Source organism: Pleurodeles waltl, chromosome 1_2 (genome assembly GCF_031143425.1).
Source record: "Pleurodeles waltl isolate 20211129_DDA chromosome 1_2, aPleWal1.hap1.20221129, whole genome shotgun sequence".
Lineage (NCBI taxonomy): Eukaryota > Metazoa > Chordata > Amphibia > Caudata > Salamandridae > Pleurodeles > Pleurodeles waltl.
The window spans coordinates 1,162,458,416-1,162,746,773 of NC_090437.1; the positions used below are offsets into that span (position 1 = coordinate 1,162,458,416).

The 288,358-nt window shown below is 44.9% G+C and overlaps 1 protein-coding gene across 2 annotated transcripts; it reads right to left on the reverse strand.

Moving 5' to 3' along the window:
- Positions 1–3,838: 3,838 nt before the first annotated feature.
- CRMP1 (collapsin response mediator protein 1) lies at positions 3,839–222,955 on the reverse strand. Of its 2 annotated transcripts, none has more exons than XM_069203025.1 (14): positions 221,940–222,955; positions 103,899–103,987; positions 102,355–102,539; positions 98,345–98,509; positions 85,258–85,319; positions 80,062–80,142; positions 69,034–69,102; positions 60,803–60,923; positions 58,053–58,209; positions 50,092–50,233; positions 45,388–45,558; positions 31,334–31,513; positions 12,380–12,533; positions 3,839–4,816 (listed from the first exon to the last, which is right to left on the reverse strand). In XM_069203025.1, exons 1-14 carry the CDS (start codon positions 222,306–222,308, stop codon positions 4,710–4,712), a joined length of 2,052 nt encoding a protein of 683 aa, XP_069059126.1. In that variant the 5' UTR covers positions 222,309–222,955; the 3' UTR covers positions 3,839–4,709. The 2 variants fall into 2 exon arrangements, with proteins under 2 accessions (XP_069059126.1, XP_069059135.1); XM_069203034.1 differs by lacking the exon at positions 221,940–222,955 and adding an exon at positions 158,669–158,804.
- Between the last annotated feature and the right edge of the window lie 65,403 nt (positions 222,956–288,358).

Below are 288,358 nucleotides of genomic sequence, written 5' to 3' on the forward strand. Positions count from 1 at the left end.
TTTCCTTCAGTTGTTTTTGTCATCCTCTTGCTCTGCGTTGCTTCCTCCGTCCACCATGCCGCCATATCTTCGTTCCTGCTTTTTGCCGCCTCCTTCCATCCTCTGGATCGGGCAGCACCACTCCTGATCGGTGCACCTATCAACGGGTGGCAGGACATGGGCGGCGTGTCCTGCTCACTGGAGCGCTGCTCTCCCAACTGTCCCTCACTGCCCCCGGGGTGCCTTTCACGTGGCTGGGTCCAAACATGGTCGTCTCTGATTTTCCAGCACCGTCACATCTCCATTTCTGAAAACTGTGTTATATTGAGTGGGAACAACTGAGGCATTTGGAGGTTTAAAGGAGGTTGCATTATGTTGTGTAATTATGCGCTTGTGGGGAGTCAGGGACCACAATTCTGTAGGTACTGTTGCCCTCCAAGAGGGAAACGCAGTTTAATATTCGTGGGTACGGCCCCAACCCCTGATTAATGCAACTCTGAAGAGCTACCTCCAGGTAGGGAGTTGGAGTATGTGTGCCTCGTCATGTATGTGGTGGGCATTACCTGCTGTCATCCCAGACTAGAGCAGTAGGCTCTTTACCCAGACCTCAGTATTCTTCTTTGTGGAACGCACTACTTTCAACCATGCCCTATCGGATGACCTCCTCCCGCCAGCACGATACAAGGGGCACAATGGGGGATTTCCAGCATCTGGTAATTTGACGCTTGGCCAAAGGAGTACTAAGTCCGCAAACTTTGCCATGGTTTTAAAATTCTTAGGTTTGGGGTACAGGCCCAAGAGGTAATGGTCAATATTATACCAGCGGGTAGCCTACCTCCCATTTAGCTCATAGAGGTTCCAAAGATGTATGTAAACGAGTGCATAGTCCTTGATATAGTCATTAAAACAGGTATCTACCATGACTCATTTCAGATGCTGCTTGTATAAGTGTGTGTGTAGCTGGCTCCATCCCCATTGGTGCCCAGTGTGTAGGACATATGGGCATATCAAAGAGGGTTGGTGTGTCAGTGTTAGACCTGGCATCCTTGGCATGGTTTCACCCTGTCTTTTTGCCTCTGCCTCCTGTATTTTTGACTATGTGCTAGATTTTGTTTTTGCTGGTTTTTGTACTCTGGGCACTTTTCTACTGCTGATCAGCACCAAAGTGCAAGCGCTTCCTGTGTAAACTGTGATTATGATTGGTTATCCATGATTCGCATATTTGATTTGCTAGTATAGAGCACCATTTGTGCCAGGAACTGTAAATCAAAGGCTACTAGTGGGCCTGCAACACTGATTGAGACACCCACATGAGTAGCCCCGTAAATGTGTCTCAGACCTGCCATTGCAGTTTTTGTGTGTGCAGTTTTAAACTGCCTTGTCGACCTGGCAAGTACACCTCCTTGCCAGGCCCAAACCTTCCCTTTTAGTACATGTAGGCACCCCTAAGGAAGCCCCATGGACAGGGTACAGTGTATTTAAAAGGTAGGACATGTACTAGTGTGTTTCACATGTCCTGATAGTGAAATACTACCAACTTAGTTTTTCACTACTTCAAGGCCTATCTCCCCCATAGGTTAACATGGGGATTGCCTTGAAATATCTTTTAAGTGTAATTTCCCATTGGGAGCAGATGAAGCTATGGAGTTTGGGGTCCCACACTCACAATTTAAGAATAGATCTTTTAGTGAAGGTGGTTTTTAACTAGCGTGTTTGAAAATGCCACTGTTAAAAATTGGCCATTTTCTTGCTTAACCATTCTGTGCCACTGCCTGGCTGTGGATTACACGTCTGGGTGAGGATGACAGTTGGACTAGTTGGAAATTCACTCTAGACAGTCACACAAAGTGAGCTGATTTGTGCCCTTTGTATCCTGGTGGGTCTTCCTGGGCTAGAGTGGTGGGAAGAGCTGACATTTGCACCTGAATAGGGCTGTGCCTGTCCTTATGCAATGAAGTATCCAACCCCTTAGTGTGTGTCTGGAACCAGGGCAGGAAAGGCAGGGTCTTGTTCACTACCAAGACTTTCCTTTGAAGTTTGACTACTTCAAAGGCAGGAATGGGTATATGTATTGGACCCAAAACCACAGACTTTTAGAACACCTCTGGATAAAGAGGAGACTCTGCCAAGGAGAAGAGCTGAAGAGCTGTGAGGAGGAGTACTGCCCCTTTGCTGTGTGTGCCTTGTTGGGTTGGCCTGCAGTTGCTGCTTCTGCTTTGGAGAAGACAAAGACTGAACTTTACTGTGTATCCTGCTTATGAAGTTTCTAGAAGGACTTGGACTGAGCTTGCCTACTGTTAAGAAGTATCAGGGATATCAAAGACTTCACCTGCCAGCCCCTAAGTTCTCTTGCTGAAGACCCTGGCTTGCCAAGAGGTGCCCACTCCAGTTCCTGGGTCCTTGGGAGTGGAGTCGTTGAGAAAAATAAGAAGACCCAGGCACACTGACTTCAGACAACTCCAGATCCGGCACAGCTGCTCCACTCTGTGCTGCTGCCTTCACCCAGAGCAGGGGTCCCCACTGAAGTGCGACGACAGTGACCGACACCACAGGCCTGATGCTGCCGAGCCACTTCTGAAGTCCAGCAACATCGTGAGTCCTGAGTGCCGTGTCACTGACGTCCAGGTACACCCGACCTACCCCTGAAAGTAATCTGTACTATGGCAGCAACAACGGGCCAGAAACCCTTATGTACCAGGCTCAGCATTTGCAATACATCACTACCTCCAGAGCACTCCATGTACAGCAGTGTCTGCTCATCCCCTCTGCAGAGCACAGCACAACACCCCCTGCAGAACACATCTCCCTAGGCACAGTCTTTACAAAGCACAGTGCAATCAATGCAACATCTCATGCAGAGCACATGGCTTCAGTGCATTCTGCGCAGAACATTTCACTGTGTCCACATCACCTCCTGCAGAGCACAGCACTGACTAAAATACCCATACAGCACACCATTGAGTGTGCATCAACCCTTGCAGAAAAAGGCTGCTGATGTACATACCTCTCTTCTGAGCGTAGCCATGGATGTGTTTCAGCTCCTGCAGAACACAGTGATACTGCACTCCCCATGACTGCACATCACCCTCTATTGAGTGCAGCACTCGCTTCAGAGCCCGGCTCCCAAGGTGCCACAGCTGCAGGAACATGCAGGACTGGCTGCATATCTGCCCATGCAGAATACAGGTTCATGCAGAGCACAGTTCTGTCTTCTTATTAATCCCTGAAGAGCAGAGCATGGCCCTTCCTTCAGAAACTTGCACCTCTTGAAGAACACAACACGTCTGTGCATCACCCACTGCAGATCAGAGGTCTGAAGTAAACCCCCCTGCTACGCATAGCGCTAAGGACATTTCACCCACTGAACTGCACTGCACTGACTGTACAGCACATCCAATCATTGCAGAAAGCAAAATTAGCTCCATACCACTCTCCTGAAGACTATAACATAGCATTCTCAGCAAATCCAACAGATATCCCTGTGAAAGAACCCTCAATTAGCAATACTAGCTCAAGTGGCAGGAACTTCTCGATCAACAAAAAGTTCTCTTTCTTATTACCTTAGTGAACACCCCTTATCAATAACAGCTCTTTATTGGTGCCCAGTAATGCACTACCTCACTCATCTTTTGATTCATCCACACACTTTCATCCACATATTAACCTCACATATCCACATATAAAACTCTCCTATCAGTGAAGAAGGCACACCTAATTTTTTGCCAATGCTTGTTTTAATAGATTGCTATTTTATGATGCTGTTTAGTGATTTTGTAAACTGTGGTTCCAGCTTTGTGCACTTAACAAAACCCTATATGAATTCACGAGTAAGCAACATATGCATACATCTCACAGCATGTTCAAGGTTTAATTTTGTTTATTTTTACGTGTTTCAATTTAAGATTAGAATAATTGCTAATACACAAGTTACAGAATAAGTAAAAATGCATGTGTTTGGAAAGCAAATCCCTGTAAAAACCGTGGAAAATTTGATAAAAACTAGAACTGGAATACCACACATTCCTGAAAACAGATTCCAGAGTTGCCAATTTAATACATAAAACCTATGTCTGATGCCTTTTCTTTACATTCAGTAGGTTTTGCCTAGTCCCTATTTAAATTACAGTGTGAAAACAGACGTAATTGTACAATTCTTGATGAAAAATGTAAGCTGCAGGCGAAGTCGTGTTTTGTATTCATCGCAGGTTTCATTTCACTTTACTGCTGCCATTTAAATTAATACTAAATTCAATATGTCTAGCGTACTGCATATTAATTTAGTCCACATACTGTCTCTTTCAGCAAGTTGGTTACATTTCGAAGTATGGATTTTCATATTGGCAGTGTGAAACTCCATTAATTGGCAATGTTCTCTGGCTGACTCACTCCCAGACAAACATCTGTGTGCTGTAAACAGTTCAGTACCATGCACTATCAACCATAACACAGCTCATTTGCGCAAATGAATCATCCAAGACAAAGCTAAAAAACATAAATTGATGTCACTAACAGTGACACTAACTCTTTAAGCATGTAAGCAAACCTTTGAGACATGGTGTCCTGCAAGCACACCAAACAAGTATCCCTTCTACTAATCACAAAAATAAGCAAACAGACATTCATTATTTCACAGTTTCCACATAGAGACTGGGATAAAAAACACTGGTGCAGACTGCAGAAGGAAATTGACATGATTCCCCAAATCCTGCCCATCTGTTGATACTCCATGTTCACCCGAGGCTGGTAATATTGGAACGGCCACCAGGTGGAGCTACAATACGATGTCCAGTGCGGCGTGTATGGTTGTCATTCACTTGAGCACTTGCAAAGGAGTAACCTGGTCACAAAAGATGTTAGATGTCATAAGGGAAATAGTTTGTGAGCAAAATGTAATGTAAGCAAGAAAAGTGAAAACATGGATCATTACATCTACTTCAGAACAGAGCTTCTCAAAGACAGTGCTTAATTTCGACAGGATTACAGTGAATAGATTCTTAGAAAAGATGCAGGTCTAAATTCAGACCCCTGTGAAAATGCTTGTTTGCAGAGGGATCAGAATTATGTGTTGTGGGATACTTACCAACCCTCTGCAGTTTTTCCCAAATAAATTCCAGCAAGTTAAACCTGCTGAAATTTATCAGGGACAAAACCTGTAAAAAAGCTAAAACATGCAGAACACTATGGGCCTAAATACGCCGCCAGGGCCGCGGTGGCCGTCTGACCGCCGCCAAAGCGGTCGTCCGACCGCTTCGGCAGCAGTCACACCACCACATTATGACCATGTTGTTTCGCCCATGGTCAGACCGCAAGCACCGCCAGTTTCCCTCCACTGGAGGGACTAGCAGTGCTAGCAGTCATAATCGGCTGGTGCAGCACAGCATGCAGTGCCACCCTGGGGATTATTAGCACCCTCTCTGCCAGCTTTCACATGGCGGTTGCACCACCATGTAAAAGCTGGCGGAAATGGGGTTCAGGGGGCCCCATGGAGGCCCATGCATGCCCATGCACTTGGCATGGGCAGTGCAGGGGCCCCCATGGACAGCCCCATCGCGCTTTTCACTGTCTGCTGTGCAGACAGTGAAAGGTGTGACAGGTGCTGTTGCACCCTACGCACTGCAACATTGCTGCCGCCTCCATTATGAGCCAGCGTCAATGTTCTGGGCTGTTCCGCACTGGGCTTTTCCACCCACCAAACTCAAAATGACCCCCTATGTGTTAAATACTGATTACACATATTATGCTTTTATGAGGTATTTACCACACATAATAACCTTAGGTAATGGTATTCACCACATGTGGCAAATATCTTCCCCTACTCTTCCTAACTTGTAACAAGGGCTAGGGTAGATGACAATGTAGTAAAGTTACAAAATGAATGAATAGGCCTGGAAGCTGGACAACAATTAAGCTTAGTACCTAATGTGCAAAGTACTTTGGAAGGGCCAACGGAATAATATTTCTATGCTTTTCAGAATACAGTACAAACACTCTTAATACGAGTAGCCCTGTGAATTGCAATATGTGTGGTAAAATAATGTGTGGTAACTTCTGTTCATGCACATAACGTAATTATGAGTTTTGTGAGAAATATGGCAGCTCAAAACAGCTAATATACATTTGATGGAGGAAAATTTCCAGTATTTACTGAAACATACCAATTTTGATGCAATCAACAACAGCATGATACTTCCCCAAAACCTGTAATTGTGTGGTATTTAACCTCTTAGCTGCTGGGCCTTTCCCCCCCTTTTTTGGCTACGCACCCGAGGATTTATTAACCCCCTCCCTGGTGTCGGCCACTGGTCGTGACCCGCACCAGGGAGGTAGTGCGGGCGTCGGCCAGTGGCCGACGCCCGCAGTGAAGGGGTTAACATACCAGATAAATTTCGATTCAGCGGAGCCAGGTTTTATCATGTGCGATAAATATCATACCACATATGAAGTTACTCGCAATGCGGGACAGAGGTTCATTAAATAGAAAATAATAAGGGGTGCTCAGTAGAATGTAAAACAATAGATTGCTAAAAGGAGTCAGCAAATGTTAATATCCAATTTCCAAAATCACATACTCTCTTATGTTGATGCTTTCAACCTTCCAACACAGATGTATGTTTCTTGGAGACATTTAGTTAATTCCAAAGTGATACTCCACAGAACTGCTGCCCATTGGTCTGAGAGAAAGGGTATATTCTTGAACATGCTGGGTGCCAAGAGAAGCAATTCAACAAAGAGAAGATTTACAAGGTATGGAGATCATTCGTCCTTATAGGCATTGTTGGTAAATTACTTCAAGTACCTTGTGTTCTTGTATGAATATCTCAGGTTGCCTCTCTTGAATCTATGACATGAGCATATGACTAGCAAATGTTATGTACGGAAAAAATACTGTATTTTCATGAGGTTATTTTAGCAATAATTAATGGGCACGTTATTTTAGCCATAGGCCTGCAGTTTGTGCCCTTTAGCTTAGTGATAATTCATTTTCTTTTCTGAGCAGAAGCTTCATCCTGCGGCAATGTTTTGTTTCTTTTATCTCATACACTTTTAGCCTTCTGTTTTCATTCTTTTAGCTTGACATTTTTGTTCTATGCTTTGCTCAAAGATGTATGCAATATTGTTGTCAATAGAAAGTGGAACACCACAATCTCTCTCTGCCACTTCACAGGAACATACGTTTTCTATTGTTAGGGCAGTTTTCTTAGAACACCAGCTGTTTTATTATACAATATCTCTCAGCCCCCCTAAACGTTAGAGGGAAGTTCTAGCCATAAATTGCCACAGCATGCTGTTGCTTCATTGCAGCTGTCTGCTGAGACTTGATGTCTTTTCCGTCTACATAGAAGAGGACGCTAGGTAGACCAACCTCTCTCTTTGCTACTACCATATTCAGGTATGGTGGATGGTGTATTCGCAGGGGTCCTGAAGGACGGATTAGGACTAACACTGCTGTGCTCTACTTTAGAACCTTAGTGGTGTAGGTAGTAATTCTAATACGTAGTATTGTGACACTATGGTGGGACTTTTCTTATGTTTCACTTTCTTGGTCACAGCTTTACTATTATTCTGTTTCATTATCCTTAATATTACAGTACATGCCTTTTTATCTAGAATGCAGTGATTTAATAGAATACATTGAACCCCATGTGTAAGACAAATGTAACTGAGGGAAAACAATGAGATCTGTTTCACCACGATTTCCCTGAGAAATGCGAATGGCTGCTACAAACCACTGCCACTTTCGGGTGCTGGTGAGGTACTGCTAGCTAGCCAGAAGGGTTAGCCTGACAGCTGTCACAAGGTGTGGGACTGGACCGGGTTCCCCACAAACCAGTGGTGCTGCCACCAAATCCAGCAGTCTCATTGTTATAATGAGAGATAACATGACAGTATCATGAATTGTATCTCAATACATCAGATACATCTGATATAATCAGATCAAATTAGAAAAACCTTTATGAACAGTAATTCCCTAAATTGTACATGTATACAATACAGTTTGATGAAATCTGCCTTGTGTGCCTGCATATTAGGGTCGGAATAAAGACCTCTTGAGGCAAATATTAGGGTACTGGTGTTAAGCAGTTTTAGTGAAACCTGAGCACGTTCAAGAGCAAAATAGGCAAAGTGGTTGCCAGATGTTGTTGAGCATGCAGACATGTTCACATGGGCACCTCCAGGTCCCAATAGATCTCAATCTCCTGCGGAATCCCCCAATTTCCAAACTATCCTCTGTCATCGTCAACCTCCATATGGAGTTGCCTGCTGCTCTGCTCACATATAATAGCACCAAGATTCACCAGTATGACAATGATCTACAACTCTATATTGCAATTTACTCCTGGTAAAGACACCCAAGGCCTCTAACACTGCCAGCACATCACCCAGGCCTGAATGGCCTGCACCTACCTGAAGCCCACCCAACCAACATAGAGTTCTTGTTATTTACAAAGAAAAACTAAGAAAAGTCGACACCTGCCTCAGTGATTTGTACCTTGACAACTACAAACAGCAATTTGTGTCCAATGCCAAGTCACTTGGATTCCCCCTTGGACCCCACTGTTGGCCTTAAATTACACAGTGCCAAAAAATATAGACAGACAGGTACTAGATCCCTCTTCTAAAGAAAGCTAAACTGTTTCTTGTAGAAAGCTACTTGAACTACTCTTCAAGCCCTCATACTCTTGTGTCTGGTTGGTGGTAATACCCTGCTCCATGGCCTCAAGGATGCCACACTGGAACCCTTGAAAAGCATTCTGCACACTGCAGCATCTCTTATACAGGGTAGGAGGAAATATCACCACATCACCACCATCCTGATGGCATGCCATTGGATCCTCTTGCAGGCGTGCACCAACTTCAAAACCAGCTATATCATTTAGAAAGCCATACAACCAATAGCCTTATTTATAGTTCAGACAAGCATACCATACCCTGGTGATTCTCAGCACAACCTCAGCCAAGACACCATCAGACAGCAGGCTAAGAAGACTAAAAAAGAAATAACAAGGAAACAGGCCTTTTCTATCCATGCACCAAAAATCTGGAGCAGTATCCCTGAAAACATCAAAGACAACCCCAAAATTGCTCAAATTAGGGAATGTGGTAGGAAAGTAGTAATGCAGGTTATACTGAATAGGCTAGTGTTCTCAAACGAGCCATAAAATCTACGGCCTTCAAAAAGTGGACCTGAAGGCCTAGGGGTGAATCATGCCACTGTGCCCGTACTATCCAGAGTTCCACTCTCTTTCAGCAGTTTTTATATTTTCAAATGCAGATAAGCTAGTTGGCTTCAATAATAATGAGGCAGCTCACTTGATCAATATGCTAGATATAACCATACCTGATTTTTCCCTCTCCCTGTTTTACAATATTTTAGAAAATTTCTAAATCAGGTGCTTATAGCACTTGACAGCTAAAAGAGCAATTGTTCGCTCTCAATAAAGGACTTAAGGTTATTGAGACAATCATCTAATTAACTACTGTACCCAATTCCCTCATGATTTAATTTGAGAATGATATATTAGTGCATGATTTAGACTTGTACCCAGTGCAGACCTACCAACTTACAGGCTGTTACATTGTGTCATACAATAACGGTTCCCTTCAAATAGGCATCCAGTGAATAGTCAATATCACACGGCGGAGAAGGCGAGCTTGAAACTCCTTGCAGCTTGCCATTGAGCCCACTGTGGCACTGACAACAAAGCCTGGGTGTGGATGGGCACATCTTACACATGAATAGAATTCTCTAACGTCAATTGCTCATGGTCCTGCTCACGCTCGCTTACGTGGGTTTAGGACTGCTAGGACAGAAGCATTGTGAAGGAAACTAAGCAATGCCTAAGGCTCCTGTCCACCGTTGGCAAGATCTGCTACTACAGACATATGTGGCACACCCAAGATCCATTTACAAGGAAGGCAGGTGGGAAGCTCCCTCATGAGCAGGGCTTGGTGTGGGCTGTGAAAGGTGAACGACAACCTCCAATCAGCAGCCTCAAAACTGTGGGTTGCGTTTATAAAACTACTTTTTATGATTCATCTTTATTTGGCCTCCCTTGGCACTTGTAAAACACATAAACTCGGAGTCCCAGATTTACTAACTTTTTGCATCGTGGTTGTACTACTTTTTTGCTAAAATGCTTGTCGAAATTTACAAAGCCAAAGAAGGGCTGATTTGTGTCACCTTGTGTGACTTTGTAAAAAAAAAAAAAAAAAAAGAAAGTGTGTCGGTATGTGTTACATGCCAGGTGGATGGGCATTCCCGGTCATCCACCTATGTATTTTGACTTAACCTAGATCTGATAAAAGTAGTGAACCTGGGTTTGCTCCGAAATAGGGCACCTCCCTGAGAGAGGCTTAGCGAGGAGAAATATCTTAATTTCTTCTTGTTACTTCCTGTTTGCATGTGTACTGCGTTCTGCTACATACATAGAAAGGTGACTATGCCTCTAAGGATTGTTTTTGTGCAGGAGGATGTGTTCTTTACTTTTCCCCTGTTCTCAAGTATGGTTATGACATACGCCTTTTAGTTTTATTCGGGTATCTATGAAGATAGGTTAGTGCTAAAACGTGTGTACAACCTAAAAGTCAGGGTTTGTAATTTGTGTAGGCTGAATCTGCTTTATATATTTTCTAGGCTGACAAAAGGAGTGACATGAAGTTTGTTACCTGTATCAAAATAGGTGGCTGGTGCTATATAAAAATATGGTATACTTATATGATAGTAGTTATGCAGATATGCCAACATCATGCTTTTAAGTTCCTGTTTTGTTTATTTCGATAGTATTTAGCAAAAAAAGTGAAAGTATCACAGACATGTTATCTTCCTACTTTGCACTGAATCAGCACCCTAAACTGCCTGGCAAGATCTTGGTGAATCACCGTAAAAAGTGGCTATTAAGTACCCAAAGAATTAGTGTGGTTGATTCCAGCTTCAAAGAAAGCATGGGTAATAGCCCCTCCCTTTTTACTAGTTATCATTCAAGTATGCCACCCTGAAGAGCGCTATTTCAATACAGACACAAGACTATTGGTCGAGAGGTTTCTGAAAGATTGCAATGGTTTATCACGTAATTACAAGAAATTGTATGACAGCTGTTCGAGTTGCACATGTCATGAGGAAACCTTGTGTTTCAATCAGTAATTGAAATATTGTGAGCCTTTTAGCCTTATTTATTCGCAGAAAGGGATGGGAATCTATGTACGGACAACATTTATAACATAACATATTTCATCAGAAACCATCTTAGTTATGCTGTGTTCCTTAAAGAAATGTCTGTATGTCCAGAAATGTGATACCATTTAGACAGTAATAATGTGATGTCTCATTATATTGGCCACCATTGGTAAGTATTTTCCAGTTCTAGGTTAGATCATTACGCTATGCACTGGTTTATTCTGAATCTATGCTCTAATACTTTACATTTTCACAGCGGGGTTTTGTTCAAGCAGTAGACTGCCCAGAATGCAGAATGTTAGTCATTTAATTTGATTTGATACTGCTAAGGAAGGTAATGTAAAGCCACAGCCTTACGTCCCCTCTAATTGGTGGTGGGAACAAACACAATAGAGTCAAAAATAGACTTTGTGTGAGCAGATATGCAGCGCTACAGAGATCCATGCTCTGTTCCCAAGTAACAGTGATCTCATCAGTTTCACAGTCTGGTCATCAGGTCTCCCATTCAGCAGTGAGGTATATTTGAAGACACATGTTTGAGGCATTGAGAACAACTGAATTGGGACATTTGATTTTCATACTAAGGGCCCGATTTAGATACTGATTTAGGTTCTCTGCCACAAACGTGGTGAAGTTCTCTGTCAAATGCTAGATCTGCCCGGTCTTTCAGAAGGAGGTAGACCACCAGGTTTCAACAGCAGTGCTCCTGCTGTCTCTGTCGTCGGAAACCTTCATCTTTAGGGCCAGCAATGCAAGAACATTAGACCGCCCACCCTACTTACAGTGCACGTTCCAATGTACTTTTTCTTCTAGACTGCCAGAAAACTTGGCGATCCCGAACAGAAGTTGTGGGAGAGGTTCATGGCCCTGTCACTCAAGAGAAGGGCAATAATGTTCTTTATGTAGGAGGACCACGACCTGTACAGAAGCAGATTCCATCTATGAGATGGGCTGGCCTAGGCATGATAGACAGGCCCACAAGAAGGGAGAGCTAGACCACTGCAAAGAGTGACACCACCAGTGCCCACCACATCTCCATCACTATCACCCATGGCATTTCTTGCATTTCTGTTGTTTGTACCAGCTTGCTAGGCTGAAGGTAACTAGAGTCCTTTGAGTAATTGGCTGCTATTATGATGTTTGAGTTCAGCGTTATATGGACACTTACTATGGCTCTTAAAGATAACTTAATGCACTTTCACAGGGGTTTGCTTGATTTCATACCTGAAAAGCTGAAGTTGGATTGGTGAAGATTTCGGATTGGTGGAGGCTGGGCCCTGACTGGGGATGGGGCAGGAGTGGCATACTTTTGGGTGACCGGCAGTTCATACACTGGTCCATCATACATTCCTCTAGAGACTGCTTGCAATCCATTCACCTATGTAGTACAGAAATAGAAACAAGTGCTTTCTTGTGAGCAGCAACACAGAATATTATAGGCATCCAAGAAAACATAAGCATACGTATATCTTTACATGTTTAGCTTTTATTAGTACATTGTACAATAAAGTATTGGTTTAAAACTTCACAATTTGCTTTTAATAAATTGTATTTCACATTCACATTCAACAAGTACAAGCATGAATCAAGTATCAACAGGCATAATATCATATTGCCAAAATGTTGCAGCAGGTATAACTGGTTAATGTTAGTATGGGACAAAGATAGATACGTGAGTATTGGAGAAATGTTCCTGTGTTTTTCAGCCCCTGCCTACTCTAACTGAAATTTTTTTGATGCTTCTGTGGGCATTCTTAGGTCTCATAAATTAGTTTCTCCAGGCATCTATTCATACATCTGTGCCATTCACTAAGAGAAGGAACGGAACTAGCTTCACAATTTTGCATAATGTCCCTTTGTTCAAGCACCAGCCTTTAGATAGGTTAGGGCATTATAGTGCCTAACTTCTTCCAAGTCATCCAATTTATGTAATAAAGCCAACTACCAGGAAGGTGCAGCTGGCCACCTGAGGAGCTTTGAAATGATCCTCCAAAACAATGAAATGTGCAGACCCTCTCACGCTGTATGAAGAAAGATTACCATTTTCGAGTGGCATCTTAAGTCATGGAGAAAGAGTCTTTGCTCATCTTCCATAGTCTTTCCCAGGAAAATGGATCCTGTGTAGGTGTCATGGTTTGCCACAGGTAGTTTCACCCTCTCCCATCCACCTCTGGTCCTGGCCATTACTGGCCTGCCCTTCCATCCCTTCATCAGGGAACTGCCACTAAGGATGTTGCCTATAGGGCCACCTTTAGTGACAGGGGTGACAGTCTTTACTAGTGCCCCTCCAATGATCTCCTTCTCCATGAATTCCCTCACTGCCACTCTCCAACAGTGTCCCTCCTCTCTCCATAGTACCTCTCTGACATACATTTCAATTTTTTAAAGCACTACTTATAGTTCACCACACTCGTTTTGTGATTTGCATGGTACATGTTCTTTGCAGCAGGCACATTATCCCTCTGCATTACTTTAAAATGAATCAAAACTGCCACTAAACAAAATTCCAATCTTTCACAGCAGTAACATTAATATCCATAGTTATCTTGACTGTTTTATTGTTGCCTGAAAATGCAGGACGTACAAGGAAGTTCACATGATTTTAAACCCCTAAGTTTTTTTTAAACACAGTGCCCCTACCAAAGTCAGCACCAGGTGCAGCTGCACTGGTCACACCACCCTAAAGCCTGTCCTGGTTGTCTATGCTAGCATGACAGGAGCTATGCTGCTCAGGATTGTGCCTGACGTGTGTCAGACTGTGACAGCCAATTGCCATCACCAGCACAGTCAATCCTGACCCAATGCTGGCATCGCAAAAGCCATGATGGTATGACCCATGTGAGTGTCAGGGTACATAATTCAAGGGTTCCGGGAATACAGGGATCCACTCCCAGGACAAGACCAAGTGCTTGGATTTCCTTCCTGTTGATGGAGGAAGCATCTACTTGGGCTGCTACTCACCTCTGTTCTTGTCTCTCCTGTGCCTTGCGCCTACATACTGGAACTCTGTCACCACTTCCAAGTTGTGCTGTAGCAATTGTCTCTTGAGCACTCACAGAGTTATTAACAAATCCTGTGCAAACCTTTATTTCTTTTTAGTGCTTCAAGTTGTGAATCTTTAACATAGGAAAATGGAACAGCACGACTTTCATAACGATTCTCTTGGCTCTAGCAAGGTAAAGGTATTGTGTGATTGACACATCGAGGGCCTGATTCCAAATAGGTCATTGTTTTCCATCCGCTATGTAAACCCCTGTTTGCCCAGGGATTGGTATTATGAGTTTATTTAGCTTCTCTGATAATTAAACTTCATTAACTTTTGGTAGGTCAAACCTGTCAAACTTTAACTGGGAAAAGCATACAGTATTTACCTTAGCATGTGGATTTTGGTTCATTAAACACCAATATACGCATGTTATTACCCTGAAACCTGCAATATGTGCTATTTATCATGAGCAACTAAATAACATACCCCATGGTAGCGTTATTTATCATGTGCAACAAATAGCATCTATACTGGTAAGCAGGGCCTGAGAGTTTACTATAATTCACCTCTTGCTAGTGAGTTAAATTTTTCAGTGTTTGTAGAATGTAATTGTTCAAATGAAATCCAGTTTAAAAAAAAACAAAACTGAATGCAGTTGAAACTGATAAAAGAAGAGAGAGAAATGTTAGTCTTGTTTTCTGTTCTGTACAAATTGCTTTTACTCATAAGAGACTGCTGTAGTAGGTGACAGCTACACTTTGTGCATTTCCTCTAGACAGCCACAAACACAGGAAGCTTACATCTGCCTGAGGACTCATCTGCATTCTAATGGACCTTCCTGGGCAGGAAGGGTAGAGAGAAACTGACAAGATAGAGCAACATTCAGTGGGCCCAGCCTCATAATAAATTGGCCTGCAGGATCCCTCTAAACCTCCGGAACCAGTAGAGGTGAGTTTTTCTTTAGAAGAAGGTGAACCCCTGACATCATCTTATGAAGCTTGTATGAAGGATATTATAAAAACGAATCTCCCCAGAAACAACAGTGAGAGCCCAATAAATGTGTTTTTTGCATTTAAGCTATATCAGGTGTTACATGCTTTGCACCCTATGGCACTGCTCTTCTTTTACATTCCAGGTTAGAATTCTTAGCAATAATTCTCCTTGGGTCATCATTTGGACATTCACTGGTAAAGATGCAGCGGGGGGACTGCAGCAGGTTGTATGGCCAGTCTGCCACTCTCATAATATAGAGGCATGCAGTCTTAAGAAAAGTGCACCTACTGCAACTGGAAACTCTTAGGCACCACCCATAACTCTAACATGAAGCATCTATCTCACTCTCTAAGGTGTGGTAAGTCTGCACCCATCAAAGGCTAATTGCCTCAGCCCAAAATATAAATCGAGGTTAATTAACTAATGTAGGAAAATGGCTCTTTGTTGCAGTCACCCCCACTTTTTGCCTGATATTGATGCTGACTTGACTGAGAGTGTGCTGGGACCCTGCTAATCATGCCCCAGCACCAGTGTTCTTTCACTAAAAATGTACCATTGTTTCCACAATTGGCACACTCCTAGCACACAGATAAGTCCCTTGTAAAAGGTACCAGTGATACAAAAGGCCCTGTGACCAGGGAAGGTCCCTAAGGGCTGCAGCATGTGTTATGCCTCCCTAAGGGACCCCTCACCTAACACATGCACACTGCCATTGCAGATATTGTGTGTTGGTGGGGAGAAAAAGGCAAAGTCCACATGCCATTCACTCAGGATGCCATGCTCACAAAATACTGCCTGTGGCATAGGTAAGTCCCCCCTCTAGCAGGCCTTATCGCCTTAAAGCCCTAAGGCATGGTGCACTATACTACAAGTGAGGGCATAGCTGCATGAGAAATATGCCCCTACAGTATCTAAGTCCATTCTCAGATATTGTATGTACTGTGTGGCCATATTAAGTATATGGTCTGAGAGTATGTCAAAACGAACTCCACAGTTCCATAATGGCTACAATGAATACTGGGAAGTTTGGTACCAAACGTCTCAGAATAATAAACCCACACTGATGCCAGTGTTGGCTTTATTAAAAGATGCATACAGAGGGCATCTTAGAGATGCCCCATGTCTTTCACCCAATCCTTCAGTGCAGGACTGACTGGTCTGTGCCAGCCTGCCACTGAGAGATGAGTTTATGACCCCCTGGGGTGAGAGCCTTTGTGCTCTCTGATACCAGAAACCAAGCCTGCACTGAGTGGAGGTGCTTCAAACCTCTCCCCTGCAGGAACTGTAACACCTAGCAGTGAGCCTCAAAGGCTCACGCTTCATGTTACATTGCCCCAGGGCACTACAGCTAATGGAGATGCCCGCCCCCCCCCGGACACAGCCGCCACAGCGGCAAGTCCAGGGAGATAATGAGAAGAACAAAGAGAAGTCACCACCTCAGCCAGGTTCACCCCTAAGGTGACCAGAGCTGAAGTGACCCCCTCCTTGGAAAAGCCTCCATCTTGTTTTGGAGGATTTAGGCCAATAGGGATAGGGATGTGCTCCCCTCCCCAAAGGGAGGAAGCACAGGGGGGGTGTAGCCTCCCTTAAGGACAGTAGCCATTGGCTACTGCCCTGTGATCCTAACACACCCCTAAATTCAGTATATAGAGGCGGCCCTGAACCCAGGATTGCAGATTCCTGATGATCTACAAAGCAGAAGGACTGAAAACCCTGCAGAGAAGACTGAAGACGACAACTGCTTTGGCCCCAGCCCTACCGGCCTGTCTCCAACTTCAGAGAACCTGCACCAGCGACGCATCCTGCGGGCCCAGCGACCTCTGCCAACTCAGAGGACTGCCCTGCAACTACAAAGGGTCAAGAACTCCCGTGGACAGCGGACCTGTCCAACCAAAGAAAGAAGAAACCATCTTTAAAGGGACTCTCCAGAAGGGTGAGTCCCCACCACTCTGCACCCGACGCCCCTGGACGTGTCCAGAGAAACCAACGACCCAGAGAGGATCCCCAGACTACTCTGACAACGTGTCCACCCTGGGCTGACCTCTCTGCACCCCGACGATGACGCCTGCAGAGGGAATCCAGAGGACCCCCCTGAAGCGACTACCCAGGACGAAAATATCGGACGCTGGAAAAGCACTGCACCCGCAGCCCCGAGGCCCGTGAGAAACCAACCACCAGTGCAGCAGTGACCAGCAGGCGGCCCTCACCCTTCCCCAGTCATTGGCTGGCCCGAGAAGCCCCCTTGTGCCCTGCCTGGAACATCTGAGTGACCCCCGGGTCCCTCTATTGAATCCTATTGAAAACCTGACGCCCTGTTTGCCCACTGCACCCGGACCCCCCTGTGCCGCTGAGGGTGTGTTTTGTGTGCCTACTCGGGACCCGCCCAGTGCGCTACCAACCCCCCCTGGTCTGTTCCCATGTGGACGCGGGTACTCACCTGCAAGCAGACCGGAACCGGAACACCCTGTCTCCATAGGGGCCCATGTTATTTGGGCTCCTCTTTGACCTCTGCACCTGACCGGTCCTGTGTTGCTGGATGTTTGAGGTTGCCCTGGAGACTGAACTTGTAAGTGCTTACTTACCGCATTAACCTAACTGTACTTACCTCCCCCAGGAACTATTGAATGTTGCAGTGTCTACTTTTAAAATAGCTTATTGCCATTTTATGAGAAACTGTGTATATTACTGTTTTGGTTCAAAGTCCTAACCATACATATGCAAAGTTCCTTACATTTAATGTACTTACCTGCAATTTGAATCTTGTGGTTCTAAAATAAATTAAGAAAATAATATTTTTCTGTATAAAAACTTTTGGCCTGGAGTTAAGTCATTGAGTGTGTGTTCTCACTTTTTGCTCATCCTCAGGAATCCTCTTCTTTGGCACCAACCCCTCAGCATGGAACGACTCCTGGTGGCCCACCTCCCTAGGATCCGTGCCGTCACCCACTACCCACGCACGCAACCTGGGATAGTGTGATACGAACTGGGCTTTTGGCTGGTTTCTCGCTATTCATAGAATTGTATCCTGGTCCTTATCTTTGTAGTTCTGGTTTTTAGCAATTATTGGCATGGGGCAACAGGCAGCAGCCTTTTGAAATGGACATAATAGGACAGTTCTACAACAAAACCAGGTGACTCCCTACCAGGATAATCCCCATGAGCCAGTGCTCCAATATCCTGTCAAGATTGTTTCCCACATAGCCTTCAGGAAACCCAACAAATCAGAAATTGTTGTGGTGTGTGCAACCTTCAGCATTCTTGGAGTCTTTTGGATAATGTCATTAACTGTGAGATTGAAGTCTGGATCTGTTTGATTGATCCTCCAGGTCCAATATGCCCCTTCTTATTCTTATACCATTACCCAACCAACATCACCCTTAAGGTCATGTCTCAGCAGGGTTATGTTGAGGCCCAAATCACCTTTTATTGTTTCCAGTGCCTCACTGGAGGGCTGGGTGACTTGCTGTATAATGCTGTATAATGTAAAAACGAAGGCACCACCTCTACCCGAGCCTGGCCAGTAGAAGGTGGGTTTGGAGTGACTTCCAGGGTTAAACCTTCATAATCTCTGTGTTGTAAATTTAGCCAATTAATCCTGGTCTGGGTTTTGCCTGGTCTTGTATTCACACTCTTACATTTGGACTCACTACAAATGGCTTTCCCTGCTTCTCTGGGAGCAGCATCTCTTTTGGATTGGTTAACTTTTGTCAGGATACCTGAAGGCAATTTTCACAGGAGCAGAAGAATATTCCTCAGTCCACTCCACCACTGCATGCGACCCAAGATTATTCACACACAATAGCAGGGGTGAAAGGGGAAGTGGATGAAAGAGAGACAGCTTCAGACGTGTGGTAATTCTTCAAGAGGGTTGACTCTTGCTGGGCACCTTTAACAAATTATACACAATTACATCTTACAATGCAGTAAGATGTCTTTAATTTTCTTCTAGGTTATTTATCTGTAAATATATTATGGGAAGCTTCTCTCCTTAGATTACATTTGTTTAAAGTCAAGTTGTTGAAAATACTGTTCTTTTTTAATTCTTTGTTTTAACAATGCTCAAATAGAGTTTTTATTCACTTCGCTTCGCTCAGTATCTTTTGGTGAGTTGATACTATATTCATATATCTCTATATATATCTATTTATATAGATAGATAGATAGATAGAAAGATAGATAGATAGAAAGATAGAAAGATAGAAAGATAGAAAGATAGAAAGATAGATAGATGGATAGATATCAACTTGGAAATGCTGAGGTGAATTCAATTTATTATTTTTTCCTTCCACATGTGTTCTCCAATAGATATAGTGTAAGAATTAATATCTTACTTATATGTTCCTCAAAAGCACAAGTCCTTTTCTTTTTTTAAATATTCCTCACAAACTGTTTCTTCAAGAATTGGAAGTTAATAAATGAATGTCACTTACTTGTAGGTTTTAAAAATCAGACAACATTCAAGGGCGCTATGAAAAGGCTCAAAGAAACTCTTCTGACAGAAACGCTGAGAGACACTAATCTCCAAGTAAGTGTCTACCGCTCAGCAGGAATTCTCCACTGAACACTACACCTGGGAAATTTCTAGGCAGGAACTAAAACTGCACATGCATCAATAGAAAACAGTAAGCTCATAAGAAATTCTTCTTCAAACCAAATACCTCCTAATGCATATTACAGGAATACTACCTTCCTGACAGGAATTTCAGTTGAAGTGCGTGGTTCACATGGAGCGCACGCGCAATGATGAACACTAACTCAAGCAGCCTCAACAACTAGACCTCTCTATGCAATTCTTCTGAATTGCAGCAGCCATTTTGGAATCTTTATGATTGTAGTTTTGTAATCTTCTTAGCACAATGCTTGTTTGGAGCTTCCAAAAGAGATATCATTTTCTCCATTGCGGATACTTGTAGCTAAGCATGTATTTCCTATTTCTGAGTGATCTTCTGAGCTTTAGCACACTACAGATTTGAGTATGCAGGACAGCTTTTGAGATAATAGGTCAGCATCCATTGAGACCCTACAATACTAGTATACAGCTCATCATTCTCCTCAGTGAGCACTTATGAGGGTTAGATTGTGGCATTAAGTCCCTAACTGTAGCTAGGCCCTGACTCCATCTTTGCCCCTGGACATTGCCATGCTCCTTGTTGTTGCAGAATCGTTGTAAGATCTGTATGACAGCACCACTGTCACCAGACCTTATCTTTTCAAGAAACATGATATTGTACAGTTCCTTGATCAGGAACAGATACAAACTCTAAGGCGACATTCGCCTGGGTCAAATGTTGATTCTTTCTTAAATCAAGGATACAAAACAAATTATCTAGATATTTTATCAAAGCAGTGTAGTCTTAACTGACATCCCTTTTCTGTCCATAACACCAACATCATAAGCATATGATGTCCACAGTCCAGCACCCTCATTCCAATCTGTGAGAAAGGTTTAGGACATAAGGACTGTCATTTGCCCATTTTTTGAGAGGCCATTTGCCCAGATTATCACCTAAGATTCTGACTAAAGATCTCCTCTACTGCCAGCACACTTCACACTTCATAGATGATACACCTCACCTGATGCCTGCACCTGATATAGCCCAGTCCCAGAAGAAGACCACTTAACTGCTACCACAGTGGTTGGTTGCCCTTCATGGGGTCTTTGCAGGGAACACTGTTGTCACACCTCCACCGATAACAACAGCCTTCGCTGCCAATAAGGTATGCAGTGCATCCCTTCTCCTTAACAAACTCTAGAATGCTTTGACTTTCTTTCTATCAGGGTATAGCACATAAAGATGTACAACAGGGTGTTAGATTGTTAGATTGTAGATAATATTTTAATGAAGTTTTAGCAAAGCCAGAAATCTTTATTTTGTTCTTGTCACTTGTAATGTGTCTCTTGGCTGTTTTTACAATATTCTGTGTGGTTGTTTTAGATGTATTGAGAAACAGATTCTCTCTGTAGTAGTAAACACTTTTAACATAGAAGAATATCTTTCTTCTTAATACCTTGTCTGCGGTAGTATGAGAACGAAATGAGGTTGCTTTATATTTCCACAATGCCCTTGATCTCTTCATGGGATTGTTAGTAACTCAAAAGCAATACTTCTACGTCATTTACACATTGAATGGTGTCTTGCCGGGCTTTAATGACTTGTCCTTCACACTCATCTCTGATGTATTGAACTAAGTTCACTAGTATCACCCATGGTTGTGAAGGGACCCCTTGAAGAGTTATCCCAAAATTGTAACTTACGCAACAATTGGATGGTGGTGTGAGAAACTGAGACAGTTTCCAGGGTTTCACGACACCCTGAACAAAACTGGTGACACATATAGTTTGTGGCAAAGGTGTCTTGAGGAAGCAACAATTGAAGAGAGGGAAGGGGGATCGAAAGCCTGGTGTCATGCCAAATGTCAAAGTGTCCACGTTGTGCATGACTATTGAGGCATATGCAGGAATATAAAAAAGTGATTGATGGCATGCTTGAATTAATCTCAGCAATTGGTAATTACTCTAAATAGGACATGCAGTATAATGTCCTTCTTCCAACGTCCTCTATTCCATTGGCTGTCTGAGGAAGCATTCTTTCAGCAGAGTTAATAAGGGCTCTGCTGATGGAAAGCTGATGGGCTATCTGATTCTAAATCAGCATTGGCAGTCCCCAAAATGATTGCAAGTGTAATTATAAATTCTATTTATATATCATTTATTATGCCTGATGAGGCATTGAAGCACTTTGCTGCAAGAAGCACACTACTCCAGAGTCCAAGATTAGAGGTTAATAGGTAATAGATTAGTAAAAAAAAAAATGTTTTTCTCCATTTGAACATTAGTTTTGTTAGGTCCTCTTAGAAATGGGGTCTCTGGCTGGCAGTCAGTTTGCACTCTGTCCAGGCAGGGACCCTCAATCTAGTAACAGCAATGGAAATACACACTTGAATAACCCATGCTCACCCCCTTGGTAGCTTGGCAGAAGCAGTCAGGCTTATCTCAAAGGCAATGTGCAAATTATTTGTATGAACATACACAGTAATGCAGTGAAAACACTACAAAATGGACACCACACCAGTTTAGAAAAATAGGTAATATTTATCTAAATCAAACAAGACCAAAACTACAAAAATCCAACATACAAAAGTCAAGATATACATTTTCAAAAGAATAACAGTCTTACTCCATAGGAAACAATGGAAACATTGATTTTACACAAAGTACCTGGTTTACATCAAAAACAAAGCTGCACAGGCGAGCGTCTGTCAGAAAAGTCAGCAATGTGTCAATTCTTTACTCGCAACTGAGGGCGCGTGTCGCATCTTCACCGGTCGGGTAGGCGCTGAGTCATTTTTCTCCGATTTTTCTGGCATTCTGGTCATACCAGCGTTTCATGTCTTCCTGGCTTGCTTCTAGGTTCTCCTGAGCGAGCTTCCTGAAGCTGGCTATCTGGTTTCTAAAAGCCAGCATGTAACTGAATACATCCTAGGGGACTTAGTGGAGGCCTTCTCCAAGCCTTCCTTAACCAGACTCAAAGGTCCCCTGACAGGGTGGCTATACAATAATTCAAAAGGGCTAAATCCAAGACTCTTTTGTGGCACCTCCCTGTAGGCGAACAGAAGGCATGGCAAGACGGCATCCCACTTACGCCTCAAGGGCTCTGACAAGCCCATAATTATGCCCTTCAAGGTACGGTTGAATCTCTCACCAGACCGTTTCCTTGGGGATGGTAAGGAGTGGTATACTTGTAGGTTACCCCACACTCTTTCCATAGAGACTTCATATAGGTTGATATGAAGTTGGTACCTCTATCGGAAACCACTTCCTTGGGGAACCCCATGCAGGTAGACCCCCCCCCCATCAATGCCCAGCCCACCAAAAGGGCTGTGATTGATCTACGAGGGATAACTTCTGGGTTACGGGTGGCATGGTCCACCAGGACTAGGATAAACATGTTGCCCATGGCTGTCCTGGGATCCAGAGGCCCCACAATGTCAATACCCACCCTTTCAAAGGGGGTGCTAACTACAGGAAAAGGTTGGAGGGGAGCCTTTCATTCCCCCCACTCTTGCCACTTGCCTGACAAGTCTGGCAAGACCTACAGTCTGCATCTGATTGCCTGTGCATTTGGGGCCAGTAAAAATGGTGACAAGCCTTTCAAAGGTCTTGTCCTGCCCAAAATGTCCAGCTAAAGGTACATCATGAGCCAAACCCAGTAGGAAGGCTCTGAAGCACTGGGGTACCACCAGCACACGGCCTGCCCCAGGCTTAGAAACCTTAGGCTCGCTATATAGAAGGCCATCCTCCAAATAAATCAGATGTAAACCAGACTCGTTGCCAGAGGCCTGGTCTGCAGCCTGCTGTCGCAAACCCTCCAGAGTAGGGCATGCCTTCTGTGCCTCACAGAATGTTTCCCTAGTGGATCCCCCGTCCTGCTGCCACTGAGTCAGCTCAGGGATCTTCCCCAGTTCAGCCACCTGTTCTCCTGTAGACTCAAGGGCATAACCCTCCTTGACCGTGGGAACTTCTGGGGAGGGTTTACCACACTCCTTGCCCTTCCTCCTTCTGGCAGGCACCTGGAAAGCCACTCTTTCAGGCTCCAGGATCTCCTGGTCACCCTGACGGGCTGCCATTGACCAAGTGGACACACAGACCCACTCAGGCAAACCCAACATCTCCAAGTGAGACTTGTGTTCCACCTCCTTCCAATGGGAATCCTCCAGGTCATTGCCGAGCAGACAATCTACAGGCATGGTTGGACTCACAGCTACCCTCAAGGAACCTGAGACCCCCCCCCACTCAAAGGGAACCTGTGCCACTTTATACAGGCACTCGGAGGTGTCTACCGCAACTACTTGGTGAAGTGCATGGGGAACTACCTGCTCTCCAGACACCAGGTGACTTCTCACAGTAGTCACACTGGCTCCTGTGTCTCCCAGAGCCTCTACCCTCTGTACATTGATCGTCACCCACTGCCTATACTTTTTAGTGTTCTCAGGCACAAGGGTCCCCTGGACCATCTCACTGTCCCCTAGTGAGACAAGGGTTATCTTAGCTGGCTCCCACCCACCTGGAACCAACTCCTTCTCAAGAGCTACACTGGCCAAACCCTGTCACTGAGCACCAGTGGGTGCCTGTGTCCCCTTGAGACATTTGGGAACTCTTCTCATGTGACCCACCTGATCACATGCAAAACACTTGTGGGGACCCCACTCCGCAGCTTTCCCTGTAGAGACCCATGGTTTCTTTTCAACTGGGGGCTGGGAATCCTTACCCTGGGAACTAGGTTGGGGCCCTTTAGAGAATTCCCCTTGTTTATTCTTACCCCCCACTTCTTCTGATGGGGACCCTGCCCACCCTTGGCATGGTCTCCCCCATACCTCCTCTGGACCCTGGTGCTCTCCCAGCAGTCCACTTCCTGAGCAAGCTTTCTGGGATTAATCAGCTTGCTGTCAATTAGGTGCTGGCGCAGCTGTGGAAAACAAAGACTGTACAAGTGCTCTCAAGCAATTAAGTTGTAAAGCCCCTCATAAGTTGTTACCTTACTGCCCTTCACCCACCCTTCCAGTGACCTGCAAAAAGTGTCTACACACTCCAACCAAGTTTAGGAATCCTTCTTCTTATAGGAACTAAACTTTTCCTTGTATTGCTTAGGAGTGAGATCATATCTTATGAGCAGGGCGTCCTTCATAATAGAATAGGTGAGTCCTTGAGGATCCCCCAAGGATGTCAGAGTGTCCTTCCCCTCTACCTCAAAGTGCTTCCACAGCCCCCCCCTCCCAATGTGCTTCAGGGGCCATGTTCATGTGGAGAGCTGATTCATACCCCTTAAGCCACAGATATATGTCATTCTTCCTCTTGTAAACCTTTACTAAGTCCTTTGCAATGTGTACCCTCCTCTCAGGCTGCACAGAGGTGCTGCTGCCACCATCTCTGCTAGACTGGCTCCTCTGATCCAGCTCCCTTAAACTGAGCTCATGAGCCAGCAGCACCTTTTTCTTCTCTATGGCCAACCTTCTCTCTTCCATCTCCATTTTAAGTTTCCCTGACTCCAACCGGTGAGCCCTCTCTGCCTGTCTGCCCTGTAACTCTTCAGGAGTCAGACCCTTGAATGACACACTGCTACCTGCCCTGGAGACCCTGTCCCCAGGCAGAACAGGTACCTCCACTCCCACAATATGAACACTCTGCACCTCCTCACGCTCATCCTCCTCCTCTGTGTGTCCCCAGCCTCCTTGGCTGCCACCCAGGCCCTCAATGCCTTTTGCAGCTCCTCCTTCCTGGTGGACTTCCTGAATGGGCAGGCAAAATCCTTACAAAACTGCTTCAGTTGAGCCACTGTGTACTCTTCCAGTTTCGCCAACTCCAAAACAGCCTTTGTAGACACAGCTGGTACATCCCTAGATTGAGACATGTTGGCAAGGTTCCCTCAAAGATGCAAAGTTCCAAAAAGAACAGAGTTCACAAGAAAATTTTTTTAGATCACAAAAATGGAAGCAGAAAAAGTCCAAAAACAGAAAAAGCAAAAAAAAGTAGTATGTGGTCACATAATGGGCTGCACTGAAAACAGTAGTGTACACTTAGGGGGACATTATGACCCTGGCGGTCACGGTGGAGGTCGGACCGCTGCGGTGGTGGCGGTCCGACCACCACATCATGACTGTGGCGGAGCCACCACGGTCCAACTGCTGACATTGCGAGGCTGCCGCCAGCCTGCAGCCTGGTGGCCCGGAGGTTGTAATCCACCAGTACAACGCTGCAAGCAGCGCTGCCCTGTGCATTATGAGTCCCCATCCGCCAGCCTTTCCATGGCAGTTTACACCACAATGGAAAGGCTGGTGGAATGGGGTACTCAAGGGAGGGGGTCTGGGGGCCCCTGCACTGCCCATACACTTGGAATGGGCAGTGCAGGGGCCCATGCACAGCTCCGCTTTGCATTCCACTCTCCGAATTACGAGCAGTGGGATGTGTGATGGGTGCTGCACCCGCTGCACCACCACATTGCCGCCGCCTCCATTAGGAGCCAGCTGCAATGTTAAGGCCCTGTTCCCCGCTGGGCAGGCGGGTGGAAACACTGTTTCTGCCTGCCGGCCCAGTGGGGAACTCAAATTAGGGTTGGCAGGGTTCAGGCCACCCTTGTAGCCTGATGGCGGGATATAGCCTGATGGCAATGGAGATACACACTTAGATAACCCCTGCTCACCCCTCTATTAGCTTGGCACAAGCAGTCAGGCTTATCTCAAAGGCAATGTGTAAAGTATTTGTTCCAACCCACACAGTAATACAGTGAAAACACTACAAAATGGACATATAGGTAACATTTATCTAAATCAAACAAGACCAAAACTACAAAAATCCAACATGCACAACCCAAGATATTAATTTTCAAAAGAATAAGAGTCTTACTCCATAGGAAACAATAGAAATGTTGATTTTATACAAAGTACCTGGTTTACGTCAAAAATAAAGCCGCACAGGCAAGTGTGTGTTGAAAAAGTCAGTGATCCGTTGATTCCTTACTCTCAAATGAGGCTGTGCGTCATTACATCTCCAGTCGTGTCGGCGCTGGGTCATTTTCCTCCCCTGCAAGAGAGTGACGCGTTGATTTCCGTACAGGGCACCTCAGATCCAAGCATGTTCCCAATGACTTTGACACCCAGCGATGATGAGAAATCGGCCGCATGGTGTTGGAAAACCACATGGGGTTTGCATCATTATCAGCAACTGCAAGTGGGTGTTGAGTCATTCCTTCAGCTGCAATGCATCAATCTCCCAGCCGCCATGTAAGTGGAGCGTCGATTTTATCGGCGAAGCATGTGGCATGTCGTTTTTCAGCCATGTTGCAGGGTTGCATCAAACTTTTCTCCATACGGTGTCCTGTCCGTGGATTTCAGTCCTTGTTCTACCACCTTCACCTCTCAAGGGCCCAGGGACTGGATAGGGCATCACTTGGCAGGGCAGGAGTATTAGCAGAGAGTCAAGTTGCTGGCAGAGGAAGTCTTTGATGGCCATGAGACTTCAAAACAGGAGGGAAACTTAATTCAAGCCCTTGGAGATTCTTCACAAGCAGGAATATACCACGAAGTACAGTCTTTGTCCTCTTTCAGGCATTAGCAGCAACTGCAGGCCAACCCAGCAAAGCACAGTCACAGGCAAAGGGCAGTACTCCTTCTCTTCAGCTCTTCTCCTTGGCAGAGGTTCCTCTTGGTTCCAGAAGTGATCTAAAGTCTGGGGCTTTAGGTCCAATACTTATACCCCTTTCTGCCTTTGAAGTTGCCCAACTTCAAAGAAAAGTTTCTGTTGTTTACAGGATCCTGCCTTGGCCAGGCCCAAGACACACACCAGGGGGTTGGAGACTGCATTGTGTGAGGGCAGCACAGCCCATTCAGGTGTAAGTGACCACTCCTCCTTTCACTCTAGCCCAGATGGCTCATCAGGATATGCAGGCTACACCCCAGCTCCCTTTGTGTCATTGTCTAGAGAAGATTCACAAACAGCCCAACTGTCAGTTTCACCCAGACAGGGAATCCATACACAGGCAGTCACAGAATGCTTTAAGCACAAAAATACCTTCTTTCTAAAAGTGGCATTTTCAAACTAACAATCTAAAAACCGACATCAATAACAGATGTATTTTTAAAGTGTGAGTTCAGAGACCCCAAACTTCATATTTCTATCTGCTCTCGAAGGGAAACTACACTATAAGAATATTTGAAGGAAGCTCCCATGTTAACCTAAGAGATAGATAGGCCTTGCAGCAGTGAAAACCCAATTTGGCAGAATTTCACTTAGGACATGTAAAAACACACAAAGAACATGTCCTACTTTAACATACACTGCACCCTGCCCATGGGGCTACCAATGGCCTACCTTAGGGATGCCTTACATGTACAAAAGGGCAGGTTTGGGCCTGGCAAGTGGGTACACTTACCAGGTTGAATTGGCAGTTTAAAACTAAACACACAGACATTACAGTGGCAGGTCTGAGCCATGTTTACAGGGCTACTTATGTGGGTGGCACAATCAGTGCTTCAGGCCCACTAGTAGCATTTGATTCACAGGGCCTAGGTAACTCTAGTGCACTTTACTAGGGACTTACTAGTAAATCAAATATGCCAATTATGGAAAAGCAAATTACACTTACAATTTCACATAGGAAGCACTTGCCCTTTAGCACTGGTCAGCAGTGGTAAAGTGCCCAGAGTAACAAAAACAGCAAAAACAGAGTCCAGCACACAGCAACAACCTGGGAAGTAGAGGCAAAAAGTTAGAGAAGACCACACCAAAGATGCCAGGTTTAACGGGTCCATACCCTTGAATTCTTGTGTGTTCAGCAGAGTTTAGAGTAGGGATAGAATGATGGTCATGGATTTAAAAGAGGTAGTATTTTTTTTTGTTGTAAGTAATGATCTTGTGTGACTATTAGTTGGGTTACCTGGGTAAAAAAAGGGGGGTGACATTTGAGAAGGATTTTTAGGATTGGGATGTGACCCTGAGTAATTATTAGTGGCTGAGATTAATTCAAGCATTCTATCCATTGCTTATTGTATACTTTAGTGTCCCCAATAACAATAGGCATTTTTTTCTGCAAAATCATCCACAAATTGCAGTAGCAGGTTTTCTGCTAGTTGTTAATGTGCTTTGGAAAATACTCGTTAAAGCCTCTCTCTCTTCTGGGAGGTGCACGTTAGACCATTTTGCAAATTACATCAGCAAAATCTGACGTTCTGACTAATGTTACTCCCCATTGGGCTTGCAAGCACCTTTATATAATTCACGCAAGATTCAATAGATTCTTCACCCAATGTTGCTAAACAGATAAACTTACAAATGCTTCGTTTGCCTCTATATTTTTCAAACTTTGGCAGAGAGCCCTCAGCCTCCAACAAAATGCTATGTTATTAACATGATGTGCCCACAGATATACCATTTACAACAGTATTTGCCTCAAATTCATCCTGTTTATGCTCAGCGAGCACTATGCCCTACAGAACACTATAGAGCATATTTATACTTGGTTTTCACCATTTTAGCATCTTTTTTTAAGCTAAAATGATGAAAACTTAACTCCATATTAATATTTTTACACTAGACTTGTCTAGCGTCAAAATATAGGAGTTAGCGGCATGTGCTGGATGTGGCAAACTACCCTGCACTAATTAGATGCAAGGTAGGTGTTCCCGTCCAGGATATGACGCTAACCCCCTACCGCCATGTTTATACTGCGGTGCAGAAATTACACGCATGGAGTTGGTGGACCCAAATTATAATGCCAAGCCTGATAAGCATTATTTAACGCCTAGGTCAGACCAGGTGTTAGGGTATCTGTGGACCCATTTCCATGGAATGGGCCCACAGATACCCACCTCAAGCCCCAGGCACACCCCGACCCACACCAGAGGGACGCCATAGGATGGGGACACCATCCTGGGTAAGTATAGGTGAGTCTCATTAATTTTTTTTTTTCTGTGCCATTGGGGGCCCCTTACATGCGCCCCCCTACCTGGCACTGGGTATTATGGCCATGCCCAGGGGACACTGGTCCCCTGGGCTGGCCATTGCTGTGGTGGGCATAACTCCTGTCTTTACTAAGACAGGACGCATGTTTGGTTGGTAGTGCGTCAGAAAATGGCGCTAGGTTGGTCAGCGTTTATTGCCGCTAACTAGACTAGCGTCATTTCTGGCCCACTAGTGTGTTTTCCTCTCCCGTCATCCTCCCACACCCTCCCTTCCCCCAGGCTAGCAACTTTTTGGTAGATGCTAGCCCGTCCTTTGCGACACCGTTCGCCATTCCATAAATATGGCACCCGGCTGGGGCTATGTATGGTGCTAGCAGGCGCTATGGACTTTCTCACAAAACTGCGTTAGCACAGTTTTGCAGCAAAATCCATAAATATGCCCCTCGGTCTTTTTATAAAGTTTGCCTCACATCTCTGTCATGTATGCTGGCCAATAGTACAGATTGTCCTGAGTTGACATGACCAATGCCGCAAGGGAGCAGCCAGTAAGATGGCTCAGCTAAGTAAAGTCTGAACTGCAGACATCTACTTCCATTCTGAAGAACACATAGCATTGTACAAATTAACAGAATATCACGAAGTAAAAGGCATTTGTCAAAGTGTTATAGTGCGTTAAGCTGCATGCATGCATCAGCCGATTACTGCATTCTACAAATACATGCCAAAAAATGTGAGGGAAACGTTTAGGGATTATTCATAAAATCAGTCATTAAGGTCATCAAGCTCAGCAGAGTAATGCAATCACATCAAGATAGTGTAAGTTACCACCTAGAGAGTCACCACATATGTCTTCAGATTCAGAGCTTCCTGTAGAGAGGGAGGCTGTACTGGCACTGATTCACCCATATGCCATAGGATTTTTATTTGTAATTGCACGGTCTAGGACCAGGACCAAGTTGCATGGCAAATATAACATTAAATACACAGTGAATTGTGTGTTTTCTATAAAGAAACGTGTCTTACTCTAATTCAAAGTGTTGCGCCATTTAAATCATTTTACAGAGCAAGTACTTTCGCCTTAAAACTTGCAGATGCGTACTTTAAAAAGGATCATGTGAAGAATATACATGAAATTAAAGCTTCATAATAAAATTATCAATTTTAATATCACTTACCACAGTGAGACTAAATTATTCTAGATGAATGATAAACATATAAAGACAGCCAAATTTAGAACATTTTCACAGGATGGAGGTAAGCACAGGTCCACATTGCATCTTGGGTAAATCCACAAAACGTGCTGGCCCCATAATATACAAGGCAGATTTATGCATGTTGCTGCGACCAGACGTGGTGTTTATCAACCAACGATTGAATATCTAGGGATCGAACACACACTCTATGTGGAATACCCATTAGCTCTCTGTGTACCACGTGGTGCAAGGATGGTGGCCCGCTGAACAGATGTGGGAGAGATGAGCTTTTTGCCTGTCGCTAGGGAGAATACTGGACCATGGAACAGAATACATTTCGCATTTGCACAAGTCCCCTGTTACCTTTACCATCCTCGCATGGCAAGGGTCTTTTTCGACCCATTTAGCATAAACCCGGTAGATCAGCTAGAGCATTGTGTTTGTTTTCGCCAATGTAGTTTCATAACCAATACAAACTAAAATACGCATGTTCTATGCCCTCGTAAGGAGTTTCTTCTCCCAAAAAGTCTTGTCCAAAGCTTGCGTTCTTACCTTACTTCTTGTTAGTATACGCTGGTATATATAGTCTGGGAAAGGTTTGCGGGGGATGAAGCGACCCATGCCCTGGTTCACATGTAGGTTTCCATCTTCAAACACAATTTTTCCTTGGCTGACAACGACCAGTGGGGCCCCACGGCACTCCATCCCTTCAAATATATTATATTCCACAGCCTGCAAACCAATAACAGCGATAATGAGTACCACCCACTTTCATTCAGAAGCAAGAAGTCAATTCTCTGGGGTAAAAACATAGGGTCAGATTTACAAGAAAGTGGTGCATCAGTATTGATGCGTGACTTTTCTTGCATCGCCATATTTTTTATATGGCGCACCATGGCAGTTATTAGAACAATAGCGTCAAAATGTTTGATGTTATTGTAGCGCTTTGTACACTAGCTTCAAAAATGTTGACTCTAGTGTAGCAAAGTGCAAGAAGACACGCTGATTTCGAAGAGTGCGTCATTTTAATGCCTGCTCAGAGCAGGCGTTTAATATTATGCCTAAAATTTAGCAGTAAAATCTTGTCGATTTCACTGCACCATTTTTGCAGGCCTCCTTGCATACATTATGCCTGACGCAGGCATAATGTGGTGCAAGGGGTCGCAAAGTGGTGCAATGCATGCATTGCACCACTTTGTCAATAAGGCGCAGCGAAAATTGCCTCCTTGAGCCACACTTGCGTAAAAAGAAGGACGCTTATGTGGCACAAGGAGTTGCTATTGCCTTATAAACTTGGCCCATAGTTTTGTAATATGCTACACAACAGTTATACTCAAAAAAACATTCTTGCCTAATGCACCATTTGTCCAATTTGCAAAACGTTCCAGGAAAACTATGCAAGAGTTTCACCTTTGTGTAGAATAATCAAGAGGGAGAAAAATTATATGATCCAAAAAAATCCAATTGCCATTAATTTTAACTATTTGTTAAAACAACACAGTTACAACGGTTTTGCATTAAGAGCTTCCTCCAGTGACGGCTTTGTTGGGTTTGTGTCAATCCATTCCATAGTTTTTAAACAAATTGGAAAGGGAAACCAACAATATTATATGAATATCTTCATGTAGGGTCCACGAACACTGCACGTTTTAAAGGTCAAATTTCTGAAGATGTTGTTTGTTTATATGATCTCTCTCTATGTCCCTGAACGTCGGATTTATTCCAAATAAACTGGAACCACTGCTAAACTATCCCAGAGTCTCAAAAGCGTCATAGTTGGGCACTATTAACAGGTTTTTTCTTTATCGCTCAACTGTTTGAAAACAATACAAGGCGCTATGCCTTGTCCACCGGGTGGAGTGGGGGGGGGGGGGTTTTATTTTGTTTCCTCAATCGCCCTCCTGCCCCCTTCACCACCATGTTTCCACCTTTAATTTTGGCATGATTCCTGGACAGCTGCTCTCCGAGGGAGGGTTTAACCATACCAGTCCTACTTCAAACAGGTGACAGCAGCGCTGGTTTATTCGCAGGCCAAGGCAGGCCAAGGATGATAGCCGGCAGCTGCCATGATGTCCAAGCAGCAACCCCCTACTGAGTGTTGCTTTTGGCTGTCTGCAGCAGGGGTTGGCTGCAGGTCCTGGCCTGCGCTTAGGCCACGCGCTTAAACCACGGTGCAGTTGTTCCTCACTGTGCACAATACAGGCCCTGGTCACTCCAAAAAAACAAAACAAAAACTCCGCTTGTCCTATAAAGGAGCCATCAAACCACGATTACGTGCAAAGAAAAATAACCAGTAATAAGATCACATGCTGAAACTTTACAGTGCGTTGGTTTCTATTTCTGCACTTTTATCATGCCTTTAAAATAGTGCATAGAGTTCAAGTTGCCATATGTACGGTTTAAGCTTTTGTCTAAAAAACTACAAATACCTGAATAAAAAGAAACAGGCCTGTTTTCTAGGCACAGAACTATAGGGCATATTTACATGAAAGTGACGCATTGGTCCCGATGTGCCACCTTTCTTGCGTCGCCCCTGCCCCACCTAAAGACAACATGGTTGCGCCGTATTTACAATATAGCACCCCATGGCCGTCATTAGGACAATAGCGTCAACATTTTTGACGCTATTGTGAGGCTTTGCTGCACTGGTGCCAAACATTTTGACGCTAGTGCAGCAAAGTACAGGGAGTCCCATTGATTAAAATGTGTGTGTCATTTTAATGCTCGCTTTAAGCAGGCATAAAAAATGATGGAAAAAATCGCACAGTGAAATGTACATTTCACTGCACAAATTTTCTTCGGGCCTACCTCTGTCGGAACACCCCCCCTTGCATACATTATGCCTGGAGCAGGCATGATGTGGCGCAATTGTTTACAAATTGGCGAAATGCAAGCGTTGCACCACTTTGTAAATAGGTGCGGGAGGAAGGGTTCCTTAATGCTGCCTTAGCGTAAAAAAAATTTCGCTAGAGTGGCGCAAGTTGGCGCTAGAGGCTTGTAAATACGCTCCTAAGTGAGCTGTCAATACATACCTAGTCACTGACCAAGATGGAATATTTTTCTGTTTCCTAGACAAACTCTTGAGTAAGAACACAGCATCATAACCATACAATCTTCCAGCATTGTTTTTTAAAATACGTCTGAATAATGCTATATTTTACAAATCATTTCATTTCTATAGACTGTAAATGACAGGTGCTATTAGTGTCCAGTTTAGTGGTAATCAGTGTATGAACTTTGTGCAACAATGAAGAAATCAAAGATGTAATCCATCTTCTCCTCAGCTGCACCATGCATGAAAATTTCAGGAAACTCACATTGGGCCCTGTCCAGGGGGACGAATGCAACTTGGAAAGCTGTACGATGCACCATAGTGAAAGAACGCGTGCGTGGTGTCTACCATAGTTCAGTACAAAAAAAACTTTCCAGGTTTGAATCCGCGCTTTAAAGCACATATGCAAAGTGGAAAGGTTCAGGGAAAATAAAACTTTTTTTTTAGCTTTATGCTTGTCTCGCAGAGTGATCATTTTTGGGCTAAAAGCCTTGTTTAGTACATAGGGCTTAACTCAAAGAACGTGGGTGGGTGCATGACAATGTCCATTTATCATCACCCTCGGAACAAAAAGTGGCTCTTACGTTAGGGTTATTTCCCAGTGCACATTTAGGTGTGCTTTGGGCATAGCGTATTCATTTTTGCACTGTTAGCATCACTTTTTGTGCCCATCGCTGCTGCAACGCATTGGTAAATCTGGCCCTCGTTCTCTACTTAGTCATAAGGCGTTACTATGAGACACTGTTTGTGTCATACCAATAGTTGACAGAAGGTGGCGATTCTGCCTCAGGGAAGGGGAATTTAATACGTTATTATGCTATTGTGATATCCACCCGCAGAAAATCTATTTGTGGACTAAGATAAGGATACTAACATTGCTTCTGTGTATTACTTAGTTGGTTTCGGATACAAGCAGGAATATCCCACACCATCCTTTCCTCTAAGAAATGTTTTTCTGCTTAAAACAAAACAGTGTTATCTCCATAATGCTTCTTTTGGCAAGAGCCTGGCGGCCTCCCGGGATCACTTGAGGCCCCCCAGTTTGAAGACCCATGCTCTAATGTGTTTTGCTGCCTCACCTAATATATTCAAGGTGCACCTGGTTAGCATACGCACGGGTTATGTCTTGGCATTGAGCTTCGACTTTAAAAGAATGAACAGTTATTCTTCTACAATATTCTGAAATACTGCTTAGGTACTCGTGAAGAACACAAAACTGATTAAAAATACACATATTTGGTTTAGTATCCTAAGCAGGTTTAGGGGAAAGGTTTTTTTTTTTTTTTTTTTTTTTTTTTTTTTAGAATTTCTTTGTGGCATTATGAGCAACTCAACAGCCCGATGGGGAAATATCAATGCAAATCACTGCTTATGTCACAATAAACACAGTGCTCGCTGGGATATACTACAATGTACAGGTTGATTTAATAGAAAATAGATTATTTGATGGTGGCATTTAACATTTGCCGTCAAAATAGGTAACATATATTAGAAACGCTTTCTGTAACTAATTAGTATTTTTGACACATAAGGACGTTTTCTAAGCATCCACAATATATCGTCAGCATTTCACATCAGTGAGCCAGTAATGTTAATTGCTATTAGTACTGTATTATATGACATCATTTGTATAGTGCATATTAACGCTGTGTGGGATGGTGAAGCTCTTACCTACAGGGGTAGCACGCTACACTATGTAGGGCGTATGATTGGAAATAGAGCCGGCTTTAGAGCTGGTGGCGCCCAGTTCAACAATCTTTTTTGGCACCTCCTTCCCCACCCATGACCTCCTCACTACAACCACCCAGCAGAAGTGCCCCCTCATCTCTCCATAGCCCCTCCCTCATATATATTTTGTTTGCTTTAAAGTGCTGGTAAAGGATGGCTTTACTAATCCACTCAATTAGCCACATAAAAGGCAGATTTTTCTTTGCAGCAGACACATTAACCCTCTGTGCTACTTTATGGTGAGTCAAAACAGCCACTAGACAAAATTCCAATGTCTCTCTATTAAGAGAATAATCATAAGATTTATCTTGACATTTTTATTGCTGCCTGAATCCTGGAACAAGGAACTCTACAACAAGTGCTTTTAAATCTTACATTATTGCTAAACACAGCACCCCACCCCCTGAGGTCAGTGCACCCCCTCCAGGCCAGGCCTGATTGGAAATATGTTGTCTTTGTTTTGATCCTATGTAGAAAATGTCATCATGATGATCACCAAAATGTGGTTATTGTGCTACAAGATGCACCGCTTAGCTGTGTGATGGATGAAGAAGGGTGAGAGAGAGTTGCACAGTTTATGAGTTTCAGTAAGCTACCAGCTTTGAAGAGCTCTGCAAGTTCCCTTATGGTATTTCTTATGCTCATGATCCACTAAGCTGGTTATCACACCGGGTTGCCAATTCTAAGATATTTTGTGTAACGTTTATGGCTCTGTGCTGGGACAGTTGGAGGGAGAAATAGTGGAGAGATCTACTGGGAAGGACTTTTGTTAACATCTCATATCTGAGTCTCATGATGAGTTTTAAAAAGAGGTGGTAGTATGTAGCCTGCGGGTACCTGCAGTGGTAGATTGAATTACAGTTTTCCATTTGTCAGTGTCATGTGAGTGGTTTCTATACCATACCTTTTAAGCTGGCGATGGGTAGATTTATTGCTGAGTCATAGACATGTGCCAAAGTAGTCTTAACTTATGTAAGTGTAATGGTATCAAGCCATATTGTGGAAATGTATGCATCCTGGTTGAACTACAATTGTCTGCCCAGCTGCTGAGTGTTATACTACTAGTATTGATGTGGGCTAGGTTGGTTATATATTGTTTTGCACTGTAATTGCAGGACTGACCGCCCCTGATGAGGCGTTTAAGCACATTACTTTGGGCAGGCCACTGCTCCCGAAACTAAAGTTAGTGTGTTTTATGACACTGTCTGTTACTGTCATCCAATCACTGTCTATGTATCAGCAGCAGTCTATAAACTAAACTGCCACTTCACAGAAACATAGCTTGGGAGCCCACATTGCATTTTTCTAATTATCTCTGGGAAGGAATGCCAGCTGTGTCCTGGGCAGCCTGTATAGATGAGTAGCGCAATTGTGTCCGGGAGGTGATTTGTTTTGCAGGGAAAGGTTAGAGGAGTACACAATCGTCCTCCTTGCTCTTCACCCATGAAATAAATTAATTTTGTTTCTTGGATGGATCCAGGCTGCTGATTCCTGGCGGCTGCATCGGCATAGCTGCCAAGAACCACCTCCCCCCATGAATTACAGTGTTTGACCTGGAACCCCTGGAGTGGTTTCCGATGTCTTTTTGCCTCTGCTTCCTGTATTTTTGACTGTGTGCCAAACTGCTGGTTTTGGTACTCTGGGCACTTTACCACTAATAACCAGTGCCAAAGTGCAAGTGCTCTCTGTGTAAATTGTATTGGTAACTGTCTTTTCGATGATTGGCATATTTGATTTACTAGTAATTCCCTAGCAGAGTGCACTAGAGGTGCCTAGGTCCTGTAAATCAAATCAATACTACTAGTCAAATACTACTAGTGGACCTGCAGCACTAATTGTGCCACCTACATAAGTATCCCTGTAAACATGGCTCAGACCTGCCATTGTAGTGTCTGTTCGGGCAGTTTTAAACTACAAATTCCACCTGGCCAGTGTGCCCCCTTTCATTTTTGTACATGTAAGTCACCCCCTAAGGTAGGCCCTAGGTAGCCACATGGACAGGGTGCCATGTATGTTAAAGGTAGGACATGTACTGATGTGGTTTACATGTCCTGATAGTGAAATACTGCCAGTGAAACTCTGATAGGTTGACATGGGGACTGCCTTTAAATATCTTTTAAGTGTAGTTTCTCATTGGGAACAAATAGAGATATGGAGTTTGTAGACTCTGAACTCACAATTTTAAAATACATCTTTTGGTAAAGTTGGTTTTTAGATTGTCAGTTTGAAAATGCCACTTTTAGAAAGTGGTCATTTTCTTGCTTAACCATTCTGTGCCACTGCCTGCTTGTGGAATTCATGTCTGGATCAAACTGACAGTTGGGCTGTGTAGGAAGTTGGCTCTGTATGTGCTATTTCAAAGTAAGGAATAGCATGCACAGAGTCCAAGGGTTCCCCTTAGAGGTAAAATAGTGGTAAAAATAGATAATACTAATGCTCTATTTTGTGGTAGTGTGGTCGAGCAGTAGGCTTATCCAAGGAGTAGTGTTAAGCATTTGTTGTACATACACATAGACAATAAATGAGGTACGCACACTCAGAGACAAATCCAGCCAATAGGTTTTTGTATAGAAAAAATATCTTTTCTTAGTTTATTTTAAGAACCACAGGTTCAAATTCTACATGTAATATCTCATTCGAAAGGTATTGCAGGTAAGTACTTTAGGAACTTTAAATCATAAAAATTGCATGTATACTTTTCAAGTTATTGACAAATAGCTGTTTTAAAAGTGGACACAGTGCAATTTTCACAGTTCCTAGGGGAGGTAAGTTTTTGTTAGTTTTACCAGGTAAGTAAGACACTTACAGGGTTCAGTTCTTGGTCCAAGGTAGCCCACCGTTGGGGGTTCAGAGCAACCCCAAAGTCACCACACCAGCAGCTCAGGGCCGGTCAGGTGCAGAGTTCAAAGTGGTGCCCAAAACACATAGGCTAGAATGGAGAGAAGGGGGTGCCCCGGTTCCGGTCTGCTTGCAGGTAAGTACCCGCGTCTTCGGAGGGCAGACCAGGGGGGTTTTGTAGGGCACCGGGGGGGACACAAGCCCACACAGAAATTGCACCCTCAGCAGCACGGGGGCGGCCGGGTGCAGTGTAGAAACAAGCGTCGGGTTCGCAATGTTAGTCTATGAGAGATCTCGGGATCTCTTCAGCGCTGCAGGCAGGCAAGGGGGGGGTTCCTCGGGGAAACCTCCACTTGGACAAGGGAGAGGGACTCCTGGGGGTCACTTCTCCAGTGAAAGTCCGGTCCTTCAGGTCCTGGGGGCTGCGGGTGCAGGGTCTCTCCCAGGTGTCGGGACTTAGGATTCAAAGAGTCGCGGTCAGGGGAAGCCTCGGGATTCCCTCTGCAGGCGGCGCTGTGGGGGCTCAGGGGGGACAGGTTTTGGTACTCACAGTATCAGAGTAGTCCTGGGGTCCCTCCTGAGGTGTTGGATCTCCACCAGCCGAGTCGGGGTCGCCGGGTGCAGTGTTGCAAGTCTCACGCTTCTTGCGGGGAGCTTGCAGGGTTCTTTCAAAGCTGCTGGAAACAAAGTTGCAGCCTTTCTTGGAGCAGGTCCGCTGTCCTCGGGAGTTTCTTGTCTTTTCGAAGCAGGGGCAGTCCTCAGAGGATGTCGAGGTCGCTGGTCCCTTTGGAAGGCGTCGCTGGAGCAGGATCTTTGGAAGGCAGGAGACAGGCCGGTGAGTTTCTGGAGCCAAGGCAGTTGTCGTCTTCTGGTCTTCCTCTGCAGGGGTTTTCAGCTAGGCAGTCCTTCTTCTTGTAGTTGCAGGAATCTAATTTTCTAGGGTTCAGGGTAGCCCTTAAATACTAAATTTAAGGGCGTGTTTAGGTCTGGGGGGTTAGTAGCCAATGGCTACTAGCCCTGAGGGTGGGTACACCCTCTTTGTGCCTCCTCCCAAGGGGAGGGGGTCACAATCCTAACCCTATTGGGGGAATCCTCCATCTGCAAGATGGAGGATTTCTAAAAGTTAGAGTCACCTCAGCTCAGGACACCTTAGGGGCTGTCCTGACTGGCCAGTGACTCCTCCTTGTTGCTTTCTTTGTTCCCTCCAGCCTTGCCGCCAAAAGTGGGGGCCGTGGCCGGAGGGGGCGGGCAACTCCACTAAGCTGGAGTGCCCTGCTGGGCTGTGACAAAGGGGGGAGCCTTTGAGGCTCACCGCCAGGTGTCACAGTTCCTGCCTGGGGGAGGTGTTAGCATCTCCACCCAGTGCAGGCTTTGTTACTGGCCTCAGGGTGACAAAGGCACTCTCCCCATGGGGCCAGCAACATGTCTCTAGTGTGGCAGGCTGCTGGAACCAGTCAGCCTACACAGATAGTTGGTTAAGTTTCAGGGGGCACCTCTGAGGTGCCCTCTGTGGTGTATTTTACAATAAAATGTACACTGGCATCAGTGTGCATTTATTGTGCTGAGAAGTTTGATACCAAACTTCCCAGTTTTCAGTGTAGCCATTATGGTGCTGTGGAGTTCGTGTTTGACAGACTCCCAGACCATATACTCTTATGGCTACCCTGCACTTACAATGTCTAAGGTTTTGTTTAGACACTGTAGGGGTACCATGCTCATGCACTGGTACCCTCACCTATGGTATAGTGCACCCTGCCTTAGGGCTGTAAGGCCTGCTAGAGGGGTGTCTTACCTATACTGCATAGGCAGTGAGAGGCTGGCATGGCACCCTGAGGGGAGTGCCATGTCGACTTACTCATTTTATTCTCACTAGCACACACAGGCTTGTAAGCAGTGTGTCTGTGCTGAGTGAGGGGTCTCTAGGGTGGCATAAGACATGCTGCAGCCCTTAGAGACCTTCCTTGGCATCAGGGCCCTTGGTAGTAGAAGTACCAGTTACAAGAGACTTATCTGAATGCCAGGGTGTGCCAATTGTGGATACAATGGTACATTTTAGGTGAAGGAACACTGGTGCTGGGGCCTGGTTAGCAGGGTCCCAGCACTCTTCTCAGTCAAGTCAGCATCAGTATCAGGCAAAAAGTGGGGGGTAACTGCAACAGGGAGCCATTTCTTTACAGGCTGTTTGTGAATTCCCTCTAGACAGTGATACAAAGGAAGCTGGGGAGTGTCCTGCATATCCCGATGAGTCTCCTGGGCTACAGTGGGGAAGGAGGAGCTGACACCTGCACCTGAAAGGGCTGTGCCTGTCCTCACACGATGCGGTCTCCGACCCCCTGATGTGTGACTGGGGCCAGGCCTGGGCAAGACAGGACCTTGTCAACACAGCGACTTTCCTTTGAAGTCTGCCTACTTCAAAGGCAGAAATGGGTATAAGTAGTGGACGCCAAACTCTAGACTTTTAGATTACTTTTGGATCAAGCTGAACCTCTGCCAAGGAGAAGAGCTTAAGAGCTGTGAGGAGAAGTACTGTCTCTATGCTGTGTGTGCTTTGCTGGGTTGGCCTGCAGTTGCTGCTTCTGCGCAAGAGAAGACAAAGACTGGACTTTGCTGTGTGTCCTACTTGTGAAGTTTCTCCAAGGTCTTGGACTGAGCTTGCCTTCTGTTAAGAAGTCTCGCGGACAACAAAGACTTCACCAAGCAGCCTCTGGGTTCACTTACTGTGGACCCTAACTCGCCAGGTGGTTCCTAGTCCAGTTTCTGGGCCCTTGGGAGTGAAAGCTGGTTGAAATTGAAAACCAAGAAAAAAACAAGTGCACCAATGCCTTACAACGCCTGGACTGATGCCACTGCCTGACCCTGCGACGCTGCCTGCAATCAATGCTGTGGTCCCCGCTGGAGTGTGATGACCTCGACTGACATCAGAGGTTTGACGCTGCTGCAGCCCCGCTGACGTCCTCTGACTTAGTGAGTCCAGAGTGCGTGTCAACGACATCAATGGCACCCAACTCCATCGCAGCACCTGCAGCCCTGTGTGGTGACCACGACCCTATGAGCTCGCCCCACTGCGTCTTGACCCGCTGGACATCAACCCTGCCTGAGAACAAGGAACCGACAATTCGCACCGACGCTTCACTCCACTGCTCCGCAGCACCGGAACCCATGCCACACCGGTTCCAGCGACGTCTTACTTCCCTGACTCTTTGACCCGACTTGTCTCCTCACTTTCACAAGATACTGTACCTGGAGGTCCATGCTACTCTATGACCCGCGCCATTGGCGTCGGATTATTGGAAACAACTCGTTCACGATGCAGTGAAAAAACACCAAATTGAAGCATTTGTGTTTCTAAGCGCTATATTGAAATTTAACCTTTGAAAATTCATAACTTTGCTTGTGTATGTTGGATTTTTGTCGTTCTGGTCTTGTTTTACTCGGATAAATATTGGCTATTGTTCTAATCTGGTGTTGAGTGCGTTTGTGGTGTTTTCACTGTATTAGTGTGTTGAATTGTTCAAATACTTTACACATATCCTTTAAGATAAGCCTGACAGGTTGTGCCAAGCTACTAAGTGGGTGATCAAGGGTTATCCTAGGGGTGTATCTCCATTACCCTGACTAAAGTGAGGGGCCCTGCTTGAACAGAGTGCAAACTGACTGCCTACCAGAGACCCCTGTTTCTAACATACACCTTTGGCAAGTCTTGCCTTTATAGCCTGCAACAGGTAGCATCCTGGGGCATGAAGGTTTGTTTAAACTTAGAAAATCTCAACATTAAAGGCCAATTGGCTTAAAAGGTGGGACCAGCAGATGATGCCACTCATAACAAGGAACTACTTTTCAGCTGTACATTGTATTCTAAGAAGTAGGGGGTGCAAGAGGCTGGCCTTCTATGTAGTGTGCAAAGCTAGGCACGCAGTGCAGGGGGTCGAGGCAACTACACGTTGGCTTATAGAGGTAAAAACTAGACCAGCTAATGCTCCAAATTTTCTGGTAGCTTGGTCGAGCAGTTAGGGCAATCTAGGAGAAGTGCAAAGCATTTGTTGTACTCACAGTATCAATAAATCAAGGCACACACTCAAAAGAATAACTCAAAACCAATTTACAAAAATGCTTCCGATTTCTGTAACATTTTTAAGAACAAGTTCATCAAAATTGGTCAAGTATTTTTTAAGTTATGAATTTTTAAAGTTTTAATGAAGTTGGTCTTTTTGTGCGTAATTACACACCGTAGGAATCAATGAAGAAATACTTAGGTCACTACCACTACTATGTCACTTTGAGGGTCACTTGCAGGTCTGGAGGGGCAATATGGTGGGAGGTCCAGGTGGTTACTGAAGTCCCTTGACTGGGGCATCCTCCTGGTCCTTTTTCAGTCTGGAATGGACTGTCCTTCTGGGTGTCCAATTTTAAGGTGACCAGTACCTGGGGGCTATTGCACTGTCTGGCCACTGGAGGTTACAGTGCCTCCAAACTTTGCACACTGAAAGGGTTTGTCCGCATGGTACAAAAGGGTATAGTTTTGCTTGGCTGCAGTGTCTGGTTCCATGGTCAGCAGCAAGTCAGTGGAGTGGCCTTCCCTGGGTCTTTGGTTCTTTGGGGTTCCAGAGTGATGTCTTCATTCTGGAGGGAGATCTTTGGCAATTTTTGAAGAGTGGTGGTTTTCTGGGGGTTTGCAAGGTCCAGCTGACATCCAAGCGACCCCTCAGCACCGACTGCCAAGTCCTGGGTGCAGCAGGCACGGTTTAGCACCTTTTCGTGGCGCAGCAGGACTTCAGTTCTCAAGCCTTGGGTCTTTATTGCTGGTCTCCTTTTGTCTTTAGAATCTGATTTCTAGGTCTAGGGATGCCCACTAAATACTGCATTTTATGGGCTTTTTAGAGGGGAACCTAGTAGTGACCAATGGGTCATCTACCTTAGGGTGGCTACACCCACTAAGTGACCACATTCTGTGGGCAGAGACGACTTCCCAACACCTGAATAGTTGTTTTCCTTCCATGCAAGATGTAGGAAAATTAAATGGAGAGGTCACCTCGCATGCAACACCTTAGGGGTGGTGCAAGCCAGGACTGACCACTCCTCCTGTCCTTTGTCTGGTCTCCCGCCTTTGCTCCAGTCAAAAATGAGGGTTTGCAACAGGGGCGGCCATCTGTGGCTAGCAGCAGGCCTGAGGGTCGAGTTTCAAGGGCGGTAAGCCTTTTGAAGCTAGCTAGGAGGGCACTGCACATTCCTGAGGGGGGGTGTTAGCACCTCCACCCAGGAAGGGCTTTGTTCTAAATCCCAGAGAGCAGGATCTCTTACCCCGGGGATTAAGACTCTTGTCTGGTGGTGGCAGGCTATTTGTGACCGCACATCAAGCATACCAGGGTAGTTAGCTTTTGCAGGGGGCACCTGTAAGGTGATCCCTGGGTACATTTTACAATAAATCCAGGACAGGTACCAGTTTGGATTTATCATTCTGAGTTGTTTGATACCAAACAACGCCGGGTTCAGGGTAGCCATCATGTAGCTGGGAAACTCGTACTGACCAGTGTCCATCACATGCATTAAAATGGCTGCCCTGTTCACTTACTATATCCCAGGCTTGGCAAGGACACAGTAGGAGCATATTGCTCATACACCTATGCCCACACATACCATATAGAGCACACTACCTTAGGGCTGGAAGGCCTACCAGAGGTTGACTTATCTATAGGGCATGCAGTGTATGGTGAACATGGCACACAGGCTCTGTGCCATGTTGAGTTTGTCTTTTGGGTTTGCAATAAGGCACTTGGCCTGTACTGGAAGTGCTGGGTGCACCTGAATGCATGGCCCTAGAGGGTGGCACAATTAGTGCTGCTGCCCTCAGGGGCCTACCCTTAGTACCCCATGCCCTAGATACCTGAGTACCATTTACATGGGACTTATAGTGGCAGCTAAGGGTGACTCCAATTATGCCAATGCAACACAACAGTTTTGGTTAGCAGGGGCCCTGGCCACTAACAACTTTGAGGCTACATCATTTACCAAGCAAAAACTGAGGAGCTCAACATGTCAAACACAGGGGGCAAGCAGTCCCTGTATTACATGCAATGGGATGCTCTCTCACTGAGTATTGTAAGGGGTGTGGCAGTCACCCTGGGGTTCCGTGACCAATAAATGGACTCCCCCTGAGGCCTTGTGCCACTTTGATGGTCACGGAACTTCTCTGTGACTTGCAGTATCCTTCTGGTGTAGAGAGGATGGTACTTTATTCAATTTATTATGGCATCAGACTCTCATGACCTCAGCACAAAGAAGGTACTACCAACAAACCTAGGCCCGTGTTTATACTTTTTTAGTGCCGCATTTGCGCCGCTTTTTGGGGCAAAAGCGGCGCAAACTTACAAAATACCATTGTATTTTGTAAATTTGCGCCGCTTTTGCGTCAAAAAGAGGCACAAATGCGGCACTAAAAAAGTATAAATATGGGCCCTAGTATCATAAATGTCATGAGATGAGTTATGTGGTTAGTTATCTGAACAGACGGACTCACATTCCTGGCACAAAACATGCAAAACTACCCATTTAATGTGGATGTTATAGCATAAGAAAACTACTGCAGCCAAATTTTGCTCTTAAAGGAAAAGGCTATTTTACAAAGAATTTTCCAAAATTGAGTTGATTTTCTTCTGTAAGGTTTACATTGTAGGCTTTTTTATTCTGTTAAAAATATCCACTGCCTGCTAATGCTGGATGATTACAATTTTGCACCTCTTGAGTATTCCAATTTCACATGTGTGACCCCTTTTCTCCATTTCATTTAGCTGCACTAACTCATTTGGCTACATTTCAATTAGTCACTATCTGGAATAATGCTTAACAGATTTCACATTGTTCAAGGTGTGTTCCATTTAAGAAATATATGCTCTCAAAATAATAAATATTATTGCTAAAACAAGCTCTGTTAGATGTTCATTGATATGTCAACCACTATGTAAACAAACGTAAATAACAAATTCCATCCTACTGATTTGTGGCTCTTGGCTGAGATGCTCTTTGTCCGATCTGGATCCCAGATGACCACGTCTGCATCGGAGCCAACTGCGATCCGGCCTTTCCTTGGGTACAGGTTGAAGATTTTGGCTGCATTGCTGCTGGTGACAGCAACAAACTGATTCTCATCCATCTTGCCCGTAGCCTAAAGTATGCAGAACCCAAAGTATTGAAACACATTTTAAAACTGCGGTCAATAAAAGCTAAAATAAAAAAAAATTAGAAAATTAAAAACATTAAATAATTATTTTTATATTCTGTGTTTAGAAAGTTGAAAGTAAAATAAATTGGTAAAATATTTCAAAAGTGATAAGGATGCATGCTAAATTGGTGCTACCTGGAAATTGGTCAGAGCACTGCAAGTGTAATAATAAAAAGAAAATCTGGCAGGAGAGCTGTGCATTGAAGCATGCTGCAGAAATGTGAGATGGATGGAAGAGAACCGTGGAGAAGTAAGGGTATAACAAGGTGAATATATCCCACATTTAAAAAATGAAGATAAATAAGAGGGAACAGAAACACTAATAAAAAGTATTCTATGAAAGTTATATATAATTCTGATTTCTTTGTTTTAACTATATATTTTTATTTTTTACTCTAAAAGTATTAGCACACTCATGGTCAAAGAGAGGAATGGAACAGACAAAGCCAGGGCATTTTATTTGCAAATGTTTATTGTACCATAATGACACTCAAATTTCTTGTTATTCTAAATTTGCAGCATTTTTGTATGCTTCTGCATAACCTTAGGCATGATTTTTGCTCACTGCAGACTGGTTCAACTAGAAAAATCAAGTAAATCCCTCACTGATAGACATTTCCTCCTCAAATGAGACATTTCTTACATGAATCAGTTGCCTGTCTGTGTCTCAAGTACCTTTACTGTAAAAACTGTCCGTCACCTAACAAAGTTACACATGCTAAAATCAAAAGCGTTTTACCCAACTTGCATATATTACTTCACATCAGTTGAAAGGACAAAAGTATATATTTTGCAGATGCTACATATGAACCAATGGGCTGTATGTTCGCATATAGACTTCGACTTGAGACAGTTAAACCATAATTATCTGTAAAATGATGTGCTTGCCTGCCATCAGTGGAGTTCTTGACTCTAATTGAGAAAGGGACAATGCAGTGGGTGACAGGCAATACCACAGAAATTCCCCAATAAATGGATCATTGAACAATCATTACCTGATTTCACTATGGTCGTTTTTTGCAATATGGGCTAACAAAATTCTTTCCCAGATTAAAAATATACCACGTTTAAAGTATAGGACTCCCCATCCTTTCGTAGTTCTTATTCAATCATATTTCTTAGTTGCATCAGAGATATGGCAATTAATACTTCAGGTAATGGACGTCTTACAAAGCTCCTCTTTTGCTCCATCATAATGCTTAATATATATCTCTCTGTATAGATGTCACCAATTATATTCAAATCTGTTCAACTTACATAAGAAACACAGAGAGAGCTTCTATTTTAGAATCTGAAAAGTGTTAAAATATACAACAGGAAACACACATAGAGTGTTTCAAACATCACACAATATCAGTGCATGACAACGCCCCTAAATGTGTGTAAAATCTGTGGAGAATATTGTGTTGGAGACTGGAAATGGAAAGCCATGTAGACCACCAAAGATCTGTGTGGCAATTCATGCTGCTGGAGGCTAGTCCTTGCAATCAGGGTGTTGGTGCCAGCATAATATCAAATAAACTATCTATGATGTATGCTTTAATAACTGCAGATGACTTATGCTTTGGTTCCAAAGGTATCTGTTAATAGTTACTGACAACCTGAGCACCTCTCTGGAGTGCATGTACTGATTTAACATCCCACAGCCAACCATATCTCTTTGTGAATCGGGACCATTACATTTTACGTAGACTGGCATTAAGGGCAGGATAAAATGAAATGGAATGATGAAGTGAGTCAATAAAAGTTACGAAAGGCAACACTTTTAAATACTACTTCAAAGTTCATGTTCATAAGGCCACTAGAAGCCCCTTCTAAGTGTAAAATCCTGCACTGCATATATTAGGAACCAAAATGTATACTGTGCAATAAAACAAAACTTTCATAACAATTAGAATTTGCCCTGTATAGCATTAAAAATTACAACTGATAAATACAGACATCTATCACCCATTTACCTGCATCTTGAGTTTAAGAGTTAGGGAATTCAGTGAGGATCAGTCAAGAATAAACAGTGCTGATACAATCGCATATCTCACATGAATTATTGCTGTGTGTGGGTGGGCTTTCGTGCATTAAAAGTGCATTCTACAAGCAATACCCGCATGTAGCCAAAACTGCTCAAGCATGGCAGAAGGCAACAGGAAAAATAAGATTAAAAAAACTTGGATTCTTGAAAATATTCAATTGATCATAAGCATGTTGTCAATCCAAGGAATAATACTATAAATAGGGACAGCATGTGCCTCCAGTGAAATCAAGAGGCACTTCAGTAGGGCATTGGTGAATAAGGAAAGCGTCAACCAATAGAGAAGGATATTTGAGCTACCCTGCCCATATCAATATAACTCAAATTAGAAATGAGCAGACAGAGAGAATTTTCACAGTGGAGCATACAATCATCTTTTTAGAACCCAAGAGAATCCTGCAGCTTACACATGTGAAATACATGTCTATATTTTCCAATCTCATAAATTACCAAAATTATCTCACACAACTATTGATCATTTATTTTACATTCACTAATATTTTTTGTCTATTACTCAAATTTGGCTACCTCTCAGTCACACTATGGTGATTGTACATGTTTCTATTTCTACTATGCTTTTTCTCACACTCCACATATCTACTGTCCATGTAGGGTTGATGATATATTGTAATACTCTCACTGTAAACCTCCCTTATCCAGTAGTAGTTTTATTTTTATCCAGTACTTCTTTTCCAGACACCACTCATTTAACATTCATTATATTTAATAAGTTTTCATACCTGTTTCTTTTCTTATAACATTCTAGCCACACAGGCCCCCTCACTACATTTTATGATGATTTTGAGGCTACTGCCACATACTGCCCCTCTTCGCTTCCTAATAATCACTTGAGAGAATATCATTTTATTTATTGCATGAGTTAACTGCGTTGCCATTTAGAACTATTATTGACTCATTTCATCATCCTCTTTCACTATTCCCTGATCTTAATCCCAGTCTGACTTACCACACCAAATAAAGAAAATGAGCTTGATACACAAAGAAATGGGAAAAGCTGCATTTGCAGATTTACACCTACGTACCAGTGCAGATTTGTGAATTTATGGAATTCCTAAATGTTCTCCGCAATCCACCTGGAAAGCTGCACCAGTCACAGGTTTCCCTACAGATTCCTGGGAAGGTTTTGTGGCATTTTCAATGGGATCCTATTTTTACCATGCAGCTCTTTATATAGTGAAGAACTATACACAGGATGAATAGGATCCTCCAGCAAAAGTACATGTTTTTCCCTGCCAGAAATTATTGCTCGCCATGGCGTAATTCCTTTCACTACATCCCTAGCAAATCTGAGAATGATCCATTCCCCTCTTCATCCAAAAAGAGATTTACCCAAACCCCTGGCTAGAAAAATATCTGACCATTTTCAAAGTAGAAAGGGGATTGAGAAGAGTTTATGAATGCCCAATACAAGTACTTGCTAACTTCTGAGACAAATCATTCCCTCAGAGCACTTTAAAATGCCAATTATCCCACCCCAAGAGTGAGATCTCAGTTCCAAAGTACTTTGCACTTGTGGCAAAAATCTCTGCACCTGTGTATTCCTGGTAGACATAAAACAGGTTACAACTTATGTTTACAGCTGCATTTACCGCTTTAGGTAGGGTATCAGTATACCTCTGCTATAGACTCTGATGTGCCTATAATGTAACTTCAGACTAAGAAGCAAAGGGCAGCTAGATTAATGAGTTTACTGATTGTTTCTATTTTCGCCCTTACATTTTTCATCCACTTAGGTAATACATATTTACAGTTTGTTTGTGGCAATCCCTATTCAAATTATCATTGAATCGCTATCAAGAAAGATTAAGGGCCTCATTATGAGTTGGGCGGTCCCATCACAGGACCGCCCAACTCACAGGGAGGACGCCACCTCTATGACGGTGACATTACCTGCGAGCACATTACAATGTTCCCACTGTGCTGACTGGCGGGAACATTGCAATATGCGTTCCTACCGGGCTGACCTGCAAAGCAGACGGTGCGCATTCCAAAGGTGCTGGGCAGGGGGACCTCTGCACTGCCCATGCCACAGGCACTGACTATCTCCCGGCCATTTCATGGCAGGCATCCCGCCATAAAAAGGCTAGCAGAAACAGGGGTTGTAATCAGCCAGGTGGTTCTGAGTTCAGCGCCAGCATGACTGGTTACAAGCTTAACTGCTGTCACCCCATCAGGATCTTTGATCCTGGTGGGGGTGGCTGTCTTTAGGCGGGTCTGCCCACCAAACTTGTAATGTGGCGGTTGGACTGCCACAGTCCTAGGACTGCCAGACTCGTAATAAGGCCATAAATATTAGGTTCAGAAAGATTTCAGAAAAAAGTTAAAGTTTGTGTTTTTGAGTAGCCCTGCTCAAAATCAAAATATCCTTACACAACTACAGGAACAACACTTACGTTTAGACGTCATTGTACAGATCAAATACTTACCACAGATTTGTCCCATACAATACTCATTCTTTCTTCAATTCCATTCACTCCCTCTGGAATCAAAGTGAAGTTGTCCTTTCCTATGGCTTTCTGTGCTGTGCTATAAGAACAATGTGCACTACCTGTCACCTGTAGGTCACCGCTGAAAAATATGAAAGTATGCCACTTTAAAAAAAAAAATCAAACTCAATATAACCAATTTTTACAAAATATCAAATTTCTGGTTTGAACATCTGATATATTCTTAGAGTAGATGGTGGCATTATGCTGACTAATTACAAAATTAACCAGGGCTGCAAAAATTGGAATATATCAATTAGTGCTAAAAGCCTAAATAACTTAAGTCGCTTTTCTTACAACATTCTTAGTTATCAAATTTAGCATAATACCATATGTGTGGCTGTGAGGTAAGGGGTAATTTAGACTTTTTATTTATCATGCAATTAGCATTAAGGTACAGCAGAAAGTTAGCTGAACTATTTAATTCCTATAATATAAACTATTTAAAAAGCATACCCTCATTTGCCAGGTGTGGTAGTTCATGGAGTAGTGTGCTAACTGAGGGTGTCCATGTTTGACCTTCTGGTCACAAGTTCTAAATGCAAAGGTCCACACAACCTTTTTTACTTCTGAAGCCAATAAAATGAGCGCTGACCATTTGGATAACAATAAACATCCATTACCTACCACTAGTGCCAAGAAAACCCCTCTGGGCAAACGTGAGCTCTACAAATACACCTATTTCCATTTGCAATACCTGTCAGAAATAATAGTGTTAAGCCCAATGTACATGGGATTTTGCATTTGGTTCCATTTTGTTCATTACTGAAGTGTCCAGAATGTAGAATAGGCAGAGCTGATTTTTGTAATTCAAGTCTCAAGAAAGGCAGTTTCTGTCATTGCTAGGAACCGTAAAATTGAGTACACCTGAAGTGATACACGTCAATTAATCAAATGTGTTGCCTTTGGTTTGCTATCATGATTGAAAGGAAGATAACTTCACCTTTTGTCTTTGTGCAATTCATGGAAGATGTTAGTGCCCCTCCAATCAGATCATATTTTGTCAAATGTGCTACTAGAGAAGCTCTCAGCTATCATGTTTATAAATGGATGGATTATAATAAATGGAAAGCCAAAGTGAGTATCATGCCAACATTCACATAGATAACATATACAAATGTGTTCTTCCTAAAAGAGGAGGGGGAGTTTTCTATGTCCTATTTGCAACGTTGAGTGCTTGATGTATTATGTTGGTTTGAATTTGGCTTTCAATGCCAAGATCAAAAATTATTAAAGCAGGAGCTAACTTTCAACCTTCTTGCAACATAAATCAATAGGTGAACATTCAGCGCAATTGCCATCTCAATGCTTCATGAATTATTACTGGTTGTTTTTTTCTATAAATTTGTTTTTTTTAATTCATAACTGTTAGTAGAATTAATGTGATCAGTGGCCCTTATGATAACTCATTACCTACAATTATCTGAATCCCACATAAGATGGTATGGTTTATGTGGGAAATGCGCCATATTGATATATGTTTTATTTCAAATGATGTCCTTATGAAATGAAATAACAGTTAATTCTAGAAATTAATTATTATGTTTTCACATAAGAATCTGTAAACCTTATGGTGAAATTTTAGCATAGAATTGTTGATCCTCACCAAACAGAAACATGGTATTGCTGTAGTTCTTGTTTCATTAGTGCCATGGGAAAAGTGTGAAGTTTTATAAAATGTGTGATTACCTGAAATGTGTTCTGGCACTGCAGTGCATAAAAACACGACAAGTCAGGCATTAAGCTGAAACCAGGAAAAGAGTCTAGTGCTTAGGCCCGTATTTATACTTTTTTTGCGCCGCATTTGCGTCGTTTTTTGACGCAAAAACGGCGCAAACTTGCAAAATGCCATTGTGGCCCATATTTATACTTTTCGACGCTAAACTGCGCTAACGCAGTTTAGCGTCAAAAAGTTTTGCGCCGTCTAACGCCATTCTGAAGCGCCAAGCGGGCGCCGTATTTATGGAATGGCGTTAGACGGCGCAATCAGACCGGCGCTGCCTGGTTTGCGTGGGAAAAAACCACGTAGACCAGACAGCGCCGGCGTAGGGGGAAAATGGCGCATGGGCGTCTTAAAATGGGGCAAGTCAGGTTACGTCGAAAAAATCGTCTTAACCCGACTTGCGCCATTTTTTAACGACGCCCATCCCCCATCAACATGACTCCTATCATTGTAAAGATAGGAGTCATGCCCCCTTGCCCAATGGCCATGCCCAGGGGACTTCTGTCCCCTGGGCATGGTCATTGGGCATAGTGGCATGTAGGGGGGCACAAATAAGGCCCCCCTATGCCACCAAAAAAAAATATAAAAAATAAAAAATTATACTTACCTGAACTTACCTGAATGTTCCTGGGGTGGGTCCCTCCATCCTTGGGGGTCCTCCTGGGGTGGGCAAGGGTGGCAGGGGGGGTCCCTGGGGGCATGGGAGGGCACCTGTGGGCTCATTTTGAGCCCACAGGCCCCTTAACGCCTGCCCTGAGCAGGCGTTAAAAAGTGGCGCAAATGCGCCGTTTTTAGCCACGCCAACTCCCGGGCGTCTCTTTTGCCCGGGAGTATAAATACCACGTAAAGTCCTGGGAGTCATTTTTTAGATGGGAACGCCTCCCTTGCATATCATTAACGCAAGGAAGGGGTTCACGCTAAAAAATGACGCACATTCCGGGAACTTTGGCGCTATTCGCCTCTAACGCCATAGTATAAATATGGCGTTAGTTGGCGTTAGTTTTGCGTCGAAATTGCGTCAAAAAAAACGACGCAATTTCGGCGCAAACGGAGTATAAATATGGCCCTGTATTTTGTAGGTTTGCACCGTTTTGCGTCAAAAAGCGGCGCAAATGCGGCGCTAAAAAAAGTATAAATACGGGCCTTAGTGCTTTATGAAAAATTGGAGTTTGTCATGGGCTCACAGTGAAGTGTGTGAGAAGATCCAGAATTTAGCAGCCAGGTACAAAAAGGACGGCATGCCACCTGTACCCCACAAAATATGGTAATAGCAAAAAGATGAGTTTTTGAAGATTGCTGAGAGACAGATAAAAATAGAGAGAACCAAATTGGTAGACACGAAACATGATACAGAGAGATTTGAAAATGATTCTATCAATCACTCATAGCTAGTGTAGGGTTTTCAGTGCCTCAGACGAAAATGCATGGGTGGGGAGATTGGGAGCAAAGCCAGCTGCTGTGTTTTGAATGGGTTGAAACCATGCATGATAAAGTTGGAAGAAATCAGAAACAACGAGTTACAGTAATCAAGATGGCTTAGATTAGTTGCTTGTACTACAAGACACGCATGTTAAGAGGACATATGAGGACAGTTTTTACGTAGCACCTTCAGAAATAGAAAGAAGTTACGAGAGAATTAGTTCACATGGACGAATAATGACAGATATTGTAACATATTTATCAAGAAGAAACCTAAGATTCCAAACTGGGATACTGGAATTAGGGCTACTCAATGGTGGTTAGCTGAGAAATGTGTTGAGCTGGACTGAGGAGAATTACAATCCAACACAATTCGAACTTAATTATTGTCAGTGTTGAATTTGAGGGAGTTAACACTCATCTAAATCAAATACAGTGACCAAGAGCAAGCATCGTCGAATGTTATGAGTGAAATTATTGTTGTGTGCCGATAAAAGGATCTGTAAGTCCGAAATGTAACAATTGAACCTGAAGCCAAAGGAGCAAATGAAATGGACCTGTGGGTGGACACACAATTTGAATACAGAGGGTCTTAAAGATGAGTCCTGAACAACTCCGTAGATTAAAAGTTTAAACTCAGATTGAAATGGTGCTTGAGCCTGAAGGGAAAGATAGAACCTGCCTTGAGTCAGGCTTAGTCCTTGCCTTGGATTCCTGTCGCTGCAAGCCAATCTAGAAAAATATAGTTAGAAAATGTATCAAATGTGGCCAACAAGTCCAGCAGGACCAAAGCTGATGACTTCCCTAGGTCACCCAACAATAAGAGATCATCTAAGACTGAGCTGAAGGCAGTCTCTGTGCTATATAGGAAAAGAATGAAACCCAGTTTGTGCTGCGTCTAGAATGTTATTAGTTTCAAGCAAGGGTGACATTTGTATATTGAGAGCTTTTCCAAGACGTTTAATGGGAAAAGGTAAAGAAGAGATAGGACAGAAGTTGCTACAGATCACAGTTTCAGCAGTGGGCTTTTTCAAGAAAGGGATGGCTAGGGTAAGCTTCCTAGCATCAGGTCAGGGCAGTGCAGAGGCCCCCTTGGACAGCCTCGTCGCGCATTTCACTGCCCGAATTATATGCAGGGAAATGCGCGCCGGGTGTACTATCGCACACAACGCACCACAAAATTGCCGCCGGCTTGATTACGAGCCGGCATCAATGTTGTGGTGAGTTTTCCATTGGCCCAGTGGGAAATGCTGTTTTCGCTCTCTGGCTCAGCGGAAAACTCCTAATAGGGCGGGCAAAAGAACCTCCATTACTGGCGGTCTTTTGCCTGCAGCGGCTTTGGCGGTCCTGTGAAACGACCACCGGAGCCATAATGAGGCCCCACGTTTTTAACAGTTTCCTACAGTTTAGTAGGGTGGTCTAGGAGTGCTCTGCTGCCTCATTTCTTGTAACTGAATGGGGCACCTTGATTTTGACTTTGCTGACTTATATAAAGATCTGAGCAGGTGTGTATTTTTTAATTTGCTTTAAAGGAATTTAGCAGCCAGTCTGTGATTGATTTTAAAAATTAAACAAGATATTTGGAAGATAATTATTCTTCTCTGCAGCCGATGGTTAAAGGTTAAATATCAATCTCAAACTCAGTACAGCATTTTGACTCTTTTGGAGATGGTTAATAAGCTTGAATGGTATAAGTAAAGAGACAGAGTTGACATAGTCTAAACCAAATTAGACACATGCACTAATTATCTTGTTAGTAAAACATAGGAAGGGTAGAATGTGTCATAATATTTGCAATTGATGAAAACAAGTTTGGGCAGCCTTACTAATCTATCAGTCCTAATTTAGTTTTGAGTCTAGCATGACTCACATGTCTCTAACAGATGTAACTTGGTTCTGGCAATTTCATAATTGGCTCAGCCACAGCAAGTTGTTCCATCAATTGACTTTGTGGGATATGGCAGGATCTCAGATGTGGCTGGCTTTGACTTCAAGTAGTTTTGTTTCATCCAGACAGAAATTTGCTGTCAGAATGCTAGATAGGCCTGTAGAAGAATTATATGCTTCATTATGTAGATTTATGATTTTTCTAGTGTTGCAAGTGTACAAATAAACAGTCACATTGAATTGACTGAGGAGGCTGGTGAGGGGCTAGATATCAATGTTGAATGACAAAGGGGATAATGAGAGTACCCGCAGGACTTCCAAATATAGGGAAGTAGGAGATGAATTAAAGTTTAGCTTGATCTAGACATGAGAATGCTTTACTCTTTATCTGGCACAGTTTAAAACATTGGGCAAGTCCAGGAGTATGACAACCACCAATATTCTGCTGTTGCTATCATTCTGAGATCAGTGATCACAGAATCACAGGTCCAAAGGAGACCCTGAGGATACTTAGGACATTTCAGAAGCTCTAGATTAGGTAAAGTAGCAAACTCATTAAGACAGGGAAGAGTAATTTCCTAGGACCCTGAGGGGGCACAGAAGTTGTCCAATTGTATAATAGATTGTCTGTCCCCAGGATCAGGAAGGGATATTGGAGGGGATTTCCTGAGAAGCAGAGTGGTAAATCCAATGAGGCCACAGGGATTCCTTAGATTGTCTGTTTGACTAGGAGGATGGACAAGGAAGGAGTCGCAGATCTTGCTGATTTTGTCAGAAACAATGTTTGATAGTCAATCACAGGAGTAGAAATTCTCTAAAATAGAGGCTGTGCATTCTGGAGAAAAGAGAGCATGTGCTAAGTTAAAAACTGTTCTAGCTCCATTGTGGGCATTGAGTATTTGTAACCATAGTAATTTGCTTTCATAGTGAGGATTAGATTTTAATAAACTCTCTGTGCAGGAGTAAAATATTTGCTGTTAATAGAGGAGCAGTTTAGTCTTCATCTGCATTCAAGTTTTTTACAGTCAGGTTTAGCCTCTCTTAAGGCGAGGAGTACATTCCATGTACATTCTGACTATCGACCATGCAGTGGGTGAATTTCACAACACGAAAGAAGAGTGCAGCTATGCTGTTAAAGTGATTGAATTTTTGAATTTTGTGACATGGTTTTTCACATTAAATTACATTTGAGAATACATATTTATATGTATAAGTAAATGTGTGTATATCTGTTTTATGCATCAATAACACATGCCAATCTTGGCACTTCCTTAGGAAGCTAAGATCTCAGAAACCATACTAAACACCCTGTTATCCAACTACCTTGAACACCATAATCTTTTCAGTGACTTCCATTACAGTTTTGCCAGTTGAGCATAAAGGAGAAGTTGCTCAACATTTTGGACCAGGGTCAATACTGTAGCCTTTATGTCTCAGAGAATTTCGACGAGATCGCTTTTGATAATCCTCTGGACCTATATTAGGGTAATAGTTATCAATGGTTTGTTGTTTCTTTTGTTTGAAGAACTTTAAATTGGTCTCCCTCTTATCTACCTTGATTACCATTACATGATTGGCCTCAGCAAGGCCATCATTGTTGACACCCATTTTAAATGAATGTATTGTGCCACATCCCATTACAATTAAAAACTACATCATAGGAGACGACATGTAGCCTGATTAAGCTCAGAAAAATAGTATAATAATGAACAATCCTCAGAACTGAAAGGCTACTGTAGACTTGATAACTTAAGTCCAATGCTGACCAAGACCTCTACTAGTATTAGGCCTGCCGTTGTGTGCTTTAACCCAGTAAAATTGTATTCAGTATCGCTTCATTTTTCTAGCATTAGCCAGCCAGATGACCACGACTGCATGTTGATTGCTGATTGTCTTCATTACAGCTGCTTGCTTATGCTACCAAATGCCTGGCCTACGTAGGGACGGTGTCTCTCTAGACTACAGGCTTCCTTGCTCAGGTATGGCGGATGATGTGTTCCCGGGGGGGTGCGGGGGCCTCAAGGACAGATTAGGTTTATTAGGCTGTGCTCTAACATAGCCTAGGTAGGAAAGATATATATTACTCCTAGTGACAGTATGGTGGGGCTGTTTTTGTGTTTCACTCTACTTGTCAAAATCTTGCCCTATTGTGTTTTATCTTCCTAGGTATTGCAATACATGTCATTTTATCCAAGATGCAGTTGCTTCAACAAACTCTTATTGGACCATATTCTGCCTCTGTTTGTCTTTGCCTGTGTGAGACTAATGTAACTGAGAGAAAGAGAAGAGATCTGATCGACCACAATTCCCTTGAGAAGTCTTCCTTGTCATGCGCCCAGTTGCCACAATAATCCCTGCACTTGGGCAGAGATGAGGCGCTGCTAGTTATCCGGAAAACCTGGATTGGGCCGACAGACGTCACATGGTGTGGACTTGTACTTAGTGCCCCACAATCTATGTGGATCTGCTGCCCAAATCCAGTAGCCTCATTAGGATAATGAGAACCTACATGACACTAGCTCCAGGATAAAGAGTTGGTGTCCAAGTACTATCTTTTTACATCATTTAGTTTTATAATATAATCTCAATTTTCTTTCTAGTGGTTAGTTGATAAGAATTTATATGATAAAATAAATTAAACAAGAAGATAACATATATATGAAGTGCCTTCAAAGCTCATATTTTCAAACCAGAGGCATCTGTTCACATTCAGAATTCACACCTGCACTGAAAATCGTTAAAATTAATGTCACACATTTTCCCATTCTGCTAATAATGACATTCATTTTTATGAATTAACCCATGATCGATTTGCACATAACATAACAACCCAAACAAGGAAGAGAGTCCATAGAAAAGTTAATAATAATACCATGCCAAGAGGGAGTTCAGATGATCTGGTGTGGTTGGATCAGGACTAAGAGGTGGTGATGTCACAAAGGCTGCTGCCTTGGCCCAGTTTTTGCTCCAATAATGTGTTCCATCTGTTCCTAGACTTGCAGTTATAGGCTCTCCAAAAACTAATGCACCTTAAGTTAATGACATACAGGTTTGTTAGTTTCCCATTATGACATAAATCATTAGCTTCTTTAGAACGGTGTCCTGAATTAGACATTAATCAAAAATTGAAGCCTAGCTAGGGTTTTGGGATGAAGCAACATAAAAATAGATTTGGTGCCACAATGCCCTTATAGATTAATTTTGTATGTGGAACAAAATGGATGTTTAAGTAGTCAGGTACTCTGTGCTGATGAATTAGAGTAGAAAGGGGTTAAACACTTCTTTTCATCACACACCAACTGCACTATAATCATCGCACATCTGTACCTATACTTACCTCATATGTAGACATGATTCCATGTAGCAGTCATCCTTCACAATAACATCACTTACTGCTTCAGGGACCCAATATTTTGAGATAATTTTGTGGTGGGATGCATACATAGTCTGCAGTCTATCTGGTGTATATGAGAACCTTGTGGTTCTGTGGGATAGGAGGGAATGCCTTTTGTAAATGGGTCTCAGGCCCTATAATTCACTGCACAGGTCTGTGTGATGCAAATAGCAGAATCATAGTTTCACATGAAATACATCAATCAGTCACAGTACCACCTCTACAAAGGATTTCCACAAGCATTCATAATGCAAGGATGAAGGAACCATCTGCACCGGTGCACTGCAAAAAATGCTTAGAAATTTATTCTGGTGCAAACCTGTGAACACACCATGACCAGTCATATTTAGTTGCACTAGTAGGAATTAACTTTGTCAAAACATTGGGCAGTGTTGTTGACAGCCTTGAGGTGTTTTTGTTCTGTACACTGCCAATATACCTCCTGACTGTAAGGGGCCTAAGAGTTGATGGTGGAGATTCATTCTCTGCATGATCATCCTGTTGGAAAATGTACACCCACTACTTCAGTCACGTCAGAAAATGAGCCTACTTGTCATATCCCTTAAATACAGAAAGAGTACATTGATCTGTGCTTGTCATGGTATGTGACACCTGTGCCTTGCCACCCCAGGAGCATTAAAAATTATCTTGGGTGCTCTTGTTCTGTTTCAGCTCAGCTGCTTGTCTCGTCTTGTCTCTTGCTAGTATACAGTGGCAGTGCATATCTTCTCTTTTGAGAGCCAGGAAGCTTTTCAGGTAGCATCGAAAAGGTTTAAATTAATTAAATAAAATAATGAATTTAATTAGTTAGCCTTACATTTTACAAGCATTTTTCCTGGGTATGAGAGGCTTGTGATGGGTCTACAGTTTCTTCGAGATCTGGATCAGCATCAGCTTTCTTGAGCAGAAGTCATATCTGAATGATTTTAGGATCAGGCACAATACTTCTTTCGATTAAGGTGTTAATATGCCTCAGCCAGAGGGGGGAATAACATAAATTGCAACAAATGCGCCAAATTGTGAAATTGGGCACAACCCTGCAAACCTAGATCTATATATTTAAAAAGTAAATATTCCAGTTAGGGAGAGAATATGTGGGTACAGCGGAGTTAGTTCTATCATGCTCAAGAACAGTATTTTGTGCTTAAATGATAAATAGATGACTAAATGGCCCGCAATAGAGGCATCAGTCACAAGGTATGGGTTTATATTTGTTTTTTTTAACTGATTTATTTTTGTAACCTTAAACTACATGTTTACATTCTAGAACAAGTATGTTGGCTTGAATTATTATCCCTATGTATGTCAGTGTCCCGGTCGCATATGCATCACATTTCAGTAAGTAGCTATATTTGATAAAATATTTCCTTAAAATTGTACATGCATGATGCAGTCGTACATCTGTTACAATATTATACAATAATTACCACATGGTGGCATACTTAGTGTTCATTTATATATATAAATAAATAATGAAAGGCAAATGATGTTCATGATATTCTAGTTAATCCAGTCTTAAACAAATTCATAAATGAGGCATAGTGGTGAGGGAAATTCTGTAGGAACCAATCACATTTCATTTTTTTCTGTGTCAGTTTTCATGGGGATTCCACCAAAGCCGCGTTGTGAACAAGCATTCAAGGATGGCAGAGTAGTAAATACAAAGTAAGTGGACCTCATGTGAGTCTTGAATCTAGAGGCACAGCTGCTGCCTCTGACTAGGTCCCCAACAGGGGACAAGAATTCAGTCAAAAGGCAAAGGTCTGTACTGTAGGGCTCAAAGGAAGTCATCTAGCTGTGGCTGGGTCTTGGTGACACTACATTTTTGTTACACATACTCATCTCCCTACTTTGTTTACTCCCTCCACCCTGAAAGTAGACATAAATTATTGACAATCCAAATATGGAAATGCAATCATTGGTCAATCAATGATTCCAGAAGTGAGTGACATTGTCTACCAGTTTTCACAGCGTTGGGACACGTGCTAGTATTGTAGTATCTAAAATGTACAGTTGAGTGTCTAACTTTAGAGCAAGGTTTTGCTTGGACAGCCAACAGAATAGCAACATCCAGTAAAGTTTCTAAGTGAACGACACAGTCGAATATAAACTTGACCCAAGTACACTATATGAAAATTGGCTTTATGCAAATTCAACTTGGATATTATGAAAACTGGATTTTATACTGCTGTCTCAAAAAGGGCAGCCCACTTTAGACAGAAAAGTACCTTTTTTCCGGGCATGAGCAATTACATCCGCTGCACTTTTACTCATCACTTTAGTGATATAGACTGGACAGTTGATACGGCCTCCAAGAGTGATGGCACGAAAAACAGCCTCTGCTTCCAGCTGAAGAAAATAAAATTATACAAAAGAACATTTTACTCATATTATACTGTTGGTTTATAAACAACAAAATACTAAAAATACACTTAGATATCTGCTTAGATGGCAGTGCAGAATATATCACATATTTGCTACAACAGATAAGTGGACAATCGCATCCACGTTCTAAAGTGGATGGAGAGTCTTCTGGATACAGACACGTGAGGTACATGGTCTTTTTAAATCCATACTACAATATAAGTACAACGACTATGTCAATTTGATCAGAGATCTATTTTATCAATACACTGAAAATCCACGCAATGCATATTGCACCACCTTTTCAAAGGGGGATTTTTAGCATATTGTAAGAACTTGAGTTATTAGTTGAGAAGAATGGGAGTCCTTCACCAGTAATAAATCCACAAGTTTCTAGTTACAGGGAATCAAGTTCCCCATTGCAGCACTTTACTCTCTGAGGGAAGCAATTTAGAGCAGTCCAAGGCTGACTCGAGGGGGCTGAGGGTTAGTGGTGTATGTTATTAACCTTAGCATTCCATTAAAAATTGTCCAGTCAGTGCTTTTTCTTATGAAAAGGATAAATATTTGTATTACACCCACACCGCTAAAAACTACACATTAAGGGCCATAAGGGACACTTTTTCCCATAGACACAGAATGGGTAAAAACCTTTGTTACATCTGGCCCTAAATTATGATTATATAAAATCAGGTAGATGGAATTACCTTTGGTGATGCCCTTATATAACGTTATACTCCTAGTATATACTGATCCATATAGCACAACCGCCCCTGCCTAACTAGATGCAATATTACTATCTAGGAAGTTGTCGGTTCAAATATTTAAAAACACATTATTTGATTATATATTAATAATCATAAAAGTACAGCTAGTAAAATAATAACTTTACATACACAATAAGTCATGTATGGAATCACGACAACAAAAATTACATTTAAGAAAATACCCAACAGCCGTGTAGACCTCCTCATTGATTAATAACTGTATAAAATGTACAGTGAGTCTACACCTTCTGAACGTTTTCTGGTTTAAAAGTGGAATTGAAAATATTTTACTGAATAATTTGTAACATTTACAAAAAAGGTAAAATGCAACAATGTCTGTTTGGGTAAAATCACCACAAACTGACCAATCGGAAAATATAACAAATTGCATACTGTACCAGATCTGAACCTAAACAATAGTGCCTGCTCACAAATGCTGCACAACAAGTACATTATTAATCATTTAATAGGAAACTTTTCATTAATTAATTTTAACTCATTTAAGCAAACAACAAAACGCGCCTGAATCCCTCTATTTTTTACCTTGATTGCAGTGACATTTAGGTTTAGGGCAAGATTGAACCACAAAACAAACCCCTTCCAGCTCTACCTCAGTTCGAGGGGACCCAGTATTGCTAAACAAACATACCCTTCACAAATAGGGGCTACAACTGCCCACGTTTCCTGTCGCACAACAATGCACCTGCGTTAATAAAAGTCAACCACTCTTTATTACACATTTTGGTTGCAAGTCCTGCAATGTTCCAACTATGGATACTCAACAAAGAGGAGGGATACACTTGTATAAAATCAGATCGAGAATGTTCGCTCATAGTGTAGGCATTAGATGGAACTTCAAGGCACATGAAGAGCGTGGACAGGATGGCACATGAAGAGCGTGGACAGGATAGAACACAGAGTGCAAAGGAGAATTCAACGCAAGCAGGCCCATTCTTGCTCAGCCAGCATACCCAGGCTGCAATGGCAGGTCTGAGACATGTTTAAAAGTGATACTTTAGTGGGTGGCACAATTAATGCTGCAGCCCATATTAGCCTTTAATTTGCAGGTCCTGGGTACAAGTAGTACTCTTTGCTAGGAATGTATAAGTAAATTAAATGTGCCAATTAGATATATGCCAATTTTACCATGTTTAAAACTGGTTAACAGGAGTAAAGTATGCAGAGTCCTAGTGCCAATAAAAATGGGATCAACAAAAGAAGGCAAAAATAACGGGGAATGCCACACAAAATATGGCAATTTACAGCAATAAGCCAGTATTAGCAATTAACATGAAGAATTAGAAAAATACTAACTAGGGACGAGGTCTGGCCATGAATGGCCACTTAATCGATGTGCTCCGCATGCCAGGGTGACATGGAGGGTGCCAATATTGAGGAACTGCTTGTTGGGGACACAGCTAACCATCGCTTCTCTCCTCCCAACATGGTGAGAGGGCCGGGTCCGCAACACGGATCCCAGCACACCCACCTGAATGATTCCACCGCAGAACTAACATCAAGCGTGGGCCAAGCCCAAGATGACATCCTCAGGTATTCCGACCCAGCTGCATTCTACCTATCTGAGGTGCTGGCTCCCCCGAGTGGGGTGCTTCTTGCTGGGGCATCCTCTCTCAATACCAGAAACCTCCTTCCATCAGTGGCTCCCCTCATTCTTGCCTCGGACAGGCTGTGAGGGCAACATCCACTGCAACAACTCCCCCACCAACACTGGGGGAAGGCCAGAGACACCGCACAGGCTGCCCAAACACATTCCAGCACAATCCGACTGACATCTTGAGTGGCCCGGATTCAAAGAAGAGGCCTGTGACAACGTCTTAGCCCACCAGCATCATACGAGATGGAAGCCCACACCGGGCAGTCTCCACAGTCTTGGTGCCTCCTTTACCAGAGGCCCTTTTGCTCTCTCTCCTCTCCTAACTCGCACAGGCCCAATTCCACCTGCAGCTGGGGGCCATTGGGCCAAATTACATCTCCGCCTGCCCTGCACACAATAACAGATAATAGTGATGGGGAGCAGGAAAAATATACCAAACAAAACTTCAAGACAACTACTCTGCAACTGCCACCTGCCTCTCAGCCCGACTTCCTGGGACCTGATCCACCACCCTCCCCTGCCTGTACCTCATCATAGGGGCACAGTGGGAAGACACAATGCAAAGAGGGGGCACAGAAGACATGTAGGCCTAGCGAGCCCCTTCAAACCTGCCATTATCCAATGTGAACCTCCCGGGACCCTGCATTCAGTCAGGGGAGCCATTGGAGGGGGAGCAGACACCACGCCTTACAGCAAACCATCTCTCCTATTGCCTCACACAAGACCCACCAGGTAAGCCAGCAGGCTCCTGGGATCCCTCACTATGCTTGTCATTTCACCCTCCTCCAGCCAGGCCGCCAGTCTGACAGATGAGCCCATCGCCCAGCCCCGGTTCTCAGTACGCCTACTTTAACGTCATCCTCCCAGGAGGCTTCAACCTACTCCAAGCCAACGTACTGCAGACTGAGGAACCCCACCACTGTTGCCCCACAGTGCTAGCCTCCTCATTGGCCCACATCCCGCAAGCTCTTATCTGTCTGGATCGCCCACCAGCCATCAGAAGGGCCCCCTTTGCCCTAAGGAACCTGTTGTCTCCAGACCCCAGGGATGACAGCCATTCTGAGCATGCGGCTGCAGCCCTGCGGGGATCTACGTGGGATTTCTCAGACCTAAACATCGGAAATGTCCTCTGTCAAGCATGTAGGCAAACCCTCCCACTAACTGCTCTTCTTTGAGGCCGTCTCAGAGTCCTGCACCATGTCTGACCCATCACCCACTGCTGACCAAGCACAGACACCGGCCCCTTCCTCTGGTCAGCACAAAGAGCCTACTATGGATCTTATTCTGCAGGAGGTCACAGCGTTCAGCCGACACCTAGAAGGCATGGACTCCAAAATCACAGAGCTGATGAACAAAACCAAATCCATTCACTCAGTGATCACTGGCTTTCAGGACAGAGTGGAGGGAGTGGAACACAGACTGAAGACCATGAAAGACCACCTCAATGCCATGCCGGACAGCGACCTGGAAATCACCCTCTTGCGAAACAAACTCACGGACCTGGAAGATAGGAGTAGGATGGACAACGTTCTTTTTTTCAGATTCCAGGAGCGTGCAGAGGGGAAGACATAAAGGACTTCCTCAAGACCATACTGCCAACACTTAAAGGCCTCACATTCTCCTCCCCGAAGATCCAACATGAGCACCGCATGGGTCCAATGAGAGAGGAAACATTGGGATGCCCTCGCCCCTTGATTGCCTGCTTCCTTTGGCATGAACAGACACAACAACTACTCACTGCGGCCCACTTCCATGGCCACTACAACTATGAGGGTTACAAAATCTGCATTGCCGCAGATTTCTACCAAGAAATCAATGAAAGGAGGAAGGCATTCTTTGCCCTCCGGCCCCAACACCGGAAGCTGGACATAAAATTCAGCCTATGTGAACCTGCCAACATGTGGATCACTAAAGACGGCAGGTCCAGGGACTTTGTCAACCAGGAGGCTCTAGCCAGTACCCCGCTCTAAGCCCTCCCAACCACCTCTGCCTCTGGTGGACACTGGCACTTCAACAGGAGCTAACAGAGGGGCAGAGGACAGGATCAATCACCCTGCTCACAAGATGACAGAGACTTGGTCCTGTAGGCGGTTGTGGCGATCACCCAGGACCAGGGTTGTGACAAATCTCATTCCCCACTCAAGCCCCCCCTCAAGCTGCAGACTGAGTACCATTCCTGGTCACGGAAAACTTGCCCCCTCTGGGCCTTCCTCCCCCCTCCAAGACCTGCCTCATCTCAGGCATCGTTCCACGGGACAAGAACTCTTACGACCCCTGGCTCCCCAGCAATAAACTGATGAGTATGTGTACACCACTGGCAGTTTCCTGTTTGCCTCTGAGACTGCTAATCGTGTTCAAAGTTGTTAATTGTTCCTGCCTGTTGTTCATTGGCAGCCCAATATCTTTACAATTCACTACATATATTCTAATCATTTCTGTTGTTGCATTACAATCCAAGCCTCGCTGCACTTATCTGCTAGTATGTACTGTAAGCATGCCTCTATATCCACCTGTGAGATTCAATAATAATTTCCCTATTCCCCACTTAGGGATACACCTACCTAGACACAGACATACACAAGATCCTTTCCCTCCTTCTAACCACCCATCCACCTACCAGGTGACCTAGAACTCCCACTACTCACACATCAGTCCTTACGGCACCTCCCTGCTGTCTGCTTCCTCCCCATCCTACACACACCCAGACTTTGCTAACCCTTCCTGACAGGACTGCGATGCTGACCTGCAGTGGACCATCCACACCATATAAGCTTAGACCCACAGATCTAAATACTTCCCGGGAGCCTTTTGATCTAGAATCAGAACACACTCCTCACTGCCACCCAGGGCAGTTTTTGTAGCCCTCTTTCCCTCACACTCATACCCTCTCCCCTCACATCACTACCAACCTCCTGCCTTGAGAGTCCTGCAATCCAGTCACCCACCTGGGCTACACGATAACTTGATGCCAGACCCCCCGTGAGAACATACCTTACCCCTATGTACCATCTTCTGTAATGTCAATGGCCTGACGCACTATATCAAACGCAAGAAAGTGTTCTCTTATTTGCAGTCCACAAGAGTGGTTGTGGCTCTTCTACAAGAAACCCATCTCTCAAACTCGGAGTCTGAAAAAATGTGACGGGGCTCCATGGGCTCCAAACGCCAATTCTTCTTACAACTCAATGCCACCTCACTGACATCAGCTCTTCCCATCTCATCACCGGGGATGACTGGAACCTTGCATGGGATGCAATACTGGATTACACAGGTCCTTTGGACACTGGCAATAAAAATGACAGAGTCTTTCTAAATTATGTAATTTCCGACCACGGCCTGGCAGACCACTGGCAACTCTCCAATCCAACTGATAAGGAATACACCTTCCTTTCCACAGTACACTTCCCAAATCCAGGCTAGACTACTACCTCCTCTCTCAGTGCACGGTGGCCATCACCCTAGACTCACAAATCCTAGAGGCGGCATTATATGACCACTCCTGTTCCTTGCTCACGTTAGCTCTGAGTTGAACCTCTCCAGGCCGAAAGCTGTGGTGCCTGAGCATGGCACGCTACCGCACCCCTCCAGGCAAAAAACAACTATGCTCACAAATCTCCTTGTATCTTTTGGACAACAAGGGTTCAGTTTCCTCTTCTTTGATCTTGTGGGCAGCTGCAAAGGCCACTACACATGGCCACCTTATGAGAGGTGCAGCCATAGATAACAAACAGCAGGCACCTAGCAGAAACATCTCGAGGCAGAAATCAAGACACTCACATGCCTCCTTGGCCATCCATCACTGACTGGAAAAGGCCTGCGTGGACCTTAATGCACTGTTCATCACCAAGGATGAATATGGTCACCAGAGGCTCAAAGGCCATCACTACAAACAGGACGAGAATGCAAGATGCCTCTTGGTAGCACAGTTGTGCCAATAGGAAGCAGCACTTGCTATCCCCCCCATACAATCACAGGTGGCTCCCTACTCAGGCATCCGCAAGAAATAGTTTATGAATTCACTGCCTTTTATCAGATGATTTACACTCAAAGCCTTCTTTGACAGCATCCACCTCCCCAGGCTCAACGATTGTGGCAGAGCCCATCTGGACTGGGAAATCCACAAGATCGAAATTGTGCAAGTCTTTTCTGGAGCAACACGAAAGGATGATGGACGGAGTGCTGAACAATGCAAGCACTCACCCCCAGTCACAGATCTGGGTTTAATCCATTGTTCTTTTGCTCACCATGCCACCCTAGGTTGGACTCAGCCATATGCAATTCAGTCTTGACCCTGTTCCTCATGGGACCTCCAACATCCCTTTCGCTGGAAAGCATCACAACTTAAGTACTTAGGGGTCCATGTCAACAGGGTCTTGGAGAACATGGTAACGGACAACATTGATCCTTTGATAATTCATATAAAACTCGACTTCGACAAATGGTCCCACCTTGGCCTCTCTATGTGGGAAAGAGTATAGGTGGTCCGGATGGTGACCCTACCATGGTTCACCTTCGTGTTAGGTAGGCTGCCCCTACTGACCTCACTGATTATGCTGTGTTCAGGGGATTCCTGCATGAGTTCCTTTGTCTAGGAGTCCAACCATTCCCGTCTGGCCCAGTCTAAGCTCCTGGCACACCGATTGTGTGGTAGCATGGGTCTCCCTTCTGTTAAACACTATGCCCTTGCCCTACACCTATCTCAATTGTCCTACATGCTCCCGGCACACTGGACCCTCCCTTTTGGGTAGCATCAGAGAGATCTCCATAACAGCCCAAGAGACAGGCCTACAACCGATATACAGAAGCTGGGATCTCGGATTCGAACAAACATCCCGATTATACAAGCAATGTTGAAATTCTTGCACCATGCACACTGACTGCTTAAAGTACACCCCCTTCTACATGAACATGCAACAATATGGGGGAATTTGTCCCTCTGTGTAGGGGGAAAAGCTCTGGACTGGGGCAGTTGGCGAAAGGCGGGCATCGCCAGACTCCAACAAGTCCTGGTCGGAGGAACCATCAAAACATTTGCAACACTCCGGGAAGAATTCAGATTGTCCTCCCAAAAGGAGTGGAGATACCTCCAACTCATGCACTGCCTCCAGCAATGCCGGGCCTGCAACATTGATCCCTCCTATCCTCTCCAATAGTGTCCTACCTTAGAACCTGGGGCCATTTTCGGGAAGTCATGTCAGGTTTTTATGGTCTCATAAGCAAACATCTCTTTTCACGACCCCTCCTCATCAATTTCCGAATCAAATGGCAGAACCAACTGCAACCAGAGGCCCTTGACTGAGGGGTGCGGGAGGCCCACCTGAAGCTCTGCCCCTTCAAGACGCTGCACTACTGGCACTGGACCCCTCTGAGGCTTCACAGGGCAGGCTTACTAGCCCACTCCTCATGCTGGCACTGTCCCGAGGCCTGCTGGACCTCCCCTCAATTGCAAAAGTACTCAAAACAAAACATTCTATGCATATCAGTACGTCCCAGGTAGGCAGTTCACTGCTGTAGCAATGCTATGACAATACAATCCTGTGCATAATCCCACCTCATCCTTTTCCCAGTCTGTACTTACCCGCTGCACGATTCTGCTATTGATCTATATTGCTGTGAACTGTTTTTCTTCCTTTGTCCCTTTATGATAGTAAAGAATTATAAAACAAAAAAAATACCAACCATTTATAATAAAAAGACAACAAAAATAGGTTACCTCTTCAGGTCTGCTTAAGGCGTGTCCCTCTGGTCCCGTAATTCCCATCTCCAATATTCGTTTTTGCTCCTGCAGAAGTGTAACACATATTCAAAATTATGAACATTTTTTGAAAATATTTGATCAGACATAACATTCTTTCAGGCCACTCAAAAGCTATCAGGCAATGTAATGAAGTTTACTTAACAACAAATATTGATGGTAGCACATGCCTTCAGACTAGGAGAACTCATAAAATATTTGTATACAGAGTTATCAAATTGTAGATTTAATATGTGTGGTAATGAGTATGGATAGTCATATTTTAGGTACAAGAGAAAAAAAATGAGTCCTTTGAAAAATAGTTGAGTGCACATGAGTTTGCACAGGTGAAAATAGTAGAGGCAAAGTATGCCATGGTAAAAAATATTTTGGAACAGGGAAATCAATCTAAAAACTGGAGATGCTACAATGTTGGGGTGATAAGATGAATGGATTAGGTCATCGCCATCAGAGACTGAAGTATTATATTATTTATTTCCAACCTATTGCATGCACATGCACATGCGCAAAATATTTACACTAAATTGTGGAGTTGCGATTGACAATTGAGATTACAAATGCACTATTTAGTGAAGGTAAAGTTACCTAAAAAAGTAAAAGAGAAGTGAGATATCCAGGTGCAATGCCTATAATCTTATAGATGGACAACACAATGTTTGTTAGAATGAGTTAGAGTTTTCACGATATAGAGGGAGTTGATTCATTGCTGCCATGACAGCAGTGATTTTGCACATAAAGTAATTCATATAATGATTCATGTGACTGTAACCTAATTACATGTTGATATCTGTATCCATAAATGTACAATGGATGCAGCAGGCAGTCCTTTACTTAATCTCCTGTGGGGATTCTTAGAAATGGGGTCTTTGGTTGGCAGTCAGTTTACCCCCTGTCCAAGCAAGGACCCTCACTCTAGTCAGGGTAAAAGAGAATCACCCTCAGCTCACTCCCTTGGCAGCTTGGCATGAGCAGCAGGCTCTTAACTTCAGAGTGCTAGGTGTAAAGTATTTGTACCAACACACACAGTAACTTAATGAAAACACTACAAAATGGCACAACACAGGTTTAGAAAAATAGAATATATTTATCTAAAACAAACTAGACCAAAACATTAAAAATCCACCATACACAAGTCTAGTTATCAATTAAAAACTAAAAAGAGTCCTTATGTGATTTTAAACACAATGCTAACGCTGTTAGCATGGAAATGTTCCTGGGCGCGTCAAGAATAACCACGCACAGGCGAGTGTGCGTCAAAAGGGGCTTGCAACGTGTCAATGTCCCTCATGAGCGAGACCGTGCATTGTTTCTAGCTCGTCGGGTCAGCATGTGTAGTTTTTTCTCTCCGGAGGAGAGCGATGGGTCGATCCGAACAGCACTCTCTGGTCCGGGCAGGCCTTGCATAGTTTTTACATGCCCAGCGATGTTTGCGTCGGAAATCCTACTGCACGATGATTCATAAACCACGCAGTGTGGGTTGCGATCTCACCAGCCTCTGTCAGCGATGCTGCGTGCCGTTTCTCCAGCCACACGCTTCGATCTTCCAGCTGCGCTGCAAGCGAGCGTCGATTTCAGCTGCGAAGCCATTGCCGTGTCGATTTTTCAGTCGTGTCTTGGAATTGCGTCGATCTTTTCCCAGCACGGCGGTCTGTGCGTGGATTTCTTTATTCTTGTTCTGCCAGCTTCTCCTTTCAGGGTCCCAGGAACTGGATGGCCACCACTTGGCATGGTAGGAGTCTCAGCAGAGGCTCCAGGTGCTGGCAGAGAGAAGTCTTTGCTGTCCCTGAGGCCTCAAACAACAGGAAGCAAGTTCAGTTTCAAGCTCTTGGAGAGTTCTTCACAAGAAGGAAGGCAACACAAAGTCCAGTCTTTGTCCTCTTGCACAGGCAGAAGCAGCAACTGCATGATAGCTCCACAAAGCACAGTCACAGGCAGGACAGCTCTTCCTCCTCAGCTCTTCAGCTCTTCTCCAGGCAGAGTTTCCTCTTGGTTTCCAGAAGTGTTCTAAAGTCTGCGATTTTGGGTGCCCTTCTTATACCCATTTTGCCCTTTCAAGTAGGCTTACTTTAAAGAAAAGTCTCTCTTGTGTGTGAAATCCTGCCTTGCCCAGGCCAGGAGCCAGACACACACCAGGGGGATGGAGACTGCATTGTGTGAGGGCAGACACAGCCCTTTCAGGTGTGAGTGACCAGTCCTCTCCTCCCTCCTAGCACAGATGGCTCATCACAATATGCATGGTACACCCAGCTACCATTGTGTCACTGTCTAGAGAGAGGTGCAAACAGCCCAACTGTCAAACTGACCCAGACAGGGAATCCGCTAACAGGCAGAGTCAGAATGGTTTAAGCAAGAAAATGCTCACTTTCTAAAAGTGGCATTTTCAAACACACAATCTTAACTAAAAGATGTATTTTCAAATTGTGAGCTCAGAGACCCCAAACTCCACATGTATATCCGCTCCCAAAGGAAATCACACTTTAATCATATTTAAAGGTAGCCCCCACATTAACCTATTAACCCGACAGTGAAAACCGAATTTAGCAGTATTTCACTGTTAGTACATATAAAACACATTAGTATATGCCCTACCTTAAACATGCACTGCACCCTGCCCATGATGCTACCTAGGGCCTTCCTCAGGGGTGCCTGGCATGTAAGAAAAGGGAGGGTTTAGGCCTGGCAAAAGTGTACACTTGCCAAATCGAATTGGCAGTTTAAAACTGCGCACACACACACACTGCAGTGGCAGGTCTGAGCCATTTTTACAGAGCTACTATTGTGGATGGAACAACCAGTGCTGCAAGCCCACTATTAGCATTTGATTTACAGGCACTGGCCACCTCTAGTGCACTTTACTAGCGACTTACTAATAAATCAAATATGGCAATCATGGATAAACCAGTCAACAATACAATTTACACAGAGAGCATATGCCATTTAGCACTGGGTAGCAGTGGTAAAGTGGTCAGAGTTCAAACGTCAACAGCAACAGGTCAGAAACAAATTAGGAGGCAAGAAGATTGGAGATGAGCCTGCATAAGGGAAAATTCCAACAGGGATAAATAAGTGGCCATGAAACACAGCCTTTGTTGCTTAGCAAGACGTTCTATTTGGACATTCACATTACCTGAAGCTTAAGGAAATGAAACCGGACATTACTGCTGTATAACAACCAAAGACTATATAGGTGTAAGGAAATGCCTCCTTGGCATGGTTACCCCCTGACTTTTTGCCTTTGCTGATGCCAAGTTATGATTTGAAAGTGTGCTGAGGCCTGCTAACCAGGCCCCAGCACCAGTGTTCTTTCCCTAACCTGTACCTTTGTTCCCACAATTGGCACACCCTGGCATCCAGGTAAGTCCCTTGTAACTGGTACCCCTGGTACCAAGGGCCCTGATGCCAGGGAAGGTCTCTAAGGGCTGCAGCATGTCTTATGCCACCCTGGGAACCCCTCACTCAGCACAGACACACTGCTTGCCAGCTTGTGTGTGCTGGTGGGGAGAAAATGACTAAGTCGACATGGCACTCTCCTCAGGGTGCCATGCCAACCTCACACTGCCTATGGCATAGATAAGTCACCCCTCTAGCAGGCCTTACAGCCCTAAGGCAGGGTGCTCTATACCATAGGTGAGGGCATAGGTGCATGAGCACTATGCCCCTACAGTGTCTAAGCAAAACCTTAAACATTGTAAGTGCAGGGTAGCCATAAGAGTATATGGTCTGGGAGTCTGTCATACACGAACTCCACAGCACCATAATGGCTACACTGAAAACTGGGAAGTTTGGTATCAAACTTCTCAGCACAATAAATGCACACTGATGCCAGTGTACGTTTTATTGTGAAATACACCCCAGGGGGCATCTTAGAGATGCCCCCTGAAACCATACCCGACTTCCAGTGTGGGCTGACTAGTTTTACCAGCCTGCCACACACCAGACATGTTGCTGGCCACATGGGGAGAGTGCCTTTGTCACTCTGGGGCTAGTAACAAAGCCCGTACTGGGTGGAGGTGCTTCTCACCTCCCCCTGCAGGAACTGTAACACCTGGCGGTGAGCCTCAAAGGCTCACCCCCTTTGTTACAGCACCCCAGGGCACTCCAGCTAGTGGAGTTGCCCGTCCCCTCCGGCCACAGCCCCACTTTTGGCGGCAATGCCGGAGGAGATAATGAGAAAAACAAGGAGGAGTCACTGGCCAGTCAGGACAGCCCCTAAGGTGTCCTGAGCTGAGGTGACTCTGAATTTTAGAAATCCTCCATCTTGCAGATGGAGGATTCCCCCAATAGGATTAGGGATGTGCCCCCCTCCCCTCAGGAAGGAGGCACAAAGAGGGTGTAGCTACCCTCAGGGCTAGTAGCCATTGGCTACTAACCCCCCAGACCTAAACACCCCCCTAAATTGAGTATTTAGGGGCTCCCAGAACCTAGCAAGATAGATTCCTGCAACCTAAGATGAAGAAGGACCGCTGACCTGAAAGCCCTGCAAAGAAGACGGAGACACCAACTGCTTTGGACCCAGCTCTACCGGCCTGTCTCCCCACTTCAAGAAAAACTGCAACAGTGACGCATTTCCCAGGGTCCAGCGACCTCTGAAGCCTCAGAGGACTACCCTGCATCTAAAAGGACCAAGAACTCCAGAGGACAGCGGCTCTGCTCCAAAGAAGAAACAACTTTGCAACAAATAAACAACTTTAAAAGGACTCCACGTTTCCCGCCGGAAGCGTGAGACTTTGCACTCTGCACCCGACGCCCCCGGCTCGACCTGTGGAGAAACAACACTACAGGGAGGACTCCCCGGCGACTGCGACCCTGTGAGTAGCTAGAGTTGACCCCCCTGAGCCCCCCCAGCGACACCTGCAGAGGGAATCCAGAGGCTCCCCCTGACCGCGACTGCCTGCTTCTAAGAACCCGACGCCTGGTAAAGACACTGCACCCGCAGCCCCCAGGACCTGAAGGATCCAACCTCCAGTGCAGAAGCAACCCCCAGGTGGCCCTCTCCCTTGCCCAGGTGGTGGCTACCCCGAGGAGCCCCCCCCCCTTGGCTGCCTGCTTCGCTGAAGAGACCCCTTGGTCTCCCATTGAACTCCATTGCAAACCCAACGCCTGTTTGCACTCTGCACCCGGCCGCCCCCGTGCCGCTGAGGGTGTACTTTTTGTGCTGACTTGTGTCCCCCTCGGTGCCCTACAAAACCCCCCTGGTCTGCCCTCCGAAGACGCGGTTACTTACCTGCTGGCAGACTGGAACCGTGGAACCCCCTTCTCCATTGAAGCCTATGCGTTTTGGGCACCACTTTGACCTCTGCACCTGATCGGCCCTGAGCTGCTGGTGTGGTAACTTTGGGGTTGCTCTGAACCCCCAACGGTGGGCTACCTTGGACCCAACTTTGAACCCTGTAGGTGGTTTACTTCCCTGCAAAACTAAAAAACACTTACCTCCCCCAAGGAACTGTTGAAAATTGCACTGTCTAGTTTTAAAATAGCTTATTGCCATTTGTGTGAAAACTGTATATGATATTTTGCTAATTCAAAGTTCCTAAAGTTCCTAAGTGAAATACTTTTCATTTGAAGTATTACTTGTAAATCTTGAACCTGTGGTTCTTAAAATAAACTAAGAAAATATATTTTTCTATACAAAAACCTATTCGCCTGGAATTGTCTTTGAGTGTGTGTTCCTCATTTATTGCCTGTGTGTGTACAACAAATGCTTAACACTACCCTCTGATAAGCCTACTGCTCGGCCACACTACCACAAAATAGAGCATTAGAATTATCTCTTTTTGCCACTATCTTACCTCTAAGGGGAACCCTTGGACTCTGTGCATGCTATTTCTTACTTTGAAATAGTACATACAGAGCCAACTTCCTACAATAGGTAACTACTGTCAGGAAGAATACATCTTCAGACATTGTATACAGTTTTGAATGGCAATTTGTTAAAATGCTTTAGCAATAGTGTAAGTTTATAGTAAGTTCAGATATTGCTCTGAAAAACATCTAAAATACAAAATGTACTAGACATGTATATTTTTCCTCAATTGGAAAACGTGCTTGTATATCAGTTGTCTATTTGAGAGTTTCATGTCTGGAGAGTAGGCATATATTATATCCTTCCAAGACCTTAAATCATATATTTGTAAAGTCGGTAGACAGCATTAATAGCCATCTGTGACTGGGCTACATATTCTCAATACTGTGTGAATCATTATTTTACTGCTGTGTACCTGCTGTGTACCTCACATTCTAGCCTAACATTAACCACATTTCTTATGCCCCCTTATAACCGTAGCACTACTGCTACTTCACTAGCTTATGAAAATGATACCTCAGAAACTGCAGTCAGGAAACTGTAATGGATCAGATAAAATCTCCCACTACAAGGTTTCATGTGGGATAGGATGCCCTGACACTAAAGGCTCTCTCTCTTGCTGCCAACCAAGTATCTGTGCCAAATGGTCTCAAATATGGACCAGCACATCAACATTTCTGGAAGTAGTCAAACTAGCCTAAAATCAGTTATTCCTGAAAATGTAACTGGAAGCCAACCATACTCATTCTCTGCCCCATTTCAAGTTGGACAAAGGAAAACATCTTTGCCTTATTGCGGGTAAAATATAGGTTTTTGTGTTAGGTAGTGCAGAGGACAAGCCAATTACATTAATTTCCTTGAAGTGTTACGAACAGACCATTTCTACTCTCAGAAATAGTCTTCTCCTTCATATTGCCAAAGGGGACAAGGGAGCTAAAAATCCAATCTCAGAAATCTCAAATTGTTCCTGCAAAGTAATGACCATGTGCTCATCACGTGAAGCTCACAAGAACCTAGTGTTGGCCCACTTGGAATACCGCAGAAGCAGTCCCTCAGTATGCAAGGACCAGAACATCTGATAAAAAAACAGCCCAATAATATAAACACAAGCGTCAAAGCACAGGAACAGGACACCAGGTACTAGAATGTTCTCACATCTTAGGAGAACAGCCAAAACATCAGCTTGTCAAAATATTCTTCAAATTAGGGTTTTTAAATAAACTGTACCAGTGAATTCATCCACTTGTAATGTTGGAATGTTCACCAACCTCTCCTCTGCCATAAACTCTGACTGTCCAACTGCCTCCTTTCCCAGGACAGACACTTCTAGCATCTATCAGTTGGAGTACACCTTCTTTTCTAGATTGGTTCTCCAAAATGCCATGAAATCCCAAGTGTAATGCATTGGGTTACTGGTTAACTGGGGTGTCAGCCTTGGTCAAGCAACAACCACAATCCTTCTCACAGTGAGGCACAGGCCAACCCTAAATTACCCGGTGCCCAACCCGCTGGTAACTTGGCACACAGCAGTCAGGCTTGATCTGGAGACAATGTGTAAAGTATTTGTGCAACACTTAAAACAGTTATAAAGTAAATACTACCACACAAACACCAAGTTAGAACATCAGAGTAACTTCTATTAAATAAATTGAGACCAAAGCAACAAAAATCCAATTAGCAGAACAGGAGACATGCAGTTTCAAAGATTTGAGAACAAATAGTGCCAAAAGGCACAAAGCATCAACTGTGAACATCTAGTCACGCTGGATCGGGTGAAAGTTGCAAGCTCAGGCTGACTGTGATGAATCGCGGGCTGGCTACAGGAGCCCAGTTAGGCACACTGAACAATATATCTTAAATCCTGGGCTGAAGAGTGTTGCAAGGGTCTGTGTCAAAGATGTGTCGCAAAGCTGAGGCAATGCATTGGTTGCAAGATGGGATGAGGCTGCAGTGTGAAGTCCCACATCTTCAATGATTCTGTTGTTGATGAGGGATGTGAGGGCCTTTGCTTAGGTTACAGTATTGGTTCCGAGGCCGTTGCAGGTTGCAAAGTTGGTGTGGGTCTTTGTGACAGGGTTGATCCATGCAAAGGTGGTGATGCTTTTGTTCTGCTCGGGGATGCACTGCGCAGCAAAGGAGATGTGTCGGTTCTGTTTGATCTACAGAGGCTGGAAGAACACCTTAGGCCCACTTCAAAGGAACCAGGACTGGGGTGTCACCACTTGGCAGGGTAGACTCACAGATAGTAGAGTCAAGGTACTGGGGTTGGGGTTGGGGTTGTGTGAGTCTTCTGTCCCTGAGGCCCAATTCAGGAGGCTGGCCTAATAGCCCTTGGAGTCACTCTGGGGTCCTGGGTTCAACAAATACAGATCCAGTCGTTCTCACCCAGGCAGGAGGGCAGCAGAAAGTAGGTCAGCACAGTAAAGCAGCAGTCCAGCAGAATGTCAGTACTTTCATCAGCACAGCAATACTTTTTACGGGCAGAGTATACATCTGTGCAGTACTATACTGAAGAGGTGGTGTCTGCGGTCTAATATTTATACCCAGTTTTGCCTTTGAAGTGGAAGAAGCTTCTAGAGGCATGCCATTGAAGTACACCAGTGCCCTGCCTTCCTTGCTCTGGCTCCAGACTAACTACAAGGTGTAGGCAACCTATTCAAGTCTGTATGGGGCTGTGACCAGTCCACCCTCCCATCCTAACAGTTATGGCCCATCCTGGCATTTCTAAGCTGCCTATTGTGTGTGGCTGTCTAGCAGGAATACACAAAGCCCAATTGTAAACTACATCCACTCATGTGAGCCAGAGAAAGTCTGAATCCACCAAATGCTTAAGGCAGGAAAATGCCAGCTTTCTAAATGTGCCATTTTCAAAATTGTAATTTAGAATCTGACTTCATCAGTTAGGATTTTTGGTACAATTTCAAAGACACCACACATGGGTGATTTACCTGGTTCCATTTGGAATTTACAGCTTAATAAATGTAATAAGGTAACATCATTGTTATTCTATGGGGGAGGTTGGCCTTGCAGTAGTGAAAAATGAATTTAGGATTTTTTAATTACCAGGACAAGTAAAACATAAATGCATATGTCTAACATTTTAAATACACTGCACCCTGCCCTCTGGGCTGTCCAGGGCCTCACTGAAGGTGACTTGTATGACTTAAATAGGAAGATTTGGGCCTGGCAAAAGGTGTCATTGGCCAGGTCAAAATGGCAGTTTAAAACTGCCCACACAGGCTGCAATGGCAGGCTTGAGACATGTTTAAAGCGCTACTCAAGTCAGTGGCATAATCAGTACAGCGGGCCTACCAGTAGCACTTAATTTACAGGTCCTAGGCACGGATAGTGCCACTAAAGACTTAGACGTAAATGAAAAAAAGCCAATAGGGTGCACGCTAATCTTACCTTGTTTTTAGGAGAGAGCACAAGCACCTTAGCACTGGTTAGCAGTGATAAAGTGTGCAGAGTCCTATATCCAGCAAAAACAAAGTAAGCAATACAGGAGGTCTGAAGGCAAAATGTGAAGAGGGAAAACTACGCCAAGGATACTAGGTCTAACACCCAGTATATAATAAGTGCCTACGAAATCACCAATAAATTAAAGGAAAAGGTTTTTATAGTTCTTTAACATGTAAGCATGATTAATTAGTTTTCTATTAAATTGTCCTGAAACTGAAACTCCATATCTTTCAGGTCTCTACTGTCAGCTCTTATAAAGCCTGGAGAAACACATTTTGGGCCTGATGACAACTTTGGAGGAGGTGTTAATCCGTCCCAAAAGTGACGGTAATGTGACGGATATACCACCAGCCGTATTACGAGTCCATTATATCCGATGGAACTCGTAATACGTCTGGTGGTATATCCGTCACTTTACCGTCACTTTTGGGACGGATTAACACCTCCTCCAAAGTTGTAATCAGGCCCTTTGTTTTTAATATTATTTTAGTTTCATATTATTTTCAGTAGTGGACCACATATTCACTCTTTAAAAAATATTTTTCATTCTTTTGCCATCGTTAGGGGAAGCCCTTTATGTCCTGCTATGCTTTACATAATTCCCTCTCCCTTATCCTCTCCTCTTAGCCAGGGTAGCTCCTCCATTATAGCAGAGGAGAGTCGCACCAGTCAGACACTGCTGAGATGAAAAATAAAATGGTAATAAAGTTAATTTATTAGCATAATATTTTTAATCACCCATCCCAAGCCAAGTGTCAGGATGCGGTGGGCCAGCTGACTGCCCATGCCAGTAGCAGGTAGGAGTGGTGGGCTGCCTGTACACTTGTTTAAAGTGCACTTGTCTCTTTGGCCGTCTGTCTTGCAACAGCCGGCCAGACACGTACAGATTAAGGCCTGTATTTATACTTTTTTAGCGCCGCATTTGCGCCACTTTTTGACGCAAAAGCGGCGCAAACTCACAAAATACAATTGTATTTGTTGAGTTTGCACCGCTTTTGCGTTAAAACATGACGCAAATGCAGCGCTAAAAAAGTATAAATACGGGCCTAAACCTCTCAACCCAGCTGTCAGTCAGCTGGGTTGAGACCAATCACAGGCCTCCAGTGCCCTTGGGAGTGCTGAGAGAGGCTGCTCCCAAAGGCACTCCCCTAACCAATCATGGTGCTTCTCTCATCCTGGTTAACAGCATGACAGCCGCACCAGGAGGTTGGAGCCTGGTGAGAAGAAGGCAACTAGATCAAGGAGGAAGCGCCGGTCACCTTGCAAGAAAGGTGAGTTATTTTTTGTTTTATTTATTGTATTTACCCCCTCCTTAAATGTAGCGCGCTCACGTGCATGCACCCACCCCCAGTCATTTGCCAGCTCCACCACTCTTGGTAGTTGTTGGCTGCCCCTACTTCTTAGTTTTCTTTTCTATGCCCATTGCTCTTCTTTATTTCATTCCAATGTTTTTCACTTCTTTCTGATCCATTTTTCTTCATGCTTCTCCTGCTAGTTTCCTCTTTATTCTTCCTAAGATCTAAGGAAGAAAGTGTTTTCCTCATCGTATATTCAAGTTCATGAAGAATCATTCCCAATTTGAGATATGTCATCTTGACCTTTAGTCGGGTGATTTTGTCAAAGTAAATATTTGAGATTTGCATTCATCAACACTGTCTTTCTGTGTACCAATTCATGAATCATGGCTATCTGAGTGAGAAGCATAACTCCTATTCACTCACCTGAGCTATCAAATCACCATTTTCCGCATGGACTAAAATGACTGCTCCAAGATCTTTCAGGTAGGTAAAGGCTTCATAAAGCTGAAAACAAATTAAAATATGATAAATGACAATAATAACTAAGATGCAGTACTTATTCAATTATCATCAGAATTTTCTATAAACAAATCCTATTGCCCTTGTATTCTCATTTTGTGTTATTGTTACACATAAAATCAGAAGTTATCAAGATAGATAATGCATAATACAGAGTCAGCAAAAGTGCCACACTAGCCATCCCTTAGGAAAAGTAATACGCTCATTCCTGGAGAGTTTTGCAATGATCCATCATGGGGACAAAAGTTAAAGGGGGATACCAAAAGTGATTTTCTCTGAGTTAACGGCCATGGCAAAAAACTGCAGCAAAAAAAGATGCATGCATTTTGAGCCGATGCAGTTTGATCCGACTTTACATCCTTTTGTGGCTTCATGAAAATCCATCTAGAAATGTGTATAGAAAAGCTAAACACATTAATGGGTCGATTATGTCTTCCGCAGACGGAAAAGCCAGTAGACGTGCAGGTTGCCGCCAGTGTGGCCGCCTCCCCGTGGACCCCATTACACATTTCCCGCTGGGTCAGCGGGTGGAAACAGAGTTTCTGCCCGCTGGCCCAGTGGGAAACGGCCTACAGCATTGTCTCCGGCTCATAGTAGAGCCGGCGGCAATGCTGTAGTGCGTAGGGTGCACCAGCACCCGTTGCAATGTTCCCTGTCTGCAAGGCAGACAGTGAACATTGTGATGGGGCTGGCCAGGGGTGCGCCTGCACTGCCCATGCCAAGTGCATGGGCAGTGCAGGGGCCCTCCTGGGGCCCGCTGCACCCCATGTCCACCAGCCGTTTCATGGCAGTGCTACCACTAAGAAACCACTGGTGGAGAAGGGAGTCATAATCCCTTCTCTAGGATTCCGCCAGCACCGCCAGTCCATCCTGTGGCAGAAGAGTGGCGGTGCTGGCGGTTGTAATGTGGCTGTCGGACTGCCACATTGCCGGCAATCCGACCACCACTGCGATCCTGGCTGTCGTAATGAGGGCCTAAGTGTCAAATGAGGTTGAAAATATTTTGCTCGCCGAAATGACTGAAATTGCAGTTTTGAAATGATACTTTCTGGTAATCAAATTTTCATTTTTTAAAAGATGATCTTGGTTGGTGGAAAGAATATGGGACATATTTACTAAGGTTTCGCGTTAGGGTTGTATCACTTTTATGGTGCAACCCTAACACAAAATCCTTTTGTCATTCATCAAGCCCTGCAAAACCACCTTGAGTGTTTTTAAATACAAAGTAACACAAGGCATTGCATATCGCACGTGACATGAGTTGCACATGACTAAAATACATGCTCATCTGATGTAGGTGCTTTGGGCACTGAGTGCAATATTTTTATACAGGATCTTGGATATGTCATGCATTCAAATCAAGCTTTGAGCAGTTGATTGTTTTGTGTACCTGCATAATGTGGGTTGGGGAATAGGTGCAAATTGTGCCCAAGGGCCATGGTCTGCAGCCAGCTTGAGTGGATTCATATGCGAAAAACACAAAAGGTGATGGGAGGAATGTTTGCAGTAAGTCTAAATGCTAGCAATTGCTCGGGGTAGCATTCCAAGCCATTGTTTTTTTGCACATCATACATCTTCAGTTTGAACCCAGCCATATGCAAATCAGTCTCGACCATGCTCCAACAGAAACAGTTCACACCTAAGTGTGAAGCCAGGTCCTTCCTGAACCAGAACACAAACAATTCATGACTGGTTTACTCTTCAGTCAGGTGTTGTTTGGTTCCAGTGGTGTGGTGAGCATGGGACCTGTGGTTAGGCAAATCTTGGCCACTTAGGGCACTACATCAAACTTTCAAAAGGTGACGGGAGAATTGCTTGTAATAAGTATAACCTCTAGCAATTTCTTAGATTAGTATTTCAACACATTGTACTTTTGCCCACCAAGCCACCTCAGTTTAGAACCAGCTATATGCAAATGAGCCTTGACCCTGTTCCAATAGCAACAGGCCAGATGGAACTGTCGGGACATGTATTCTCTGAACTGGAACAAAAGTAACCCAACACCAGTTTCAGCCTGATTGGGACACATCAGTCAGGTGTATCTTGATTCCACTGGCACAATGAGAATGGGACCTATATCTAGGCATAGCCTTGGCCACTTAGGGTGTTACATCAAACACACTAAAGATGATGGGTGGAATGCCTACAATAAGCCTAACCATTTGTAATCACTTAAACCATGGTTCTTTTGCCCACCATGCCACCAGCCATATGCAAATCAGTCTTGCTCATCCTCCAATAGAAACAGACCCACCCACACTACCAAGCTAGGTTCTCTGAACCAGAAAACCCAAGATTAGTTTCGGCCTGATTGGACCTCTTAATTTGAGTGTAGCTTGGTTCCAGGGGCACAGCAGACCATTGTTTATGGCTTTCACTGCTCCAACATTGTAACTCCTGGCTACTAAAAAGAAGAAAAGTTGCATTGATTGAATGTATCAAAGTGGATAGTTAGTGATATTTTGAACCTAAATACAGTCACCTTCCCAAACTAATTTGTAAGTGACCCAAAATCTGACGGGAGCTAATCTTTGAATGTTTTGCCGCAGTTAATTTACATTGCCACTCCTAACATGACAGAAAAACATCTATATTTTTGTGAATCACAGTAGATTGCAATGTTGCCCTTCATGCATTTAAACCGCGTATTCTTCAGGTGGAAATTTAGTCATCAAAATCTTATGGGTTCATTCCAGAAAAACAGGTTAACACTTCTTACCTGTCCCTGATAATTTCTACAGTCCCTGTTATTTTTACTTCACTTTCCCTAACAATACTAACTGTGCATTTAAAACGTTTAAGGATTGAGATGCATAGAAGAATATGAGGGGTTTTACTGATATTTTGGCATGGAAATCTGGGAATTTTCAGTTTGAGTGTACATACTTAGGCCCATACTTATGAACCATTATTTTAAACACGAGCTGATGTCATTCCATAGCGCCATCCGTGCACCATATTTAAAAAATGACGCACTATAGCGTCAAGGAATGGTTAGCGTCACAATAAATGATGCTAACCATTGCATAATGCCTTATGGGAAAATGACGCTAATGCAGCAAAAGTGGCACTAGACCATTTTGCTGCACTTATTTTTCACGCAAAACGGTTTAGCACCAATTTTTACTGCATTAGCATCAAGAAACAACACACAAGCAAGAAAACAAACAAATTCAAACACAAGATGGAGATTGCAGGGCAGGAGATAACCTAGGGAGACCCCAGTCACCCAAGTACCAGCTAGGAGGGTCCAGCAGAGTCCCAGGAGAAGGAGAAGATGAAAGGCAAGTGTATGCTGTCGTAAGATCCTCTCCCTCCTTCTGTGCTGCCCACAGTGGTGTTTGGGGTTACTGCGATGGTGGTGGAGGGACCTCTCATCGTTGTTGATGTTTGCGTTGTGTTCCAACCTGAAGCAGCAGCACTTCCAAGTTGTCCTGAGGTTGATAACACTTCTGATGTTTGTTTTCCTTAAGTGGTGGTGTGTGGCCTCTCATTAAGGCCTAGTCTGACCAGGCGTTAAATTATAATGCTAATCGGCCTTACCGTCATTTTTTAGTTCTGCCTCCTTAGTGTGCGCAGTTTAGCATCGGGAGGTAAATATGGCGCTGGAGGGCTATCGTCATTTTTTTGGAAGGGAACGCCTATCATTGCCGCACTGCGACACAAGGTGGTTTGGCGCTTCCACAAAATTACCCTAACTCTGATAATTTTGACGCTAGACGCTTGATAAATATGGAGTTAAGTTAACGCCGCTTTAGTGTTCAAGAAAATGACGCTAAGGCGGCGCTAACTTTCCGTAAATATGGTACTCATAGTAACAGATATTATTTTAAAATACATAAAAAAGTTATGAACTGATTAAGCAGTTATGGATATATCTGTACATTTCCTACTATTTACTAAATATTTGCTTAAATTCTTAAAAATGGGCCTACTAGAACAATGCAATGTATCACTTTTGATTTGAGTTATTAGTTTCCACAATTCGTTTAGCAGTTTGGAAAAGCCAAGCCAGTTGTTTTCTTATCTGTTTGCCTGCAAAGTTCAATAAAGTATTTTTAAAAGGTGGAATTCTCAGCTCTACTTCAGCTACGCTTGTGTGGTCCATTTAATCGTCAGAGTCATTAGCATGCACTCTTGTGCCTCCCTTACATGCTTATGACAAAGAATATGAACGCACAACAGTTCATAATTAACATTACCTGAGAATACTGGAATTCGCTTTGGAAATAAGAACTATTTTTTGTAGCTATGTTGAAGGCAGGATACTTTCATATGATCATGTCTGAGTGTTCTGGGTGTGAAATGCCTTGGCAGACCGGTCCTCTGATCCACCCGTTTTAGGATCTGCCTGGCGAGTAATATAGGCCCATATTTATACTTCTTTAGTGCCGCATTTGCACAATTTTTTGCCGCAAAAGCTGCAAAAACTTGCAAAATACAATTGTATTTTCTACGTTTCTGCCGTTTTGCGTCAAAAAGGTGTGCAAATGTAGCGCTAAAAAAGTATAAATATGGGCCATAGTTTGATGCATTTTTCCACCATCAACAAGCATGTTTGGCCATGTTCTGCTGCCCCTCAGTAGGAGTCGTTTTGGCCAATCAAAGACACTAAACATTATAAGAAAGTGAATGTAAAATGCCTTTTTGTCTCACATGTCAGATGGTAATGCTGAGGATTTCACCTTTTTTCTCTTGGGGGGGAAAAAGTTCGCCCACCCACAGTCCTAAATTAAGGACATAATATTGCGGTGCCAGAGATGAGCAACCGGCAGATTGCAGCAACCATGAGAGCAAACTGCATATATTAATACTATGAAGATATATATCAGATACAATTGTTCATTTGGAATTTAACTAATTTGAGATGGCGTGCCATTTTGTGGGTAATGAACGCGTTTTCCACAATGGCAAGTCACACAAGTCAACAACTTCTCAGTATAATCATGTGTATCATTATTGAAAGATTGCTAAATAACATATTGTAATGTAGGACTGCCATAATTATTACTAACCGATACATTGCATCATTAACATGCCAGTTTTATAACGTTATATAGTGTAGACGCAAATACAAATACATGCGGGTTCATGTGTTACCTGGCTATCAGACATCTGGTACAGATCTTTGTATGCCATGTAGACTTGAAAGGAGTTGACACCTAAACGAAATTTTAATTTTTACTAATACAATCCTAATAAATTAATCATTTCAAGTTTATTATAAAGCAATTGTATACTACAAACTAGAACATAAGTTTACACATGTAATACATAATTTTACAAACATATATGCACAAATATTTTGTGCATATTTTTAATAAATAAAATTTTTATAAGCCATATTTACCTTATGCACTTCATGTTCCGGATTACGCTGTTAACAAATTTTTACCTGTTTTAGGGAGTGTCAAAATGTTGGTCTCTGGCAATCTTAATTAGCAACCAAGTAATGTAGCTAAACGTGGCCAATCCCATTCACCATGCCGTTTTAAAGAATATTTCATATATAATGTAATGGCCCCTAACCTTACAGCTAATGATTTGGTGTGAATACGTGCTCACGTTTTTCTCCTTACATATGTACACGTATCACATTAAATAATAGATTCAGGGACAATCTTTATCTGTTTTTTTCACGTCTTTGAGACTCTGGGCCTCATTATGACCCTGGCAGTCATGAGACCGCCAGGGCCGCGGTAGAGGTCAGACCAAAGCCAAAGCAGGGGTCCGGCCTCCACATTACGACCGTGGGGGAGCCGCCACGATCGGACCACCGACACCGCCAGGTTGCCCTGCCAGCCGACAGCCTGGTGGTCTCGGCAGTCTCAATCTGCCAGGGGATCACGAGTACCCTTTCCGCCAGCCTTTGCATGGCGGTAGCATGGCAGTGCAGGGGCCCGCATGGACAGCCCTGGCGCGCTTTCCACTGCCCCAATTATGGGCAGTGGAAAGCGCAACGGGTGCTTCTGAACCAGTCGCACCGCCACATTGCTGCTGGCTCAATTACAAGCCAACATCAATGTTAAGGCCCTGTTCACCGCAGGCCAGCCGGAAGAAAAGCTGTTTCCACCCGCCGGCCCTGCAGTGAACTTGTAATAGGGCTGGCGGTGTTCTGGCCACACTAGCGGTCAGGTGGCTGTATGAGTTTGGCGGGAAGCCTTTGCAGCTCGCCAAACTCGTAATGAGGTCCTCTGTCTTAGAGACATTTGGAAAATCTGTAGCAAGGATTTTTGTGTGGGCACGAGGGACAGTTAATTTGTTAAAAGATCTGTTGTTCCATGCCCATGTCCCAGACTGCCTTGATATGCTGAGAAGAGGGTGAGGCATCATTAGTACTGAGGCCCACTAAAAATGATTTGATGGATGGTTAATAATGAGAGGCAAAACTAGTCTTAGGCAGTTGACCATTAGCATGGTGCATGAACAAAGAGTCAGAAAGCAGGTGAAACAACGAGTCAAGCTTCTGACATATACGAGAGGAAGAAGAGGCATGCACACCTCCTAGCAATATGCTACTGGGAAAGTTGTGTATTTTTAAATCCCCGGCATAATTATGTTTTTTTTCCTCAAGTATGAGATGTGGTGAAGGTAGTGAATGCATGTTCCAGATTGTTGAGTCTTGGAAGCATGTTCCAGATTGTTGAGCCATGTCCGTCAAGGAATCACCAATCAAATATTTTGTACCTCACTGGATGGATGGCCAGTGGGTATTGTTATATCAACCTCGGGGTCCTCACTGACCTGTTACTGCCCTGCTCGGGGTACCTTTCCTATAATCCCAGTGGTAAACATGTGGTCAGCAATGTAGGCAGTTCTGTTTAAGCAGCTCTCTCATGTTTCCTTGCTGCTTTGGGTTGTGAGGCTCTGCAAAGGGTGCTCTATAAATAACACATTCCTTTCTTGCTTTTAGTTTTGCTTCAGAACAGGTAAGGGAGCCTGGCACACATGCGCCATCAAAGGGTGAAAGATGGCATACGTCTCTTCCTGCATGTTTTGCAAAAGGGCTGGGGCTTAGGAGTGGCTGGGCATGAGGGAGTGAGTCTCCCAGAGTTGAGGTCACCTTTGACAGTTCAACGCTCTCCTGCTTGAGAAAGGGGGCATGGACATTTCAATGGATAAGCCATGATTGCCAACAGTGCCACCCGTTAATGCACACCACTCAATCCTTTGAACAGGTGTAGGTGCTTCTGTTCCAAAAAAAGCGGATACACAAACAAATGAGTCATGTGGGATGCCAATATACCTTGAGGCAGTGCTGCATGGGGGAATAAAGAGCAGATTCACCCTTTATGTGGAAAAGGAGTGCAAAATGTTTTGTGTGTGTTATCTGTACACATGAAAGTGAGGAATATACAGCCATTGATCGTAAAGCTTTATGTCAGGACTGTTAAGTAAGCTGTGAGCTATTTAAGTAATGCAAACTTTGTAAACATATGTTACTGGTTGCTAAGGTTTTTTTTATGTAAGTTTAAATGTTATAATTTTAATCACATACTTTTAGAGAAAGCGTAGTTAATTGTTGATGGGTTTGATCTGCTTTCTGTGGAGTCTTTTGTTTTAAAAAAAAAATAAGCCTTGGGTGTTTCTGTTTCAGAAGAAAATTAATGTTTGATCTGCTTTCTGTGGAGACTTTCATTTTAAGATACAAAATAAGCCTTGGGTGTTTTTGTTTCAGAAGAAAACTAATGGCCATATTTACAAGAAATGACGCATTGCTGGGGTGCGGGAGCAATGCGTCAAAAAGCAGTTGCAGTGAGCAGGAATACGTTCTGACGCCATGGATGCACCATACTTACAATAACTGGCACCATGGAACAAGGACCCAAGGTGCGTCAGAAATCCTGGTGCATCTGTGGGAACTTCGACGTAATGATTCCACTCAAAAAGTGGCGCATCACAGAAGTTGGCCTCAGAACTGACACAACTTCAGCGATGTGTCAAAATTTTGAGGTTCTGCGTTAGTTTGAAATGATGCAAGTAGCCAAATGTTATAGGACTAATGTAAAGGCTGTAAAACGGTGGAATTTCATCATCTACACATATACATTGGTCCTGGATGTAAGAAGGTATGCATGTAGTATGTTTATGTGTCACATTACAGAGGGCATAGTGTACTCATTTGTATGTAGAGACCTGCGTATGTATGACAGAATGAGTGACAGTGTGATGTAAGTGAATATAAGTATATGCTGGAATGTGAAGTGGAAATACATGCATTACCTTCCTTATATGTGTACTTACCTGTTACCCCCTCGGAGTACGCAGACCTGGACTTGGGGACCCCTTTCTCTATTGATAAGTGCCAATCATGGCCTGTCCACTGCAAACAATACACGTCACATAACCTTGCTGCAAAGGATGACGGAATCATTGGTGTCACTGTCCCAGCTTGGTCAAGTGGTCTTACACCATGATTGGCACATGTGTGGACCCATTAGTAGTAGAGGGGAAGTGAAATACAGACATATTCCAGTGTGTAATGTGAGCTTCAGTTGGTCATATCACTATTGAAAAGCCACTACATAATTTTTATGCCTGTGTTAAGCAGGCATAGGAATCTTGACGCATCTTGGACATTTGCTAATGATGCGCCACTTTCCTAAAAACTTGTAAATATGGATGAGTCACTTCTGCTTGGGATTGTACGGAACACCTACCTTGCATATGATTAACTTAACCTGACGCAGTTGGTTGTAACGCAGGTTAAAAATAATGCATGTAAGAGAAAAGTGATGCACTTTGCCTAATGCATCACTTTGTAAAAATATGGAGCACTGAATGCGTTGCTGCAGCGTTAAAAAAAAGTGACGCAGCAGCAGGGCAAACTCCATGTAAATATGGCCCTCAGTTGGAAGGTAGCTGTGGGTCTATCTCACCATCCCTATCCAAAAACATTAATTAGCCAAATATTTTTTGATAAGGTCTGACTGAAATGTTAGTGCAAAATTATAGATGTTGAGAGGAATAGGGTTTGGCCATTAACACAGAAACTGTCACAGAAAGATACAGTCAAACACGAAACATGGAAATTTGGCCATGAGAAAATTGTCACAGCATAAACAAGATAGTGTTAGATTTTTCATTCTTGGCGTGGTCTCCCTTAACTTTTTGCCGCTGCTTTCCAGGTTGTTGATGTGTGCTGGACTCTGTTTTTGCTGTCTTTGTTATTCTGGGCACTTTACCATTGCTAACCAGTGCTAAAGTGCAAGTGCTCCTATACAAAATGTGTTTTAATTGATTCATCCATGATTGGCATATTTGATTTAACAGTAAGTCCCTAGTACAGTGGACTAGAGGTGCCCAGGGCATATAAGTCAAATTCTACTAGTGGTCCTGCAGCACTGGTTGTGCCACCCACAATAGTAGCTCTGTAAACATGGCTCAGACCTGCCACTGCAATGTCTGTGTGTGCAGTTTTTAACTGTAAATTCGACTTGGCAAGTGTACCCACTTGCCAGGCCTAAACCTTCCCTTTTCTTACATGTAAGACACCCCTAAGGTAGGCCCTAGATAGACACAAGGGCAGGGTGCAGTGTATGGTTGAGGTAGGACATATAGGTCCTGACAGTGAAATACTGCTAAAATTGTTTTTCACTGTTGCAAGTCCTGTCCTTCTCATAGGTTAACGTGGGGGCTACCTTGAAATATGATTAAAGTGTAAATTCCGTTTGGGAGCGGGTAGAAAGGTGGAGTTTGGGGTCTCTGAGCTCACAATTTAAAAATACATCTTTTAGTAAAGTTGATTTTGAGATTGTGTGTTTGAAAATGCTATTTTTAGAAAGTGAGCATTTTCTTTGCTTAAACCATTTCTGTGACTCTGTCTGTTTGTGGATTCCCTGTCTGGGTTAGTTTGACAGTTGGGCTGGTTGCACCTCTCCCTAGACAACGACGCAAAGGGAGCTGGAGTTGTAGCCTGCATTTCCTGATGGGCCATCTGTGCTAGGAGGGAGGGGAGGAATGGTCACTCACACCTGAAAGGGCTGTGCCTGCCCTCACACAATTCAGTCTCCAACTCCCTGGTGTGTGTCTTGGGCCTGGTCTGGCAAAGGCAGGATTTCACAAGCAAGAGAGACTTTCCTTTGAATTAAGCCTACTTCAAAGGGAAAAATGGGAATAATAAGGGCACCCAAGATCACAGACTTTAGAACACTTCTGGAAACCAAGAGGAACCTCTGCCTGGAGAAGAGCTTAAAAGCTGAGGAAGAAGAGCTGCCCTGCCTGTGACTGTGCTTTGTGGAGCTACTCTGCAGTTGCTGTTTCTACCTGTGCTAGAGGACAAAGACTGGACTTTGTGTGCCTTCCTTCTTGTGAAGAACTCTCCAAGGGCTTGATTTAGAGCTTACCTCCTGTTGTTTTGAAGTCTCAGGGACAGCAAAGACTTCACTCTGCCAGCACCTGGAGCCTCTTCTGAGACTCCTACTCTGCCAAGTGGTGCCCATCCAGTTTCTGGGACCCTGAAAGGAGAAGCTGTTAGACCAAGAGTGAGAAATCCACGCACCGACCGCCATGTGGGGAAAAGAACAATGCAACTCTGATCCGTGGCTAAAAAATCGACATGCTGCTGGCTTCGGGGCTGAAAATTGACACTCGTCTGCAGCACGATTGAAAGATCGATGCACGCGGCTGGAAAAATGATGTGCAGCATCGCTGATGGAGGCTAGTGAGATCGCAACCCGTGCTGCGTGGTGTTCAGATCATCGTGCAGCAGGATTTCTGAAGTAAACATCGCTGTGCATTTAAAAATAACACAAGGCCTGCTCGGACCCAAGAGTGCAGTTAGAATTGACACATCGCTCTCCTGCGGAGAGAAGAAACAACGCTCGCCGTCTCGACTGTAGGAGAAAAGACGCACGCTCTCACTCGTGAGTGATACTGATGCATCGCAAGCCCTCTTTTTGACGCACACTCGCCCGTACTGGGTTATTTTTGATGCACCCAGGTACATTTCCACGCTAACAGCGTTAGCGTTGTGTTTAAAATTACATGAAGACTCTTTTTGGTTTTTAAATGATAACTTGACTTGTGTATTGTGGATTTTTGTCGTTTTGGTCTTGTTTTGTTTAGATAAATATTTTCTATTTTTCTAGACCTGTGTTGTGTCATTTTGTAGTGTTTTTATTAAGTTACTGTGTGTGTTTGTACAAATACTTTACACCTAGCACTCTGAAGTTAAGCCTGCCTGCTCCTGCCAAGCTACCAAGGGGGTGAGCGGGGGTTAGCTGAGGGTGATTCTCCTTTACCCTGACTAGAGGGAGGGTCCTTGCTTGGAAAGTGGGTAACTTGACTGCAAACCAAAGACCCTATTTCTAACAGATAGTCATTACAAAAAACAGACAGAAGGAAAATAGATGGACTGCCTTCTTTTGTGACAGTGTTTTATACTATTGTTCAAAAACTTTGACAGATGACCGTCTAAACAAATCAATGTATTTGAGTTAAAACAATGTGCATATATAAAAATATTTGGTTTATAATGCAATGCGAAACTAAAATTGCAATAAATGTTTGTATGAACACACATACTTAAAAGTAAGATAAAACAAATATTTATTTTTAAACATTTTAACAAAATATTTACTAAATGGCAAACAAAAGTAAATAGATGTGAAACTTAAAGCAAAACAATAAAACCAAAAATTGCTTAGAGCAATATTTAATACATTATAAAATATATTGTACTTGTGGGAGATACATGTATTAGTCTAACTCTAGTTCAACAAGCACTGGTGAAAGTACATGCATACATTTGGGAATTTAGATGTACTATTCGAACACCAATTCAAATAGCATTGGAGAAAGTGCATATATTTTGTTGGTGTTAGATTTGACAGACTTAGGGTGGTCTTCCCCAAATTTTTGTCTTCCTCCCTCAATTTTTATGATCTAATTTTGCTGGTTTTAGGACAAAACTGACCAGTGCTAAAGTGCTTGTGCTCTTACCGCTAAACATGGTAACATTCGCTCGTACCCAATTGGCTTTTTTAATTTACCTATAAGTCCCTAGTGAAGTGCACTACATGTGCCCACAGCCTGTAAATTAAATGCTACTAGTATGCCTGCAGCACTGATTGTGCCACCCACATAAGTGGCCCCTAAACAATATTTCAGGCCTTTCATTGCAAGGCCTGTGTGTGCATATTCACTGCCACTTCGACTTGGTATTTAGAAAAACTTGCCAAGCCTTAAAATGCCCTTTTGTTATTTACAGGTTACCCCTAAGGTAGGCCCTCGGTAACCCATGCGGCAGAGTGTTATGTAAGTAAGAGGCAGAACATATACTTTTTACATGTCCTGGTAGTGAAAAACTCCCAAAGTCAGTTTCCACTACTGTGAATCCTGCACCTCTTATAGGTCAGTATTAGAAATTCCCCTATATACTTTTAAGTGGTAATTTCTGCCTTCTGCATTCCTGGGCAGGAAGGATGGAGGGGCTCCCTCTTACACTTCAAAGGCTAGTGGCCTGCCCATAGACAAAGGACTGATTAACCCCCACAGATCTCCTGGCAGACAGTACTGGATTGAAAGGGGAACTGGTGCATTTCAAAAACACTCTTTGAAGTTTTCCTCCACTTGAAAGGCACATTTGTGTATATATGCTGGGTCTGTGACTGCTCCAATTCAGACACTTCTGGACCTACAACTGGATTATGTCAGAGGAATTGCCGTGCTGCCCAAAGGACTCATCCGGACTGCTTTGCTGGAAGGGCTGCTATCCTGTGTGTTGCCCTGCTGTCCCCTGACTCTGCTGGAAGGACTCTGCCTTCTCCCACAAGCGCTCTTCAAGGGCTTGGACTGAGCTTGCCTCCTGTTCTGAAGTCTCGGGGCTATCCAAGACTTCCCCAAAGAGAGAAAATCCAATGCGTGTGAAGATCGAAGCAACGGCTGCACAATTTGACAAGACGCCTGTAGAATCAATGCATCGCCTGTCTTGTAGCTGAAAAATCACTGCATCTCCGGCCGGATTGACCCAGCGCCTGTTGCCTCTTCACAATGTGTTTTGGATTTTCCATGCATCATCCCTGGGTGTCAAAATATCTCAGTATGACAGTGAGGAAACAAGGCTTCGCTCCCAGAAATTGATGCATCACCTTGCAGCTTGGAAAGAAACAACACATCACCTTCACCGTGCCAGAAAAACAACACATCACTTTACTTTCTGACGCATCTCCTTCTCTGTGGCCTCTGTGGCTTTATTTTTGACGCATCCCGGGTACTGTGTATTAAAAGGATACAACCACTGATTCTTAAGGATTGAGACTCATCTAAACCTTTAAAAAGTGATATCTTGTGCATTTTGGATTTTTGTTAGTTTGGTCTTATTTTAGTCAGATAAATATTATCTATTTTTCTAAACTGGTGTGGAGAACTTTTGTGGTGTTTTCACTGTGTTCTTGTATGGGTTATTGCACAAATACACTACACATTGCTCTGTGCCAAGCTACCCGAGGGTGAGCACAGGATAAAGCAGGTAGTGTTGTGACTTGCCCTGACAAGGATTGTGGTCCCTACTTTGTGAGGGTGCATACCTTTGCCAATTAGAGACCCAATTTCTAACAGTTGTGAAATGGAGTAATCAGATTTACTTACTATTCTAACACCAGTCCAACTAAAATTGCATAAAAATTCGGAAAAGTACATATAATTGTGTTGTTATAATTAATATCAAAAATACATTCCCAAACACACAAATTATTTAAAACATATGCTTAAACCTTGATATTAAACACTCTACATCTAGTGCTACAGAAATTCCTAACATCTTTGTAAATTTAAAATAGATCCCTTTATTCACAATGAAATTTAATATTATTAATACTATATTTCATTTAACTTTAATATATTTTACAATTATATTTTTTTACAACATTTCTAATGGTTATTTAAATGGAATGCATTTAATAAACTGCTAATACTAAAAACTGAGAAATATTGAATATGTGAAATAATTGTATATTAATTATTACCTTTCTAATATCAGATTTGTATTTTTATTCTTGATAGCATGATTTACTATTTTTATTTGAAACACTACCACTGTATCCTGCAATAAAAACCCACAACCCTGTAAATAAAACAATTGAAAACGAATACAATAATCACATATTTTACTAAATATTATTTAACATAGTTAATTAATTAAACTACCAAAAACCTTACAATGTACCACTTCTATTAGGAAACTGCTCATCCAGTCCCTCAATGAAACTCAATCCAAAAACAATAACATCTAATTATTTTATGTTACATTTTATATTAATAATAACAATATCCATTTATCCCCTTAACTGTTGACTTTTTCACCCCAGTACTGAGCCCTTTTTTGGCTATTCGTCATAATTCATGCTTAAGCCTCCATCAACTTTTCTCCATATAAGGTATCCACACCAAATTTGCGCCATTCTTTTTCAACTTGTTGGGGATTGTAAAGGTTTCCAGGGTTTGTGCATTCCCTTTGAGGGGACTGAGGAAATAGCCAAAATATAGATAAAGTTTGGGGGTTTTGGGGAAAATCGGAAAAAGCTCTTCACAAAAAATTTCAGTTTTTTTCTAAAAAAATAAAAGGTATCTTCTTGTGTTTTCATGAAAGTGCAGAGCTGAAACAAAACACATATGTTTTTTACCATGGTTTTGCAATGTTTCAAAGATATGCCCCACTTTTGTGCTTTCAATCTATCTACTTCCAGTTTGTGGTGGAAAACCTCTATGAAACCCATTGGTGTCCCCAAAAAGCCATAATAGAGTTCTGAAAAGTGGAAAATATTAAATTCAGCAAGAGGTAATTTCTGCAGGACACAATGGCCATTTTATAAAAGCAAAATATCATTATGTCCCTTCTGGCTGCAGGGACATATAGGCCCTCATTACAACCCTGGCGGTCCAAGACCGCCAGGGCTGTTTTGGCTGAAGCACCGCCAACAGGCTGGCGGTGCTTCAGAGGGGATTACAACCGCGGTGGTAGCGCCGCGGTCGCACCGCCGGGGCCGGCGGTTTCCCGCCAAATTTGCCCCGGCGGTGATAATCCGCCAGGGCAGCGCTGCTTGCAGCGCTGCCCAGGGGATTACGAGTCCCCGACCGCCAGCCTTTTCCTGGCGGTTTGAACCGCCAGGAAAAGGCTGCCGGTACGGGGAGTCGCGGGGCCCCTCGGGGCCCCTCCACTGCCCATGCAACTGGCATGGGCAGTGCAGAGCCCCCCTGAAAGGGCCCCATGCAGCTTTTCACTGTCTGCTATGCAAACAGTGAAAAGCGCGACGGGTGCAACTGCACCCGTCGCACGGCGCAACACCGCCGGCTCCATTTGGAGCCGGCTCCTATGTTGCAGCCGAGATCCCCGCTAGGCCGGCGGGCGGAAACCAGGTTTTCGCCCGCCAGCCCAGCGGGGATCTCATAATGACCGCGGTGGGGGTGCGGCTGCATTGGCGGCCGCCCGGCGGTCAGATCTTGGCGGGCTTCATAATGAGGGCCATAATGGTTTGCAGGTTGTCCAAGACCCTGAGGTATCCAGAGCCAACAACTGAGCTGCAACTTATAATGATTTTTCATTATTGACTGAATATAGAGCAATTCTTAGGGTAAAATATAAAGAGTGAAAAAAGGTATCAAGGAAACCTACAAAAGAAATGGACACTAGATGCAGAGTTTAGGAGCAGTGGTTATTTGTAGATCTCTGAATTTGTGGGTATCCATACTAGCATGTTATTCAGAGGACTTTTTTCAAAATGTATTCTTACACAGTGGCTTACATTTGGAAGGCACAAATTCAGAGAAATCCACTTGCCTAGCTACCCTGTATATTTTTGAAAACTAAGATTTATGAAAAAGTTGTGCATCACTTGGAAAGGTCAGGAATGTGCCTAATTTAAGGAATACAGCTCATTCAGCTCCAACGCAGGCACCCTTGCACCAGTATGCAAGGGTATCCGCATTTGATGCAGATTTGTCTTTGTGCAGGAAGGCGCACCTTCCTGCATAAAAACAATCCTGGGAGGCTTTTTCCACTTGCTATGTGTGCTGCAGAAAGCAGCGCATATAGAAAGAGGAAAAACTAGGAGAAATAAAGATAGCTCTTCTGGTTGCACCTCACCTGGGAAGGTGTAAGGTTTTGGTATATCCTCAGCTTTACCAGGCTAGTTGGTGAATCTAGGGACGTTTCAAAATTCATGGTTGTTGGGTGGAAACACCCACTGCAACACCCATGGAACGCCCCCCTGGCACAGAGTAAGGCAATGCAGCAATTTGTACTGCCTTGCCTTACTCCATATCCACGAGGCCATTCAAAGCCACACAGAGGGCTTTGCATGGCCTCATACATGTGGTTGCAAGGAATGCATTGCTGTTGTGTCACAAAAGGTGATGCAAAGTTGGCACAAGGGGGTTATAAATATGCTCCTAAATGCCTAGGGAAATCCAGGGTGAGGAGAATTGCATATCTCTCACCAGGTTCTCTTACCCAGAACCCCTTGCAAATCCCAATCTTTAACTGGAAACACACATTTTCCTCACATTTCTGTGAGGAGAACATATGGAATCTGCAGGAGCCACAAAGTTTCTACCACTCTCTATTCCCCAACCCTCCCGATAAAAATGGTACCTCGCTTGGGTAGGTAGGCCTGGTATCTGCGACAGCAAAGGGCCTAAAATGCAACATGGAAACATCACATTTTTCCATTGAAACTGGTTGTTTTGTCAATGTGGGTAATGGTCACTTGAAGCGCTAGCACAGCTAGTACCTAGGGATACCTATCAAACCTGCACATTTCTTAAAAACTAGACACCTAGGGACATCCAGGCAGGGGTGACTCTTACCAAGCTTTTTTATCCAGAAACCTTTGTAAACCTCAAAAATGATACTTGTCTCAGTAGACCTTGTGCCAATGGCAGGAAAGGGCCCAAAATGCAACATAGAGACACTGCATCTTTCAACTGAAAACTGCCCCCTTTTCTGTAATGTGGGTAGCTGTGGATTTTGGCTGTAGCTCAGCCAGCACATAGGGAAACCTAACAAATCCGTACATTTGTGAAAACTAAACACCAAGGGGAATCCAGGTGAGTGACTTGCATAGCTCTCATCAGGTTTACTTACCCCAGAAGCCCTTGCAAACCTCAACCATTGGTTAAAAACCCACATTTTCCTTACAATTCTGTGAGGAAGCCTTCTGAAATCTGCAGAGACCCACCTATTTCCTACCACCCAGCATTCCCCCATTCCCCCAAAGTCTCCTGTTAAAAACGGTACTTCAGTGCTTGAAGGGCTGATACATGCCCGAGCACTAATGCAGTAAAAGTAAACCAAGCGATTGCCTTGTTTTACTTTCACTTAGGTGGAAATAACATGGGCACACCCTGCTGGCTGATTGTCAGTAGACAAAAAAATATAAAACAACCTCAGACGGCGCAGGACGCTCTTTCCAACAGCCCAATTAGAGAGTGAAAAAACAGGAATTCCTCGGGTGCAAGCACCTGAGGGTCCTTTGAAACTCTCACCAGCAACGCATGATTGTTAAAAATTGACAAAAAAAGCTAACCAAATATTATAAAAAACAATATTAAATATATTTTAGTAATAAATATTTTAAACGTTGATATTAATGTAACAAAATTATGTACTTTACCTTGCTATTCCCTACTTCTATATTTTACTAGTTATGATATTTTGGCTTCGATATAAAGCACTACCTATATTCTTGAATAGATATTCAGGCTCTGCACCCTTGATAGTGGAAACCATTACAATTGACATTTTCCGAGGTGAGCAGGCCCTGTGGACCTCTGTGCATGCCCTGCTCAGTGCCTTTCTGAGCCATTTACCACAATCTGAGCATTCCATTTGTTCTCACTATGATTCACTGTTGTCATGTTAATTAGCTTTGCTATGTTAGGTATATGGTTTATTTTGCTTCTATTCAGGAGGTTTGTGATTAAATCTATTGTATCTCAGTAAGCTAAACAACATTAATTATGGTCTTGTTGTTACCAATTTGATTACAGTGTTTCAGTTTTGGCACTGGAACTTTAAAATCTCAATAAATAAAGTTTAAAAAAAGAAGTAGCACATGAGGTTAACAAACATAATGCATATATACAGTTAGGAAACTTTATCAGCAGTTTGCATGCTTTGTGTAATGTTTTCATATCACACAACTTGCAAAAAATATAGCAACAAGTATACTGTTTGCTCTCTACCAACCTTTATCTTGCACTAGTACATCTAGTTCCTCTCGTATTCCATCATACCAGTTTGTGACATCTACATGGAGGGAATAGTCACAGCAGGATTTCGTGTCAGCCACTTCATGCCATTTCTCAAATGTGGTCAGCAGAGTAGATCCAGGATCAGGCACCACATGGTCAACTGAAACAACATAGTGAAACCTTTATGTCCTTTGTTTTATTTGTATGCTGTAGAACTTGATATTAAAGCTCAAGTCATCACAAATCTCCAAAAACATGTTTAAAATGTTGGCTAGTATCCTTTAAAACATATCAAGTAGTCTCATGACAACAGTAGCTCTATCGTACCATGGCTCTTCTTGAACTCAGCATGCAATATCCATGCACAAAGGTGCAGATCATATAAAGGTAATGCACTCAGTCTCTCACTGTGATACCTGTATAACAAGAACATAGCTTAGGCAGCCATGGGAAAGGCATGCACCTTCCTCACCAGAAACTCTTTTTGAAAAATGGTATTGTTGAACATGGCCATTTCTGTAGGGTCATCCCCAAACGTTTTGCCTTCACCCACCTGTTTTCTTAAATCATTTTTGTTGGCTTTTAGGACTCTGCATACTTTACCACTGCTAACCAGTGCTAAAGTGATTACACTCTCGCCTTAAAACATGGTATAATTGGGTAATAGATAATTGACATATTTAATTGACTTGAAAGTCCCCAGTCAACTGGCACCGGCTGTGCCCAGGGCCTGTACATTTAATGCTACTAGTGGGTCTGCAGCAGTGCTTGTGCCACCCACCTAAGCAGTTCTTAAAACATGTCTCAGGTCTGCATTGTAGCTTTTGTGTGAAGTTTCTAAACTGCCATTTTGACCTTGCAAAATAAACAGTTTGCTATGCGTAAACCTTCCTTTCAATACATATAAGTCACCCCTTAGGTAGGGCCTGGAGAGCCCAGAGGGTAGAGTGCAGTGTATTTACAAAGTAGTACATGTACTTTTAAGTTCTACATGTCCTGATAGTGAAAAACACTTAAATGTATTTTTCACTGCTGCAAGGCCTACCTCTCTCATAGGATAACATTTGGGTTACCATATTCATTTAATAAGCTATAAATTTCAAATGGGAACAGATGACTCTTTCATGTTTGGTGTCTTTGGAATTTTAATTAAAACCCTTAAGTTATGGTGAAGTCAGATTTTAAGTTACGATTCTGGAAATGCTACTTTTATTTAAAAAATGACATTTTTCCTGCCTTAACCATTTTGTGCCTACAGCCTATCTATGGGTCACATGACCAGGTGCAGTTGACAGTTGGGCTTTGTGTATTCCTCCTAGTCATCCACACACAATAGAGAGCTAAGGTGTGCCTAAATGGGCCATAACTGGCAGGATAAGAGGGTGAAGCTGGGCACAGCCTTACTTACACTTGTTTAGGCTGTGTCTTGTCTCCACACAAAGGCCTAATAGCTCCTGTAGTTAGACTGAGCCAGGACAAGGAAGACAGGATATTTGTGGGCTTCAAAGTGAAACCTATAGATGCTTCTCCTCCTTGAAAGGAGATGCCAGGTATAAATATTGGACCCCAGACACCAACTCTTCAGTACACTTCAGTACTATTGCATACTCTGCCGGGAAGAAAGGATGCTGTGCTGCTGAAAGTACTGCTACTCGTCTGGATTCCTGCTCTTAAGGACTGCTGCACTGAAGGACCTGCTGCCCTCTTTCCTTGGTGAGAAGGAATGGTCATACAACTCTGAACCCAGGACCCCAGAGGGCTTGTTAAATGGCCTTCTGATCAGAAGTCTCAGGGACACAACAAGTTTCCAACAACCTTGAATCCAGTACCTTGACTCTGCCATCTGTGAATCCTCCAGTAGTGACAACCCAGACCTGGACACTTGGAAATGGGCCTGCCAAACCCAGCTATGGTCCACATCCGAACCGACGTAAAGGGTAGCGTAGCCCCACAAACCCTTACCACAGAGTTGCCAGCTTCATCGAATCAATGCAGAGTGACACAAAGCCCTGCAAAGCCTCAGGCACAGCTGCCAGCTCATTGGAACGGACACAAAGCTCTGCCATGCTATGCTGCATATTTCCCTGGAACCTAAGCAAAGCCTCACCGCACAGCTTCCTCATGGAACTGGCACTTGGTTGCCCGAACTTTTGCAAATGAACGCCGCACAGATTGCGCACCACGATTTAAGATACTGTGTTCAGAGGACCTACGTTGGTCCCCGTAGACGGCTCAACCTCCCTCGCAGTCAGCCTGAACTTGTGACTTGGTCTCTGTCCGGCACAACCAGATAACCACAGTTGCTGCTTTGTGTTTTTTTTATGCTATTTTCAATAAAATCTTTAAAATTGCATATTTCCCGTTTTATCTGATTGGATTTTTGTTGTTTTGATTTTGTTTTAATTATTAAACATTACTTTATTTTTCTAAATTGATGTGAGGTTTTTCTTGTGTTGTGTTTTCACTTTATTATGGTTTGAAGTGCTGCATAAATACTTTACACATTGCCCCTACGTTTAGCTGACTGCTCTGTGCCAAGCTAACGGAGGGTTAAGCACAGGTTAATTTAGGGATGGCTTGTTCCTCACCCTGACAAAGATTGTGGTTACAGCTTGACCGAGGCTCACACTCCAATCAACCAATTTCTCACAGGCATGATACGAAGCAAGAGAACACCCATAACTACATGTCTGGCCCACTGTTACAAATGGAAGAGCCACAGCAATCAACATCAATTATCCATGAAACACAAAACATGTACACAACCCCATGGAAGACATAACCAAGTGAGTAACAAACACTATATTTAAAAGGTAACAGAGAACAGTTGACCTATATTGATGCACATTCAGGCACAGGAAGCTAATGCCACAGAACTTCTTATGACATGCAATGCCACAAACACAGCACCAGTCATTTATAACATATAATTGCAATATGAGAACTACATTTTACAGAATGCTACTGTGCAGTTGTGCATGTATAATGATATATGGCTGCCCGGACATATAGATACACACCTACGTCGGACTATTTAGTTTCACTGAGAAATATAAAATGCATTTCTGACTTTACAAGTTGTCTTGCAGACAGGTGTCTATGATATTGTGAGTGGTCTCTGATGACAATCTACAGGGAGCAAGTAGCAAGTGTTCCAAAGCCTAGCAGAGTTTCAGTACAACTTGCACAGTTTTAGGCATTTTTTGGTTGTGTGTCTGCTATAACATGTAGTAATTCTGCAATGCCTTAATGAATGAATCCAAATCTCTTCAGGCATTTATAACCCAAAAACATGTGCAATGTTGGCCTGAGAAGGATTGTCCGTTTCCTGCATTATTTTTTGTTGGAGCAATGTGAGGAAGATATCAGGTGCATTAGTAGATCCATCTTGTGAATTAGCAGTTGTGTTATTTTTATCCAAGCAGAGCGACTCAGGTGTGTGTGTTTGTTTTATCACACACACTCATTGCAGAGGACTCCTTATTTAAGATACAAGTACATGATCTACACTGTATAATTTATATCTTAATTTTGCATCTACTTGTATTGAAACAGCTAAATAAGACTACATATGTTCTTGCTTTATTTTGTGTTGTTGCTTTCTAAATTAAAAAAAAAAGGTGTAAACACCTCGGTCACAGTTTCTGCTCACATTGGCATTAGCTAGATCTGATGCACAAATATATTTTTGCTAAATACCACTTTTGGATATAATAATCCCATTGTTGCCCCAGTGATTGTATCCTTAATCTCTGGACATCTTATGATGTGAATTATTGTTTTAATGTGTAACGCTTATTCATAACGTGTTCAATACCTTGTCATAGTGCAAAATTTCTATTCTTAATAAACCCATGATAAGCTTTCCATAGGCGTTCTTTGATTTTTTTTTAAACATTTGCCATTTTGAAATGTATTATGTTATGAGTTCCCATGCCTTATCATCCATAAATGAATATGTGCTCGCTTGAGCCTGGAAATGCCATGCTCATCTGAGAAGCGTACTTATCATCGTGGTGCCTCCTGCTAATGCAGCTTTTGTTCCTTGGTAGAAGTCATCTACAGTTGTTGTTCCCATGTATGGTTTCTGTAAGTAGGTGTTAACGTCAATTCCACCTGGAATAACCATTCGTCCATTTGCCTCTATGGTCTTCACGCCACCAGGAACAATCAAATTTTCTCCAATTTGCCTGAGGGGGTAAAAATGTGCACCTATTATTTTCTTGAAGAAGGAATTCGTAAATCTGAAGCTCTTACAGATGAACAGGTAAATTATAAATCTACAACAGTTTTACACTTCTCATATAAAAAATATAACCCCTGCAAGTTGTCACCATTGAGAGTCAAACAGTTAAAAGTTAAAATCACAATTTTGAGACGCAGTATCATCTGTGGGCCTCATTCACAAAAGCAAAATTACACTTTTGTGTAAGTGTACTATTTTTGTCACTATAAATTGAGCTGTGTTGAATGTTTGTAGTATTTACATAGTGTATACTACTGCAGTGATACCGATAACTTGAAATTCATTAAGCTGCAACAGAAATGGGAGCTTTATTTCATAATTTCTTGTAAGCATGGGTTGCTTTTAGTCCCTTTCTGAAAATTAGGAGGTTCTTCAGTAACTAGTACATCTAAGGATCGGGTACTCCCAGGTTTACACCCCTGCTACAATTTTATCTGTTTCAGGTTTTCACCCTGCATGAAGGGCTCCTGGTTTATTCCATTGGATTCACCATCCATCAACATTCTGCTTCACTGTAAATGATCATGAATCCGCACTCATTCAGCCCTCTAGCTAAGTTCTCACGTGCATTACCTGAACCCAATCAAAGTTTCTTACTGCTTTGCCTTATAATTTTCACTACACAGCGAGATCGTTTTCAAAGTAAGACAACACAGCCAAGGTGAATTTTTTTATACAATCACGTATTTTTCAAAGCATTTCTAGCCCCACAGCAAATGTTTCCACACAACATTCATAGATTTTGACACATTCCCAGATTTACAAGAACATGTGAACCTTAGAATGCACCAAAAAGATACTCCTCCCCAGGTCAGGCGTAAAGAGGAGAAATATCTTCAGCACACATAGAAAGAGGAAAAAGCTTCAGGGGGTTGTTTGTTTAAGGAAGGTGCCCCTTCCTGTACAAAACCAATCATGCATGCAAAGCAGGCACACTTGCAACATGGTGCAAGGGTGCCCACGCCGGGGCCAGGCAGCCCATTGTGCACAAGGGAAAGGACAGGACTGCACTGTACTGCCTGAAATATGGTGCACTCCTGCCCTTTTCCTGTCACCCAGTGCAGCGCAGCAAGCTGACTTGCTGTGCTGCACTGTGTGACTTGCCCATAACTATGGCCACCAGAGCACAGTAATGCCAAAACATGCACAAGGAACTCTCATTCCAGAAACTTGAGCTGAATGTAAAATTAATGGATGTTTAATCTCATTTTTTTGCCTTTAATGTGTTTCAGTTTGTTTTCTACAAACACTATGCTTCGGCAAAAAAACGAGAAAAAAGAAAAGCAACAAAGATAAATCCTACTTGATGAGTCCATCTTCGAGGTAGATATCTGCATAGAACGACTGATCATCGTTCACAATTCTTCCACCTTTAATGAGCATTCGATCACTCTGGAAATATCAAAAAAGACAAAAAGGTGATGAGAACAACAAAAACATTTGTAAGTTAAAACTAAATCACAAAATATAATATATCAAAAAGTATACCCTTTCTATACTTGGGTACTAATGTTGTTGTATTATTAACATTTTGGATTTAATGTCAAGACTTGTGCGCACTTAAGTTTTCTTAAAGATTCAACGAAAATATTGTCCCACTGTTAAAAAAGTATCTAGTGTGCAATATTTTACAGTGAATGTACTTTAGATTCAGCATTTACAACATACATTTTATCTTCTGACTCCTTTTCATAATCTTTGCCGGTACTGCGTGGCGAGACCTCTTGTCACAAATACGCACTTCACACAACAACACACATTACACAGCATATAACGTACACTCTTCAGAAAGGGGCATTGGATCACCCATCCATAGTAGTTATGGGCCAGGTGAACAAAGCTTTTTTCTATGAACAAAAGGCCCAATTCACAGAATCGAGCCATTTGCGAACAGAAAAAAACAAATTGGTATGTACAAATGCTATTTTGCAATTCATGATCTATTTACCGCATCGCAAAAAAGGTTTGCAAGTCACAATTAGGAAGAGGCATGCCAAGGGTGTCCCTTCCTAATTGCGAGACACAGTGAAATGTATGATTGCTTTGCGACCGTCAATGTGGTCGCAAAACAATCACTGTTACCCCCAACTTCAAGTTGGTGGTAACTCCTTTGCAAACGGGAAGGAGTCCCCAATGGATCCACTCTCCTTGGAGAATGGGGGTGCAAACATGCTTTATGAGCAGGCAGTGGTCCGTGTGACTCTTAAAAATTAAAAGAAAACTTTTCTGTTTTCTTTTTGTAACGCTTCACATTTTCCTTTAAGGAAAACAGGCTACATTACAAAAGAACTATTGCTTTATTTAAAAGCAATCACTGACATGGTGGTCTGCTGCCCCCAGCAGTCCGCCATCCCTGTAATAGTAGCCACTCACAGTGGGTCACAAATTACGACCTGTCTCATGAATATTGATGAGGCAGGTCCCTTTGCAAACCACTGCGAATCACTAACAGTGTTGAACACCCTGTTGTACATTTTGTATTGTGACTCACAATTTGTGAATAGCAAAAATTTGCAAATTGTGAGTCGCAATATCATATGGTCGTACATCTGCCCCAATATTTCTTACCAGACCTAACCTATCATTCCTAGCCTACCATACAAATCTTCTAAAACAAAAAACTCTACTATACATAACATACGTACCTAGCATATTTACTGCACCTGCACTAATGTACTCGCCTACCATTCCTCACCTGCCATACCTGCCTTACATAACTCACCTCTTTTTCTACCATGTGCATTTCTGACATCTGTCTCATTATCAAAGGAAATCATAGATAATTCAGATGATATGGTTAATATATTACCCAGTGTTTCTGGCTCTGGGTAGTTGTAGCTAGGTCAGAATTCTCTAAGGAAATGTCTTTATTGTTTTTGACACACTTTGACAAATCTTCATGAAACTTTTTTTTTAAAGTGTTCTTCTTTGCCTGGTTTATGTATGGAAAGTTTCGGGTTGGTGCATCAAGCGGGGCTGAGAAAAAGGAGGGTTCCAAAACGCAAAATCCCCATGCATCTTCCAAAAACTGCTAAACAGAATTACACGAAATTTGGCAGGAATCTAGATCTTGGTCCACAGATTGTGCTTGGATATTAAGGTTTAAAATGCTTGTATATCTGGATGGTTGGTTCATGTGACTCTTGCCAGAGTTCCTGAAACCAAAGGTGAAAAAGTGGAGCGGTGTGATTGGCCCAGGGAGCTTTTTTCTTTTGAGCTAGTTTGCTCCCACAGGAATCAAAGTCTCATGGGAGCAGCGCTCTAACTGGCTGCCAGCAACATCAGAAAAATGAAGCTGGTAGCCATTACAGGACTCGGGGACTGAGGGCCATATTTATGGCCAAGACACACAGCGCAGCAAGTCACCTTGCTGCACTGCGCGACAGGGAAGGGGCAGGAAAGCACCGCATTTAAAAGAATACAGTACATTTCTGCCTTTCTCCCTTTGTGGTGCTGTACTGGCAGTCTAGCACCAATGCAGGCACTTCCATTGTGAGGAAGATTGCCACCTTCCGGCAGAACAACAACCCCTTGAGGTTGCAGCACACATGGAAAGAGGAAATAACAAGGACGAATAAAGATATTTCTCCTCAGTATGTTTTCCCTGAGAAGGAATAACATTTTGGTGCATTCCCAGCTTTACCACATCCAGGAGAGTTGCGTGGGAATACCCACACAAAGCCCATGTAATTAATGTAATGCCTTCCCTGGGCAGAGTAATGTAAATCTGTGATTTGCGCTGCGTTGCATTACTCCAGATTTATGAAGCCACACGGGCCCCCACCGTAAGGTGGCTTTGTGTGGCTCCATAAATCTGCCTTAAGAATTGAGTTGCACATGCATCACGTCAATTGACAAAAAGACATACAAAATACAAAAACCATTAAAAACTATCTTAATGAGAATGTTTAACCGAGTCTTCCAATTTATTTTTTTCAAATTACAATTGGCTCTTATGGTCATGTGTTCTCTACATTTTTGTTATGTTTCATTCTACATTCATTGTCAGAATGATGAAATTATGTTATTTCAACTATTAAAGATTTACTTTTGTAATGATACCTAGATGGACATTTTTGTTCTTTGTACAAGTACCCTCATCTACCTTTGTCTATGTGTTGTCCCTGTAGCCATTGTAGAATTTGACAACATTGAAGAAAGTTACATCAACCACTTCCTCATTAAATCTGAATTAGTATTTTCAATGGCTGCATACTGGAAACTATTAAACCTTATGATTAAACTAACACAACTTACATATATATACTAAGCACTTACTTCTCACATCCTAAGCTTTTGAACTATAACACAAACTAACATTCATACAACATCATACAAATGAACAGATACCAAGCATAATAAATTACAATCACTTGCAAAGCACTTTGCATTAATCTAAAAGAATAACACTAAATAAATTAAACTACAGTTGTATCAGTGTCAACACTTACCACCACTCAAGGCTACATAAACAATAAAGAAAAAGTAAAAGAAACGTTGAACAAATTTCTAAGAACACTCTCCTATAACTCTCTTTCTTCTCTTATAACTTAATAGTACTGTACAATTATACGATTTCCAGAATGAAAATAAAACTTTGACACCTTTCCATTACTTAGGGCCTCATCATGAGTCTGACAGTCACTAGAACGCCAGGACTTGCGAATGGCGGCAGGACTGCCGCCAATGCAGCAGTCGAACTGTCACCAATGCAGTGGTTGAACCGACACATTAAAACCCTGTTGGTCAGGCCGCCAGGAAACCACCAGCTCTACAGTCTAGCAGTGTCAGCAGTCCTAATCAACCAGGGCAGAGTTGCAAGCAGCGCTGTCCTGGGGATTACAACCCTCTTCTCCACCAGCAGTTTCACGGCAGTACCACCGCCATGAAAATGCTGGCGGCGAATGGGTGCAGGGCCCTCTAGGGGGGGCTCCAGCACTTCCCACGCAGTGCAGGGGCCTGCCTGGCCAGCACCCTCGCAATGTTCACTGTCTGCTGAATAAAGGTATTGCTTTGTTTTAGGGTGGTCACAAAGAAAATAGTTGTTAGAAATGGGGTCTTTGGTTGACAGTCAGGTTACCCCCTGTTCAAGCAAGGACCCTCACTCTAGTTAGGTTAAAAGAGAATCACCCTCAGCTAACCCCTGCTTACCCCCTTGGTAGCTTGGCAAAGCTGTAGGCTTAACTTCAGAGTGCTAAGTGTAAAGTATTTGTACCAACACACACAGTAGTTGAATGAAAACACTACAAAATGACACAACACCAGTTTAGACAAATAGGAAATATTCATCTAAACAAAACAAGACCAAAATGACAAACATCCGACATACAGGAGTCAAGTTATGAATTTTTAAAGATTAAACTCAAAAATAGCGCTTAGAAATGCTTCGATGAGGTGTTAACACGGCGTCGTAACGGAGTCGTTCCCAACAATCCGACACCAGCGGCACCGGACACAGAGTCGCGTAGACCCCCAGGTACAGTACCTTGGTGAAGAAATGAAAACGAGCCGATGCGCAAAGTCGGGGATTGCGGCATCTGTGCGAAACGTTTAATCCACGCACTTCGAGCAGCATTGGTTACGACGTGGTGTGGCGACTTCCACGGAATCGCGGACTTCATCAGGGCTGCAGCGATGTCGGGCCTGCGAAGGTCGTCTCGTTCCAGCAAAGTTCATGGAGTTGGGTGCAGGCGGCGTCACGGGATTCAGCAGCGGCGTTGATCCGAAGTCGTCCGAAGTCGATTTCCTTGAATTTCCACCAGCTTTCCTTCCAAGGGCCCAGGGACTGGATGGGGCACCACTTGTCAGAGTAGGAGTCTCTCCAGAGACTCCAGGTGCTGGCAGAGAGAAGTCTTTGCTGTCCCTGAGACTTCAAACAACAGGAGGCAAGCTCTAAATCAAGCCCTTGGAGACTTCTTCACAAGATGGAAGGCACACAAAGTCCAGTCTTTGCCCTCTTACTCTGGCAGAAGCAGCAACTGCAGGATAGCTCCACAAAGCACAGACACAGGCAGGGCAGCTCTTCTTCCTCAGTTCTTCAGCTCTTCTCCAGGTAGAGGTTCCTCTTGTTTCCAGAAGTGTTCTAAAGTCTGTGGTTTTGGGTGCCCTTCTTATACCCAATTTCTCCTTTGAAGTAGGCCTACTTCAAAGTAAAGTCTCTTTGGAATGTGAAATCCTGCCTTGCCCAGGCCAGGCCCCAGACACTCACCAGGGGGTCAGAGACTGCATTGTGTGAGGGCAGGCACAGCCCTTTCAGGTGCGAGTGACCACTCCTCCCCTCCCTCCTAGCACAGATGGCTCATCAGGAAATGCAGACTACACCCCAGCTCCCTTTGTGTCACTGTCTAGTGTGAGGTGCAACCAGCCCAATGGTCAAACTGACCCAGTCAGGGAATCCACAAACAGGCAGAGTCACAGAAATGGTATAAGCAAGAAAATGCTCACTTTCTAAAAGTGGCATTTTCAAACACACAATCCTAAAATCAACTTTACTAAAAGATGTATTTCTAAATTATGAGCTCAGAGACCCCAAACTCCACATGTCCATCTGAACCCAAAGGGAATCTACACTTTAATCAGATTTACCATGTTAACCTATGAGAGGGACAGGCCTTGCAACAGTGAAAAACGAATTTAGCAATATTTCACGGTCAGGACATATAAAACACATTACTATATGTCCCACCTTAACCATACACTGCACCCTGTCCTTGGGGCTACCTAGGCCTACTTTAGGGGTGTCTGACATGTAGGAAAAGGGAAGGTTTGGGCCTGGCAAGTGGGTACACTTGCCAAGTCGAATTTACAGTTAAAACTGCACACACAGACACTGCAGTGGCAGGTCTGAGACATGATTACAGAGCTACTTATGTGGGTGGCACAACCAGTGCTGCAGGCCCACTAGTAGCATTTAATTTGCAGGCCCTGGCACCTCTAGTGCACTTTACTAGGGACTTACTAGTAAAACAAATATGCCAGTGATGGATAAACCAATCACATACAATTTACACAGAGAGCGTATGCACTTTACCACTGGTTAGCAGTGGTAAAGTGCTCAGAGTTCAAAAGCCAACAGCAACAGATCAGAAAAAAATAGGAGGAAGGAGGCAAAAAGATTGGGGATGACCCTGCATAAGCAAAAAAGTCCAACAATAGTCCTTTATAATGATGATTTGATGATTTAAACCTCAGACATCAAAAGATTCCTCCCATATATAGAACATGAACTGACGTTATTTTGGAGTTTTTCAGGATAGAAGTTAACATGTCTAAGTCAGAGGTCATAACATGGAACTTATGGGCTCATTTATAAGTCCCTTGCGCCGCCGTAGCGTCATTTTTTTTCATGCTACGGCGGTAAAGAACATTTCCCCACCCGCTCCATATTTATAAACAGGCACAATGGTACCATTGCGCCAGTTTGTAAACCCTTATTCCATATTATACTTGCACCAGGTATGATGTATGCAAGGGAGGTGTTCCCCCGCTAGGAGGCCCGCAGGAATTGCACAGTAAAATCGACAAGGCCTATTGGAGTTGCCTATGGGTATTTTGGCACGCTAACTTTAGAAGCATGTATTAAGAGATAGATATTTTGCTCTGTTCTGCATATTTAATTTTTGCTTCTTTTTGCTGGTATCAGATATTAACAAATCTAAAAAATTTACTTTTGAGTATGTAAATTCCATTAGGTGCCTAAGCATTTAATTATTTTTATTTTTTCATTGTATATGCTAAGGTAATAATAATAATAACTTTATTCGGTATGAAAAAAAAATCATCCATTACAAGAAATAATCTTCAATACATTTGTTAAAATTAGCAATAAAACCATAAATAATAAGAACACCCATCAGGAATAAAAACATATATAACCACATACATAAAAACAATAAAATAGGAGGATTCATTCTAAAAACTCTACATTGTTACGCCAAGTAATAGCTCCCTTCAGGAATGATCCCAGCCCCTTCCACACCAATACATCTGAGGCCATCTGCAGCCACATAAAAGCCGGACGATATTGCACAAAACCCTTGGGCCTTAGGAGAGGTAATAAAAAACGAGTTCTAAATGGTGCATAAAAAACACAAAACAAAGTAAAATGGGGCAAGGTCTGTTGGGACACCCCATCACAGGGGCAGAGTCTAATACATTTGTCCCCATACTGACCTAACGGGAAACACAAATTACTTCTAATGATCCCCAAACGGAAACGGGTCATGAGAGACCATTCCCTCACATCCTTTATCTCTAAGAGATAGCGCTCAGGACCTACCCACATCTTTAGCATAATAAAATCCCTGATCGATTTTTTCCCTAAGGCCTCCCTCTCCCTCCTGTTCTTCTGGATTTTAAAAAAATTCTCCTTTACCCATTTCTTATCACTACTGGTCAGGCCTTTAGGATAATCAACCAATTCAGGCCGCCCCATATCATGAGCGATCTTCCTTATGTGCATCAACCAGGGAATATTCTTTACATTGTCACAAGCCAGACAATCCTTTAAGATATCCTTATTCAGAGTGGCATATTTGTTGGTCCAAATTGAGATCCATAGCAGAAGGGGAGCCAACTAAATAGTGTCCTGGACAAACTCAAGCTCCAGCTCCAAATGAAGGCTGAAACCAGGGATATTTTGTCCAACTCCCAATAGCCTTCTACAGAACCGATTTTCTTCCACCGTAAGGGCTCGGGAGTCCCTATACCCCCAAAGTGCAGCACCATACAGCAGGACGGGGAGGCATTTCCGCCTATAAATTTCAAGCAAGAGTTTGATGGGTTTACTACCTACCCTTACAGCAAAGTCAAAAGTAGCGCCAACTACTGCATGAAAAAGCGCACCCCTTCTGACAATATAAGGTTTCCAAGATCCTTTCTCATCAAAAATAATCCCTAGGTATGGAAACTCATGGACCCTACTAATAATTTGATCCTCCACCCTTAGCTCCCCTACCCTACTCAGGGGTCTTTCACACACCATAAAATGAGATTTCTTAAAATTGTCCTCTAAACCCAAGGCTGACGTAAAAGAGGCATAAGCTCTAACTGATTCCCGGAGACCATTCATAGTACGGGCCATGAGGACTGCGTCATCCACGTACGTTAGTACAGGGATATCAGTACCATTCACCTTTGGAACATCCCTACAATGTTTCATCAGAAAATCAAACAATCCATTTGTATATAGAAGGAACAAAGTAGGAGCCAGAACACACCCCTGGGGCACACCCCTTGAAAGCTGGAAGGCCTCTGAGCATTCCCCATTCGACCCCACCCTCACATTAGCAACTGTCCCAGAATGTAAATATCGGAGCAACTCTACAATATTAGGATCCAGCCCTAGCTGATTTAAGCTTATGCTAAGGTAAAGAGCTTGCAATATTTTGAGCTGTAATGAGATTTGATATAAATCCCTCATCTTTACGCTTTGTTATGCCAGTAAGGTATTTATAGGAAATATGAAGCAGAAGACTGCTAACGATACGCAGTCCTACTTGTTTCCAGATATCTTTTAAAAGCAGCCAAGAGTTGACTAAATTATTTGAATTTGCACATTTGTAACAGATTTTCCCGAAACTCTTCTTCAGCAGTGAAACAGTCTAGCGTGACTGGAAATTGTCACCCTAGAATTTGCTTCTCTCAGCCTCGCTTTGTCCTATAATTCTTATGTCAACCTTAATTGTACTGATTCGGAGCCACTAGCTATTCTTTTAAAGCCTAGACAGGTGCAATGCTCGATGGCTTTTTCAATGTGTCTAAATATTTTTCTTAACCATTTCAGACTGTCATGTAAGTCTGTTGCAACTTGAATTGAAATGAGCAACACTTTTTTTAATTAAAACTATTTTAGGTTTGATTGCACCTGGCAGATTAAAAGTAGTGCACGTGCTGTGGCGTTATAATTACTTTTTATATTTAGATGGTGTCTGTTCTGTCATTCTATGGATGTTTCCAATGTTGAGCCAAAGATGCAGTCTACATGGGTGCTAGTTTTTTCGGTACAGATTAATAATCTATTCCCCCAAGCATTAATCTTATGATCATTGAAAGGCATGAGAAAAAGACTACATCGAGGACATTTGCCTTGAAATCCTCACTAAGCGGGCCATTAGGAACACGGCGGGAATCCCCGCCCTGTTCATGCTGGTGGTCTAAACACAGACCGCCAGCCCGTTGAAGACTCTGCCGGCCCAATAATGAACATTCCACTGGCCGGCTGGCAGAAACAGTGTTTCCGCCAGCTGGCCCAGCGGAATGCTGGGCCTGGACCTTGCCGACGGCTCCATGATGCTGCAGTGCGGTGGGTGCAGCAGCACCCGTTGTGCATAACACTGCCCATAAATCGGGCACTGACCTGCGTGACGGTGCTGTGCACGGGGGCCCTGTACTTTCCATGTGGGGGAAACCGCCAGGGAAAGGCTGGAGGAACACGGGTTCTTTATCCGGCCTGTCGGATAGAGAACTTCGCCATCGTCAGGCTGCCTGGCGGCGGTAGCCTGGTGGTGGCAGAAGGCCACCTGTGGCGGTCCCCCTGTGTTCGTAATATGGCGGTCCAGACCGCCATGCCGGTGGCGGTAATTTCCGCCACTGCCGGCATGGTGGTCTGGACCGCCATGTTCATAATGAGGGCCTAAGATCCGCCGCTCTAAGGATATCACTCGATTTTCTTTAACTGAGCAACAGAAATACGGAATTTTGTCCACAAATATTCGCTATTTATCATATACACAGTTTTTGCTTACAAACTTCAAAATCAACCTTCAGTTAAAATCTCGGAGTTTCATCTTTCACTCCGCATTATAATACTCTTCACTCATTAAAACAGCCATTGGAACTGGTAGTGAGTTTGGCTTTTGTATCTTGATCATTTTCTCGAGCCAAATTAAGACAAAGAGAATAGGAACCCCATGGGCATGAAGAGTGGATGCTTTCCACACATGCAGTAGTGCAGGCTTGCCTCACACACACAAAAAGAGGTAGGAATCGGCATCAACAGTGCAAGTTCCAACACACAGCACAAGCAGAGATGAGAGAGCAGCAGTGCAAGTTTCCTCCATGTAACTGCTGAGTCTATGCAGTAAACCTCCCTCACATACACCTCAGTTACACAAAATACACTGGCAGTGTAGCAGTGGGCAGTACCTTCAGCTTGACTCCGGGTGGCAGCGCAGGTGCCATGTGAGGATTTTAAGAGAGGGTTATCCAGACAGAAGCTCAGGAGATGAAGTGAAGACAATCGGTGCTCTTCACGGAGCTAGCAAGGGGCTGTAATATACAATGCTTGCAAGCAGAAAGGTCAGGGGGCACAGCAATTAAGGTGGCAGTCGGTGAAGTGGCACTGGGGCTCAGACATTTTAGGAACCCGTCGAACACTGGTTGTTATCGAATTTTTCTATCAAACCAACGTGCAAGCGCCCCATTTACTTTGCTTACTCTTGGGCAAATGGCACCTTTTTTGCCAAACTGGCAGAGGGTTGACATACAGTAGAATTAAGGCCATCAATGGGAATAAAGTGTCTTTATGTTAACTCCCTTTGCTCTCCACTATAGAAAAATAACTGAACAGAATTACACTAAAATTGACATGAACCAGAACTTAACTGAATGTTTGCTTGCTTTGGTGTAAACCTGTGTAAACCAGTTGCTAGTTTTAAAGAAATCAGTGGTACAAAAATGTATTTAGTGAGCTTGAAACAAAGAGAAAGATAGAGATATCTGGGCCCATAGTCCATAAACTGGCTGAGAACTCCGGTTTCCAGGACTGAAACGCTGACCTAATTTAATAGGATCTCATTGAACGTGGGAGGTGTTCCCTATCTTCCATTTTGTGTCTGTTATCTCTAAGTCAGGTTTGCAGACCTGAAGATGCTGACTAGCTGGCCACAAAGGAACATTTTCCCTTGTGACCACTATTACAGAATGAAGACCCATATACTGGATACAAAAATAAAAGGTCACGGTATGGGTCAGGGGGAGTACACCCCAGACCCCAGACCTCGGGCATGGTGAGGGAATCAGCAAAGGTCCCCCAGTCCACAATCTAAAAAAAAATGTTTATGTCATTGGATCCATGAGCCCCTCTTGGGGATCGCATTTTCCAACATGCACCATTGGTCAATTATTTGGCCAATAGTTTTCAGGACTGTACCATGGACTATGAAATACTTTAATAGTCTGCGGATCCCGTACTGTGACTGCAGATCATATGTCCCATTTTAGGTGTGTTGGGTCTACAGTTACAAAAAATAGTCTGCAGACTACCAACATATTTGGGAAACTGCAATAGCAGACAAACCTCAAGATGTGATTCTTGGACCATCCTCTGCTGATCTAGAGGAAGAAGATGGAGTACTATGTGTTGAGGAGACCGACATTTGGGAATTCTTAACACATCCACTGTGGCAAAAGAAGCTCAACACAAGAAGGGTCAGTAGCATTCAATGTGACCAAAAGCCCAACCAGGGAGAGTGCTGTACTCCTTTGAAACATCAACCACTTTACTTTGAAGCACAACAAGTAATATGAGGAGTTACTGCTGTGTTTGAGAAAAAAGGAACATGAGTATGCCAGGAATCAGACACTGTTCACCAACAGGTGCCTGCAGAAAGAGAAGAAAACAATTCCCACCTCCGCCTCTTTTCACTCTATAGCATGGGGTGGAAGGTTAAAATCAGATGTCAGGAAATAAATCCCACGATTGTGGATCAAGCAATGGATCATTATTGTAAATTCATATCAAGGAGGAACAACTTACGTTGTTTATTAGTGTCAGTTTACCACTAAAGTTGAAAAACAATAACAAAAGAAAAACACAAAACCCCCACAAAATTCAAAGAAAAATCTCCATCAAAAATGGGTCATTTGAGAATAACCAAAAGCTCAAAGAAAACCTTTTCCTCATATTCTAATAAGCACTACAGTGGATGATTAGAGGGCCTGGCTGCAGGGTTGGGAAGCCAAATGAGATGACATCAATGATATCCTTTGAAATGTCCTGTGTGACATAACTTGTGAGGTCATAAGCAATCCATTGGTGGAGAGCTATTTTTAATCTGTGTATTTAACCATAAGTGATGAGTTTTAGAGGGTTTTAGAGTTCTGTTTTGTAGCTTCACTTTAGCTGTGGTTTTATTCAGTGAATTTATAAGGTTTTCTTTAAATATATGTTGATGTGTTGTGACTAAATAATAACTTGCATAATTATATAAATATGTTCGTATCATGCCAGTGAAAATAAATGACTCTAAATAACACATGGTGTAACGTAAGAAATGTAATTTCACACATTTGCTGATGCTGTACAAAGTTTGCATTTTATACTATTCCAAAAGTAACTTAACTAAAATGGTTATTGTCTCAAGAATCTTGAAATACAAAATAAATTTCAACACAGTCACCCATGTGTGTTTAAGTGTGCAGTGTGCTGACACACTAGCCACCATTTTGTATGTTTTTATACTTTATTGGCAATGTACTGCTCTAAGATAGCCAACAGCCATTTGTGAATGGCAAATAAAGTATTAGTGGGATGTTGGGCAACTGGATAGAAGTTTGCAGTCTTGTAGGAGTATGCAGCTGAGAGGTTCACATGCATTTGCAACAGAAACTTTGAATGAGATTTCTTAAAATCGAACTAAATACTCAAAAAGATGACTGCCGTACGTTTTTCATGTGGCTTAGCAGTTATAACTATCTTCAAATGATTAACCTTTATGTGCAGAGGCTTCACTCCCTCTCCCATGCTGGACCCCCTTTTTTGATAATCAGGACATGTAGGGGCATATTTATGAGCCCCTAGCGCCACTTGAGCGTCCCTTTACGTGAAGGTCCAGTGGCGCTAACCTCTGCTCCATATTTACAAGGAGGTATAACGCCACTTTTTGTGGTGTTACACCTCCTTGTAATTATGGGCCCCTCCGGCGCAGTTATCTGTGTCAGAGGGGCGTGCAATGGGTGTTGATGTGGGCGTGCCACAGCAACACCCATTGCATTTTGACACTGGCTCAGATTTACGAGATTTTGTAAACCTGAGGCAGCGGCAAAATCTAACGCCACCCCTAAGGGTGGCGTTAGCAAGGCACAGCGAGGAGGAATACTTTTATTCCTCCTCGTTTTTTGCTTTTTCTATGCGTGCAGCATTCTCAGCACACATAGAAAGAGCAAAATACCAGAAATTATTTTTTATGTGCGGAAAGGTGTCCCAACATGCACATAAACGATCATTTGAAAATTAAATTTTGGCACTTCTGTGTGTGCAGCACACACAGAAGTGCCAAAGCCCCATTAGTGATTGTTTATATGCAGGAAAGGACACCTTCCCGCACATAAACAATCACACCCCTCAACACAGACATCATTGCATGATGGTGCAAGGATGCCTGTGTTGGCAGCTAAATTTAATGCCAGCGCAGGGGACAACACAGGGATGCACCATATTCACTTAAATACGGCACATCCCTGCATTGTGAAAATGACGGAGCACATCACTGACTATTTTGGCGCAGCGTCGCCCTCCGTCATTTTCCCATAAATATGGGCCCTAGTGATTAATCAATTTCCACAAAAGGTACCCAGGTGAAATCTATGTACTTTCTTCCCACATGTTTGGAATTATAAAGGTAGTCAGGGGTTGTGAATTCCCTCTGGAGGGAACCAAGAGAATAGGAAAAATGTAGTTTTTTTGTGGAAAATTGGGAAAATATGCAGTTCATGAAGGTATGTATTTTGGCTTGCTGTGCTTGCTGTTTCTTCTCAGCTTCCAGGAGAATAAAGAGTTGTACAAAAATCATTTGTACAAGAATATTTGGGATATTTTAAGTGGTAGTCAATTGTTTTTATTTTTGTGGCTTCTACCTACTTGCAGTTTGTGGTGGAAACATGTGAAACTCATGAATGAATGCAGAACGCTGAAAGGTACACATTTCGGAAAGTTCATCATTCAGCAAGAGTAATTTGCGTACCATGGCCAACGTTTTCCTAAAGAAACTAACAGTTCAAATCAAGAACCAATGAAGCACAGTAGAAAAAATAGAAGCCTGTGATAATATTTTCATTTGTAATTGTTTGCACTGTTCGGTTTACAAAAGTAATATACTTTAACATCTGTCAGACTCTTCTAGTTGCATGGATATATTGTGTTGGGTGGTTGTCCAAGAACATGTGATAGCCAGAGCCATCAGCTGAACGACAGCTTATAATGATTTTTCATTGTGTACCGACTATGCATCATTTCGTATGATAAAATGTAAGAGAATGAAAAATGAGTATGAAGCAAGCATTCATTTTCTAAATGTGCCCACGATAAAGAGTTTAGGAACTGGGGTTATATGAACAACTCCAAATTTGCAGTTACCTATAATACAGAAAGTATTAATAATTAATAATGTCAAATGTACTACTATTCTATGTTTCCACACTTGTCTTAAAAAGACTGGTATTGCACTTGTGTGAGTGGACCTATCGCCAGAGACTTGAAAATCTCAAAATGCAACAATAAAAGATCACAATTTTTCTTTCAGTCACTTAGGCCCATATTTATACTTTTTTTATGCTGCATTTGTGTCACTTTTTGATGCAAAAGCAGCGCAAACTTACAAAATACAATTATATTTTGTAAGTTTGCGCCACTTTTGCATAAAAAAATGACAGAAATGCAGTGCAAAAAAAAGTGTAAATATGAGCCTTAATCTGGCAACTTGAGTAGCTGCAGTATTTGGGCCTGAGCTCATCGGCCATCTAGAGAAACGCAAACCTAGACATTTCTGAAAACGAACCGACCAGGAGAGTCCATATAAGTGTAACCTGCATAGATCGCATTAACTTTTCATTCCCAGAAATTAAATATCCAGCTTTTTCTACAATCACATATTTTCTTCACAATTTTGTGAGGAAAAGTTCCGGAATCTGTGGGGATCCACAAGATTCCTACCCGTCAACGTTGGCACACTTCTTCCTGTAAAAATGTTGCCCCGCTTACGTGGGTGGGCCAGACACCCAAAACAGAATCCAGCCAAAGCTTAAACCATGTGAAGTAAAAGTTTTGGTTGTTAGGTCCACTGATGTGGGAGACAGGATCTCAATTGGAAGAAGTGTGGGAATAAAGCGTTGTAAGACTTTGTCTTTTACCTAAAAGTGCCTACGTTTTCTGTCACATAAGCATGTAGGTAATAGTATTTTGACCCATGCTTTGACATTTGTATGGGCATTCTTGGTAAAATAAATGTAGTGGGAACATGCAAATCACACCACCCTTGATGCCACTGTGTCTCCACATTTCACGAATACCCAGGGTTGATGGGGTTCTCTGGTTGTAGTACCACCATTCATCATGACAATAGAGAGAATATTGGACTTTCTTTGGGCATAGTTTTTATATGTTGGTTGGTAGAAAGAGGGCAATCACCCCCCAATCTGTCTCCCTCTGAGGGCAGAAACACTGTCTGCCCTGCAAATTGTTACAGAAATATATGTAACTATTAGAGGTTCTCCGTCATTCTCAGCTTTCATTGACTTTTCCACAGTGTTCAATAGAGTGGTCCTACCCAGTGGAAAAAATTTAATAGTCTTGGTATGCCATTGGTACTGTTAAACTTAATTATTGCCTTACGTTCTTCCACATGGGGGAAATGCTGCTGAGAAGGAGGGAGATCAGGGATTGTCTTCTGTGATGTCTACAAAACAAAGCCTAAGGCAGGGCTGCCTGCTAGCCTCTTTGGTATTTCTGACTTACCTGTTTACCTGAGTAATGTGGCTGCGATCTCCTGTCTTTTGGGGCCCAAACGGTGTCTTGTCTGCTGTATGGTGACAAAATTGTGTTCTTTGATTTGCACCCAAAGGGTCTGAATAGTCGCCTTGCTTCTTTACAGCAGTAATCTGACACCCATTAAAAGAAAATATATATTTCTAAAAGTAAAACTGTGTGCTTTACAGGTTAATGAGTGCACAATTACTCTAATTACACAATTACAGAAAGCACGGGAGATAGTTAAGTCGTATATGTTTTTAGGGAAAATTGTAACTAATAACTTAAATGATGCAGGTGCTATATCGCATAGCATTATTAAGGCTTAATCTCAGCCAGATGGATTGAGTGCCTTTTAAAATGCAGTTGGTCATAGGCACTTTACCCATCTCCTGTCGGTATATCAAGCTAAAATATCCTCCACCTTATTGTATGTGTTAGAATTAACAGACGTGGCAAAATAGGATTTTTTAAACAAGTATGAAGGGCAAATTTGCAGTTTTAATACACTTGTTGCCATTCTTGGCCTAAAATAAGAATAAGAAGAATTTGGGATAAAAGGTGCATTTGTGCAAAGTCTCAATGCAGTAATTTGGTGGGGCTATCAGCTTTTAGGAAGCACATCAAACTCACTAAGGAATTTCATGTGTATTGAGATCTTTGAAGGTGGGGAAAGACCAGAGATGTGTTTTGTTCTTGGTCTGAAATACAGTTAAAATCTTGACTTAAGCAGGTTTCTTTTAACTTAAGTGTGCACTTGGATTTGAACTCTTGTCAGACAAAATAAAATGTAAAATCACAATGACCACTTCCATTCCCAAAAAATCCCAACATTATTAAAAATGGAACATGGACCAATGTGTTAGATGGTTCTGGATTAAACTTGAATTAAATCGTTTGTCAGTAAAAGTGTTTCTCTCCCATTACACAAAGCTCTATACGGAGACAATACAAGCAAATTCATTGCACATTCAACAATACCTAGATGCAGTGGTATTGCCAGATCAAGAATTCAAGCTGTACTTGTGACTCCCATTACTCTAGCGGACGTAAAAGAGGCAATTTGAGCAGTGCCCAAAGGGAAGGCACCTGGGGAGGATGGGCTTCCGGTGGAAGTTTATAATATTTTGGAGGGCCAAATAGCCAAGATATTAGTGAATTTATTTAATGAAATATTAGAAGGAAGAAAGGTTCCACTTTCATTTTCTATGGCCACAGTGGTTAGTTTAAAAAAAAAGATAAGCCACCGGAAAACCCAGGCTCATTTGGCCTGATTAGTCTTCTCAATCAGGATTACAAGTTATTTATAAAGATTCTAGCAGTATGCACAGCCCAAGTGGCACAGGTACTTATTCATGCGGACCAATGCGGTTTTCTCCTAGGAAGGCTATTGTCTACTAATACTAATTTCTTGGTCCAGGCACTGGACTATTTCTCCAAAAATAAACATTCAGCAACAATCATAATGCTAGACTACGGGAAGGCATTTGATTTGGTTCAATGGCAAGTTTTGTGTACGACTCTAGAAAGGTTTGGGTTTGCAGGGGAGTTTATTCAAACATTATGTAATCTTTATTCAGGAGCACAAGATAAGGCCCTAATAAACACACAAATACCAGGGATAGTACATATGTCACAAGTTACGCAACAGGGCTGCCCTCTTTCCCCAGTACTTTTTGCACTTTTAATCAAACCATTGGCAGCGGCAATTCGGCAAGACAAATACATATCCCCCACTTTCTAAAGCACCTAACCTTAAATTATTTGCAGATGATATGATTTTATATCTTCGTGCAGATTTGCATAATAGTGCCAGAGTATTCTCAGGACTTGGGAGGACATAGAATCAACCGCTCTAAGTCAGAAGCTCTTTTGTACAATGCTGAGAAAACAGTTCTACCAATGGACCTTCGGGTCCAATCCTCAACGTCTAGTCCCATTAGATACTTAGGGATATTTGTATCCAACATTTGTTCTGATCTTTTTTGGCTAAATTACATAAGCACTCTCAAGAAAGTACAAGGCCTATTACAGAAATGTCAGACATCCCCTCTGACGATTAGAGGGTGGGTGGCATTGATCAATGTCATGATTCTTCCTTTGGTGTTATTTATTTTCTCAAGCATAATCTTGAGAGTTCCTCAAAAAAAAAATTAGGAAATGGATTTGCTGGTAAGACAATTTATTTGGGCTAGTAAGAAACCTTGTCTGCAGCTAGAGAAGGTTGCTCTTTCAGTGGAAGTTGGGAGCTAGCACTCCCCAATATCAAAACCTATTATGAGACATCCTTCTTGGATTGGGCTTCAAAGATCACACTATTGCTAACCACTAGCTTTTATCTTAACCGTATGCTAGCTGACAGGGGCTTACAGCTTCCTCGATTCCTTAAACATCCTCGCCTTCCAAAACACGTGAGATACAAACTTCCGGGAATGATTCAGGCCACCATGTTGTCGATAGAGGTAAAATACCAAATCTGTACGGTTTACCCATCAGTCAGACGTCAGGATTCTTGGATGCTAGGTCTAGTGATTAATCAAGGATATGTGTGGAAATGGGAAGAGGTGGAGGTCAAGTGCTTTGGAGATTTTTTAATAGGGGATCATGTTAAAACATGGACGCAGTGTCTGGATGAGAGAGGTACCATTTTGGATGATTTCAGGTTTTCCTATTATAAAATCCAGCATTTTCTGCAAACAATGGAGAGAACAACTGAAAGCTCTACCATTGGTCAGGACTATTATGGGAACCTGGGCATAGGCAACTGGTATTGGAGGTTCTGCACAGGGCACACATCTGACATAATCGCTAAATTTTTAATTAAAGTGCAGAACCTCACTGGATGCAAAATAGAAACACAACAATAGAAAATTCACAACAATCTATCATATAAGGCACTCAGGGGGGAAGATTTAAAAAAATGCATTATATTCTAAATGGTTGCTCTATTATACTCCAGCTAGATTAAAGGAAATTTATCCTGAGGTATCAGGCTCTTGTCCACACTGTCAGGCGCTTCAGGGAGATTGGCTTCATCTCAATTTTACATGCAAACACCTGATAACATTTTGGGAAAAAAATATTTCAAAGGATTAGTGTTCTTATATCCTATAAATTGGTTCCAAATCCGCTGGAGGCATTATTTGGTATCTCGCAATATTCAGGTTTACCTACTTGCTCCAAACAAATGATATTTATTGCTACTTTAATTGCTAAGTCACTGATTCTTCAGACCTGGAAATCAGCCACATCCCCTGCCTATTCAGCATGGGAAGCAAAGATGGAAATGGTGCGGGAAAGAGAAAAGCTATATGCTCAACAGGTGAGAACCTTACGCAGATTTGAGGGTATATAGAGAAGGGAATAAATAACTGATTATTTCATTATGGAATTCTACTTTCAAGACATGATCGAAATCCAAATTTATTTATGTGACGTAATGTAATTGCACCTGCAGCAAAAATAAAAAATATAAATATATATATCAATTATCTTCATCCACCATGCTAATATATTTGTGCAAAAATGCTTTTATCTAAAAAAAAAAGAAACCAAAAGGTATCATTACTTTTAAATATAAGAAAACCATGACAATATAACATATATGTGTATTTGTATGTTTTTATTTCCCTCAGGTAGGGCTGAATAAGCCCCTCATAATTTGACTCCTGTAGATGGTACAAATTGTCTCTGTTATGTACATACGCTATATCATGCCTCCTGGAGCACTCTTTCACTATAGTTTTTAATGTTTGTTTCTGCTGCGCTCTAGACAGTTTTTTAAGCTCTGCCCCAACTGGCACCTCCAGAGACACATTCATATCTAGGAGTTTAACAGTCCATTCACCAGCCTGTTGCTTCTGCAAAAAAGATTTTATTATTTGCCTCCAAGAACCCTCCTCTGCTTTAAGGAGACTCAACCCATAATTAGGGAGTCGCTGTTTGTATTTACAACAGTAAAGTCTAGCCTCAGGGTACTGTTTGCGGGACCCCTGGGCAGGCTGAGCCATTATTTCCAAATATTAATTTTAATAGACTGAGCCGTTCGCAAATATTTTACTGGCAAAACCTCACATCCATACAGCAATAGGCTAACAATCTTGGCATTATAGGTCTCTCTGAGAACTTCGATGGACTTATGTCCCAATGGTAAGTCCATCCTATGTGAAGCACTTTCAATAGCCTTTGCACGTGCCTCCTGGAGGTCAATATGAAGCATAAAATTAACATTATATCTGAAGAGGAGACCAAGATAATGGTATTCTGTTGCCATCTCTACTAGGACTCCACATAACCACCACTTAAACCTCTTGTTCTCGACCATTCCTTTCGAGAAGACCATTACTTTGCTTTCCGACGTGTTTATTTTCAGATCATTGGCCTTACATTATTCTGCAAAAAACTATGTCCCTCTGAAGGCCAACCATTGTAAGATCCAACAAAACCATATCATCTGCATAAAACATTACTGAGCTGGCCTCATTGCCTAATTTAGGTGGAAAAGATCTGACCTGATCTAGTCCTACTGTTGCATCTGCAATGTATGTGGAGAACAGGAGTGGGGCCATCATACACATCCGTTCCTTAATTTACTGGGGGTATCGATTTTTCTTGACAATACTCCATTCCCCCCGAATTCAACCCTGGTACGTGAGACTTCATATAATTGAATAATGAGTTGTAATAACCCTGGAGGACACCCCCATTTCCTCATCTTCTCCCAAAGTAAAGGCCTATTTATAGTGTCAAACACTGTTGACAAATCAATGTATGATACTTACAGTGGTTGTTTCTTTTTAACAACGCATTTTTCAGCCAAAAGATTTAATATTACACAACCATCCATTGTTGAGTAGCCTTTACGAAAACCCATTTTGGGCCTTAGGGAGAATATTAACGTCACTGACCAAATCTTCTAGCAACCCCAAAAGAGCTTTCACATATACTTTACTGGGAATATCCAGTAATGTGATCATTGGATAGCTTGACGGAAGGTCCCACTTACCCTTTTTATACAATGGAACCCTAATGCTACCATTCCAGGTACTTGGTATCTCCTGCCTGCTGATTATTGGAGCCAGAACTTGAGCCCACAAACATGGATTAAGTTTAATTATATCAGAGGAAATGCCATCCAGGCCGTGGGCCCTAGATATTTTAGACCTTTTATAATGGACTCAATACTATCTACTGATGGGGCCAAATAGCTTTCCACACCCCCTATATCTAAGGCCCCAGGACTCATGCTTCCCAATCCACCCACATTCACTTCTTTAAGTTTATACATTTCCGATACATGGGTCACCCAGTTTTCCTCCGAGACCGGAACTATGGCAATATCTTTGGCCACCCCAACCCACCATTTATTATCTTCCAAAAATCCTTAGGGCCATATTTATACTTTTTGACGCAAAACTGCGCTAACGCAGTTTTGCGTCAAAAAAATTAGCGCCGGCTAACGCCATTCTGAAGCACCATGCGGGCGCCGTATTTAATCAATGACGTTAGCCGGCGTTAGCCGCCTCTGCTGCCTGGTGTGCGTGGAAAAAAACGACGTACACCAGGCAGCGCCAGCGTAGGGGGATATGGAGCTTGGGCGTCAAAAAATGGGGCAAGTCAGGCTGAGGCAAATTTTTCGCCTCAACCCGATTTGCGCCATTTTTTTCGACTCCCAACCCCCATAGAAATGACTCCTGTCTTAGCAAAGACAGGAGTCATGCCCCCTTGCCCAATGGCCATGCCCAGGGGACTTATGTCCCCTGGGCATGGCCATTGGGCATAGTGGCATGTAGGGGGGCACAAATCAGGCCCCCCTATGCCACCCAAAAAAAATAAAAAATGACTTACCTGAACTTACCTTAATGTCCCTGGGATGGGTCCCTCCAGCCTTGGGTGTCCTCCTGGGGTGGGCAAGGGTGACAGGGGGTGTCCCTGGGGGCATGGGAGGGCACCTCTGGGCTCCTTCAGAGCCCACAGGTCCCTTAACGCCTGCCTTTCCCAGGCGCTAAAAAACGGCACAAAAGCGGCCGTACGTCATTTTTTTTGACCCGCCCACTCCCGGGCGTGATTTTTGCCCGGGAGTGTAAATACGGCGCACATGCCTCGGAGTCAATTTTTTAGACGGGAACGCCTACCTTGCATGTCATTAACGCAAAGTAGGTGTCCACGCTAAAAAATTACGCAAACTCCATGGACTTTGGCGCTAGACGCGTCTAACGCCAAAGTATAAATATGGAGTTAGTTTTGCGTCGGAATTGCGTAAAAAAAAACTACGCAATTCCGGCGCAAACGGAGTATAAATATGCCCCTTAGTACTTCCTGAACTCAGGGAGGCAACTGCCTTCAACCATATGCTCTCCCTTTCCTCCCAAGCTATTTTACTTTTCTGTAGCTTCTATGGTATTCGATCACATATTCCTTATTCTCTCCACCTCACTTAAAGGCCTCCCTTATGTTCTTATTTAGTACTGCCTTAGCCTGTGCCTTGGCAGAACCAAATAAAACCTTTCTACCCTGACCCACTTTAAGGCTATTGATGCCATATTGCCTATTGAGGTAATTAGATTCTCATACTCCTGCACAATAAACTGGGATGACAAAGTGAATTGATCTTCCGGTAATCCCTCCATTCTCTTCTGAGTATAGAGTTTCAATTTAGTGGTCCATACCAGTCTACGCTCATTCAACAGTGAATTGGTGGGCTATATTTTCAAAATATTTAATGTGTGCATCCCTACGCAACATTAGAGGCTTATGATTGCTACCTAGTAGGTCACCTACCTCTAAATCCATAACTATACCAGAGCTTTCTATGGAGATGATTACATAATCTATCAATGGAGACACCCTATAATTGTCAAAGTTATGTTGAGCGGGTTGATCCCCTACACATCTGCCATTAATAATTATGAGGTTCATACTATTGAGCAACATACCCGATTGTTTTTCTCTCACATCCCCAAATGCCCCCCACCTCCCCCCAGGAGCTGCCCTGGCATACTCAGAGCCTCTTCTTTCTCCCTTTGGAGCTCATCCTTTGCTGGATTATGGGGAATCTTGGCTTTCAAATCAGCTGTCAACAGAATTGATACCTTTGTGAACCTTAGGCTCACCTTTTCCATCAAAGCTACCAACTCCTTTAGCTGTTTATCCATCCTTTTATTCGGCGAAAAATGGGAGTTAATTAATAATACATGTGGGCTTCCTTTTGTTCCCTTTTTGCCCCTCTTTTCAGGTGACAAACCAAAGATTACAATTGACCAAAAATTAGTAATTCATGGAATAAAATGTGCCCCTCAATTTCATATTTTACATCTAGCATTACAGCTAGGCCTCCCACAGGCCAGCTGAGCGTTCTCTTAACTGCTCTCCTATTAAAAATGATATATAATCCCTCATCATCACACCCTTCACTTCCTAAGCCTCTTGCAGAGCTATTATCATCACATTTCTCTTTTCAATAAAAGTCTATAAAGAATCTAAATACCTTTTCAGACCCGCAATGTTCCTTGACACCAACGTAACCCCAATGTCATTAGGATCTACAAAATAGAGGTCTGCAGACCCCCTTTTGATCATTTATTGTCCCCAGTATCCATTCATATTTGTTGCCATATAAATGTTTAATGATTTATCACAATTCGAGAAGATCTCTCTTCCTTTTTCTGATTTCACAATAAGGATATTATCAACTGTGAAATGCTCTTGGCTCCCCAATCCTCCCAACAAGGGAACGTCATTGGGCTGATTAATTAGGGTCCCCACATCCTCTCCCTTTACATTCAACTAGGTTAACAAACCCACAGGGGCAACAGGCCTAGGTATGAATGCATCATAGGTGTCAAAACCTGACCTTCGGAGCTCGTCCACTGAATTCATGACTTCGTCTGCCACCATCCTGGAGTAAAAATAGACCCAGGCACCTGGCTACAATAATGCTATTTCTCTGACCTTCAGAAGAACACCATAGAAATATCTTTAGAGGAAACTTTATACAACCTTGGGACTGACCCAAAAAAATATAGAATACCTGATCTATTAAGGACACAATCCGTGTCCGCAAATATATCTACCAATTGTAGGAGCCACTCTATTTCCTAATAGGGGCTGACTACTGATTCCTTACCCAATCTTTGTTCAGCCTCAAAACTAAATGGCTCGACTTCTGCATTTAGGAAGGGTTCCACTTTGCTATGAACAAGCGCCCATTTACCCTGACCCAATGTGTCGATTTACAATATGGGCCACTCCCCACCCCCAGCATGAGATTCAGGTACAAATGATGGAAGGACTGCCTCATTCTGTTCTAGATCCTTACATGAACCCTCGGAGATCCCTTCCCCCTTGTCAGAATTAGGGATCACTGAGAGAAAGGTTGCCTCAACCAGGGCATCAGTTGTACCTTATACTGTTACCCATTGACCAGCCCCAGTCTCTTGTTGCACTGTCATCATAGGAAATTTAAGCCTTCTTGCACTTTTCCTTTTCAATCTTCGTATCTTTCTTGTTCTTTACATATGCCTAACTTAGTGACAGGATCCTCTCTGTCAACCGACTTTTTGTCCTTTTTGGCCTTTTTAACGTTTTAAAAAATTGGAAAAACGTCAATACTTTTCTCAACATCCTGTATTAAACCCAAAAGCTCCTCCCCCTGACAGGGAACACCTTGTCCTGAAGCATCCTGTGCCGGAGCCATCCATCCTTTAAAGAGGATTCCAGCTGGGAGACGTCAATTGATATTTTACAATTATAAATCTTTGTTCCCCTTTCAAGCACGGGATCTCCCTCTTGAACCCCCATCTCCCTGTAATTTTTTACACCCATCAAGCTCCTATCCCCTACTGATTTTAAAGGTAGCGCTTCAAGTATCAATCATAGGATATCTAGTAAATGTTCAGAACTGACAGTGGTCTTCCCTAGTTGGGACAAAATTGATGACAATACACGCTCAAGATTTATCAGGGAGTTAGAAAAATACACGTAGTCCTATGGAATATCACTAGGCAGGTTCATTATCGCATCAGGAGACACTGCACTGTCTGATAAAACTGAAGCTGTGATACTTGGAGTACTAGAAAACATTTTTCAGCTGCTTAGATGTTTCAAAGAGTTGATCCACACCTGTGTTTCCTACTACCTCGTTTAATTTAAAAGGTGAAATATCCAGCAGGGTATAGTCAAATACAATGGACGCCTGTGAGGTCTGTGGTTCTACTGTCACAGAAAACGGTGAAAAGCATTTCCTCAAGGATACATTTCCCCTCTACAGTAGGACTCTTGAGCTGGTAGTGTAAGGTCCTGTAGCACACAAACGGCCTCTGTTCGCAGCGACTGCTGGTCCTCTTCTACTTGCAACTTAGCATCCATCCTTGACTGCGCCTGCACCGTACTAAAAGTAGGAGTATCTTTGTGCAGTTTCTGTGAGTACACCTCTATTGGTAATGACCCCTGATCCTTATCTGCTTGCATCTTAACACCCATCTACAACTTCACCTGTTCAGGACCAAAAGTAGGGGTCTCTTCAGGTAATTTCTGTGAATACGCCAATATTACTTCACTTCCTTTTGAAACTCCTAGGTGGGGTGCTCTGTTTCTTAATGGATTGGCTTTAGTTTTTTGACACAAACTAGCAGAAAGAATTCTATAAGATATGCGTTTTTTTTGCTGTCACAGTACAAATTGCAAGGGCACTGCATGATGTATTTGTTAGTCACAGCTTCTCAGCTATGTCCTCTCTCCACCTTTTTCACTTGGTTAGTTGATTATGCAGTTGATTTTGCCACTGCCGCACCCAGCCAGGGAGGAATGGGGCAGGAAGCCACACAATGACCTAGCATGGCTGCTTCCATCATGCACAACGGCCTCCTCTGACAACAGAAACCCAATTGCAACTGGGCCGTCTGAGCAGATTCTGAGCAAATGCTGCAGGCTGCTGCTCATGCTGCTCTAACAAGGACTAGAAATATAGGGACAGCAGGAGGCAGCGAGGGACAGAGAGGATAAAGGCGATGAAGGAGAGAGTTGATGCCACAAAGTGCTGCGCACTGCAGTAATTGTGGCTGCAAGGACTCCGACGTGCCTCACCTCCACCGCGGTCTTCAGCTCCCCCTCCTCTGGCTCCTAGCTCCTTCCTTTGATCACAGCCTCCTGAATCTGCCTGAAGCTAGACCAAGCGCAGGCTAATGGTCAGCAGGCAGGTGAACAGCTGGGCAGGCAGGCAGGCAGAGTGTGTAAGTACAGGCAAACGGGAATCAGGAAACGAGATCAGAACCCGGAGCTCTGACAAGACTCCTACAGTAAGGCTACAGCAGCAGCAACAATGGCGATGTAAGCAACATCTACAGCGTTGACACCAGCATAAGCGACTGTCTAGACGGGATGCACAAGACCCAGCTGTTTAAATTGTGAGTCCAGAGACACCAAACTCCAAATTTCCATCTTTTCCCAATTGGAAGTAACACCTAAAGGCTGCTTCAAGGTAACCTCAATGTAAATCTATGGGAAAGATAAGCAGTGCAGTATGGGAAACCAAATTTAATAGTTTATACCTACCAGGACATGTTAAATTTAAAAGTACATGTCCAACTTTTTAAATACACCGCACCCTGCCCTTGGGGTCAACCAGGGCCTACCTTAGGGGTGTTATCTGTAGGTCAGTAGGTAGAGATAATTATGCTCTAGTTTCCATAGGAAGAGGTGTATGCCAGCAGGTTTTATGTATATATTTTTTACAGAATGGGTGCATATTAGCATAATATATATATATATATATATATATATATATATATATATATATGCATATATATCCTGGTGTGTATAAAGATAGATAAACAGAAATATAGCTAAAACGTATCCAAATCTAAGGGCCTGATTTAGATCTCCGTGGGGGGGTTACTTCATCACAACGGTGAACGGTATCTTGTCTGCCGAAATCTGAAACCCATAGGAAACAATGAGATATAGATTTCTGCGGACGGGATATCCGTCACGTTTGGATGGAGTAACCCCTACGCCAAGCTCTAAATCAGGCCCTAAAACCTTTATCTAAGCACTCTGGCAAGCTTAAGTAGGTTTTAGAGGCAGCCATTATAGGTATACCAGGGAAGCAGCACTACCTAAATAGAAATAGCATGTAAGACACCAGGAATTGCACGTTTCCTTTTCTGAAAGCCAAGCTTCTTTGCAGAACTTGATTTGCTTGCAGGTCAGGTGTTGCCACATGCTGCCGCTGTTAATGAGATTCAGAGTCTGCCAATGCTAAATCTCGAAGAACGGAAGTGTCAATGAAAGAAATCTTATAAAGGGTGAGAACAGCTGGGCTTGCATTCGAGATTAGTTAACATAAAAAGGTTGTGGGGAGGATTACACTTCTCCAAGTTTCTTGTCACAGCAGAGGGTTAAAATGGAAACCGGGATTTCAAAGGATTCTGGAACCAGATTAAGGAAAGAAAAATGCAGGATTATATCAGTAGTTTTGATGGAATATTAAAAATTACAACGCTATCCTTTGAAATGGTGCCTCGAACGCTGAACTCTAGATGACATGAAATCCAAGGGCCTCGGGATGGTTGCATTATTTGCATACTTAATACAGAAGCACCTTTCTTCAGTGAAAGCATCTAATGTGCTCTTCTTGTTAATTACCATTGCTTGAGCAGGTTCCTGTGACATGTTTAGCTTCAAAAGCTTTTTGTCAACCAAAAAAATAAAATATTAGATGTAATTTTTAGGTCCCGCTAGACTTCTGGTCAGCACACAACACACGCACAGCACACGTAATTTTCAACACAGTAGACATAGTAGACATAAGAAAGATAAAAGTGGCTTTGAAATAGTTCTCCTCATTCATTGGAGGGTTTCGGCCAGCCCCCGTCAGGCACTGGTACAAAGGGTTGTCCGTCATGTTTTTTTAATAACTATGGGCTTTAATACACGCGGACAATCAAACGGGTTTCTGAGTGGATGAACAAGGTGAAATAACATTTTTCCATTAATGGTATGAAAACAAGATGATCCGATAATCTTTTGCTTAAGTACAGGCTAGCAAATTCATTAAAGTAAACACTCTGCTTGCAGAGAACATTAGGGGCAACAAATAACGTTATTTCTGGGCTTTAAAAAGTAACTAGATTAACAAACAAATAAAAGCCTCTAGTTTTGAAACACACCAAAATAAGCTAAAACATGCACTGGTGCAATGGACGTCACTAACAAAATATGTGAATAAATATTAACTAGGCAGTCACTAACTGGACATAGCTAAGAATAAACTACACCTCATATGATATGTCCATTTATTCGGTGAGCGTTTAGCTTGACAAACTTGAATCTACCGCAAGGAAACGTAACACCTTTCATTTCTATATCTCCGTTATCTCCTGTGTGCTCTAATTAAATTGCTGAAGAGACAAAACAGGTATATCCTCCATATTACCGCTGACAGCTGGGGTCATAATGTCCCCTATAATTTCTATTGAGACGTTTCGTGCCTTTTTAGACTTCCCAATGTGGAGTTCCGGCAACTGGAACTTCTAAAACTAGTCTTCCTATGCTATTGTATGGAAGAGAAATGGGTTATTTGAGAAATTGCGTGTATTGTGACAGTTTTTTAACCTGTCCCATAAACAGAGTTAGCGTTTTGGTATAGATTATTTAACTGGTGATTCAAATAATTATACAGTGTATTGTAACTCTACTGAGGTCTAAATCTGTGCCATTGTTATCTCACATACAGGGCATCATTTACGAGGACCTAGTGGCACGCTGTGCCAACGGACTGTCATTGTTTTACACTCCGGTGGCACAGTGTGCCAGCCCATATTTACAATGTCAGGCAAAGCCACCTTGAGTAGCTTTTCATGGCCTTGTAAATATGGACCCCTTTCACACATAACACTGCGTGACAGGGGCGTTCCATGGGTGTTGCTTGGGATGTTCCCTTGCAACACCCATGGAACCCGAGGAATCTGATGCATTCCTAGATTTACAAGGCTGGGAATGCGTCAGATTCCTACAGCACCTCAGGGGTGGTAAGAATGACACAACAGGGAGAAATATCTTTATTTCTCCCTGTTTTTTCCTCTTTCTATGTGTGCTGCATTCCATAGGAGGAATAGGTGCTGACATGATGGGCCATCTCTGAAAAGAGGAAAACACCTCTTGTGAAGGGCACCTTCTCGCACAAAAACATCAACAATCATACCCGCAATGCAGGTATCCTTTCACCATGGTGCAAGGGTGCCTGCATTGGCGCTAGGCAGCAATTTGTGCACCAGCGCAGGGGGAGAGGACAGAAGTGTGCCGTTTCTTGTAGGTACACCGCATTTCTGCTCTTTCCCGGTGGCGCCATGCGACACAGCAACTTCACTCGCTGCGCCGCCCTGCTCCATGGGCCTCGTAAATGAAGCCCAAAATGTGGCAATAACAGGTAGCCCCCTAAATCGGAGTGATTTATCTGATTTTTTGGGTTTAGCAATAAAAAAACATACATTAAACAATAGTTCCTTTACATTCAGCCCTGAAACCTTAATGCTGCATGAGTTGTAATTTACTTTGATTTTATATGGCGTACTTTGGAAATTGTCTAACTTTAGTGACACATTAACCTTCATTTGTGCATTAAATAGATATATTCATGTAATGAAATCATAATCAAATAATGTATTTTATGTCCTTGTGGTTCTTATCTTTAAATCGAGAATAAAATCAGTCTCATTTGATGAACCAACAATAATACTTAAAAATGTTCACAATTTAATTAAAAAACATAAGGAGCATACCGACACCGCTGAGTGACACTGTCTACACCAGAACGGTGTCCTAGAGATCTTAGCCGCTGGTAAACAAATTAGTTGAATGGAATGGCGCGATTGTGCGAGCCTTATGTCTTATGTCTCGGTTTGCACCACTTGGCTGGAAACAATGGATTTTGTATAGGCAATTTATTTCACTGGTACAACGAACACTATGTTCAAATAGACCTTGAAGGTTTTACTGAAACTTCTAACAACTACGCAAATATCTGAAGCTTAAGAGCAAAGTCGGCTTAAAACATAAAAGTTCACGACCTTTTTATTTCTTTATGTTTTAATCTTTACTTCTGGTTTTTTACAACCGTAACAGCTGCTTGTTGCAGTACAAAAACAAAGGACACCAACACAGTCGGTTCACATCAGTTTCTCACGTCTAGTACACAACAACACACCGACCTATTAGTTGATCGTGACTAGAGAGTGATTTTCACTTTATAATGCCTTGCAATACTGTCTCGTCCCCATGATGCAACAGCATACGCATAATGCTGTTTGGCTTATGCTAGAAATTGGGTTTCTGGTTGCCAGTCACTGTTCACTCTGTCCAAGCAGAGACCCTCACTCTTTTCAGGGTAATGAAGATACACACCTAGGATAACCCCTGCTCAGTCCCTTGGTAGCTTAGCACAAGCAGTCAGGCTTATTTCACAGGCAAGGTGTAAAGTATTTGTACAAACACACACAGTAACACAGTGGAAACAACACAAAATCACTTAACACCAGTTTAGAAACATAGCCAATATTTCCCTTATTAAAACAAGACTAAAATGACAAAAATCCAACATACACAAGCAAAGTTATGAATTTTCAAAGATTAAACTAGAATATAGTGCTTAGAAACACCAATGCTGCAATTTGGTGTTAACATGGCATCGTGACGGTGTCGTACCCAACAATGTGACACCAATGGCACCGGTCACGGAGTCGCACGGACTCCCACGTACAGTACCTTGTGAAAAGTGAGGAAACAAGCAGGTGCGCTAAGTGGTGGAGCGAGGCCTTGCTGAATTCGGTGCTGCTCTGAGCAAAGGAGCGGAGAGGTCGGTGTGAGGCGTCGGGGCTTTGCTGCGGAGCAGTGGAGGTGAGACTGCGTGCTGCAAAGTGTCAGTCCCATACACTTTTGGTGAAGTCGATGTTCGGCGGGTCAAGACACTGTGAGGCGACCTCACAGGGTTGCGGTTATGCCACAGGGCTGCAAGTGCCACAGCGGAGTCGGGTGTCATGAACGTCGGTGATACGACACTCCAATCTCACGAGATCATCGGACGTCAGCGGCTGCTGTGACATCCAGCCTGTGATGTCGGTTGGGTCCTCGAACCTCTACAGGGATCATGGCTTCAGGTGCAGGCAGCGTCGCTGGGTCAAGCAGCGGCGTCTGTCCGATGCCGTTGCACTTGATTTTGTACCAGCTTTCACTCCCAATGGCCCAGAGACTGGTGTAGACACCACCTGGCAAGCTAGAGTCCACACCAAGTGAACTCAGAGGCTGGTAGGTGAAGTCTTTGCTGACCCTGAGACTTCTTAACAGGAGGCAAGCTCAGTCCAAGCCCTTGGAGAAACTTCACAAGCAGGATACACCTCAAAGTCAAGTCTTTGCCCTTTCTAAGGCAGAAGCAGCAACTGCAGGCCAACTCCACAAAGCACACACACCAAAGGGGCAGTACTCCTCCAGCTCTCCAGCTCTTCTCCTTGGCAGAGGTTCCTCTTGATCAAGAAGTGTTCTAAAAGTCTGTGGTTCTGGGTCCACTACTTATACCCCTTTCTGCCTTTGAAGTAGGCAAACTTCAAAGGAAAGTTTCTTGTTGTTGACAAGATGCTGCCTTACCCTGGCCTGGCTCCAGGCACACACCCGAGGGTTGGAGACTACATTGTGTGAGGACAGGCACAGCCCTTTCAGTTGCAGGGGTCAGCTCCTCCCTTCCCACTCTAGCCCAGGAGACTCATCAGGATATGCAGGACACTCCCCAGCTCCCTTTGTGTCACTGTCTAGAGGGACTTCACAACACTCCAACTGTAAGTCTGACCCAGGCATGGATTCCACAAGCAGGCAGAGGCACAGAACGGTTAAGGAAGAAAATACCCACTTTCTAAAAGTAGCATTTCCCAACTGACAATCTAAAAAACAACTTTACCAAAATATGTATTTTTGAATTGTGAGTTTAGAGACCCCAACCTCCAGATCTCTATCTGCTCCCAATGGGAAACTGCACTTAAAAGATATTCAAAGGCAGTCCCCATGTTAACCTATGAGAGAGATAGGCCTTGCAATAGTGAAAACTGAATTTGGCAGTATTTCACTATCAGGACATGTAAAACACATCAGTACATGTCCTACCTTTTTAATACACTGCACACTGCCCATTAGACTACCTAGGGCCTACCTTGGGGGTGACCTACATGAAGTAAAAGGGAAGGTTTGGGCCTGGCAAGTGAGTACACTTGCCAGGTCGAATTGGCAGTGCAAAACTGCACACACAGACACTGCAGTGGCAGGTCTGAAATATGTTAACAGGGCTATTCCTGTATATAGCACAATCAGTGCTGCAGGCCCACTAGTAGCATTTGATTTACAGGCCCTGCGTACACATTGTGCACTTTACGACGGACTTACTAGTAAATCAGATATGTCAATCATGGATAAACCAATCACCAATATAATTTATACAGAAAGCATAGGAACTTTAGCACTGGTTAGCAGTGGTAAAGTGCCCAGAGTCCTAAAGCCAACAAAAACTGGTCAGAATAAAATAGGAGGAAGGAGGCAAAAGGTTTAAGGATGACCCTGCAAAAAGGGCCAGGTACAACAGCTTACTTTAGTTCTATCTTCCAGACCGAACACATAATACTATCTCTAGGTCTCAACATATTTGGTAGCAACAATGCACAGGTTAACCACCTTTATAGAGTCAACCATGGAAAGGTAGGTATACTGTTAAAGATTAATGCATTTGCTACGGTTACAGCCTGAGTAGAGAACAGAAAAAGTATTGTGCATGGCATGTTGCTTTAACAAGGAGTTTGTTGACTGATGCCCTAGGTATATCAGTAGTGCTTTAGAAACTTTGATTCTTCAGGAATTCCAGACAGTGAAACTTTTTTAATTCTGTTCTAAATGTATTAACTTGTGAAATTACTTCGGTAATATGTTTTTCCTCGGTTCATATTGTTTTGCATAAACTGCAAACAACCTTTTCTTTTTGATTAATATTGTACTAAGGAGCACAGCACCCCTTCCTGTCTAATCAAAGGCCCTCTCCATACTCTTAGTTATAGCACTTATACTCTTAAATTTCTCAATGCCAAAGTCTTCATAGGAGAACTCTGGACTCCAATCTGATATTATGGTTCTCCAAAACATCATCCTTCTGGAAAGGAGGCAGTCCTCTGACATATATGAGGTGCCAAGGCTCCCCCACCTGTAGGAAAATTTAGCTTACCTCGTGAGATCTATTTTACCTCCATTCCAATACCAGTTAGATAGAAGAGGTCCAACCCCATCCTTTTTGTGTATGCTGCCAGGATCTTTCTTAGATTGTTCAGGATGCACTAAGGGGCATATTTATAGTCCCTACCGCCACCTTTCACCACATTAACATCATTATTTTTTACGTTAATATAGCCCAACGAGGCTGAAATCCAGACGCCATAATTACAGAATGGCGCAACGCATGCATTGTGCTGCTCTGTAACTCTTTGCGCTACATTATGCCTGCACCAGGCATAATGTATGCAAAGGGGGGTACCCCCGTTAGGGCAGTCAGAAAAATGGAGCAAGGAAATCTATGAGATTCCTTGCCCCATTTTTTAGGTCCCTTTTAACGCCTGCTCAAGAGCAGGCATTAAAAGGGGGCTTCAATTCTTTAGAATGGGCCCCTATGTACTCTGTAGGAGTAGCGCCAACATTTTGGCGCTACTTCTGAACAGTACATCAATAGCGTCATGAATATTGATGCTATAGCTCGCGACCCTGCGCATGGTGCACCATATTTTAAATACAGAGCACACATGGTGGCGCAGGAAAATGGCGCTGCACTATGGTTCTATAAATGCGGCCCGAAATACTCAGCCAACCTAACAAGGACCAAAATTGAAATTTCACTATAGCGAGTAACTCTATAACAAACTCTTACTCTTATTCATATTTTCCCAAATTACTCATAGAATTATGTGCTTTGTCCACTCTCCTCCTCCAAGATCAGATGTGGTTGGCTATCTCTAAACCTAGACAAAAGAGTGTATATATATATCAGGTGCAGGGCAAAATACCTTAATGATGTTCTAAAAGAAAAGGCCCATTGAGTCCCAGATCATTAGCCACGACTTTCATTACGCAACTACATTTAATATCGGCTAACTACTAAAAATGACTCTGCAGTGGTATGGCCAAACACTACAATGTAAGGTACAGAGGATACAAGTTCCACCTTGCTCAGCACTCCACTCACTGAACTGAATTATTTGAGTGATTCAAATGCCTTCTCGGCATCCAACATGACTAATACCATCTCTTTTGGCCAACAGCCCATACAACTGACGAAGGTTATGGAAGGTTGATCTGTGGGGCATAACGCCTGATTGATCAGAAGCAATCTGTTTTTCAATCATCAGGTAAAGCCTATAGGCCACCACCTTGGCCAATATTTTAGCCTCTATATTAAGTAACAAGATTGGTCTCTATAAGGTGTATTAGTCAAACGGTGCCCCTTTATTGTGGATAAGAATGATACGGGCTGCATGGATGTCACACTGGAGGCAGTTGCCTCTTCGCATTTCTAAGAACATACATGTAAGGGGCTTGACACTTTTTCCCCAGGGTATTTAAAAAACTCAGTCTGCAGCCCATGGGACTGAGGGGTTTCCCTATCCTAAGTTATTTTATTGCCTTTATAACCTTCACTATATTCAACTCTTTCTCCAGACTGCTTCTATCCTCCTTGTTCAATCGCAAATTTGAGAACATGGTACTCAAGGAATTTGTTTCCTGGCCAATAGAGCGGTTCCGAACATGCAGCAAATGTTCTCACTATCACCTGCTACAACTCCATTAACAGCCCACTTCTAATCTGATTCACCAGACTCATCTCTGACTCTCCTCCAAATGCACAAGCGATACCAGGAGTTTTCCGGCTTTGCTCCCTATCTCATACTGATGGATTGTTTACCTTGCATAATGTTTCTTGTCTCACCTTTCCCTGGTGAGGGTTATCTGGTGAGACAATGAGACCTCCCGTTCTGCAATGTGGTTTGCCTCCCATTCCGCAGTTGGTGTGCAAGTTCCCTCATGACTTTATCATACTCCCTATGTTTATCCAGCACTTTAAATATCGACTCTCCCTCTATTATTGCCTTATACCACTCCCACCGAGGTTCTCTGATGTGACTGACCCTGTATGCTCATTGAAGTACATATCTGTTGCCACCTCCATATCTCTCTCTGTGTCACAATTTCTGAGAATCCACAGATCTCATCTCTAGCCCTGTCCCTGGATGCATCTCTTACATCCAAGATGTATGATCATGGGAGACTGGTCCGATATGCCTTCAGCAAAACATAGGCTTCCATGTACCTTCCCTCCTGCACCTGTGGTACCAGATAGTAGTTAAGTCTGGAAAGTGATCGCATATACACAACATATAGAACTGCTGTTCACCCAGGTGGAAATCCCTCCATATGTCTTTCAGACTTATTGCCTTCACAAAATTATGCAGCCTGTTGTCCACTGTCCCTGTTTGACACACAGCACACATTATATCCCCACTTATATCTATGGTGAGGTTCAGGTCACCTCCAATAAACATGAGCACATCTGGTACCTATACTATCAACTCCTCCATTTTCTTCGGCATCATCGCTTGTAACCCCAGGGATGGGGAGGGATATACTATGAAACATGCATCCGGGTTTCTCCATTCCATTCCCCCTTAATAGCTGCATAACAGGCCTCAGAGTCTACCCATGCTTGTGTCACTGTTCAAGACAACACGTGCCACACCAGTATGCCTACCCCTCTGGTTCTCAAAGATCTCATCTTCCCTACATCAATCCCACATTGTGGGAAAATGGTCTACATTAAACACCTTCTCAATAGGTAAACTGATAAGCTTACTCCAGTTACAGAAGGCCACATTCTAAAAAGACACTTTAATTCGCTAATCAACTGTGAACAAAATAGCGGAAGATCTGACACAAGTAGTGAACATTATCAAGGTAACTTCCCAGGTGTTTGCAAAGCTTAACACATCCTGCAGTTCCTCAAAAACACAAATCTAAATCTTGACAACTATCTTACTTTTACCCCATGGTGGACCTACCATTCCTCCAAAAGGTCACTGAGAAGGATGTTGACAACAGCTTCAATATAAGATCACGACTAACAAATCTAGACTGAGATGACAATGCAACATGGAGATTGCTACCAACCAGGAGGTGGATGACATCTTTGAGATCAAGGATGCAATTAACACGGTCAACCACCAAATCCACTATGGCACTCAAGAACAGCAATGGAGCTTTGTTCAATGTCAGTAATTAAACCTGTAGAACAATAGTCAGCTGATCCAGAAGATATTATTCACACTGAAGTCCATCACCATAAAATTTGGCATATCACAAGATTTGGTCTGACCAGGAGTTTTTTTATTTTATTATATTGATTTTTCCCATGTTGTAACATATGAGATCAGGTGAATTAAACGTCTGTCTTTGTAACACATCATACATCCAGGAGACAGTATCAGGAATCATTATGGCAAATTAGAAATACATTATTAGAGTAAACATATTTCATAGTCATTCACTGGCTGTGGTACAAACTGTGAAAGTGGGTACAATACTGACTTAACTACACAATCACAGTAGTACATTTGGACAAATCTTGAGCTACTCTCTAGTCTGGTTCATAAAATGTCCCTAGACTTTTCAAGGATCTCAATGAGTGGTACAAACCACACTGTCTGCACCACTTAATGGTAGCCCTCTAACTGCGTCTGTGGGAAAGTCCTCAGCCTTTGGAACAAAGTTGCTGACCCTCACCCAAGCAAAGTCTTGCTGAGCCACTATTTTGTATAGCACAAAAGAACTTAGAATACGTAGGTAGGGCAGTGTCTCTGTATATATTGATCAATTTATACATGGAGCCCTGGAAGCCATCCTTCATACATGGATATCAACATCTATCAATACAAAGGAGACACCCAGCTGTTGGTGCTTGACAGAATGTGAGTTTAGAGGGAGCAATCGGTTGCTCTGAATCATCAGTTATTTAGCTTAGTTACCATGTAGGGAGATGTTCAGTTCATGGTGGAGAGGCTAGGGATGGGAAAGTCCACAATTATCATGCAGGCTCTGAATGAGGTTCCAGTGTTATGAGTATGGTAACTCAAAGTAGATGTTCAAGATCGTTTATCATTGTCATTCCCACGGACCTTATTGCTGCAATTGGCTTCTTTCATAGAACTCACTTTTCTTCCCTGTGGAGTGCTTTGCTTTCTGTCTCTGACCAGTATGTCACATCTTTTTCCATACATTCGTGCAGGTCGGCAATGTAGACTTACATCGCATGACTCGTTTGGCTATTAAAAGAGCAAACTAAGTGAATTTCGTTATGTCCTTGGCCTCTCTGGGCAAAGGGTACACGCCCAAGCAATCTTCCAGCCAAGTTAATTTTATTGTATCCATTGTGGCAAAAATGGTACCCACACACTGTATCCCGGAAAGGTTGGAGCCTTTGGCAGGCCCACATCATGTGGTGAAAGTGTGTAGTGGAGTGCTGGCATTAAGGTAGTCGATTCGGGCCTCAGGGTATATCTCCCTGGTGTGAGGTATACTGTGCAAAATATTAAATAGGATGAATCTGAAGCTGGTGTTTCTGGAGACTTTTCAAGGATACTCTAGGGTCTTTTGCCACTCTTTATTATTGTAGATGCACCTCAATTGTGTCTTCCATTGATCTCTGAGGGCCTATAGAGAGATTTCAGTGTGTTCAAGCAGATCTTTGAAAAGCCAGTAACCAGTCTATGGTCATGCCCAATGATGTATATGGTTTAACTAACTGCTGGTTCAGTAGGATTTGTATTCCGCAACTGCTTAAGAGAGTGCTTAATCCTGCCATATAAGAGGAGCTGGCCTTCCTGGAGACCATATGCATCCATCAGTGTCTGTATATTTTGAATAAGCCGCCTTCACAGATGTCGCCCAGTGTATGCCAACCGATATGTCAACTCTAAAGTCATAAGTGTGCCTAGTGTCTCTGGAAGGCTCCCTAGGGGCAGGGCTGGTGCATATGACAGCGCAGAGCATGTAAGCACTGCTTCACAATATTGAGTGCACATCGTACATAGAATGGGAGGTCATTGAGAGGTCTCGAGTCATTGAATAGTAGTTTATAAAGATCTCCCTCTCTGAATTTTTCAGAGGTGAGTCCTCTTTTAGATGTTGACTTGCCAGCCAGTAAGACACCCATTTGTAGTTGCTTGGCAAAATAACACCTATAAAGGTCAGGGGGATTCATACCTCCTTTGTGGGGGGTGAGTGATGCGGTGAGTTTCAGTTTGGCTAGATTCACTCTTCGCCTTCCATAGATCCTTATTAGGACTACAATAGGGTGCCAAAAGTAAGATATTGGTAATTAATTGGAGATTAGCAAAATAATAAAGAAGATGGTGGAACATTATAATTTGTGCTATTGCAATGCGAACAGGTGCTGACAAGGGCAGTACAGGAGATGAAGACCTACTTCACAATCATCCAAGCATAGATTTCCAAGCTTTTACCATTTTGAACCTCGCTAAACTATTGTTTATCCTCATTGCTAGCCCAGGAAAGAAAGAGCAAGAAATGAGTTTGGAAAAATAACCTTTAATAATGTTACTCTGCAGCTTGTCTGTATAGACAAGTTTCTGAGCGTTCATATCATTATAATTCTATGTTTGGATATCACACATGAAACCAAGAATGCCCAACATTAACTGTTCTTCCTCCACTGAACAACGGCATACCTTTGGATGACATCAGAAAGGCTGTATTGTTACTGGTCCAGTGTCACCCTGATGGAGGCAGTGCCATCCTTCTTGGGAACCTCAAAACCAATGTAACTACCTTGGAGAACTTCCTTCATTAACGCATTCACCACATCATGACAAACGAAGGAAAGCAGTGTTCCAATGTCACAGGAGATTATCTTAGGTATGTGTTTATGTTGTGTTATGTTCTACTGTCTTTTGGTTATGTTATGTTGTGTTGTGAATATGTTGTGTTATTTTATGATATGTGTATTGGTAAAGTGCACTTTCACCCACAAGGGTGTGCTGGTGCTGAGCAGTAGTGTGTGTCTAGCCCTGCATTTGGTAGGGTGGTTAATTGAAAACCCAGGTCTTCAGCTTCATGTGGAAGTCAAGAGGAAAGGAGGAGGCTCTTCCTCAGTTTCTTCAGGGTGTGGAAACAGGATGCACTGACAGCGCTGTCCAGTTTGCTGTTAATGATTATTCTGAGGTTCCTGGCATGGGTGTGGGTACAAGTTTGGCCAGTTGCTAGTTGAAGTCCCATGGTGAGGTGTTCTTGCCGAACATCACTACGTCTGTCTTGTCGGTGTTGAGTTTGAGAGACTTGGCTTTCATCCAGTTTGCAACTTTAGTCATGTAGGCAGTGAACTTGTTTCCTTGTCCAAGAGTGAGAGTTGCCTGTCTTTGGCGTAGGTGAGGATGTTGATGTGTATGCAGTTGTCATTGACCAGAGGAATCATGTATACTTTGAAGAGGGTTGGGCTGAGCAATGAACCTTGAGACACTCCGCAGATGAGTTTGTGGGCTTCTGAGTAAGGTGGTGTTAAGGAGCAGATCCAGCAGAAAATGAGTCCTTGGATGTCAATGTCATGCAGGCATCTCATAAGGATGGGGTATGAGACATTTGTCAAATGGTGCAGAGAGGTCCAAGAGAATAAGGTTGCTGGGTCTCCTCTGTCAAGGATCATGCAGAACTCTCTGTGGAGTGATGAGGGTTGTTTCCCATTGTGGTCTATGATTCTCTTTTGAAACACTGATAGGTTTCTATAGGACATCTGCCTTTTCTGCATGGTTAACATGGATTTCCATCTTTTGCTAGACCCTATATATTTAGTGCATTTACAACTCTGTGCACTTTACACTTTAAACATGGTTTAATTGGCATATTCCTAATTGACATATTTAACTTGCTTATAAGTACCTAGTATGTGGTACAAAGTGTACCCAGATCCTGGAAGTTAAATGCCAATAGTGGATTGCAGCAGTGATTGTATCATCGACTACAGTCGGTGTGCAAGCATGGCGTAAGGCCTTCCCTGTATAGCTTGACTTTAGCAGTGTAAAAATGCAGTTCAACATGTCAAAATAAACCCTTTGTCAGGTCAAAACCTCCCTTTTAAATTTTAATAAGTCACCCCTATATATATCTTGCAGCCCACAAGCTTAGAGTGCATGGTATTTAAAAAGCAGGACATGTCAAAATGTAATGTTAACACGTCCCTACAGAGACTAGCACCCATACACTATTTTTCACTGTGGCAGGACTAGCTGTCCTACGTAGAAAATCAGAGTACAGATTAAAATCCTAATATTATATCTCTGGAAAGGATCTAGCTGGTAACATAATTAAACAACTGTTTTTAATAGCTATTAAAACAATTTAATGGTGAAGTCAGATTTTTGATTCTGCCTGAAATTCCTGAAGGCTAATTTGCATATGCTCTTAACTTTCTCCCAGCCGGTGATTAATATTTACATAGGTGTGAATGAAGTGTGAAATTTCTCCCAGGAGCTACACAATAGGTCACTGTGATTGGCAGGTCGACCTGAATGGACATGGATGACCCCTTTGGGTGCAGCAGAAGGGTGGGGCCTGTGAGCATCCATTTTGATATTAGAGTGTCAAATCCTTCTTAACAGGTAAGCTTGTGTGCACATATAGCACTTGGGACTCACTTGAAAGGATGGGAACAGGATGCCAAAACAATTCTTGTGTATCCACTGTCTCACAGCTCTTACGCTCACTGTATAACGTGCGCTCACCCTTGGGTAGCTTGGCACACAGCAGTCAGGCTTATCACAGAAGCAATGTGTAAAGCACTGGCACAGCACGTCCACACAATATGTAAAATAAGCATCACAAATGAGACTTCACAGGAGGTGTATGTAAATGAAGTTTGTATTCAACACATATGAGTTAACATCACATGAACGTCATGTAAATCTGGGCATAAATCACATTCAGAAATATCACGAATAGTACGAGGCCCAACAGTGTTAATATGAAATCTACAGTATGTACGTGTGAGAAAATGAATACTTTCCCTCCCTGCACCCACATGCGGTACTACTGCATTGGCAGCACGAGACCCATCCCAACAATCACCCCAATTCAATATAAAACAGTCACAGGATGCATCCCATTTCCCAACTATAGCAGCAAGGTATACATACAGAGAGCTATAGCACTTTTGAAATAGCTCCATGGCCTCGGGCGCACCAGTAAACATCAATGTCAACAACGATACTAAACAATGTGCACAGCAATGCGGTCACACAATGTAATCAAAGTCAGACACTCACTCCCACACATTCACTCCGCACTGCTACGTGGTGCCACGGATGTCAGCCACGCTTGCCTACACGCACTCTCACATATTCGCTTCCAAAGCTTTAATGCGGAGCTCAAACGGCAGATGAGGTGTACATGAGTTCGCAGACCCCTCTTGGACCTAAACATTACTCCATCCTCCAATCAATTCTTGCCCCCCTCAGAGTTAGAATGAAGCAACTTTCCAAGGATACTAAGCCATTCACAGCTGGTGGTTACACTTAGTCGAGATCCTGGGGCAACAGTGGCAAACGGGGGTTTGGTCCCCACTTGGGAAGTTCACTCAGGGGGCTACACACTGGCCTTTTGGCCCGGGCCCTGGTCTGCAAAGCACAGGGTGAGGGTAACCTTCATATACGGTGTTCACGGTGGCACCTTCCCAAGCCAGACACTCTACTTCACAGATAATTACTAATTCGGGTCCTCCCAGGACAGGAGACACCACATCTGCGGTGCGGTGATTTGGACCACCCCAGGCGTCCCAGTTTCACACAAAGAGTTTACCAAATTCCGTGCCCTCCTTGTATGGGCACAAGGTCTGGTTCTCGATGACCTGAGTCACACCAGACATGTCCGAACGCACACACAAAGTGTTCAATGCAGCGCCTCCCTCAGATGAGACCCAGTGTCTAGTGCATGATGACTTGAGTCGCACCAGACAATCCTGCTTGCACATGACAAGTTACCAATGCCATGCCTCCCTGGAATGAGGCATGAAGTTTGGTGCATAATGGCTTGAGTCGCACCAGACAATCCCTCTGCACATTAAAAGTTACCACTGTCATGCCTCTCTGGAATGGGGCACAATGTCTGATGCACAATGACTTAACAATCCAGCCAGACAATCCATCTGCACAGGAAAAGTTACCACTGCTGTGCCTCCCTGGAATGAGGCACAGCGTCTGTTGCACAATGACTTGAGTCACACAATACAATCATGCTGCACATGAAAAGTTACCAATGCCATGCCTCCCTGGAATGAGGCATGAAGTTTGGTGCGTAATGGCTTGAGTCGCACCAGACAATCCCTCTGCACATTAAAAGTTACCACTGTCATGCCTCTCTGGAATGGGGCACAATGTCTGATGCACAATGACTTAACAATCCAGCCAGACAATCCATCTGCACAGGAAAAGTTACCACTGCTGTGCCTCCCTGGAATGAGGCACAGCGTCTGTTGCACAATGACTTGAGTCACACAATGCAATCATGCTGCACATGAAAAGTTACCAGAGCTGTGCCTCCCTGGAATGAGGCACAACATCGGGTGTGCAGTGACTGGAGTCACACCTGACAATCCCGCTGAACACGAAAAGTTACTACTGCTGTGCCTCCCTGGAATGAGGCACAATGTATGGTGCACAATGGCTTGAGTCGCACCAGAAAACCCTGCTGCACACGAAAAGTTACCAATGCAGCGTCTGCTTGGAATGAGGCACCCTGCCTCGTGCGTGATGACTTGAGCCACACCAGGCACTTCTGAACACACAATCAGTTCCCATTCTGTACCTACCTGGAATGAGGCTCAGCGTCTGGTGCATGATGACTCGAGCTGCACCAGACAAATCTGGTCACACACACAGAGACACCAGTTCAGCAGCACCGCATTAGTTAGAATGCAGCACTGCTCTGGGTACGCCCCACCTCCGAGAGTCGCAACCAGTGACATGGACAACGCATGCAATGAGCATGCAGTCGGTGCTCGCACAAGAGAAATATGGAACACCCAACACCAACGGGCCATGCAGGGTCCTGCAACCAGTAATCCATTCAATACCAACCAAACGCTTATGTGTGATGTGGCCCCATGATGAAGGGCCACACTTGTTGAATGCGGGCAGTACTTTGCAGGCGCCGTACCAGGCCAATCCAATCTCCGGGTCTAATACGTTCAACGCTCACACCGCTGCTATCTGGTGGAATCCAGCAGACGAGGTAGATGAGTAGGATGGCACTGCTCTCCAGATGACACAGTAGACAGTGTAGGTCCCTCACAGGAGGTCTTTAATGTCCCTGAGACCTCCACGCAGAACAGCAGCAGAACACAACAAGCCCTTGGAGACTTCAGAGTGTCACACTGCAGCAAGCAGTGTGCCCAGGCCAGCCACGATAGAGGAAGAGTGCACAATCCCTTCCCAGGACAATAAATACTCCTGTGTACAACAGATTCCTCTGACAGTGTGCACCACGCAGTACGGGGACTCCATCCTGCACTCCTGCAAGTGTATCTCTCCATTGTTGAAGTGTGATCCCCCTACCTATATTGAAGTGGGCCTTTGAAGTTGGGGGTGGTTCAAATGGTTCCCCTTTGAAACACACATGCCTCCCTTAAATTTCGGTCTTGTCTGCCATGGGGCCATGGAGTGTAGATCCTTTTCTTTAGTGGTGTCATGGTCTGACTTCGAGAGCCCAAGTGTCAAAACATCTCCCTCCAATCTATCCAGCCAGGCCCTCACATGGCAGAGGTCTGTCTTTTGGTTGTCCAAGTTTTATATCTGTCACTCTGGAATGAACAGATGTGTTTTCCCCCAGCCCCCAGTGAAATGAAGCTTGAATTAAAAAGGCACACAAAAGGGATTTTAGAACTTGAATATGCCCACATTCTAAAAGTGGAACTTCCAAGGTATTACTGACAAAACCACTTTTACCACTGGAAAGGATTTGTCATTGGGAATCTAAAGACAGTAAACATGATGAGGCTGCTCCAATGCAATCGACTATTGCTGCTAGGATTAATTACAAACATTCTCCCATATTAACCTATGAGCATAGCAGCTCTCATAGGTAATGAAAACACACATGGGCATTCTTCATTCCAAGGGCACATGTGCCCTGGCGCATGCACAAACCTGCAGGGGCAGGCTGGACATAAGCTTTGGGAACACCACAAGGGTGCACGTGCGCCCATACAGGCCTGCTGCGTCAGGCTCATCACATATAAAAAACCTAATGTGCAAGTGTGACATTGTGGCAAGGCTTGCCAGGCTCAGTATACATATGAAAAAAACAATGTGAAAATTTTCACATACTGTTAGGCGCCACTTCCTAGCAGATGTAGGAAGGACGGGCACACTTTCACACTGTACTCACAGTGGGGAGAGTGTCCAGGGCCCAAGGGCCACTCAAACAGAATCCACAAAGCCTGCTAGACAAAACAAAAAGGTTTGGGGAACCACTACCATAGCATGTCAGGTCTAACACTTCCTCATTAATAATTCAATTACCTACAATTTCTCTGTGAAATATAATAGATTAAAGCTGTCCCTTTTAGACAGTGAGACAAAGTCTAGTTGCAATAATAAAAAAGTAAATAGGATATCTACCAGCTCCATTCCACCGTCCCAAGGGACATCCCCTTCACTGATCTTATGGTGCTAATTGTAACCTGCTCTTGCCCTGGAGAAGGATGAGTGATGCTGCAGCACCAATGCTTCACCCAACAAGCATATATGAAAAGGTAGCAATCAAATGTGCACCTCCATAGCTGATTCAAGGTACACTGAGGGTCAATAGACCTGGACACCACTGCTATACACAACAGCAGGGACAGCTCAAAACATACTGTGAGAAAAAGCATCTTTTTGCACAGTCTGCTCATGTTTTGCTTTATTTGTCTCGATTTACATTAATCATGTGTGGTTAAAAACATGACTTCAAACCTGCCACTTCAGCTCTGAACTGCTGGAAACACTGCCATTGACACATCAAAAAGGAAACCACTTTTGACATCTGAAAACCTACTTCTGACCTTAATTGGGTCATTTATAAGAAGGGCCACCAGAATAATGTGGTAGCCATTTTAATAACGTTTGGGGGCATATTTATGCAAACGCAGTTTTGCGGCAAAAGGTATAGCGCTGGCTTGCGCCATTCTAAAGCGCCAGCCGGGTGCCAAATTTATGGAATGCCGAAAGCAGGCACTCAGGTTGGGCTAGCGTCAGAAAACTTGACCTTAGCCTGGTGGGGGTGGCGGTATGGGTGAAGGGGGTTTTGCCTCAAAAAATGATGCTAGGCTGGTTAGAGGCCAAAAAAATGCCTCTAACCAGCCTAGAGTAATTTCCTGATGCAAAACCATCCATACCACATGACTCCTGTCTTTTGTAAGACAGGAGTCATGCCCACCAACCCAGTGGCCAGCACAGGGGACCAGGGTCCCCTGGGCATGGCTACTGCACCCAGTGCCATGCAGGGGGGCCCATGTCAGGGCCCCCATGGCACTTTTTTTTTGTTTCAATACTTACCTATACTTACCTGGGATGTGGTCCCCATCCTCTGGTGTCCCTCTGGTGTGGGTGGGGGTGTTCCTCGGGCTTGGGGTGGGCACCTGTGGTTCCATTTCACAGGTCCCCTAAAGCCTGGTCTGACCCAGACGTAAAATAATGATGCAAAGGAAGCTTTGCACCATTATTTAGCCCCCCTCACACCCGTGCGTCATTTTGTTATGGGGGAATAAATATGGCGCTATTGGGTTAGCACCATTTTTTAGATGAGAATGCCTACCTTGCATCTCATTGACGCAAGGTAGGTGCATGCATCCAAAAAAGGGTGCTAACTCCAATATTTTGATGCTAGATGTGTCTAGCGACAAAATATAAATATGGAGTTTAGTTTGCACCGAATTTGTGTAAACAAATGACACAAATTTGGCGCAAACATATGACACACGATCTGTTTGAGCTTCAAGCACATATTTTGTAAAAATCTTTAACTTATGCAGCAGGCTAGGATTATATGACAACTCTAGCAAATTTGAGTTCATGCAAGATAACTGCTGATACCTAGGGCCATATTTATACTTTTTGACGCAAAACTGCGCTAACGCAGTTTTGCGTCAAAAAAATTAGCGCCGGCTAACGCCATTCTGAAGCGCCATGCGGGTGCCGTATTTAATCAATGACGTTAGCCGGCGTTAGCCGCCGGCGCTGCCTGGTGTGCGTGGAAAAAAACGACGTACACCAGGCAGCGCCGGTGTAGGGGGATATGGAGCTTGGGCGCCCAAAAATCAGGCAAATTTTTCGCCTCAACCCGATTTGCGCCATTTTTTTCGACTCCCAACCCCCATAGAAATGACTCCTGTCTTAGCAAAGACAGGAGTCATGCCCCCTTGCCCAATGGCCATGCCCAGGGGACTTCTGTCCCCTGGGCATGGTCATTGGGCATAGTGGCATGTAGGGGGGCACTAATCAGGCCCCCCTATGCCACAAAAAAAAAATATATATATACTTACCGGAACTTACCTTAATGTCCCTGGGATGGGTCTCTCCAGCCTTGGGTGTCCTCCTGAGGTGGGCAAGGGTGACAGGGGGTGTCCCTGGGGGCATGGGAGGGCACCTCTGGGCTCCTTCCGAGCCCACAGGTCCCTTAACTCCTGCCTTGTCCAGGCGCTAAAAAACGGCGCAAAAGCGGCCGTACGTCATTTTTTTTGACCCGCCCACTCACGGGCGTGAATTTTGCCCGGGAGTATAAATACGGCGCACATGCCTCGGAGTCAATTTTTTAGACGGGAACGCCTACCTTGCATATCATTAACGCAAAGTAGGTGTCCACGCTAAAAAATGACGCAAACTCCATGGACTTTGGCGTTAGACGCGTCTAACGCCAAAGTATAAATATGGAGTTAGTTTTGCGTCGGAATTGCGTAAAAAAAAACTACGCAATTCCGGCGCAAACAGAGTATAAATATGCCCCCTAGTTTCTTGAAACCTACGAGGCCTGGGTGAATCATGTGCAAATTAAGAACATACTAATATTTAGATTAACATGTACTTAGAGTGACAGGATAGAAAAGCTCTCGTTTACTGCATAAGGTGTGCTAGCTAGTTCCTCTGGCAAAAGATTTTTGTGAATAAAAGTCAGATTTTGCATAAGCCAGTTTAGGATACTGCTACTGACATCATCTGCACACCACTGTAATGCCAAATATCAGATTCAATGCTGAACATAGATTTTAGTTAACTGTGCTGCTTGAAAACCTAAACAGTAACTAATTCAGTTTATCAAGTGGCAGTAATTCACTATTATAAGAGGAAATCTGAACTACGTTCTGGGAGAGAACAATAGGCTTAACACTGGTTCTCCGGCAGACGGCTGGAGGAGTTAATTACAGGCCACCCACCCCTAGTTATTTGGAATGTTTGAGAAGAGAGTGAACAGGAATGGCAGCCAAAATGGTGTTAGAGCTCCAGACCAGTGATTCTTAACGTCTGGTACAGTGTCTCCTGGGAGTCCATGAAGTCTACTCCGTGGGCTTGTGACTGCCTAGAAATCTGAATAATATTAACAGATTAATAAAGTGCATGTAAATAAAGAAGAAAAAGGGTACAATTGAAAATTGTAAAATATTTGGTAAAAGTGAAGGAAGTTGAAATTGGAGGCAAAAAATTATGGGTATGATTTAGATCTTGGCGGAGGGAATACTCCGTCACAACCATGACGGATATCATGTCCGCCGTATTATGATCTCCATAGGATTTAATGAATATAATAATTTAATAGGATACCTGTCAAGTTTGTGATGGAGTATTCCCCTCCACCTGGATCTAAATCAGGCCCTAAGTTAGTATCCTTAGAGTTTCCCAATGTACAAACCTACAAGGCACACATTTTGCACCAAGAGCAAAAAAGGCCAAGTAATTGGTGAATGTGCACTATACAAAAACATGTACCATAAAAGGAGGAGAGGCGGGTAGGAGATGTAGCCTAGTGGCTAAAGCTGCTGCCTTTTGAACTGAAGTACTATGTTTGTATACATATCCTGTGATTATGGATAATTAACTGGTTCCCATGTAAAGTGCTCTAATGCCTTTGGGCCATGTTTCCACTACATAAAACTGCAAAAAATAAAAAAATCAACAGTCTCACAAAGTTAGGAAGCATAATTCCAAATTTAAGAGAGCTGCACTTGCTGGCATTTTATTTGATTATTTGTTCATTTGTAAAGTGCCCACAACACAGAAAAGTTTCTCATTGCTGAGACAAGTGGACAGACAACAAGATCAGTGAGACCCCAGAAACTGAGGCATATACAAAAGCTAGATAATGTTCTATCTTTCCCAGCTTCAGAAGCATTTTGCTATCGAGCATGGGAGCCAGGTATCGGAAGGAATGACAGCCAGGGGCATCTTGCAGCGCTGATCTGCACCATTAGGAAAGTGCAGGGAAGCATCACATTTACAGCAATACGTCGCATCCCTGTACTTTCTTCTTCACTGGTGCACAATTGGCAGCCTAGCGCCAATGCAGCCACCCTTGCACCATGGTGCAAGGGTGCCCTTGCTGTACAGATGATTGTTTATGTGCAGGCAGGGACAGCTTCCTGCACATAAACAATCATCAATGGTGTTTTTCTCCTTCTATGTGTGCTGCAGAGTGCATCACACATAGAAAGAGGAAAAAACTAGAAAAAGGTATTTCTCTTTGTTGCGCCACTTTTACGCCACCCCTGGCGTGGCGTAGGAATATGACGCATTCCCAGCCTTGTAAGCCTGGGAATGCATCAGATTCCTTGGGTGTTGCATGGGAATACCCACAGCAACACCCATGGAATGCCCTTTTCACGGAGACAAATGAGTGAGAGGGGGCTATATTTACAAGGCCATGAAAAGCCACAGAAGGTGGCTTTGTGTGGCCTTGTAAATATGGGCTGGCACACTGTGCCACTGGAGCATCAAAAAAATAGATGCTCCGGTAGTGCTAGGGGCTTGTAAATATGCCCCCAGTGTCTTTCGTCCCTTATATGTGGATCATGTAGGTGGTGCAGATTTTCTGAAGGCAGTGATCAGACTGTAGTATTTGTTTGCAGAAATCTTGCTGCCTGCACCTTATCATCTCTAAGACCCATAGCATCACTGACAAGCCATTCAGCGGTGGCGCACCTCAATACCTGACATTCATAACCAGCCATTTCAGTAAAACTCACAACAATGCCAGAATGCAGACCAGGACACAGAGGAACAACCAGACGTCAGGCCTTCTCCTGCTACGCACAAAGGCTAGGAAATGCGAACTCATTGGCAACTCACCATTCCTTGTCAGCTTCATGATAGAGTTCAAAGCCTTGAGCTTCAGCAACATCTCATCACTGTATGACCTCCCAGACCCATCATCCCTGCCCATTCCCCAGGTTCTACCCCCTTTCTCTGCACCACCACCAGTACTACCCCTAACTACACCATGCTGCCTTCCCCCCTCCCCTCTGCCTGCCCCGTCCAGCTCATACCTGAATAGCTCCCCAACTACTAGACACTACTCCTTTACAATGAATCTCAGCTCACGCCTTATGTCTCTCTGAGCATTCCTGCAGCACGATTGCAAAGCGATCGTGCTGCAGGAATGCCACAAGACACAATGGATTTTTTTTTATTTAGGAAATTGTCATAGGGGAGCAGCCCCTTAGGCAAGGGCCGCTCCCCAAAGGGGACATTTTATCTAAGGCCATTTCTGCCCCTCACTGGGGGCAGATCAGCCTATATTAATTAGGCCAATCTGGCCCCGGGGGGGGACAGAAGCCATTAGACACCAGGGATTTTTTTTTGTTTATGTTGTAAGGGGAGCAACCCCTTAGGCAAGGGTTGCTCCTCAGGGGGCAATATTTTATTAGGCCTTTTCTGACCCCCCCGGGGGCAGATCGGCCTATATTAATTAGGCCAATCTGCCCCCAGGGGTGGCAGAAGCAACTAGACACCAGGGAACTTTTTTGTTTGTTTATTTTGATAAGGGGAGCAGCCCCTTAGGCAAGGGTCAGTCCCCAGGAGGCAATTTTTTTAATTAGGCTTTTTCTGCCCCGCCCGGGGGCAGATCGGCCTATATTAACTAGGCCGATCTGAAGCCACTAGACACCAGGGATTTGTTTTTTTGTTTGTTTACACTGATAAGGGGAGCGACCCATTAGGCAAGGGTCGATCCCTGGGGGGGGGGGTTTGGCAAATTGTTTTTAGGCCATTGCTGCCCACCTTGGGGGCAGGTCGGCCTTTTTTTATTAGGGCTAGACATCAGGGTTTTTGTTTTTGTGACAATTTCAAAAAACGGGAGCAGCCCTTAGGCAAGGGCTGCTCCCCTGGGGGCAAATTTATTTAAGGCCATTTCTACCCCCCTTGGGGGCAGATCGGCCTATTTTAATTAGGCCGATCTGCCCCCAAGGTGGGCAGAATTCACTAGGCACCAGGGATTTTTTTACAGATGGGGAGCGACCCCTTAGGCAAGGGTCAATCCCCTGGGGGGCAAATTTATTTTATGCCATTTCTGCCCACCTCAGGGGCAGATCGGCCTATTTTTCTTAGGCCAATCTCTCCCTAAGGGGAGAAGAAACCACAAGACACCAGGGATTTTTTTATTACGCCAATTTCATGCAAAGGGAGCAACCCCTTAGGCAAGGGTAGCTCCCCTGGGGGGGGAACTTTTTTTAGCCCATTTCTGCCCTCCTTGGGGGCAGATTGGCCTATTTTTGTAAGGCCCATCTGCCCCCAAGGGGGGAAGAAAACCCACCAGAGACCAGGGAAGATTTTTTTTAAATGGGGACAAAGTGTTCTGCCCACCGGTGGGCAGATGGGGCAATTACCCCCAATTCCACTCCCCGGGAGGGCAGAAAGCCTACTAGATGCCAGGGAATTGTACAAAAATAGTGGGGTGGTGGCTACCAACCAGCATGGGCATGGTTATGCCCCCACCCCAACTGAAGGGGGTAACAGTCTTTCAGCTCTCCCCCGGCACACTAAAAGATCTTATCCCAATGGCAAGCAAGAGGACATTTGATTATTTTGGGTTTTGGTTTTACATTTGGCCCATGAGAGCTTGTCTAACTCTCAAAATCGTCCCACTTGGAATGGTAGGGGCTGCACTTTTTGGACTTTGGAACGCTGCCATGTAGAAAAAGCTAGGAGACCTAAACATATCTGAAAACTAAACATCAGGGTGGTGTGCTTCACATGAACCCCACACTGTTTTCTTACCCACATTGACCTGCAAACCTCCAACTTTGCTGGAAATCACACATTTTTCCCACATTTTTGTGACAGAACCTTCCGGAATCTGCAGGAATCCACAAAATTCCTACCACCAAGCATTGTCGCATCTATACCAATAAAAATTCTGCTCCACTTGTCAGCCTAAAAATGTTTTTTTCAAAACTGCCCTTTTGGTCCCGCTTTGGTTCCCCCTCATTTTCGACATGTTTTTGGCTCTTCCCTGGCACAGGCACTTGGACACAAGGGGGTATCATTTTTACTAAGAGATTGAGGGGAACGTTGGGTGGTAGTAAATTTCTGCTGGTGCAGTGATCCCACACAGAAATTTGATTTTTTTTTAGCTAAATTTGAGGTTGCTGAGGATTCTGGGTAAGAAAACACTGGGGGATGCACGCAAGTCACACCTCCCTGGACTCCCTTGGGTGTCTAGTTTTCAGAAACATTTGGGTTTGGTAGGTTTCCCTTTATGACTGCTGAGCCCAGGACCAAAAACACAGGTGGCACCCTCCCCCCGCATCCCCCGCACCCTGCAAAAACAGGTAGTTTTGTATTTGATAATTTTGAAATGTCCACATAGTATTTTGGGGCATTTCCTTTTGCGGGTACTAGGTCTACCCACACAAGTGAGGTACCATTTTTATCAAGAGACTTGGGGGAATGCTGGGTGGGAGGAAATTTGTGGCTCCTCTTTCCAGATTCCAGAACTTTCTGTCACCGAAATATGTGCAAAAAGTGTTTTTGCCAAATTCTGAGGTTTGCAAAGTATTCTGGGTAACAGAACCTGTTGAGAGCCCCACAAATCACCCCATTTTGGATTCCCAGAGGTGTCTAGCTTTCAAAGATGCACAGATTTGGTAGGTTTCCCTATGTGCCGGCTGAGCTAGAGGCCAAAATCCACAGCTAGGCACTTTCCAAAAAACATGTCAGATTTCAATGTAAAAATGTGATGTGTTCATGTTGCGGGCATTAGGCCTACCAATGCAAGTGAGGTACCATTTTTATCGGTAGACTTCGGGGAACACAGAATAGCAGAAAAGTGTTATTGCCCCTTGTCTTTCTCTACATTTTTTCCTTCCACATGTAAGACAGTATGTAAAAAAGACATCCATTTGAGAAATGCCCTGTAATTCATGTGCTAATATGGGCACTCCGGAATTGAGAGATGTGCAAATAACCACTGCTTCTCAACACCTTATCTTGTGCCCATTTTGGCAATACAAAGGTTTCCTTGATACCTATTTTTCACTCTTTATATTTCACCAAATGAAATGCTGTATAACCGGTATACAATGAAAACCCATTGCAAGGTGCAGCTCCTTTATTGGCTCTGGGTACCTAGGGTTCTTGATGAACCTACAAGCCCTATATATTCCTGCAACCAGAAGAGTCCATCAGACGTAACGGTATATTACTTTTGAAAATCTGACATTACAGGAAAAAGTTACAGAGTAAAATGTGGCAAAAAATTACTTTTTTCACCTCAATTTCAATATTTTTTTATTTCAGCTGTTATTTTCTGTAGGAAAACCTAGTAGGATCTACCTGCCCCTTGCTGAATTCAGAATTTTGTCTACTTTTCAGAAATGATTAGCGTTCCGGAATCCAGCACTGGTTTCACACCCATTTCTGTCACTAACTGGAAGGAGGCTAAAAGCACAAAAAATAGTAAAAATGGGTATGTCCCAGTAAAATGCCAAAATGATGTTGAAAATTTGATTTTTTGATTCAAGTCTGCCTGTTCCTGAAAGCTGTGAAGATGGTGATTTTAGCAGTGCAAACCCTTTGTTGATGCCTTTTTCAGGGGAAAAAACACAAGCCTTCATCTGCAGCCCTTTTTTCCCATTTTTGTTTTAAAAAATGAAATTTGTGCTGCATTTTGGCTAATTTCTAGGTGTCCTCCAGGTGAACCCACGAAGTCTGGGTACCTCTAGAATCCCTAGGATTTTGTAAAAAAAAGGACGCAAATTTGGCATGGGTAGCTTATGTGGACAAAAAGTTATGAGGGCCTACGCGTAAACTGGCCCAAATAACCAAAAAAGGCGTGCCACCTGAGGTGGAAAAGGCCTGGCACCGAAGGGGTTAAAGACCCGAGCAAACTGATTCTAAACTTTTTACAGCACAGCACTGTGCAAACGCCTACAGCACTGCAAGGTACATGAGGCAGATCACAGCACTTAGGGCGGACACCCTTGGAGACGTGGGAACTGTGTTGACAGCTCCACAGCATCAATACAGACAAGAGTATGGGCTCCGCTCCCATTTCCACTGGGAGTACTGGGAGCCAATGGAGTAATACGCTCCTCTTATAAACACTAAAATGTGCAGAATTCGGTGTCCTCTCGTGGTATCATCTTGATACATGGCACACAGGCTATGTGCAGGGCAACTGGAATTATACGATTTTGCAGCTGCAGAATTTTCCTCCTGATTTGGATTAGCCGCATGTGCTACTTTAATCTATCATCTGATGCTTAATCTGCAAATTTTAACAAACAAATGCCTCTTCTAGCTCGAACATATCAAAAGTTTCTACAACAGGGTGAAGTGTTCCTGCGCAGTGGAAACCCTCCTAAAAAGGTTAAACGGACATCTTTCATTTGCGAATTGAAGTATTTGGTTGTTAAACTGGTACTAATGAGGTGTCATTTTTGCCCAGTGTTACCATAATAATACCACAAAATGTGACGATTTGCACCGCATATCTGCCTTTCCCTGCCACATAATGTAGTCAACTCTGTCGCATAATTTAGTCCTCTCCTGCTGCATAATTCCAGTGGCCCGGGCTATGTGAAATAAATGCCGACATTGTAGATGGTGCATTTGGATGAAACCTCGTGTTCAGCCTTTGTTCTTTAAATTCGCTGCACTTTCCTTCTCGGTTTATAATCAATAACTGCGAAGAAAATAGGCTTTCTTTCCATGTACAGTAACACTGACCAGGCTGATGGATCATATATTGGGTTGATGTGTTTTTATTTTACTAGCATCTGAGGGTTGGAGTGGGGGGTGTAAACTGTGGATGCAGTCTCTATATGGGTAGAAGGGAGTGGTTTGGGGTGCATTGTCTCTTGGGTTATGGAGATATGGGCTGCTATCTCTTCTGGGGTACACAGGATGTAGCATAGGGCGTTGGAAGTTATGTGGTGCAGGCTGTGGTGGGCTCGAAACGGGGATGGGCGTGGGGTGCACCCTATAATGGCGCGATTGTATTAATTTAGCACGAAATCGTTCGTTCTGTTTCACGACTGTGCAAGGGGTCTCCCTGTGGTAACTGCACAGGTTTGTAACCTGCAGCCCCCTATTGCATCGCTTCACGGCACGCGCATTCATCCACTCTACACCCTTTGTTCTCACGACCTGTTCATTCACTCTTCGGATATTACTATAAACGGTGAACGCGGATTTCATCTCAGAAATATGAACGAGCTGCCACATTGTCTCGACACTGGGACTGATTGTGCACAGCCTTGGGATCTGAATTTCTGCAGCGAGAGAATGAACGAGACAAAAGAGCTGCAATGAATCATGCGCCCTCCGTGGCTGAGGCGGTGACAGCCCCTGGGCAGACCTGGCCCCTGCCTCATCCCCGAGGACGAGTCCCACCGCCTGACACCTCGCGCGTCTCACAGCCACGTTAGCCCCGTCCCTGGAGGCGGTGCCCTGCAGGCGGGTTTCCCTTTTTCCCTCTGGTGCACGTCTGCCTCGCTCCACTGCCCTGGCTTCACCTCGTCGCCATGACAAAGAAGGGTGTTCCTGTCCTACAATGCATTGCTCCCTTCTCCGCGTTCTAGCAGATTTCTGAATGAAATCATTTCTTTGGCTGCGCCTAGGCTGAGCGTGTCCTGGACTGTGATGCAAACTGTGCTGACGTTGGCAAAGTATGCCACCCTCCGTGCCCAGAGGCAGGTGCCCACCCTAACCCAGATGCGCAAATCTGCTCCTTACCGTGAGGTGCGGGATGCTCTTGCTTCCCTGGAGAGACATATTTCTGCTGGTGGCAGGCAACTCAATAAAATCAGTGCAACTGCAAGAGAGGGAAAGTTCCCTTTCAAATGGGCATCAGCCTTGTGTGGATTCTAATGCCACCTATTGCAGCGGCTGTGGGAGAAGGCGGGGCAGGGGGTGCATCTTCAAAGAGCCGGCCCTGGCATCGTCTGGAGGCGGCAGCGCCTCCCAGTGGTAGCCTAGAGTGGGTTCTGCTTCCAGAGGACATGGGCCACCTCGGCCTGGGGTATGCAGCACATGAACATGATTTTAGAGGCGCTGGCACCATTTGCGTTTAACGAAAGTAATGTTATTTTATGGTTTGTAGAGCGCACTGTCAACAGGGATGGTATCCCGAGGGGGTGTAATGACATTATCATTTAAAAGGAGGCATCCATACGAATGTTGGCCCATATTTATACCTTTTTAGCGCCGCATTTGGGTCATTAGTTGATACAAAAGCGGCGCAAACTTACAAAATTCAATTGTATTTTGTAAGTTTGCGCCGATTTTGCGCCAGAAAACGACGCAAGTGTGATAGAGCGTTCCGTCCTAATAAATTACCTGTATTTGGACGCTCTTGGGTCGATGAATCTTTTGACCAAGTGGGGCTCTCTTCACCCGAGATTAGTCAATTTAATCAAATCAATAATCAATAACGAACATAAGCAATGCCCTGATCAACATAACACTTCACAATTAATCCAGAAAACATTTCGGCGAACCATGACCTTTCGGCCATGAATAACCACACCAGTTCATTCAAAGTTAATGAATTTATTTCCCTATATTAACAAAGCTAGCACGATATAAATGTGTCTCAACACCAAATGATATATGTAAATGAACATTAATAGCTGTCCATAACGGCGAAAAAGATGCAATCTATGCAGCATTTGAATAACAATGCATTCGATGATAGCAACGCAAACCACTAAAACTATAATCTGTAATGGGCTAATTGCATACATTAGTCAGCATAACAAGGTCTCAAATTGCATCGTGCATCAAATGAATCCTCATCTAACCTCAAATTAGCATCTGCATGTGGGATTTCATGCAAAAAAACAATTTAGTAGCATTGATTTGGAAAACTCCTAACTAGGGCTCTTATCAAAAATCAGCAGTTGGTTACCTAAAAAGAAACACAATGCAACTGTACATTTTATCCTTTCATATTTACCAAATTCAATCAGCATTCAAGGAAGTCTTCGTCTCACAGGTACCGGTTTCGATCAGCATGGGACGGGGGCAAAGGGAGCAGGGTGGACGGGGCAATTGCCTCACAGCGGCAAGATAAAAGGACAAAACTACTACTTTATGCAAAGGGGCAAATCAAAGTTAAAGTCTCTAGGGTGCGAACATCAATTGGCATCGTAGAAGATGGCAAAATGACGAGGTCGGCAAGATGGGCCATAATGGCTGCAATGTCCTGCAAATGGCGGGTAATGGCTGCAATGGGCAATAATGTCCCTTTTCTTCTTGTGCACCAGGTTTAAATAAACAACAGTTCAAACCCAGTAGGCTCTTCCATTGGAGGGTTCATAGGTTGGCTTCAAATTGTCCAATCAAAAACAACAATTCACAAGCTTCTACCTAGGAATACATTATCCTTGGAGTCGGGAACGTAAGTTGCAACATATTTTACCAATTAACTCACTTTCAGAGCTTCCATTGTCTGCACCTGCAGATTGACCTTGGAGCAAAGAAGAAGATGCCAGGCTGGCACGAAACCTTAAAGATAAGCATGTGAACCGATCTCACTGGAAAAGTACAGCTTCAAGCAAGAATACACGTTTTATTAGCACATTAGAAAAACACGAGCATCTAAACCGTGAGACAAGGCAACTAGGCCGAAGCCTCCACTAAAGTTATGCTAAGTTAAAACATTTCAAACAAGCAAATCATGGCACACGTTTACGGTTATGTCAGATTAGTACAATTCTAATACATCACGTTATATAAAGCACGCTTATAAATGTTGGCGAACTACTCTGAGGGCACATTTGTCCCCGTACAATCTTTATTAGTTCGGTTAAAGTCACACTTGATTATTGCAGCACTACGTTTTATGCGCTAATAAATGTAAAACCTTCATTTCTGCGTCATCAATCCCTCCTCTGATGACTATTTGTCATCACACAAAACCATTCCCACAAATTGTATTCCATTAAAATTCTGTCAGTTCTCTTTGCCTTTTAGTTCCCCTTGTTCTTGCCTTGTATTCTTCTGTCATTCTTTTCATCATTTTCTCTTCCTTCCTTCTCTTAATTCTTGCCATGATCATTAGTATTCCCCTCTTTATTCCCCAAATCCCAAAGATGCAAATTAGTACTATTAGTATTCCCTGTATTATTTTTTAGTAATATTCCATTCCAAATGCCACCAAGCCAATTTCCCACTGAAGCAACTCCCTTTCCAACCTTCTCCCAAACTCCTGGTTCTTTCAATTCCTTCAAGTCTGCACTCTCTTTTGTTAGATTTGCAAGCATTGTTTTAATCTTCACACTGTTGTCTGGTATATACGTGCAACAGTGACGCGCACCAAGCATTTTGCAAACGCCGCCATCCTTTGCTAAAAGAATGTCTAGGGCAAGCCTGTTTTGAAGAGTCATAGCTCTTTCTGCTGCAAGTTCAGCATCCATCAGGATTATAGCACCTGAAAACTTTGTCAACATGTTATCCACTATAGTAGACAACTTTCTTATTTTGATGGAATTCAACACAACTCCCAATGAAGGAATCATGGCTCCAAATATATCTCCTACCACAGCAGCTGCGGTCTCTCTTTTTTGGATACGATGAGATCCAGGCGTCTTTGGAATCACCGATAGGTCATCCAGTTGATAAACCTTTGGGAACACTATACCCAAATAACATCTCCCCCACCATCCCTTTGGAAGACGATAATAGGCATTATGCCCACAAATGTAATATACACCAGGTATGACAGGGTCAAGTCCGTTCAGCATGAATGTCCATTTGGCCTTAAAGATAAACGTATGTTTACATTCACTCGCTCCCACGAAAATGTTATCTTAATAAGATTCACCACGATATATACAAAATTTCCCTACATGCCAAGCGTCTAAAGCTATTTTTCCTTGTGTTTTTATTGCGGCAAAAGCATAATTATCTACTGAAGTCCTCTTACTTAGTTCTTTTTCTAATTTCGCATTCATTTCTGCCCTTCTATCATCTGTGCGATCTAAAAAGCTTATTTCTACTGCAGAGAGCGAGCAGGTAAGGTTTTCCCTATGAGCGTGAGCTGTTTCAAAAGGTTGCATTGGCTCGAAAAATTCCCTCATTATTTTAGCATCCCAATCTTTAGCAATCTGGCTTAGTTGCGTTATTATAGGAACATATGCAAAGGTAACATCATAATTTGAATAAAAATACTGTATGTTAGTTTGACCATAAAATCTAGAAGTTACTAAACTACATGTAATCCCATATGTAAGAGGCATGTGGTGATAAGTCACCCCTTCCGTTACCGATGTCGGTATCTGTGTACACACATAACAATCTTTCGCATCCATAGTCTCAACATATTCTGTTAGTAGGCGATAGAAAACATTATACGAAAGTTCCTTCTTATCATGCAAGAGTCTCTCATCTAATTCTAGTCTTTTCAATGCGGTTAGTTCAGTGACAGTAACAGGAGCAGAAGTAGAAGCATCAATTTTCTCATTCTCACCCTTACCACGCGTTGCAAGCACTATTGCCATTATTATTAGTACACATGCAGTTATCAAGCCTATACACGCATATTTACAATATTTCACTCTACTGTTTTGTGTAGCGTACTTAGTCATGATCTGTATAGAATCAGAGAGCTAGAAGCACTTATAAAGAAACGATTTAGCAATTAGTTACAAAGCTGAACGAGCGCAATGTTCACACAGTTTTCTTCAGGAGCCCAGTCACTTATCGGTTAGCAGCATTTGTCTCAATTCGGCAATAACTCAGTCTTTTATCAGTTAGGAACGTTGTCTCAAATCGGGTTTAAGAGTCAATCAGGTTATCAAAGTCTTATCAAGTTAGCAAATGTCTCATCCGGTTTAGCAATGTCTCAGCTGGTTGTATCACGTTAGATTATAGCAAGCAATGTCATTTATCAGTTTTTCAGTCAATAGTGTCCATAAAACTTTTCTTTTCTATTGGTATCTCTTCTTCTTCGTTCTCGAGGCTAAGAGATACAAATTCGTCGGTCCAATCGTCATTGACTACATATGCCCATTCTGGACCGGAATATCTCCTGTTTGGTATCCTTTTCCTTTTCAATTTTGCATCTCTCTTTGATTCTGCCTCACTGGTACTTTCCTCTTTGGCCAAGTCTTTTTCTTCACTTGATGTTGGTACCACGACAGACACTTCCTTTCTTTTCTCTTTCACTCTTGGCCCTTCACTGTCGTTCAACGTTCCTCTAGTTCTTAGTTTTACTGGTGATATACTTGGTCTTCTTCATGCACTGTGTCCACTTGATGGACCTGCGATCTCTTCTGAGGAAGTTTGAACAGTTTCGTTCTGTTCTGCCTTGTCCCCTCCTTCTGGGGAGTCAATCAGGTTTTCCTTTTCTTTTTCTGTACCGTCTGCTTCTGGGAAAGCCCTCCTCTGATCAGGCTCTCCTGCTTCTTCACCTCTTTCGAGCCCTTTGTCACCGTTACTTTCTTCAGGCTCTTTGTCACTTTCAGCTGCTTCGTCGCTGTCTGAGGTTTCTCCTTGGTCTTCCCCAAGTGAATCGGTTGTTTCGTCCTCAGAGAATATTTCTCTCTCCTCTATTTCTGCCTGTTCGCTTCTAGTTCTGTTTTGCTCTGTCTCAGCGCTCGGCACTTTGTTATCAGGTACTGGCAGTTTCAGCGCTTCAACTTCCTCATCTGTGGGACACAACACTTTCTTTGTATGACTGGCGTGGATCCAGTTGGGAACTCCCGCACACTTCACAGCGGTAGTGGTCGTCAGGATCACTTGGAAAGGGCCTTTCCAACGGGGTTCCAGATACGACTTCCTCACGTGCTTCTTTATCACGACCCAGTCACCTGCTTTCAGTGTGTGTCCTGGACCTTGGATCGGTGGCAAGGTGGTTGCTTCCACCTGGTGAGAGAAAGAGCGAACCACGTCAGCCAGACCTTTGCAGTAGTCTAACACCATATCATCTGTAATATTCAAAAGCGCGTTTGCGGGAACTGCAGGAAGTCTCATGGCCCTGCCCATGAGAATTTCGTGCGGGGACAATCCAGTCTTTCTGTCAGGGGTGTTTCTCATTGACATTAACACCAAAGGCAATGCGTCAGGCCATTTCAAATTTGTCGATGCACATATTTTCGCCATTCTTGATTTCAGTGTACCATTCATTTGTTCCACCAGTCCTGAGGCTTCAGGGCGATAGCTACAATGCAGTTTTTGCTCAATGTTCAGCGCTGCGCAAAGTAACTTTATCACCTCGTTATTGAAGTGACTTCCTCTATCTGATTCTAAAGAGATCGGGAATCCGAAACATGGTATCAACTCCCTCAACAATAGTTTTGCAACTGTAAGGCTGTCATTTCTACGTGTGGGGTATGCTTCAATCCAGTCACTAAAAATGCACACAATCACCAACACATACTTCAGACCTCCATGCACAGGCATCTCAATAAAGTCCATCTGCATTCTGCTGAACGGGCCACCCGCCCTGCCAATGTGGCTCACGTTCACAACCGTTCCCTTTCCTGGGTTCATCTGCTGACAAATGACACAACGATGGCAAACTGCTTCTGCAACTTGGCGGAATCTGGGGTTAAACCAATCAGTTTTGAACAATCTTATCATGGCATCTCTCCCTAGGTGAGCCTGCCCATGATAGAACCGCGCTAGCTGCGATAAGAGAATATTTGGTAAAACAAATTTTCCTTCATTTGAAACCCGTAACTCATCTGGTCTCCTTGTACATTGTGACTTAATCCAGGAAACTCTTTCATCCTCCCTGACGCTATTCTGTAATGCTTTTAGTTCATCCATTGTATCCACGACCTTCAAGGCAAATGCTTCAGCTGGTTCGAGCTCTGGTTCACTTATCAAATTCCATTCATCCCTGAGCAATATACAGTTCAAGGCACAAAATCTTGCGACTTGATCCGCATATGCATTTCCCAGGGAAACATAGTCCTGTCCTTTTGTATGAGCACTACACTTTACCACTGCAATTTCGGCTGGCATCTGAATGGCGTGTAACAATTCCCTTATTCTCTCCCCGTTTTTCACTGGGGACCCTGAAGAGGTCAGGAAACCTCTCTGTGACCATAGTTGTCCAAAGTCGTGCACAATTCCAAACCCGTACTGACTGTCAGTGTAAATGGTAACCTTCATCAATGTAGACAGTTGGCATGCTCTTGTAAGGGCTACAAGCTCTGCTACTTGTGCGGAATAGACTCCTTGGAGCCAGGACGCTTCCAAGACACCTGTTACAGTACATACAGCATATCCTTCTTTCAAAATTCCCAACCCATCTCTTAGACATGAACCATCAACAAAAATAATATGGTCATTTTCATCAAGCTTAGTATCTCTAATATCAGGTCGGGGTTTTGTGCAAAATTCAGTCACCTGAAGGCAGTCGTGCTCGACGTCTTCAGCGTTCTCAATTTCAGCATTTTCACCGGGAAGCAAGGTTGCTGGATTCAACGTAGTGCACCTTTTCAGCTGCACATTCGGTGAGCCCAGAATTATTGTTTCATACCTTGTGAGTCTTGCTCCAGTCATGTGTTGCATTCGGGAGCGGGTCAAAAGTATCTCAACTGTGTGAGGGACCATGACTGTTAATGGGTGTCCCATCACTATTCCTTCACTCTGAGTGAGGCTGATACCAACTGCTGCTACGGCGCGCAAACACCCTGGCAGTGCTGCTGCGACCGGATCCAAAGTAGCTGAAAAATACGCTACTGGTCTGTTTATGCCACCATGGGCTTGGGTCAAGACAGACAAAGAACATGCATCACGTTCATGACAAAACAATGTGAAAGGCTTTGTGTAATCAGGCATACCTAAAGCTGGAGCCCTGCACATGCATTCTTTCAATTCAATAAAAGCATCCATCTCATCTCCTTTCAGCTCAATTTCATCCAAGGCATCCTTCTGGGTCAGTTTCAGTAAAGGCTTTGCTAGAGTTGAGAAGTTGGGAATCCACTGGCGACAGTAGCTCACCATCCCCAAAAACTTCCTCACCTCCCTCCTCGTCTTTGGTGGACTCATTTGAAGTACACTTGTTATTCTTTCCTTCATTATTCTCCGTGACCCTTTCTCTATTTGATGACCCAAGTAGTTTACTTTCTTCTGACAGAACTGCAACTTTGAAGGAGACACCTTGTGTCCATTCCTTCCCAAATGGTTCAGTAGAGCAATGGTGTCGGCTGTGCAGCCACTTTCTGTCTTAGATGCAATCAGAAAGTCATCAATGTACTGTACTAGGGTTGACTCGAATGGCAATTCTAACGCTTCCAAGTCTTTCTTTAGAATCTGATTGAAAATTGACGGTGACTCAGAAAACCCTTGAGGAATTCGACACCAACTGTAAACTCTGTCTAAGAATTTGAAACAAAAGAGAAATTGGCTGTCCTCATGAAGAGGCACCGAAAAGAATGCTTGTGACAAGTCGATGACTGAGAACCACTCGGCATCGCAAGGGACTTGAAACATTATCACAGCTGGATTCGGTTACAGGGCAGCATTTAATTATGATGTCATTTATTTTCCTCAAGTCCTGCACGATTCGGACCTTTCCACTCGGCTTTATTAGTCCCATGATTGGTGAATTACATGGACTGCTTAACACTTCTTTCAATACTCCTTGTTTTACAAACTCGTCAATGAGTTGGGCGACTTTCATGAGGGTGTCTTGTGCCATGTGGTATTGTGGGGTCTGGGGAAAGGTTACATTGGGTTTTACGGTCACTTTCACTGGTTCCACTCCTTTCACCAATCCCACCTCTTTTCCTGTCATATCCCACACTTCCTTTCCAACTGTTTCCCGTAATTCAGCTGGAATATCTTCTTCAATTATCATCGGAAAAAGGTTAATCAGAGGATATTCTTCATCGACAGTTTCCATCTCATCCCCTTCTACACTGTCCTCTTCTTCCCCATCACTGCTCGTCTGAATTCTAATTCCATCGTTCGAACACATAATCGAACATCCCAATTTGCACAATAGGTCTCTCCCTAACAGTGCTATCGGGCTTGAGTCACATATCACAAAATTATGTGACCCTTGATAGTTACCAATTCTGACTTGTACTGGATCTGTGATTGGGTTCGTCAGGTGCCTGTTTGCTACTCCCACTACTTGAACTGTTCTCCCTGAGAGTGGCAAATTTGGTACTTCAATGCTCCTAACAGTTGAGCGTGTGGCTCCTGTGTCAACCAAGAATGAAACACAATGACCCATAACTCTTCCCTCCACATATGGACCCTTTTGATCAGCTTCCAAGGATGCTGCAAGCACACAATTTCCCTCCTCATCTGAACTTTCACTCTCCCATACATTGTTTATTCCATTCTCACTGTGTAATGGGAACTGTTGTACTGTGCCATTTGTATTCATCACCTGACCCGAGACCTGTGGAGGAACCATCACTTGCTGCTGACTCATTGGTGCCAAAGGTATTTGCATTTGCTGATTAGGTACCATGGGAAACTGCTGTTGCATTGGCTGCATTTGCGTCATCTGCATACGGGGCATCTGCATCTGCTGCGGCTGCATGGGCTGTAATCCCTGCAGCTGATTTATGGTCTGAAAATTTGGGTTTGGACCTCTCATTTTCGGTCCCCTCATTGTCTGGAATGCATTGACATCATTGTTTTGCTGTCCAACACCTGCACCTTCCTGCACCACCATCGGGCACTCGCGTTTCCAATGCCCGACGATTCCGCACACGTGACACGGCATCACCCTTTTCATTGCCTGCACACCATTCGGAATCGCAACAGTGTTCAAATCCGGACCATTACTCCCAAAGCCTCCTCTGCCTCTGCCTCTCGCCTGTGGCTGAAACACCATGTTTCCCTGTGGCTACGGCTGCGGCATCTGCTGTTGGAACCCTTGCAACCCTTGCAAACCTGTCTGAGCTGCTTTAAGTTGCATCACCATCACTTTCTCTTTCAACCTTTTCTGTTTCACTTCAATTTCGTCGCTACAGTATTTCGCATAATTCAACACCTCATCAATCGGTTTGGACTGCCAACAAATCAAATGCGTCTTTATCATCTGACTTATCTCTGGTCTCAGCCCTTCCACAAATCTAAACACAAAATGAAGCATGTCCTTCGCCTCTATTGTTTCCGTGCCACTGTAGTTCTTGAACGCCTTCAACAACCTCTCATAGTAACTATGAATCGACTCTTTAGCCTCTTGGGCAGTTCGATCAATCTTCTGCCAATCCACATTTTTCGCGGCAACCTTCGTCTTCAAATGCTCAATCTCCTTATAGTACAAGCTCATTACCATAGGTGATGGTGCACCCGTATCCCTGTCCCTCTCTGGTTCACTTGTCGGCCAACCTACAGCCCTTTTGCAGTCTTCCCACAAGTCTGCCGGAACCACAATCTCAAAGAGGGTGTTCAGGTCTTCCCAAAGACATTTTGCAAGCTTCACAAACCTATCAGTCTGTTGATACCATTCAATCGGTTTCTCTCTCAGTTTGGGAAAATCATCCGTAAAAGACTGAATGTCGCTTCTGTGCCACGGTACATGTATTAATTTTCCCCCTGCTGTCTCCCTCATTGGTAACATGGTTATTGCATCACTACTCTGTGGTCTTTTCTCCTTATGCTCTGGGACACTATCTTTCTTCTTTTCCTTTTTCTTTGCCCATCTGCTTTCCCATTTGTCTAAGCACCTCCACACTTGTGCACTCTGCAACAATTCTCTAAGGTGCGTTTTCATGCCTGCTGACCTCGTGTGTTCAAAGTCTGTGGTCCCGAAATCCAATCTATAGCTCCTGCTCAAGTGTTTTGTCTTGTCTATCTCAACCCCGTTTTTGTCAGCTATTTCTTGCAACCTTCTATGTACCTTGTTCACTTCTCTCGTAATCCTGGGACATAGATACCTCAGCTCTTCTTCCGAGTAGGACTCTAACCTATTCAAACCCATAGTCCCTTCCACCAATTCTTCTGCTTCCATGTTCAACCTGACCCTATTCAGATAGTCCTCTCCCTTCCCACTGGCTGAGCTTTGTGTGGAATTCAGACTGTTGAACCACTGTGTCAGCTGTTGCGCATTCAACCCCATCAGTGTAGCATTCACATCGACTGCCATTGATGGTTGCGGCAACTTTTCAGTGTTCGATGATAGCGGTATCATCAGTGGGGGACTCGACCTCACCACTGTTGACTGAGCACATATGGGACTAAACTCCATCAAGGACCCAGATCCAGTTGGCAGAGCCGCTATCGGAGTTGTCTCTGGAGTGTTTTCTATGCACCTCCTTTCCATCCCACTCTGCACCACTGATCCTTGACCGCTCATACCTGAGTTAGGCTGAATGTACAAAGGTACCGGTGGACCTACAGTAATGGGTAGGGATATTGCATCTGGGTTCTGTCCATTCCCCAGGTTCTGAGGCATGTTCATTCCCACACTATGGGTCATCATTGCCGGCATGCCCGTCTGACTCCCCGTCATCTAAGCATGTGCGGTCCCCCCCTGCATCTGCTTTTGAGGCATCAAAAGCTGGGTTGATTCAGCTTGTGCCAGTGTTGGGTTGCGACCATTCTGTACTCCCATTACGGTTGGATCTAGAATCATTCCCGTACTGTTGTCACTGCTGTAGTACCTTGGGACCTGCGGCTGATAATTTTCTGCTGTTTTCAATATAGGCACATCTGGATATATTCTCCTAACCTGCGGTATCTGCGGGGTGAACAGTAAACTCGGGTCCTTAGATCCCGATGGCGTTTCTGAATTCGGAGTTTCATTATTCTGTACCGGTGCCGGAGGGCCAGAACTGGTACTTGGACCTTGTTCACTCTCTACATAAGGTGGTGGACGGTCGTTCAGCAATTGCATGATGAACTCCTCATCCTCTGACTCGTCTTCTCTCCTTAACTTTTCCTCGTCCTCTCTATCCTTGGAACACCTCCTGTTTGTCTTACAGGTAGCTTTCTTGCCTGTCGCCTCTTCTTCCTTAGCAATTGCGGGAAACAATTTTATCCCCTGCAATATATCTGACCTACACACCTTCTGTGCATTATCCCACCTAGCGTCCGCTAGTGTCTTTTCTACCTTTCTTATCCTGGTCTCGAACTTCTTTTGCTGTTGCTGTCTAGCCATTAGTTCCCAAATCGCTAGAGCCTCAAACTGTGCTGGCCTTGGAGGTACCTTCATGTCGTACATCGCGAATCTCAAATTCTCTAGGATCCTTATATTGAATGTCCCATGGATCGGGAACGCTACGCTCCCATGTCTCTCTGTCAGCTTGTGCCATTGCTTTAGCCAAAGGCACGGAGCTACCCCCCTTTCCTCCATTACAATGTAAGCTGGTGTACCTTCGGGTGGCGTCTCCTCTCCTACGCTCGCTTTAATGTAAGACTCCCCCTTCATCGCACTCTTTAATGCTTTCAAAAATTTCATTTTCTCGTCTTTTATTTCACAAAATTTGTAATCAATAAGTGACTTTAATTCCCGGAATACTCTTCGCTTGCCTTTCCCCTTCCAATCGAGCCCCACGGACTGCGTCCAATCCGTGCGCGACCCTTCTTCTGCAACCAACCTATCCCAGCGCGGCTCCTAGTGACGTCACACTCACACACTCTGCGGCTGACAAAGCCTCGCGGCTTGTCCTCCTTCACTCAGCTCCTCTCGTAACAACTTCTGGCATGTATCGCGAGCAACCAAATAATAATAAAACAGATCTGTCGGTTTACTACAGGAAGGGTAACACAATCGCTTCAGGACCTTAGGGATTTTTCACTAGCCTCGGCAGTTATTCCATCTTTCTCGGTCCCCACTTTCGCAAGCAAATCCTGACCCGCAGACTCTGGTCTCAACTTGTCAATGATCTATTCTAGTGCACTTAGAATTTGTCAAAGCCCGAAGTCGAAGTTTTTCTTCCACTCCCTTAACACACGTACCGACTCGTTGACCACGCCCGGTCAACCTATTAAACTGACCAGACCACAACATAAAACAAGTGTCTCATACACTTTTCAACATACTCCGGAGTCTCTTGACCTCGCAGGGCCCGTCTCAACAACAACAACCACGTGGACCTTTTTCTGCACAAAGCGCCACATGCACATGAAGTTCGACGACTTCCCTACTCTCACACTCGGAGTCGCACCTCCGCTATTCTCTAAAATCCTCGCAACCTTTTCAAACAATCTGCGGCAATAAGCTGTGCAAGCGCAAAATCCTGACTTCACTCATACCGTCACTAGTACCGCCAACGCCGATTTCACACCTCCATTCTCTCCATTCGTAAGCTCCGAGATCCCGGGAAAGTCGCGGGGGACTTAGGGCATCATCATTCTCTCTATCTGTTTTACCCAAGAAAAATCTAATTCAACACCATATACTTCTCGAGTGGGGTCTCAAAGAGCGTAACCTTCAATTCAACACCATATACCTCTCGAGTGGGGTCCCAAAGGGCGAAACCCTCAATTCAACACCATATACCTCTCGAGTGGGGTCCCAAAGGGCGAAACCGTCCTCTGCTACCATCTACTGATAGAGCGTTCCGTCCTAATAAATTACCTGTATTTGGACGCTCTTGGGTCGATGAATCTTTTGACCAAGTGGGGCTCTCTTCACCCGAGATTAGTCAATTTAATCAAATCAATAATCAATAACGAACATAAGCAATGCCCTGATCAACATAACACTTCACAATTAATCCAGAAAACATTTCGGCGAACCATGACCTTTCGGCCATGAATAACCACACCAGTTCATTCAAAGTTAATGAATTTATTTCCCTATATTAACAAAGCTAGCACGATATAAATGTGTCTCAACACCAAATGATATATGTAAATGAACATTAATAGCTGTCCATAACGGCGAAAAAGATGCAATCTATGCAGCATTTGAATAACAATGCATTCGATGATAGCAACGCAAACCACTAAAACTATAATCTGTAATGGGCTAATTGCATACATTAGTCAGCATAACAAGGTCTCAAATTGCATCGTGCATCAAATGAATCCTCATCTAACCTCAAATTAGCATCTGCATGTGGGATTTCATGCAAAAAAACAATTTAGTAGCATTGATTTGGAAAACTCCTAACTAGGGCTCTTATCAAAAATCAGCAGTTGGTTACCTAAAAAGAAACACAATGCAACTGTACATTTTATCCTTTCATATTTACCAAATTCAATCAGCATTCAAGGAAGTCTTCGTCTCACAGGTACCGGTTTCGATCAGCATGGGACGGGGGCAAAGGGGGCAGGGTGGACGGGGCAATTGCCTCACAGCGGCAAGATAAAAGGACAAAACTACTACTTTATGCAAAGGGGCAAATCAAAGTTAAAGTCTCTAGGGTGCGAACATCAATTGGCATCGTAGAAGATGGCAAAATGACGAGGTCGGCAAGATGGGCCATAATGGCTGCAATGTCCTGCAAATGGCGGGTAATGGCTGCAATGGGCAATAATGTCCCTTTTCTTCTTGTGCACCAGGTTTAAATAAACAACAGTTCAAATCCAGTAGGGTCTTCCATTGGAGGGTTCATAGGTTGGCTTCAAATTGTCCAATCAAAAACAACAATTCACAAGCTTCTACCTAGGCATACATTATCCTTGGAGTCGGGAACGTAAGTTGCAACATATTTTACCAATTAACTCACTTTCAGAGCTTCCATTGTCTGCACCTGCAGATTGACCTTGGAGCAAAGAAGAAGATGCCAGGCTGGCACGAAACCTTAAAGATAAGCATGTGAACCGATCTCACTGGAAAAGTACAGCTTCAAGCAAGAATACACGTTTTATTAGCACATTAGAAAAACACGAGCATCTAAACCGTGAGACAAGGCAACTAGCCCGAAGCCTCCACTAAAGTTATGCTAAGTTAAAACATTTCAAACAAGCAAATCATGGCACACGTTTACGGTTATGTCAGATTATTACAATTCTAATACATCACGTTATATAAAGCACGCTTATAAATGTTGGCGAACTACTCTGAGGGCACATTTGTCCCCGTACAATCTTTATTAGTTCGGTTAAAGTCACACTTGATTATTGCAGCACTACGTTTTATGCGCTAATAAATGTAAAATTTTCATTTCTGCGTCATCAAGTGCGGCGCTAACAAAGTATAAATATGGTCTGTCGTGTCTGAACGACCCATATCTGAATAGTTTATCACTTGTTTAATCACTTTATCACGTTTTACCATTCTCTTTATTGCGTCTTTTTCTTAGTAAAAGCACGCATGTATTTTTTTAAAACTAATATTAATGATTTCATCTATTACGTGTAAAATACTAACATTAAATTATTAAGTTTTCAACTAATATTAATGTTAATAACAACTGATGCCTTCGGGCCATGCCCGCGCTATATAAAATTGCACAACTAGACCAAATAAAATAAATAAATACATTGTTCTGTCCCCTCCCTTTTCTTTCACCTCCTATAGTGATGGCTCGTGGCGCTGACAATGACACACATACTATTACTAAGATAAACGGAGTGCCATTAATGAACCTCCGAACGATGAATATCTGATTTAGGCCCTGCAGGCGGTACCAAAGCGTAACCCAGTGAGATATCCGATGTTATGTCGCAGACCAAACATCTAACTCAGGCTCTTTAAAAAAAAAAAAAAATAAGCATTCCATTTCACCCATCTATCACGAACACGTGTGCATATAACTGACTCTGTCAAACAAAGGCTGAGGAGAAAGGCGCATCCTGGCTCCTGACCCTGCGGTGCATCACGAGAGAAATTGCCTAGTGTCCTACGCCGCAAGTCACCTGTTTTACCATTTCTATCATAACACCTCGCAATAAATAATACAAAGAAAGCCGGTTTCATAGTTAGACACAGAGACTTCCGATAAAGGTTGCCATGGTGATCAAGCATCTCTGGATAATGCTGGTTCCTTAGGTCACGTGGATCTGCGACCAATCGTATGGTACACTTCCCTTTTTTTTACTGTCAAATAAGCTATGCCCCCGAGATTCAAACTTAGCTCCTCGCATTGCCTCCGCAGGGTACAGAAGGCGCCTAGGCACCTCTTAAAATCTGTTTCAGGCCCAGGGCATCAAGAGGGCCAGGTCCGCCCAGATCTCAGACCCGGTAGTAATTAAAAATACACATGGAAACAGAAAAGCACATGGAAACGGGTACCTATCGGACCCAATATTCATCTCATTACTTCTGCTGGCAAAACACTGAACGATTTCTGAATAAAGAACTTTAAAAACGTTGATGGTAGCCCATAACAGCGATTTCGTTCTGTTTGTATTTCATGCTTTTGTTGCATTCTCTAAGAGTGTTATGTTGTGTTTTTGTCACCCCCCCCCCCCCCCCCTGCAGTATCTTGTTCTTGTATAGTGCATACCTTGAAATTAAAGTGTTCAAGCGCAATATACCATGCCACCATTGAGAGCTCTGGAGTGGGGGCTGCAGGCAGTCCGTCAGTGCCAGTCAGTGAGTCAAAAAGGTGTTCAGGATACATGGTCATCCAATCCTTGGGCTCTCTTCAGAGCGCACACAGCAATGGTTACGTATTCCAGTTGCAATTGCAGTTTTTCATTGTTAACTATAAAGTACCTGCGCAGGTTAGGACTGAGAGCAGATGTAAAATGCAAAAGATATGAACAATGAACACTGATGGCCTGATTCCCTAACACGTGATGCAAAGCAACGCAGCAAGACAACTTTGTGGTGATCAACGTGAAAGGAAGGCAGTAGCGGCCGAAGGTAAGGGAAACACTGGAAATGTATTCAGTTAATAAGAGGTCACAAGAGCTGCCTCGAAGGCCGCCAGGGTCCCCTCCGCAGCTTTCCTGTACCCAATTCACGCGTTTAACTGAGATTAACTGTCCGCATTACGAACTACCAACATTCTCTACTCTGACATTGCATTCTAGAGTGGAGAATGTTTGCCGGAGCAAACACTAATGCAATAACCCAAAAATGAGAACATAGTCAAAACAAAACAACAGAAATAAAGTAAAGAGCTAATAAATACAATGGAAAACATGACCTTTTTAGTATTCAAAATGGATGGGTAACACACAGAAATTACAACCTCACTATCTGTGTCGAATGGTTAAGCGTCTTGTGCGTCAACTACTGACAAACGCTCCCTGGAACTTCAGCCCTTAACCGGATTTGACTGGTGATAGGATTTCCTCCAACACGTCTGGATCGATTTGTACTCAAGCTACTTCCAGTCTGTGTTTGTTTCGTTGGTGCCTTCATTGGGGACCCGAAACATCCTTGCAATTCACTACCCTTTCTGCAGGTCTGGATTGATTTGTGTTCACGCTACCTCCAGCATGTCTTGTTAAATTGGCTTTGATTGAGACCTAAAACATCTGTGCACTGCACCACTCTTTTTGCATTCCACCACTGACTACTGTTAACTCTGATCACATTCCCATTCACCTTGTCATTGACCACAGGTTGACCACAGGTTCACCAAACGTTACTTCTCCCTTCTTCATAAACAGTTTTTTTTAATAAAAACCACATCACCCACTGTTGAAAAGTCATTTTTTTGCCCTGTCCACCCCCATTTTTTTGTTGCTGACTGATGCTGATGATACCACACACATATAGTAGAGTACACTAGGTATTAGGTTACCCTTTCAATTGGCCTGACAGACCCTGTAAATCCCTGGTATATAATAGGGCAAGGGTGTACAGCAGAATGTCTGCACTGCTGTGTGCTTTCTGTCCTTTTAAATTCAGGCCTGCATTTTGGACTGTCAAGTTAAATTCATATCATTTGCATGACAGCCCTATAAGTCCCTAGTAAACAATATGACAAGGGGGTGACAACTACCTATGAGACCCTAGTACATAATAGGGCATGGAAGTAGAGGCCCAGCAGAATTGCTGCCTTTCGCATGTGGACACTACTGGAGATTTTCTGTAATTTTTAAATACAGCCTGACTCTGCAGACTGCATTTCAATGGATATGGTATCCCAATTCGACTTTGGTGCTATGGGCACCTCGAATGTTATGATCTACCTTATTTTCACATATTAGGTACACTCAGGGTCTCCCCTAGGTGTCCCAGGGGGGGGGGGGTCACATAAATATAAGCAGGGGCCTTGTAAAATATGTTTTATAAACCCCGGTGAGGGAAAATCAGATCATTCCATTTTCCTCCATTACAGATACAGTGACCTTCATAGGCTATCAGTGCACTATTGTATTTCATTATAGTAAGGGAAAGTGCAGAAAAGTCATTCAAGGACTTAAAAGATTTGTTTTGACGAATCCAGCAATTTGATATTGGTGAATTTATCACAACTTATACAGAAAATAAGTTATAAGGCCTTTCTTTCTGTGAGCCAAAATCCAGCCTTCTGAATGCCCCCTCTGATTGGTCAGTGTTAACAGGATTAGCAGTGCTGCTTGATTAAGTGATAAGTGGCTGTCCAGGGGAGAGCCTGTCTGGTGAAGGGCTGCTCTGGGGCTACATAGGAATGCCAGAGCGGGGAGGGGGGTGGGTAAGGGGGGCGCTAATAAAATATACAGCCTCAAAGGAGAGCAGGACAGGAGGAAATGCCAGATCACCTAACCCCCACCTTCTGGACCCCTCAGCCAGATACCAGGCTTGAGGAAGGACTTTGCAGATGTTAGGAGGAGGAGAGCTATGGAAATGAGCAACACTGGGGATGGTTTAGTCAGCTCTTACGGCTCTGCTGAAATTTCAGCCATCATGGATTTTGGAAGAATGGTGCTTTCTGGGACAGGAATATGCCACACTTTGGAGGAGGTGGTCATGTATCTGGTACTACAGCCCTGGGGACGGTGCCTTGCTTAAAGAAGGACTCAGGAGTGGACTCCCTGCAGCTGCGGGTTAACAGAGCTTCACCTGCATCATCCCCAGGAACAGCCCCCAGCCTGGAGTGCATCCAGTGGACTTTTAAGGATTTGGCCAGGTGCATTGTGGGAATTGTGGTCCAACTTTCCAAGGACCAATCAGGAGATTTCAGACCCTTGGATTTGAGTTTTGGACCCTCTGTACCTGCAAGGAGGACTTCAGGAAACACCTCCTGAAGTTTGTAGAATTTTGGTAAAGTTGGTGCTTTGTGTTTCTAAGCACTAGGAAGTGTTTATTCTTAGGAAAATTCATATTTCCGTTTCCAACTACCAACCAGGAGATTCCAGACCCTTGCATTTGTGTTTTGGACCTTTTGTAACTGCAAGGAGGACTTCAAGAAACCTCTCCTGAAGTCTGGATAATTTTGGTAAAGTTAACACTTTGGCCCATATTTATACTTTTTGACGCACAACTGCGCCAACGCAGTTGTGCGTCAAAAATGTTACCGCCGGCTAACGCCATTCCAACGCTCCATGCGGGCACCTTATTTATGGAATGACGTTAGCCGGCGCTGCGGACTGGTGTGCGACAAAAAAAATGACTCACACCAGGCAGCGCCGGCGTATGGGAAAATGGGGGTTGTGCGTCAAAAAATGGGGCAAGTCAGGTCTGAGGCAAAATTTAGGCCTCAAACCAAATTTGCGCCATTTTTTTTGACGCCCAACCTCCATTGACATGACTCCTGTCTTAGCAAAGACAGGAGTCATGCCCCCTTGCCCAATGGCCATGCCCAGGGGACTTATGTCCCCTGGGCATGGTCATTGGGCATAGTGGCATGTAGGGGGGCCCAAATCAGGCCCCCCTATGCCACAAAAAAAAGTGGAACAAAATACTTACCCGAACTTACCTTTCCTTCCCTGGGACGGGTCCCTCCATCCTTGGGTGTCCTCCTGGGGTGGGCAAGGGTGGCAGGGGGTGTCCCTGGGGGCAGGGGAGGGCACCTGTGGGCTCCTTCCGAGCCCACAGGTCCCTTAACGCCTGCCCTGACCCAGGCGTTAAAAACCGGCGCCCATCAGGCTGTGCGTCATTTTTTAAGGCCCACCCCCTCCTGTGCGTCAAAATGACGTCAGAGTATAAATATGGGGCACAGGCCTTAAAGTCATTTTTTGGAAGGGAACGCCTACCTTGCATATAATTAACACAAGGCTGGTTCCCCCTTCCAAAAAATGACGCACATGGTGGAATTTTGACGCCCGCGGGGTCGGACGTCAAAGTATAAATATGGGGCAGGGTTTGCACCGATTGTGCGTCAAACATTTTGACGCACATTCGGCGCAAACAGAGTATAAATATGCCCCTTTGTGTTTCTAAGCACTAGAAAGTGTTTATTATTTAAAAATTCATATCTCCGGTTCCCTACATTGGATTTTTGTCATTTTGGTGTCTATGTACTCATAAAAATATAACCTATTTTTATAAATTGGTGTGCGATTTTTATTGTGTATTGTGTCTCACTTATTTACTGCCTGCCTGCTTTGTTACAGCTACCAAGGGTTGAGCAAGGGGCTAATTTCCTAGACCTTTACTGAATCTATATTTGGTTAGTGGCCTTATTGCCAGTGGTAGTTTCATACTTACCACTACCAATAACCCATTTTTCAACACCCACTACAAGTTCTTGTTTACATATCCAATTGCGTCTGTCGAAAGCTTCTTTCTGTTTATCCTCTGTCTCCGTTACTGTAGACCTCACTGCAGTATCAACTTCTTTCAACGACACACCTTAATTGACCCATTTACCCATCCAACTGGGACAAACATTTGTTGAAGGTCGGTGTGATAAAACCAGAGCACGCTTCAAACAGCATTGCTCACCGCACACACTCTACCAACACACACTTCATATGCTCAACTTGAACATTGGCCTGGGGTAGATATAAGGACATTTGGAGGTGTCAAATATTTCCAGATCTGAAAAATTCCTTGATTTCTTCATTCACAAATTTGCCTTCATTTGCTGACACAAGAAACGGAGGAAAACCCTCATGAAGGAAAACTTCCTTTAAGAATTTAATAACAGCTTTAGCGCTGGATTTAGCCTCAAACTTCACATCTGGCCAATTGGAATAAAAGTCTATCAATACCAGAGCAAAAGACAAATGTGCAGGCAAGACATTAAACAGTCATACCAAGTCAACTCCCACATTTCGCCATGTTCTGCTAGAACACTCAATAGGCTGCCAAGGGGGCTTCCTCACAACCAAAGACTTTTCTGCTGATGAACAAATAACACATTCACCGACAAACTGATCATCTTCCACGCCCATGGCCGGCCACCAGAATGTTTGTCTTATGCATCATTTGGTGACTGTACAACCCTGATGTCTTTCATAAGCAGTGTGATAGCTCTGTGCCTAATCCCAGCAGATGGTAAAAAAGCATCACATCTCACAAACACGCCATCTTCAACTGACAGCTCATCATTAATTTTCCAAAATGGCTAGCATGAATATGCCACTGCTTTCTGTGTAGGCCACTCACTCCTTCCATACCCCATGACCTGTTTGAGAATCTCATTGAGTAACAACTCTCCCCTCCATTCAGCCTCAGAGACAGCACATAGGTCTTCTATGTCCACAGAAGCAATCAAACAGCTTCTTCACTTTCCTCATCACTCTCACCACCAACAGCAAATCTGGAAAAATTATCAGCCCAACAGTCTTTGTCCATTGTATGTGCACCTCTTCAAAATGAAACTGAAGCAAGTTGGTAGAGAGTCTGACAATGCACAGGGTTTGATCTTGGATTCTCTCTTCACTCAAAATTGACACCAGTTGTTCGTGATCTGTTTTAACCCTGAATTTGGCCCCTCAAACATACAGTTTGAATTTTGGATGGCGCACCAACATGTCAATAATTCTTTTTCAATAGTGAAAGAGATGATTTCAAATCCCCTAAGCACACAGGATGCATGACTGACTGTATTTTCCACACTCCCATCTTGCTGAGTGAGAATGGCACCCAATCCATAATTGCTTGCATCAACCATTATGCAACAGGTCAAGGCTTCAATCTTCAAAACTGTCACACAATGCAGCGCAGCAGTCATAAATACTGTGCTGCATTGCATACCAGGGAGAGAGCAGGAGAGCGGCACTCTCCTCCTTGCTCCACACAGAATTATGCTGCCGAGCACCATGCAAACACCTTTGCATCATAGTGCAAGGGTGTGTTTGTTTAGCATAAGTTTTCTCCTGGAAGGGTTCCCTTCCAGTACAAAATACTACGCTTAACTCAATTAAAACATTTTCCTACTTTGTCAGTGTGCTGTACAATGCAGCACACATACAAAGTCAGAAAAGAAAGGAGAAATGAAAACATTTCTCCTTTGAATACCTGGTTTAGTAGATAGGGTTTTGCATCAAAAAGCATGAGTGATAGCAGGGTAACGCTCATGTACCACCCATGTAATACCCCTTGACGGTAAGTAAGACAAAGCAGCACTTCACACCCTTTTGCGTTACTTTTCCTCACAAATCAACTCAAAAACCAATTTGCGTTAGTCTGTAAATCTAAATAAAGGTTTTGCATCAGGTTTGCATTACAAAAGTAATGCAAACCTGATGCAAAAGCTTTGTGAATCTTGTCTCAACTGTTTCTTGAGCCATTCAAAAGAATCTTAAAAAGGAGAATCCCAAACAAAGCCCTTATCATTTTTTAGAAACACAGTGAGGGGCTTAATATGGGTGGCATAGTCTGGCATAAAACAAGAATGCAATTCTCACATGTCCATAAAGGATTTTAGAACCCCTTTATCAGCAGGTGCTGGGGCATCAATTATAGCCTCCACCAACCCGGGTCTGGGTTTGACTCCTTCACCTGAAACCAAATGCCCCAAATATTTCACTTTTGAATTGAAGAGCTCAGACTTTTCAATTTTCAGGGCAATCTCTGTCTCCTGGTGAATTAGGAACACTTTTTCAAGAATGTCATCATGCTCTTCCTCTGTAGATGTGAAAATGAGGACATCATCTTGAAATGCAGTGACACCCTTTATACCGTGAAGCATATGATGCATGATCTGCTGAAACACTGATGCTGCAGAGGCCAAACCAAAAGACATTCTGCAGTATTGGTGAGTACCCATAGGAGAGATAAAGGCTGTGAATGGCCTTGAACATGGTTCCAACAGAACCTGGTGGTAGGCAATAGCCAAATCCAACTTTGTAAAGACTTTCACCCCATTTATTTGAGAAAGTAGTTCTGGCATTTTGGGTAAGGGGTGTGAATCTACCCAAATGGGTTGTTGAGACTCCTCAAATCCACGCAGACTCTCAATTCGCCACTACGATTCCTTGCAACAACTAGGGGCAAGAACCATATGGAGGACTCCATGGGTTCAATAATCCCCTTTACACAAAAAGTATTCAATTCCTTTTCAAAATCATTCCTGACCAAAAAGGGCACACTTCACTTTGTGTTTTACTGGGATGGCACCTTCTTTGACTCTAATTTTATGTTGAAAACCCCTTTGTGAAAATAGAAAGTGTCAGGAATCCCCAAGGTGCCTCCTGCGTTATCTGTCAGCATCCCCAGGGATTAGGGTTAAATCATATCTCTGTTCTTGGTTAAACCTTCATGTTTCTAAGTAAACATAATGTGCTATGTTACACAATTTGTTCTATCCATTCTTGTTTTACCAATGCTTGTTTGCTAATGTGAGCAGGTGTAGACATGTGCTTCTAATTGGGTGTGGTGTAGACATGTGCTTCTAATTGGGTGTGGTGACTCATCCACATGTGGAAACTCAACTGCTTTCCTGATTGGCTATAAATAGCAGAGTAAAGCATGCCTCCCTGCTTGGCTTTGTTATGCTTCCTGATCCCAGCATCTGATTTGGCAGTCCAGCCCTGCTATCATCCTCGTATTCAGGACTTTTGAGTCAATTCTTTACTTTGTTCCTGTACCGGCTGACACCAGGGATTCCTCCAGCACTCCGGAAAAGACTGCAGCTAAGTGACTAGTATTCTCCAGGGAGATTGTTCTTTGAGCGCCACGCTTTCCTAGAACAGCTGGTGTATTTCACACCTTGTATTTTGAGAGAATTCTTATCTTGAAGAGACAAATGCATTTCTGAACATTCTACATTATTATTGTAGTTACTTGCCTAAATGTGTTTCAGGAAATCTGCTTGAGCTCAAGTACTCCAAAAAGTGACAGTGCAATTATAAAAGAGCCTTTAAGTTACTTTTCTTTCTCTAATAGCATAACACTTGGATTTAAATTGTGTCATTCATGCCTGTGTTTCAGGTTTGAGGAATTTGCTTTTTAAGGGTTTTTCACACACACAGTGAAACCAAATCAAACTGTGCCACCCTAACTGTTTAAACCCAGAGTGGACATTTGTATTTCTTGGATCGTTTTTGTTCCTTTTTTATTTTAACCCTATACATGCAGGAAAGTTATACGTGATATAATTAATGCCCTTGTTTGTCTATCTTGTGCATGATAAGTGCAACCACAGTTCTAATTGTAGGGTGCAACAGTGAATCTCTGTGAAGCCAGCCCTAGTGTCACAGTACTTATTGTTATAATTGTGCCAACAGTTATTATATCCAAGAAAAGTGCTGGAGCATCCCGGTGTTCTTCTACTGCTCCCGTGCCCATACCAGAAAGAGAGATTCAGTTTCAAGGAAGTTGAGTGCACTATCTCTACTATCACTCTGTCAACAATGACCTGTCACCGAAGTTACAGGGTGCCTGGCTGGACCGGCAAGAAGTGGGAGGGCTTTGTCTCTTTCTCTTCCACTCCCACTCCCCCTTTCCTTTTGGGACACCTGCCGGGGTTTCTGTGTCCACCAGGAAGTGCTGAGAGGTGTTCCAGGCGGTCGGGGGCATACCATCGCCCCTGCAGATATCCTGCTTTTCAGGTGAGTGGCCACGTCTCAACAGAAGGAAACCTGTTCTTTAGTACTTGATACATACTCTCAGTCACAACAGATACTTGATCATTAATACCTGGTCTCAGCACCATATGGAAACATTCCTGGTGAAACCCCCCTGGAATACAGAGACCTTTCATTTTAACATATACTTTACCAAAGATCTTCCTGCCATCAAAAAACATAACATCCTTGAAAAATCCATACAGGTTGATTTTCCTTCCTTATATAAGATATGGCGGCATGGTCAGGAGGCTCCAACTTCCTACCAGGCCACAACTCCCCAAACAATTCAGGTGTGATCATTGTTATTCTGGCCTCAGAATCAAATACAAATTTCACAACTTTTTCCCCAGTAGTAACATCTACGTAGGGATTAGCGCAACATGAGGGGTCCACTGTGACCACATCATCTGCCCGACCACCAGAATCATATTTCTGAGATCCTTTTCAATCTTGAAAGCATTCATCTCTGCATTATCCACAACCACATTTGCCAATTTGCCAGTCTGTTTTCTCTGGCCTTTTCAGATCTTGGCAAAAGGTCCAATTGTCCTGCAATTCTTACAATACACATTTTTTGGCAGACAAGTTTTTCCCCCTTTAGATTGAGTTAAATTCCCACACCTGAAACAGATCTGTAATTGGTTAAAGTAACTACAGGGCTGTTTCAACCTCTCCTTAAAGCTTGTATCTCTGCTGTTCCTTACATCCCTGTTTTGGACAACATTGATGGCTTGGACAACATTGATGACTCCGGTCCAGTTATCTAATTGTTTGATTGAATTTTGGTATATTTCGATACTTTTGGCAATTCACAGGGTGTCGTCCAATGACTGGTTTCCTAAGGACAACAGTTTTTGCTGCATACACTTATCTAAAGAATGACCAATGAACTGATCACACACTTACTGATCAGTGAAATGTTTACATTGACACTCAGCCACTAATCTCAAGGCAGACACAAAGGTATATCTACATTCTCACCTGGAAGTTGTTTTCTCATAAAAAACTTGTGACGAATTACCACCAAACTGGGTTGAACATCAAGTATTTTTTCAAGTTTCCCTACTACCTCCAAATATTAATATAATACCTCCCCTTCATCAAGTTCAACCTCCGGCAGATGTTTAAAAATGGAACGACCTTCAATCCCTAGAGAATGTAGCAATAAACATTTCTTTCTTTCAGGTCTGAAACCGGATACCTCAATAGCATCTACGAAGGTTTCAAGTGCATCGAACCAACACTTTCACCAGACATTTATAGAATAGAGGGTGGTGGATTTACAGATTGTGTGATGTATAAGGAAACTTAAAATCCACACTCTGAATGGTTAACAGAGTTAGAATAAAATAAAACTCTTTTTACAAAGAAGTAATATTTCCAAAGACCTGGAAAATGTGTGAACTAAGACCAATGCATGAATAATAAACAAATACCTAAATAAAAAGATCTTTTGGACAAGTGGACCAGAACAGTACAATGCCCCCTATCACCCAATATTCTACCATTTCCATAGTAAAAAGGCAATAACCTACTGGTCAGCCAACTTATGGAATTGATAAAAATAATGAAAGTTCTGTAAATGAAAAGTCGCAATAGGTATGCATGTCACCGCAATATTTATTTCTTAAACAGACACACTGTGAACAGTACATAAGACGGAAGTGTTTGAAAATCAGGTGCGCATGTCACCACTACGCGCAACTTCCTTATGTGATACATGCTGAAACTGGTCCTTAAATTTAGGAGTGCGTGTCATTGATGACACCGATTAAAGTACAAGTGGTGTGTGTGTCACCACTGTAATCGACGAGGGTGTAGTTAATAAACATAACAGTACCTGATACGGCCATTCTTCGAAAAACCCATAAAGACTGCAACTGTTTGTAGAGGCAGCTTCTGATTGACCCCGAAAGTTAAACGGAAAGTCCACGAGCAGTGCCACTACCCAGAAGGCCAAACACAACAAAGCAGCTGGCAGTGCATGTGAGGGCATCTCGCATCTGAAGCGTACGTGCCACCAAACTCACATAAGAAGGCTGCGCTAGATAGGGTGCAAGAAGGAGCACCCCGTGGTGGAAATCTAAGAGAAACCAGAGGGATTGTCTGCTGCCCAAACCATGACTGGATCATTGGCAGGAGTCAGACTGTTGACAGCGGCTACAGTACACTCCAAAAAGTAACAGCCACCAGGAAACCCAAGTAAGCGTGGATTCAGTGGTAGCTCTGTCCACTTGTTGCATGCTAAGGTGTGGTGATCAGTGTTTAAGGAAGGCAGGATGTGGTGGCAGGTTAAGGCAAACCCTAGAAATGTATTCAGTGAATAGGATGATACAAGAGCTGCCACGAAAACCTGTAGTGTCCCCTCCACAGCTTTCCTCTCCTCAACTCAAAAGAATAAATGCCAATATTCACCACTCTGACAACATTGCATTCTAGAGTGGAGAATGTGGGCAACCTGGTACTCAATACTACAAACTTTCTGCACTGCGTCAAATGGAGAGAGCAGGAATGTGCCATATGTACATTAGTACATATGGCACATTCTTGATCGCTTTTTGCACCTGTGCACTTTGTGCAGCCTAGTGCCAACGCAGGCACCCTTGTGCCATGGTGACAGGGTGCCTGCATTGTACGCAGGATTGTTTTTATGCAGGAAGAACCACCTTCCTTAGAAGTATTTTCCTCTTTCTAAGTGTGCTACAAAATGCAGCACACATAGAAAGAGGAAATAACAACAAAAAATAACTATATTTCTCCTCGTTACACCTCTGTTGGGATGACATAACATTTTGACGTAATCTCAGATTTACTACCTTTAGTAAGTCTGGGATTGTGCCAAAATCCATGGGTAGATGCATTTGAACAGCCACACTCCACCCATGGAATGCCTTTCCAACAAAGTGTAATTCAAGGCAGCAAATTGCACTGCTTTGCATTTATCTGGATTTACTAAGCCATGCAGAGCCACGCTAGGGGGATTTGCATGACTTAATAAATCTCACTGAAGCCCTTGAGTTCTTGTGTCGCCTAGAATGACTCGAGGGCAATGCAAGGGCTTCTTACATCTGGCCCTGGGTTTCTAAATCTCACACAACTTTTCCTGGCGATTCATGGCTTCCAGTGAGATATTGTAAAGGTATTTTTTTATATCTCTACCTATCATATTCAAACCTCCCCCTTCGTGACCCTTCCGGTCTACTTCATGGATATCCTGCCTCTAGTTTTAAGTGGACTGTGCAAATGAATGTAAAGGATCTACACAGTTTATATTATTTTGTAATTATGAAATGTTTAGAAGGCAGGGGGTTATGAAAATGCAGTGAGTGGTTGTATTGTGTGAAGTGAAGGAGATGCAACGAATCACATGCAGGAGAAAGTGAGAAGACGATGCAAAAGAGGAAAGAGATGAGATGTTGGCAGTGTGCATGTCTTTGGTGAGTGGTCGCTTAGGGTGGCACAATACATGCTGTAGCCCTTAGGGACCCTCCCTGGTCACAGAGCCCTTGGTACCACTGGTACCTTTTACAAGGAACTTAGCTGCATGCCAGGGGTGTGCCACTTTTGGAAACAATGGTACAGTTTAGGGGAAGAACACTGGTGATGGGGCCTGGTTAGCAGGATCCCAGAACACACTCAGTCAAGTGTGTTTTGCCAAAAATATGGTCGACGCATTTCGGCCTTACAACTTATGGCCTCCTCAGATTTTTTTTTTTTGGGTCGCAGCCTCACTGGCTTACTTTGGTGTGGTACCACGGACTCGCTTTAACGTCACCGGAATGTCTGTAAAAATCTATTGAATGATAACAGCGCCGATAACGGGCTGATGGAACAAGATTGCATTGGAGCTGTCAGCCTGTGCGCGGAATAAGTGACGACCATTGTGGCAGTGATAAGGCACTTTTTCCGATGTCCTGAGGAGGCCATAAGTTGTAAAGCCAAAATGTGTCAACCATATTTTTGAGGAGCATTGTGCTAATTGTTGAACACAAGAGAAGAATGTGATAGTAAAAGACATAATCAACGGGAAACAATATCCTATCAAAGTTGGTACTTAAATAGGACTACCTCATCCAAAAGACTGCTCACCTGGGAAAAGCGTTCTGCAGCTGATTTTCTTATGAATTGTTAATTGGAAAACGCAGTGCAAAAGACTGTTTAAAATTGTTACGCTGATTAAATGTAAAGAAATATGTATATCTTGATTACACAAAGTAGTATATAGAGCACGGATAGAGATGTTCGTAGTTATATGTATGATTGTTTTGTTTATATGGTGTGTAAATAAGTTATTTGTTTGTATGATTATTGTTAGAAATGGGGTTTTTGGTTGGCAGTCAGGTTACCCCCTGTCCAAGCAAAAGCCCTCACTCTAGACAGGGTAAGTCACACACTATCCAAGATTATCCTGTGCCCACCCTCTGGTAGCTTGGCACGAGCAGTCAGGCTTAACTTAGAAGGCAATGTGTAAAGTATTTGTGCAATAAATCATACAATACCACCATATAGCACCACAAAAATACACCACACAGTGTTTAGAAAAATATATAATATTTATCAGGATAATTGTAGGTCAAAAAGAACAAAGTTGCAATGGGAAATTGTAGAAGTATCACTGAAAAGTGATATAAAGTGTCTTAAGTCTTTAGAATATAAACAAAGTCTCTTTCAAGCACAAGTACCTGGTTGGGAGTGGAAAATCTCCTCAGAGGGCCACAAGAGAAGAGGTGCGTGGAAAAAGGGTGTGTGCGTCGATTTCTCCCCAGCACACACGGACTTGCGTCGTTATTTTCCACGCGGGGAAGTCGGGCGTCGTTTTCTGGCGCGCGGACAGTCTCTTTCTGTGGATCGCGGGGATTACCAGATGTCCCGGGTCTGTGCGTGGATTTTCCTGCTTGTTCTCTGGCTGCGCGTCGGTCTGCGGGGCTGCGCGTCGAATTTACGATCTCACGGCAGGCGTTGCGTCGATTTCTCCTCTAGACTTTGATCTGCGGGGCTGCGCGTTGAAATTACGATCTCACAGCAGGCGTCGCGTCGATTTCTCCTCTAGAGGTCGGGCGGCGTTGTCCTTGCGAGGCCGTGCGTCGGATCTTCGATCGTCCCAAGAGCGTTGCGTCGATCAGCGTCAGTGTGCGGCGTTTTTCTCGCCGCGAAACAATATGTGCGCCGAAATTTTCGGCGCACGGAGCATCCAAGTAAAAGAGAGAAGTCTTTTTGGTCCTGAGACTTCAGGGAACAGGAGGCAAGCTCTATCCAAGCCCTTGGAGAGCACTTTCACAGCCAGACAAGAGTTCAGCAAGGCAGCAGGGCAACAGCAAGGCAGCAGTCCTTTGTAGAAAGCAGACAGGTGAGTCCTTTGAGCAGCCAGGCAGTTCTTCTTGGCAGGATGTAGTTTCTGGTTCAGGTTTCTTCTCCAGCAAGTGTCTGATGAGGTAGGGCAGAGGCCCTGTTTTATACCCAAATGTGCCTTTGAAGTGGGGGAGACTTCAAAGAGTGGCTAAGAAGTGCACCAGGTCCCCTTTCAGTTCAATCCTGTCTGCCAGGGTCCCAGTAGGGGGTGTGGCAGTCCTTTGTGTGAGAGCAGGCCCTCCACCCTCCCAGCCCAGGAAGACCCATTCAAAATGCAGATGTATGCAAGTGAGGCTGAGTACCCTGTGTTTGGGGTGTGTCTGAGTGAATGCACAAGGAGCTGTCAACCAAGCCCAGCCAGACGTGGATTGTAAGGCACAGAAGGATTTAAGTGCAAAGAAATGCTCACTTTCTAAAAGTGGCATTTCTAGAATAGTAATATTAAATCCGACTTCACCAGTCAGTAGGATTTTGTATTACCATTCTGGCCATACTAAATATGACCTTCCTGCTCCTTTCAGATCAGCAGCTGCCACTTCAACAGTGTATGAGGGCAGCCCTAATGTTAGTCTATGAAGGGAGCAGGCCTCACAGTAGTGTGAAAACGAATTTAGGAGTTTTACACTACCAGGACATATAACTACACAGGTACATGTCCTGCCTTTTACCTACACAGCACCCTGCCCTAGGGGTTACCTAGGGCACACTTTAAGGGTGACTTATATGTAGAAAAAGGGGAGTTCTAGGCTTGGCAAGAACTTTTAAATGCCAAGTTGATGTGGCAGTGAAATTGCACACACAGGCCTTGCAATGGCAGGCCTGAGACAAGGAGAAGGGGCTACTTAAGTGGGTGGCACAACCAGTGCTGCTGGCCCACTAGTAGCATTTAATTTACCAGCCCTATGCACATAGAGTGCACCTTACTAGGGACTTATAAGTAAATTAATAATCCAATCAGGTATGATTCCAGGTTACCATGTTTTAGGGGAGAGAGCATATGCACTTTAGCCCTGGTTAGCAGGGGTAAAGTGCGCAGAGTCTATAAACCAGCAAAAACAGTGTCCAAAAAGTGGAGGGAGGCAGGCAAAAAGTTAGGGGTGACTACCCTAAGGCTGTCAGGTCTAACATGTGTCCCCCCCAGCTGAAAGTGGGGAGAGCTACCCGACCTCCTGGGAGCTCTCATCACTAAGGCGGAAGTACCTGGAGAGACCAGCAGCATTGGCGTGGTCAACCCCTGGGCGATGTTCCACCGTAAAGTCCATCCCCTGTAGGGAAATGGACCACCTCAAGAGTTTTGGATTCTCACCCCTCATCTGCATGAGCCATCTGAGGGGCCTGTGGTCTGTCTGAACCCGGAAGTGAGTCCCAAACAGGTAGGGTCTTAGCTTCTTCAGTGCCCAGACCACAGCAAAAGCTTCTCTCTCAATAGCACTCCACCTCTGTTCCCGTGGTAATAGCCTTCTGCTAATAAAGACTACCGGTTGATCTCTGCCCTCCTCATTCAGCTGTGCTAGGACTGCCCCTATGCCATGCTCTGAAGCGTCTGTCTGCACGATAAATTCCTGGGAGTAGTCAGGGGCGATGAGTACGGGGGCCGTGCACATGGCTTCCTTCAGGGCGTCAAAGGCTTTCTGACAAGCCTCTGTCCAATTCACCAACCTAGGTTGTTTCTTGGAAGTGAGTTCTGTCAAGGGTGTTATAATGGTACCATAGCCCTTGACAAATCTGCGGTAGTATCCTGTGAGGCCAAGAAAGGCTCTCACCTCAGTCTGCGTTCGTGGTGGTTGCCAGGCCTTGATAGTTTCAATCTTGGCCTGGAGTGGCTGCACCTTGCCACCACCCACTAGGTGTCCCAAGTACACCACGGAACCCTGCCCAATCTGGCACTTACTGGCCTTGATGGTCAGGCCTGCCTGTTGCAGGGCCTGAAGCACCTCCTTGAGGTGAAGCAGGTGTTCCTCCCAGCTGGAACTGTAGACAGCTATGTCATCCAGGTAGGCTGCACAGAAGGCATCCTTGCCAGCTAGGACCCCGTTAACCAACCGTTGGAAGGTAGCGGGGGCATTTTTCAACCCAAACGGCATCACCCGGAACTGGTAATGGCCATCAGGGGTTGAGAATGCGGATCTTTCCTTGGCCCCCTCAGTCAGGGCGATCTGCCAGTACCCTGAAGTAAGATCAAACGTACTCAGGAACTTGGCAGCGCCTAGCCTGTCCACGAGCTCATCAGCTCGGGGGATGGGGTGAGCATCAGTCCGTGTGACTGAGTTGAGACCCCGGTAGTCCACACAGAACCTGAGTTCTGGCTTCGCACCTGGGGCAGTAGCCTTAGGGACCAACACCACTGGGCTGGCCCAGGTACTACTGGATTTCTCGATAACCCCTAGAGTCAACATCTTGGAGACCTCCTCCTTGATGCTGGCCTTCACCTTATCCGACAACCTGTAAATTTTGTTCTTCACAGGGAGACTGTCACCAGTGTCAATATCATGAACACAGAGGTGGGTCAGTCCAGGAGTAAGGGAGAACAGGGGGGAGAACTGCTCCAACAGCTCATAGCAGTCTCCTTTCTGGTTTAGAGTCAGGGAGTCAGACAGAATGACCCCGCTTACAGACCCATCACCTTCTTGGGCAGAGAGGAGGTCGGGGAGAGGTTCACTCTCCTCTTCCGTTCCTTCATCTGTGACCAGAAGCATGTTGATCTCCGACCTCTCAAAATGAGCTTTTAGTCGGTTCACATAGAGCACCCTTAGGGGATTCCTAGGGGTTTGGAGGTCCACTAGGTAAGTGGCCTCCCCTTTCCGCTCCTTTATTTCAAATGGGCCAGACCAGCGGTCCTGGAGAGCTCTGGGCTCTACTGGCTCCATTACCCACACTTTGTCTCCAGGTTGAAACTCTACCAGGGTGGCCTTCTGGTCATACCAGTGTTTCATTACCTCTTGACTGGCCTCAAGGTTACTTTGGGCCTCTTTCCAGAAGCGGGTCATCTGGTTGCGGAGGGCCAACATATAGCTGACCACATCCTGAGGGGGTGTCTTTGGAGCTTTCTCCAATCCCTCCTGGACAATGCTTAAGGGTCCCCTGACAGGGTACCCGTAGAGAAGCTCAAAGGGACTGAACCCTACCCCCCTCTGGGGGACCTCTCTGTAAGCAAAGAGAAGGCATGGTAAGAGGACGTCCCACTTATGCCTCATGGCCTCAGGGAGGCCACCTATCATGCCTTTCAGGGTCTTGTTGAATCGCTCCACAAGACCATTAGACTGGGGGTGATAGGGGGTGGTGAACTTGTAAGTTACACCACACGCATCCCACAGAGACTTCATCTATGCAGACATGAAGTTAGTGCCTCTGTCAGACACTATTTCCTTGGGGAATCCCACACGGGTAAATATCCCCATCAGGGTTCTGGCCACCACCGGTGCAGTTACGATCCTCAGAGGGATTGCCTCTGGGTAACGGGTGGCATGGTCCACCAAAACCAGGATGAACCTGTTGCCTAAGGCAGTTTTGGGGTCCAAGGGACCAACAATGTCGATGCCCACCCTTTCAAAGGGGGTGCCAACGACAGGAAGTGGAATCAGGGGGGTTTTAACCCTTTTTCCTGCTTTACCACTGGCCTGGCAGGTAGGACAAGATCTGCAGAACTTATCTGAGTGTGTCCTCATTTTGGGCCAATAAAAGTGGGTGACAAGCCTGTTAAAGGTCTTGTCCTGCCCCAAATGTCCTGCCAGGGGAATGTCGTGAGCCAGACCCAGTAGGAAGGTTCGGTAACATTGGGGGACCACCAGCATACGTGCTGCCCCAAAGGCCGGAACCTTAGGCTCACCGTAGAGGAGATCATTCTCCCAATGTAGGTGGTGACCGCCAGAGGCGTCGCCTGCTGCCTGGTTTGAGGCTTGTTTCCTCAAACCTTCCAGAGTGGGACATTCTTTCTGCGCCTTGCAGAATTCCTCCCTGGTGGGTCCACCCTCAACGTGCCAGCCAGCAAGCTCAGGTAAGTCACCTAGGGCGGCAATGTCTTCCCCAGTTGGCTCGGGAGCCTCCTCCTCAGGAGCCCCGTCAGCCACTGTGGGAACTTCTGGGGACGGTTTCCCGCGCCCCTGGTCCCTCCTCCTGGCAGTTCTCTGGGCCATCGTTCCAGGCTCCAGATGCCCTTGACTTTCCTTTCGGTCAGCCATGGACCGTGTGGTCATGCAGACCCACTCAGGTAACCCTAACATCTCCAGGTGAGACCTGAGCTCCACTTCTTTCCAAGCAGTGTGCTCAAGATCATTGCCTAACAGACAATCTACAGGCATGGTAGGACTCACAGCTACTTTCAGAGTACCAGAGACCCCCCCACTCAAAGGGAACCAGAGCCACCGGTAGGTGACTCTCGCGATTGTCAGCGACTCTGACCTGGTGGAATGTATTAGGTACTATCTGCTCTGTTGACACCAGCTGACTCTTGATAGTAGTCATACTGGCTCCTGTGTCACGCAGAGCCTCCACCTTCTGCCCATCAATGGTGACCCACTGCCGGTACTTGGAAGTATTTTTGGGCATGTGGGCCTTGTGTACCATTTCTCCTTCTCCCAGGGACACCAGGGAAATCTCTACCTGTTCCCCAAAGCTATTTGGGTCCATCTCCCCCCCGAGCGCTACACTAGTCAACCCAGGTGCCTGTCCGGTAGTGGACGGTGCCCTCTTGGGGCACTGTGGATCGCCTTTGTAGTGACCATACTGGTAACACTCCATGCATTTGGGGCTAGATTTCCCTGACTTGTCATATGTCCCTGGCTTTTTCCCAAATTTGGAAAAGGAAGGGTTGCCACCCCCTCCCTGAGAATTCTTTTGGGGGCCTTTAGAGAGTTCCTTATCTGCAAGTTTATCTCCCCCCTCTTTCTTCTGTTGGGAACCCTGACCACCTTTGTGGGAGTCCCCCCCAGGTACCTTCTTGGACACTCTGGTGCTAACCCAGAGGTCCGCCTCCTCAGCAAGCTTCCTGGGATCAGTCAGCTTACTATCCACTAGGTGCTGGCGCAAATCTGTATAAGTAGTATTAAGCATATGCTCTCTCAGAATCAAGTTATATAAACCTTTATAATCTGCTACTTTGTTGCCCCGCACCCATCCATTCAGTGCCTTACTGGAGAAATCAAAGAAATCTACCCATGTTTGTGTGGTTTGTTTGGTGCTGTCCCTGAACCTCTGACGGTATCCCTCAGGGGTCAGCCCAAACTTGGCAAGTAAAGTGGCTTTCTGAAGTGGGTATGTGTTTTGATCAGGTTGATCCAATGTGAGAAGTGTGTCCCTCCCCAATGGCGGCACATAACCCCACATAGCTACCCCCCATTGCCCTTCAGGAACCTCATGAGCCCTTAGTGCAACTTCATAAGCAGCTAACCATTTATCTATGTCATCTCCCACCACAAAACTGGGCACCACATTTTTGGGTATACAACCCTTTTTTTCTCCAGCAGGTCCTGTCTGTATGCTGCCACCATTATTGCTGGATTCAGACTGTCTCGCCTTGATCTCCAGCTCCTTGAGACTCAGTTCATGAGCCAACAATAGTTTCTTTTCAGCCAAAGCTCTCTCAGCCTTCACCTGTTTGGTTTCTCTTTCAGCTTCAATTTGTTTGGCTGCTCTTTCAGCCTTAGCTTGCTTGGCTTCTCTTTCTGCCCTTCTCTCCTCCTGTTGAGCCTCAATTTTCAGTTTTGCCATTTGCAATTGGAACTCCCTTTCTTCTCTCCTTTCCTCTGCGGTCAGGCTTTGCACAGAGACACTGCTCCCTGGTCTGGAAGGGTGCACAATTGCAGTGGTAACACCATCAACAGATAGTGAAAATTCCTCTGAGGGGCCATTTTCTGGCTCCTCTTCCTCATCATCCTCTAAATGGGCTTCTGCCCAGGCCCTCAGCGCCACTTGAAAGTCCTCCTTTCTGGAGGCCCCTTGGGTGGGTACCCTCAATGCCCTGCAGAATCCTCTTAGTTGTTTGACCGTGTATGTATCCAACTGGACTAGGTCAAATTGCCCTGTCTGAGTCCCAGTCAGAGACATGTTGAGTGAGGATTTGGTTTTTGAAAATTGTCAGGAAAAAAAACGGATTTGCAAAAAGAGATAAAAACCAAGTTGACCTTCAACTGTGGGTAGGTAGTGAAATACTTAGCTACTGTATGTCAAGGCACAAATACAAGTCCTATCCTCACCGCTGATCACCAATGTTAGAAATGGGGTTTTTGGTTGGCAGTCAGGTTTACCCCTGTCCAAGCAAAAGCTCTCACTCTAGTCAGGGTAAGTCACACACTATCCAAGATTATCCTGTGCCCACCCTCTGGTAGCTTGGCACAAGCAGTCAGGCTTAACTTAGAAGGCAATGTGTAAAGTATTTGTGCAATAAATCATACAATACCACCATATAGCACCACAAAAATACACCACACAGTGTTTAGAAAAATATATAATATTTATCAGGATAATTGTAGGTCAAAAAGAACAAAGTTGCAATGGGAAATTGTAGAAGTATCACTGAAAAGTGATATAAAGTGTCTTAAGTCTTTAGAATATAAACAAAGTCTCTTTCAAGCACAAGTACCTGGTTGGGAGTGGAAAAATCTCCTCAGAGGGCCACAAGAGAAGAGGTGCGTGGAAAAAGGGTGTGTGCGTCGATTTCTCCCCAGCACACACGGACTTGCGTTGTTATTTTCCACGCGGGGAAGTCGGGCGTCGTTTTCCGGCACGCGGACAGTCTCTTTCTGTGGATCGCGGGGATTACCAGATGTCCCGGGTCTGTGCGTGCATGTTCCTGCTTGTTCTCCGGCTGCGCGTCGGTCTGCGGGGCTGCGCGTCGAATTTACGATCTCCCGGCAGGCGTCGCGTCGATTTCTCCTCTAGACTTCGATCTGCGGGGCTGCGCGTTGAAATTACGATCTCACGGCAGGCGTCGCGTCGATTTCTCCTCTAGAGGTCGGGCGGCGTTGTCCTTGCGAGGCCGTGCGTCGGATCTTCGATCGTCCCAAGAACGTCGCGTCGATCAGCGTCGGTGTGCGGCATTTTTCTCGCCGCGAAACAAGCAGTGCGTCGAAATTTTCGGCGCACGGAGCGTCCAAGTAAAAGAGAGAAGTCTTTTTGGTCCTGAGACTTCAGGGAACAGGAGGCAAGCTCTATCCAAGCCCTTGGAGAGCACTTTCACAGCCAGACAAGAGTTCAGCAAGGCAGCAGGGCAACAGCAAGGCAGCAGTCCTTTGTAGAAAGCAGCCAGGCAGTTATTCTTGGCAGGATGTAGTTTCTGGTTCAGGTTTCTTCTCCAGCAAGTGTCTGATGAGGTAGGGCAGAGGCCCTGTTTTATACCCAAATGTGCCTTTGAAGTGGGGGAGACTTCAAAGAGTGGCTAAGAAGTGCACCAGGTCCCCTTTCAGTTGAATTCTGTCTGCCAGGGTCCCAGTAGGGGGTGTGGCAGTCCTTTGTGTGAGAGGAGGCCCTCCACCCTCCCAGCCAAGGAAGACCCATTTAAAATGCAGATGTATGCAAGTGAGGCTGAGTACCCTGTGTTTGGGGTGTGTCTGAGTGAATGCACAAGGAGCTGTCAACCAAGCCCAGCCAGACGTGGATTGTAAGGCACAGAAGGATTTAAGTGCAAAGAAATGCTCACTTTCTAAAAGTGGCATTTCTAGAATAGTAATATTAAATCCGACTTCACCAGTCAGTAGGATTTTGTATTACCATTCTGGCCATACTAAATATGACCTTTCTGCTCCTTTCAGATCAGCAGCTGCCACTTCAACAGTGTATGAGGGCAGCCCCAATGTTAGCCTATGAAGGGAGCAGGCCTCACAGTAGTGTGAAAACGAATTTAGGAGTTTTACACTACCAGGACATATAACTACACAGGTACATGTCCTGCCTTTTACCTACACAGCACCCTGCCCTAGGGGTTACCTAGGGCACACTTTAAGGGTGACTTATATGTAGAAAAAGGGGAGTTCTAGGCTTGGCAAGAACTTTTAAATGCCAAGTTGATGTGGCAGTGAAACTGCACACACAGGCCTTGCAATGGCAGGCCTGAGACAAGGAGAAGGGGCTACTTAAGTGGGTGGCACAACCAGTGATGCTGGCCCACTAATAGCATTTAATTTACCAGCCCTATGCACATAGAGTGCACCTTACTAGGGACTTATAAGTAAATTAATAGTCCAATCAGGTATGATTCCAGGTTACCATGTTTTAGGGGAGAGAGCATATGCACTTTAGCCCTGGTTAGCAGGGGTAAAGTGCGCAGAGTATATAAACCAGCAAAAACAGTGTCCAAAAAGTGGAGGGAGGCAGGCAAAAAGTTAGGGGTGACTACCCTAAGGCTGTCAGGTCTAACAATTATGTTGTGGGAGTAATACAAAGAGAGAAAAACATTAAGGAACGTCAATAAAGACCAGAAAAGAAATAAAATCCTATTGAATGATTAATTAATATTTTCATTGCCGATACATTAGTATTCATTTCTCCCCTCTGTGTAAATGTATTTGTTGTATTGACTTAAACTAGAAGTGGGCAGTAGAGAGCTATTAAACTGACAGTGGCAACTAAGCATGCACTGTAATCTTATTACTTGCCTGCCATACATTATTACAAATGAACAGTGATGAAGCGCCTAATGTGTGGAGCTCTTTTGTGGTTGCAAAACCTGTAAATCCTCTAACAAGTCTTTCAGGAATCAGAAAGATGACCCTTTCTGAGTCAATAATTGGAGAAGCCATTCCTATTTCCAATTCTAAATTATATCTATCAGTTGTTTATCACAGCAACTACAGATGCAGACGAATGATCCGTTACTGCCCTCAAGTTGTAAGGAAGCAGTCCTTGTGGGACATCTTTCCCTTTGAAAATTGTGTTTTCTGGCTCAGGGGGCAAAGGCAGTCGTCCAAAGGATCGTTGACCCTCACTGGACACTGGACTACTGCTTGCTCCCCCTAATGCCCTCCCAAATGTGAAATATTGTTTTATTAAAAAAGCAGCACCTGTTCCTAAAAAAAATAAATATTTCCCATTTTGGATTACAAACCCAGCGACAGAGGTCTACTGCTCCTAGCAGGCCTCGATCCCTCAATCAACAACTAATCACATGGAGTAGAAAATTGCACCCAGCCTAATTGAGGCCCATGATCCCGTGGGAATAGATAGTTTGCAATATGACCTACTGGTATATGGGTCACATTGAAAATTACATTTCCATGTGCAAACCATTTGGTGTGCAAAGTGTACATCTCGAGTTTGCAAATGAGAATAGCACAATAGGCTCATAATTTTCTTATTAACGCCACCGTTTGACATCCAAATATGCTGTAATAGAAAAATAATTTCCATCCATTTATATGTGAAGTACTAATTCCACTTGCTACAAAGCAAGAAATACCACACTTCTTTGTTTCAAGCATTGTAAATAACAGCTGTTATTGTTAACAAATTAAATGGTGCTCAAGTCACCAAAAATGAAAGGCTGGGTTGCTAATTTTGGGATTTGTAGCTTAAACCAGATATACACAACAAGGCTCAAGGCCCTAGTATATAGCAGGGCACGTAGGTTTAGTGGCCCAGTAGATTTCCTGCACTGGAATGTGCACTGCTGTGTTGCCTGCTGTCATTTTTAAAGGCAGCCCTGCTTTGCAGACTGTCTTTATTATTAGAAGGCACTTCCAAAGTGGTAATCTACCTTATTTTTACATATGTCACCTCTAAGGTCCCCTTAGGTGCCCCGGGGTGGGGTGCCTTGAACTTTAAGCAAGGACATTATGAAAGATGTTTTATGTGTCCTGGTGAGGGGAATACTGGCCATTTCATTTTACCCTTTTGTAGAATCTTAAGTCCACAGGCTAACATTGGAATATTTGATTTAAGTATAAATAAAGGAGCTAAAAATGTTATTCAAGGACTCAAATGACTGGTAAAGATAAATTCACCATTGAACTTATCATAACTAATATAGAAGAGTAGTTATAGGACTTTTTTTTCTATGAGCCAAAATTCAGCCTTATAGCAGCCTCTCCTGATTGGTCAGCCTTAACAGGCCTAGCCAAGTTGATTTGATGCTGTGATAAGTGACCTACATAGAGCAGAGGTTATCCAATGGGGGAGCCCTGCAAAAGTGGGATGGGTAAATCAAATTGGCCTTCAAAGAGTACAGGACAGTAAGGAATGCCAGAAAAGCCTACTCTTTCTTCCTGTGTCCCCCAGCCGAATGGCAGGTCCAGGAATGAAATTTGCAGAAGGTCAGGAGGGGGAGAGGTAATAGGAACAAGCCACATCAGTGGGTAGGCTTAGCCAACTCTTGCTCTCCTGGAGAGGAATCCCTCATCTTGAATTTTTAAAGTGCAATGCTTTGTGGGACAAGAATATGCCACACTTTGGAGGAACCTGTCATGCTTTTTGTTGGCACCCTGCATCTCATTGGGTAGGCGTGTGCTCCCCTGCTTGTCACCCCAGATCATTGAATAAATATGTGAGAGCTGCATAGCAACTCAGATCTGCTGGCTGAAACTACACAGAGAAGAATGACTGCCTTGGTGGAACCCTGGTATGCACCCTAAAGGACTTCTCTCTGAAGAACTTCTCCTGCTGCACACTGGGAACTACAGCCCTGAGGACTTTGCCTTGCTTCCAAAAGGATTAAGGAGTGGACTCCCTGAAAGCAACAAGTTAACAGAGCTTCCCTGCACCATCTCCTTCAAGAAGTCCCCAGCCTGGAGTGCGTCCAGTGGACCTCTAAGGATTTGGCCAGGTGCATTGCAGGAATTGTAGTTCCAAACTTCCAAGGACCATCTCAGAGCCTCTGGACCCTTGGATTAGTGTTTTGTACACTTTGAACCCCACAGGGGAACTTCATGAAGAAGTTCTAGATGTTCAGAGCAACTTTCTGGAACAAGCTTCATAAGTGGACCGACCCGATGTTGAGAATGAAGCCAGCTACCTTCAACCGCGACCTGGGCAGAATATTAGGTTTGTCCTGCTGAAAGCTCCGGAGCTCCAGAATTCAAGGATTTGACCGAGACCTAGTAGAGAAGCAATCCGATGGTGTTGCATTGCAATTGGCTTGCTGGAGGGGACCGCACAACATCGGGAGAAGTTCCTGCAGAAACATTTCTAAGTCTTAAGGTAAAATTGTGACTGAGGCCTCCCGCTCAGTGTATCCGAGCAGGGCTCCATCACAGTCAGCCTCAATTTTGTGACTTGGTCCTGGTCTCGCACGACCAGATGTCCCCAGTTGGTGCCATTGGCTTTTAAGCATATTTGTTGATGTTGGCCCTCATTACAACCCTGGTGATCGATGTTAAAGCAGCGTTAATACCGCAAACAGGCCGGCGAGAAAAAAAAATGGGATTACGACCGTGGCGGAAACATCCAACATAGACAGCCACTTTAACACTCCGACCACCACGGCGGTAGAAACAAACAGCTCGGCGGTCACCGCCAACAGACAGGCTGGAGACAAAGTACCGCCCACCCTATTACAAGATGCCTATCCACCACCTTTTCCGGGGCGGAACCAACGCTATCCAAAGCACGGCGGAAACAGTACACAGAAGGGAAAACACTCACCTCTCGACACCCAACGAGGAACCAGGACGCCATGGAGCCCGAACTACACATACTGCCCATGTTGGTTTACCTCCTCTTCTACCAGGAGTACGAACAGCGGCAGCGGCTACCACAGTGAGTACTGCACCTACAACACGGGGGAGGAAAGAGAGTGACACACACATGCAACACACAACACCCCCACCCTCACACACAACAGACACACAAATACATGCAGCAACATTACATATACACCCCCCCCCACCACCTGGAAGAACGCAAAGACAAAAGGAAATTATTGTAACCATTGTAATCAAGAAAAATCCATTATTCCAAAGTCAAAATTCAGTATATACAAATATGTACACCAACTACACAAGTCCGGATAGTGTACTAATCATTGTCCGTGGACCACTGGGCCCAAAATGCATGGGCGAGGCCCACACATGATACCTGACTGGAAATGGAGAGAACACTGCTGGGGCATCAGATCGAAAATATATAGGCACCTCAGATGGAGGGGGGCACCTCAGCCTGATGAACGCATGACGCCACTGCTGCACGAGGGGGCTCCATGCCCATTGATGTATCCTGGGGAGTGCAAAGCCACAGTCTCTCAAGTCTCTCCAGTGGGTGGTTTGCCCACTGCTTTATCCTAGGGAGTGCAAAGCCACAGTCTCTGAAGTCTCTCCAGTGGGTGGTTTGCCCACTGCTTTATCCTGGGGAGTGCAAAGCCACAGTCTCTCAAGTGGATGCCTTTCTCCACTGATTCTGGAGTGGGCCTGGTGCCCAGAGTGCTTCATCCTGCCAAGGACTAAGGTAGTGGATGTGATTCTCTACTGGTTCAGGAGGGGGCCTGGTGCCCAGAGTGCTTTATCCTGCCAAGGACTAATGTAGTGGATGTGATTCTCTACTGGTTCTGTAGGGGGCCTGGTGCCCAGAGTGCTTCATCCTGCCAAGGACTGAGGAAGTGGATGTCATTCTCCACTGGTTCTAGAGGGGGCCTGGTGCCCAAAGTGCTCCACGTGCAGTGTGGCTGGTACAATTCCCTCACCTGGGTGCGCGTGCCATGAGATTTGCGAGGTTCAGGTAGCATGATACGCCATGTAGGAAGCGACATACCCCACACTGCTGCGGCTGCGTCTTCCACCTACAAGTGTAAACAGTGATGGAAGTAATGCCTCATGGAAGCGGCCCACGGTCCAGGAACTCTCCTCCAGCCTCAGACGACTGACCACTGGGGATGGTAGCCATGTCAGCGGTGGTGCCTCTGTCCGAGGACACCGCGGGCCGGTGGCGGTGCTGGCGGTGGTGCTGGCGGCGGTGCTGGCGGCGGTGCTGGCAGCGGTGCATGGGTCAGCACCTACAGAGGGACACAGCAAGACGTTTCCTGCAGCCTCAGACGGCTGCCCCTTGGGGAAGAGGCTGGGGACTGTCGCTGATGCTGTAGATGTGCCGGGGGCTGTGCAGGTGGCAGTGCTTGCGGCGGTGTCTGTCGCAGCGGTGCCTGCGGCAGTGTCTGTTGCCGCTGTGCTTTTGGCGGTGCTTTCGGCAGTGCTGGCGGCGGTGCTGGCGGCGGTGCACGGGTCAGCACATGCAGAGGGACACAGCAGGACGTTTCCTGCAGCCTCGGACGGCTGCCCACTGGGGAAGATGCTGGGGACTGCCGCTGAGGCTGTAGACGTGCCGGGGAGGTGCAGGCGGCGGTTGAGGTGGCGGGCAGCTAGCGGTGTTCGCCGCCGTACAGGTTGGCATGGTCGAGGACAGAAAGTGTGACACTGGTCCCTCCGTCGGTGCCACCATGCCCTCTCCTGACCTGCTCTTCAGCTTGTGGCCCTTCCCCAGCTTTGATGGTGCCGTAGTTGTCTTGCCACTATCCCCTTTGGTTTTTGCTGAGCCCTCTGGGATGTTGGCACCTTTTTCACCTTGGCAGGTGGCGGAATGTCCTTGCCCACTGGCAGCCCTGATGGGAGGCACACTCCATGACCCCGCAGTTGCTGGCACCACTGTGCCAGGGGTTTTGGTGGCTGAGGTGCTGGGCTGGGACCTGGAAAGTCTGGCCCTAGGGGAAGGACTGGGGGGAGGTGTAGGGAAGAGGTCAATGTTAGCCAGGAAGAGTTTTTTAGACACACTGAGACGGGATGATGGAGGGGGTTTGGGAGTGGAGGTAGTGGTTGTAGGAGGTGTACGTCTGCTGAATTTGGGTGAAGGAGCATGGGCCGGAGGTTGTTGTGAGATGGATGGCTGTTGGGTGGGTGTGTGCCTGCGTTTGTGTACTTTGGGAGGAGGGCTCACAGACACACTGGGAGAGGACACTGGGGATGTGTGAATGGTAGTGGGGGTGGTGAGTGCACTTGAGCGGTGTGTGGTGATGGGCGTGCTGGTGATGGAGGCAGTGGCTGAGGATGTAGTGCATGCAGGTGTGAGTGGAGACGAGACAGGGAGGGAGGAGGAAGACGTGGAGGAGGGGGACACAGTGGATGTTGCTGTGTCTGCATGGGATGGTGCTTGTGTGAGTGCCTATGGGATGTGTGGTGCTTATGTTTGCCTGAGCCACTATTGTGTGTTGATTAGTGTGCATGCTGGTCTGATGGTGTGCTTGGGATAGGCTGAGGTATAGGGGATTGGGTCTGGGTGGAGGAAATTGGAGGGGGGAGGCTGGAGACAGGGACAATGGCTGCCATCAGGGCTGAGGCCAGAACCTGAAATGCTCTCTGTTGGGCTGCCTGCCCAGAATGAATGCCCTCCAGGTATGCATTTGTTTATTGCAAATGCCTATCTACACCCTGGATGGCATTCACAATGGTAGATTGCCCAACAGTGATGGATCTCAGGAGGTCAATAGCCTCCTCACTGAGGGCAGCAGGGCTGACTGGGGCAGGGCCTGAGGTGCCTGGGGCGAAGGAGATGCCCACCATCCTGGGGGAGTGGGCATAGGACAGACGCTGAGGGGCTGCTGAGAGGGCAGTGCTGGTAGGGGTGTGGCGGCTGTACCTGTTGATGTGGTGGGCACAGAGGTGCCCGCCACCGCAAAGGAGCTCCCATCAAAGGAGGAGTCGCTGTCACTGCTGTCTGCTCCTGTTCCCGCCGTGGAGCTCCCCTCGCCCTCCGTCCCCCTGGTGGCTTCAGACTCCGTTGTTTTGCTCTCCAGGGCCAAGTGGGTTGCAGCTCCCTCCTGCTCCTGACAATGCTCCTCCGTCTGATGATGCTATTGCACACAAGAACAGGGAGACCACAAAAAGGGGGGTGGGGGGACAGAAGAAAGACATGTTCAGTGCATGCAACACCACTACAGTTGGCGGACACAACACACAGGGAGCAGCCCTCTGCACTACGCCATGCACTAACAGTTCCTAGAAATTTCAGCTGGCCCTGGGGTACAAGGCCGAAGACCAATTCCTGGACATCTGGAAGTCACTGGAGCCTGACTAGGTGTAGATGGCTCTTAACACTGGTGGGGCAGGGGTGCCACATAGCCTGCCTCACAGGGGGCCTTGCCTACCAAGTTTGCCCTGGCCTAGGGGAATCCACTGCCCACCTCCCCCACCCAGACACCTCGTAATGCGCGCAGTCAGCTGAATGAGAGTGTACTCACCCCCCTTGTGGCTGCTGTGATGCCCTCAAGCGCCCATCCAACTCCGGATAGGCCACCTCCAGTATCCGGAACATCAGGGGGGTCATGGTGCAACGGGCACCCCTCCCACGTTGGCAGGCCATCCCCAGCTGGGCCTCTGCCGTCTTCTTGCTCCAGCGGCGCAGGGCCTCCCATCTTTTACGGCAGTGGGTGCTCCGTCTGTGGTAGACCCCCAGGGTCCGGACGTCCTTGGCGATGGCACGCAAAATACCCTTCTTCTGGTGGGCACTGACCTAGAGGAATGGTACAGGGGGAAAGGAAATTACTTACCCGTCCGGACTGTCATACTCATTGCCCCCCAGTTCCCACCCTTGCCCTGATGCACATACACTCCCCATCCACACATGCAGGCCTCGGCCCCCCCCATGTATCTTCAATCCGCACCACTCAAAACAGGCATTGCCCATGCAGCATGCTCACAGTGTACTCACCTGTTTGTCTGGAGGACCGTACAGTTGCGTGTACTGGGGGAGGACCCCATCCACTAGTTTCTCTAACTCCTCCGAAGTGAAGGCAGGGGCCCTTTCCCCAGACACATGAGCCATCGTCACTTCCAGACTGAGGTCACAGCAGCACTTGCAGAGTAGGTCCTCTCCTGTTGAAGGTCAGGTATCAAGTGAGTGAACAGACAGCAAATGGCAGTCATGTCTGCGGCGGTGTGTATCGTCACCGCCGGCATACATCGTCATTGGCCCCTGGGACTCATAGGGCCCAATGTTAACCAATGCAGAATTACGCTGCGGTCTTCGACCGCCCACTGCGACGGTGTACAACGCCAGTGCAGTTACCTCATATCCCCTTGTCCCACCTTACAGGTCAGGCAGCCGCCATTTCAGGAGGCCACATGGGATGGATGTTAACTGCGTCACACCTATCTAGGCCGGGAATATAGACAGATACCGGCACATTGCGGATTAATAACGTTTCTGAAAATAAGACATTGTGATACCTCAGTGTTGGATGACTCTCTAATTGCTGTTTTTCTCCATAGGGCACGTCCGCTGCGGCAGGTGATGAGATGGCGGCATCCTCCGGTGTACAGACATCTGGTGGACCTGTCAACAATGGAAGAGAGACACATCCTGGTCACATACAGACTTAATCGTGCAACAATCCAGGAACTGTGTTCCCAGTTGGAGCCGGACCCGATGTCAGCTATCCGCCATCCCACAGGAATCCCCACTCTAGTGCAGGTCCTGTCTGTACTCCATTTCCTGGCCAGTGGGTCTTTTCAAACAACAGTGGCCATGGCATCAGGGATGTCCCAGCCCATGTTCTCTAAAGTGTTGTCCAGAGCCTTGTCTGCCCTGCAGAAACACATGCGCAGCTACATCGTTTTCCCTCAGGTGGAGGATTTGCCCACAGTGAAAGGTGACTTCTATGCACTGGGACATATCCCCAACATCATTGGTGTCACTGATCGTACACATGTGGCATTTGTACCCCCCCCGCAGAAAAGAACAGGTGTACAGAAACCGGAAGAGCTACCATTCTCTGAATGTGCAGATGGTGTGTTTGGCAGACCAATACATCTCCCATGTCAATGCCAAGTATCCTGGCTCTGTGCATGACGCTTACATTTTGAGGAATAGCAGCATCCCTTTTGTGATGGGCCAACTCCAGAGGCACTGTGTGTGTCTAATAGATGAGGCCAAGGTCCCAATACAGTTGCCATAGGTTTCTGGGTATTGGGCTGTCCCTAAGGGTTAGTGTGTGTCTAACAGTTGTCCCCCAACATTTGCAGGTGACTCTGGTTACCCCAACCTATCATGGCTACTGACCCCAGTGAGGAATCTCAGGACAAGGGCAGAAGAACACTACAATGAGGCACATGGGCTAACTAGGAGGGTGATCGAATGCACCTTCGGCCTCCCTGAAGGCCAGATTCCGGTGCCTCCATCTGACAGGTGGCTCATTATACTACTCACCGAAGAAGGCGTGCCAGATAATCGTGGCCTGCTGTATGCTGCACAACCTGGCTTTGCGACACCAGGTGCCTTTTCTGCAGGAGGATGGGCCAGATGTTGGCCTTGTGGCAGCTGTGGAGCCTGTGGACAGTGAAGAAGAGGAGGCAGAAGAAGAGAATATATCGACAACCGAAACAACATCTTCATGCAATACTTCTAGTGAGACACAGGTGCGAAGATGCCACTGTTTCCCACATCTCATTCTATTGTTGGAACTAGCATAAGTGTATCATTTTCATTTAGTGTATGGACCCTGACTTGTCACTTTGACTTTCCATTTCACAGATTTGGGTCCCACTTTGTGCCCTCTGCTATGTTTACTGCTGGCCTACAGCTGTATTACATTGGTATGTGAACAAGTAAATTGACATTGCTATATTCCATAGTTATTGCAATTACACATTTGTGAAAGCACAGACTGACTCCAGATTGTTTTGTGATTTAAGTGTGTTTATTCCTATTCCTGTGCTATTAAGTGGAGGGGGTTGTAGAATGGGCTTGGTGGATGGTGGAGGAATGTCCATGGCAGAGTCCATTCTATTTGCTTCACAGGTGCATTGTCCAAAGGGGTATAGGAAGTGGAGCAATGGCAGTTTAAGGATGTACAGGGTGACATAGTGGAACAGGAAGGTGACATTCAGGGGGGTCTCATTTCCTGGTGGGGGTCTTGGCAATGTTCTCTGTCTTGTTCCTGGATCTCAGGGACCATTTGCGGGTGGGTTGGTTCTCCATCTGCAGGGGGTGGAGTGCTGGTGTGCTGTTGTTCTTGTGGCGGTGCCTCCTGTCCACTAGCGCCGGCGCAGGTGGAGGGCTGTTCATCGTCCAGGCTAGTGTCAGGGGCCCCTTGTTGTGCCACTGTGTCCCTCCTGGTGTTGGCCAGGTCTGCCAGCACCCTTGCAATGGTGACTGGGGTGGTGTTAATGGACTTCAAGTCATCCCTGATCCCAAGGTAGTGTGCCTCCTGCAGCCGCTGGGTCTCCAGACTTGGCCAGTACCGTTGCCATCATCTCCTGGGAATGATGGTAAGCTCCCATGATGTTGGAGAGTGCCTTGTGGAGAGAGGGTTCCCTAGGCCTGTCCTCCCCCTGTCGCACAGCAGTCCTCCCAGTATCCCTGTTATTCTGTGCCTCTGTCCCCTGAACCGTGTGCCCACTGCCACTGCCCCCAGGTCCCTGATTTTCTTGGGTTGGTGGGTTTGCCTGGGTTCCCTGTAGTGATGGACACACTGCTGATTGACATGTCCTGGGGACAGAGGGATGGGCCCGCTGGGTGTGTGCTGTGCTGGTGTTTCCTGAGGGGGGAGGCTCTGTGGTGGCTTGTGACAGTATCACGGGAACTGACTGCCCCGAGGTCCCAGATGGGCCGGGCTGGTCATCTTGATCCAGTTGTGCAGAGCTGCTGTCATCAATGTGGGCCTCTTCTGTGGGGGGAGTGGATATGTCTGGCACCTCCTGTCCGGTGACGTTGGGTAGGGGTCCTGTTGTGGTGTAAATGCATAATTATTGCATCTGTGTGTGCCATCATGTGCAATGGGTGGTTGATCCTCTACTCCAGTGCTTGCATTATTGACGTGGTCCTTGTGTGATTGGTGATTTTGGGGCATGAGTGAGTCTCTGTAGTGGACATGCTTGGGTGATGGGTGTCCATGCGTTGGTGTTACATGCAGGGCTTGGTTTTGGGATGTGTGGGTTGTGTTGGTGGGGTATCTGTGGGTTGTTGGGGTGATGGGTGTGAGGGTAAGGGTGGGAGTATGTGATGGCATGCAGGTGGGGCGGCGGGGATAAGGTAGTAAAGATTTGCCTTACTAGAGTCCAGTCCTCCTGCTACTCCTGCGAGGCCCTCAGGATGCAGTATTGCCAAGACTTACTCCACCCATGTTGTTAGTTGTGGGGGAGGAGGTGGGGGTCCACCACCAGTCCTCTGTACAGCAATCTGGTGTCTGGAGACCACAGAACGCACCTTTCACCGTAGGTCGTTCCACCTCTTTCTGATGTGATCCCGTGTTCTTAGATGCTGTCCCACTGCGTTGACCCTGTCGACAATTCTCCATCTTCCTTTCAATGGAGGTCTGCTGCACCTGTGATCCGAATAGCTGTGGCTCTACCCGGACGATTTCTTCCACCATGACCCTGAGCTCCTCCTCAGAAAACCTGGGGTGTCGTTGAGGTGCCATGATGTGGTGTGGGTGATGTGTGAGGGGGTGTGTTAGTGTGTGTTGTTTGAGGTGCGTGGATGTTGTGTTGTGTGTCTGTGGGTGCTGGTGTTGTTTTAGGTAGTGTCTCTCTCTGGCGTGCTTTCAAAATTCTGGTAGTAAGGGTTTGTGGGTGATGTGGGTGTGTGCTTTATATTGGATTGGGTGTGTGGGTGTGGTGTGTGTATGTGTATCAGGTGTGTGTATTTCGAATTGTCCAATGTGGTTGTGTTTTGTATATATGTGTGTATTTTGAGCGCAGCGGTGTGTACTGCCAATGGATTACCGAGGTTGAAAGACCGCCGCGTTGATTCGTGGGTCGTGATACTGTGGGCGTATCCCTGTTGGCGTGACGGTGTCGGTTTTGTTATCGCCAGTTTATCACTGACCTTTGGTGTGGCGGACTTGAGTGGGTGTCTGTATTGTGGCGGATTCCGGGCTGTGGGTCGTAATACCTGTAGCGGAATTCCGCGGCAGCAGCGGTATGTTGGCGGTCTTCTGCACGGCGGTAAGCGGGATTTACCGCCAGGGTTGTAATGAGGGCCTTAATCATTAAAAAATCATTTCTCTGGTTCCCTATATTGGTTTTTTGACGTTTTGTGGTCATTTTAAAGATAAAAATATTTCCTATTTTTATAAAATGGTGTATGATTTTTTGTGTGTTGTGCCCTACTTATTTACTGTATTTGTGTTTTTAAATGCTTTACATACCTGTCTCCTGAGTTAAGCCTGCCTGTTCGCAGCCAGCTGCCAAGGGTTGAGCCGGGGGCTAATATATTGAGACCTTGACTGAACCTTAAATTGCAGTAGTGGCCTTATTGCTAGTGTAAAAAGCATACTTATCCCTACTAAAAATCCACCCTCAAATAAGGAGAAATAATGATATTTCTCCTTGTTGCACCTGCCCTGGGGGGGCATAAGGTTTTGATGCATTCACTGATTTACGTTGCCTTGTAAATCTGGGAATGTGTCAATAACCCATGGGTGTTGCATAGGAAAACCCATGGGAAAACCCACTGCAACACCCATAGAATGTCCCCCTGATGCAGTGTAAGGTTACACAGCAACTTGTGCTGCTTTGCCTAACACCATATCTATGAGGCCATTAAAAGCCATGCAATGTGGCTTTGCGTGGCCTCGTAGATATGGGTCAGCACTCTGGACCGCCAGAGCATAGAAAAAAGTGACACAACTGCAGCACAAGGGGCTCAAAAATATGCGCCAGGTTCAAATCATTGCCCTGACTAAACATCCTGTGATTCTGGTTAAATAAATTAATCTAACAGTGCCTAAAAATGGAAAAAGTGTCCCAAATGATTTTGTTGTAAAGTGCTCTAATGACCTTGGGGCACGTTTGTGCCATGTAAATAAAAAAGGTCATTTAGGAGATCTCAATCAAGCAAAAGCCTTGGCATTCACCTCACGCTCTGAAATTGCCACTAAAGTTAAAACATATAAGCTTTTATCTTTTGGAGAACATATTCAATGGTTTTTAAATCTGAAGAGGGGAGGATTTTGGGTGACTCATTTTGACAGCTCCACATAGCATAGTTCAGAGGCAGTTGGCACAAGGTATATACTTCAGGCTGTTGCTATCTCTTTGGGACCAAAGTGGGATCAATAGAACTAATTTACATTTGTCCTACCCTAAACAAGGATAAAGAAATCTTCTTGCGCCCCCTCTCTTTCAGACGTTTCGGGTGAGGTCTCCTAAACACGCATTATTAGAATATATTGAAGAAAGGGACATTCACTTTGTCTGTCACTTAGTACATTTCTGGATCTTGCAATAAGTGCATTAGAATCTGCTGATCGCATCTTTCGTGTCCCGGAATGCAAGAGTAGGAAACATTTGAAACTGCAAGTTTTAGCTTGATTTGAATTCTCCTTTAACTTTTAATGAAAATGCTAATATTTTTATTAATAACTTTTAATTCATCTTCAAATATATAAATGTGTATATATATATAAATATATAGATAGATATAAATATATATATATATTTATATTCCCCACTTTAGATCATGCTTCAGCCTTGTTCTGTCCTGGTTACCTGACCAGCACCTCATGTACAAAGGCCTCTAAAACAGAAATCTGTTGTCCTTCACAGAGGAACCATTCAATCCAAGTTCAGGGGAGTACTTGTCATTATGTTCAGCAGTTTTATTTGAATCGGGGCTCAAGGGCCACCTCAATTATGTTAGATTGTCACTACCGCTCAGTGGTGTGGGTCATTTTTATTGCTCATATTAAGACTCAAGGCACGATTGCTATGCTGACCAAATTGCCATTGATAAACCCTAATTTGATCACTCTGTTAACCCACCTTGCAAAATCCCTTGGTTTCGCCATAGCAGAGATATCTTAAGGGTGTTGGGAGGCCTGGGGGCCCCTGTTTGGAACAGCTTTGAATTTATAATCCCATTTCAGCTCTTTCATTCCTTCTTTGGCTAAGACACCGACAGTGCAGAGACACACTCGTCCAAATTCTAAGGCCCGTATTTATACTCCGTTTGCGCCGAATTTGCGTCATTTTTTTCCGACGCAAATTCGACGCAAAACTAACTCCATATTTATACTTTGGCGTTAGACGCGTCTAAACCCGCATTTGCGCCTCTTTTTAATGCCTGGGTCAGGGCAGGCGTTAAGGGACCTGTGGGCTCAGAATGAGCCCAGAGGTGCCCTCCCCTGCCCCCAGGGACACCCCCTGCCACCCTTGCCCACCCCAGGAGGACACCCAAGGATGGAGGAAGCCACCCCAGGGACATTAAGGTAAGTTCAGGTAAGTATTTTTTTTTTTTTTTTTTTTTGGCATAGGGGGGCCTGATTAGTGCCCCCCTACATGCCACTATGCCCAATGACCATGCCCAGGGGACATAAGTCCCCTGGGCATGGCCATTGGGCAAGGGGGCATGACTCCTGTCTTTACTAAGACAGGAGTCATGTTAATGGTGCCTGGGCGTCGAAAAAAAATGGCGCAAATCGGGTTGAGGCGATTTTTTTGCCTCAACCTGACTTACCCCATTTTTGGACGCCCAAACGCCATTTTCTCCTACACCGGCGCTGCCTGGTGTACGTCGTTTTTTTTCACACACACCAGGCAGCGCCGGTCGGCTAACGCCATTCAATAAATACGGCGCCCGCATGGCGCTTCAGAATGGCGTTAGCCGGCGCTAATTTTTTTGCCGCTAAACTGCGTTAGCGCAGTTTAGCGTCAAAAAGTATAAATACGGGCCTCAGTATGTTTACATCTAATTTTCAGGTATAGTGAGATGTGTTTTCAATATTGTAACACAGCAGGAACTCAGTGGCGTAACGAATATGGAGGGGCCCCCTGCAAAAAACATAGAGGGCCCCCCCCCCTGTCTCACTCAGGCCAAGTGCTGTGCTGAGGGGGGCCCTTGAGCCTGCCCCTGCGCTGTGGGGCTACGGGGGCTTTGTTATGCCAATGTTGCAACTAAATAATATTACTGCAAATAAAATCTCTGTGACACTCCAGTTTCTCATCTATGAGGTTCTGTTCGATGGAATAGAAAAAATTGTATGTATGTATGTTGCCTGAAACATAAACACAACATTTCTCTGCAAAATGTCTGTAATAGACAATCACACATCACCCACAATAAAAATAAATTAAAGGAAAACGATATTTAAAACCATTTTTTTAAGAAATATAAAAGATAATCAGGGCAAGACTCTGCAGAACAGAGCAAGCTGTATCATAGGGCCCCTGAAAGGCTGGGACCATGGGCCAGAGCCCACTTTACCCATGCCTTCAAACGTCCCTGCGCCATAGATTCAGGGCTCGCACTCAAGGCCCCTGTTACCTAGAGTGTGGGCCAGGCATCAACTGTTTCTGAGAGAAAATGAAACTTTTCTTCTACCCTTTAACTTCCAAAATTTTGTTCAAGGCCCTGTGCTCTAGTTTGTTGTTCTACAGAAAGTCCTGCTGTATGTCTTGTCCTACTCACAACCGTGAAAGCAGATATTCACACGCTGCCTGCGTCATCAGCCAAAAAATGATAATACCACCACACCTTTACTGGTCTGCACCAGCTCCGCTTACGAGCCCTTTGTTTAATTTAAAACGTATGATGTCACATACATGGCTGTTAGATTCTCCAACCCAAGCCATTTAAAAAAAAGCTTCTGATATCTGGGGGCAGGTTTAGGAGCCCCTTGTGCCATAATATCGCCACATTAGCTGCAATTTGTTCAATGCTAATGTGGAGATATCATGGCAAAAAACGCCATGCCAGATTTACAAAGTGGAGGAATGCATGCATTGCGCCACTTTGTAACCCCTTGTGCCAGATTGTACCTGCACCAGGCATAATGTATGCAAGGGGGGCATTCCGTCGTTAGGTGGGCGCAAAAAATGATGCAAAGAAATCCAAAAGATTTCTTTGTGTCATTTTTTTCTGCATTTTTAACATCTGCTCAGAGGAGGTGTTAAAAGGGGGCATGCCATTGTTTTCAATGGGCCCCTATGTACTGTTTAGGGATAGTGCTAAAATGTTGGTGCTAACCCTGAACAGTAGATCAATAGCGTCAGAAATTCTGATGTTATTTCCCCCTACCCTGTGCAGTGGTGCACTGTATTTTAAATACAGCACACACATGTTGGCTGTTAGAAATGGGGTCTTTGGTTGACAGTCAGGTTACCCCCTGTTCAAGCAAGGACTCTCACTCTAGTCAGGGTAAAAGAGAATCACCCCCAGCTAACCCCTGCTTACCCCTTTGGTAGCTTGGCAGAGCAGTAGGCTTAACTTCAGAGTGCTAGGTGTAAAGTATTTGCACCAACACACACAGTAACTCAATGAAAACACTACAAAGTAACACAACCCCAGTTTAGAAAAATAGGAAATATTTATCTAAGACCAAAACGACAAAAATCCACAATACACAAGTCAAGTTATCAATAAAAATGCAAAAAAGAGTCTTTAAGTAGTTTCAAACACACACTAACGCTGTCAGAGTGAAAAAGTACCTCGGGCCCATAAAAAATATCCCTGCACGGGCGAGTGCACGTCAAAAAGGGTTTGCGATGCGTTGATTCCACTCACGAGCTGGACCATGCATTGTTTCTCCTTTCGCTGGGTCGTTTCTTCTCTGCGCAGGAGAGCAATGCGTCGATCCGGTCAGCACTCTCGGGTCCGGGCAGGTCTTGCGTTGTTTTTCCACGCACACCGGTACTTGAGTCAGTAATGCAACCGCACGATGATCCCAAAACCCCACAGCGCGGGTTGTGATCTCCCGGCCTCCGTCAGCGATGCTGCGCATTGTTTCTCCTGCTCCGTGCATCGATTCTTCTGTTGCATTTCCTGCGAGCGTCGTTCTCAGCTGCGGAGCCGGTGGCGCGTCGTTTCTTCAGCCGCAGATCGGAGTCGCGTCGATCTTTTCCCCGCACAGCGCTCTGTGCGTGGATTTCCTTGTCTTTAGGCTGCCAGCTTCTCCAGAGACTCCAGGTGCTGGCAGTGAGAAGTCTTTGCTGTCCCTGAGACTTCAAATAACAGAAGGCAAGCTCTAAATCAAGCCCTTAGAGATTTCTTCTCAAGATGGATGGCACACAAAGTCCAGTCTTTGCCCTCTTACTCTGTCAGAAGCAGCAACTGCAGGATAGCTCCACAAACCACAAAGTCTGTGGTTTTGGGTGCCCTTCTTATACCCAATTTCTCCTTTGAAGTAGGCCTACTTCAAAGTAAAGTCTCTTTTGAATGTGAAATCCTGCCTTGCCCAGGCCAGGCCTCAGACACTCACCAGGGGGTTGGAGGCTGCATTGTGTGAGGGCAGGCACAGCCCTTTCAGGTGTGAGTGACCACTCCTCCCCTCCCTCCTAGCACAGATGGCACATCAGGATATGCAGGCTACACCCCAGCCCCCTTTGTGTCACTGTCTAGTGTGAGGTGCAACCAGCCCAACTGTCAACCTGACCCAGACAGGGAATTCACAAACAGGCAGAGTCACAGAAATGGTATAAGCAAGAAAATGCTCACTTTCTAAAAGTGGCATTTTCAAACACACAATCTTAAAATCAACTTTCCTAAAAGATGTATTTTTAAATTGTGAGCTCAGTGACCCCAAACTCCACATGTCCATCCACTCCCAAAGGGAATCTACACTTTAATCAGATTTAAAGGTAGCCCCCATGTTAACCTATGAGAGGGATGGCCTTGCAACAGTGAAAAATTAATTTAGCAATATTTCACTGTCAGGACATATAAAACACATTACTATATGTCCTACCTTAACCATACACTGCACCCTGCCCTTGGGGCTACCTAGGGCCTACCTTAGGGGTGTCTGATGTGTAAGAAAAGGGAAGGTTTAGGCCTGGCAAGTGGGTACACTTGCCAAGTCGAATTTACAGTTAAAACTGCACATACAGACACTGCAGTGGCAGGTCTGAGACATGATTACAGAGCTACTTATGTGGGTGGCACAACCAGTGCTTCAGGCCCACTAGTAGCATTTGATTTACAGGCCCTGGCACTTCCAGTGCACTTTACTAGAGACTTACTAGTAAATCAAATATGCCAATCATGGATAAGCCAATTACATACACATTTTGTAAAGGAGCACTTGCACTTTAGCACTGGTTAGCAGTGGTAAAGTGCCCAGAGTAACAAAAACAGTAAAATCAGAGTCCAGCACACATCAACAACCTGGGGAACAGAAGCAAAAAGTTAAGGGAGACCACGCCAAGGATGAAAAGTCTAACAGTGGCGGTGGGTGGGAGGCGCAAGCGGCTGCATGAAAAGTGAAACTTCATGTCATGTAGAGCCACTTTTCTTAAATCTGACCCCTGGTTTTGATAACCTCCAATTAGGAATTCAGAAAGTTCACAAAGTAACATGCACGTCTCCTGCTAGACAGAGAAACTCTGCAGCGACCTGGAGATCCCTAAGGCTATACTTCCCATACTCCAGTTCTAACTGAACCAGTCTGCGTGCTCTTCGTGCTCCTAAACATTCACTTGAAATGCTTAAAGAGTGTGAATCCAGGACTGGCCCCTTAAAAGACTGAATATAAATCTGACCGTGCTATTTATAAAAGCGCACTTAACGACACCCATAAAAGGTACTAGTACGAGCCTATCTTGTATTATTGTAATAAACACAATGGATTTAGAGCTGACCAAAATTTTAGGACCTGCACACCCACCACATGCCCCTAAACCAATGCCCTCCTAGAAATTATGCAACAATAGTGTGACCATGCGCATTCAAATTACCATGGAGTATCAGGCCCCTTTGGCCTTGCTCCTCTGACCCTCATCTGGTGGCTCCATAGACTTGTGCATCCAGTGCAGGGATCTTTGTTTTACTTCATCATCGTAGGTTCAAATGCTGGCGGGTCCACTTAACCTTTTTTTCCCAAGATCAGTAAAGTGAGTACCAGTGAATTGGGTAGCAATAAACACTTGTTCTTTTAGCTCCAAGATACCATTTAGGATGACTGTGTGCTGTACAAATGGGCGTTAATTTATCGACTGGGACTAACTTCTCCCAAGCTCTCTCCATTAGATGTTCCTCAACTGCTGCAACACTGTAAGTTAGGTTTCACCTTAGTACCCTCCGATCTATTTCTTCCACCAACCTGCGCCTAGTTTTTTTTTTACCCTTTACGATCAATGCAAAACATCATCCTTTTATCTGACAGAGTTAATACCCAATAAGAGAAGCTGTCATTGTTTTCTTTGCTATAGAACCCTGGGCTGCATCCTGCCCTCATTGCCGCATCTAGCTACAGATCCATCACTTTACTTCCAGCAGTAGCAAAAATTCTTGAACCTGTCACTGCTGAATTTGGCTCAGTCCTTGAAATTAGTAACATTCTTGATGATCCCTAAGCCGGGATCCGACTAAGGCACAGCAGTGAGTTATGATAGTGGCAGGCAGCCATGTATGAACTTCACGTAGCTGCTGACTTCAACAGCGTCAGTGATCTTGTTTTATTTAGACCTTTCCACAGCATTTGTCACTGTTGAGCACCACCTTCTGTTGGATAGACTTTCAGAGGTGTGGCTGCGCAGTCAATTGCTACCTTAAATTGCCTCACGTTTCAGGGGCAGAACTTAAAAAGTGACTTTAGGCATCTTCATCTCAACGACCTCTACCATGGCCTGTAGTGTTCATCACACAGGGCCTGACTGGAAACCAAAGTCAGCCCTGGCAACAATGTTCAAATCAATACCGCACTGCAGAAGGCAATGACTAGAACAGGTAGATGGGCAGTCATGGTTGGGTCATGGCAGCCCAGACAGATCACAAAGCAGCCTCCTATTGCACATCCTACTGGGAAATTGCTAGAATTACAAGGCTTTTCTCTACCGGAGGTCACAGACTCAATGGGGAGAAATTATCTCAGATTTAGGGCCGTATTTATACTCTGGTTGCGCCGAATTTGCGTCGTTTTTTTCGACGCAAATTCGACGCTAAACTAACGCCAACTAACGCCATATTTATACTATGGCGTTAGACGCTTCGGGCGCCAAAGTGCCCGGAGTGTGCGTCATTTTTTAGCGTGAACCCCTTCCTTGCGTTAATGATATGCAAGGGAGGCGTTCCCGTCTTAAAAAATGACTCCCAGGCCTTTACGTGGTATTTATACTCCCGGGCAAAAATGACGCCCGGGAGTGGGCGTGGCCAAAAACGGCGCATTTGCGCCGCTTTTTAACGCCTGGGTCAGGCATGGCGTTAAGGGACAAGTGGGCTCAAAATGAGCCCAGAGTGCCCTCCCCTGCCCCCAGGGACCCCCCCTGCCACCCTTGCCCACCCCAGGAGGACACCCAAGGACGGAGGGACCCATCCCATGGACATTAAGGTAAGTTCAGGTAAGTATTTTTTTTTTTATTTTTTGTGGCATAGGGGGGCCTGATTTGTGCCCCCCTACATGCCACTATGCCCAATGACCATGCCCAGGGGACATAAGTCCCCTGGGCATGGCCATTGGGCAAGGGGGCATGACTCCTATCTTTACAATGATAGGAGTCATGTTGATGGGGGATGGGCGTCGAAAAAAAATGGCACAAGTCGGGTTACGACGATTTTTTCGACGTAACCTGACTTGCCCCATTTTAAGACGCCCATATGCCATTTTCCCCCTACGCCGGCGCTGTCTGGTGTACGTGGTTTTTTTCCACGCAAACCAGGCAGCGCCGGTCTGCTTGCGCCGGCTAACGCCATTCCATAAATACGGCGCCCGCATGGCGCTTCAGAATGGCGTTAGACGGCGCTAAATTTTTTGACGCTAAACTGCGTTAGCGCAGTTTAGCGTCAAAAAGTATAAATATGGGCCTTAATGTGGACAAGACTAAGGTTCTAGCAGTCAGAAGCTACTCTAGGTTATTCTAGGATTCCGATTTAGGACCAGACCTTCTGTATGTATTGTTTAAAAATATATAGGATTCAAATTGACATGAAACATAATTGCTCCGCCCAAGTCTTAGTAGTGGAGGCTCCCAGCAACTTACAAATGCATAAATTACAGAATCTCCTTCCCTTTGTAGCTATTGTTGCCATTGATCTATCGTATACCCCAGGATAGAACCTCAGTTGAATTACTGAATCTCAGGCTACTTGCCCACCTATAAATGTGTATCCCAACGACTTTGATGCCTTCAAAATTTAGCAGCCACATTTGTTACTTCTATCGCTCACTTTAGCAGAGCCTCACTGATTTTACTGCACTAGCCTCTGACTCATTCTAGAGTCATTTTCACATCACTCTGTTTAGTGAACAGGCGAATTTTGCACAGCCCCCACATCCTAGCTCAGCCTATTCACACATATGCTCCCTCCATGCCTCTTCATTCTTCTTGTATCCATAGGGTAGATGTGCCCCACATTCAGAGTTTCAAGACTATGGGTCACAGTTTCTCTTATCTCACTCCTTCAATTTGGAACTATCAACTCCTGAACAGCTGCACCACAACATCCCGTTTTTCCTTTAGAAATCAATGGAAAAAGCACTTGTTCAACCTTTAAGAATCTGATTTACAGACGTTAGCTGGACCCGAATGAAATTTTAATCATGCGAGAGTAATTGGCAACATTTTGCTAATTTCATGTAACAAATGTATGCTAAATAAACAGGATTACACAATTACCCCATATTGTGTAACTTTGGGGAGAAATTTTAACTCGAGATGTAACTTTGGATAATTTTTAAACACGAGTGGCATTTCAGGTAGGATGTTTGCACATGCAGGCCATTTTGTTAATTTTTGAGTGCAATATTAATACTCTAAACATGGATGGCAGTGGTTTGAATGCAAAAGGCAGTTCCTTTAATGTGGGCGTTCAACAAACATTTCAGGCAGAATTTTTACCCGAGCGGACTGTTAGATTAATTTTTGAGTGAAAAACTAAAAATCGGAGAGCTGGCAGCAGTGTTTTGAGTGAGAGCAACCAGAAATCGACTCAAATTTACATTTTCAAGTTGATGTTTTGCTGGAACGGATCGTTCTGGTAATTTTTTGAGTGTGAGGTGCATTTTGTGTGATTTTGTTTTAATTATATGTACCCTACACAAACGTAGTGTGACATAACATACCTTACCTCTTTTCTAAATGCCTGCCTATCCCTGACTGAAATGCCCCTCAGTAGATCACTCTTTTGGTTGCAGCCATAAGGAACATGGCACGGCGTCCGACCATTCCTCCTGCCAGTAGGCATGACCATTTGCCAGTCCCAAGGCACTTGCAAGAACCTAGTACTGCTTTGGCAGCTGATTGTGACCACGGGAAGTAGGGCAAAACAGTCAGTCACGAACTGCACTAACAGCGAAAGCGTTCACAAATCATTGCCTTTTAAGATTCCTCTTTAAATTGTCCCAAATTTAGAAAGTGTCATATTTCACCAGCACTTTGTTGTTGTTTTTTATAGCTGTTGCTCGTGAACACTGGATTTTAATGCTGATAACCTTTTTTGTTAAAAATAGATAATGGTTTTCTATACAAAAGTACGCAAGCAATAACACCTGTCAGGCATACTGTTACTGGAAATAGGCACATATGTTTAATTAATGCCTAAATCCACATTTAATCAGTCAGAGGACACGTCCAACCTAAACAGCAAACACCTACGTTATTTTCTATGCTTCTAAATCCTCCATGGTGGCCTCAAGTTCAACGTTCAGTTAATTTTATGGAATATCTCCATATTGGGATCGGGAAAGTCCGTGTTATTCATTTCAGTTCCGTTAGAGATTAACACATTTCTTGAGGGCATCTGTGGGTACTAAAGGGAATTCCTTTGACTGCCATTGAACTGTAAATATTTGAACCTCATTTATCAAAGATAAGTACAGTGTAAGATCCTTGCCTTTTTTTAACTTAATTTTGCAAACTCTGTGGGGCATTTCACACCGAAGAAATAATGTAATTGTTTTAGTATTTTCTTGTTAACTTTGCGATTGTTCAGTGGTCGTTGCTCCTAACTGTAAACAGGAAACTCAAACAATTGTTAGCTTCCCTGGTGAAGACGAAGGCAGCTATCACTGCTCCAATTCTCCTTTAACTTTAAAACAACGGTGATGATGTAGGAATGGGACAGGGGACAGATGCCATAACGCCCTATCTGCAGTTGCAAAGGGGACAAGTGATAGCTGTCAGCTGGTGTGTCAATGCTTCGTCCCTGCAAAGGTTGTGAGGCTCCGATGACAGGGCAGTTAACAACTGTCGCACCATCTAATTCACAATTGGCTAGCATAGCTTCCACATCATTTTGGCCCAGACCTTCAGCCTCATACAGGAGACCCCAAAAGTGCTGTAGTGTCCATCTCTTTTATCCCCCATATGCCCACATCTGTTGTAGTGTACACTATGAATAACTGTTCTATGGAAGACGTGGAAAACAAGAAGCTTGTATTTTGTATACATTGACTTGTACTGTATTGTAGCATTTCATTAGTACCTTCCTACCTAACAACAGGGCCCCAAGTCAATCTCCAGTAGCTCAACTAGGTGGTTACCCACTTCACTGGTGAGAAAAGGGTGTTGGTTGCAGCATCATCTATTGGTGTTGAGCTTTAGTGTCATACAGAAGGCTGAAAGGATGGTAGTGTGTCGCAGCAAACACAATGGAAGTGTGCGGTATATATTGGCAGACGGCATATACTAAACAGTATGACTTGAGGCTGGCTGTATCAGGGTATCAGCTTTCAGGCGCATCCAAGTCTTTTACTTCTAAGATCTGGGTGATCATTATTCTCCATGGAGAGTGTTTTAAGGCGTTTTTGTAAAGAGCTCCCTTCTGATGAGACTTTTGGTGGGAGTTTGCCCGGAAACTACTGGAGCTCAATGTTGGGAAGCACTGTTAAGCACACTATATGGAGTTCTGCCAGAACAAAGCTAGGAAGCTCAAACACTTGCAAAAACTGTTAGGCCATAAGCAAACACTACATGGATTCCACCAGTGTACCATCCATGCTGAGAACAGTGTTAAGATCCAAGCTGACAGCAGTGTCAAGAACTTACTAAAGATTGTCAATGTTTAAGAAAAGAAAAAAGCACTCATCATAATGGCAGGTACTTTTCAGAATGCTGAACCCTCGCAGACTGAGAAACCACATAGCCCAAACTGCTCTGATGTCCCTACATTCACAGTCACCTCAAAGGCTGCTCCACAAGCTGCCAGGAGCACCAGGCATAATGGTAGACCACGGAACTCAGAAACCAGGGAGGAACAAAGGATGTCACAACTGGGCTTCTTTTTAATTCACTTGTTGAGTGCCATGACTTTCTGGAAAGAGGTCTGCACAAAATTTTTAACAAGCCCTTCTATGATGGTGGTCTAACTACAGGAGCTTCTCGAGGGTCCCAATCATAGATGAAGCAGTCTTTACCTATAATGTCCGTTCCTGCTTGAAACATATAAATGGGAGGCAATACATGAGAGGTCGATATGGCATAGTGCATTTGTTTCATTATCTATCATTTTCTTTGTCTTGTTCCAACTATTTTGTCCCAGCAATTTGCTGTTATTCTGGATTCTAAACCTGGACTTCATGCTTGGCTCTTTTCTACTTCCTGCCGTGATGGAGAGATAGTGTCTTACTGATTCCATCAGTGTAAATCTCTTCTTTAATCAAGAGCTACAAGATTGCCAAGGAGTATGTTTCTCCTTTCTTTGGTTTTCGTCCTAATTGGGGTCTTCTTAAGGACACACTTGCCACCTTTTGCATCTACTATTCTGTGCAGAGTGGGTCCCTGGCTACTGGGAGGAGCCGCCCTTTCCCGGGCAATCAAGAAGGAGATTGTGTACTGGAATTCAGATACTGGATGGGGAGTTCTTGGCATCCAAGAGCAGCAGAAGCCAAAGTTCCCTGGAGCCAATAGCATAGCCTACATGGATTCCACCCAGGAGTAATAGGATCTCAAGTGCCTAGAGCCCCATCTAAGCCCCAAGTTTTTTTTTTTTGTTTAAGTTCTTTCTGCAGTGTACACCTATCTTAGGCAAATATGAGTATGCTCGTTAGCACCCACATCATCTTTATGTTTTGGCTGATAAGGAGGAAGGAGGAGAAAGGAGCTAGCCTGACAAAAGGTGAACGGTGTAAGAATAAGACAATCGTCTGCTGGAAGAAGCAGAATTTCTGGCCCTTGGTAGATAAAGAACGATATCGCTCCTTAATTTTGCTAATTCTTTCACAGGCCTCACACATGACGAGTTCTCAAGCTCGTTTGGAGAGCTCGTCGCATGCTGCAGAGCATGATGTCAATTCCTGAAACCCGATGTTCCAAAATATTTGCATGAGAATGATAATTGAGAAATTACGTTATCTGATGGCAGTGCAATATTTGTCACAGGACTGTGACATTTGTAGATAAATGTGCCGAACCTCGGTGATGTATTGATAATTATAAGCAGTATTGCCTCCCCGGCAGTTCTAGGCTACTCTCAACCTCCCCGCCCCATTCTCCGCCCAGCCACGCCGCTACCTCACCCCTCCTCTAGCCTGCTCGCGCTTCAACCTGCTAGGTCCCTCCAGCTGCATCGGTGCTCTCCCACATCCACCGTAGCGACCTCGCTGCTCTGCTGGCCCTCCAGGCGCTTCTTTGCCAATGGCATAATACCCTGCAGGGCCCGCCGTTACCTCAAGACCAAGGAGGCGCGGAACAAGTGCCTTTACCCGCAGTGACCCCAGGGGCGTAGCTATCTATAGTGCAACGAGTGCAGTGGCACCGAGGTCCATGGGTGGGAGGGACCCACTTCACCCCAGTTAAGAGCTGTTTTTCACTACAAACCCAGGAATGGAGGCGGTGTTCTTGCTTGCAAAAGGGCTCATTGCATCTTGCTTGGCCACAAAGTGCCCCGTCACCCCACACCTGCCCCTCTTTACCCTGACAGCTGCTGCCCTCCTCTATTTGACACGCACCCTACGCAGTGTCGCTCTGTTCGCCCTGGCTTTGGAGATGCCCCATCTCTGTGGAATAGACCAATTGCCCCGCCCAACCACTCCTTTACCCCGACAACCCCTCCACGCATGTTCTCCTCTCTGTGCCATGCCACCTCACGGGGTGCCCCTTACTAGTTCGCCCAGGCTTAGCAGATGCCCCATCTAAATGAAATACCCGCAGTGCCCCGACGCCTGGCCTCTCACCTCGTCCCTGTCCTCGCCCTGCAGGTGCTCTTTCCCAGACGGGTACTTGATTTCGATGCCGGGGGCCTTCTCTTCCCTCTCCCCCGGTGAGCTGATCACCGACCCGGACACCTCGCTCACATCGCTGGCCGTCTCATCGAAATTCTCCCCGTCCAAGTCCTGCCTGCTGCTGCTCCGTGGTGCCCGGGAGCCCTTCTTCCCCACGCTGTAGGCGTCGAAATCGATGGTCTTGTTCTCGTAGGCCCCCTCGACCACGCCAAACATGCCCCCGTACTTCACGCGCGGGGTCTGTGCCGCGGTGCCCGGCCTCGCCAGGTAGACCGGCAGGTCTTCCTCCTCCTTCACGACGTGCCGTCTCCTCTCAGCCATGCTCCTACCTCCCGCTCGCCACGCAGCAGCAATCTGGCGTCAGCAGGTACACGGGACACATCGGCAGCCAGGGGGTGCCTGCCCCCTGGAAGCGCCCCAACAAATCCTAAGGCGCACCAGAAATCAAGCACATGTGCAGAGAAGGTTAAAATAGCTAAAAATAGAACCTGGAAAGATGGTGGGTGAGAAGAATGGCTGCGAAATATATATAGAGAAAAGCAGGATCCTCTGATGGGGAGACGGATGTCTCAGGCAGACAGGAGCTTTCCCAAGGAAGCGGACAGACCTTGCGTCCCTGCCAGCTGGGATCAGCACTGCCCCTGCTTGGTTGCAGTGTTGCCTTGCTGCTGCGGCTTGCTGGAGGGAGACCCCCCCCCCCCTGCAGATTGGGCGGGGACAGCGACATCCGAGTCTGTGGTGCCGCCGATGCTCGGCAGGGCAACCTCTCGTCAGTTTGCTTCACCCCGAAGCAGGCTAATCAATGCCCTCTTCAAGCCGTGGGAGCAAAACCATGTCAATCCAGCCTGTACTAACAAATTTAACAAGATAATCTCTGCATGTAAACTACGAGTCGATCATGTGCTTATCTGATCATGAACTGACTTGTGCAAAATGAAGTTTGTGATTGCATGGGGATTTTTTTTAATGCTCTGTTCAGTTTCACTGGGAGGGTATTGTGGAGCTGAGCAGGTGTAATTCTAGCCGAGCCTAGAGACTAAGCCGATTATTCCAGAAGGCAGGCCTCCTGCTTCTTGCAGAGTACATAAAGTGAGAGGGAGCATGGGATGTATAGTGACAGGTCATACCACGCTTTAGGACCGATGTAGGAGACGTCTCAACCACCACCAGTGCTGGAATCAGTGCTTTAAATGGAAATATAGACGTGCAGGCACTCACTCTTCTGGGTACCTGTTTTCTCCTTAGAAGTGCCGGTACTCTCCCATTAAATATATTGCAGCAGTGCTGAGAAGTGCAGTGACTCTCCCATTGAAACTAAATAAGTTGAGGTACTCAGTACCAGACAGTGCCTGCCCACTTAAAGCTCAGGCTGGAATGTGTAGAAACCCTGTTCCGGCAGGTATTAGTGATCAGAGCCTGGGTTCCAAGCTGGTCAGAGCAGTTTCTCCCACCAGTGTCCCGGGACAATGACAGAGCCTGTCCAGGATGAAGTCAATCCTGTCCTGGACAAAGCCAATGATTCACACTCAGTGTATGGATCTTCTTGTGAGCAGCTGCTTGCAGAGGAGAGATGGGGCTGTTTTCATCCCTCTCCAGTATGGCAGTGCAATGTTTATAAATAGTTCTTTTTGCAGGCCAGGGGCGTCCCCTCCGCTATGGCAGAGGAGCGTCGTACCGCTGGCGAAAGCCAAAAAATACAGGGCTAATAAAAGTATTTTATTATCCCTTTATTTTTCCACTTTCATAGGGTGGGGCCAGCTTCCTCCTCATCAAGTGGAGGAAGAGTGGTGGTGCGTTTCTAAGTGCACATGTCAGTTTGTCTGGCCGTCAGAGGCCAGCCAAACTGACATGCGCACTCAGAACTCTCCACCCAGCTGTGTTACACTGCCAGATGAAGACCAAGCACAGTTTCCCACTCCCTCCCTGAGTAGCATTTCTGCCTGCTCAGGCTTATCCCAGCACTTCTCTCATGCTGTGTAACAGCATGAGAGAAGAGTCAGGAGTGGTTGGGAAATGGCGAAGAAGGCGAGAGGCTGCTGGAGCAGTGGAATACGAGGGAGGCAGGTAAGTTTATTCATGTTTTTTTATTGCCCATCTGGGCCCTCCCTCTCAACGTGCTGCCCACGCTTCCTCCACTCCGTGCACTGACACCCCACACCTTCCTGCCACCAGCCGCTTCTGTACCAGGCCGGATCGCTCCAATGATGAGAGATAATACATTTTTTTGCCCTTCCTTAGGTGGGCTAATCCTTCGGGCTTGCTGGTGCTGCCTAGTTCACAGACAATTCATTATTTTTTAAGAGGACTGCCTTTGGCTTAGCATGGCACAGGGGCCTTTGGCTTAGCATGGCACAGGGGCCGAGACTCACCCCTAAGGTCAAAATGGAGACGTTGAGTCTAACAAGGCATGTTAACAGTTACCCTGCTAAAAAATAAACAGATGTTTTAGTGTGTGTGTTTTTCTTTTGGTCATTTGCATCTGTATTTATGTAGATTGTCCTTTGTGAATTGTTGGGCCCGTATTATGTACCGGGCACACTTTTCAATTTTGCGTCACAGCACACCTTTAAACAGGTGCACCAGACACAAACATGAACAGTGTGATGAATTACAATGAATGCGATGCTCTCAGGGCCCCTGCAAAATCGGGGCTACCCTGTGGGGGGGGCGGGGGGGGGGTAGCATATTCAGTGAAATACAGAACGTCTGCTTTAATCAGCCACTACGTGTCTCATTGTGTGTCACCCACATGCACTTTAGTGAGGGGGCAAAGATTCCCTTGCAGTCAGGTGCAGTGAGTGACCTCATCCGTTTGCAGGAGGATGCCTGGGGTGTCCAGAGGACACTGTTCGTCTACTCCAGAGGGCTGTGCTAAAGGGACGTACTAGACAGAGAGCCATTATTTTGGAGATGCACTGTCAGTGTACCTCCTGATGGCTTCTTTGCCTTAGCACACATGTCTATAATATCGCTCGGGGGCAGAGGCAAAGATGTTCCCTCATTTGCAAGCATCTGTGGCCCCTTATGCAATACCATAGTGCCATGGGTGTACAAAGCAGATGCACAAGCCTGTTGCACACCCGGGACCTTTGTGTAATACAACCTCTGGTGTAATAGTCAAGGATATAATAAAGATTTCAGGCTAAGTATTGTAATGTAGTGTAGTTGCAATTAAATAGCACTTCTTACCCCAGAAGAGGCACTATACCAAATAATATATGATTAATTCTTAATTAATTCATTTTTATTAAGAAACACCTTTTATACTAACAGAAGGAGAGTGGGAGCACACAGCCTCACATCCAAGTGCTCAACTTGCCCCAAAGCATCATGGTAAATGCAGTGCACACTAACATGCTCAATTTTGAGTGCTGGGATGCGAGGCAGTGTGTTCCCATCCTCCTTCTGTTTGAAAAGGCCTCCTTGAGCTACTGATATGATGAGATTTTGTTGATGCACCTGCACCCAAAGAGTGGTACAGAGACATGAGAAGAATCTAGGAATATTTCCAACACCCCCAAAATGACCTGTTGCTCTCTACTGATAGAGGAATGAATCCAGAAACACCTAGAGTTACACAGTACAGGCTGCACCAACCACAGTGAAAAATTAAAGACTACATCTGAAGTAAGTGTCATCATGCAAAATGAGTGTTGAGATGTGAGTCAGTGTGCTACCATCCTCCCTCTGTTTGAATAGCCTAATATATTAATGTTTCAAGTCAAGTTAGAGTTAAATCCAAAATAATGCAGAATTTGGGACCAATTCATCAACATTTTGCACTAGGATTGCGTTACTTTTGTGACACAAACTCAAGCAAAGTGTTGGTTTTGGGATTCACTTTCCAGAGCAAAGCGTTGCCCATTGTTTTTTTTTTGCGCCATAGTGGCAACATGCAACCATGTGTGGTTTGTAAAATGGGGCCCATATGAAAAAAAATATGCCAGTGCAGCTTAAATTTGAATTTATGCTTGTCAGTTTCTTTTGGAGCCAAGCTTATAATAATGTTGTTTATGTAGTTGCAGGCCATAGACGTTGAGCTGTCTGCCACTGAATGTACCTCTTCTGACATTGCCCTGCCTGACTCCGCCTCTTTTGCTGCCCTGTTCCCTCGACCTCCGACTTTCAATCCTGACTCCACAGTCTCCCTACTTGAGGATTCCTGGAGTTATTTTATTCTAATTCCAGCATTGCCGCTGGTTTTTCCGAATGCCTGTGATGTGTATGAGTAGGAGTCCAGCTGTGTGGAGGTGTCTGAAGGGTTTATTAAAACAGATACATTTGTTGAGGTATTGAGGCCAGTGTTATGTAGTGCTTTGAAAGTGTGGGTGAGGAGTCAGAATTGAGCTTGTTTGTGTATTCATAGCCAATGTAGCTCCTTGAGTTGATATTTGTGTACAGTGTAGGAGGTTGAGAGTGATTTTGTCTGCGGAGTTCTGACTGGTCTGCACCCTCCTGGTGAGTTGTTTGTTGACACCGGCATACAGGGTGTTCCCATAATCCAGCTAGCTGGTGATGATGGTGTGGGTGATGGTTTTACAGGTGTTGATTGGGAGCATTTGAATATGTCTCCTAGCATTTTCAGAGTATGGAAATAATGAAACTATAATGGTATTGACTTGTTTGACCTTGCAGTCAATGGTGATTCCAAGGTTCTTGGCATGGGTGGCATGGGTGGGGGTGAGTGTCAGTCCTAGCTCTGTCAACCACCAAGTTGAGTCCCAAGTTGAACACCTCTTCCCACACATCACAACTTCAGTCTTGTTAGCGTTCACCTTCAGATAGCTGGACTTCATCCAGCTGACAATTTTGATCATTCATGCTGTGAACTTATTACAGATACTGGGGGTTTTGTCGATGAGGTAGAGGATAAAGTGCGTGTCAGTGGCATAGGAGATGATATTAATGTTGTGAGAGAGAGTGATGCTGGCAAAAAGGATCATGTAAGCATTGAAGAGGCTCTCACTCAGACAGGATCCTTGCATAATTCCACAGATGAGGTCACAGGCTTCTGAGGTGAAGGGTGCCAAGTTGTGAAACCTGGTCCTACCAGTCAGAGAGGAGTAGATCCAGCAGAGTGTGGGACTTTGTATTCTGATGTTGTGCAGGTGATGGATTAGGATGGGGTGATAGACAGTGTAAAACGCCAGGGAGAGTTCCAGGATGCTGAGGACCGTTGTGTCTCCTCTTTCTAGGATCATACAGATGTCATCTTTGGTAGCGATGAGGGTAGTTTCAGCACTGTTGTGGGGTCTAAATCCAGACTGGGTGGCATGGAGGTGTTAGTGTTTGTTGGGGTATTTGGATAGGTATTTTTTGAGGATTTTATCTAGTACTTTGACCGGGTATGGAAGCGGGGAGATCAATCTGTAGTTGGCGAGCATAAAGGGGTCCGCTAAGGGTTTCTTCACTAAGGGGAGGACCGTTCCCTGTTTGCAGGGGTACAAGATGGTCACTTAAGAGATGGAAGTGTTGAGGATGGTTATGACCATGGTACTGATGCATAGAAATCCTCTGGAGTAGGCCTCGTGGGAGCAAAAGTCCAACATGGCGCCAGAGTGGATCAAATTCATGGAAGTTGTGGTTTCATCCTTGGTGATGTCTGACAATGAGACAAGTGTTGGCTTTTTCAATGAGATTGTAAGTTGATTAGCTATATCTGTGAGGTCCAGGTGCTGGTTGAAGTTGTTGTATATGGTGGTCATTGTTTTGCTGAAGAATAGGGAGAGGTTTTTGAGGAGGTCCTGTGAGTTGATGTTTAAGTTGCAGGTGGCCACTGGTAAGGTGAAACCTTTCACAATGGTAAAGATTTCCTTGCTTCTATTGGTACTGGCATTGATGTAATCTGTCAGTGTGATGCATTCAGTGGTTTGGATCAGTTGGTTGTAGCATCTCAGGGCAGACTTGTGTGTGCTCCTAAGTTCATTGTCTTTGCTCATTCTCCATCTGCACTCCAGTTGTTTGAAGTGGTGCTTTATCAATCTGAGTCCCTCCATTTACCATTTTAATTTTGCCCTGTTGTTGTATTTGGGGGGCCATGGTGTTGTTGCAGAAGGTGATTTAATTGTGGAGGATGCTGTTCCAGTTGTGGAGAGTTTTTCGGGAGGCTGTGTGCCTTGGAATTAGATTGTAATGCTGAACTTGATGAGGGCTTGGTTGGTCTTAGTAACCGGCAGGGGGTCTTTGACTTGGAGGCTATTGAAAGAGGTAAAAATAGGGTCCAGAATGTGTCCGGTGGCATTAGTAGGTTCTTTAACTTGTTGAATGAGGCCAAGGTTTCTAAGGTCATTGAAGAGTATCTTTAAATGTGGTTGGCAGGGTCTTCAAAGTAGAAGTCTAGGTCTCCCAAGAAGATATAGTTGCTTGCATCAAGAGCAAGTGGCATGACAAAGTCTGCAATGGTTTTAGAGAAGTAGGTGCGCACTCCTGGTAGTCTGTATGTGAGAGTCCTACTCTGGGTGAAGTTGGCTGTGATGTGCAGCTTGAACAACAGGTGTTCCATGTTAGTAGAAAGTGTTGATAGAGCAGCTGATGGCTGTGATAAATGGGATCTCTAGTTGCCAGTGGTTTTTACCCTGCCCAAGTAGGGACCATCCCTCTAATCAGGGCAAGGGCACCACATACCTAAGATAACCCCTGCTCACCCCCTTAGTAACTTGGCTTAAGCAGTCAGGCTTACCTCAGAAGCAATGTGTAAAGTATTTGTACACACACACATACATACACACATACACACAGACACCCACCCACCCACACACACACAGACAGACAGACACACACACTAACACAGTGAAAACACTAAAAAAAGACTCCACGTCAGTTTAGAATATTAGTCAAAATTTATCTGAGTATAACAAGAATAAACAACAAAAATCCAACATACAGAAGTCAAGATATCACTTTTAAATGTTTAAGCAAATCTTAACTCATGTTAATGGATGTATCTCTTTAGCACAAAATACCTGGGATGTGCCAAAAACAAAGACAATGTGGGCCACAGGGGAGGTGAGGAGCCGGAAAAGCAAAGCAATGCGTAAGTTCCTTACTACGCGGGGGTGATGCGTTGATTGTTAGAGAACCTTTGGAAGTAGGTTGTAGAAAGCCAAGTCCATTCCTTTTGCTCCCAGGATGGAAGCAGTAGGCAGCAGGCCAGCACAACAAAGCAACAGGCAGAGTGGCAGTCCCTCCTACAGCATTCATCTCTTCTTCCTAGCAAAATTTCCTCAGTCCAGAAGGATTCCAACTATGTGGTGTCAGAGGTCCAGTACTTACACCTACTTCTGTCTTTGAAGTAGGCAAACTTCAAAGAGAAGTCTTTGGAGTGCACACAACCCTGTCTTTCACTTGCCGTGCCCCCAGACACACTCCCGGGGGTTGTAGACTGCATTGTGTAAGGACAGGCACAGCCCTATTCAGGTGCAAGTGTTAGCTCCTCCCACCACTCCAGCCCAGGAAGACCCAGAAGGATATACAAGACACACCTCAGCTCCGTCTGTGTGACTTTCCAGAGTTAATTCACAAATAGCCCAACTGTCATCCTGACCCAGATGTGTATTCCACAGACAGGCAGAAGCACAGAATGGTTAAGCAAGAAAATGCCCACTTTCTAAAAATGGCATTTTCAAACTTAATTGTGAGTTTAGAGACCCCAAATTCCATATCTCTATCTGCTCTCAATGGGATATTTCAAGGCAATCCCGATGTTAACCTATGGGAGAAATAGACCTCGCAATAGTGAAAACAGAATCTAGCAGGAGATGTACAACACACCAGTGCCTGTCCTATCTTTTAAATACACTGTACCCTGCCCATGGGGCTGCCTTGGGCCTACCCTAGGGGTGATTTACATGTAGTAAACGTAAAGGATTGGGCCTGGCAAGAGGGTGCACTTGCCAGGTCGAAATGGCAGTTCCAAACTGCCCACACAGACACTGCAGTGGGAGGTCTGAGATATGGTCACAGGACTACTCATATGGGTGGCACAATCAGTACTGCAGGCCCACTAGTAGCATTTGATTTACAGGCCATGGGCACACATGGTGCACTATAGTAGGGACGTACTAGTAAATCAAATGTGCCAATCATGGATAAAACAATCATCAATACAATTTAGACAGCGAGCACTTGCACTTTAGCACTGGTCAGCAGTGGTAAAGTGCTCAGAGTCCTAAAGCCAGCGAAAACAAAGTTTAGCACAGGATCAAAACAGAGGTAAGAAGCCCAAAAAATAGGGGAAACCACGCCAAGAGTATGGATGGGTGGTATTCTCCGCTCCTCTGTCAGAGTTCGCAGAGTTGTGCCACTCTCCGTTTGGAGCACAGAGTTTGGAGAAAACTCAGTTGACAGCTGCGGAGTGGAGTTTATCAGCATGGGGTGGCAACTCCTACATTAAACAAAGTGCACCACACACTAGACACTGCATCCATAGAGTTTCCAAAGCCAAACCTGCTGCAGCAACAACCATTTGTTACCGTATATCACGTCCTGTGAAGGGAACAACAAAATGTATGATGGACATGCATAAGCATCCTAAGCACGAGAAAAGACATTTTTGAGTGCACTCAGTGAACAGAAGGAGAATAACCTATTCAGTTCTCATAATTAGTAAGACTGCAAATGGCAGTCCATTATCTCTTTCTTCAAGTTACTTATGTTTCTCAGGCCCCCGGGAAGTGAAAGGCTTGTGAAGATTAGACTGCCTACAATCAAAGTCATGGAGGCCACCTTGGATTTGTTGTTATATATCCAAGTTATTATAGCACACATTAGCAGTGATTGAGCTGCAAAGCCCTGCCCCATTTCATAAGCGCTAACTCTGCCTTCCTCGTAGCATCACTGATGAGCCTCCCTTGGCTCTGTGAAGATCATTGCCTTGTGTGCCACCCTCCAAAATACCCAGTGCCCTGGGCCCCAACTCCATCCCTTCCAATAAAGCCATGCTGGAGGCTATTCCTGCAGTGCTGTGGCCCTACTCGGAGAGAGAAAAAGCCCAGTACCCAGGTGAGGTGCTGACAGAGGTGGTGAGTGCAACATGAGCTCGCTTGCCTCTGCCCCCAGCACCTTGCTTGGGCTCTTTGGAGAGAATTTATCAGGGACATGCCCTTGGTGTGCTTTCTGCACAAGGAGTGGCACCACAAGGTAAAAGCATCTGTGGGTGAGCCAGGAATTCTGGGCGGCAGAGGGGCATGAGACTTATTGGCAATACGCCACCCACGCATAGAACTCTGTAGAATTTGGCAAAGTCTTTTTATAACTCCGCTCCACCCAGCACTAGCCAAGAGCTGACAGCTCTAACACAGGTCAAATGTCAGGTGCTGTCTTCCGAGGTTGATTGTTTACATTTCTTACTCTGACTTCAAAATGATAGTCCATGGGACCACTGCCTGCTCTGAAAAAACATTTTTGGTACCATTCACAAAGGGGAAGGAGTCCAGTGGGGATCCCTTTCCATTTGCGATTGGGTTAACACCAATTAGAAATTTGTGTTAACTGCGATTGTTTTTTCGACTGCATTCACGGTCACAAAACAATCCTACAGCTCCCTGCAAGTCACAATTAGTAATGGACTCCCTCGGGACACCCCTTCCTAATTGCAAGTTGCAATACTTATTTTGCGAGTCGGTAACTGGATACCGACTCGCAAAATAGGGATGGTATATTGTACAAGGCCATTTTGTGGTTCAAAAGGTGATTTTTGCTGTTTGCGACTGCATATTCACGGCATACATCTGGCCCAAGATCTATTATTTCAGTTCGCAAATTTACTTTCGAGAAATATTTTTTTCAAGTGTAGGTTCTTTGAATGCTAGCCATTGGCTTTCTGAGAAACCATCTGTTGGATTCAGCACAATATGGTTAGCTGAAGACCCTAGCCAGGCAGAACCTGCCACTCCCGTCAGGGATGGGTGATTACACTGGCTGTATATCCTGCTCTCACCCTTAGGTAGCTTGGCACAGAGCAGTCACCACCAGGCATCGTGACTTGAGTTGCCCTCGACAATTGCGGTTGCACATGAAGAGTTACTAGGTCTGACCCATCTGTACAAGGAGGCACCGTGTCCGGTGTACGAAGACTTGAGTTGCACCACATGGTTACGATCCCATGTGAAAACTCCTCAGTTCTGTACCTCCACAGAAATGAGTCACGTCAGGGGCCCCATGACCTGGGTTGCCCCGATCATATGGTCCTCCAAAGACAATTCCTAATGTGGTAATTCCACAGAAAGAGGCACTAGTCTGATGCGTGATGACTTGAGCCGCACCAGACACTTCCAGATGCTCCCACAGAGACCTAAATCCCGCACCCCTCTGGAATTAGGCACGACGTCCAGCACTCAATGACTTGATTCAGTCTAGATGATCGGGTGACACAAAGACATTTATTTCCATACCTCCCTGGAATGAGGCATAATGTCTGGTACGCAATGACTTTAGTCGCACCAGACTCCCCGGTCACACACTTTGACACAAGTTCAGCCGTGCCATATGAGGCAGAGTATAGCACAACTCCCACCTCCGAGGGTCGCCACCTATGAACTGGGAACAGTTTGCAATGCAGGTGCAGCGGAGGGTCACATGAGAGAAATGCGATGCACTAGACAACAGTGGGCCAGGCGGGGTTCCGCACCGGGTGATCCCGTTCACACCACAAGATGTTTCGGCATGCAGTGGTCCCCATGCTGAAAAGTCACTCACGTGAAGTTTGTCTAGTACTTAGCAAGCTCCGCACCCGACAATTCCGATCTCCAGCAACAATACTTAGTCCACGCTCACTCTGCTGCTTCCCGGGGGAGTCCAGCCTATGATGTAGGTGCAGATGAGGGCACCACTCTCCAGATGATACCGCCAGGCAATGTAAGTCCCTCACAGGAGGACTTTGATGTTCTGAGACCTCCGCAGAGAACAGGGCAAGAGTCCAACCTGCCCTTGGAGAGCACACTTTGGGTAATGATACAGCAGCAGGCAGCCAGCTCAGGCCAGCCACAATCCAGGAAGGGTGCACAGATCCCTTACTCCGACAGTTATCCTCCTGGGCACAACAGACTCCTCTGCTTTTTGTCACCATGCAATCTAGCAGTACTGGTCCCTCGTCGCTTTCGATGACACTCCCGTGCTGATGGGTCGTACACCTAGTTATCCTAAAGTGTGCCTTTGAATTTTGGGGTAATTCAAAGGGTTCTCCTCTGAACCACAGATGTCAGCCCTAATTTTCGTCCCTGCAGCGCAGTCATCCTTGCACCATGGCTCAAGGGTGGCTACGCTGGTGCTCAGCAGCAAAATTAGCACAGAGGGCAATTCAGGGGTGTGCCAGGTTCGATTAAATTGGGTGCATTCCTGCTTTTTGAAAACGATGGAGCGCAGTGCTTCCGAATGTGGTACAACATCATGCTCTGTCATTTTCTGTTAAATCTTGGCCAAAGAATTTCAGGACCCTAGAAATGCCCACTTCCAAGATGTGGCATTTCTAGGACATTAATAACAAAACCACATTTACCATCAGAGGGGGGTTTTCATTCTGAAATCAATTATACCAAACATCCTGAGGCTTCTTCCCTGCAGTCCACTATTGCAGCTAGACCAAATAAAACTCTTTCTCCCATGTTACCTTGTGGACAGATCAGCTCTCATGGGCAGTGCGAATATGCATGCATATTCCTCACTCCCTGGGCACATGTGCCCTGGCAGACTCACAAGTCTGCATAGGCAGGCTGGAGACTTAGGTTAAAGTCACCATAAGTGGCAAGTGCTCCTATACTGGCCTGCGCTAATAGGATTAGTTCCTATGTTAGAATACCCGTGTGCAAGCATGCACGTACCGGACAAGTAAGACCAGTTCCAGTGTCTATACAGGAAACCACCTGTGTGCCAGTATGCACACACAGGCTAGTGATGCCCGTCTCCATCTACACATGGCAACACCTGTGTGCAAGTATGTACACACTGGCAAGTTGTGCCAGACTCACTATATGTATGATTTTAACCATAAATCTGTTTATTGACGTTTTATCACAACATTACATCGTATTTATAAACCATCAACATTTTAACACAATGCATTGTGCAGCATCATTATCGCTGAATACCACTTGGCTGGATAATAACATTATAGTGCAATATACTATGCAACGTAACCTGTAACCGCCCAGGTTTTTGGCTCATCTTCTGAACCAGCTGCAAATTTAATCCAGCAGTACTTTCACGTTTAGAATACCCTACTAGTGTCAGCCTAGTTTACATCTACGGCCTTAGAGGATAATAATCTGCCCAACTTTAATTGGTGAGCGCGTCACTTGTCAACACCCATTGGTACACCATTACTCCATCACAGATTTGCAGCTCGAGTGTCATTGCTGAGAAGGCAGATGCTATAAACTTTGTATAAACTAACCGTGGAAACAATAACAACTGCTGGTTGCTGACATCTATACAATTATTTCCCATACAATCATTTCCCAATCGGGCTGAGAACCAAACTACATCAATCCGGCATGCCGGCGGAGGGGCTGAGCCAGGCGCCAAGTTCAGCAAACTGTACCTCTCCGTCTTCCAGCGATGCATCAAATCTCGCTAGCTCCCACACATAGTCCCCCAGCGTGTCATACCACTCTTTTAATGGACACTCATTCATACTAGTCCAAACCTCCTTCCTCTGGGTCCCCGCTCATGCCCCGCAATCGCAACATCAGCTCCTCCCAACCGGTCGACAATGGAAATTGGCGCAGCCCCAACACCTCCTCCCTCTTCATTGCTGTGCCCTCTGCCCCCGCCCATACCTCAAGAGAGCATCTCCAAGCCTGTACCAGCGGGGGATCTGGTGATTTCCACCTACGAGTCACCAGTCGCTTTGCCACAATAAGTACCAGGTCTGTGAAGCGCACCTCCGCTCTGTGCCGCTTACTTCTAGGGAATAACCCCAGTATGCATGCCTCACAAGTGAAAGGGATCCGCCGAGCTGTGCAGTCAGACAAATTGTCGATTACCACCCTCTTGTAGGAGCACAGACTAGGACAGGACCTCACCATGTGCAACAAATCTACGCCAGCTTCATGGCATCAGGGACAAGCCGCGTTCCGGCGAGCAAAGTATTTATTCACACGGGCTGGTGTAAGGTAGGCTCTGTGAACTATGTAGTACTGAATTAGGTGAAATCTGGAATTACGGGGTATGTTAAGGTGGTCCGAAAGAGCTAACCTCCACTGTGCCTCTGCGATTGGACCGCCCACATCCACCTCCCACGCCACAGGCAGCGCTTCACTCTCCAGGGCAGTGTGAGTTCGCAACGCATTCACTATATGTATGATACCCTGGTGCAAGTAGGCACCTAGAGGCCAGCTATGCCAAGCTCAGCATATATATGAACACCAACGTGCACACAGGCATAGAGAGGTGAACTAGGCCAGGTTCAATATATAGATCCCCCTATGCAAGGGGGCACATATTGGCAAGCTAGGCCCAGTGAAACATACATGAATCCACCATCATGTAGGTGGACACACCCTGGCCTATTGTGCCAGGCTCAGCGCCTCCAAAGGACCTGTGGCGCAAGTGCTCACCCCTGGGCCTGCCATAGCGGGTCCCGCCTACGTTGGTCAGTGCCACCTCTCATCAATAGAGTACAGACGCCGTCACTTCCACCCTACAAATACAGGACAGCAGTGCCTAGTGCCCAAAGGCTACTACTAGAGGACTGACATATCCCATGGGCACAGCTGACCCCCCAGGTAGAGGATACCAATGTGGGGGTTCTTCCCTACCAGGGCAGAGTACACCTTTGAATACCTGTCCTGCCTTACACCTACCACCTGCCCATCTTTTGGGCCTTCCAGGAGAGGTGTAAGGTTGGATCAGGGTTAGCCCCTGCATAGCGGCTGCTACCGGGAGTGTAGGTGCACTAGTGCCCCAGCAAGCCCATCCAATTTGGTCTAAGACATGGTTGACAGGGTCTTATATGCGGTGACACACACAGCACAAGTCCCCCTAGTAGCCAGGGCCGTACCTGCCCCAGGTATGTAGGGTACTTTTTTTACAGGGTCCTCCTGGGTACACCACCTCAACCACCCACATACCTGCCCCTTACTAACACAGGTAGAAAGGGTGCACGCACTTTCCCACCTCCATACAGTGGAAAAGTGTCCAGAGTCCTAAGGTACTGCACAGGGAGTCAGCAAAGACTGGGAGAAAAAAGCAATACGTTTTTTCAGAAAGTTCCCTAAGAAGTGCCATGTCCAACACCATCTGACAGCAGTTATCTTCCTTGAAACTGTGATGGAGGGTTCTAGCAACAAGGCACTATCATTTCCTTGGTTTTGCTCATGTGGCAGAGCATTCATTTTGAGATACTATACTAAAGTGCGTTTGAGAGTCTTGCTATTCACAGTTCTGCTGTTGCTATTGTTGTTAAAGTAATCATTTGCCCTATCTTTTTGAAAAAAGCAAGATCCGGAGCATCACACCAGTATATGCATACATGGTCTCCACGTGCTTGCATACCTAGGCCCATATTTATATTGGGTTTGCTCTGTATGGCACAAGGACAACGCAAAACCTAGAATAACATTTACCAAGCCACAAAGGCCACCTTGTGTAGCCCTGTGTGGCTTGGTAAATGTGGAGTACTTGAAGGCAGGGCAAGTCACTAAGTCACTATCTTGTGTTACTCTACCCAGGGAGGAACTACATGGGTGGAGAGTGGGTGTTCCAACACATCCACCAATGTATTTTGGCACATTCCCCGATTTACCATTAGTGGTAGACTTAATAATGTGTCAAAATGCTATGCCTCCCCAGGGGAGGTGTAACAAGGAGAAATATTTAATTGTCCTCATTTTTTCTTCTTGCTACGTGCTGCATTCTGCAGCACACATATAAGAAGGAAAATGCCTCTGAGGATTGTTTTTGTGCAGGAAGGCATTTCTGCACAAAAACTATTCTGCCTACAACACGACACCCTTACACCATGGTCCCATGCTTCTTGATGTATTTTAAGATTTACCAGAACTGTTGAACCTGGGAATGCACTAAAAAGATACGCCTTCCCAGGAGAGGAGTAAGATGTTTCTTCTTGTTTTCCCTCTTTGCACGTGTACTTTATTCTGCAGCACACATACAAAGAAGAAATGTCTCTGAGGATTGTTTTTTGTGCTGAAAGGTATCTCTTCCTGCACAAAAACTATTCTGCCTACAATGCAGGCACCTTTACATCATGGTCCTAGCTTTTGCAGTTTGGACAGGAGGAGTACACTGAGGGCCTCATTTATGGGGCCCTAGTGGCACAGTACGCCACCAGAGGATAATTTTTTATGCTCTGGTAGCACAGTGTGCCAGCCCATATTTACAAGGCCACACAAAGGCACATTGTGTGCTTTTCATGGCCTTGTAAATATGGACCCCTTTCCCACACAGCACAGCATAAAAGGGGTGTTCCATGGGTGTTGCTGTGTGTATTACCATGCAACACCCATGGAATCTGATGGACAAGTCTGGGAATGCATCAGATTCCTACGACACCTCAGGGGTGGCATTAAAGTGGCACAACAGGAAGAAATAACATTATTTCTCCCCATTGTTTCCTCTTTCTATTTGTGCTGCATTTTGCAGCACACTTAGGAAGAGGAAAACACCACTAATGATTGTTTATGTGCAGGAAGGTGTCCCTTCCTCCACATAAACAATCATCCCTGCAACGCAGGCACCCTTGAGCCATGGTGTAGGGGTGCCTGTGTTAGCACTAGGCAGCTATTTGTGTGCCAGTGCAGGGTCGAAGGATAGGAATGCACAGTATCTTCTGCATACATATATTCCTGTGCTTTTGTTTTAACAGGAGGTGGTGCAGCAAAAAGGCTTGCGCCGCTGCCCGGCGCCAAAACCACTGAGAACACGCACCAGTTTCAGCAACACAATCAAGGACTTTGTTGCACCACTTGCCACTTGCCCTTGAGTCTAGCAATTACACCCTACTCAGAGACCTGAACTTCCACCTAGAAGACCACACCAACCACAACTCAAGAGCACTGACTGAAAATCTTGGAAGTCTGGGCCTCATCCAGTAAGTAAACTGACCTATCCATGTTGCCGGACACCTACTGAACCTATTTTCACAATCTTCAAGAACATTCGAGTGATGTGCCAACACCAGTGCCCAGGAAAGACCATGCCTTCATCAAATTCAGCATTCCATTCCCAGTCCAATGCACATGCACCACTGCCAGACCAACCCATCGAAACTGAAACAACATTGCTGACAAGGACTGAAACACAGCTCTCAAAACACACTGACCAGAACACATCAACTGAGATATTTTTAGATTTCAATCTTTCTGTCAGTACTGAAAGGTTTGGGACAATTACCCCATGGGCAAGTGTAACCAGAGACAGGTATTTGTTGGTATAATAACCTGATTTAAGACCATGTAATTTAGTGTTCTCCTTTCACAACCCTTTCAGTACTGACGGAAAGATTGACGCTATTTTTGAGTGGAATACTTGTGAGGATATGGGACTACTGCCACAATATCCTATGATATGTCATACACTCATTTGTTAGATATTTAGCATCCATGGTATATAGTTTTAGGATTTTCTTACGTGATTCTTAAGCCCAGATTTAAGAGGGCCTAGCGCCTCCTTGCACCACATTTGCATAATTTTCTATGACACTAATGTCACCCAACGAAGCTTAATCCACCATGCCATATTTACAAAAGTGGCGCAATGCATGCATTGTGCCAATTCGTGACCTCTTGAGCCACATTATGCCTGCGTCAGTCATAATGTATGCAAGGGGGAGCGTTCCCCCATTAAGGGGACCGCAAAAATGGCACAGTGGAATCTAAGAGATTCCATTGCACCATTTTTTGTGACTATTTTTAACATCTGCACAGAGCAAGCGTTCAAAGGGGGCATACCATTGTTTTCAATGGGCCCCTACGTACGCTGCAGGATTAGCACCAAAATGTTGGCGCTAATCCTGCACAGTACATAAACAACATACCAAATTCTGACACTATTGCCCCTACCCTGTGCCATGGTGCACCATATATTAAATAAGCTGCACACATGGTAGCAGTAGGGGGTGCTAAGGGACGCATAAAAAGTCACACTGCATTGAATGCAGCACCACTTTTCTTAAATTCAGGCCTTTATTTATTTTAAGATGACTCCTCCATATCTGCTGTCCTGATGATGACCCTTTTCTGATTCCTTGGACATTGTTGGTAGAAACTTTGACAATTTTCAGATGCGAACGGTATTTAATTTTAATGTAGATTGTGATACTCTAGAAAGAGTGTCTCATCATACTATTCCTTTCAGTCACATGTATATACTATTGTATATAGCACCAGTGCACTATTTATTCACCTTGTCACTTTGCACTGCACCATCACCGAATAGGAGCACCTTTATGCAATATTAGTTATTACCTGATTTTGAGATGATTTTGCTGCAATAAACATAAAATTCATTAAATATATAAATAATCCCTAATTGTAAGAAGGGTTCTTTAAGAAACAATTGCTGTGGAAGTCAAGGGCTAAACTTTCCTTGTGGGGACCATATGTGCCTTTAATTTAATCAGAACACATCAACAGCCTCCCCAAAGCCATCAAGAATTTTATCAGTTAGATCGCCTCCTGCACAGACTGTATGGCTCCCCTCAAACAAAAGGGATCTCAGACTAATGGAACGCCACTGGAAACAACTGAAGTGTAGGTGGAGAATGAGCCAAAATGAAGCACAAAGGAGCATGTTCAAACCTTCCCTAAAACACTACTACCAAATAATTGTGACCATCAAACACCCCACTCTGGCAGATGCATCATCACCAAAAGAAGAAAATAATTCTTCACTATTGTGAAAGATTTCTCCTCACCATCGGCTGCCTTGAACTGGATCACTCCATCACAGGACCTTTGCAACAATCTCTCCCAATTCTACAGCAACAAAATCACCACCATTTACAAAAACTTCAGTCTGCAACCCAACAAGGCAGAACTTGCCAAACAACTCCTGAACTTATCCAAAGAACCAATTGTAACTATATGGTTTATCATCACCCCAGAAGAAACCGCCACCACCAAGCCCATCCACTCAGGGGCCCCGTCAGACCCCTACTGCTGCTACACCTACTCCAGAGGACTGCAACCTATCAGCACATGTTCACATCCATTCTGAATGCCACCACTTTTTCCCCAACTTTCCTAGATGCTTCAAAACATGCAACTGTCCTCCCACTGCTGACGAAACCCTCTGCTGACACTTCAGTGCTCTCCAACTACAGACCAATATCCCTGCTAGCATTGCAGGTCAAGGTTTTCAAGAAAATCATTACAGATACCTCACCGAATACCTAAACGAACACCACTCAGTCTGGTTTCAGACCGAGCCACAACACAGAAACTGCTGTCATCCCCACCACAGATGGCATTCTCACAACTCTGGACAGAAAAGACACAGCAGCCCTCATCCTGCTAGAACTCTCCACAACTTTTGACACTGTCTCCCACCCCATCCTCATCCAACGCCTAAACAACATTGAAACCCAAGGATACCCATTCTAAGAGGTCTGCTCTTTCCTGACTGGAAGGACCCAGTCGGTGAGCCTGGCGCTGTACACCTTAGATGCCCATGACTGGGTTGAGAAAGCCTGAAAGGATCCTCCCTGAGCCAAAAACTCTTCAGTCCATATATGTTTCCTCTAGCCAGCTCTCACAACATCAATGTTCTCTCCTATGCCAATGGCACTTAACTCATTATCTCCCTCATCGATAAGACACCCAGGGCCATATTTACAAGGACCACTGAGCAGAGTGTCACTTTGGTAAGACTCCAGTGGTGCAAACTACACAGCCATATCTACAAGGCCATATAAAGCCACCCTGCATGGCTTTCATGGCCTTGTGAATAACTGTGAGAAAAACGCAGCCCAAGCCACTGCATTGCCTCAGACTGCATTAGTGAGGTGTGCCATGGGCTTTACAGTGGGTGTTCCCACCTAACACCCATGGCATGTGACACATTCCCAGATTTATGTGAAATCATAAACCTGGGAATACATCACCAGCCTATGCCTCCTCGGGGGTGGTGTAAGGGAAGTGCAACAGGGAGAAATAATATTATTTCTCCCCGTTTTTTTCTCTTTCAATGTTTGCTGCATGCAGCACACATAGAAGGAGGAAATCACCTCCATTGAGCAGGAAGGTGTCCCTTCTTGCACATCACAAAAACAATCATCCCCACAACACAGACACGCCTGCACCATGTTGCAAGGGTGACTGCATGAGTGCATGGCAGTCATTTGTGTGCCAGCACAGGGGGAGAGGATAGAAATGTGCAGTATCTTGTACATACAGTGCAGTTCTGCCCTTTCCGCATGGCGCAGGGCAGCGCCAGCAATGTGACTTGCTGCGCCACCCTGGCCCATGGGCCTTGTAAATATGGCCCCTAGTACCCGGATCAAGTTGTATGGCTGCATGACTGAAATTACCCACTGGATGAAGACCAAGGTCCATATTTATGAGCTTTGTGGTGCAGGGCAGTACAGCAAGTCACCTTGTTGCACTGCCCTGCATCACAGGGAAGGGGCAGGAATGTGCAGGCTTTATCCAATACAGAGCATTCCTGTCCACTCCTCCTCCACTGGTGCTTTTGGCTGCCTAGTGCAAATGCAGGCACTCTTGCACCATGCATTGCATGCAGGATGAGGCTTTTTCCTCTTTCTGTGTGTGTTGCAGAATGCAGCACATATAGAAAGAGGAAAAAACGGGTGAGAAATAAAGATATTTCTCATCATTATGCCTCACCTGAGGAGGCGTAGGATTTTTACCCATTCCCAGGTTTATCAGGGTTGGTAAATCTAGGAATGTTTCAAAAACCATGGGAGTTGTCTGGAAACAGCCACGCAATGCCAATGGAATACCTCCTTGGGGCAGCCGGTTTGGACCCTGTCAAAGTAGGGACCCTCACTCTAGTCAGGATAAGGGAGATTCCCGCTCAGATAACCCCTGCTCACCCCCTTGGTAGCTTGGCACGAGCAGTCAGGTTTATCTCAGAACCGATCTGTAAAGCATTGCACATAACACATAGTAATACAGTGACAACACTACAAAAGGACACCACACCATTTTTAGAAAAATAGCCAATATGTATTTGTGTAAAACTAGACGAAAACAATAAAAATCCAACATACAGTAATAAAAATATTAATTTTGCAATATTTAACTTAAAAATACAGTTCCTTGAAGTCGATAGCTCCACCTGGGGCTATCACGGTGTTGTGATCAACAAAACCAACAGATCAGGTTGGCTGAGGCGTCGCAGGCCAGCTACGGTGTCAGAAAGACCCTCAAACAATACCTTGGATTTGCAGGGTGTCGTGATCCTCGCGGTGAGCTCCGGAGAGCGGCGTCGCAGTGTTGGTTCCGGAGTCGGTGCAGGAGTTGTCGGGCCCTTATGTCACATGCGTTGCAGATCGAACTCTGGGCTGATGAAGCCAGGAGCGCTGGTGTGGATGGCATCGGGGCTGCGGTGTGAAGCAGGACGATGAGACGTGTGGTGCCCACAGGTCACGGTGGAGGCAGCGACTCAGTGATGGTGTCCAGTGGCGTCGGTGAGAACAGAGCTGCAGTGTGAAGTGGGGCGGTGCAACGTGTGGTGTCACAAGGTCACAGTGCAGGCAGTGAAGTCATCGCTGTTGAAGCGCAGTCATCGGTAGGCCCAAGTCGGTGGCGTGGCACAGGATCATTCTGGGCGGCGTCAACGGGTCGTGTTGCAGACAGGAATGTCTGTTGACGACACTGGAGTCAATGGTGCTGGTGTTGGTAGACCGGGGCTGCGGTGTGGGACAGGACGGTGCTTCATGCTCCTCACGAGCAGTGTCCACAGGCCACGATGGTGCAGGCAGCGGCGTCGGTGTCAGCGGGAGCAGTGGTGTCAGGGATGCCCAGGCTGTGGTGTGAGTAGGCAATGCCGGAGTGTGGGGCCCACAGGCCACGGTGAGAGCAGCGGCTCGGTGAAGTCGTCCGACCACGGCGTCAGTGAGACCAGAGTCACGGTATGAAGTGGGGCAGTGGGGCTCTGTGCGGCAGCGGCAGGTCACGGTGCAGGCCAGTGGGGTTGTTGGCGGCGGCGCAGTGGTTTCTCCTCTTGAATAGCACAAAACACACAGTTCCCAGTGGTGCAGGTTGAGGAAAGTGAAGTCTTTGGTGTCCCTGAGACTTTCAACAGAAGGCAACTCTACTCCAATCCCTTGGAGAACTTTCTCAAGCAGAATACACAGCAAAGTTCACCCTTTGCTCTCTTAAAGGCAAAAACAGCAACTGCAGGCCAACCCAGCAAACCAACACAGCAAAGGAGCAGTACTCCTCCTCCAGCTCTTTTGCTCTTCTCCTTGGCAGAGGTTCCTCTTGATTCCAGAAAGATTCTAAAAGTTTGGGGATTTGGGTCCAATACTTATACCTCTTTCTGCCTTTGAAGTTGGCAAACTTCAAGGCAAAGTCTCAAGTGTTTGCAAGATCCTTCCTTCTCCAGGCCAGGCCCCAGACACATGAGTTGGAGACTGCATTGAGGGAGGGCAGGCACTGTCCTTTCAGGTGTAAGTGACCACTCCTCCCTCCCCTCTAGCTCAGATGGCTCATCAGGATATGCAGGCTACACCCTAGCTCCCTTTGATTTGGGTCACTGTCCAGAGAGAGGTGCAAACAGCCCAACTGTCAAACTGACCCAGACAGGGACTCCACAAACAGGCAGAGTCACAGAATTGTTTAAGCAAGAAAATGCCTACTTTCTAAAAGTGCCATTTTCAAACACACAATTTAAAAACAACCCTTACCAAAAGATGTAGTTTTAAATTGTGAGTTCAGAGACCCTAAACTCCAAACTTGTATCTGCTCTCAAAGGGAATCTGCACTTTAATAATATTTAAAGGCAGCACCCATGTTAACCTATGAGAGAGACAGGCCTTGCACAGTGAAAACCAATTTTAGCAGAATTTCACTGTTAGGACATGTAACACACCTAAGTACATGTCCCACCTTTAACATACACTGCACCCTGCCCATGGGGCTACCTCAAGCCTACCTTAGGGGTGCCTTACATGTAGTAAAAGGGAAGGTTTAGGCCTGGCAAGTGGGTACACTTGCCAAGTCAAATTGTCAGTTTAAAACTGCACACACAGACACTGCAGTGGCAGGTCTCAGCCATGTTTACAGGGCTACTAATGTGGGTGGCACAACCAGTGCTGCAGGCCCTCTAGTAGCATTTGATTTACAGGCCCTGGGCACCTCAAGTAAACTCTACTAGGGACTTACCAGTAAATCAAATATGCCAATCATGGATAAACCAATCAACAGTCCAATTTCTATAGGGAGCACTTGCACTTTAGCACTGAAAAGTGTGCAGAGACAATAAACCAGCAAAAACAGAGTACATTACACTATAACAACAGGACTCGAAATGCTTTACCACTGCTAACCAGTGAAAAAGTGCTTGTGCTCTCTCTTTAAAACATGGCAGAATTGGCCTACAACTAATTGGCACATTTAATGTACTTGTAAATCCTAGTATGTTGTTCTACATGTACTCAGGGCCTGTAAATTAAATGCTACTGGTGGGCCTGCCGTACTCATTGTGCCACCCACTTAAGCAGCCTTTTAAAACCTGCCTCAGGCCTTCCACTGCATTCTGTAGTACAGTTTTGTACTGCAATTTTGACCTGGCAAAAAACCTTGTGCCAAGCCTAAAACATCCTTTTTAATTCTATATAGATCGACCGGTAATGTAGACCATAAAGGCTCATAAGGGACCACAAAATGATCCCACAACAGATTTAGAAACAATTAGTACTTTTTAATAAATAAAACAACACCAAAATGACAAATATCCAATTAGGAGAACCAGAGATATGCAGGTTAAAAGATTTTATTAAAAAGCACAAAAGCACCAACTATCAAGTTGCGTCAGACCTGGACAAAGTCGCAAGTACCTTCAGTCCTGGTTTGTGGAGCGTTGCAATGATCCACGTCAAAGATGTGTTGTGCAGTCAAAGCAATGGGTAGATTCCAAGATGTGGTGAGCCTGTAGTGCGAGGTTCTGTGTCAGCAGTGAAAATCCCGTCAACGAGGGCTTGTGATGCAAAGTTCCTCATCAAGGGTGCGAAGCGCAGTCAGGGCAATTTGTCAGCTCTGAGGAGCTGCGAGGCTGAGATGTGGAGTCCAATATCATCATCAAGGCAGGCATTGACGAGGGATGTGAGGGCCTGCGCTGTTGATGCATCACACAGCAACAGTTCCAATGGGGAGACGGGCTGCTAAGTGATGTGGGTTTTTGCAAATGTTCTGCTCCATGCAGCAGAGGAGATGTGCAGGAGAGGAGAAGTGTTGGTTCCGCTGGATCCACAGAGGCTGGCATTGCATCTTAGGCCAACTTGCAAGGGTCTAGAACTGGGGTGGCACCACTCAACAGGGTAGACTCACAGATGGTAGGGTTCAGATACTGGGTTCAAGGTTGTTGGAGCCTTCTGTCCCTGAGGCTCTAGTCATGAGGCCAGCCAGCTAGCCCTTGAAGTCACTTTGGGATACTGGGTTCAAGAGATGCAGGCCCAGTTCTTCTCACCCAGACAGGAGGGCAGCAGGCAACATGTAAAGACAACAGGGTAGCAGTCCTTCAAATCAGCAGTCCAGCAGAACAACAGTGCTTGGACCAGTACAGCTGTCCTTCTTCCTGGAGGGGTATACAGGTCCAGAAGTGCATTGAAGAGTTGTTGTCTGAGGTTCAACATTTATACTTGTTACCCTTCTTCTGGGAGGTGGGAGACACTTCTAGAAATTTCCTTTGGAGTTTTCAAGCATCCTGCCTTCGCTGCCTAGTCTCCAGACTCTCTACCGGGCGTATGCAGTCCTTTGTGTGGAGGCAGGACATGGGCTATTCAAGTGTAAGTAGGGCTATGCGTAGCTGTGCTCTCCCATCCTGCCAGTGAAAGGCCAACCAGACACACCTAAGTTTTCTATTGTGTGTGGCTTTCTAGGAGGAATACACATAGCCCAACTGTTAACTACATCCTGTCACGTGACCCAGGGGCAGGCTCCAGGTAGTAAATCGTTGAGGCAGGAAAATGACAACTTTCTTAAAGTGCCATTTTCAAAATTGTAATCTAAAATACAACTTTACCATGGGAAAGGATTTTTGATTACAATGCAAATACACCAAACATGAACTGGTTTCCTACTCCCATTTGGAAATCATGGCTTATTAAGTGTAATAAAGTAACTGCTTTTTAAATACATTGCACCCTACCCTTGGGGGCTGTGCAGGGTCTACCCTAGGGGTGACTTATATGTATTAAAAAAGAAGATTTGGGCGTGGCAAAGGTTTATTCTGCCAGGTCTAACTGGCAGTGTAAAAACAGAACATGCAGGCTGCGATGGCAGGCCTGAGATATGTTTAAAGGGCTACTTGAGTGGCACAAAAAGTGCTGCACACCCACCTGTAGCATTTAATTTACAGGTTCGGTATACATGTAGTACCACTTTACTAGGCACATACACCTAAATTAAATATGCCAATTGGGGATAAGCCAATGTTATCATGTTTTAAGGAGTGAGCAGAAACGAGATCACCAAAAATAGATGAGAAAGACAAAAGATTGGGGGGAAGACCACCCTAAGGCTGATAGGACTGAAAATATGATTACAAATAGTCTGATGAGACAGCGAAAGCTTCCTCAAAGAACAAATCTAAAACAATACATAGTGATGAGTGGATGATTTTCAATGTTCTGAGCAAAACAGCATTTTGCATGCTAGAGGACTTTTCTGAATCTCAACATTCATTATTTACCAACGGATGAAAAGCTTGATGTGTTTATAATTGTAATTGTCCAGAAGTGAACAGATGATGATCAGCTTGATGGCTTTCCGTAGTATAGAGAATTAATTGTTAGTTGTGTTACCTTCTCACCGCCTATGGGGAGCTGCAGTGCTATCCAAAGTTGGCTATCTTCAGTGTTTTAAGGTTACCACAAGCAAGAAAAGGCAGTTTTACAGTGAAAGCTGTTTATCAGCACTCAGAGATGGTATCTGCTGGTGTGGGTATAGTGAGGTGTGTATGGTGGTAAATAAACTCAGCCGTTAGGTTTCCTGTTTAGGTTTCAGTTAGAGATAGCCCGGCCATTGCTTACCATTTGTTGGCTTTACTGTCACTCTCATTTGCTTGCTTCTTAGACAATTGCTTACCTTCCTCTTCTTCTGTTTCCCTCACCCTTGAAGGATAACTTGTTTACCATACTTTTGATTTGGCTCACAATTTCTACTCTTCCACTATGGAACAATGTATTTCTTTTTGGTTAAGCAATCAATGAGTGTGCATGTGTTTTCCAGTTTTCTCCCTCCTGTGTTTCACCACCTGCCAAATACCATCCACCCCCTGTGCTACTCGCTCCCTTTTGTGCTGCTTTCTCATTCTCATGTGTGTTTTTGCCCCAAATCCCTTTGCACCGTGTTCCGTGCTGCTTTCTCCCTAAAGCACTCTTTTAGCCCCTGTGTTGCTCTCTTGCTCATGTGCTGCTTCTTACCGTCTCTCATGTGCCTCTCCCCTTATCACTCCTTGTGCAAAAACAAATATACTGATCAAAGTGGCATCTGCCATTTTTGATCAGTAGATAAAAAAAAAAAAAGGCCCCCTTGTCATTCCATAGGCGTGTGCATGCATGGTTATGAATGGGCACTCCTACAGAATGTGTTGCACTGCTTGCATCCTTCAGGATAAAGAACCCCAAGTGAGTCGCAGGTAGGTGGGACGGCTCAGGCACAAGTCGGGCTCTCGGAGTGCCAGGGGCTGCTACGCTCCTTCACTAGAAATACCATACGGTGGATGGCCCCCAGGTACAATCTCCTGTGCCACCATTCTTCTCTCTGGGGGCGGAGGTGGGAGGGGGCTCCTGCTGAAAATGCCTCCAGTGTCTCAATTTCCTGAGTTTCCTCTGACTCCCAGAATTCCTTGTAGAGGATACAAAGAAAAATTATTTTACCCTATTCGAGATGGTGGTTTTACCATTATAAGGTATGAGAGCTTCCTAATCTAAAACAGCAACACCATTTTCATGAAGTAATTTCCTAGTTCTATGGTATATGAGGAAGGAAGTCCCTGGCTCTTTGTGTCGCAACCCTTTGTCAGTCCTGTCGGTGTGTTTCCTCAATCCAGACTTTATTTTGGTTTTTCCTGGTTTAGTCATTCTTCAGTGTCTTCCTTTTCCGGTGATTTCCAATCTCCCCTGCCTTCTCCTGCTCGTCCTTGGACATTTTCAGTCCACTCCTCATTGTCTTCATTCAGCTACCTTAAGCCTTGTTGCCATCTAGAAGGTTTTTTGCCATCAGGTTATATCTCCATTGAGGCTCCTTCTGGAATGCACTATCTGCTTAGGCGCTACCTAATGTCAATGGCATTGTGGCTACTTGAAGGAGTCACCCTTAATTCTGGCAGAACAAGTCCATTAAAACGTGGTTCCCCCAGTCTACAAGCAGCCAGACGTCTTTCGCCAGGCAATTCTGTGCAGCACCTGAAAAACGCATTTTGAGTTTTTTGCTAATACTGCACTGTATCAACAAACTGCATTAGTAAAGTCAATAGGCCCAAAAGGCGAGACCTATTGGCTTTGCCAATGCTGTTTCATCAGCTAGTGAATGATATTTGGCTCAATATGGTCAGTTGTCAGACACAGCAAATGCTGATAAGCAATTCTGTAGTTCGAAAGAGGATTAGAACAGAGATTAATGAAGGCCTGCAACAAGTAACGCAAAGGTTCAAGCCTGTGCTACCTGATTTTCAGAAGCCTCCACAGGCAGACTTGGATTTTCAAAAAGATTGTTAAAATAAGTCGAAAGGTGTGTGAAGAGGAAGCATTGCTGGGATCCATGTGAGACACATGTGCTTCTCCTGTATTCCTCTAACTACTAAAAAAAGATTCTCCCAAATCCTACCACACATTGCAAATACAACTCTCAAAGAACTGCACTGAGGAAGACAGCACAGTTCTACAAATGAAGATTCCACACTCGGTGTGAACACTTACCAGGAACACCTTTCCAAGAAGAAAGTCCACAACTCTTTACCCCCAGGATGTGGATGGGGACCCACATAGCTGGAACAAGAAAACCTGGAGTTTTGGCCACAGGGTGAACTGTTGGTGAATGAGAAAGTTGGGGACACTTTGGTACATATTTACACTTGGTTTGCGCCATTTGAGTGTAATTTGTTTTTACGCTCAAACGGGGCAAACCTAATGCCATATTTATTCTTTGATTCTAGACCAGTCTAGCATCAAAATATAGGGCATAGCACCATTTCTAGGATGTGCCAACCCACCTTGCATCAATGAGATGCAAGGTAGGCGTTTCCGTCCTAGAAATGACTCTAACCTCCTAGTGCCATATCTATCCTCTGGCGCAGAGACCACGCACAAGGAATAGGCGGACCCAGATAATTGTGCCAAGCTTGCTTAGCACCATTATCTAACGCCTGGGTCAGACCAGGCGTTAGGGTGGCTGTGGACCCATTTCCATGGTCAAACACCATGGAATGGGCACACAGATGCCCACCCCAAGCCCCAGGAACACCCCCACCCGCACCAGAGGGACACCACAGGATGGGGGACCCCACCCCAGGTAAGTTAAGGTAAGTTTTATTTTAATTTTTAGGTGTGCCATTGGGGGCCACTAGCATGGGGTGCCCTGCCCATAACTGGGTCGAATGACCTTTCCCAGGGGACACTGGTCTCCTGTGTAGGCCATTGGGGTGGTGGGCATGACTCCTGTCTATACTTAGACAGGAGCCATGTTTGTAGCTGTTTGAGCATCAGAAAATGTCGCTAGGATGGTTAGTGGCATTTATTTTGCAGCTAGCCAGCCTAACGTAATTTCAGATCCACTAGCGCCTTATTCCCTAACACCATCTCTGCCTGGCTAGCGCATTTTTTCTAGACAATAACCATTCCTTAGCACCATCTTGCGTCATTCCATAAATATGACGTTAGGATGGGTCTAAGGAATGTCGTTAGCCGGCGTTAATATTTTTGCCGCAAAACTGTGTTAGCACAGTTTTGCGGCAAAAAACGTAAATATGGACCTTTCTGTCCCCCGTGGCGATAGCCTTATGATCTGTGGAATCAGGGTAAACCATTGACTACTCAGCAATTATGGACAATCCTTAACCACCCTAGAATTAAGAAGCCGGCTCTGAGGTGTGGAGGCCTGAAGAGATTGGGCTACACTGCCTTTTGGCTTGATTCATGTTATATAACTAGTGCATAAATACATATATACATATGTACAAAGATGGTGCTGGAATACCAAACAAAGGGAGACAGTTACTGCTAATGTTCTCAACATCAGGCCTGTGACTGCATGCTGGCAATCTGCAGTTGAATACCTAGAGATAACTGGACTCCACTGTTAGCAGAATTTACATTGACAGCATTCACCTTCCTCCTTTGTGAATGTGTAACTGGACCCACCAAGAGCAGTTTGAGCACATAACCAGATTTCGACTCATTGAGCTTTGTGATCCTCCCTAGTTCCTAGATTCATGGGGGAGTTGAGGAGGTGAGCTCATCCAATGGCTCTTCAATTAGTTGACACCACAGGGCATTAGGATCGCTGTCTGTATGCACATTAGTATAACATTATAGTGGTTGTATGCCATCTCCACTTCATATATGTTGAGGTCATGGGCCCCTTGACCCAGAAGAATGTCTGTAGAAGTATAGCTTAACTGACCTACAATAGTGGTGTCTTTGGGTATTGGAAAATAACCATGGGTTCAGCAAATGGGGGTCAAATAAATCCTGTCACTTGTGATGTCATTAGTGGTTGATACCATGGTCTATGGAAACATTCAGTTGCAGCTCCTCTTGACACACCACCTTCAGGGTCAAGGATAAAGTAGAAACCCCACTACAATAAAATAAATTGCTAATTTACAATATACCAACAACAGCTAAAACACACCCTCCCTTGCAGTTAGGAAGTGGTAATTGATTCAACGGGACCTGCTGTGGTCACAGACATTTTGGGACAGGTGTATCAAGATTCCAGTTAGCGATTTCCAAATTGAGAATTATAAGAAATCGCAATTTTAGAAATGCAAAACGCGATGTATCAAATTTAAAAATTGCTAATAGCGATTTCATAAAAATTCGCAAGTGCCATTTGCGAGATGCAAATACTGAATCGCATTTTTTTTTTTAGATTCAGCAACTGAAATTTGCAAATTGCGAAAACAGCAAACCGGAGCAGCCTGATGACATCACAAGCAGGAAGTGAGCCAGCCCATGCTGTTTCCAGGAGCCACACCCATAGGAGCAGTGAGAGAGAGACAGCCCAGCACCAGGGAGTCAGCATTGTGAGGAAGCCAGGATCAAACTGCAACATGGCCAATGCTGGCAATGGGAAGGAGAAGGGAGCCAGGAAGAGGAAGCTGAAATTCAGCGAGAAAGAATTGGAGGTGCTCATTGAGGAGGTTGTTTGGAACCATGATAGACTCTTTAGCAAGACCTCACTCCAAGTACCTGAGAGTGAGAAGCAGAAACTCTGGTCTGACATACAGCGCAGTGGGTGTTGCGCAGCGCTCTGTGGAGGAAATACGCAAGTGATGGTACGATTTGCGGTCCCGTGCCAAGGAGAGGGTGGCCAGCAGGTTTAGGGAGGCAAGGAGCACCAGAGGCGGACCATCTACCCACACACCGTCCACCCCTATGGAAGACCTGGAGGAGTGCACATTGCTGCCAGAAGCTGTCAGTGGTGTAACTGACATTGACACCTCAGGGACACCCAACACCAGCAAAGGTAAGGCCAGTAATTAGGTGTATCCCCACATGTGCATGTACACATGCCCCTTAGGAAATAGAACATAGCTTGATGCACAATGAAAAGTAGTCCATGTCATATCTTACATACAACACAACAGTACCTTATGGGAGTGGTAGTACACAACCCTACGGTGAATACCCAACATAAATAGCAAGATAGTGGTCAGCCACATAGGGAAACACCACAAATGACTCAGAGTGACACAATTTAATTGTACATGTAAAGCAACACTGTTGAAATGTGTGACAAATGCTAGAACTGACAGGCTGCAAATTGTCCTTGCAGATGACTCGGTCCCTGCTGCTGCACTATCTGAAAAAGTGGGGGAAGCAGAAACACAGCCACAGTCAGACTCATATACCAGTGACTCCTACAGTATTGTACCGAGTAGACGCAGGGCAAGGGTGTTACCACTCCCAGAGTACAACCTGGAGTCAGATGAGAGGCCAGAACACGAACCCACACCACCATCAAAGGCGAGTCCCACAGGAAGACAGCAGTCCCTGCACCAGCGCCAGCGTCAGTCAACACCCCAGGAGTCAGGAGGCACCACAATGCAGGCAGACAGGGCACAGAAGAAGGAGTGGACCCATCAATCTTTGGCGGCCTGAAAGCTTCCATGCTGAAGGTGCAGCGCCTGCAATGCAAACATTTGAAGTCACTAAACAGACAATTTGTGTCTCACAATAGCAATATGGGGTTACAGAACAAGCACTTGGAAACCCTGATTGAGGGACAGCAAAAAGTTGCTGAAAACACCAAGGAGTTGACACAGGCCATTGGAGAACTATGCTCTGAGATACAGCAGGAGCCCGTCAGCCAGCGCAGGCGCCATCACCAATATTTGTCAAAGTTTGATACCTTTTGTAGATCAGTCAATCGGCTTGCACGTTCAACAGCCCAGATTTCACAGCGTGCAGTTGCCACACAGGTGGAGATGGCACATTGCAGTCGTGACATTGCACAGGGACTGGTGCAAATTACCAACGTAGTTGATGCCATGCAAACAGCACGCAGTGCCACAACCAGCGAACTGGGTGTTGGTGACAGTGAGGAGTCCTCTAGCCTCAGCAGTCTGACAGTCCCTGTGATTGATGCGAGGCGTCGCAGTGCCAGACACAGTACTGCAGGTGAACCTGCTACTAGAGGTGCCAGCGAGGGCACTGAGCACTCAAGTGGAGTGCGTGGACGGAAGAAGTGATGTTGAGGGCTAAAGGGGACCACCTCAACATGTAGAAATGAAGTCATGCTATGACACTAATAGTGTGACACTGTTAATAGTTCATGTCTGCCCATTGTGAATAGCTATGTCCTAATGACACATTGTTTACCTGAAGTCGAAGTAATAAAGATGCTAACTACTGAAATACATATTATTTAAGTGGATTTGTCATTACTTACATCAAAAATGGTTGCATGTGATGTCAGCACGTCTTTGCCTGCCCTCTGCTGCACTGGTCCTGTCTGCTGGTAGAAGGGATGGTAAGGGATCATCATCGACTGCACGACATGAACATCACTAAATAGGCTTATCATGGCCTTATTTCACAGTATACTCTATAAATACCAACTGATACCTTGTTTTTGAGATTTGAACTGCTAGTACTATCGACCCCGCATCTTTATTACTCCATTTCTGCTTTGGACTCCATGGATTATTTGTGACCATGACCACTCTGCGCAAATTCTCTGGGTTGCGGCCTTGAAAAAGTCAAATGTGACAAAACACGTGTCGGCTGTTTTGGATGTATCACATTGGTTGGATTTACCATTGTTGATGCAAGAATAAATCTCAACTGACTACTGAACAAATTCCCGAACTTTGAACTTATTTTTCCAATTTGGATGATACGACTTGGACTACTGTGGTGTGCTCTGGTGTATATTTAATTCTGTTCAGTTCTGTTTGGCTTCACCAACCAGTATCTCCACACCCGCGGTGGCTGAGTGTGACACCGGGTTGACACCCATGATATTTGTTAACATACCAATTAATTTATTACAACGGTTACTTTTATGATTGGAATTGGATGTGCGAACTGTAAGGCGCTAACCACCTGAGGCTTTTTATGTAAGACATCATCCTCATCTGAGTCTGGCTCCGTGCGTTCCACTGGTATGCCCCTGGTGGTTGCTATGTTGTGCATGATGGCACATGTGGCCACAATTTTGCATGTTGTCTCAGGGCTGTACTGTAGTGCACCTCCACTCCTATGGAGGCACCTGAAACGGCTCTTCAGCAGCCCAAAAGTGCGCTCCACCCCATTGCTGGTAACCCTATGTGCAGCATTGTACCTCCTCTCTGCTGGAGTGGCAGGGCTCAGGTAGGGCGTTAGCATATAGGTGCGCACTGCGTAGGCACTGTCTCCTGAATGCACAGAGAGTAAAATGAGTACATTTGCTGTCTGAAGTCATGCTTACATCAATAAATTATCCAGACCTATCAAATTACCAGCTAGCAGTCTTGTGTGTATCCCGCTGTGTCGAAAGATGTAGGAGTCATGCGTTCTCCTTGAGTATCTGGCCACGAGATCGGTAATGATGTAGGAAGCATTGCACATAACTTGTATGTTCATAGAATGATGGTTTTTAGGGTTGCAAAACACATACTCGGTGGCCGATGGTGGACAGATTGCTACATGTGTCCCATCAATGGCACCTAGGACATGTGGGAACTGTGCTATCTGGTAAAATTTAACTTTAGTTTGTTGTAATGCCTGTGGGGTGTTGGGGGAATCTTATGTACAGTTGTTTTGTGCTCAGCAAGGCATTGAGAAATGCATTGAAAAATCTAGAGAGGGCACTCTGTGATACCCCTCCAGCTGCTGCTATGACCCCTTGATAGCTCCCTGAGGCTGGTAGGTGCAGGGAGCATAATACCTGCACATGGGTGGGTATGCTATTGGTCCTGTGTGTTGTGCGCTGCAGCATGGGTTGTAGCTCAGCTATCAGGTCAAGTATCATGGCTGAGCTTAACCTATATTTCCTCGTCAGTCCGGTCAAAAAGGGTAATTCTGCGAATATTCACCATTTGTGATTTTTTTCTATATCGCATTGCGATTCTGTTTTTGCGTGTCGCAACCTGCATCACGCAAATAGCGGCACGATTTAGGTGATCGCTATCTGCGATTCGCTATTTTGGATTGCAATTAGTGTTTCGCAAACAGCGATTCAGTAAATCATATCGCTATTTGCGACATGCAAATTCATGCCTCATTCGCAAAATAACGCTAAGTTTGTGATTTCTAATTTTCCCACTGTGAATGCCTTTCATACCTCGTAAGACGCATTTTTGCAATCGCAAACAGGCATTCGCAACGTTTGCGAATGCAAAAAGGCTTGATACATTTGGCCCTTTGATAGGTAAAGTACCGGTAGAGATTAGAGGAGAGACACCACAGCTTTACTATGAAACATGCATTGATGCCCTGATGGATGAACGTGATTTAGTTATTTAGTTATAACCAATATTCAAACAGTGATCAGGCCTCACTGGTGGGTGGCAACTACAATACAAAAGACAAACCTGGTGAGTTTTGGACCAGACAGTGGGGAAACTACAGGCAGTGACGAACCTCCTGGAATTGAGGGTTGAAGATGCAGAGGGAAGGTCCCTTTGCAACAAAATCCATCTAGAGGTCCTTCATGAGGGCACTGAGTAGCACAGCTTGTAACTGTTCTTTGTGGACTGAATTGCACAGAAGATGTGAGATCTTCCCTCATCCTTTTTTGTGGAGAAGGTCCAGAGGATTCCAATTCTTCACTCTCCCCTACGGTGCTAGGGGGGCTGTGATATTCTGATGTTTAACTTATAGCAACAGAGATGCTGTTCTTCAGGCATACAGGAGTATAGGGCCAATAAGATTTGAATATATTGCAAAGCTTTTCTTGCCAGATTACACAGAGCAGGTACAGAAGCAGAGAAGAACATTTGATTTGCTCAAGAAGAGACTCATGGAGTGTTGGACCTGGCTTTTTGACGGGGACATCCCCAAACTTTTTGCCTCCTTCCTCCTATTTTTTTCTGACCTGTTGTTGTTGGCTTTTGACCTCTGAGCACTTTACCACTGCTAACCAGTGCTAAAGTGCATATGTTCTCTGTGTAAATTGTACTATTGATTGGTTTATCCATGATTGACTATTTAATTTACCTGTAAGTCCCTATTAGAGTGCACTACATGTGCCTAGGGCATGTAGATTAAATGCTACTAGTGGGCCTGCAGCACTGGTTGTGCCACCCACCTCAGTAGCCCCTTAACCTTGTCTCAGGCCTGCCATTGCCAGGCCTGTGTGTGCAGTTTCACTGCCACTTCGACTTGGCATTTAAAAGTACTTGCCAAGCCTAGAACTCCCCTTTTTCTACATATAAGTCATCCCTAATGTGTGCCCTAGGTAACCCCTAGAGCAGGGTGCTGTGTAGGTAAAAGGCAGGACATGTACCTGTGTAGTTATATGTCCTGGTAGTGTAAAACTCCTAAATTCGTTTTTACACTACTGTGAGGCCTGCTCCCCTCATAGGCTAACATTGGGGCTGCCCTCATACACTGTTGAAGTGGCAGCTGCTGATCTGAAAGGAGCAGGAAGGTCATATTTGGTATGGCCAGAATGGTAATATAAAATCCTGCTGACTGGTGAAGTCGGATTTAATATTACTATTCTAGAAATGCCACTTTTAGAAAGTGAGCATTTCTTTGCACTAAAATCTTGTTGTGCCCTTCAATCCACGTCTGGCTAGGTTTAGTTGACAGCTCCTTGTGCATTCACTCAGACACACCCCAAACACAGGGTACTCAGCCTCACTTGCATACATCTGCATTTTGAATGGGTCTTCCTGGGCTGGGAGGGTGGAGGGCCTGCCCTCACACAAAGGACTGCCACACCCCCTACTGGGACTCTGGCAGACAGGATTGAGCTGAAAGGGAACTTGGTGCATTTCTTAGAGACTCTTTGAAATCACCCCCACTTCAAAGGCACAACTTAGTATAAAACAGGGCCTCTGCCCTACCTCATCAGACACTTGCTGGAGAAGAAACCGGAACCAGAAACTACATCCTGCCAAGAAGAACTGCCTGGCTGCTCAAAGGACTCACCTGTCTGCTTTCTCCAAAGGACTGCTGTCTTGCTGTTGCCCTGCTGCCTTGCTGAACTCTTGTCTGGCTGTGAAAGTGCTCTCCAAGGGCTTGGATAGAGCTTGCCTCCTGTTCCTTGAAGTCTCAGGACCAAAAAGACTTCTGCCTTTCACGTGGACACTCTGTGCGCAGAAAATTTCGACGCACAGCTTATTTCGCGGCGAGAAAAACGCCGCACACCGACGCTGATCAACGCGACGCCCTCGGGACGATCGAGACTTCGACGCACAACCTCGCAAGGACAAAGCCGCCCGACTTCCAAGGAGAAATCGACGCGACGCCTACCGTGAGTGCGAAACTTTGACGCACGGCCTCGCAAGGACAACGCCGCCCGACTTCCAAGGAGAAATCGACGCGACGCCTGCCGTGAGACCAAAATTTCGACGCACGGCCTCGCAAGGACAACGCCGCCCGACTTCCAAGGAGAAATCGACGCGACGCCTACCGTGAGATCGAAACTTCGACGCGCAGCCCTGCAGAACGACGCGCAGCCGGAAAATAAGCAGGAGAATCCACGCACAGACCCGGGACATCTGGTAATCCCCGCGATCCACAAAAAGAGACTGTCTGCGCGCCGGAAAACGACGCCCGACTTCCCCGCGTGGAAAAGAACGACGCAAGTCTGTGTGTGCTGAGGAGAAATCGACGCACACACCCCTTTTTCCACGCATCTCTTCTCCTGTGGCCCTCTGAGGAGATTTCCCACCAGAAACCAGGTACTCTGTGCTTGAAAGACACTTTATTGCTTTTTAAAAGACTTAAAGACACTTAATATCACTTTTCAGTGATATCTTTACAAATTCGTATTGCAACTTTGATCGTTTTGACCTACAAGTACCCAGATAAATATTCTATATTTTTCTAAACACTGTGTGGTGTATTTTTGTGGTGTTATACTATGGTGTTGTATGATTTATTGCACAAATGCTTTACACATTGCCTTCTAAGTTAAGCCTGACTGCTCGTGCCAAGCTACCGGAGGGTGAGCACAGGCTGATTTTGGATTGTGTGTGACTTACCCTGACTAGAGTGAGGGTTCTTGCTTGGACAGAGGGCAACCTAACTGCCAACCAAAAACCCCATTTCTAACATTGGTGATCAGCGGTGAGGATAGGACTTGTGTTTGTGCAGTGACATACAGTAGCTAAGTATTTCACTACCTACCCACAGTTGAAGGTCAACTTGATTTTTTATCTCTTTTTTGACTTTTGGTCTCTGATGTCCTCCTGGATATACTATTGATATTTTGGACTTTGGATTTTGGTTTTTGCTGGTAAGATCCTATCAGAATGGGATCGCTTACCTACTTATTCTTTTTGCCTACTGACCACCTCACTAAGGCTGACCTAAGGAAGCTTTGCAGAGAATGTGGCCTTCCTGTAGCAAAGAGATCTACTAAAGCAGAGATGCTACATGCCTACATAGTCTGGGAGGAAGACAGATGGGCAGAGAGAGAGGCAGCAAGAAACCAAATGACTAAGTACCCCTCAGAGGAGGAGGAGGACGACTCAGATGAGGAAAGAGACCCAGTGAAAAAAGAATGGCTCATGGCTCAAGCACGGTGGATGGAAGAGCTAGATGAGTTTATTGAAAGGGCTGAGGCAGCAAGTCTCTTAGCCCTGGAAGAAGAAAAGATTGCAGCTCAAGAGCTGAGCTGTAAAGAGCTGAAACTGGAGGCCGGAAGGGCTGAGTCCAGTTCAGATGGTGGCAGCAAAAATCTTGCATCTAGTACTGCTGAAGAAGGGCACAAGCCCAGAGATGTGGTGCCCAACTTGAAGAAGGGAGTTGACACACCCCAGGCAGTTCAAGGGTATGAGGTAGTTCCCGTTATGCACAGGGTCCCTGAGAAGAATTGGGGAACTGGCACAGGGAGTCATATTCCTACTTGGGGGAGGGACACTTTACTGACTCTAGCAGAGAGTGACAGAGAAAAGGGTTCCCCCCTGGTGGACGTCCTGGATATAGAGTGTAGAGACATCCCAGAAGAGTTTGGGTTGAGTGTCAGGGACAGACAGAAACTGTCTCACCAGTCTCAAGAGGGTGATATAGAGTGCTTTTCCAAGGCTGAGTTACTAGGTGGTTGGGTGAAGGGTACTGTGGTTAATACATGTGAAGGGCAGAGTGATGTAATTGCTGGAGAGCATATGTCTGGTCCTTATTTTCCAGAGCTACGCCAACACCAGGTGGAGTGTGAGTTCTCTGACCCCAGGGAACTTACAGTGGAGGCAGACTTTTGGGTGAGTACCAGAGAGTCTGAAGAGGCATTTGGGGGTGCTCCTGAAGGGAGTGGTCTAGGTGATTCCCGACCAAGTGAGGTGGGAGAGGATTGTAGTGTCCCAGGTAGGTCTCAGAGCCTAACCTGTACCGTAGGGCCACCTTTTGAGGGAAGCCCCGCAGTGTCAGAAGAACTTGGGGGGATGACTGTAGACAGCATCCCAACAGTTCTGGTGTCTGGCAGTACCACTCCTAGTGAGGGGGTGCAGAAGTCCAGACATAGGGTTGAGAGGGGGTGGCAGACCCCAGTGGAGGATCTTGAAAGTCAGGGGTCAGCTCTGAGAGCAGAGCCCCCCAGGAATGACCCAGGTGAGACCGTTTCTGGTTTGGGGGAAACCCAGACTCTGCCGGATGGGCAGAGGTCGGGAGACCTGCGCCAACCAGACTCTTGTGTGGCCCTTGGGGACGGCGTGTCCCTTGTGGGGGGTGAGAGTGCCCCCCAGGAAGTCCTGGCATGCCAGGCAAAGATTCAACCTCAGGGTGGTGACTCTGGGTTGGATAACCGGGTTCAGAGGTTAAACTTTGACCTGGTGGGGGGTAGATGTGCCCCCCAGAAAGTCCTGGAATGCCAGGCAATGGCTCAACCTCAGGGTGGTGACTCTGGGTTGGCTTACCAGGTGAAGAGGTCAAACTCTGACCTGGTGGGGGGTAGGTGTGCCCCCCAGAAAGTCCTGGCGTGCCAGGCAGTTGTCCAACCTCAGGGTGTTGACTCTGGGTTGGATGGCCAGGTTCAGAGGTTAAACTCTGACCTGGTGGGAGGTAGGTGTGCCTCCCAGAAAGTCCTGGGGTGCCAGGCAATTGCCCAACCTCAGGGTGGTGACTCTGGGTTGGCTAACCCGGTTCAGAGGTCAAACTCTGACCTGGTGGGGGGTAGGTGTGCCCCCCAGAAAGTCCTGGTATACCAGGCAATGGTTCAACCTCAGGGTGGTGACTCTGGGTTGGATATCCAGGTTCAGAGGTTAACCTCTGACCTGGTGGGGGGTAGGTGTGCCCCCCAGAAAGCCCTGGTGTACCAGGCAGTTGTCCAACCTCAGGATGGTGACCCTAGGTTGGAGAACCAGGTTCAGAGGTTAAACTCTGACCTGGTGGAGGGTCAGGGTGCCCTCCAGGAAGTCCTGGCGTGCCAGGCGATTGTTCTACTTCAGGGTGGTAACTCTGAGTTGAATGGCCCAGTTCAGAGGTTAAACTCTGACCTGGTGGAGGGTCAGTGTGCCCTCCAGAAAGTCCTGGCGTGCCAGGCAATTGTTCAACCTCAGAGTGCTGACTCTGGGTTGGATACCCAGGTTCAGAGGTTAAACTCTGACCTGGTGGGAGGTAGGGGTGCCTCCCAAGAAGCCCTGCTGTGCCAGGCAATTGTCCAACCTCAGGGTGTTGACTCTGGGTTGGATGACCAGGTTCAGAGGTTAAACTCTGACCTGGTGGGGGGTAGGTGTGCCCCCCAGAAAGTCCTGGCGTGCCAGGCAATTGCCCAACCTCAGGGTGGTGACCCTGGGTTGGGGAACCAGGCTCAGAGGTTAAACTCTGACCTGGTGGGAGGTAGGTGTGCCTCCCAGAAAGTCCTGGTGCGCCAGGCAATTGTTCAACTTCAGGGTGGTGACTCTGAGTTGAATGGTCAGGTGCAGAGGTTAAACTCTGACCTGGTGGAGGGTCAGTGTGCCCTCCAGGAAGTCCTGGTGTGCCAGGCAATTGTTCAACTTCAGGGTGGTGACTCTGAGTTGAATGGTCAGGTGCAGAGGTTAAACTCTGACCTGGTGGAGGGTCAGTGTGCCCTCCAGGAAGTCCTGGCGTGCCAGGCAATTGTTCAACTTCAGGGTGGTGACTCTGAGTTGAATGGGCAGGTGCAGAGGTTAAACTCTGACCTGGTGGGGGGTAGGTGTGCCTCCCAGGAAGTCCTGGTTTGCCAGGCGGTGATCCAGTCTGAGGGTACAGACCCTGGGCTGGAAGACCAGGTTCAGGGTGTCCCCCCGGATCTGGAGGGAGGGGCTACTGATAACAGTGCCCCTACCATGTTGTCTTCTGAGGAGGCCACTCCTAGTTGGAGGGTGCTGGACCCCAGAAGGGAGGGCAGGGGGAGGGAAGCCTCACCCCGGGCCCTAGTCCAACCTGAAGGTACAGACCCCAGGTTGGAGGGCCAGTGGCAGGTTAACAGCCCTGCACTGGTGGAGGAATGGTACAGGGCGACTTCTGTAAGCCCCCTGGCCATGTTGGACTCTGGGGGTACCGCTCCAGGAGGGAGGGTACAAAGCCCCAGAGGGGAGGACCAGGTTCAGGCTGTCATCCCTGACCTGGTGGAAGGGAGAGTGGTTAAAGGGTGCCCAGCACCTGGGGCTACCGCCCCCCACTCTCCACAGCCACAGTGGTTGGAGAGCTTTGAGAGGCCTGGGGCCTGGCTCTCATCCCTGGCAGCTGTCAGTAATCACTGTGGCTTGCTGTCCGGGTGGACAGAGTTATCCCTGGGGAGGGGACAAGTGTCACACCCCAGGGGTAGAGTGGGCAACACCACTATGTTGGTCATGGGGGTACTATCCTGCTCCTGGGATACATCTGTGAGCAAAGTAAGGTTAGGTGCTGCACAGATGGGATCCGCAGGAAAGGAGAAAGGTTCCCCATGGATGGGCTTAGTGGGCCCTGAGAGTATGGACAGAGGGATCCAATGGGAGTCAGGAAGGCGAAGAACTGGAGCATGCCCCTGCTGTTGTGGGCCTGGGTCCTTGTTCTGTCGCCTCAAACAGGGAAGTACATCAGGATAGTGATTGTTCTCCCCTGGCTTTAGGCTGGTGGGGGGTCATGTTGGACCTGGCTTTTTGACGGGGACATCCCCAAACTTTTTGCCTCCTTCCTCCTATTTTTTTCTGACCTGTTGTTGTTGGCTTTTGACCTCTGAGCACTTTACCACTGCTAACCAGTGCTAAAGTGCATATGCTCTCTGTGTAAATTGTACTATTGATTGGTTTATCCATGATTGACTATTTAATTTACCTGTAAGTCCCTATTAGAGTGCACTACATGTGCCTAGGGCATGTAGATTAAATGCTACTAGTGGGCCTGCAGCACTGGTTGTGCCACCCACCTCAGTAGCCCCTTAACCTTGTCTCAGGCCTGCCATTGCCAGGCCTGTGTGTGCAGTTTCACTGCCACTTCGACTTGGCATTTAAAAGTACTTGCCAAGCCTAGAACTCCCCTTTTTCTACATATAAGTCATCCCTAATGTGTGCCCTAGGTAACCCCTAGAGCAGGGTGCTGTGTAGGTAAAAGGCAGGACATGTACCTGTGTAGTTATATGTCCTGGTAGTGTAAAACTCCTAAATTCGTTTTTACACTACTGTGAGGCCTGCTCCCCTCATAGGCTAACATTGGGGCTGCCCTCATACACTGTTGAAGTGGCAGCTGCTGATCTGAAAGGAGCAGGAAGGTCATATTTGGTATGGCCAGAATGGTAATATAAAATCCTGCTGACTGGTGAAGTCGGATTTAATATTACTATTCTAGAAATGCCACTTTTAGAAAGTGAGCATTTCTTTGCACTAAAATCTTGTTGTGCCCTTCAATCCACGTCTGGCTAGGTTTAGTTGACAGCTCCTTGTGCATTCACTCAGACACACCCCAAACACAGGGTACTCAGCCTCACTTGCATACATCTGCATTTTGAATGGGTCTTCCTGGGCTGGGAGGGTGGAGGGCCTGCCCTCACACAAAGGACTGCCACACCCCCTACTGGGACTCTGGCAGACAGGATTGAGCTGAAAGGGAACTTGGTGCATTTCTTAGAGACTCTTTGAAATCACCCCCACTTCAAAGGCACAACTTAGTATAAAACAGGGCCTCTGCCCTACCTCATCAGACACTTGCTGGAGAAGAAACCGGAACCAGAAACTACATCCTGCCAAGAAGAACTGCCTGGCTGCTCAAAGGACTCACCTGTCTGCTTTCTCCAAAGGACTGCTGTCTTGCTGTTGCCCTGCTGCCTTGCTGAACTCTTGTCTGGCTGTGAAAGTGCTCTCCAAGGGCTTGGATAGAGCTTGCCTCCTGTTCCTTGAAGTCTCAGGACCAAAAAGACTTCTGCCTTTCACGTGGACACTCCGTGCGCCGAAAATTTCGACGCACAGCTTATTTCGCGGCGAGAAAAACGCCGCACACCGACGCTGATCAACGCGACGTCCTCGGGACGATCGAGACTTCGACGCACAACCTCGCAAGGACAAAGCCGCCCGACTTCCAAGGAGAAATCGACGCGATGCCTACCGTGAGTGCGAAACTTTGACGCACGGCCTCGCAAGGACAACGCCGCCCGACTTCCAAGGAGAAATCGACGCGACGCCTGCCGTGAGACCAAAATTTCGACGCACGGCCTCGCAAGGACAACGACGCCCGACTTCCAAGGAGAAATCGACGCGACGCCTACCGTGAGATCGAAACTTCGACGCGCAGCCCCGCAGAACGACGCGCAGCCGGAAAATAAGCAGGAGAATCCACGCACAGACCCGGGACATCTGGTAATCCCCGCGATCCACAAAAAGAGACTGTCTGCGCGCCGGAAAACGACGCCCGACTTCCCCGCGTGGAAAAGAACGACGCAAGTCTGTGTGTGCTGAGGAGAAATCGACGCACACACCCCTTTTTCCACGCATCTCTTCTCCTGTGGCCCTCTGAGGAGATTTCCCACCAGAAACCAGGTACTCTGTGCTTGAAAGACACTTTATTGCTTTTTAAAAGACTTAAAGACACTTAATATCACTTTTCAGTGATATCTTTACAAATTCGTATTGCAACTTTGATCGTTTTGACCTACAAGTACCCAGATAAATATTCTATATTTTTCTAAACACTGTGTGGTGTATTTTTGTGGTGTTATACTATGGTGTTGTATGATTTATTGCACAAATGCTTTACACATTGCCTTCTAAGTTAAGCCTGACTGCTCGTGCCAAGCTACCGGAGGGTGAGCACAGGCTGATTTTGGATTGTGTGTGACTTACCCTGACTAGAGTGAGGGTTCTTGCTTGGACAGAGGGCAACCTAACTGCCAACCAAAAACCCCATTTCTAACATGGAGGATAAATATATATTCTGCTCTTCCCTACTATTCAAATTGTCATTGATGATTCTGCATTTCATTTGTTTGCTACACTAGAACAAGCGTGTGTTTAGTGGAGACGAGTACCGCTGGCCAATCTTTCGTACAAGATGATCCCCCAGCTGGAAGTGTAGAATCTGATGTTCTACAGATGACAATGATTTATGGTAGAGGCCGCACCACAACTGTATACATCAAAATTAGTGAAGATTGAGTTATGATACGAGAATTAAGGTCAACAACAGTGATGGAAGATGACATGACATATGTGTCTTGAAAGACATTGATGCTGTGGAAAATGGGATACAGACTGATGTCTTTATTGTTTATCATTTATATGTTCATGTTTGAGTCATCTTTTCCCAATACATCGATTTAGAAGACTAAGAAATCACAATATGTAGCTTTTTTTAGTTTGATGTTGAACTTTGGGATGATGATCTTCATACATTACATCAGGTGTCTAGGTTGGTAAGGTGGCAATCCTTTACTGGGAAGCTTTATACAGTGATTCCAATGGAGACTCTCTGACGTAGGCTTTGCCTGAATGGCTAGATAGGTTGTTTGGTGGATCACTGATGATCAGGGGTCATCTGGTCATCTCATTTCATGCAAATACATATTATTGTAGTTACAATGTTTTTGTAATTGCTTAAATCCATCTTGGCCCTCATAGAGGCAATGAAGATGAGGAGACAACCGACTGTCCTGGCAGCTACAAATGGAGCAGGAGAGTGGGAATATATGGGGACATGGAGGGCTGTCATTTATTGTATTGCTAGGCAAAACATGATAAATGTCTTTTTGTGGAATGTGAGGGGTCTCAATATTTATCTCAAGAGGAGCAAGGTGGGTTCCTTCCTCAAGTGCAGAATGGTGCAGATTGCTGTCCTACAGGAAACTCATGTCGGAGGACAGAACTAGATCACAAAAAGTGCAACGGATATTTATACCATTCTTTGTATTCTGCGTACACCATAGAAACATGCATATGAATACAATAGTTCATGTAGTACTGCTGTTGGTGTCACTCAGTCATGAAGCTCATGGAAGCCAAGTCGAATGTGTTGGATGTTGTGCTCTTGGATGTTCATGTACCTAATAAGGTCTGTCAGCTAAGGCACAGGGGAGCATGTCCCCTTCTCTGATCAGGTTGTAAATTCAGCGAGGGCTCCAGTTCAAGAAAGGGAAGGGAGGGAGTTGTGTAAAGAAGGTGTTGGGGAGAAGGGCAAGATGTTACTACAAAGGGAAGCATTGAGCTCCTACCACTCCCCTGTGCCCTATCTGAGGATATGGCAAGCAGTAATGGCTCCTTATCAGGGGATAAGCAACGTAGTCCTACCTCCGGTGAAAGTGTGAAGCATACTCTCTGCCTCTTGCCTCTGCTGCTAAAGATTTAAGTGAACACGGTTAATAAAAACACAAGTTTTGTGTTTTCATTAGCACTGTCAGTGTGCAGCTCAGCCATCTCGGCCTCATCTCCAGTGTGTTGTTTCAAAATGCAGCAAATCTTTAGCTGGACGTCTGGATTGCCCGTGTCTGAGGGGTGTAGTTCAACTATGGTCTGTTTAATTTAGCAGACATACTGGGCATGCCCCAGGCAGCACAATATATCTGCTAAAATGTAGTGGTCAGGGCGAACGCCTGTGCATATTTGAGGCCAACAAGGAGCCACACAGTGCAGCAGGACTAGGATCTCAAGAGGTGTCCCAGCTTCTTATAGGGCTGTGTTTCCAGTCCTATCAAGAAGCTGTGAGTGGCATTGAGGTGGGCTTCCCCTTTTTAAACCAGGCTTTGCTGCTCTGTCAGGCTCCTCCTAGGAAAATGGCTTGCTGGTTCTAATGCCCAGCAACAGATTCCTGCTCTGCACTTGCCATGGAGCCTGGAGTTACCATCAAAGGAGGCAAGGTAAGTGAAATAAAAGTGTTGTTTCTCTGTGCATGTGTGTATGTGGGTGTGTTTGTGAGTGGTTGACAGTTACTCAGATAGAGTGACAGTGTGTGTGAATGTGTTTGAGGGTGTGAATGAGAGTGAAAGTGAGTGGGAATCTGTGTTTGAGAGAGACTATGAATAAGTGTGAGTTAGTGTGAGGGAGTGGATGAAGGAATGTGAGTGCATTATAAGGACTGCATGATTGGAGATTGTGAGAGGGAGTGGAAAGACATTAAGGGACTCATTTATGAGAAAGGTAGGCAGTGCCGCCCAGCAAGTCATGTTGCTGCTCTGCACTGAATGAAAGTGAAAGGGCGGGTATTTAAGGCAATATGTTGCATTTGTGTCCTTTACCATGCGCCGGTGCAGAATGAGCTGCCTAGCACCAATGGTGGCACCCTTGCACCATGGTGCAAGGATGCATGCATTACATGCAGGATTGTTTTTCTGCAGGAAGGGACACCTTCCTGCACAAAGCAATTCTGAGAGGCACATTCCCCTTTCTATGTGGAGGAAGAAACAAGAAGAAATAGAGATATTTCTCCTTGTTACGCCTTCCCTGGGAAGGTGTAAGATTTTGGCTCAACCCCAGGTTTACAAGTTCTTGTAAATCTAGGGATGCATCAAAATCAATGGGAGGAACACCCACGCAATGCCCATGGAATGCCTTCCAAGGGCAGAGTAACACAACACAGAGATGTGCACTGCATTGCGTTACTCCAAATGTTTGGAGCCACTCAGTGCAACACAAAGTGGCTTTGCTTGGTGTGCCGGGCCGATCACTGGGATTACGGCCCAGCGATACCCCAGGAGTACTTCCGGATCAGGAATAGGCAACACGGAAGAGAACTTCACGACATCCAATGACGGAGAGCGCCCAGCCAGAGGAGCGGTTTTCAAACCCAAATACGACCCCGACCGGGGAGAGACAGATTCTCCAAATGCCGCTGGCAGCGACGCGCCCACTGCAACGGAGGAGAAACAAGAAGATGCCTGAACCAGGACGCCAGAGGAGACAACGGAGAGAGGATTTCCCCGACGCCCAGTGGGACGAACAGGAGGTGACGAAGTGCACAGATCGGCCACGCTCTGGGAAGAGCATGGCCTAGCCAGGTATGATCCAACAGCAACAAAAAGGGGGAAAAGGAATTCTTAAGAACGAGATTGGTGGGAGGAGGAGGGTTAGTTGATTAAGGGAATATTTATGTTTGGCCTTCTATATTTTTTTTGTTAGTTATTTTTTTTTGTGATTCAGCTTGCGAGCAGGGTTTGTTTGATTTTAACTACGGGTGGACCTCAATAATAACAAGTAGACTACTTGGGTGAGAACAGAACATACAATACGGAAAATAGAAAGAGAGAGAGAAGAGGCAACCAGGCCAGTAATAAGAGTGTAGAGAGGGCACAAGAGAGGAAACAACAGGGAACCCTAGCAAGAGATAGAAGAAGAAAACGAGATAGACAGTATGAAAACTCAAAAGGAATAAAGAACACAGAAAAGGCAAAGAAAAAGCAGTGAAGAAAGGAAAAGGAAATAAAAGACAGGAGTGGAGAGTCAGACAGAACAGGAAAGAAGGGAGATAAAGAGGAAAACAGTAGTTGTACTATGTACCTACATACCAACCTTCTTGTATTCTTCTTTCTTTCCATGCTCCTCCTGAGTCATCATCTGGGAAAAGAAGAATACAGAGAGAGAGAGAGAGAGAGTAAAGACCACGTGGGAAGGCAAAGAAGAAGACCATAACAAACAGAGAGCAAGCAAAGAATTACAAGACTGTAATACCCTTTAAAATTCAATAAACCACAAACATTATAAAAATACTTGTGAACCTTCATTACTGTGACCCTGTTACACTTGGCTTCAAGAATCTGTCATAAAGTTTGTGTCACTCTTGCACCACACTGCATCATGCAAGACTGATGCGAACAGCCTCATAAATAGACCCCTAAGTGTGTAGCTATTAATGATGCAGCAGTTGCACCACAGCCCAGAGTCATTGAGGCCCATTTTAAGAAAGCTTAGCGTTGGCTTAGCACCATTTCTTTTGGCACTAAAGTGGCGCTAGCTGAACTCCATATTTATATTTTAACGCCAGACCCATGTAGCATCACAATATTGAAGTTAGCGCCATTTTTAGGATGCGTCAACACACCTTGCGTCAATGAGGTGAAAGGTAGGCATTCCTGTCCTAAAAATTACGCTAGCCCCCTGTGCCATATTTAACTCATGGTGCAGAAACGCCACGCGGGTGGGAGGCAGACCAAAATAATGGCGCTAAGCCCTCAGCTTCATTATTTAATACCTGGTCAGACCAGGTGTGAAAGTGCAGGTAGGTCCATTTCCATGGGGAAACACCAGGGAATAGGCACAGAGATGCCCACCCCAACTTCCAGCATCACCACCCCCACAGGGACACTACAGGAGGAGGGAGCCCATCCCAGGTAAGTTGCAGGTAAGTGTTTGTGTATGTGTGTGGTGTGCAATTGGGGGGCCCTTACATAGGCCCCCTGCCTGGAACTGGGTATGTATGGCTTGCCCAGGGGACATTGGTCCCCTGTGGTGGGCATTGGGGTGGTAGTAACGACTCCTGTCTATACTTAGACTGGAATCATTTTCTGCTGCTTGTGCGTCCAAAAAATGACACTAGGCGGATTAGCAGCAGAAATTTTGCAGCTAACCAGCCTAATGTCATTTCCGACCCACTAGCGTCATTTCACCTAACGCCATACCCCAACGGCTACCATCTTTTTTTGTGACGCTAACCATTCCTTAGTGCCATTGTGCGCTATTTCATAAATATGGGGCACACGGATGGCTTTAAGGAATGGCGTTAACCAACATTAAAACAAATGATGCACAACTGCGTTAGTGCAGTTGTGCACCGTTTTTCATAAATATGGGCCTGAGCGTGAAAAGTGAGTGTGTGTGTTTGTAAATGAGAGTGAGAACCAGTGAGTATAAGTATTTTTGTATGTGAGAAACTGAGAATGAGTGGTAGAGTGAGTTTCAGTGAGTGAGTAGGAAGAGAGAGAGATTGTGAGAGTGAGAGAGAGTGAGTGATTAAGAGTGTGTTTATTTGTGTGTTTATGATTGTGAGTCTGCTGTTGGCCAACGACTACTCAACTTAATTCAAGGTTTATGGTGGCACCCACGGAAACATGCTGCTGCTGAGATATTCGAGATTATTCTTGCGATAAGACAGGGCAGCCCATAGCAAAAAGCAGGCCCTGACATGCTAGACATAATTCTTGGCATGACCTTTGTAGAAAAATGGTGGTGCTGCGTGCTGGAGGAAATTCTTGGCATGGAGACACCTGTGACAAAATGCTTTGCTGGGACTGTGGAGATGTTTCTTAGCACAAGGGAGTCCACCCAAGGCAACATGAAGACCCAGAAATACTGGATGAAATACGTGGCATAAACGGGCATCTATGGCAAAATGCTTGTGCTGGTATACTGAAGACAATTCTTTGCTTTGGATTTGGCAGTCACAGCACACTGAGACAGAGGGGGCGAGTTGGCAGAAGTAAACCCTGCTGCCTCAGAAACACTGGAGGTACTTTTTGACATATGTGCAGTCCATGGAATATTGGCAATAGCAGAGGCAAATAGTTTGTACTGAAATATTATATTGGCATAGGGGATCATTTTTAACATATGCACAACTCTCAAGTAAATTTTAGAAAAAAATGGGGTGAACTTCTGGCAAGTATTACGCCCCATCACTTTTAAAGCTCACCAGCAGCAGCGGCTCCTCCATCATAACAGAGTAGCATTGCTCCCTTGCCAGCAGATGCAAACAAGAAAAATAAAGTCATTATACAATAATTTTGTTATCATTTTATTTTTCTTCACAAGCCGAGTCTTAGGAGTGGGGCCATCGTGACGACAGCACTGAAGCAAGCATGGAGGAGGAGTGGTGGGCACTGCTTCAAGTGCGCATGTTGGTATGGCAGGCTGTCCTAGGATGGCAAAACTGGCATGCGCACTGAGATCTCTCCAACCCAAGCTGTGTTGCTGGGTAGAGAGCAACAGGCACAGGCTCCCAATCCCTGTGGGAGCACAAAACCGGCTCACCCAAGCCCAATCCCAGTGCTTCTCTCATGCTGGGTAATAGTATTGCCAGCATGAGAGCAGCTTCTGGATTGGTGTAGGGGAGTCTGGGAGGCTGTGCACTAGCAGCAGACGATCACCAAGGTGGCGAGGCGGTGAGTAGCAGGTAAATGCTTTTATTTTTTTTTTGTTATTGCTCCCCGCGCTGCCTTATGGCTTTTGTCAGATAGCAGCCACTACTGCTTACCAGCTGCCAGTTGCAGGCATTAGCAGCAAAATGCAGCCGTTTCTTGAAAGCAGTTTTGGTGGCCACAATTTTCAGTAAAATCGTGTGCACAAACATTGGCCTTCTTATAACTGTACACACATTAGTCCTAAGACACTGACCCAGATTTACCAAATAGTCACGCAGCACAGTGCAACATCGAAAAATGCTGTGCTGATCTGAGTGACAGGGAGGGAGCAGGACAGCACCATATCTACAGAAATACAGCTCTCTCCTCACTTCTTCCTAGCACCAGTACTGATTTTACCTGCTGTGCACCATGCCCACACCTTTTCGCCACAGTCAAGGATGTGTGCGTGAGTCAAGCATAGGTTTTGTACTGGAATGGGAACCCTTCCAGTACAAAATACTATGCTTAGACACACTTTAAAACTTTTCCCATGCTGTATATGTGCTGCACAGTGCAGCACTCATGCAAAGTCGGAAAAGAAAGGAGAAATGAAAACCGTTCTCCTTTTAACACCTGCATTTTAAAGGTGTTAACATTTTTGGTGAAAAACCCTATCTACTATTGTTTATAGATCGAGTTTTACATCAAAAGGCATGGGTGGTTGCATGGAAACGCCCATGTATCACCCATGTGACGCCCCCTTAGCACTAAGTAACGCAAAGCAGTGCTTTGTGTTACTTTAGGCTACTTTCCAGCACAAAATTTGTTTTGCACTGGAAAGTAAATTGATAAAAAACATTTTGTGCTGGTTACCGCCATATTTATGATGCTAACCCAGCACAAAATGTTTGTAAATTTCCCCCATTGTGTGCAAAGACACTCAGGGCCTCATATGCGAGGCCCTATTAGAACACTGCACCACCAGAGCATCAATGTTTTTGATGCTCCAGTGGCACAGTGTGCCGGCCCATATTCATAAGGCCACACTAAGCCACCTTGCATGGCTTTTCATGGCCTTGTAAATATGGACGCCTTTCACGCATCGGATTGCTTGAAAGGGGCGTTCGATGGATGTTGCTGAGGGTGTTCCCACAGCAACACCCATGGAATCCGACAGAATCTGACACATTCCCATATTTACAACTCTGGGAATGTATCAGATTCCTATGCCACCTCAGAGGTGGCGTTGAAGTGTCGCAACGGGGAGAAATAACATTATTTCTTCCCGTTTTTTCTTCTATATGTGCTGCATTCTACAGCACATAACAGCACATATAGAAAGAGGAAAACACCATTAGTGATTGTTTATGTGCAGGAAGTTGGCACTTCCTGCACATAAACAATCATTCCTGCAATGCAGGCACCCGTGCACCATGGTGCAAGGGTGCCTGTGTTGGTGCTAGGCAGAAATGTGTGCGTCAGGGCAGGGGACAGGGACAGGAATGCGCCCTAGCTTATAGTTCTTTTGTTTTGACACAGGGCGGCGCAGCAAAAAGGCTTGCGTCACTGCCCTGTGCCAAAACTTAGTTAATGAGGCCCAAAGTCTTGTTGTATTTGTTCATGTTGCACTGCAGACATGTTTATGATAACATTCCACTTTTTTTAGAAAAACGTAAACAATTAAAAAAATAGAGTGACATCACTTACTGTTACGTTATCAAGGTCAGAGAGCACGTGATACATGCCCCCTGCCCCTTGGAACTGCTGCATTACGGCTCTTTTGATAAACGCTGCCTCCTTCTCCACTGGTTCATGTACATCGAATCATAATCAAATGCTTTATGGGGAAAACAACGCTTACAACCTGCTGACCATTCTGGGGCGGATTGAAGAGAGGTTTGAAGCTGTGTTACGGAGAGAGGTACGTGAAAATAAGAATCAGGCCACACACATTATTCCCAGTAGTAAATCATAGCGCCGGAGATAAGTGGCGGGATGCAGGCCGAAATAAAAGCTGATCGATTTCAGTAAACCATCTTACAACGCGGTTTTGCAAAGGAAATGAAGTGGCAACTCATATTTCATTAAAAACCTCCAGCAGCTAACCTAAAGGCCCAGTATTCTAATTGATAGCTTCGGATGCAAGATAGCTGAATCTCGTTCCACTCTGTGGAGATGTATTGATCCTGTCTGGAAATAAAGGACAATTGGGATACATGCACCATTTTCTATCCATCATCTGACAAAATAACAGCTTCCCAACTCAAAAAACGATTACAACACGGCGCAGACATAATTGAAAGCTTGAATTGAGCACTATCCAATATGCATGTTTGTTGCTTCTTGTTTATTTCTAAAGACTGTGCCGTATGGTGTTACTACTTTCACGAAATATTTACTTGTCCAGCTGAATTAAGACCAGCGTGAAAAAATCATATGCCTTCTAGACCAGTGATAGCCTAAATGTTATCTACGGGAATACATCATTTTACTGACTGGTGGCTTGGCCAATATACAGAGAAAATATTCTGACTGGACTGTTAAAAATGTAACCTTTTGCAAATACCCTTGCAATTTTCCTCCAATAAAAAAACGTATTTGGAAATATTTAGGAACGCATTTAAAGCTTATCTCTTTCAATTTACTCAAAAATATGAGTGCCTTCCAGAAAACACCTGTGATTTTTAATTGTTACCTGCATACATGCAATAGTGAATTATGCACATGTGCAAGACATTGCAAATACACTATAAAATGGACGAAAGAGTTATAAATGTGAAATTAGAGAAGTGAAAATAAACTTCATCCCGGTTTTTCCTATTTACATACAATGCTGTTGGCATATGGAAGTGATGTGGCCCAATCGCTACGCATCCTGATTCATAATAGCAATTGCTGCAATGTCGCACCTCCGATTGCTTGTTCATGTGGATGCACGGTTCATATTTTGGGGGAGTTCAAGTGAAAAAGTGTAACGCAGTGCAGCAACCACTGCCTCATCAGGGAGGGTAAGGGATATTTAAATGCATTTCTAATTACAAAGTTGAAGCGATGCATTGCCCTAGAGGTATAGAGCATGGCAGAGCCATATCTAATAAGATATGGCACTGCTGCTTTTCATTCAATCGATCAATCAATCAAGTAATTTCTTAAGCGTACTACTCACCCAGTAGGGTCTCAAGGCGCTGGGAGGAGGGGTGGTTACTGCTCGAAAAGCCATGTTTTTAGGTGCTTTCTGAAGGTTAGGAGGTCATGGGTCTTGCGTAGGTTGGTGGGGAGGGAGTTCCAGGTCTTGGCGGGGAGGTGGGAGAAGGATCTGCTGCCGGAGGTGGTGCGTTGGATGCGGGGGACTGTAGCGAGGGCGAGGTCGGCGGAGCGGAGCTGCCGAGTTGGTATGTGGAAGATGACTCGTTCGTTGAGGTAGGCCAGTCCAGTGTCGTGGAGGGCTTTGTGAGCGTGGACAAGGATTTTGAAAAGGATCCTTTTGTTGATGGGTAGCCAGTGTAGGGATCTGAGGTGGGTGGATATGTGTTTGTGGCAAGGGAGGTTAAGGATGAAACATGCGGCAGTGTTCTGGATTTGCTGGAGTTTTCTTTGAAGCTTGGCTGTGGTCCCTGCGTAGAGGGCTTTGCCGTAGTCCAGTCTGCTGCTTATGAGGGCGTGGGTGACTGTTTTTCTTGTTTCTAGAGGGATCCACTTGAAAGTCTTGCGTAGCATGCAAAGGGTGTTGAAGCAGGAGGATGATATGGCATTGATTTGCTGTGTCATGGAGAGGGACGAGTCCAGTATGATGCCAAGGTTGCGTGCGTGGGTGTTGGGCATGGTCTGAGGGTGGTGGGCCACCAGGAGTCGTTCCATGCTGTCTTGATGGGGCCAAAGATAATGATCTCTGTTTTGTCTGAGTTCAATTTGAGGTGGCTTGCTGTCATCCATTTGGTGATGTCGAGGAGTCCGGAGTGCAGGTTATTCTTGGAGGTGACTGGGTTCCTAGTGAGTGAGATGATAAGCTGGGTGTCGTCAGCATATGAAATGATGGTGATGCCGTGGGGGTGGAGGATGTTGGCGAGAGGAGCCATGTAGGTGTTGAAGAGGGTGGGGCTGAGGGAGGATCCTTGGGGGACCCCACAGATGATCGTGGTGGCTGTAGACCGGAAAGGAGGGAGGCGAACTCTTTATGTTCTTTCGGAGCGGAAGGAGGGGAGCCAGTCCAGGGCTTTATGGCAAATTCCGGCGTCGAAAAGGTGTGCACAGAGGGTTTGGTGGCATGCAGTGTCAAAAGCTGCAGAGAGGTCTAGGAGGATGAGGGCGACGGTCTCGCCCTTGTCCACTCTGGTCCTGATGTCGTCTGTGCAGGCAATGAGGGCAGTCTAGGTGCTGTGGTTCCTGCGGAATCCAGACTGGGAGACGTTGAGTATGTTGTTTTCTTCTAGGAAGTGAGACAGTTGTACGTTTGCTATCTTCTCAATGACCTTTGTGGGGAAGGGGAGAAGGGAAATGGGTCAGTAGTTTGTGAGGTCTTCAGGGTCTGCTTTGGGTTTTTTGAGAAGAGCGTTGACTTTGGCTTGCTTCCAAATATCTGGGAAGGTTGTGGTGTTGAAGGAACTGTTGATGACGGCCCAGAGCTGGGGAGCGATGATTTGGCTTGCCTTGTTGAAAATGTGGTGGGGGCAAGGGTCTGTTGGGGAGCCTGAGTGGGTGGAGTTCATGGTTTTGCCAATTTCTTTGTTGTTGGTGGGGGTCCAGGTGTTCACTAGGTTGGTGCTGCAGGGTGTTGTGGTGTTGGATGTATCGGTGGTGGTGATGGTGGGTGCTGATGGTGGGTGCTGATGATGTGAAGCTGTTGTGTATGTCTGTGGTTTTGCGATGGAAGTAGTTTGAGAGGGAGTTGTAGAGGTCTTGGGAGTGTGGAGGGTCGATGGTGCAGGATTTCGGTTTGGTGAGTACTTTGATGATGGCAAAGAGTTCCTTGCTGTTGTGTGTGTTGGTGTCTATGCGTTCTTTGTAGAAGAACTGTTTGGTGGTCCGGATGAGTTGGTGGTGTTTGCGCATGGCTGTTTTGAGTGCGGAGAAGTTGCTCATTGAGGGTTCTTGGCGCCAGGCTTTCTCAATTTTTCGGCATTCTCGTTTGAAAGACTGAAGTTCTGTGGTGAACCAGGGGGCGGTCTTGATGGTGCGGGTGTTGTAGTTTGTTTTCAAAGGGGCGAGGGAGTCTGTGCAAGTTTCTAGCCATCGTGTGAGGTTGAGGGCGACGGTGTTGGGGTCGTTGGTCATGGGAGGCGGAGCTTGTGCGAGGTTAGAGATCAGGTGTTCTTTGGAGATCTTGTTCCACTTGCGGGAGAGTGTAGTGTGTTGTTGGTGGGTGGTGGGTTTCATGAAGGAGAAGTGGACGCAGTGGTGGTCAGTCCAGTGGAGTTCAGTGGTGTGAGTGAAGGTGATGTGGCTGCTGGACGTGAAGATGGCATCTAGCGTGTGTCCCGCTAAGTGGGTGGGTGAGGTGACCAGTTGCTTGAGGCCGAGGTTCGTGAGGTTGTCCAGCAGGGCCGTGGAGTTGCAGTCGTGGGTGCTTTTGTCAGGATACTTCAATTCGATTTCCTCAGAAGCAGAAGATAACTCCTCAGTCCCGACCCGAGCTACTCACAACGAATATTAATCCTTCGTGCTGAGTACCCTGGAGGGGGGAAGGGGAATGGGATGGTAGAGAGACTGCCACAGAGATGATGAACGCCAGTACTCAGTCTGCCTCTTCACATCTAAGATTGGATACAGCACCTGCAAGAGTCACAGTCGCAATTACTAGGGACATACAACATCAGTTTTTCACTTTCTACTCTCAACACTTAATTCTCTTTAATTCTATTATTTCTTCACTCACCCTGAGTTCTCTGTAGCCTTGCTTCTCTCTATAAATGATAGCTCTTCTTAAAAAAATGCTTATTACTGATTCTGGAAGAACTTCTCAACCTTTGTTAGAGATTGGTTTTATGTTGCTATATATATATATATATAGTTGGTGATAATGCGTTCTTCAAATCAGCTGATGTTATTTAATTTCTCCTGTCTTATTGTGACTTCTGTCAATACTTGTATTTGTAAATGCTTGTTTATTAAAGTTTGTTTCTCCTTTCTTACTTCGACATTTGTTGATAACTTGTATTTGTAAATGCTTGTTTATTACAGTTAGTTTCTCCTTCCTTACTTCGACATCTGTCGATAACTTGTAGTTGTAAATGCTTGTTTATTTAAGTTTGTTCCTCTTTTAAACTCTATTTTGGTTTATTACCATTGAATTTGTAAATGCTTATTTGTTAACAGTTCGTTTCACCTTTAAACTTGGCCTTTGTTTATAACCTTGACATTTGTAGATACTTGCTCTTTTAAAGTTCGTTTTTTCTTTGACTTTAATATCTTAAACAAGAACCTTGTAAACATAAGGTTAATTCATACATTAACTCTGTAGCCTTGCCGACTTCCACGGGAACGGTCTACTATCAAACTCTTCGAATAAACCTTGACAATATTTATCCGTTTTCTGTAATATAATCTTCAAATGTATTTTACCTCACAGGAGTTTCTGTTCTGAAGCGCGCTCTCTCTCCACACAGCTGATTACTGTCAGACCTCAGTTGAAGTGCAAGGCTTCCAGCTGGAGAGCTCGTAACCTAGCAACCAACTGATTGCAAGACTAGAACTGTAACTAACCTTCAGGACTCACAGCGGCCATCTTGGATCTTCTCTTCTTGATTCTTCCTTTGAAATAAGCGCAAGATTACTCTGCAAACCTTCTTCCAGTTTGGGCTTTGCTGTCTCCACTGAGGATATCTCTTTGCTTTTCTCATGCACCTCTTTGATTTGACTTGGCAAGTTTGTGTGGTCATGACAGCTTTCTAGGTGAAAGTTGAGGTCACCAAGGAGTATGTGGTCTGTGGAGGTGAGGGCGTGGGAGCTGATGGTATCGGCGATGGTGTCACAGAATGGGGGGCGGGGTCCTGGTGGTCTGTAGATGAGGGTTCCTCTAACGGTGGTGTTGGCATTGATGTGTACTTGAAAGTGTACGTGTTCTGTGTTGTCTAGGGTGTCGTTGGTGTTGGTGAAAATTTTGATGGAGTTTTTGTGTATTATAGCGATACCTCCTCCTGGTTTGTTGGTGCGGTCTCTAAGGGTGATTTTGTAACCTTCTGGGATGGCTATGGCAATGTCGGGTTCTGATGAGGACTTCAACCATGTTTCAGTGAGGAAGGCAATGTCAGGAGAGTTTGTGGTGAGCAGGTCCCAAAGCTATATGGCGTGCTTGTGGACGGAGCGGGTGTTAAGAAGGATGCAGTTGAGGTGATTGCGGGGTTTGGTGTTGTTGTGGTGCCTGTTGGTGTTGCTGGTGTTGGTGTGAGTGCAGGAGAGTGGCATGTGAAAGGTACGTGTGTGTGTTTGGGGTTGGCCTGGGCGCAGGCAGGGTGCTGGCCTGGGTTGAGAGCAATGAGTTTTGTGGAGGAGTAGTGGCGCTTTCGGGGGTCGAAGAAGCGTGGTCCAGGGGAACGTCGCTGGGCGCGGTCCAGGCACTGACGTGCTTGCCTCTGGCGTGCCTCCAGTGCGCGGCCACCATTAAGAAGGGGAGGTGGGAGGGAGGAGCAGCTGGGAGGCGGGAGGGAGTGTCCAATGGGGGCGCGAGGGAGGTGGGACCGCAGGGGATGCAGCGGCTGGGTTTAGAGGAACCGGCGAGAGTCGGAAAGGAATACGGGCACTATTAAAGCGCAAATACAAAGCGGAGCACAAAATGGGCACAGTTTAGGGTAAAAACAGTATGAAAAATGAAAAACCAAATACAAAAAAAAAATACGAGCTATGGAACAAAATACACGGTACACTAGACATGCCTACCACTAGGCACCAGGGATGAGGCGCAGGCGGGTGCCGGCGGGTGTTGGAGGGCCTCGAACTTCTCTTGCAGCAAATGGCGGGGTCAGGGGCACGGAGGCAGGCTGGTGGAGCCGAAGTGTACTCCTGACCCAAGCAGGTCAGGGGGTCACACTAGGCGCCGTGCAGCGGCCGCCATTTCAGCTTGAGCGTAAGCGTACGGCCTCTTATATATAGTTTTTAAGTATAATTCAATGGCCTTAAAGCCATTTAATTTGCTCGTTTCAGTGTCATTTAAAAATCCTTCCTTGCTAGTGGTTAGTTGTTAGAAATGGGGTCCTTGGTTGGGAGTCAGGTTACCCCGTGTCCAAGCAAGGACCCTCACTCTAGTCAGGGTAAAGGAGAATCATCCTCAGCTAACCCCCGCTCACCCCCTTGGCAGCTTGGCACGAGCAGGCAGGCTTAACTTCAGAGTCTAGGTGTAAAGTATTTGTACCAACACACACAGTAACTCAGTGAAAACACTACAAAATGACACAACACCGGTTTAGAAATATAGGAAATATTTATCTAAACAAAACAAGACCAAAACAACAAAAATCCAAAACTACACAAGTCAAGTTATTAATTTTAAAAGCAAAAGAGTCTTAAATCCTTTTGTAGACAGTAAAAACATTGTTAGCGTTGAAAAGTACTTGTGTAGCATCAAAATGACACGCATGGGTGAGTGCGCGTCAAAAAAGGTCAGTGATGCGTTGATTTCTCACCCGTAAGTAATACCGTGCGTCGTTTCTCCTTCTCCGTTCAGGTCAGCGTGTGTCCTTTTTTCCTCTCCGCAGGAGAGCGATGGATCGATTCGGGCAAGCACTCGGGTCCGGGCAGGTGGTGCGTCGTTTTTCCTCACCCAGCAAGGTTTGCATTGAAAATCGTGCCACACGGTATCAGCAAAACCGCGCTGTGTGGGTTGCGATGTTACCAGCCTCAGTTTGCAGTGTGGTGCGTTGTTTCTCCAGCATTTTGCAGCACACATAGAAGTGCCAAATCGCCATGATAGATTGTTTTATGTGCAGGAAGAGACAACTTCCTGCACATAAACAATCACACCCCTCAACGCAGACACCTTTGCACTATGGTACAAGGATGCCTGCGTTGGCTCAGGCAGCTTAATTCAGCGCCGGCACAGGGGGAAACGTAGGGGTGCCCCATATTCCTGTAAATATGGTGCATCCCTGCATTTCAAAAGTGGAGCAGTGCAGCACTGCTATTTTTGGCACAGCACCGCGCTGCTCCATTTTGACATACATCAGGGCCTTAGAAACAGAAAAAGGATTTGGGGATATTGATTGGCAACATAGAAAGTATATAAAGCAAGAGCAGAGGAAGCATCATTTTAATGGAACATCCTCACCATGACATGAATAACAGGTTCAATTATGCGATTAAGTTTTCAATGTGAGTAAAGCATTCTTTACAATTAACAGTAGCAGTTACTTGAACTACGTTAGTAAACCAGATACCTAAATATTTTATTTTTGAGGGTGTCCACTGAAACAAAGATGCCATAAAGAACTGTTTAGTGGTATATTTAATTACAGGAAGAATTTCAGTATTATTCATGTTATCTTTGTAACCTGAAGCTTCAGAGAAAGATAATTTCAGTGAGTAATGCAAGAAGAGAGACTTCAGGGTGTGATATAAAAAGGAGAACATAGTCAGCATACACAGCTAACGTTAAAGATAGGTCACCATATGGGCCACCTGTTATGGAAGAATTCTGCTGAATGCAAGATGAAAAGGGTTCAAGTGCTAAACAAAAAGCGGGAGGGAAAGAGGACAACCCTGATAAACACCTAGAGACAGGAGAAAATATGAGGATGTTAAACCATTAACTAAGACTGAAGCTTTGGGAGAATTATAGAAAGGTGAAATGAGGGCAGTCATTTTCGGCCTGAAGCCATGCAAAGACAAAGATTGGAGCATAAACTCCCAGCTTATCCTATCAATTGCTTTTTCAGCATCAATATTTATTGCTGCTAGTGGATATTTAAGGAGAGGGGCTCTACTTTAGACATTTAGAAATAATAGAGTACTGTCAGAAAATAATAGTCCCTTTATAAAACCTGATTGTGCTTTACCTATAAGGTGAGGAAGGAAATTTTGAATGCAACATGCTAAAGTTTTTGCAAATATTTTATAGTCAACATGTATTTGAGAAATGGTTATATAGTTTTTACAGTGATCCTGATCTTTTCCTTCTTTGTGTATAAGACAGAGTGTGGCTTCTTGAAATGTACCTTAAGTATAACCTTCTGTAGTATAAAATAAGTAATGTTTCAATAAATAAGGCAACAGAATATTTAAAAAATTGAGAAAAAGCTCTACGGTGAAGCCTTCTGGACTAGGTGTCTTTCCCTTATGTGAGAATGTAAGCGCTTGTGAGATATCCAATAAAAATATATCTTCTTCTAGAGAATTAAAATCCAAATGTGGCGGAATGGTTTTGGGAGAATGCTGAAGATATGAATCAATTTTGGCTGAGTGCACTTGGGAATCAGGAGTATATAGGGGGTCATTACAACCTCAGCGGTCTTTTGAAGACCGCCGAGGGATCGCCGTGCGGAAGACTGCCAATGGTGGCGGTTTTCCACTCGGCCTATTATGACCGTTGGCAGCTCTCCGTCCTTTTACCGACGGAGAGCCACCAACAGCCTTACTGGCGGGAGGCGGGGAAGTGGAGGTTGCTCCACCTCCACCGCCACGCCAACAGAACACCGCCCAGCAAATCACGTCCTGTGATTCGCCGTGGCGGTGTTCTGTTGGCGGTGTGGTGTCGGCGGAGCTGCCCCCATGGCTCCCGTTCCCTCCCGGCGGTCTAGAGATGGCCGCCGGGCTGGAGACCCAGATCTCCAGCCCAACGGTCGTCTCCGCCCTGGCGGGCAGAACAGAGAACCGGCGGATGACCATGGCGGATGACCCGCCATGGTCATAATTCCCCAAAGTAAGACCGCCAGCCTGTTGGCGGTCTTACCGCCGGTTTAACACCGACCGCCAGGGTTGTAATGACCCCCAATGTTTTGTAGAAATTAGTAAACTCCTCTAAAATAGCCTTATCCTTAAACAGTTGTGCTCCTTGCGCATTAGTTAAAGACTCTGGGCCTCATTACGAGTGTGGCAGTCTCCATAAGAATCAATGGATAAATTGTTTTAGCACACAGTACCTGGTATGCATCAGAAATAAACCTGCAGGGGTGAGGGTGCATCATAAAAGCAAGCGATGCATCGACTCCTTAATTGCAAGTGAGGCCGTACATCGATTATTTCTCCACTGGGTAAGCAATGTATTCTTTCCTCGCAGGGAGGAGATGTGTTGATTTCTGGATGAGCAGCCTCGAGTCTGTGCGGTGATGTTGCAGATGTGATGCCCAGGGACAATGAATGGAAAATCCAGACGCATGTCAATGATGAATCTGCACTGAGCTGGTAATGCGTTGATTTCACTGGTGCTGCATCAATTTTTCAGTTGCAATGCAGGCACTGCGACAATTTTTCTGCCGCTTGGTTCCAGTGCATAGATTTTCTCTCAGGATTTACCAGCTTCTCCTTCCAAGGGCCCAGGGACTGAATGTAGTACCACTTGACAAGTCAGGGATCTCAGCAAGAGAGCTCAGGTGCTGGCTGATGAAGTCTTTGATGTCCCTGAGACTTCTTAACAGGAGGCAAGCTCGGTCCAAGCCCTTGGAGACACTTCACAGGCAGGATACACTGCAAAGTCCAGTATTTGTCCTCTCTAAGGCAGAAGCAGCAACTGCAGGCCACCCCAGCAAAGCACACATAGCAAAGGGACAGTACCCCTCCTCACAGCTCTTCAGCTCTTCTCCTTGGCAGAGGTTCCTCTTGATCCAGAAGTGTTCTAAAGACCCCTAATGCTTCGCAAGCATTCTTTTTCAGATTTTTTCTTCCCTTAACTCAGCCTGTGGTGGTCTTAGGACAATGGTACCACCACCAAAACGTTCAGAGCGACACATTCTTTCTGTCTAGGTCATCTCTGTGTCCCCAGACTACGTTAGTGGGGACTGCAAAATAATAGCCCATCCCACCATTCAATGTCTTTTTAAGCATTCTCATGGCTGGAACTTTTGTTTTCCAGCTGGGAATAGCTTGTGTTGTAAGGGCCTTGTTTGTAATATCATTGCTATAGGCCTGCTAAACCTGCAAATATATATAATGCCCTATGTCCTCTAGGGGCTACATATATGTTTACTCTGCATTATTTGTTGCCATTTTCTTTTAGTGTGGTTATGCCCTCCATGGGCTAACTATTTAGTTACATGACCGCGTTTCTTACAAATGCTATTTTCATTGTGGTGTCTTCTAGTGGCTGTTCTAAGCATTTCAGTCATAGCAGCATGTAATATTCCCGGTACGTAAACGTGCCTGATAATGCTTTGCAGGCCATTACTTTTACAAAACATTTTTACTCATAACGCAGACTGTGGTGGTCCTAGGAAAATGGGACTACCTTCAAAACATTGACCATAATGTGCTCTTTCTGTCTACATCATCTCTGGGTCCCCAATATGTTAGTGGCGACTCCAAAATAATAACCCCTCCCACCATTCAATGTCTTTTATGCTTTTTCATGTTTAGAACTTTTGTTTTATAGCTAGGAGAATTTTTATTTTAAAGGCCTTCTTTGTAATATCATTGCAGTAGGCCTGCTAGTCATGAAAATGCCCTCTAGGGGCTAAGTATATGGTTACACTGTATTATTTTCTCCTGTTTTTTTCATGGGGTTTTGCCCTCCAGGGAATAACAATATGGTTACATGACCATGCTTCTTATAAATGATATTTTTGTTCTGTTGTCCTCTAGGGGCTGTTTTGAGCATCACAGTCTAATGCCAAAAGTTTTTTCTGATAAAGGTTTAAATGATAATTGTATATGTTTTAATTATCTACCTAAATACAGTTATGGCCATAATTCAAGCCAACTGCACATCCTTGTTACACTATAATTGTTTTAACGCTCTTGATATGTTTGGGTGACCCTTCTAGTTTATTTCTCCACTGTGGCTATCTTGTGTCTTTTTTGGGAAATTGTGTTAGCCAGCCAGCAACTCTGAAGGGGGTGGTGAAAGTGGTATTCTATTGGAATTAGCATGGCAGATTTAAATTAGGATGCTAAATGCCAACATTTTCATTTTTTGCTGCAGATAGAGGAAGAAGGTAAATGGAAGTGCTTTAGTTATATGCAGGGTCACTGGAATTATATGGCAAGAAAAGATGAAATTATGAGGCAGGGTTGACCAATTTCTTTTGGCAAGAAAAGTCCAGTTATGAATTTACAATGCCAATAGCTCTAACTCAAGCAAATGTGGAACCCACTGCAATGCAAATGCTTGTTAAATTGTGAGTTCAGAGACCTCAAACTCTACATCTCTATCTGCTACCAATGGGAAACTGCATTTAAAAGATATTTCAAGGCAATCCCCACATTACCCTATGGGAGAGATAGGCCTTACAGTAGTGAAAAACGAATTTAGCAGTATTTCACTATCAGGACATGTAAAACACACTAGTACATGTCCTACCTTTTTAATCATTACACCCTGCCCAGGGGGCTGCCTTGGGCCTACCTTAGGGGTGACGTTCATGTAGTAAAAGGCAAGGATTGGCCCTGACAAGTGGATACACTTGCCAGGTCGAAATGGCAGTACAGAACTGCCCACACAGACACTGAAGTGGCAGGTCTGAGACATGTTTACAGGGCTACTCATGTGGGTGGCACAGCCAGTGCTGCAGGCCCACTAATAGCATTTGATTTACAGGCCCTAGGCACCTCTACTGCACTTTACAAGGGACTTACTAGTAAATCAAATATGCCATTCAGGGATAACCAGTCATAAACACAATTTAGATAGAGAGCGCTTGCACTTTAGCACCGACCGAACTGGTTACAGTGCCCAAAGTCCTAAAACCAGCAAAGCCAGATAAAAAAAATAGGAGGAAGAAGGTAAAAAGTTTGGGGGAAACTACACAAAAATGGGCCATTTCCAACAACAACATATATTAGAACATTGGAATGTTGGCAGCACCATTGAAAACAATGGAATGCTATGGGCTTTTACTGGCCAGTAAAAGCCCGGAGCGCCAACATTCCAATCTTCTTTGTTCACAGCAACAGCTGTGAACAAAGCCTCATGGAGCCTGAGGTGATTTTAATCCCCTCCGGTTCCGTGAGGCCTTTGTTTTATTTTATGAGAACATTCTGCCCTCTAATGGCAGAATGTTCTTATAGCCTTAGAACCCGCCGTAGCAGGCTCTACCGGCTATTAAAAGCCCTCTCCCTTGTTAAAGGCCCTCGCCTTCGGCTCGTAGATCTGTAGAATCTGGAAAGTGAATTAATTTTTCTTGCATCGAGGGAGGTACAACTTTTGGCAAGTGGCTTTTAAAATAAAATGATTTTATGAAGCCAGCGTCACTGAAAAGGCTCCCAGTAAAAGTCTTTATGTAGGAACTCGGAGCTTCACTTTATTACGTGCTCTGGTTGTGCAGGCCTCTGAATTGTATCTATGGGGCGACACAAAGCCACCCAGTGTGGCTTTGCATGGCCGCATGGATATGGAGTAAGGCAAGGCAGGGCAAAGCACTGCATTGCTTTACTTTGCATCAAGGAGGAATTCCATGGGAATTGCGGTGGGTGCTCCCACATAACACCCATGGATTTTGATGCTACCTCAGATTTACAAAATCACTTAAACCTGGGGCAGCACCAAAACCTTATGCCTCCCCAGTTGTAATGATAAGAAATGTTTTAATGTATCTTTGTTTTTATCTCTTTCTATGTGTGCTGCAACCTGCAGCACGCATTAAACAAGGAAAATGCCTACATGGATTGTTTTTATGCAGGAAGGTATCCCACCCTGCACAAAAACAATCCTGCCAACAACGCAAATACCCTTGCACTGTGGTGCAAGGGTGCCTGTGTTGGCTCTAGGCACCAATTTGTGCACCAGCACTGACTGAAAGGACAGGAATGCACCATACCTTGTAAATACGGTGCAATTCTGCCATTTCGATTTGGCATAGGACAGTGCTGAAAAAGACTTGCTGTGCTGCCCTACGCCAAATCTTTGTAAATGAGACCCAATGTTTGGACTAACTTTAAAACTTTTCACACGTTGGATGTGTGCTGCACAATGCAGCACACATTCAATTTCTGAAACGTGGTGCCAGCATGGGAATGCCCATGTCTGTCCATGGGATGCCCCACTAACACAAAGTAGCACAAGGCAAGAAAAAGTATATTTTTTGTACTTTTAGGGCTACATCCCTTTGCAAAAAATGGTTTGTGCTGGAAAGTAAAGACTTAATCAAGACTTTCCGCTGATCACTTTTCATGGCTTCGTACTGGCACAAAGTCTTGATAAACCAGCCCCTGAAACTTTTCACACATTAGATGTGTGCTCTGCAGTGCAGCACAAATGAGCTGTGTGAAAAGGCCTCAAGGAGTTTTTATTTTTTAGTGCAAAGCACTGTCTAACAATTTTAGTAGGCAGGACTTTCCGTCAAAAACCATGGGCCTCATTTACAAGAAACTGGTGCATCGGAATTAATGCACCAGTTTTCTTGCGCCAGGCTTGGACTCCCTAACAACACCATTGTAGTGCTGTATTTATGATACAGCACTCCATGGCGCAAGTTTACACAGTTGCGTCAGAAAATTCTGACACATCTGTGGCGCTAAACTGATGCATTGCTGGACTACCATAAAAAAAATGATGCTACTCCAGCAATGCGACGGGGGTCCAATGTTAAAATGCCCAGCGCCACTTTAACGCTTGCTCTGAGCAGGTGTTAAAAAAATGTAAAGCTCAGAATGGCGCAGTGAAATCTTGTAGACTTCACTGTTCCAGTTCTGGGTGGCTTTTAATGGGGTAACGCCTACATTGGATACATTATACCTGGTGCAAGTACAATGTGGCACAAGGTTTTACAAACTGGCGCAATGGTCCCATTGTGCCAGTTTGTAAATGTGGTGCACTGTAGGGGTCTGCTTTGTGCCACAGCTGCGTAAAAAAAAATATGCAACGTGGTGCAAGGGGCTTGTAAATAAGCCCCCATGAGTATTAGCATGGGAACTCCCATGTACCCATGGGCCACCTTTTGATGCAAAAAAGCGCAAAATATAGCAAAGCACTATTTGCATCATTCAAAGCAGAAGGTTTTCTTCAGTAAAATTAAAACAAATGTCACTGACACGCAGGGAATTTTCTCCTAGCACGTCAGGGACATTTCTGTTCAGGGCCCAGGAAGGAGAAATTGGGACAAGCATGCCAGGGGACGAGTAGAACTGTAGCTAGGTTCTGTAATGTGGTTTGTGCCACACTCCGTTCTCACAAGCTTAAGGATTGCAGAATACATAACCACGAGTTTAACGGGCTCCTGGGCAAAAACAAAACCGGCTTTGTATAACAGAGGGGACGATGGGAGAATTGCTGATGAGCATGGCTTGGTGAAAACGTAGCGTGCTCTTCGCTTGAGTTCTTGACAAGTGCAACAAAGCAGCTTGCAGAAAGACCTGCTGTGCTGAACTGTCCAAGGAATAACCAGGCTGGACCATTTCCAAAGACATTAAAAATCACTGTAGAAGAGAGCTCGAGCAGAAGCTCAGAGTAAAACTACTGAAGTGCATTGAAATCTTCAAGCTTTCTATCTAATTGCACTCAGTGAAACAGTTTTGTCTTAAATTTGCCAGTTTGTCGAGTTCTGCTTTTTAGCAATCACCAGAGGCAGTAAGCCGCAGCACAGCTACTAAAGGTGCTTGGCACTGGTAACCAAAAACACTGGGTATACTCAGTGAAGATATAGTAAACGATTTCGTCTCTCCTGAGTCAAGGCCCTTCCCTTCTCTCAACAATTGTAATAAATTACTTACTACCCACTCTAAGCAACTGGGCCAAGTGCCCCTTCAGCACTTGACTCTCAATGGTACTGCGGATCGAGCAGTACAAGATTTCTTGGGTGGTGGACGGAGGGTGAAGATATGGGGGTGAACCCAGCTCAAAGTACGTTCTATAGCAGCAATAAAGGACTGCCCAGTCAAATAGTTTCTTTAATGACAAAAGTAGTATTTAAATATGTCCACAAAGGGAAAAACAGAATACCTAAACAATACACACAGCTCCCTGAGGTCAGAGCTCTACTGTTCAATAGGGAGGTCTCTGATCCCCACTCTCCTCTCACAAGGAGTAGTGGTTATTCCCCATTAACTATAGGCAACATTCAGGTCGGGCCTCCCTGATAGTCCGAGCCTCAGTAGTCCCACTCTGACTCTGATAAAAGTCAAAATTGTTCCAGCACTTGAAGTGCTATGTAGCAGAACAAGTTCCTCCCGGGGCCTTCGAGCCCTTTTATCAGTCTTACTCACTGATACAAGGATGGTGCAACCAAAGTCTCAGTGTGGAGTGGTAGCGGCTGTTGTTGATGAGTAGCACTTGTGGCTCTGCAGGGGGCAGCATCTGGGCATCCTTGGCACTTCCTCTGGTGAGAAAGTAACTTCCCCTGATACTTCCCATGGGTGGAGTGCAGGTTTCTATGGTTTAATCCACATTTGGCCAGGACCTGTATAGGTAACTGCAGCAGCCTTTCCTCACGACAATAGGTTAAACCGGGCAATGGTCCTAGTCCTTTCTGGTGACCACACCTGGCATCCAGCGTCCCCAATCTTGCTCCACACACAGGTGACAGTCAAACCAGCACAGCAGTAATCTTTACAGCAGCCCCTCTGGGCATTTGGAGTTGTCAACTTTCCTCTGCATTCAGGATACATCTTGATTGGCATAGAAGTCATCTTTGTGGGGCCCCTTCTGTCATACAAAGTCACTGACTTCCCTCCACAAAGAGGCTACAAGCAATCAGTGCAACAGTAATCTTTGCGGTGATCCCACTCGCCATACGAAATTGGCAACTTTCCTCAGCCCCTGGGCACAGAAGTAGTCTTCACAGCAGCCCTACCTGGCATATGCGGTTGCTAACTTTCCTCTGCACATAGGCTACGACCCAAATTGCACAGCAGTGATGCTGTCCA

Excerpts from the sequence above, each read along its gene's own strand:
- CRMP1 (XM_069203025.1), bottom strand. The coding sequence starts at position 222,308 with ATGGCTGAGAGGAGACGGCACGTCGTGAAGGAGGAGGAAGACCTGCCG. Across the intron at positions 103,988-221,939 it reads AGGGCGAGGACAGGGACGAG|AGTGATCGAATGCTCATTAA; the intron begins GTGAGAGGCCAG and ends TGATATTTCCAG. Across the intron at positions 31,514-45,387 it reads CAGCCAAGAGCCACAAATCA|GCTGTGGAATATAATATATT; the intron begins GTAGGATGGAAT and ends ATTGGTTTGCAG.